The sequence below is a fragment of the Diceros bicornis genome, unplaced genomic scaffold (assembly GCF_020826845.1).
Source record: "Diceros bicornis minor isolate mBicDic1 unplaced genomic scaffold, mDicBic1.mat.cur scaffold_73_ctg1, whole genome shotgun sequence".
NCBI classification, from domain to species: domain Eukaryota; kingdom Metazoa; phylum Chordata; class Mammalia; order Perissodactyla; family Rhinocerotidae; genus Diceros; species Diceros bicornis.
This window is the reverse complement of record NW_026691615.1, coordinates 1,570,636-1,856,427: the sequence shown is the minus strand read 5'-3', so window position 1 is coordinate 1,856,427 and position 285,792 is coordinate 1,570,636. Positions and strand designations below refer to the sequence as shown.

Sequence of the window (285,792 nt, the reverse complement as noted above, 5' to 3'; positions counted from 1 at the left end):
ATAATTGCTTTACACCTTAAAAAAAAATTTCCAAAAGGAAAACATGCGCAGTGGAATAAATTCCAACAATGCGGAAAAATATAAAATAAAACAAACAATGAAGAAGCCAGACTTGGTATTATCCCTTCCTCAGCCTACCTTTTGGGAGGGGCCACTGCTGACCAATTGGCATTATATCCTTCCAGATCTTTTCCTGTTGGACCTGAGTTTTAAAGGAGGCCAACTCAGCTAAGTGAGGGTGGGAAGGAGGTTCCAAGGTCTGAGAAAGCACAAACAAAAGTCTGGGGTTGCCAATCAGTGAGAGCTCTTAAGATCTTTTATTATTACCAGCAAACAAAATCATCATCAGCCCCTTTCCTTATACATCTCCTGTTCGTGAGTTTTTCTTCTCCACAAACATCTCATGGTAATATGGTGTTACAGGTTGAATTATGTCCCCCAAGAAAAGATGCATTGAAGTCCTAACCTCAAGTACTTGCGCATGTGACCTTATTTTGAAATAAGGTCTTTGCAGATTTAGTCAAGTTAAGATGAGATCATTTGAGTGGGCCTTAATTCAATATGATGTCTTCATAAGAGAGAGATTTGGACACAGACACAGACATACAGGGAGAAGGCCATGTGAAGACAGAGGCAGAGATTGGAATGATGCTGCTGCAAGCCAAGGAATGCGTGGGGCTACCAGAAGCTGGAAGAGGCAGGGAAGGATCCTCTTCTAGAGGTCTGGAGGGACTGTGGCTCTGCCAACACTTGGATGTTGAATTTCTGGTCTCCAGAACTGTGAGAGAATACATTTATATTGTTAGAAGCATTTTTTGTTTGTGGCACTTTGTTATGGCAGCCTAGGAAATGAATACACACAGAGATCCAAATCCCTTGAATGGTCTAGACATTCATGGAAGCATGGACAATGAGACAATGGTCTAAGGCAAAACGTCTTGTGTGCCCTTCACCCACCCTCAACAATTATCAACACTTGTGCCCATGTCTTAGCAACCTTCGGACTCATGCAGTCTTTTCTCTTTAAATATCCATAATAACAGAAGAAATGTGGTGTAAATATACTGTATGTCTAAAAAAACCATAGCCTTTCCATAAACCCCCTCCATTATGACTTGCCTTGTTTCATGTGGTTGGGGAAATTTTTGGTGTTTCCCCCATATTCTAGACCTGAGAGGCAGGCTGCCCTATGAAGCAGTTTTAAGTATGGGCCCTAAGCGAGTCGACTCTGTGATAAATCGGCTTGGACAAACAGACTACTTTCTCCCCTCCCAGGAGAGGCAAGGTCATCATCAAAATGAGCTCTCATTTAAGATGAACAGCACCAGTAGAATAAAGGGAGGACATGGGATAAAGATAAAAGTCAATGTGAGAATTATAAACTTGAATGCAACAGACAACTGGTGTTAAATACAAACGTAAAACTATTAGAAATGAAGAAGAACATGATCAAAATTCAGATATGGTGGGAGATGATGATAAACTTCTCTCAGACTTGGGAAGATCTAACAGATAAAAGTTGAGTTAGAACACAGAGGCCTTAAGTAATATAATCAAGAAGTTTAAATCTCTTCAACAGCAAATGTAAACTTTTTCATATGTCCGTGGAATATTTACAACATAGTGATATTCATAAAAAGAATCTTAATTAATTAAAAGAATAAAGATTTTATGGCCAAAGGTCCCTGATCATAATCCGATGAAATTGTAATAAATAATAGAGAGCTGGCCAACAATGGAACTGCTAGGAAATAAAGAAATGTTGCTGGATAATCCTCGGATTGAAAAGAACAATCTAAAAAAAAAAAATTACAAACCCTCCAGAATATAATGGAAAGGAGACTATTATATACCAAAACCCATGGAATACATCAAAAGCTGTTCTCAGTGCATAATTGTAGCCTTAAATGCCTTCAATGGTGAAGAACACAGATAAAAAATAAAATAATTTAGTATTATTAAAGAGACAGAACAACAAAATTAACCAGGAGAAGCATAGAAGATGAGTTAATAAATATAACAATATTAATGAAATATAAAGCAAAAACATTAGAAAGACTAAGTAAAACCGAACTCGTTACTTTTGAAAAGACAAAGAAAATAGCCAAACCCTTGGAGATCCTGTTTAAGGAAAAGAGAGTGAACAAAAGTAGTTAAAATTAGGAGTGAGAAAGGAGATAACCACAGACCATAGAAATTAAAAGAATCATATGACTATGGCAATGTTTTTGAAAACACAGAGGCAATGAATCACTTCCTGGCCCCACCTCGCCCCTCAAGAAATTAGCAAAGTTGACCTTAAGAGAAAATTTGAATAGACAAGATCATTATATGATATTGAAAAAGGCACAAAAGAGATAGGCAATCAGCCCAACTCGTTTATAATCCCAGTATAACTGTACTAATTCAAGCCTGATAATTCTGCAAAAGAAATCTGGATGTAAAAATTCTTAATAAAATATTGGCACATAGAATCCAGCGAGATATTGAATGTGTACCATCTTATGGCCAAGGAAGTTTTATTTCACAAATACAAAAGTGTTTCAACACCAGGAAATCTGTCAATATTGTTTTTACTCTAATAAATTAAGAGAAGAGAAGCAGTACCACTATATCAACAGATGCTGATAGCAATCATTCCTCCCCCACTCCAGTTTTATCGAGCTATAATTGACATATAACACTGTGTTAGTTTTGGGTGTATAATATGATGATTTGATACATGTGCATGTTGTGAAATGATTACCACAAGTTTGGTTAACATCTGTCACCTCACATAGTTACAAATTTTTTTTTCTTATGATGAGAACTTTTAAGATTTACTCTCTTAGCAACTTTCAAATATATAGTACAATATTATTAACTTTAGTCACCATGCCGTACATTACATCCCCAGAACTTATTTATCTAACACCTGGTAGTTTGTTCTTTTTGCCCACTTTCACCAATTTTGCCCACCCCCCCGACCTCCCGGTTCTGGCAACCACCAATCTGTTTTCCATATCTATGAGGTTGGTTTTTTTAGATTTCGAATATAAGTGAGATCATACAGCATTTGTCTTTCTCTGACTTACTTCGTTTAGCTTAATGCCCTCAAGGTCCATCCATGTTGTCACAAATGGTAAGACTTCCTTGTTTTTTATGGCTGAATAATATTCCATTGTAGGTATACACCACATCATCTTTATCCATTTCTCCATTGATAGACACTTAGGTTGTTTCCGTGTCTTGGCTATTGTGAATAATGCTGCAATGAACATGAGGGTGTAGATATCTTTTTGAGATAGTGATTTTGCTTCCTTTCTATATATACCCAAAAGTGGAATTGCTGGATCATACGGTAGTTATATTTTTAATTGTTTTGAGGAATTTTCATACTGTTTTCCATAGGGGCTTGACCAATTTACATTCCCACCAACAATGTACAAGGGTTCCCTTTTCTTAACATCCTCGTCATTGCTTGTTACTGCTTGCCTTTTTGATGATGGCCATTCTAATGGGTGTGAAGGGATATCTCATTGTGATTTTGATTTCTATTTCCTGATGTTTGGTGATGTTGAGCATCTTTTCATATGCCTGTTGTCCATCTGTATGTCTTCTTTGGAAAAATGTCTATTCAGTTCCTCTGCCCATTTTTAAATTGGATTGTTTGTTTTTTTGCTATTGAGTTGTATGAGTTCTTTTTTTTTTTTTGAGAAAGATTGGCCCTGAGCTAACATCTGTTGCCAATCTTCCTCTTTTTTCCTTTTTTATCCCCAAAGCCCCCAGTACATAGTTGTATATCCTAGTTGTAGGTCCTTCTAGTTCTTCTATGTGGGACGCCGCCTCAGCATGGCTTGGTGAGCGGTGAGTAGGTCTGTGCCCAGGATCTGAACCAGCAAACCCTGGGCTGCCAAAGTGGAATGCGTGAACTTAACTGCCATGCCACTGGGCCAGACCCTATGAGTTTTTTTATATATTTTGGATATTTACCTCTTATCATATATATGATTTGCAAATATTATCTATCTTTCAATATGTTGTATCTTCATTTTGTTGATGGTTTCTTTTGCTGTGCAGAAGCTTTTTAGTTTGATATAGTCTCACTTGTTTATCTTTGCTTTTCTTACCTTTGCTTTTGGTGTCAAATCCAAGAAAGTATTGCCAAGAGCAATGTCAAGAAGTTTACCCCTGATGTTTTCTTCTAGGAATTTTATTCTTACAGGTCTTATGTTCAAGTCTTTAATCTTTTTTTTTTTTTTTTTTGGTGAGGAAGATCAGCCCTGAGCTAACATCCATGCTAATCCTCCTCTTTTTGCTGAGGAAGACCGGCTCTGAGCTAACATCTATTGCCAATCCTCCTCCTTTTTTCCCCAAAGCCGCAGTAGATAGTTGTATGTCATAGTTGCACATCCTTCTAGTTGCTGTATGTGGGACGCGGCCTCAGCATGGCCGGAGAAGTGGTGCATCGGTGCGCGCCCAGGATCTGAACCCGGGCCGCCAGTAGCGGAGCGCACACTTAACCACTAAGCCACAAGGCAGCCCCCTTTAATCTATTTTGAGTTGGTTTTTGCATATGGTGTAAGATGGGAGTCTAGTTTCATTGTTTTGCATGTAACTGTCCAGTTTTCTCAACACCATTTATTGAAGAGACTATCCTTCTCCCATTGCATGTTCTTGGTTCCTTTGTGATAAATTGATTGACCATATATGCGAAGGTTCATTTCTGGTCTCTCTATTCTGTTCCATTGATGTAGGTATCTGTTTTTACGACAATACTATACTGTTTTGATTACTATAGCTTTGTAATATAGCTTGAAATCAGAAATTATGATGCCTGTAGCTTTGATCTTTCCTAAGATTGTTTTGGCTATTTGGAGTCTTTTGTGGTTCCATACAAATTTTAGGATTGTTTTTTCTATTTCTGTGAGAAATGCCATTGGAATTTTGATAGGGGTGCTTTGAATCTTTAGATTTGGGTAATATGGACATTTTAGCAATGTCAATTCTTCCAATCCACGAGCATGAGACACCCTTCCATTTGTTCGTGTCCTCTTCAATTTGTTTCATCCATGTTTTGTAGTTTTCAGTGTATAGATCTTTCACTTCTAGGTTAAATGTATTCCTAGGTATTTTATTATTTTCAATGCAATGATAAATGGGATTGTTTACTTCTCTCTCTGATAACTTGCTGTTAATTCATAGAAACACAACTGATTTTTGTATATTGATTTTATATCCTGCAACTTTACTGAATTTGTTTATTAGTTCTAACAATTTTTTTTTGGTTGGAGTCTTCAGGGTTTTCTATATATGATATTCTGTCATCTGCAGATAGAGATAGTTTTTCTTCTTCCTTTATGATTTGGATGTCTTTTATTTATTTTTCTTGCCTAATTGCTCTGGCTAAGACTTCCAGTACTATGTTGAAGAAAAGTGGCGAGAATGGACATTCTTGGCCTGTTCCTCATCTTACAGGAAAAGCTTTTGGCTCTTCACGTTGAGTGTGATATGAGCTGTTGGCTTGTCATGTATGGCTTTTATTCTGTTGAGGTATGTTCCCTCTATCCCACAGTTCGTTAAGAGTTTTTATCATGAATCGACGTTGAATTTTGTTAAATGCTTTTTCTGCGTCTATTGAGATGATCATGATTTTTATCCTTTATTCTGTTAATGTGGTGTATCACATTGATTATTTGCATATGTTGAACCATCCTTACATCCGTGGAATTAATCCCACTTGGTCATGGGATATGATCCTTTTAATGTATTGTCAAATTCAGTTTGCTAACATTTTCTTGAGAGTTTTTGCATCTATGTTCTTTAGGGATATTGGCCTGTAATTTTCTTTTCTTGTAGCGTCTTTGTCTGACTTTGGTATTGGGGTAATGCTGGCTTTGTAAAAGTGTTCCCCTCTCTTCTAGTTTTTGTAAGAGTTTGAGAAGGATTGGTATTAATTCTTATTTAAATATTTGGTAGAATTTTCTGGTGAAATCATCTGGTCATGGATTTTTGTTCGTTGGGAGGTTTTTGATTACTGATTCAATCTCTTTACCAGTAATCTATTCAGATTTTCTGTTTTTTTTTTTTTTTCATGATTCAATCTTGGTAGGTTGTATGTTTCTAGGAATGTATCCATTTCTTCTAGGTTGTCTAATTTGTTGGCTTATAAAAGTCCATAGTAGTCTCTTATGATTCTCTGTATTCTGTGGTGTCAGTTGTAATGTCTCCTCTTACATTTCTGATTTTATTTATTTGAGTCTTTTCTCTTTTTTTTCTGATGAGTCTAGCTAAAGGTTTGTGTATTTTGTGTATCTTTTCAAAAAACCAGCTCTTAGTTTTATTGATCTTTTCTACTGTCTTTTTAGTCTCCATTTCATTTATTTCTTCTCTTATCTTTGTTATTTCCTTCCCTCTACTAACTTTAGGCTTAGTTTGTTCTTCTTTTTCTAGTTCCTTGAGGTGTAAAGTTAGGTTGTTTATTTGAGATCTTTCTAGTGTATTTATTTATTTATTTTTAAATTTTATTTTGGTGAGAAGTTTAGCCCTGAGCTAACATCTGTTGCCAATCTTGCTCTTTTTGCTGAGGAAGACTGGCCCTGGGCTAACATCCATGCCCATCTTCCTTCATTTTATATGTTAGATGCCTGTCACAGCATGGCTTGATGAGTGGTGTGTAGGTCCATGCCTTGGATCTGAACCTGCAAACCCCGGGCCACTGAAGTGGAGCATGCAAACGTAACCACTACGCCACTGGGCCAGCCCCAAGATCTTTCTTGTTTATTAATGTACGTATTTATTGCTATAAACTTACCTCTTAGAACTGCCTTTGCTGCATTCTATAAGTTTTGTATGTTGTATTTCCATTTTCATTTGTCTCTCGATATTTTTTTATTTCTCTTTTGATTGCTTCTCTGACCCATTGGTTATTCAGTAGCATGTTGTTTAGTCGCCACATATTTATGAATTTTCCAGTTTTCTTCTTGCAATTTATCTCTAGTTTTATACCATTGTGTTTGGAAAAGATGGTGGATATGATTAAATCTTCTTAAATTTATTAAAACTTGTTTTGTGAGCTAACAAAACGAGTCTTTTGTAACCTGGAGAATGTTCTGTGTGTACTTGAAAGGAAAGTGTATTTCGCTGCTTTGGATGGAATGTTCTGTGTATATCTGTTAAGTCCATCTGATCTAATGTGTGGTTTAAGCCCAATGTTTTCTCATTGATTTTCTGTCTTGATTATCTATCCATTGATGAAAGTGAGGTATTAAAGTCCTCTACTATTATTGTATTGCTCTATTTCTCCCTTCAGGTGTGTTAAGATTTGCTTTATATATTTAGGTGTCTCTATGTTGGTTGCATAAATACTTATGAATGTTATATCCTCATGTTTGATTGACTCCTTTATCATTACGTAATACCCATCTCTGTCTCTTATTTGTCTTTGTTTTAAAGTCTACTCTGTCTGATATAAGTATAGCTACCCCTGCTTTCTTTTGGTTTCCGTTTGCTTGGAATATCTTTTTTTCTCCCTTCACCTTCAGTCTGTATGTGTCCTTAAAGCTGAAGAGAGTCTCTTGCAGGCAGCATATAGATGGGTTTTGTTTTTGTTATCTATTCAGCCACTGTTTTGGAGAATTTGATTAGAGAATTTGTCCATTTACATTTAAAGTAATTATTGACAGCTATAGATTTATTATTGCCATTTTGTTGTTTTCTGGCTATTTTGTAATTCCTTTGTTCTTCTTTTCTTGCTCTCTTCCTTTGTGATTTGATGATTTTCTGTAGGCTCCATAAGTATTTTTGAGTGGCTATATAAATGCATATTCCCTGGAAGGTAAGAATTATTATGGTTTCCTATTAGCATAAGGGAGATGAAGTCACTTACTCAAAAACATACAACCTTTTGAAAATACACTATTTCTCTTATTGCTATGCTCTCCTGGGCCCTCCTTTCTCAGGCTTTCTCTAATTTTGGCATCAACTTATGAGTCACTGCTAACACTCCTCTTCTCTGCGGTCAAAGGAACATGTCCTTACCACAAGCTAGAGAAATGGCAATTCGCAGTGCTAAAGGAGTCTGGGCCCAGTCTCCAAATTGTGATGGTGACAGGAGCAGGGAGGGGTTCAACGAACTAAGAGAGGCAAGAGAAGCAACGAAATGAAAGACAGAGGGAAAACAGGACATGTGCAAGAATAATATTAGCAGTCACATGGAGGGTGGATATCAAAATAGAATACGAAATAAACAAAACCAGAGAAGCAGAAAAAAAATTCAGATTTGTCAGTGCTGGGTCTGCCCCACTCTCTCCTTAGGGATCTGATATTGTTTTAAAGTGTGTTATGAGTAAGACGTAATCTCACCTGTGGGTACCCCCCCTACAGATGGTCCTCATCTGTAATCCATTTCCATGAGCAAATAAACTTTAGAAAACTTGTTCCTTCAAAACTCGAAGAAAAACCATGATGGTGGTGTGAATCATGAATAATCAAAGTAGGGATAAGGTCCTAGGATCACATCTCCCTTGGTTAGATGGTTGCCATGGTGATGAGAGGAGATTAGGGAAACGACTGACACCTTTCACTCCATTAAGTAGCTTAAGCTGATGACAATTTCCAAAGATCTTCCAATTACAAGTGAAACTGGGGGCCAACTTGCTTTAACTATACTCAGTTAGTTGTCTTTTTGCAAAAGTAGTTAGATAATGCATTAGTAAAGCCCACTCTATAGATAACATCTCTGATGCTTTGGTCACCATGGTAATGGGTGCTTAAGTTTTTCAGGAACTGAGAGTCAATTCCTTGCCCAGTTCAGGCCAGTTAAGACCACCGACTCATCAACTGGGCCTGTGTGGATGACCGATACGTGACCCTTTGATGCTGAAAACTCCACCCTCAGATCATGCTAACGCCACCATTTTGTGAACATGCATCCTATGAAAAGCTGTATGAAGCTTGACTATGCTTGTGCAGATCATCAATCACCTCACTTCTCCTCCCCTCCAATCATCTATTCCCACACGTCAGACCACTCTGCCCCTCTATTCCATACATATCCCTAATCCCCATTTTCGGAGAGGCAGATTTGAGACTCATTCTCCCATCTCCTTGCTTGGCTGCCTTGTGAATAAACCCTTTTTCTGCTGCAAACTCATTGTTTCAGTGATTGGCATAGTGTGTGGTAGGCAAAATGAACCTGGTTTGGTAATACAAGGTCTCCGCCACCTGCTGAGGAGAAGGAGATACCTAAGACCTTAGAGGACTTTGTGGATCAGGAAAGGGGTGGGCGTAAAATTCTAGTTGATAGAATTCATTCATTCAAAAATAGGTGCCAAGCAATTTCCTAGGCACAGAGGCTGCAGCTGTAAACAGCACAGACTCTAATTCCTGACCTCATGGGGTCTCCATTCTAGTGGGATATAGCAGGAAGGCAGACAATAAGCAATATAAACAAGTGGATTTATCTAATACATTCCAGGGTGATCAATATGATAGAGCCCTGTTAAAAGGTAAACTGAGGCATATTAAACATTTTGAGAGTTTATTCGAGCAAAAATTGATTTGAATCAGGCAGTGCCAAACTGGAAGCCATTAGGGGCGCTCCACCAACAGGAGCTTGGGGAGAGACTTTTACAGAGAATGGGTGGAAGAAGCAAAGTAAGGAAATTATTGATCGGCTATAGTTTAAAGCCTAGTTGGTTGTCTGTGATTGGTTGTCCTTAGCATTTTGATTTTGTAAACTTGCTTACATTTTGGTTTGCTTATGTATGCTGCCATGGCATTAGAGTAACATCAGTCTGATGGCCTTCTTGTTTAATGCATTGAACAGACCAAACAAACAGAGACAGGGGGTAGGGAATGCTGAGTTGGAGGTGCACTTTATTTAAAATGCAGTTTTAAGTAAAGCAGTCAGAAAGGACCAGTGACTATTGGAACAAAGGCGGAGGGAGGTGAGTGAGTGAATCATGTGGCCATCTGAGGAAACAATATTTCAGGCAGAGGGAACAGCCAGTGCAAAGGCCCTGAGGCTGGAGTGTGCCCAGCGTGTCTCAGGAACAGCAAGGACCATGTGGCTGGAACAAAATGATGGAAAATAAGGGAAAGACCACAAATAGACAGTAAATAAATAAATAATAAATAAAACTCCATTAATTAATACTTCAAAATTTTACCCACCACAATATTTACTATACAAATAATATAATATTATTATCCTTTATCTTCTGCCTTAATGAAATGGGTGATATCCTTACTTAAGTAAGCTATCCTTCAGTCTGCTCAACTGTCAAAAAGGTTAAATTGGTTCTGGTGCCAATTCCAACGTGTGGGTGGGGGTTCCTCACACCAACAGGCATAACTCAGGAAGAGCCAGATAGAAGAGATGCATAGAGCAAGTTATGGGGAAAGGACGCAGAGCTTCCCATGCCCTTTCTGAGCATGCCACTCTCCCCAAATCTCCACGTGTTCACCAACCCAGAAGCTCTCTGAACCCAGTCCTTTTGGGTTTTTCTGGAGGCTCCATTACATAGGCATGATTGGTTAATTCACTGGCCATTGACGATTGATTCAATCTCCAGCCGGTCTCCCCTCCCCGGAAGTCTGGGATGGGGCTGAAATTTCCAACCCTTTAATCACATGGTTGCTTCCCCTGGCAACCAGCCCCCCTTCTTAGGTGACCTAGGAGCTTTCCAAATGTCACCTCACTAACATAACAAGAGACATCTTTATTGCGTTCTTCACTTAGGAAATTCCAAGGGCTTTAGGAGCTCTGTGCCAGAAATAAGACGAAGATCACATATACATTTTTTAATATAAATCACAACATCATAGATATTGTATGCACCAAGAAATAAAAGATTCTATAAGAAAATGTAAACAAAGAGAAAAAATATCCTCTCCCAACAAATCTGGGCCAAGAGGTACAATGGTCAGGGGTGCACCCACTGAACCCCAAAAAAAGTCTCATCCGAATTTCGGGATGGCAGCCACGGTAGAGTGAGATTGGTGCAGAGAGTGTCCCCATGGGCCAAGGGCGTCAGACGCTGGGAGGTGACGGTGCAACTGCGGTAGAAGTTGAGACGCAGCAGGCTGATGCTGCGGGTGGTGGGGGAGCAGATGCCCACAGACAGGGTGGCCCTGTGGAGCGTGCTGGTCCATGTGGAGGAGGAGCAGTTGGTCAGAGTCACCTGGATGTGCAGCCTATAGATGCCAGTGCGCTGGATACACAGCTGCCCATTGTCCAGCTCTGGTCCATGCATGAAGGAGCGGCCCAGAGCCGGGCCGCCCTGCCAGTGCAGCCTAAAGTCCTGCCGTGGTCCTGGAGGCAGAGGGTTAGGGGGCAGAATGATGGAGGTTTAGGGAAACTGAGTGCTATGGACTGAATGTCCAAAATTCCTAGGTTGAGACCTAATCCCCAAGGTGATGGTTTTAGGAGGCGGGGTCTTTGGGAGGAGTTTAGGTCATGAGGGTGGAGCCCTGGTGAATGGGATTAGTGCCCTTATAACAGAGACCCCATAGCCATTGATGGATGAATGGATGAAGAAGATGTGGTATATATACACAATGGAATATTATTCAGCCATAAAAAAGAAGGCAATCCTGCCATTTGAGACAACATGGATGGACCTTGAGGGCACTAGGCTAAGTGAGGTAAGTCAGACAAAGAAAGACAATACAGTACGATCTCATTTATATGTGGAACCTAAAAAAACCCAAAAAAGTGAACTCATGATACAGAGAACAGATTGGTGGTTGCCAGAGGCGGGGGTGGGGGTGGGCATAATGGGTGAAGGTGGGCAGAAGGTACAAACTTCCAGTTATAAAATAAATAAGTCATGGGATGTAATGTACAGCACGGTGACTATAGTCAATAATCCTGTATTGCATATTTGAATGTTGCTAAGAGAGTAGATCTTAAAAGTTCTCATCACAAGAAAAAACAATTTTGATTGTATGTGGTGATGGGTGTTAACTGAACTTATTGTGGTGATCATTCCACAATATATACAAATAACCCATCATTATGGTGTACTTCTGGAATTAATATGATGTTCTACGTCAATTGTATCTCAAAAAAAAAAAAAAAAAAGAAAGAAAGAAAGAAAAAGAGAGAGAGACCCCAGAGAGCTCTCTTGCCCCCTCTGCCATGTGAGGACACAGTGTGAAGATGTTTTTTTATGAACCACGGGATGGGCCCTCACCGGACACCGAAACTGAAGGTACCTTGATCTTGGACTTCCCCAGTAGCCTCCAGAACCTTGAGAAATAAATATCTGTTGTTTATAAGCCACCCTAATTTGTGGTCTTCTGTTATCATCATCTGAACAGAAGGTGCCAGAGAAGAAAAAGAGGAACAGGGATTCCCTGTCTTACAAAATGGAATGACCACAGCACCCACACCTCTGGGGATGAGTGTGGGAGACGCAAAGAGGAAGAGAGGCTGGTAGGGACCACAGATTGGCTGGTTCCCTCACCTCCTTCACATCTATGCTTAAATGCCACCTTCTCGGAGACCCGATTCTGGCAAGCCCAATCCTCCTCCCTTGCTTAATTTTTCCCCAGAACGTACTATATGCATGTTTCACTCTACTTGACATGCTGCATATTTTACTGGTTCATTTATTTATTGTCTGATCCCCTCGGCAGAAGGCAGCTCTGAGGGGTGGGGAATTTTTGTCTGTTCTCGTCGCTAAGGTGGCTCCTGGAAGAGTGCCTGGCTCACGGTAGCTGCTCAACTAATGTTTGTGGAATGAAGGAATGTTGGTGATCACTATTGGCATTGTTTTTTGGCTCTCCCCGGGGGGAGAAGAGAACACAGGAAGGACCCAGAGAAAGAGTAAGGTAGAATACACCCACAAAAATACTGCCCTGTCTCTCTCTCTCCCCCGTCTCTTTTTCTTGTTCTATTTCTGTCTATTTATCTTTCTATCCCTTTCTCTATTTCTCTTTCTCAATTTCTTTCTTTCTCTTTCTCTCTCTCGATTTCTTTCCTTTTTTTCTCTCCTCCCCCCTCCCCCTTTCTCGCGCGCGCGCACACCCACGTGCACCCCGTGTTACCTGTATGATTCAGCTGGAGCTCAGCGACGTCCCACTGGAAGAAAACCAGAGAAAACGGAGCAGAAACATAAGCCTTGGGGTTCTGAGGGCCCCCTAGGTCAAGAACTGTCTTTTCTCTGCCCACCCTCCTATCCACCCCTCATTCCACCGAGCTGACATGATTTTTTTTTTTTTTTAAGATCTCTTAAAGAGGAAGTTGATTTGAACCAGCAGGGAGCATAAAGACCTTCAAAAGAACTTCTCATTTTCCTGGACAGATCGCGGGCGCCGTGCACACCTGCTTCTATTCACAGCAAAGCCCCCTGCGCTGCCCCAACAAGGGGGTCCCGGTGGTGGGTGTCCAGGGCTCCCAGATGAGTGCCTGCAGTTGGTCCCGTCTTTGGAGGCCCCGGAACCCTCCCTCCCAGCTTTGTGAAGCCCCCAGCAGCCTCTGAGTCAGCCTGCTGGGGGAACACCAAAGACGAGTCATTTTCTAGCCCACATCGGATGCACCTTCCCCCAGATACATCCTTTCACCCCGGGATCTCCACCCGGGAATTACCTCCTGGGCAGAACTGACTGTCCCAGACCCCCAGAGCAGCCTTGTTTCTGCCCTACCTCCCTGCTTCAGTCTCTTTATCTCTTGCTTTGTCCCTATCCAACCAGATCTTCCTTCCTGGCTGATTTTTATCCATCTCATTCTGATTTTGTCTTTTTCATTTTCTTAAATCGTGAGTCTATCAGTCAGTCTACCCTCTAGCTCACCATGCCTCTGCCTCGATCCAATTCTTTTCCCGGGTGCTCACCTCCCCTCCGCGCCCCCCGCAAAGCCAGGCCCCACCCGGAGGTCCCCACGCTCCACGAACAGGTGGCAGGTGTGCGTCTCTCTCTCATCCTCCCTTCTCGACTTACCCCAGGCGATTCGAGCTGATGCTGCTGTGAGAGGCGCTGGTTGCAGAGAAAGCAATATATCACCATGCCGATGAGAAACAGCAGGAAAGCAACCCGCAGGATGGACACCCAGGGCGGGCGGCGCAGGGTGCAGCCCGAGCCTTCCTCCGCCATCGTGGTCCTCGGCCGGCGCTGCATCTGCCGTGCGCTGGCGCGGCCAGGGGCGCACACAGGGCAGCCAGGAAGAGGGAAGGAAACTTCTGTCCTCCGCGGCAGCTTTGCCTGTCTCAACCTGCCAGGCCCCGCCTCACTCTGAGGATGTCGGCTGAAGGGAGGGGCTTGAGATATTACACTAGAGCGGGAAATTCCCTTCTGCCCGTCTCCAGCGACCAGAAAGGGTGGGCCAGGGAATTGCCCCACCCTGCCCTTTAATCTTCCCATTGGCCTCCCCACCTTTACTTTCCTGGTACTCATTCATTCATTCATTTATTCAATCATGCAACAAACCTTCATTGAGCATCTACTCTGGACCAGATGCAGAGCTGGGCACTAGGGGTATACAGCAAGCAGCCAGGGATGGAGGCGGGTTCCCCAAATATCCATGTGCTCCTTTCCATCTTCCCAGCCTCCCTGGCACAGTGCCAGGGACCACGTGACTGGGCTTCCCAATAGAAAGAGAGTAGAAGCAGACGAATGGTTACTTCCGTGGCCTGCTCTTATAAACATCCCACATCACTATTCAGTTCTCTCTTCCCCTGTGATCCACAAGGGAAGGCCACCTTGTTTTTGATGGCTGTAGTGGGTTGAATAGTGTCACCTCAAAATTCATGTCAGCCCAGAACTTCGGTATGTGACCTCATTTGGCAATAGGGTCTTTGCAGATGTAATTAGGCCAAGATGAAGTTATACTGGATTAGGATGGGCCCTAAATCCAGTGACTGGTGAACTTCTCAGAGAAGGAGAGGACACAGAGAACAGAGGAAAGACTGCCCTGTGAAGACAGAGGCAGACGTTGGAGAGATGCATCTACAGACATGTGTTGCTTAATCACGGGGATACATTCTGAGAAATGCATGGTTCGGCAATTTCGTCGTTGTGCGAACATCATAGAGCATACTTACACAGATCTAGGTGGTATAGCCTACTACACGCCTGGGCTCTATGGTCTAGCCTGTTGCTCCTAGGCTACAAAGATGAACAGCATGTTACTGTACTGAATACTGTAGGCAACTGTAACACAGTGGTAAGTATTTGTGTATCTAAACATAGAAAAGGTACAGTATATCTTTTACACTATGCCTTTTATGGTACAAGAGATAAAAAAATAATACACTTGTATAGGGCACTTGCCATGAATGGAGGCTGTAGGACAGGAAATTGCTCTGGGTGAGTCAGTGAGTGAGTAATGAGCGAATGTGAAGGCCTAAAATTTCACTGTACACCACTGTAGACTTTACAAACACTGCACACTTAGGCTCCACTGAATTTATAAAAAACATTTTTCTCTCTTCAATAATAAATTAACCTTAGCTTACTGTAACGTTTTTACTTTATAAACAAAAAATTTTTAAACTTTTTGACTCTCTTGTAATGACACTTAGCTTAAAACACAAACACATTGTGCAGCTGTACAAAAATATTTCTTTATTTGTATCCTCATTCTATAAGCTTTCTTCTATTTTTAAAATTTTTAATTTTTTTTTTACTTTTTAAACTTTTTTGTTAAAAGCAGGCATACACGTTAGCTTAGGACTACACAGGGTCAGGATCATCAATATCACCATCTTCTATCTCCACATCTTGTCCCACTGGAAGATCTTCCGGGGCACTAACATGCATGGAGCTGTCATCTCCTGTGATAACAATGCCTTCTTCTGCAATAGCTCCTGAAGGACCTACCTGAGGCTCTTCTTAAGGACACGTCACTCTTTTCAGAAATATATCCATGGTGGTTTGCTTGGTTTGTTTATTTTTTTTATCACAGGTTTTCTTGCAAGCAGATAATGCACCATGAATGCATTAATGAAAATCTTTATTAATGAAATATTATTAATGAAAATCTATTAATAGACATCTTTCAGTGTTGGAGTCCATGTTTTCAAACATTTTAAGGAGCTTGTTGAGGTCTGCAAGAGATTCTGATAAACCCTACACTGTGAATTCTCTTGGAAGTTCTTCTTTTTCTTCTCTGGCAGTCTCCTTCGCTCTTGCTTCCTCTTCAGCTGTGCATTCCTGTCCCATTCCAACAACTCTTCATTAGCCAGTTCCTCAGGAACCATCTCTAGGAGCTCCTCAGTGTCATCCTTATCCACACCATAAGGTTGAGGTTAAGAGTGTTTGCCATCTCAACAACAGCCTCATTGATTTTTCCAACCTCTTCATACTTGGCAAATCCTTTGAAGTCATGGACGAACCTCTTGAGTGTCTTTCTCCAGGTGCCAGTCCTACATTCCTTGGTGACATCACCCCAAGCCCAAGCAAAGTGCTTGATGCAGTCATAGATGTTGTAATCCTTCCAGAATTGCATCAGTGTCATCTCAGTGTCTTCCTTAGCTGCAGCGATAGCCTGGGCGAAGGTCCTCCTCAGGTCATAGGCCTTAAAAGCTGCTATAATTCCTTGATCCATTGGTTTGATCAAAGAGGTGGTGTTTGGTTTTTTTTTTTTTTAAAGATTTTTATTTATTTATTTATTTTCCCCAAAGCCCCAGTAGATAGTTGTATGTTATAGTTGCACATCCTTCTAGTTGCTGTATGTGGGACGCGGCCTCAGCATCGCCGGAGAAGCGGTGCGTCGGTGCATGCCCGGGATCCGAACCCGGGCCGCCAGCAGCGGAGCGCGCACACTTAACTGCTAAACCATGGAGCTGGCCCAAAGAGGTGGTGTTTGGAGGGAGAAACACTGCTTTGATATTGGGATGAAGATCACCAATAAAAGGAGGATGTCGAGGAGCATTATCAACAATAAGCCGAATCTTGAAAGGTATGTTATTCTCCAAACAGTACTTCTCCATTTCACTGGCATAGCAATTCAGGAGGGCATCCTGGAAGAGGACCTGGGTAATCCATGAGTTCTTAATACTCCTGCAGTACACTGGCAGTGTGTGCTTATTGATATACTTGAAGGTGACGTGGTTCTCACTGTGCCAGATCACAAATAGTTTCAATTTGTAGCCTGCAACGTTGCCCCCAAGCAAGACTGTTATCCTCTCCTTAAAAGCCTTGAAACCTGGCATTGACTGGGCCTCCTTATGGATGAAAGTCCTTTCAGGCATCCGTTTCCAGAATAGGGAGGTTTCACGTGTATTGAATATTTGCTCTGGCAAGTAATTTTCCTCCACAATCAGCTTATCTAGAGTTTCCAAAAACTCTTCAGCTGCCTTCACATCAACACTCGCAGACTCATCACTCAGTTTCATATTAGCTAATGAATAACAATTCTTGAATCATTTAAGCCGCACTGAGCTAGCAGTCAATTTAACACCGTAGTCGGATCCAGCCTTTTCTTTCAACATCACGAACAAACTTTTTGCTTTGGCTGTGATTGTCATGGTGCTGAGAGGGATACACTTCTGTGTCTGGTTTTCAACACAGGTCATTAGAAGTTTCTCCATGTCTGATATGAGCCATTCTCAAATTTTTGTTAGTTTTGTTGCCTTCAATGAAGCAGATCCTGTCACAGCTTCCATCACTTTGTTCTTGTTCTTCAAGATCGTAGCTATGGTGGAATTGGACATGCCTGATTGGTGAGGAATAACCGCGACTGATCTTCCACCTTTGTAGTCTTTAATCACTTTTAATTTTGTTTCCAGGACAATCACTCAGCATGGTGTCTTACTGGCAACAATAGCAGTGCATTTTGTATGCCTAGGGGCCATGAGGAGCAAAACATGAGATTAAATCAAGCACAAGAGAAAATGATGCAATCAAGAGATGCCTTCAACATGAGATGTATGAGGCTACTGCCAGTGCAACATGGCATACTGCTTTACAGTAAGCTTTTTTTTAACGAACAGAAAGAGTACACTCTAAAATAATGATAAAAAGTATAGTATAGTAAATACATAAATCAGTGACATAGTCATTTATTATCAAGTATTATGTATCGTACATAATTGTATGTGCTATACTTTTATATGACTGGCATCGCAGTAGGTTTGTTTACACCAGCATTGCCACAAACATGTGAGTAATGCATTGTGCTACTTTGTTACGATGGCTACAATGTCACCAGATGATAGGAATTTTTCAGCTCCATTATAATCTTACGGGACCACTGTCGTATATGTGGTCCATCATTGACTGAAATGTCGTTATGCGGTTCATGATGTTACAAGCCAAGGAATACCAAGGATTGCCAGCAAACACCAGAAGCAGAGAAGAGGCAAGGAAGGATTCCCCCCAAAGACTTTGGAGGGAATTCAGCCCTGTAGACACTTTGGTTTCAGCCATCTGGCCTCCAGAACTGTGAGAGAACAAATTTCTGTTGTTTTAAGCCACGCAGTTTGTGGTTCTTTGTTATGGCTGCCACAGGAAACTAATAACAATGGTGTAGCTACAAGATATAGACAGACCAACTGGGCCTCATAGGATTGTGACAATACTAGCTAGTATCAGTGAACCAAACCACTCACTATTGTAGCCTGAAAGCTGCCGTAGGCTGTACGTGACAAGTGCATACAGCTGTGTTCTAGGAAGCTTTACCTAGAGACACCGAAATGCAAAAATTTCATTCCAAAGTGAGGAGTCAAGTGGCCTGGACTGGGAGATGGGTACAGGATAGGTTTCAGAGCTTGAGCATTTGCTGATATGGAAGTGGGGCGGGTAAAAGAAAGAGGGGAGTCAAAGATGTCCAGAATCATTGGGTTTCAGGTGTTCAACACAGACTCCTTGGGACCCCAACTATGAAAGGAATTTCCTTCACTGAAGCCCTAGGATTCCAGGTCTAGGGGTTCAACTGGTAGCACCCTCAAAGGGACCTTCACCTCAAGCTTTCCTGCACATGATGGCATGATGTTAGGAATTTCCCCCAACCTTCTTTCTTAATGTATGACGCCTCTGCTGTGTTCTAAAGTCTAGCCCACCCACTAACCCATCTCCGGAACCTTCTAGTTCCCATCCTGTCATGTTCCCCCCTCCAGACACTTGATGGTTCTCTGCAGTCTGGTGTCCCTTTCTCACCTCCATCTAGCCCAAAATCATTCATGGTAAAAATAATTGCTACAGAGGCTGGTTAAGTCTGGAATCTGGAGACCCTCAGCACACCTGGATCCCAATCTCCAGAATGTCACATTTTAGCTTTGAAGTTTTGGGAAACTCATGCCCTCATCAGGTTTTAAGTTCTATGTTTCCAGCTATAAAATGGGCTGTGATGAGGTTTAAAGGAAAGATGTAGGCATGGCCCTTAGCATGGTGCAGGCACACAGTGAGTGCTTAATAAGGGTCAGCTCTCAATTTTGTTATTTTCCCTCAGAAAGTGCTCATGAAAAGAATGGGCAAAGGGCACAAGCAGACAATTCACGAAGAAAGAAGTTTAAGCGGCTTATAAACACAGAAAAAGGACATCAGCCTCTCTGAGCAACAAAACGCAAATTACATCAATCACTCGTTGGCAGAAAAGGTTAAAAGAAGGTTAAACGCAAAATAAACTTCAGCTAGATCAAAGATTTAAGTGTTCAAAAACAAAAACAAACAAACAAACTAAAAAAAGAAAGAAACCATCAACGTGCTGAAAGTATGGTAAATTCCTAAAAATTCATCTTGGTGAGGTGAAGACTTTTAAGAAGACATAAAAGAATGTTGGTATAGTTCACATATGAATTAATAGTTCCTCCGTTAAAAATGCCATCAAGTTAAAAGGCACACGCACACACACACACACACACACACACAAAACATGAGCAGCAAGAATGACTACTAAAGTCTGATTTCCTTAAGATATAAATAACTTAGAAGTTAATGACTAATACACTCTAGAAAATGAAACAAACAGGAGCAGCCAGCTTATAAAAAGACATAGAAATGCATACGAAACAGTGTCTCCTTGATAAGACAATTAGAAATTGAAAGCTCATGAAATACACTTTTCCTTTTTGCCCTTTGATTTGGTAAAAGATCAAAGCGTTTGATGATCGCCTGTACTGCCAGAGCGTGGGTGAGAGGCATCCTCGATACCTGGAGGCTGGGATTTGACATGGAGCCAACCTTTTGGAAGGACAGTTTGGTGAAATCAATCAAGATGTCAGAATGTACCTCGCCTTCCGCTCAGCAGTTTGGCTGAAGGGATTTCATTGCGTAAGCACACTCGCACACGTCACACATGCAAATATACAGACATAAATCAACGCGGCGTGATTTGTAGTAACAAAGAAAAAAACAAAAGACCAAAGACCCGTTGATTACTGAGGGCTTAGCCCCGTGCTAAGAACTTGGCAGGTGGCACCTTTCTGAACCATTGTCAGAGCCCTATGAAGTGGGGCAGGCTGTGATTTCCATTTTCAACAGTAACAGGCTGAGAGAAGGAGACTAAGCCATATAGCAAAGGGCTTGGGGGAGGATGAGCTTGTGTTGGAAGGCACATTTGCATCATCTCTCTGGGTTTCCCCACTGCTTTGTGTAACTGAGCTGGGGACCCTAAGGGGGGCTCCATCGATCGATCGATCGCTCTCCCTGCTGTGCAGCTCTGCGCAGGGTGGTGCGAGCCATTTGAGGAAGTTCTTAAACCAGAGCTTCCCCCACCTTCATGCAAGAGGCTGCAGGGAGGGGATGTGAAGGGCCCCCCTCCTCTTGCCAGCTAACTTTCCATCTCCCTCGCTGCTTCTTTTCTGAGAAGTCAGGGGAGTCCGGGGCACGGTGCAGGGGAGGGAACAGAGGGGAGAGGCCCGGGGGTGGGGGAGGCAATCTGGACTCAGGAAGTCAGTTTCACTTGCCTCCTAAGGCAAGCCTGAAGCCCACCTTTGAGTGATCTTTGGCTGCCTTCTGCTTTTCCCATGGGGCAATGGGAAGGGAGGGCAGCTCGCAGGTGCCAACTCAGCCATCCTCTTTGTCCAACTCGGCTGCCCCTCCACTGTCCCTTTGCTCTGGATGCCCCCAACTTGCCATAGGGCTATGCCTCTTGATGTTTTCCTTGCCAGAGTCCTAAATGGGAAGGAGACAAAGTCCCCTTGGCTTATGGCTCTCCACTTAACCACATGTCATGCCTTCTCCTTCTGGGATTTCAGCTGGGAGAGGGGACATCAGGACACCTCTGTCTTAGCGCTTGTTTCCCCTTCTTCATCTCACAAGCCACGAGGACTGGGAAAGTTTGGATTTTCCCCCTTTCTTCATGGTGAGAGCTCGTATGACCCAGAGGCTAAAAGCTCAGGTTCGAAAGCCAGCCAGCCTAGCAATGAGGTGGGTGAGGCACTCAGGTGCAAAATTCAAGGCAGCACCCCAAAACTCAGACATCAAGATAAATAATATTCTAGCATAGTATTTTTAAAAATCAAAAACTGAATGCCAAAAGATGTGCATGATGAACAAAATGCCAAAATGTCTTCTGAAAAATTTTTTTGACAAATGTTTTTCTTGCGTTGAGAAATTTTAAGATTTACTCTCTTAGCAACTTTCCAGCATACAATACAGTATTATTCACTATAGTCACCATGCTGTACATTACATCCCCATGTTTTATTTATTTTATAATTGGAAGTTTGTACCTTTTGACTCCCTTCACCCAAAATGTCTAAAATAAAGATTAGATCTGACTCTGCCCTGGCATGTCTCACTTCACTTTCCTCATCCTAATTCTGAACCTGGAGCCTAAATTTAAATCCTGGCCTCCATCACTTAGTAGCTGTGTGACCTTGGGTAAATTACTTAACCTCTCTGTGCCTCAGTTCCTGAAAGTAATAATGCTACCTACCGCATAGACTTGCTATAAAGATGAAAGGAGTTAATATTCATAAAGTATTTAGCACGGGGCTAGCATGCAGTAAGGAACTGGTGGTGGCCATTATTATCAAGACTACCACTACTACTATTGTTATTAATTATCATTATCATAACCTCAGCTCTATACCTGACATATAATAACCTTGGCCATAAGTCTTTCAGATCAGAATGTCAACATACAATTAGAACTTAAACAATTTACAAAATACTTTTTTTTTTTTCTGCACCAAACTTACCTTTCAAGACTGTTGCCTTGATAGGAGCTAAAAACATCTCTAATTTCATCGTCAAAGCTGATACCTCCTCCTTCTCCTGAAGCTTGTGTATTGGTCAGGGTAGTCTAGGCTAGTTATGCTGTCATAACAAACAGCCCTTAAATGTCTTTATACAGTGAAACTTTATTTTCTGCTGGTGCTATGTGCAGGTGAGAAAGGGGTCCAGATCTGCTCACGCTAGGCTGAAATGTTGTTATCATTCACTTTCCACTGGCCAAGGTGTGTCATGCTGCCCTGCCTAACTTCAGAGGATGCAGGGAAAGTGGCATGCTCCCATGACCCTGGAAGAAGGGATGCTGAAAATATCAGGTGGAATATATTCATCACTGTGAGAGTCCACCCATCAGGTCACCAAAAACTTAGCTCATTCTCTGGAAACCAGTGGACAGTTAGCCACTGATGACTAGGTAGCTAGTAACTAAAGTTCTTTTGGCAATTATTAATTGTAGTCTTTAGTTGTTCACTTGCTCATTGTCAGCTGTGCTGCTGGTCTCTCAAAGTCGTGTGGATAGGCAAGATACTCTCAACTCCCACGAGGTTCCTCATAGAGAACATCTCTCTGATGCTTGGGTCACCATGGTAACGGGGGCTTGAGTTGTTTTTCAGGAACTATGAGTCAATCCCCCTGTCCAGTTCAGGCCGGTTGAGACCACCAACTCACCAACTGGGCCTGTGTGGGTGTCTGATAGGTGACCTCCTGACATCAGGGAGCTGAAGAGTCCACCCTCAGATCAAGCTAACACCACCCTTTTGTGAACAGATGTCCTATGAGGAGCCATCAAGCTTGACTATGCTTGAGCAGATCATTCATTACCTCACTCCTCCTTACCTCCAATCCTCTATCGCCACACTTCAGACCACCCTGCCCCCTCCACCCCATACATAGCCCCAATCCCGATTTTCGGGGAGGCCCGTTTCGGATTTGGTCTCGCATCTCCTTGCTTGGCTGCCTTGTGAATAAACCCTTTCTCTGCTGCAAACTCGTCATCTCAGTGATTGGCACATCGTGTGGTGGGCAAAATGAACCCTAATTTGGTAACACTTTTTCCTGCTTGCAAAATACAGTCACCACTCCCTGGGAGAGATAACCCCAAAGTCTTACGTGTTACAGCATCAGGCTGTAAAGTCAGGGTTTATGAGTAATGTAGAATAGCCTGTACATCAGGGTTGATGTGTGGATTACCGTCAAGGACGTATCTTCTCCAGCACATCTTTTCCTTAGTGACTCATAGAAAAAGTAATTATTTGACTATTTCTCGATAGGAACAGAATCTAGAAATACTGTGAGTAGAGTCAATTTTGAAATAGCTATATTGTTATCTGACCTCTCACAATACATAATTTGTCCTAATACTTGCTGCTTCAAATGTCCAGCAATATTTTTAAAAAATTGCCAACCATATTTATTGATGAATATTAAATTTCAGAGTTTTTTTTTCTTGAGGTTGCATTGTTACCACGGGAAGAAAAATATTTCCCTCACAGTTCTTGTAGTTGTCTGACTTTTACTGTGAAGTATGAACCCTCATAGGGGCTTCTGCATATTTGTTGTTAAGTTTCATAAAATGTTGAGAAGTACTGGGCTAAGAATCACATGACATATAGAGTATCATTTTTTCTATTGTGGCTGCTTAGTTTTACATTTTCTTTCTAATTATGATGGATTTGTATCATTTCTAGCTAAAATACCTAGAAAAGCTACATAGCAAGATTCATTGTAACAGCAGTAGTTTTCGTAACTTCAATTTTATTTTTAGCTGATGTCTTTTCAGATTCAATTAGGTTGTCGTGTTTTTGTTACTTTTTATTATTTTATTGAGGTCACATTGGTTTGCAGCAAGTTTTTAAAAAAATCTATTGAACGTGTATTAACCGAGTTCCTGGGAAATAAATAGTGTCATCTTTTTTTTTTTTTTTTGTGAGGAAGATTAGCCCTGAGGTAACATCTGTTGCCAATCTTCCTCTTTTTGCTTAAGAAAGATTGGCCCTGGGCTAACATCCATGCCCATCTTCCTCCACTTTATATGAGATGCTGCCACAGCATGGCTTGACAAGCAAAGTGTCAGTGTCTGCCTGGGATCCTAACCTAGGGACCCTGGGCCACCACAGCGGAGTGCGCACACTTAACCGCTGTGCAACCGGCCTGGTCCCAGTAGTGTCATCTTGAGGTCCATCTCTTGAATTTTCAGCGACAATTAGAATTTTAAAAACAATTCATAGACATCTACATAATGTAGATATACAAAGGACACGGTGAATAACGGTGAGAAAACGGGTTTAAAGAGGTTAAGTACCTTGGGAAAGGTTAACAGCAAAGCCTAAATTAAAATCCAAGGTCTATTTTGACTCCAAAGTTCTTTTTCATCCCTTTATATAACGCCACTTCCTCTGGGGCCAAGCCCAAGCTAACAGCCAAACTACATCTTAAAGGATCAATGGAACAGAGATGTAAGGGAAAAGGTTACCAGCCCAAATTAAAAAAAAAATAGACTATTTTTTTAGAGCAGTTTTGAGCGGAAGATACAGAGAGTCATCGTATACCCCCAACTCCACCCCTCACCACATGCATAGCCTCATTATTTATCAACATCCTGCAAAGAGTGGTACATTTTTTACACTTGATGAACTTACATTGATACCCAAAGTCTACAGTTTACATTAGGGTTCCCTCTTGGTGTTGTACATTCTATGCATTTTGACAAGTATATAATGACATGTATTTACCATGAGTGGGAATCATACAGTATGTAGCCTTTTCAGATTGACTTCTTTCACTTAGTGATATGCATTTAAGGTGCCTCCATGTCTTGCTAGCTCATTTCTTTTCAGCACTGAATAATATTCCATCGCCTGGATGTACCACAGATTATTTATCCATTCACCTACTGAAGGACATCTTGGTTGCTACCAAGTTTGGGCAATTATGAATACAGCTGCTGCAAACATCTGTGTGCAGGTTTCTGTGTGGACGTAAAGTTTCAACTCCTTTGAGTAAAGATCAAGGGGTGTGATTGCCAGATCGTATGGTAAGAGTATGTTTAGTTTTGTAAGAAACTGCCAAATCATCTTCCAAAGTTATCCCAAGCTTCTTTACTTGGTGGCTGGATCCTAAGGAGGCAAAAATGGAAGCTGCCTATTCTCCTAGGACCTAAGGCTGGCATTGGCACTGGGCCAATTCCGCTTTCATTTAGTGGAAGCAAATCAAAAGATCAACCCAGATTTGAGGTGAGACGTAGATTCCACAACTTGATGGGAGAAGTGACATAAGTATGCAAAGATGGGAGGAATGAGTGGGGGTCATTTCTGCAGGCAGTCTACCAGGAAGCTGAAGCTCAAACCTGAGAAATAGAAGCTGATGTGGTTTTTTTTTTAAACATTATTTTTTCCAGCTTTATTGAGTTATGATTGACAAATAAAAATGTATACATTTAGGGTGTGCAACGTGATTTTTTAAAGAAGGTATTCAATCTCACACTCAGTATTCTGGATCTGTGAAAAGCTAGACTCCCTACCCACCATCAGAAGGTTTCCTGAAGAGTCTAAGCAGGTGACTGCACCCACTTACAGGCCATCTATGTGATCAAGATGGGTTAAGCAGGAGAGCTGTGACTTTGGAGGATCATTCTCTTGTGTTGAAGATCGTTCTCGGTGACAAGGAAGTGGAAAGTTGACTAAGGGTGGTTACATTTGTTGAGAAAAGTATAGTACTTTCCTCACAGAATAAGACATTGGGAGATGGGTGTTTGCTGACATGGTTTAGTGCCTCAATAAACCAGGCCCAGAGTCCATATTTTCAATTTTGCCACCATCAGTGTGAAGGTTTATTTTTAATTGCGATATAATTTATATACAATAAAATACAACCATTTTAAGTGTACAGTGCAATGAGTTTTATAAAATTTGTAAGGTCACGTAACGCCCCCACAGTCAAGATCTAGAACATCTCTGTTGCCCTAAAAAGTTACCTTAATGATTCTTTTGTAGTTACTGTCCATAATCTACCCCCAGGCATGCGCTGATCTAGTTTCTGCTACTATAGTTTTTCCTTTCCTAGAATTTCTTATAAATGGAATCCGCGCAGTATATAACCTTTCATACTTGACATATTCCTCTTAGCATAATGTTTTTGATTCATCCATAATGTTATGTGTATCAATATTCTGTGCCTTTTTATTGCTGAGTAGTACTCCAAAGTGTTGATGTGACACCGTTTATTTGTGCATTCATCAGCTGATGGGCATTTGTTTTGTTTCCAGTTTTGGGCTATTATGAATGATGATGCTATGACCATTGTGTATAGGTCTTTATGTGGAGGTACGTTATCATTTCTCTCGGCTAAGTTCTTAGGAGCAGGATTGAAGGTCATAGGGTAGGTGTGTGTTTAACTTTGTAAGAAACTTCCAGGTGTTTCCCCAAGTGTCCGTCCCATATTGTAATCAATCCCAACAGCAGTGAACGAGAGTTCCATTTGCTTCACATCCTCAACGATACTTGGTACGGTTAGTCATTTTGGTTTTAGCCATTCTAGTGGTAATTTATTGTCATTTTAATTTGAACTTCCCTGATGACTAGTGATATGGAACATCTTTTCATGTCTTGATCTGCCATCAGTATATCTTCTTTTGGAACGTGTCTATCAAATTTTTTTTCCGCTGAGGTTTTGTCTCCTAATTATTGAGTTGTAAGAATTCTATTGAGTTGTAAGAATTCTCTGGGTACAAATCTCTTTCTAGATGCATGATATAAAATGTGTAAATATTTTTTCCCTCTCTGGGATTGGTTTTTCAGGTTATTAATTGTGTATTTAGAAGAGAAAATGCTTTTAATTTTTGTGAAGTCTCTTTGATCACTGTTTTATGGTTCATGCTTTTAGTGCCCTAGTTAAGAAGTCTTTACTTAATCTCTAATTTGTTTACCCCTTCTCAGGGATCATTGTCCTGTCCTGTGCCTGTTATTCAATGTCTTAAAATAATCTTTTCATATATTTTGGACAGTTTTTTCGCTGTTTAAGGCAGGAGGGTAAATTTGGTCCCTGTTACTCTATCATGGCCAGAAGTAAAAGTCCCTAATTTTAGTCCAAAAAACTCCAGCTTTTTATTTCATTTCATCCAATGTTTTTATATTTACAGTTCATTTCAAATGTCTGTTGTAGATAGCATATAGTTAGATCTTGGTTTTTTCAATCCATTAATAAAATCTCTGCCTCTTAACTGGAGAGTTTAGTCCATTTTCATTTAATGCAATTATTGATTTGGTAAAGTTTGGGTCTACTATTTTTTTAAAAACTTGTTTGCTATTTGTATCCTCTATTTTGCTTGTTCTTCTGTTATTCTTTTCCTGATTTTTTTTGAGCATTTGAATATTTTTTAGAATTCCATTTTAATTTTTCTATTGCCATTTTAATCATACTCCTTTGGACATTTTTTTTTTAGCCCACTTACTGTTACCATTGTACCATTTCAATATAGAGATCTTGCAACTGTACAGCTCCATATTCCTTCCCATCCTGTATGCTGTAGTTCTTATATATGTTGCATCTACATACCTTATAACCCTCACAAAACAGTGTTGTAATTTTTACTTTAAACAATCGCATGTATTTTAAAGAAATTAAGAGGGAAAATATTTTAAAAGTATTTTGTACTTACCCAGATATTTACCACTTCCAGTGTGTTGTATTCTTTTCTGAGGATTTGAATTTCCACTTGGTTTCATTTCCATGGTGACAATTATTCTTAGTTTGCTTTTATATGAAAATGTCTTTATTTTGCCTTCCTTCTTGCTGGATATAGAACTCTTGGTTGGCTGCAGTTTTTTTCCTTCAGCACTCAAAGATACTGTTCCACTCTCTCTGATCTCCATAGTTTCTGATTAGAAGTCAACTGTTAATAAATCATTGTTCTTCTGTATGAAATGTGTCATTTTTCTCCTGCTGCTTTCAAGATTTGCTTTTTATCTTTGGCTTTTGTAAATTTGGTTATAATTTGCTTTGGCATGGCCTTCTTTATTGTTTATTCTGCTTGGTGTTTGTTGATCACCTGGAATCTATAAATTTGTGTCATCCAGTAATTTGGAAAAAATTATGGCCATTATTTCTTCAAGTGTGTTTTTATGCCCCAATTTCTCTCTCTTCTTCTTCTGTGATTCCAATTAAATGTATGTCATACTGTTTTATATTATCTAACAGGCCCCTGACACTCTGTTCAATCTTCTCTAACTTTTTTCTTTTTTTATTGATCTTTTCTTCCAGTTCACTTACTCCTTGCTCTGTGATCTCTCATTTGTTTTTAAGTCCATCCAGTATATTTTATATTTCATACTTTGTATTTTTCAGCTCTAGACTTTACACTTGATTTTAAAAATATTTTCTATTATATGGATGAGATTTTCTATCTTTTGATTAATTGTGAATCACTGATTCCTTTGATATATCTGTACATCTATCTATCTATCTAACTATCTATCTATCTATCTAATCTATCTATCTTCATTGAGGACATTTATAACAACTTCTTTAAAATCCTTGCCTGCTACTTTCAATATCTAGGTCATCTCATGTTTAGTCTCTGCTAACTTTCTTTTCTCTTGAAAATGCATTCACTTTTCTTGGTTCCTTATTTTTTGGATAATTTTGGATTGTATCTTGGACGTTATAAATGTAAAGACCTGGATTCAGTTATTTTTCTCTGATAAGTGTTGCTTCTTTTGTTTTAGCAGGGAACTATCTTTGTCAGACTTGAACCACAAACTCTATTTCTTGGGTGACAACTCCAATGTAATTTCAGATTTTTTGTCACTAGCTTATTTGTTTTCGGTCTGATTCATGCATACATGCTTCAAAGGTCAGATAGAGATATGGGTAGACTATATTTGGAAATTATCCTCTCTTTTTCTCTTATGGAATTCCCCTCTCTCCAGTGACTGCCCTGTTCTGGATTTAGTCTCCTAGCTTCCCAAGCCAGAAAGACTGCTGTCTTTCCACTCGTGCTTCTGCTGCCTCATTTGATGCATTGAATTTGAGTAACCTTTGACTAAAGCCATGAAATTGAGAATTTACTTTATATATCTCCCTCCTCCAATAATAGAATCCTCACCAAATCTGCCTGCTTCTGTTTATCCTCCGTTATCTTCAATGACATCTTCTAGATGTTTGTATTACATCTAGGGTATGTCATTGTTATCCAGAGAATGGTTTGTCTGGTATGATCAGAGTCATCCATTTCCAAAGGCAAAATATTCAGATGATTCATTAATATTCTGTGTTTTTTATTTCCACCCACATGATACAGAGAAAATTTTGAAGGTTGGAAACATTTGCAAAGTAAAAACACAACAGAATGAGATTGTTTGTTAGTCTTCACCTATTATTATTGAACTGTCTATTTCTTCTTCAATTTTTTTAGTTTTTGCTGTATGTGTCTTGGTGTTCTGTTATTAGGTGCATATATATTGTTATATCTTTTTGTTGGATTGATGCTTTTTCATTATAAAATATCCTTCTTTGTCTCAAGGAATACTTTTTATCTTAAAGTCTATTTTGTCTGATATTAATGCAGCCACTCCAGCTCTCCTTTGGTTACTGTTTACATGGTGTATCTTTTTTTCATCCTTTTACTTCCAAACTATTTGTGTCTTTGGATCTAAAGCATGTCTCTTGTAGATAGTATCATTTGCATCATGATGCAATCAGAGTTGCATCATTTTTTTTTATCCATTATGCCAGTCTCCGCCTTTTGATTGGAGTGTTTAATCTATTTACATTTAATATAATTACTGATAAGGTAGGATTTAGGTCTGTCATTTTGTTATTCTTTCTATATGTCTTATATCTTTCTTGTTCCTCTATTTCTCAATTATTGCCTTCTATAGTGTTAAATATTTTTATCTTTATGTGATATCTTTTAGAGTTATTTTCTTAGTGGTTGCCTTTGGGATTACAATTGACATATTAACTTAAAACAGTATAGTTCAGATTAATACCAATTTAATGTGAATAGTGTACCAAAACCTTATTCTTCTATAACTCTATTCTCTTCTCCCTCCTTTGTGCTAGTTTTATCATACAAATTACATCTTTATACATTATAAGTCCATCCACACAGCTTTATAACTATTGCTTTATGCAGTTGTCTTTTAAATCATATAGAAGAAAAAGAGAGTAATAAAAAATATATATACTGTCTTTTATATTTAACTATTATTAAATTTACTAGTGTATTTCTTCATGTGGATTCAAGTTACTGTGTAGTGTCCTTTCATTTTAGTCTGAAATGACTCTCTGTAGTATTTCTTGTAGGGAAGTTCTGCTAGTGATGAATTCTATCAATTTTTGTTCATCTAAGAATGTCTTAATTTCTTCTTTTACAATTACTGTGTAGAGGATATGAACAAACATTTTTCCAAAGAAGATATACAGATGGCCAAAAGGAACATGAAAAGATGTTCAACATCACTAATTATTAGGGAAATACAGATTAAAAACTACAATGAGATATCACCTCACACCAGTCAGAATGGCTATTATAAAGAAGAAGACAAATAACAAGTGTTGGAGAGGATGTGGAGAAAAGGGAACCTTCATACATTGCTGGTGGGAATGCAAACTGGTGCAGCCACTATGGAAAACAGTACGGAGATTTCTCAAAACATTAAAAATAGAAATACCACATGATCCAGCTATTCCACTCCTGGGTATTTATCCAAAGAACATGAAAACACTATTTCAAAAAGATGTATGCACCCCTTTGATCGCTGCAGCAATATTTACAATACTTGGAAGCAATCTAAGTGCCCATCAATGGATGGATGGATAAAGAAGATGTGGTACGCACACGCGCGCGCACACACACACACATATAAGAATACTACTAAGCCATAAAAAAAATGAAATCCTGTTATTTGTGACAACATGGATGGACCCTGAGGGTATTATGTTAAGCAAAATAAGTCTGATGGAGAAAGACAATTACCATATGATTTCACTTATATGTAGAAGTAAACAAACAAACAAACACATAGTTATGGAGAACATATTGGTGGTTACCAGAGGGGAAGGGGATGAGGGGAGGATGAAAGTGTTAAGGGGCACATATATATGGTGATGGATGGAAACTGGACTTTTAATGGTGAAACAATGCAGTCTATACAGAAGTTAAAATAGGGTGATGTACGCCTGAAATTTTTATAATGTTATAAACTAGTGGAATAAAATAAAAAGATGATAAAATTATTGTGATAAAATTCACATACCCCAAAATTCACCATTTTATTTTTTAAAAAATTTTTTTATTTTTTGAGGAAGATTGGCCCTGAGCTAACATCTGTTGTCAATCTTCTTCCTTTTTTCCTTTTTTCTGCCCAAAGCCCCAGTAGATAGTTGTATGTCATAGTTGTACATCTGTCTAGTTCTTCTATATGGGATGCCACCTCAGCATGATTTGATGAGTGGTGAGTAGGTCCGCGCCCAGGATCCAAACTGGCGAAACCCAGTCCGTTGAAGCTGAATGTGCAAACTTAACTGCTATGCCACTGGTCTGGCCCCCAAAATTCACCATTTTAATGTGTACAATTTAATGGCTTTTAGTATGTTCACAAAGTTGTGAAACCATCACCACTATCCCATTCCAGGATATTCCCATCACCACAAAAGGAAACTCCATACTCCTTAGCTGTCACTCCCAAATTTAGCCCTCCCCTAACTCCTAGCAAGCACTGGTTAGTGATTTTTTTTTTCCCCTATGGATTTGTGTATTCTGACATCCCATATAAATAGAATCAATACAATGTGTGGTATTTGTGACATCTGTTTTGGCTTTCACTTCCTTCTTTTAGCCAGTCAGAGGTGAAATTAGGGCCTTCTCAAGTCTTTCCTCACAGCCCTGAGTGTGGTCTTTTAGATTCCCAGGAAGATTCTGGGAATTTTCAAATTCCTCATCTCATTCCCCAGCTTGTCTTTTTGTATTTTTTGTCTTCCTCTTGCTTGCTCCAGCTGCTGTCTCTATCTCAGGCAGATGCAATGTTACTGATTGTTTTTGATGCACGTCCTGGGGAAAAGGCTGTTCACTCAGAGTGAGTTCTGAATCAGGTCAAATAAAGACAAATCCTCTGAGTCTGGATTCACAGGGAGCTGTCAAGCGGGTCAAATTGGAGCAATCCTCTTTGGGGCTTTGTAGGGATCTTCAAACCTGTTCTGCCCCCTCCAGTGGCCGGTAGGCTGCTGAGTTTCACAGCAATTGTAATGATAACCTCTTGGTTATCAAGGTTATTGAAGACCTGGAAAGGGGGGATGGAAATGGCACGAGTTAAAACACCACATATCTCATTATCTTCACTGAGATTCCATCACTTTTTTTGAATAAACACTTTGAGAACAGTTGCATGTTTTTGGTTAATTTCCAGCGTTCTAAAAAAAGTTGGTTTTGATCATTATGCCAGTGTTCTTGTTGCTTTTATGGAGAAGTGGATATTTGGAGGTACCTACTCCACTATTACAGTCTGCTTCTCTTGAGAATGCTATTTTAAACAAAAATACGGTTACTCTTTTAGAAAGCGTAGCCATTTCTCCATTTTAGGGGACAGCAGCAAAATCAATGTTTGAAAGAAGACTGCTCTTTTGTCTGGGAAAATATTTTAATGGGTCCTTAGCTTGTATAAAAGGTCTCACGCTAGAAGGAGAGTGCAAAATGCTGACTCATAGTGGGGAGGGACTCTGGGCAATTGTTATGCACAACACTTCTGACACCGAAAGTGTAGTTTTTCCCCCACATCCACCAATTGTTTAACTCTCCAGACACCAACTGCATGTCCTACAATTCAATTCAATTCTGATACTACCCAGAGTTAGTGCAGACCCCACAGGGGTCTCAGTCCCATAAGACTGCCCCCAACTTCAGACACAAATTCTGGGCCTCCTGTACTTCTGACTGATCTTCTATAAATCAGGGGTTTGCATGACCCTCTCAGTGATCTGCTAGAAGAGCTCACAGGACTCAGAAAATACTTTACTTACTATTACCAGTTTATTATGAAGGATGCAACTGAGAAAGAGCCAAATGGAAGAGATGCATAGGGCAAGGTGCAGGGGAAGGTGAGTGGACCTTCTGTGTCTTCTCCAGGTGCACCACCCTCCTAGCACCTGGATGTACTCTGGTACCAACCCAGAAGCTCTCTGAACCTTTTCATTTAGGGGTTCCTATGGAGGTTTCATGAAACAGTTGTGGTTGATTAAATCATGGCCATTGGTGATTAATTGATCTCCCTCCCCTCTTCCCTCCTTTGGAGGTTTGGTTGAGGGGTGTGCTGAAAGTTCCAACCCTGTAATCACATGTTGGTTCCTCTGGGAACCAGACCTCATCCTGAAGCTATCTAGGGGCCCACCAAGAGTCACTTTATTAGCATAAACTCAGGTATATTTGAAAGGGGATTATTATGAATAACAAAAGACAGTCCTCTTACCCCTATCATTCAGGAAATTCCATGCTTTTTAGAAGCTCTTGTGCCAGGAACCAGGGATAAAGATCAAATATATATATTTTATATCATAAAAATATTTTATTGGAAAACAGTTTGATATAACATTTTATTATATCACAATAACACAAGGGCTTCTGATATTCTCTGTAGACAGGAGACCAGGAACCCAAAGATGGGAATGAGAGAACAGAGCAAAGGAAATTGGATGTGAATAGAGAAGGAGACACACAATGGTAACTCAGGGCCAGGGAATAGAGAGCAAGTAACAGACCCTCTGAGTCAGGGCTTGGCATAGGCCCCAAGTGCCCTGAGCTCCTTCTGGTGACTGCGATGATCATTCAGACTGTAGCTGAGCCATTGGTGGGGCTCAGACCCAGTGGAATTGTCCTGCGTTTCCACGCGTCACTGTTAAAATTCTCTTTTGATATAAAGATTCACTTTATTGAGATATAATCCACATACCATAAAATTCACAATTCCATGGTTTTTAGTACATCCACAGAGTTTATTCACCATCTAATTTTAGAATATTTTCCTCCCTCCAAAAGAAACCTCATATACATTAGAAGTTACTCTCATTTTCCCCAGTCCCTGACAGCCACTAACTTTGTCTCTATGGATCTGCCTATTCTGCACATTTCATACAAATGGAATCATGCAATATGTGGCCTTTTGTGTCTAGCTTCTTCCAGCTAGAATAATGTTTTCAAGGCCCATCCATGTTGTAGCATGAGTCAGTACTTTATCTTTATTGCCAAATATTTTTCCATCACGTGGCTATACCATATTATGTTTATCCATTCATCAGTTAATGGGTATTTGGGTTTTTCCACTTTTTGACTATCATGAATAATGCTGCTATGAACACTTACATTTTTGAGTGGACTTATGTTTTCATTTCTCTCAAATATATACCTAGGAGTGGAATGATAGGGTCAGTTGATAACTCTATGCTTGACCTTTTGAGGAACTGCCAAACTGTTTTTCAAAGTGGCTGCACCATTTTAGAATGCTACCAGCAATGTGTGAGGATTCCAGTTTTCTGCATCCTCATCTTATTATCTGTATTTTTGATTATAACTATCCTAGTGGGTGGCTATCTTATTGTGGTTTTAAAGTGGTAACTTATTGTGGTTTTGATTTGCATTTCCCTAATGACTAATCATGTTGAACATCTTTCCATGTGCTTATTGGCCATTTGCATATCTTCTTGGAGAAATATCTATTTGAATTCTTTGTCTGTTTTTAAATTGGATTATTTGTCTTTTAATTGTTGAATTCTATTTTAAGAGTTCTTTATATATTCTGGGTACAAGTCCCTTATCAGACATACGATTTGCAAATATTTTCTCCTATCCTGTGGGTTGTCCTTTCACTTCCTTGATGGTGCCCTTTGAAGCACAAATGTTTGCAATTTAGATGAAGTCTCATTTATCTACTTCTTTCTTTTGTTGCTTGTTCTTTTGGTGTCATAAATAAGAAGCCAAAAAATTCACTTTAATTCTAAGCTCTTTCTCAGAATTAGTATGGGTGGCCAGGTCCACACTGGACTCCAGGCTAACACGTCTCTTCCATCTGGAAGACTGGATCTATGAAAAGGAATTCTAGAGAAAGAACTGCTCCCACTCAGATGGACTATAACCTCTGGAATTCCCTTGGATGCTCCCAAATCCTGGACAACTCACATGGATACACAAATTTCATTTCTAGTTAACTCTGTACTGATCTGTGGATAAGAAGCCACGACCACATCAAAATTGCCCCTAACACGTGGGCTCTGCCTCTGCCAGAAGTCACAGATACTACTGAACACGCTGAAAGCCTAGAAGTCCTGTGTAAACTGTCATTTAGAAGGGAAAAGAGAGTTAACTTGTAGCATGGAAGACTAACCAAGGAAAGAACATGACACTGAAACAGAGCACAGATAACTTCAGGGCTGTCATGATGAATTAGAATACCACTGGCCCAATCTGATCATAAGATGCATAACTGCCTTCATCCTGCTCACTGTTATCGTTGGCTGTGGTCCATCATCCCTCACCTTGTCTACCTACCTCCTTCAAGAATCTCTTAGAATGATGGTACCTCTAATGGGTTGAATTGTGTTCTCCGCAAAAATATGTACAAATCCTAATCCCTGGTACTCGTTAATGTGACCTTATTTGGAAATAGGATCTTTGCAGATATAACTAAGATGTAAGATAAGATGAGGTCGTTGGGTGGGTTCTACATCCGATCACTGGTGCCTTTATAAGAGGAGGATGTAACCATGAGCCCACTAGAGCCAATTTGAACAGACCCCATCTTTTATTGTCAGAGTGATTAAGAATTATTTTTCAGGAAATTTGCAAAGTCATATAGCCAGAGCATGCACAGAAGAGGAAATCTTGACCTGAAATGACCGTGGAACCAAAGATTCTCCTTCCCATGGAACCAAAGCCCAGGGATGTGACCAAAACTTGAAAGCTGGACTCTCATCAGAAGTGAGGGGTCTGTCATTCAGGAAGATCTGGTGTTAAAATCCCTTCCCCACCTTACCATAAATGTTTAGAACCTTACCGTAAATGCTTAAAGCACACCAACCAAAACCTGTCCTGCTAGCATTTCCATGTACCAGCCTGTTCTTCATAACTTCTTAAATTTTGCCATAAATCCTGAATCAGGGAGATAGATCTGAGGGGGGCACATGCCCCCTGTCTTCTTGCAGATCAATCCAGCAATAAAGCTGTTTTCTTTTCCCAAAAGCTGATGCTGTAATTAATTGGCTTTTTTATGTGAATTGCGTAGGAGAACCCCATTTTTGTGCAGTAACAAGAAGAGAAACAGACTGTGATATTGTGGTTTATAATAAGAAATATATATTTGGTCTTCACTGTGTTGCTGGCACTGAGGTCCCCAAACCCTTGGAATTTCCTAAGTGATGAGAACCATAAAGGGGTCTTGTTATGTTAATGGAGTGATTTTTGGAAAGCCCCTAGGTAACCTAAGGATGGGGGCTGGTTGCCAGGGAAGCCAACAATGTGATTAGAGGTTTGGAACTTTCATTCCCAACCCTGAACCTTTGGGGAGGGAAGAGGGGCTGGAGGTTGAATCAATCATCAATGGCCCATGATTGAATCAATCATGCCTAGGTAATGAAGCCCCCGTAAAAACCCAAAAGGATGGGGTTTGGACAGCTTCTGGGTTGGTGAACACACAGAGATTTGGGGAGTGAGGCGTGCCTGGTGAGAGCATGAAAGCTCTGCACCCCTTTCCTCATACCTTGCCCGACACATCTTTTCCATCTGGCTGTTCCTGAGTTATATCCTTTTATAACAAGCCAGTAATCTAGTAAGTAAAATGTTTCTCCGAGTTCTTTGAGCTGCGCTAGCAAATTCATGGAATCCAAGTGTTACTGCACCAGGTCCATTTTTGCCGGCTTCCAAGAAAGCCAAACACTGAGATGATGAGATTGGAGCAGAGAAGGAGGATTTATTAATCACAAGGCAGCCAAGTGAGGAAATGGGATAATGAATCTCAAATCCACTTCCCAGAAAATAGGGACTCAGGGATATTTATGGGGGAGGGGGCAAGGTGATCTGAAATGATTGGAGGTGAGGAGAGATGAGGTAATTGATGATCTGTGTAACTGTAGTCAGGCTTCGTGCCTCTTTGTAGGGTGCATGTTCACAGAATGGTGACATTAAACTTTATTTACTTTTCCCCCCAAAGCCCCAGTAGATAATTGTATGTCATAGCTGCACATCCATCTAGTTGCAGTATGTGGGACGCGGCCTTAACTTGGCAGGAGAAGCAGTGCATCGGTGCGCGCCCGGGATCCGAACCCGGGCCACCAGCAGCGGAGGGCGTGCACTTAACCACTAAGCCACGGGGCCAGCCCCACAGAATGGTGACATTAGCATGCCCTGAGGGTGGAGTTTTAACCTCTCCGTGTCAAAAGGTTGCTTATCGGACATATGTCTGCATGGACCCAGTTGATGGGTTGGTGGTCTCAACCAGCCTGAAGTGGACAAGGGATTCCAATTCCTGAAAGAAATAGCTCAAACACCCATTACCATGGTGACTCAGGCTTCCAGGGAGATGTTATCTATATGAACCTAGTGGGAGTCAGATAGCATATTGCCTAAACAGCACAGTTAACAATGGGTATGTTTATGATGCAGATTTAAGTCCTTACCTTCCATTCTTATAAGTTTCCAGGTAAGGCAATGCCCCTCTTCTTCCTGGTACAGGGAAGAAGATACCTTTACAAATGGAGATTTCCTTTACAAATGTGCATGTCTGTTATAAAGGGTAACCAGAACTAAGGATGGGCTTAGCAATGACCCTCCCAGATACCCAGAGACGTCTATGATGATGGCCTGTTCTGGGGGCAGGGCTCCCATCCCAAACTCTTTTAGTCAGTTAATGGGGGTGGGGGTCAAAGTATCTTTCAGGCAGAGATATATTTTGAGGTGGCCAATTCCGATCCCCCATGTTTACTAGCTGCTTAGTCATCAATGGCTAACTATTTGCCGATTTCACAAGAAGGGAGTTGTTGGAACCTCCAATCTATAGCTCATCAGTCAGAAGCACAGGTGACAACCTGGACTTTCCCTTAACCTGTGGGATCTGATGCTACCTCCAGGTAGATAGTGTCAGAATTGAAGGACATCCAGCTGGTGTTGGAGAACTGCTTGGTGTGGGACCCCCCACACACACACATCTAGCACCCCAAGTGTTGTGAGTGTGGCAGTAGTGTGAGAATAAAGGAGAAACATGAGAAGACTGAGTTTTCCTAAAATACAGACACACACACTAATGCAGAAAGCCAGAGATTGGTGTGAAGCAGTCACAAGTCAAATAACACCAAGGATTGCCATCTGAAGGTAGAAGAAACCAGGAAAGTTCCTCTCCTACAGTCTTTACAGGGAGCATGGCTCTGCCAACACTTTGATATTGGACTTCTGGCTTCCAGAACTGTGAAAGAATAAATCTCTGTTGTTTTAAGCCACCAAATTTGTGGTACTTTGTTATGGCAGTTCTAGGAAACAATATAATGAACAATGGTTGAAAAGGCATATTTATAGCGTCAGTACAATCAGTATTTACAATCAGTACATAGCTATAAACGTGTGAATTTCCATAGCCACAGCGTGGGATACAGTAGCATAATTATTCTCTCCACAATCAGCAGAATTTCATGTGACATGTCTCAAACTTAAAATTTTGTTTCAGCTAATGAAGGGATCATTAATATTTTACTCCTTGGATACAACTTCATGACCTGTTTTTGGCTTCACACATCCCTTTGTTTTTCTGAATGAATCCTGAACCTCTCCCTCTCCCCCTAAAATCTGTATTTTAATCTTTTTCAAGTGTAAGAGCCTTCTGATGTTGATTTGTGAGTATAAGGCTCTCCTCTCTCTATGGGTCCCAAAGCAAATCTGAAAAAGATTACTGAAGGAGAATATTGAGTTCCCAGGACTAAACAACCTCTAGTTTTCATTGTTAAGAAACCTAAGTGTGGGGTTCCCATATTCCTGGTGGGGGGGGCAGCCTTCATTTCTTCCTGCAATGCACTGTGGGTCTTTAAATGGCACACGCTGGTTTCAAAGTTTTGAGTCTGTGGTCTTTTTTTTTTTTTTTCCTCAAGAGCAGATAGAAATTCTGGGCAGCAGATATAAAAATAATCTGTTTGGATGCATTGGAAGAACTACCAATGCTGGGAAAAGTTGCAGAGCCAAGATGTGGAGTGAAGTTCGGAGGTTGGCAGCTGATTCTCCCCAGAGGCATCAATCAATAAGATCTGGAAGGAGTGGCTCAGAGGCCGAGGACACGAGCAGAGCTTTTGACATACTTATGAGGCTAGAGGGACAAAAATTGGAGTTCAGGTCCACTGAGGAGCGGGAACCCTGGTGAACACACCAAGCATTTGGTAGAGTGAGCAACAACCGAGAACAGACCAGTTCTCACAAGCATTGGTGCCCAGTGTTGGATCAACTCAATCCTTGAGTGAATTAAGGAGATATGGAAGGGCTAGTGGCTCCAGCCTAGCTGCCTAACAGAAGTGTTGACCTGAAACAAACAGTCAGTTATTTTACCAGCAAAATGCGTTTGCTTGGGAACAGCAAAGAATTGCATTTGGGACAGGCGGTCTGTGGTGAACCACAGAGAAGTCCAGAGAAACAAAGGAGTGGAAAATTCTTTTATGAAGTGGGGAGGGGCTGTTGTAAACAAACAGTTCATTGGAGGAAACTGGGAGTTCCAAGTATGGTGGCTTTTCATTGGTTCAGTTATGGCAGCCTATTATTGGCTGAGCTGTTGCTGGGCAAGGAGGAATTTCTTTCTTCCTTCTGCTGGGGTAGTAAGTGATATCGTTTCTGTCAGAGACGCAGGGTCCGTCTTTTCCTTTTGGGGTCTGTAGTGCGCAATGAGCAGCATATGTGTGAGCGTTTGCTCTTCCGGCCCCCCGACTCCATTTTAAACGAGGTTTCTGTTTATTAAGTTCCACAGAAGGAAAGTTCATCCTCTCTGGAGATGGTTGACGGTACTGTCAGGAAAAAGACAGTAATATCAAGAGCTGAAGCACGCTGGAGAGAGCTGAGCGGCCAGATGTCAAATTACCTCATTAGGCAAGTCAAAATGAAAGTAATAGTCAAGACTTTAATCATTTACTGCGATTACAGTATGAGCAACAAGCTAAACTAGAAAACACCGACCTCCCACTGTTCCACCTTCCCCAGGAATGGCGTGATGGTTGAGAGTCAGCTGAAATAGCACAGATGTAGGGGTTGTCTCATGGCCAAGGCAACCCTAAACAAAAGGCTTGTGCAGTTTTATGGACCTGAGGTCTGGGGGAGGGAGAAGGGAAGGGACAGAAGTAGAAAATTACTGATGATTGAGCCAGAGTGGAGAAGAAGTGTCTTCACGATTTTCCCTGCCTCCTGATAAATGGATGACTCTGTAAGCTCATCAGGAATCACTATCAGGCCTCTTTATCAGGAAGCCTCTGTTGAAGGCACCTGGCTAGGAATGCAGCCATGCATAAGAGCATGGCCTGCCATGGATGTCTTGACTGCAACTCCCTTCGGAGCCTGCAATTGGCTGTGCACCAAGTGTGGTGGGCAACTTTCTCCCATGAGGTTACCTTTGCTCAGCTATATTTCTGTGAAAACTGTCCACACCGGTGTGGATAGCTGTGGTTTGCTCTTTTGCATGCTGCGTAGGTGTAGATTCCTTCATGTGCATGTTGCTTCAGTTTCCTTCCAAGTTTTGTGTAAGTCAAGAGTAACCAAACCACTGCATCACGACTGGAGATAACGACCTCCCCAAATAGCTTGTTTTGTAAAGAATTTTTAAGTGTGAACGGTCATCGGCTGCTCCTCAGGCTGATGCCCCAACATAAGGAGGCACCCAAGGGGACCTCCACGATGACAGATGTTAAAAAGAAACAGCAGGCCCAAGACGGAGTCCCTTGTGCTAAGCCCCATCAAGACTTAATACTTAGCCTAATTGCAGTTTCAGCCTCTTCCAGGAGTGGAATCTTAAAGCAATCAGTCTGAAACTTCTTGATCAATCCTAGTGAGATAATCTGCCTGATGAGACCCCCAGTCTTCCTCTAAGGGAAGGTGCCTGATGAGGCCCCCAGTCTTCCTCTAAGGGAAGGTGGCCTTGCTTGAAATAATCCCCTCTTTTAACTTTGTCCCACCCTCTTTTTGCGTATAAAAACCCTCCATTTTCTACAACTCCGAATTCCTTTCTACTTGTTAGATGAGATGCTGACTGATTCATGAACTGCCGAATAAAGCCAATTAGATCTTTAAATTTACTCAGTTGAATTTTTTTTCTTTAACAGGTTTGGTGGCAGTGGTGAGATCTGAAGCAAACTTCTGACAGGATTTGAGGACAATGAGAAACATAAGCATGGTCTTCCATGAACCCTTTGAATTCACTGTCTTTCTCACAATTTCTGAGGGCTGTGGGTAAGTTTCTCTCTGTTCTGAGCTCTGTTCTCTTTGCACTGAGCTCCTGATCTAACTGACTTTCCAGTCCAGGCCTTAGTGGGTCAGCTTGAGCTGGCAGACAGTTCCATCCAGAACACCAGTCCCTAGCCTTTGGTTCAGTCCAAAATTCCGAGTTGTTTGGAATCTCTTTCCTAAGCTCCAGTCTGCAGTCCCTGTTTACTGGTCTTTACTGGTTTAGTCCTTTTCCTAGTTCCAATCCAAAGTCCCCATTTACTTGAGTCTGATGGTTTAGTCTATGTTGAGAAGTGTTGGTAGTGCACACAGTCTTCTATTGGCCAGTCCATAGTAACATTTCTTTGGTTGCTGCTGGTGTGTTAAGGTGCACATGTTTGTCTTATTTTGTGTAGGTAAAGGCTAATTGCTTGTGGGAATTTCGGAAGTCAAAAGGCACAAAAATTGGTGGACCTGGGTTGAGCACTTGAAAGCCATTAGAGCACTCACCAAAAAAACCCAAAGACTCCTGTGATAAGATCCCATGGCATGTCCCTCTTAGATATTAGTTTGGCTCTGAGAAACCAAAAGACGTAGCTAAAAGAGATAGGATCCTTTATATCCTAAGAGTTGAGAGTGCCACCTGCTGGCACATCTGCTTGCTTTATGTTTAAGAACTATGGTTCTGCAAACTGTAGATATTAACAACAATGACAAAATCTTACCAAAGACAACCTAGAATTACAATGGCCATTGTGGGCAATATTCCAGTTAGACAAGATCACTCATTTAAGAAGTACACTTGAGAGCAAGGGATCCCAAGTTGAAAAAACAGAATGGGACGCCGACCTTAATTGATAGGCAGAAGCTTCCAAAAGGCTCCAAGATTCCAAAATAGCTTCATTAAAAGACTCCTTGCAAAAGGCTAATGAAAAATAAAAGACACAAGAGATACCCAAAACAAAAGACAGTAAGACCAACGGGATTCCTATTGCTCCCCTCCATCCTCCTTTACCTGAGTCCTCGTATTATGATAATTCTCTATCCGAACCGCCTTTATACTCTGAGGAGACTATTAAAGAGTTACCTTTTAAGATAAAACCACCTTAGGTTGTAGGTGATCCTCCTCAAGTATCTTTTACTCCTTGGTCAAAGGCCAAACTAAGGACCACAGTTAAAGAATTTCCTAAACCTAGGGAGGAACCCCATAAGTTTTTTGAAGAATTTAAAGTCATTCTAGGGGCCTGTGACTCTGGGCCGCCTGATCTTCATCAGCTTGTGCACGTGTTTGTAGGACCTGGCAAACTCCAAGAATGGATGCAGGAAACAAAGTGGCAAAACCCTGAGGATGATATTTGAGATCCTCAGTCTACAACATAGTCCCCTCATGGACCAGAAAAAGCTCACAGTATAGCAACTGAGTTGTTAAAAGCCATTCTTAGAGTTTTCCCTGCCCACAGTGATTGGTCTATGATTCCAACATGCAAACAAAAGAAAGGAATCTGTGGCAGACTTTTACGCCTGTTTGGAAGCTCTCTTCCTACCGCGTTCTGGATTCAATACAATAAATAAGGTCACCCAACCTTCTCTAGCTGCCCTGTGTCAATGGATTATCTCCTTAGATTAGTGGATTGATAAAAAGGCAGACAATAGGATGGGATGCCACTGGGTTGACTGAACTCATGACTGTAATGGAGCATTTTGAAAGGGCTTTGGAGCAAGACCAAGTATGAAAGTCCACCAAGCTATTGGCCTCACAGCTACAGCAGCTCCAAGGCCAGAGACCTAAAATAATACGTAGGTCTCCCCCATTGCACTCTTCTAGGATCCATTATCAAAACAGGAGCCCAGAAATTGATGTCTCAATTGTAATCAACTGGAACACTGACAAAAATGATCGCCCTCAAAGGTCCTATGCAAATTCAAGGGAGGGTCCTTATACAGGCCCCTCCAAGAGTTGACAGGACTCTGAGGGGTTCTCTGGTAAACTGCTATGTTATTCGCTTAAACAGCCAAGAAAAATTAGAATTATTTAATCCTGGTAGGAATTTTTGTTTAGGCCTTGTCCCCTAAGCTAAATGTATCTAAGAGGGAAAGAAAAACATTCCAACATAAGTGGATGGGTGTCATCCTTTGATATCATTTAGGTGGCAACCCAATTCTTTGAGGAGTTAAAAACATCTGTCCTTGGTTTACGAATCTAGTCTTTACAGAATCAGAGGTGTGGCTCCAGAAAAAATTCAAAGTCCACCAATCCCTTTATCAATCCTGAAACTTTCCTTATTTATCTCAAAAGTCTTTGTCCTTGTGCCTTTGAGACATAAATGTTCTACTTGGGCTTCTCCAGGAACTCTTATCTAGGTCACCTCTTTGAAATGCAAACTTCAGGGAGGTAATTCTTCTTCTTTTTTTTTTGGTAATGAAGACTAGTCCTGAGCTAACATCTGTTGCCAATCCTCCTCTTTTTGCTGAGGAAGATTGGCCCTGGGCTAACATTCATGCCCATCTTCCTCTACTTTATATGTGGGATGCCTGCCACAGCATGGTTTGATAAGTGGTGTGCAGGTCTGAGCCTGGGATCTGAACCTGCAAACCCCAGGCCACTGAAGCAGAGAGCATGAACTCAACCGCTATGCCACTGGGCCGGCCCCTCAGGGAGGTAATTCTTATCAAATGGGAGAAAGATCGTTTAAAACTGAGGCAAAAGAAAATCTTGTGTCTTTAGCCATGTGAGCAGGTATACTTATATCATCTACCAGAAAAACAACTTGGACCCAACTTCTTTTATAAATAGTGAGTTTTGTATTATTTTACAAATAATGGCAACAATCTTAAAACAAAAGCTATTAAAGTCTCTGTGCCTGTCTATATGTTTGTGTGTGTCTATATATGTATGTTGTAGATGTTTGGTATTTTTCTACCTCCAGATGATACTACCAAAATTAATTTGCAAAAGAGCTCTATTTAATTGGCTTAAAATTAGGTGCTTATAAATTAAGTATTCCTAAAATTTTCAGAAATATAATAGAACCCAGCCCAAATGAATTTCAGGTTCACATAATCTGGGAAAGGACGAAGTTTTCTTGGACTTTTGGTCTGCTTCTGGTAACAGATTGTGAAAATTTCTTTACCTTTTGGATAATCTGCATAGAAAGCAAAGATATTGTGTGTTACCAAAATAATTTACTGTGCTTCATGTTATCTTTATTATCAGGTCTTTAATTACTCAAGAAAACTAAATCTTCCCTATTAAACGAGTTGAGGTTTTTTTTTTTTTTTTTTTTTTTTTTTACAACTCTGTAACCTTCTATATTTGCCTGTGAAGTCTTTAATTGTCACTTTGGTTAAATAGAAAACTAATTGATCTGTCATCCTTATTTAGACAAGTATTCTAAAGCCTTTTGATATTTTGACAAACTTCCCCAAATCAAATTCTAAATGAAGTATTTTTGACCTGGAACTAACTTTGGGATTTTCCAGAAGGCCCATGGAACATCTCAAAAGGTTTTTTCCTTCTCCTTATAAAAGGGAGAGGTTATGCTGATTAGGCTTATTTGGTATGTTAGATTACATGGGAAGCATTGTCAAGTAAGTGATGATAAACCTGCTTAGGTTATTTTGTATGAGTGAATGTTGTTAATATAAGTGTTCTAGAAATTCTATAAAATTCTAAGTCCTGGTGTAATGTTATCAGTCATAATTCTAGCTATTATCTTAAAATGTTTCATATTACGGAAACAACCAAATTTCCTTGTCAATTCCGTTATAATGAACTCTCATGAGATCTTTAACAATGAGCATCTTTAAGTCTTTTCATTCTCTGACGCTTTTGTAAAAGCATTCCTACAAAAGTACTCCATCTTTGTTCATAGAGATTCATGGAAAGGACTTTTGACAAGTCACTAAGAGCAAAGATTGACCTTGAATCTCCTTGGAAGGGACTATACCAGGTCCTCCTCATTACCCAGATGGCAGCCAAACTTCATGGACTTGAACTTTGGGTACCCAAAGAAGGCTCCACCTGACAACTGATCATGTACAGATGCTGGACACCTACAAATCAAATTGACAAGAAAGAGGAGTAGCTTCAAGGTGTTGGATCAAGACTTAATGATTTAACTAAACATGAAACCCTCCGTTCTGTTTTCTCATGTACTCTGGCATTGGCCTGGAAAGATAACACCCCTCATCCATATCTCCCAGGCCATTGCTAAGGGGCAGGGGTAATCTTTCAGATTTCTGGATATGTCATGAGTGAGAGGTCCCCTAGTCCTCCCTGTGACCAATTCATCTTTTATTCCAAATGTCACTGCAAACTACAATAGACCCCCTTAGAAGTACCTTACCAAGTTCAACTTTTATGGCCAGAACAACCTGTGTGGATTATAACTGTATGTCCCAATTAGACCCATTTTCCTACATGAATCTTAGGACATTTGCACCCCCACATTCCCATGGTGATATAGATCAGATTTGCCCCCATTCACTAAGAGATCTCACCAGCAGCACCCATCTTTGTAAGGCGTTAGGATGACTTTTTACTTTAGACCTAGGAGATTCTCTTTTCATATGTGCTAAAAACCTGACTGACCCCTGACTTAGGAGTAAATACAAATGAGAAAATGATCAGTAACCTCTCCTTAACTCTTGGAGACATTGCAGATTCTGTTGCTAAGACACTATATGCCCAGCAAAGATCCTTAGACTCTCTGGTCAAAGTTGTTCTTGATAATAGGAAAGCCCTTGATTGTCTTTTAGCTGAGCAGGGAGGTGTCTGTGCTGTGGCCAATACCACCTGCTGTTCCTGGATTAACACTTCTGGGGAAGGTGAAACTCTGTTACTTAAGATCATTGAGCAAGACACTTGGCTTAAAAAGATGACTCCTTCAATGGGGTCTTTGATTTGTTTGGGTCTCGGGGACCGTGGCTCCAAAGTGCACTCCAAACATTGGGAATGATTCTGCTTATAGTTACCATAATAATCTCCCTGGTGTGTTGTAGTCTCTCAAAGGTTTTAAACATTTGTTTAAAGGTTTAAACTTAAAGTCTCTCAAAGGTTAGTGTCTGCAGTCACTAACCACCAAGCAAATGAACTCCCTAAGACTGGAATGTCCAAAAAGGAACAGAGAGAATGACTGATTAAAAAATTGTGAGTCTGAAGTTGTGACCTGTGAATGTCACAGAGGTTCAGCAACAAACAAACAAACAAATAAACAAAAACAGGCTCAGCAAAAGCTTCGAGAACTAGAGTGGTAGCTGAGACTGGCATTCATGCCTTAAATTCTTATCACATCTCTCAGTTAGGCTGGGATTTTGATCAAAAGGGGAGAATTATTAGAAAGGAACAACAGCCCCAAATTGGAGTCACTTATGCTAAGCCCACCAAGACTTGCTACCTAACCTCATTGTGGTTTCAACCTCTCTCAGGAGTGGGATCTTAAACCAATCAGTCTGGAATTTCCTGATCAACACTAGTGAGATAATCTGCCTGATAAAACCCCCTTCCTTCCCCTAAGGGAAGCTGACCTTGCCTGAAATATTCCCTCTTTTAACTTCTTCATCCCACCTTCTTTCTGCCTCTAAAAACCTTCCATTTTTGTACAGCTCCTTGGATGGGATTCTGCCTGACTCACGGATTGCTAAATAAGGCCAATTAGATCTTTAAATGTACTTGGTTGAACTTTTGCTCTTTAACACAGGTCAACTGACAAACTTTAGGGAGTCAAGCTTTTAAAGACAAAAATAGAAGAATTCCCAAGATGTCTCTGCAGATGTTTTCTGTGGAAAGTAAAGGAACTGAGGCCACCCTCTGCTGTTGCAGCCCTGTCAGATGTGATCCTAGGCTTATCATTCAATCTAAATCCAAAGCATTCACAGCAGCTTGCAAAGGAAGCACTGGGAGTTTTCTTCAGCAGGAGGGAGATTTCAGGAGCAGTCTGACACACAAAGGTCATTTATGCTCTGCACCTGTCCTGTGCTTCCTTGAGAGGGAGTCTGAATTCCCTTGGGTCTCCTTTCTTAGATGCAGGAGGCAATTGGTCACACATCTGCAAGCTCTGGGATGAAGGAAAATTTAGTCTCCACATTTAACAGACCAGTATCGTATGCTTGTTTTGTATGTTCCCCCTTGTCAGTATAGGGGCGTCTCTGATGAGCATCCGCATGGGTCACAGAAAGCGTTTTAGGGGCAGAACATTCTCCCCCTAATATATTGTCCCACAGGGGGACTTGTTTTCTGTGCCAGTCCCAGGCTTGCCAGTGGCCTGATCAAAAATGGCTAAACTTAAGAGCTGGAACTATAAAACTCTTAGAGAAAAATGTAGGGGAAAATCTTCATGACATTGGGTTTGGCAATGGTTGCTTGGAGACGACACCAAAAGCACAGGCAATAAAAGAAAAAAATAGGTAAATTGGATCTCATCAAAAATAAAAACTTTTGTACATCAAAGGACACTATCGAGAGAGTGAAATGAAAACCCACTGGGAGAAAGTATTTGCAAATTATATAGCTGATAAAGAATTAATATGTGGAATATGTAAAGAACCCAACAAGAGAAACACAAACAACCCAATTCAAAAATGGGCAAAAGATTTGAATAGACATTTCTCCAAAGCACATAGCACATGAAAAGATGCTCAACATCATTAGTTATTAGGGAAATGTGAATCAAAACCACAGGGAGAAACAATTTCACACTCTTTAGGATGGCTAATATTAAAAGAGTGGAAATTAGCAAGTGCTGGCAAAGATGTGGAAAAATTGGAAGTCCTGTACATTGCTGGTGGGAATGTAAAATGGTGCAGCCACTATGGAAAACGGTTTGGCAGTTCCTCAAAAAGCCGAATGTAGAATTGCCGTATGACCCAGCAATTCCACTCTTTGGTATATACTCAAATGAAGAGAAAGTAAGTACTTGAATGGATATTCGTACACCAATGTTCATTGCATCATAATTAACAATCAAAAGGTAGAAACAACACATGTTTATCAACAGAAAAATGGGAAAACAAAATATGGTATGTGCACACAATGGAATATTATTCAGCCATGAAAAGAATGAAGTTCTGATACATGCTACAACCTATACAAACCTTGACCACATTATGCTCAGTGAAATAAGCCAGACACTAAAAGACAAATATTGTATGATTCTACTTATATGAGGTATGCAGAATAGACAAATTTATGGAGAAAAAAAGTAGATTAGAGGTTACTAGGGGCCATTGTGAGGTGTTTGGGAAGTTGTTGATTAAAGCTTACAGAGTTTCTGTTTGGGATAATGAAAAATTTAGGAAACGGATGGTGGTGATGGGTGCACAACATCGTAAAACATTGTAACTAATGCCGCTGAATTGTACACTTAAAAGAAATATATACTTAAAATGTATATATTTCCATAGTTTAAAAACAATAATAATGTAAAAATACCAAAAACCATTGAATTGTACACTTTAAATGGTTGAGTTGTATGTATGTAAATTATATCTCAATAAAGCCATTTTTTTTTCTTTAAAAAGAAATCATTGCCAAATCCAGTGCCATGGAGATTTCTCCCTCTGTTTTCTTCTAAGAGTTTTATAGTTTTAACTGTTAAGTTTAGGTCTTTGATCCATTTTGAGTTCATTTTTTGAACATGCTTTAAGGTAAGTGTTCAACCTCATTCTTGTGCGTGTGGATATCCAGTTTTCCCAGCACCATTTGTTGGAAAGACTGTCCTTTCCCCATTGAATGGTCTTGGCACCCTTGTCAAAAATCAATTGACGATATATATGAGAATTTATTTTTTGGTTCTCTATTCTATTCCATTGGTCTATATGTCTATCCTTGTGCTAGTACCACACTGTTTTAATTAACTGTAGCTTTCTGGTAAGTTTTGAAATAAGAATGTGTGAATCCTCCAACTTTGTTCTTTTTCAAGATAGTTTTGGCTATTTGGGGTCCCTTGAGATTCCATATGAATTATAGGATGAGTTTTTCTATTTGTGCAAAAGTTGCCATTGAGATTGTGATAGGGATTGCACTGAATATATAGATCACTTTGGGTAGTAGTGTCACCTTAACAATTTTAAATCTTCCAGCCCATGAACATGGGATGTATTTCCCTTTATTCAAGTCTTCTTTAATTTCTTTCAGCTATGTTTTAGAGTTTTCAGTGCAAAAATCTTTCTCTTCCTTGGTTAGATTTTTTCCTAAATATTCTTTTTGATACTATTGCAAATAGAATTATTTTTAAATTTTCTTTTTGGATTGTACATTGTAAGTATATAAAAATATAATTGACTTTTGCATGTTGATTTTGTATCCTGCAACTTTGCTGAATTCGTTTATTAGCTCTAACAATTTTTGATGGATTTTTAAGGTTTTCTAAATATAAGATCATGTCATCTGCAAATGGAGATAATTTTATTTCATTTCCAATTTGGATCATTTTTATTTCTTTTTCTTGCCTAATTGCTCTGGCTGGAACTTCCAGTACTATGTTGAATAGAATTGACAAAAGTAGGCATTCTTGTCTCATTCCTGGTCTTAGAGGAAAAGCTTTCAGTCTTTCATAATTGAATATAGTATTAGCTGTGTGTTTTTGTATATAGCTTTTATCATTTTGAGGAAGTTCCCTTGTATTCCTTGTTTAGTGAATGTTTTTGTCGTGAAAGGGTGTTGCAAAGGGTGATGCAAAAAAAAAAAAAGCTTTTTTTGCATCCATTGGGATGATAATGCATTTTCCCCCGTCATTTTATCAACGTGATGTATTACACTGATTGATTTTTGTGTGTTGAACCATCCTTGCATTCTGGAAATAAATCCCACTTGGTCATAGTGTATAATCACTTTAAAATGCTGCTGAATTTGGTTTGCTAGTATTTTGCTGTGGATTTTTGCATCTATATTCATAAAGGGATGTTGGTCTGTACTTTTCGTTTCTTGTGAAGCCATTCTCTGGTTTTGGTATCAAGGTAATGCTGTCCTCAGAATGAGTTAGAAAACGTTCTCTTCTCTGCAATTTTTTGGAAGAGTTTGGTGTTAATTCTTCATTAAATGTTTGGCAGAATTCACTATTAAATCTGTCTGGTTCTGGGCGTTTCTTTGTTGGGAGGTTTTTTGATTAGCAGTTTAATCTTCTCATTTGTTATAGGTCTATTCAGATTTTCTATTTCATCTTGAGTTAGTTTTGGTAGATTACGTACTTGAAGAATCTGTCCGTTTCATCTAGGTTATCTAATTTGTTGGCATAGAACTCTTCCTGGTATCCTGTTATAATCCTTTTTATTTTTGTAAAATCTATAGTAATGTCCCCACTTTCATTTATGATTTTGGTAATTTGAGTATTTTGTGTGTGTGTGTGTGTGTGTGTGTGTGTCTTTTAGTGAATCTAGCTAAATGTTTGTCAATTTTGCTTATTTTTTTGAAGAACCAATTTTTAGTTTTATTGATTTTCTCTGCTGTTTTTCTATTCTCTATGTTATTTATCTCTGCTCTAACCTCTATTATTTCCTTCCTTCTGATAGCTTTGGTTTTAATTTGCCCTCCTTTTTCTAGTTCCTTAAGTTGTGCAGTTAGGTTATTGATTTGAAATCTTTTTTTAATGTATGTGCTTACAGCTACAGATTTTCCTCTTCTTACTACTTTTGCTGCATCCTATAAGTTTTGGTATGTTGTATTTTTATTTTCATTAGTTTCAAGGTATTTTATAACTTCTTTTATGACTTTTTCTTTGACACATTGGTTATTTTAGATTGTGTTGCTTAATTTCCACGTATTTGTGAAATTTCCAGTTTTCTTTCTGTTATTCACTTCTAGTTTCATTCCATTGTGTTTGGAAAAATACTCTGTATGATTTCATTCTTTTAAAATTTATTAAGACTTGTTTCATGGCCTAACATATGGCCTATCTTGGATAGTGTTTCATGTGCACTTGAGAAGAATGTGTATTCTACTGGTGGAGCGTTCTGTATATGTGTTAGGTCTAATTGGTTTATAGTGTTGTTCAAGTCTTTTATTTCCTAATTGACCTTCCATATGATTGTTATATTCCTTATTGAAAGTGGTGTATTAAAGTCTCCAACGATTATTGTAGAACTCTCTAGTCTTTCTTCAATTCTTTTAATTTTTGCTTCATATATTTTGCTTCATATTTGCTTAGTTAGGTGCATATATGTTTATAATTGTTATATCTTCTTGCCGTATGGAACCTTTACCAAAATATAATGTCCTTTATTTCCCCTTGTAATCTTTTTGATTTAAATTATATTTTATCTGACAATAATATAGCTTCCTCAGCTCTCCTTTGGTACGATTTGGATGAAATGTCTTCTTTCCTCCTTTTACTTTCAACCTCTGTGTGTCTGTGTATCTAAAATGACTCTCTTGTGGAAAAATGGTCCATGTTTTTTTATCCAATATACCAATCTCTACCTTTAAATAGGAAATTTTTATCTATTTACATTTAAAGCAATTGCTGATAAGTAAGGATTTTCTTCTGGAATTTGGCTATTTTTTTCTGTATGTCTTATATGGTTTTGTTCCTCATTTCCTCCATTACTGCATTTTTTTTTGTATTTAGTTGAGTTTTAGTAGTGTATCACATTGATTTCCCTTCTTTTCCCCTTTTCTTTTTTAAAAAATTATTCTCTTAGTGATTATCTTGGGAATTACAATTAACATATTAACCTTATAACAACGTAATTTTAATAATACCAACTTATTTTCAATAGTATACACTCTGCTCCTATACATCTCTCTCCCTCTTCTTCTATATTGTTCTTGTCACATTGCATCTTTATACATTGTGTTCCCTTTAACATAGATATATGATTAATGTTTTGTGCATTTGCCTTTTAAATAACATAGGATATTATACAAACCAAAATTACAATAACATTGGACTTTGCATTTACCTAGGTAGTTACCTTTACTGGTATTTATTTCTTCTTATGGCTTCTACTTATTGACTAGTGTCCTTTAATCAGCTTAAAGAACTCCCTTTAGCATTTCTTTTAGCAGAAGTCTCCTGGTAGTAAATTCTCTCAGCTTTTGCTCCATTAATTTCTCCTTCCTTTCTGAAAAATCATTTTGGTAGGTAAAGAATTCTCAGTTGAAAGTTTTTTCTTTCAGCTATTAATCTTTTTGAAGATGGCTTGTACACAATGAATTGCTTCTCTATTGCTGCTTTCCAAAGCCTCTCTTTGTCTTTACCTTTCAGAAATTTGACTGTAACGTGCCTGGGTGTAGATTTCTTTGAATTTATTGTGCTTGGAGTTTGTTGAACTTCTTGGATCTGTGTATTTGTGTCTTTCATCAGATTTAGTAAGTTTTTGGCCATTATTTCTTCCAATATTTTTTTGGCTCCTTTCTCTATTCTTCTTGGACTATGTGTATGATGTGTATGTTGCTATGCTTGATGCTTAAACTTGCTAATGTCAGTTACCTTATCTTCAGGCTTGCTGAACCTCTCTTTTACCTGTTCAAATCTGTTGTTGAACTGCTCTGTGAGTTTTTCATTTCACTTATTGTACTTTTCAGCTCCAGAATTTTTCTTGGTTTATCTTTATAATTTCTATCTCTTTATTGATATTCTCATTTTGTTCATAAACCATTTTTTTCTGATTTCTTTAGTTCACTTTCCTTTTTTGTTTTCCTTTGGCTCCCTGAGCATAGCTGAGACAGGTGACTTCATGCCTTTGACTAGTAGTTCCAATGTGTGGACTTCCTCAGGGATGGTTTCTGTCAAGATCTTTTTTTCCTGTGAATAAGCCATAGTTTCCTGTTTCTTTGTTTAATTTTATCACCTATAAATTTTTAAATTAAGGAATATAGTCCTTACTAACCCAAAGAATAAATCACAATGGAAATCATGCATTATTTTGAACTGAAATGATACTGAAATTATAACATATAGAAATTGGATGTGTCTAAAGCTGTTCTTATGTGGTAATTTTTAGCCTTAAATGTGTGTACTAAAAAAGAAAAAAGACTGAAAATTAATTATGGTTTAAGCATTTACTTCAAAAAATTTTTAAAAGGACAAAATGAAGCCCAAAGAAAATAGAAGGGAGGAAATAAAAAGATAAGAGCAGACATTAATGAAATAGAAAGCAAAATACAGTAGAAAGAATCAAAAAACCAAATCTGGTTGTCAGATAATTTGAATAAAATTGATAAGCTTCTGATAAGACTGAATTTAAAAAAACAGAGAAAGCACAAATAACCAATATTAGGAATGATAAAGGGATTGTCTTAAATATCAGTCATTAAAGTATAAAAAGATATACAGTCATTAAAGTATAATAAGAGAATTTTTAAAGAACTTTAAATACATTTGAAAATTTAGACAAAATAGAGAAATTTCAGGAAAAATGCTATATACTAAAGTGGACACAAAAAGAAATATAAAATACAAATTAATCTCACATGTATTTAAAAAATTGTCTCTGTAATTAAGAACCTTCCTACAAAGAAAACTACATGCCCAGATGGCTTCACTTGTGACTTCTGCTGAAAGAGTGAAGAAATAACACTAGTCTTATATGTGCTTTCCCTGAGTTTTAGAAAAGAAAGAAGTCTTCTCAATTCATTTTGTGACACTAGCATAACCTTGATACTAAGTCCCAAGAAAGACTGTATGAGACAGGAAGATTAGAGACCAATCTCACTCTTGAGCTCACATGCAAAGGTTCTAATAAAAATTTGAGCAAGCATTTGTAATATCTAAAAGGGTTAGTAAATCATGACCAAGTTGGTGTCTTCCAGAAATATAAGGTTGGTTTAACATTCAAAACTCAATTATTATAATTAATTACATGAGCATAATAAAGGAAAAAATAAGATCATCTTGAAAGATTTGGAGGAATCATTTGATAAATTCAATATCTTTTTTTTAGTTTTATTAAGAAATAGTTGACATACATCACTGTATAAATTTAAGGCATATAGCATGATGGTTTGAATTACATATGTTGTGAAATGATTATCACAATAGGTTCAGCTAACATCCATCTTCTCATATAAACACGATAAAAAGAAAAGAAAGAGAAAAAGAAAAAAGGAAAAAAATCTTCTCCTTGTGATGAGAACGCTTAGGATTTACTCCTAACAACTTTCCTATATTATACACAGCAGTGTTAACTATAGTCATCATGGTGTACATTACATCCCTAGTACTTATCTTATAACTGGAAGTTTCTACCTTTTGACCATGTTCCTCCAATCCCCCCTCCCCCTCACCTCTGGTAACCACAAGTCTGATCTATTTTCCTATGCTTTTTTTTTTAGATTCCACATATAAGTGAGATCATATGGTATTGGCCTTTCCCTGTCTGGCTTATTTCACTTAGCATAATGCCTTCAAAGTCCATCTATGTTGTTGTAAATGGTAAGGTTTCCCCATTTTTTATGACTGAATAATATTCCATTGGATATATACACCACATCTTCCTTATCTGGTCATCTATCGATGGACACTTAGGCTGTTTCCGTGTCTTGGTTATTGTAAGTAATGCTGCTATGAAGATGGGGGTGCAGGTATCTTTTTAAGTTAGCGTTTTCATCTCCTTGGAACATATTCCCAGAAGTGTAAGTGCTGGATAATATGGTAGTTCTATTTTTAATTTTTTAAAGATCCTCTCTACTGTTTTCCATAGTGGCTGTACCAATTTGCAATCCTACCAACAGTGCACTAGGTTTCCCTTTTTTCCACATCCACCCCAGCTTTTGTCTCCTGTCTTTTTGATGATAGCCATTCTCAGATGTGAGGTGATGGTGGTTTCAATTTGCATTTTCCTAATGACCTGTGATGTTGAGCATCTTTTCATGTATCTGTTGGCCTTTTGTATATCTTCTTTGGAGAAATGTCTATTCCTGTCCTTTGCCCATTTTTTACTTGGGTTATTTGGTTTTTTTGCTATTGAGTTGTACACATTCTTCAAACATGTTGGATATGAAGCCTTTATCAGATATATGGTTTGCAAATATTTTTTCCCATTTTGTAGGTTGTCTTTTCACTTTGTTGATGGTTTCTCTTGCTGTCCAGAAACTTTTTAGTTTGATGTAGTGCCACTTGCCGATTTTTTTTTTTTGCTTGTGCTTTAGGTGTCATATCCAAAAAATCATTACTGAGACCCATGTCAAGGAGATTTAGTCCTACATTTTCTTCTAGGAGTTTCATGGTTTTGGGTCTTACATTTAAGTCTTTAATCCATTTCAAGTTAATTTTTGTGAGTGGCAAAAGATATGAGTCCAGTTTCATTTTTTAAACATGTGAATATCCAGTTATCCCAACACCATTTATTGAAGAGACGGTCCTTTCCCCGTTGAGTGTTCTTGGCTCCCTTGTCATATATTAGTTGACCATATATGTTTGGGTTTATTTCTGGGCTCTCAATTCTGTTCCACTGATCTATTTGTCTATTTTTATGCCAGTGCCATACTGTTTGATGACTATAGCTTTATAGCATAGCTTGAAATCAGTAAGTGTGATGCCTCCTGCTTTGTCCTTTATCAGGATTTCTTTGGCTGTTTGGGGTCTTTCGTCATTCCATACAAATTTTAGGAATGTTTTTTCTACTTATGCAAAAAATTCCATTGAAATCTTGAATAGCTTTAATGATAAAACCTTGCAGCAAGATAGAAATAGAGTATTGCATCCTTAATCTGCTAAAGAGTATCAACAAAATATCAAAAGCAACAACAAACTTAAGGGTGGGGTATTAAAATGGGGATTGTTATCACCACATCTCATCAATATTGCACTGGAGGTCCTAGCTAGTACAGTAAAACAAAAGAAAGAAGCAAAAGGATTGAAAAGGAAGAAATAAAAGTCATTATTTGCAGATTAAATTATTGTGTATGTAGAAAACTAAAAAGATCTATACGTAGACTTAATACATGAATTTAGCAAGACCATAGGACATAAAATCAAAATACAAAAATCAGTGCTGTTTCTTTGTATCAACAACAACTCTAGAAAAAGACATTTGAAAACTATGCCATTTGCAATAGCATCAAAAAAATCAAATCCTTGGAATTAAATCTAATGAAAAAACTGCAAGAATTATACACAGAAAACTGTAAAACATTGGAAAATAAAAGAAAATCTGAATAAGTAGGATATACCATTGTCATTGATTGAAAGACTTCATATCACGAAAACATCAATTCTACATCAACGTTGATGGATCTATAGATTCAGTGCAATTCCAATCAGTGTCTCAGCAGGGTGTGTGTGTGTGTGTGTGTGTGTGTGTGTGTGAATGCAAAATGGTGCAGACGCTGTGGAAAACACTTAGAGGTTTCTGAAAAAATTAAATATCAAGGAGCCGGCCCGGTGGCATAGTGGTTAAGTTCACATGCTCCGCTTTGGTGGACTGGGGTTCGTGGGTTTGGACCCCGGGCACAGACCTATGCACCGCTTATCAAGCCATGCTGTGGCAGACGTCCCACATATAAAGTAGAGAAAGATGGGCATGATGTTAGCCCAGGGCCAATCTTCTTCAGCAAAAAGAGGAAGATTGGCAACAGATGTTAGCTCAGGGCTAATCTTCCTCACACGCACACACACACAAAAGTTAAATATCGAACTACCTTACCATCCAGCTATCCTATTTCTGGGTATAAACCCAAAATAACTAATATCAGGATCTTGAAGAGATAATTGGACTTCCATGTTCATTGAAGCATTATTTACAATAGCAAAGACATGGAAATTACCTAAGTATCCATCAGTGGATGAATGGATAAAGAAAATGTGGTATATACATACAACGGAATATTTTTCAGCCGTAAAAAAGAAGGAAATTTTGGGGCCGGCCCAGTGGCGCAAGCGGTTAAGTGCGTGCACTCCACTGTGGTGGCACGGGGTTCGCCGGTTCGGATCCCGGGCATGCACCGACGCAATGCTTGTCAGGCCATGCTGTGGCGGCGTCCCATATAAAGTGGAGGAAGATGGGCACGGATGTTAGCCCAGGGCCAGTCTTCCTCAGCAAAAAGAGGAGGATTGGCAGATGTTAGCTCAGGGCTGATCTTCCTCACCAAAAGCAAAAAAAAAAAGAGGGAAATTTTGTCCTTTGCTACAACAGGGTGAACTTGGGGGACATAATGCTACGTGAAATAAGCCAGACACAAAAGAACAAATACTGTATGATTCCACTTATATGAGGGACCTAGTAGTCAAATTTAAAGAAATACAAAATAGAATGATGGTTGCCAGGGGCTGGGGGAAGGAGGAATGGGTAGTTAGTGCTTAATGGGTATAGAGTTTCAGTTACGAAAGGTGAATAAGTCCTAGAGATCTACTATACAGTCTAATGCATATAGTTAACAATACTATATTGTATAATTAAAAATTTTTTAAGAGGGTGGATCTTATGTTAAATATTCTTACCACAAAAAAGAAGGAAGGAGGAAACTTTTAGAGGTAATGGTTAAGCTCATAGCATTGTTTATGGTGATGATTTCATGAGTTCTTACTCATCTTCAAACTCATTGAGATATATACATTAAACATGCATAGCTTTTTTGTATGTCAATCATACCTTCATAAAAAAGATAAATGCAGGCTGTTTTAAACCACTAAAAAAAGAAAAGTGAATTCACACTCCTTTGTTACTTTTTCCTTCTCTATCGTACTTGAGTTGGTTTTGTTCCTTTTGATTAGTAATTTTAATTTTTGGAAGGAGAGAGAAAACATATTTTTTATCCTAAAATATTTTTGATTAAACATATGTTTTTACGTGAGGTTACTATGATTTTAAATAAATATTACACATTGAAAAAAAAAAGTTTACCAAAAATCTTACTTTGACCGCTGTGGGGGGAGAACAGCCTCTAGGGGGCGAGATTGGCTACAGGCAGACAGTCTCGGAAGCTTTTGGAGTAAATGACTGAATAGCGTTAGACTTTGCTAGATTAAATTTATAAATTAAAGTGTCTAAGGAAATGCCCAAAACAATAAGAATAGAATGTGTAATTTCTTTTTTTTTCTGAGGTATAATTGACAGTAAAATTATATTGGTTTCAAGTGTACAACATAATAATTCAATATTTGTATATATTGTGAAATGATCACCACAATAAGACTAGATAACATCCTCCCCCATACATAGTTACAAAAAATTTGTTTTTCTTGTGATGAGGACTTTTAAGATCTACTCTCAGCAACTTTCAAATATGCAATACAGTATTAACTATAGTCACCATGCTATACATTACATCCCCAAGACGTATTTGTTTTATAACTGGAAGTTTGTACATTTTGACCCCCTTCATCCATTTCACCCACCTCCCACCCCTGCCTCTGGCAACTGCCAATCTGTTCTCTGTATCTATGAGCTTGTTTTTTGTTTAGATTCCACATGTAAGTGAGATCTTACTATATTTGTCTTTCTCTGTCTGGCTTATTTCACTTAGCATGATGCCCTCAACATCCATGTATGTTGCTGCAAATGGCAAGATTTCATTCTTTTTTCATGGCTGAATAGTATTCCATTGTATATATACCACATCTTATTTATCCGTTCATCTGTCATGAACACATAGGTTGTTTCCACATCTTGGCTGTTGTAAATAATGCTGCAATGAACGTGGGGGTGCAGACATCTTTTCAAATTGGTGTTTTCATTTTCTTTGAATAAACACCCAGAAGTGGAATTGCTGGATCATATGGTAGTTCTATTTTTAATTTTTTGAGGAACCTCCGTAATGCCCTTCTTTGTCTCTTATTACAGCCTTTGTTTTAAAGTCTATTTTGTCTCATATAAGTAGAATGTGTAATTTAGGAATTAAGTGGAAGAAAAAACTGGAATAAGAAAAAAAGTAATCCAAAACAAGACAAGAAAAGAGAGTAAAAGAAATATAGAAAAGAAGGGACAATCAGAAAGTACAAAATAAATCCAAATATATCAGTAATTGGAATTAAGGTAGAGGGTCTAAATCTCTGCTACTTGATACAGCGTCCAAGAGACATATGTCCCTACTGAGCACTTGAGGTGTGGGTGGTCTGAATTGAAATGTGCTGTTAGTGGAAATGCACCCCAGAATTTGAAGACCTGGATTCAAAAAGAATGTAAAATATCACTAATAGTTTTATATCGATCACATTTTGAAGTGATAACATTTTGAATATGCTAAATAGAATATACCATTAAAATTAATTTCATCATTTTTTAACCTTTTGATTGTGGCTGCATGAAAAATTTAAATTACAGAGATGGCTCACATTACATTTGGATTGGACAGCGTTGGTCTAAATACTAGAATTAAATGGCAAGTATCGTCAGGATGGATAAGAAAAATTAAAATCCAGCAACATGTTCATTACAGTTAAACATAAAAGATATAACAATTTTCCATTTAAAGGATGTAAATAGTCAGAGAGAAAGTTAGTTTAACCCTATTATTATCAGACAGCATAGACTTTAATGTAGAAAGCATTATTAGAGATAATTAAGGCTCTGTCATGAAAATATAACAATTCTAAATATGTATGCACTTAAAAACATAGTCTCAAAATAAATGAAGCAAAAATTGGCAGAATTACTCAAACGTGGATGGTATGAGTTGAGATGCGCTATTAGCATAAAATGCTCTGCAGTATTTGAAGACCTAGAATGAAAGAAAAAAAAAACAGTGTAAAGTAGCTTACATTAGAAAACCAACAATGTGAGATATATACATATATTTTAATGCCAAAGATTTGCTTGCTTTAATTTTTTCTACTATTTACCGTGCAAAAAAGGTTTTTTTTTTTGTGCTTTTTTTATTAATTGATGTTTTAATGGTTTTTAACATTGTGAAATTTTGGGTTGTGCATTTTTGTTTGTCCATCACCATATATATGACTCCCTTCACCCCTTGTGCCCGCCCCCCACCCCCACTGCCCCTGGTAACCACAGTCCAGTTTTCTCTGTCCATGTGTTGGTTTATATTCCACATATGAGTGAGATCATACAGTGTTTGTCTTTCTCTTTCTGGCTTATTTCACTTAACATAATACGCTCCAGGCCCATCCATGTTGTTGCAAATGGGACTATTTTGTCTTTTTTTATGGCTGAGTAGTATTCCATTGTATATATATATACCACATTGTCTTAATCCAGTCGTCAGACGAGGGACACTTAGGATGATTCCAATGTGGGATATTTTTAAAGCACCTCTCTTAGCAACTGATAGGGCAAGCAGAGAAAAAGTGGGGATGTAGATTTGAACAATACCGTGAACAAGCTTGATCTCATGGCCACGTGTATGGAACACACACTGAGCCACTGCAAAATACACAATAAGAAATGCTTGGGGAGCTGGTAGGAATGTAAAATAGTACAGCCGCTATGGAAAGCACTATGGTAATTCCTCAAAAAATTCAAAATAGAATTACCATATAATCCAGAAATTCCACTTTGGGGTCTATACCCAAAAGATTTGAAAGCAGGGGCTTGAAGAGATATTTGCACACCCGTGTTCATAACAGGTTATTGGGAGTAGCTAAAAGATGGAAGCAACCCTAGTATCCATTGACAGATGAATGGGTAAACAAAATGTGGTAGATACTTACAATGGAACAGTATTCAGCCTTAAAAAGGAAGAAAATTTTCTGACACCTGTTACAACGTGGATGAACCTTGAGGACATTATGCTGAGTGAAATAAGTCAGACATAGAAGGACAAATACGTATGATTCCATTCACATGAAGTACTTAGAGGAGTCACATCCACAGAGACAGAAAGTAGAATGGTGGGTACCAGGGACTCGGGGAGGGGAATGGGGAGTTAGTGTTTAATGGGGACAGAGTTTCAGTTTGGGAAGATGAGAAAGTTCTGGAGATGGATGATGGGGATGGTTGCCCAGTAATGTGAACGTACTTAATGCCACTGAACAGTACACTTAAAAATGGTTAGAATGGTAAATTTTGTTATATATGTTTTACCACAATTAAAAATAAAATTAATTAATTTTAAAAATGCTTGGAGAATCAATCTTTCTTTTCTTCCTTCCACTGTCTCCTCTTCCTTTTTTTTTTTTTTTAACCAGTCATTAGGAAGCCTTGTAGTTTTTAAGGATAAATGTGGCCATTTTAATTGACATTAAGCAGCAATAAACAGGCATGAGAACCTCAAAACTTATAATACGAATAAGGAAAAAGGCAGATAAGATTTGTTAACAAAAGAGAACACAGGGAATACTATGTCTTCATCTCTACAACTGAAAAGAGTTACGTATCAAACCACAACATGTAATCAAAGTAACACTTGGAGGAAAAATTTATAGCCTTGAATGAAACCAAGAAGCTAGGGATTGAATTAAGAGAGTTAGAAAAGAACAACAGAATAAACCCACAGGAAGCATAAGGAAGAAAGTAGTCAATATATGGGCAGAAATGTTAGAAAACAAATATATAATAAAATGGCCGAGATTTAGTTTTTTGAAAAGAAGAACAAAGGTAAACTTCTGGTGACATTGATCAAGTAAAAACAAAGAAAAGGTGCAAATTAGAAATATTAATAATAAAAAGGGGACATAATTATAGAGGCTGTCTTAGAAGTGGAAAAAGCAATAAAACATGAGGAATGATTTTATTACTAATATGCCACCTATTCACCCATAATTGTGAAAATATAGGTAAAATATCCAAATTTCTAAAAAATGTAACTTAAAAAACCCGAATCAAGAAGAAATACAAAGTCTAAAGACTTTAAAACTCACTAAAGAAAATGAAAAATAATTCTAAAACCTTACCACACACACACAAAATCCTTCCCATAAATAAGACACAAGATCTAGATGTTTTCACAAACGAATTCTACTAAATATATGTGTAGCTAATAATGCTAACCACATACAAACTATTCCAGAATGTAGGAAAAAAACCCACATCCAGTTTCTTTTATGAGGCCAGCATTGCCTTAATATGAAACCCTGGTAAGGATAGTATGAGTCAGAAAAATCACAGACCATCTTCCTCCTAAACACAGACGCAAAAATCCTACATAAAATATCAGTAAAGGGGCCAGCCCGGAGGTGTAGTGGTTAAGTTCGCGTGCTCCGCTTTGGCGGCCCGGGTTTCGCAGGTACACATCCTGGGCACGGACCTACGCACCGCTCATCAAGCCATGTTGAGGCGGCGTCCCAAACAGAGCAACTAGAAGGATGTGCAACTATGACATACAAATATCTACTGGGGCTTTGGGGAGAAAAAGGAAAAAAGAAGCAAGATTGGCAAGAGATGTTAGCTCAGGGCCAATCTTCCACCCCCCGAAAAAATAAAAATCAGAGCACTGGTTCAGTTAAAAAAAAAAGTGTTATTTAAAAAAAATCAGTAAATTGAATCTACTAAAGTATGAAAAAAATACTTCATAATCAAGTTGGATTTATCCCAGGAATAAAAGTTTGGATTCACATTAGAATATCGATGAGAATAATTCATCACATTATCAGTCTAAAGAGGAAAAAAATCATGATTTTTTTTTTTGTGAGGAAGATCAGCCCTGAGCTAACATCCATGCCCATCCTCCTCTCTTTTGTGGAAGAAGACTGGCCCTGGGCTAACATCCGTGCCCATCTTCCTCCACTTTACACGGGACGCTGCCACAGCATGGCCTGACAAGTGGTGCATCGGTGCGCACCTGGGATCAGAACCCCGGGCCGCCAGCAGTGGAGCGTGTGCACTTAACCGCCACGCCACGGGCCTGCCCCTAATGATACTCTTAAGAGATGCAGAGAAAACATTTAATAAAAGTCAACATCTATTCATGATATTAAAAAAGCTCTTAGCAAATTAAGGAGACTTCCTTAATCTGATAAGGGCTGCCTAAAAAACCCTATAGCCAGTTCACCATTAATGGTGAATCATTAAAAACATTCACTGAAGATTGGGAACAAGACAAGGATGTCCATTTTAGGGACATTTTTTCAATGTTATTGTGATGACTACAAACATCTACTGCATTGTATATACCAGTGACAGATGTTAGAGATATAATTTCAAGAAGAGATATCATTTGCAGTGGCACCAGCAAATGTAAAGCACTTAGAAATAAATCTAAATGATTTATTTATGGAGTGAATGATCTATGGAGAAAATCATGAAACATTATTAGAAACATTAAAGAAGACCTAAATAAAAGGAGAATTATACCGCATTTATTGATTGGAAGACTCATTGTTGTAAAGATATCTGTACTCTCCGTTGATCTGCAGATTCAGTGCAGTTCCAATAAAAATCTCAACAGGGTTTTTTTGTGGAACTTAACAAGTGAGTCAAGGGCTCTACAACACTGAAGATGAGGGAGTCGAAGGGCTTTGTCCTCTCAGATAGCAGGACTTATATATTCATTATATTAATGAGGGAAATGTGCTGCTAGTATAGGTCCATCAGCCAGTGGAATGGAATTGATCTGCAAGGCTTTCTCTCGGAGAATGGAGGATGCTCTCAGGGGACTTCCTTGTTATCAGGATGATGGTGACGTGGCAACCTATTGCTTCCTTTAAGTTAGACATAAATCTGGAATATATGTTAGCTGTTCTTTTTTTCTTCTTAGTTACACAGATTTTAACCTAAAATTGGGGTACATTCTACAATGGATGCCTACATTATATGAGTTAGTGTTTCTTTATTTCATGCCAAAATAGGTTATTGCTAAGTTTAGAGTTTGATTTAGAATATATGTGTGTATCCATCCATTTTCACTCTTTTATCTGTATACCCATCCATCTATCCATCCATCCGTCCATCCATCAACCCACCCACCCACCCATCCATCCATCCAATTGACCATCCACCCACCCACCTATCCACCGCCCCTCCACACATCTATCCATCCATCCATCCATCCATCCATCCATCCATCCATCTACCCACCCACCCACCCATCCACCTATCCACCTGATCATCCACCTATACACCCACCCATCCACTGATCCACCTGTCCATCCATCTATCCACCACCCACCCATCCACCCACCCACCCATCCACATTTTCACTTCCCTGCCCATTCATCCATCCCCTACCATCTATCCATGCACCCAAATACCTGTCTATCTCCCCATCCAAACGCTCACCTATCTACCCATCTATTCATCTCTCCATCTGTCTACCTGCTGTCAATCTGTATGGTTATAGAAAAGAGCTTTCAAGGTCTATCGGTTACGTATTGATGCGTAACAAACCACCCCAAAACCTAGTGATGTAAAACAACAACTGTTTTATTTGCTCAAAGTTCTGTGAGTTGGCTGGGCAGGGCTTGGTGGGGTTGGTTAATTTCAGCTCCGCAGGCTGGGACATTCATCTGGATCTGGTGGAACTATTACAGCTTCACTCACACGTATTCTATCCTCCAGGGTCTCTCCGCCCACCTGTCCTCTCTCACAGGATAGCTGTACTTTCTCGAATGGTCACTCAGGTCTCTGAGAAGGCAAAGATAGAAGCTACTAGGCCTCCTGAAGCCTAGATTCTAGAATTCATGTCTCTTCTGTCACATTCCATTGGTTAAAGTCAGTCACAGCTCATTTATTCAATAAATATTGTTTGAGAACCCCCTGTGTGTTAGGCATTGTTCTGTGTTCTGGTGGTAAGGGGCGAACAAAACAGACAAATTCTCTGCCTCCATGGAACTCACCTCCTTGTTCCCGCACTTTCTATTAAGAAGAGATTCCATTTTCACTCAAGTGTGAAGCAGGTCTGAAATCTTGATTTCTTGTGGGTGACTTTTCTCCCCACCCAAAATAGGTAGGTTTTTCTAGACCACCACTTAATCAGAACAGACTACTTCTCTGGCTTCAGGTTCTGGGCAGGGGCCTCAGTTTCTCTTCTTCTGCGTCCCACAGACCTGACCCACACCTCTGTCCCTAGTGGTTGTCAGATCCCCATTTCTTTGCCCCACAGAGTCTACTTTGGGGCCTAAACCTCCTGGTCCATTGCAGCAACAGCTCGTCATTGTCATTCTGTCTTTATCTCTCTTCCTTTTGGCATCTAAGGATTTGTCTTCCTTTATTTCAAGCTCATCTGTATATTACAACATCTCATTATACTTTATTCAGCATATCTATGTGTTTATAGTAGGAGCAGGGTCTGTCTGTGTCAGCTGAGGCTTCTCTAAATAGGTCTCTAAATAGATCGAGTTTCCAGGAAACAGACTCTGAAATGGAGATTTGCACACTGAAGTTTAATTGAAAAATGTGGTCAGGTTCAACACCTGTGAGCGGGTGAGGGCAGCAGGACGGGGCAGAGGGAGGAGCTGGATGTGATGCCGTAACAACAGGGGCTTCAGTGGGTCTCATGGGGAGCTCGGAAGCTGGGGTGGCTGTTCAGAATTGTCCCTACTTATTGCCCAAATTTTGGCCAAACCCCAAACCTCTTCACCATTTTAGGCTTTTGGAGATCAATGTCAGAAAGAGACTCATAGGTTATTCCTGCTTACTACCATCTCTCTCGTGGAGGAATGAACATGTAAAGTCAACTACTGCTTGAATGGGGAAAGGGATGGGAGAAGTAAATAATAATAACATCAACAACAATGGCCAATGTTTATGCAGCACATAGTATGTGCCAGGAACTGCTCAACTAAGCACTGGGCATGTCTTAACTATGCCCAGGCAGTAGAGGGATATTATGAGGTATGATAATATTATTATCCCCATTTTACAGATGAGGAAACTGAGGCACAGAGAGGTTGAGTCAGCTTCTTAAGGTCACTCAACCGGTAACTGACAGAGTGAAGATTTGGATTGGAAGAAGGAAAGAAAAAAAAATCTTAAATTATTATTTCAAAATTATTATCCCTCCATGCACGATATCTTTGAATCTTTCCAACAACTTGGTTAGGAATGAGCTATTTTTTTTTTCCATATTGTAGAGCTGGGGAAACATAGACTAAGTGAGGTGAAGGGACTTGAGCAGGGTGACATAGGAGAACCACCAACGGGGGTGGCAAGTTGGTCATCAGGGCCGAGTTTTGGTGACAGTGTCCTGAAGTGGGAGGCAGGGTAGAGCATGGAGGAGAAAGGGTGGGGGATACAGGGAGACTGGTTGCAAATCTTGAATTTGAGGTCCTAAGATGGAGATCAACACACATACGGTCAGGATCCTTCTTTCAACTCTCATCTGAGAGCACCCAGGACCTGTGAGAGGGGGACCACCTGTCCCAGAAGACATGCATGAGGATGTTCATCACAGCATTGAGTATAATACTATGAAACCACCTATGTGTCCATCAGGAGCGGATAATAAAACAGGGTCTATGCAGAGGCTGGAGTACTACACAGTACCTTTAGGAGAGTGGTTTGGGGAAAGGGTTCTGGAGGACCCTCAGAAGTCTCCACCACTTCCTAGATGAAGGATCTTCAGTTACTTCACCTCCCCGTGACTCAGTTTCTCCTTCTGTAGTCAGGGGACAATTATTGTACCTACATCACAGGGCGGTTGTGAGGATTTAGAGAGATGATGCATGTTAAGCCCTTGGTACTTGCAAATTGCTGAGCAGATCAGGTGTCAGTAAGCTTTTTCTGTGGATACGCAGAAGTGGGAGCCTCCGAAATTGCTTCCCTTCACACCCCTCGCCAACCGAGGTAGTAAATCAGTACAATATTGCATCACAGTGCAATGGCAGACATTAGCGCCACTTTTGAAGGTCTAAAGATATGGTGATCAGGGTCTCAGACCCTGCAGGAATGAGGAACTTGGTCACCCCAGCAGGTAAGCCACATAGACCAACAGAACTGCCAGCTAAGGGTGAAGAGAATCTAGAGTGGACAGTGGGAGGGAGATGATGAACATCACTTGAGGTTCTTAGATTCAGCTGCAGCAGTGGAAACAGTGGCTTATCCCATTTACTTCCATTTTCTGGTCGGAATAGACATCAACAAGACTCCTGCAGTGGGTGTCCCCAAAAGCAGCAAACCTCTTTACAAAGCCCTTGAATCCAATTTGGCGCGAGGGGTGGGCTGTCATGGATGCTGTGATGTACCACCCAGATCCCTCTCTATGAGTCTGCTGTCACTCCTGTTACAAATTACTGCAAACTTAGAGGCTTAAAACAACACAAATCTATTATCTTACAGTCCTGGAGGTCAGAGTCCAAATCAGTTTCCCTGGGCTAAAATTAAGGTGTCAGCAGGACTGCATTCCTTCTGGAAGCTCTAGGGACAAATCTATTTCCTTGCCTTTTCCAGCTTCTAGAGGCCACCTGCAGTCCTTGGCTCATGGCCCCCCCTCCAGCAATCACCACAACCTCCGCTTCCGTCGTCACATCTCTTTCTCTGACTCTGCTTCCCTATCTCCCTCTCTTACTTAGTGGATCCCACTTCCAATGCCCACCCTCCCAGTCAAGAACAAGAGCATCTAGAACAGGTGGGAGAGGAGATGTGGGGGTGTGTTAGTTTGCTAGGGCTGCCATAGCAAAGTACCACAGATTGGGTGGCTTAAACAACAGAAATGTATTTTCTTACAGTTCTGAAGTCTGGATGTCTGAGAGCAAGGTGTCGGCAGGGCTGGTTCCCTCTGAGGCCTCTCTCTTGGCTTGTAGACAGCCATCTTCTCCCTGTGTCTTCACGTGGTCTTCCCTCTGTGCATGTCTGTGTCCTAATCCCCTCTTCCTATAAGGACATCAGTCATATTGGATTAAAGCCCGCCCTGATATCTTCAGTTTACCTTAATTCCTTCTGTAAAGGCCCTATTTCCAAATACAGTCACATTCTAAGGTCTTGAGAGTTAGGGTTTCAACATATAATTTTGGGGGGGGGGACACAATTCAGCACCCATGACATGGAGGAAGATCCTGTGCCCTGCTTTTTGGGGGAAAAAACCCTAGAAACATGGAAAGTTCCCCAGAGAAATTCTAGGGGGACTCAAAACGACAAGAGGCTGAGTCCTGCACCCCGTTGCAGAGCCTAGAGAGGCTGCAGGTCCCCAAAGAGGAAATGACTCAATGGTGTCTCTGGGCAGTTGAAGCCACAGAAAGCCTCAAAGAGTTTCCTGTGCCTCAACGTGGCCAAAAATCAGCCTCACGAGCAAGGCTCAGGAGTAGCAGAGAATGCATGCACTCATGTGCAAAAATGGAGGGCTGAAGGGTCAGAAGCAGGCCGATGTCAGGCACATGTGCGGACATGTAGCACGAGAATCAGGTGGATCTCTCCCTCACCCTTAATGCCTCAGCATTTCTTAAGCTGCCTGGAATTGTGACAGTCTTGGGAAAGGAGCCTCTGGGAAGGGAGGAGTCCCAATTGACTGATATCAAGTTTTCAGCATCCTGGAGCAAAGGGACCTTTGCATAAATTAAGTTGCGTTATGAATAAAAAGCAAGTTGAGTTATTTGCACTCCTTGCGAATTGAGATTCACGTATGCTACAAGTGTGTCCGAGTTTGGGCTCCCATAGAGACAGAAGAGCATTTGGGGACAAATCCTTCCTCCAGAAGGAACACAGCCCTGGTGACACCTTGATTTTATTCCCACAAGACTCATTTCTGATTTCTGACTTCCAGAACTGTCAGAAAATAAATTAGTATTGTGGAAAACTGACACAACTATGAGCTCTCATTTTTCCTGAAACTCGTGGTCATCTCAGGCTGTCATCTATTTCCCATCTTTAATGGAGAAGTGACTTAACTTCTCTGTGCCTGGATTTCCCCATCCATATAATGGGTACTGTAACAGTATCCTCCCACCCCCAGAGTCATTGTGAGGATTAAATGAGTTGCTGTGAATTAATGCGCTTGGCACAGTGACTGGCATGCAGCGAGTACATTAGAAGTGTGACCTAGAATTAATGATCACTATCACTTTAGGAAAAAAACCACACAAGCATGATGTTTAAACCAATGAACCTTCAGCCTTGGTGTGGGAGACAACTGGGAGTGGTGGAGACTGTGGTGAGCTGGTGAGCTCATGCCCTGTAAAAAGAGGACAGCCGGTATCCAACCTGGGTTGTTGTCACAGCTTCCAACTTTCCAAGAAAATCCAGAAATCTGGATTTGTCCACATGCCAAGTTTTGCAATGTTTAAATATTGGCTACTAATTCTCGTTTTAAAAACACACCCAGTGACTAGATGTGGCCTGTGAATGTAAGGTCTCCTCCTTTGATGTAATAGCTGAAAAGGATCCGAAATTTAAATGTGCACATGATTATAACGATGCTTACATAAAGAATATCTAAGAAGGATTAAAGAGCTCACTGTGGGCCAAGCTCTGGAAAAATACTTAAAGGTCCAAGTCGTTTCATCTCACGATAACCAGGGTAGAGTAGAGGTCATGATTCATCCTGTTTTACAGATGAGGAAACCGAGGCCCAGAGAAGTTAAGGATGGATCCCAAGATCACCCAGAGGGAAAGTGGTAGGGCGAGGATTTGAACCCAGGCTGTCTGGCTCCAGTGTAAAAACCATTCCGTTTTTCTGAGATGATGCAGCTCAGTGTTTGAATGAGGTGGCATTTAGCAGGAGGGGCGTAGCATCGTAATAGGAAAGTAATAAATGATTTGTCATCATTCTTTTTACTTCTACCACCTCTGAGTCTTGGCAAGAGATGAAGACAAGGGGGAGGGTTTCCTGCCCAGGGGCTCGGGGGAGGGTGAGGATGTTAGATTTTGGGTCTTGAGGAAGAGCTGATTGGGGTGGCAGGGGAGGGTGAAATCCGAAAAGACGCTGGAGAACAAGAGGTGAAGACGGAAATGGAGGAGATAAACTTCTCAGAAATTGTAAAGTAGGTCAGTGGTCTGGGCTAGGGGCTTCCTGCCTCCACACTTTATCTGAAATCAAGTTGGAGTGTAGGTCTGCTGCTGTACCAGCCTCTATACCTGCAAGGCTCTCTCTGCCTCCTTTCTCCTCCTTCCCTCTCCACCTTTCCCTCCCCTCCCTCTCTTTCCATCTCGCCCTCCTTCTTCCCCTCTCTCCTCCACCTCAAGGCTGGGAGGCCCCTCCCAGGAATGATCTCGGGGGGCTAAACTTAGCGAGAGGTTCCATCCCCAGGCGGAAGTTGGTGGCTGCTGGTGGTTTTGATAAATATACTGTCCCAACACCTTAGTCTTCTCATCAGAGCCACGGAAACAGAAAGACTGTGATGAGAGTAAAGGAAACTCCAGCGGGGGCTGTGGCCGAGCATTCGGGGCCGTCCCACCTCCCACCAGCCCAGCCAGGGCAGAGACGCATGAAGCCACATGCCCTGGGTGGGGGCAGGCGGGGGTGGCATTCCTGCCTCAGTCTCTGCATCTGGAACATGGGGCCAACAACAGCTTCTGCCCAGGTATCTATATAAAGATGTGACTCACACGAGGTGCCAGGCATAGAGAAAGTGCCTGACAAACGCTCTTCTTAATATTTCTAAATCACTTAACGGCACTCACACGCTTATGGAGCTCCTACTGTGTAGCAGGCACCACACCAAATGGCTTTCTCTATGCCTGATCTGATTTAATCTTCACAACAAACCCAGGAGGCGAGGACTATTGTTACCTCCCGTTTTACAGATGAGAAAACTGAGGCACTGGGAGGTGATGGGACTTGCTCAAGGTCACACAGCCAGGAAGTGGCAGAGTGGGGTTGGAACCCAGGACCATCTGATTGCAAAGCCTGTTTCCTTCCACCCTATACCGGGAAACAATGACAACAACGTTATCAACAATAACAATAACAACTCATTCACCTCTGGGGTCTGAACCCTCATCCTAGGGTCCTGGGTGGTAAGATGTCCCTCCAGCCACACAGGGGCACATCCTCATTTGCATAAACCATCTGATTTGTATGCATATCGTTATCTGCCCCTCCCCACACACTTTTCCCATGCTCCCAGTTACTCCAAGCTTCCACCTGGCTGGGTAGACTGCTACTGTGTCCCGGAACTCTGCAATAAGGGTGCCTGGCAGGATGTAGCTTCTACTTCCTCAGGAATTGTGGATTTGAGAGGAAGGCAGACCCCCGGTGTGAGGTCTTTGGTTTCCCCCTGAGCTTCCTGCATGGAGCTGGGCCGGCTGGGTTCAGGTTTCTCATCTGTAAAGTGACCTCCTTGAGTCATTCCATCTATCCTTCCACTTCTACAAGCCACCCTTCCCCTAAGAACTAGACAGACCCAAGTGCAACATTTGCCATTTATTTCCAAGACCAGTGGTCAAGGGGCCCAGGGCTATGGACAAAGTCCGGTCCTCACCCCAGGATGTGTTTGCCTTGGCTGGGAGGAACCTCAGGCTGTGTGTGTCTGTGTGTGTCATTGTAACACCGTGTGTGTGTGAGATGGGTCTGACCATGACGTGGCATATGGAAGTCCGACGTGATGAGCACCGAAACCCGTGTGTCACATGTGGGTGACACTGCGTGGGTGACTGAGGCTGTGATGATGACTTGTGTGTCATTGTGTCATGTGTGGTTGTCATGCAGTGCTTGTGACTGAGGGTTTGCGATGCTGTCTGACTTGTGTGTGGTTGTGAGAGCAACTGATGCTTTGCATGTATGAATCTGTGCATGTGAAAGAGTGTCTGAGATTGTGGAGCTGAATGATTCTCTGTGATGCTGTAGGTGTGAATGTATTTTCTTTCTTTCTTTCCTTCTTCCCTCCTTCCCTCCATCCTTCCTCTGTCTCTCCCTCTCTCTTCTTTCTTTCTGTAAACATTTTCCAAGGTCCTGCTGTGTACCAGGCTCTGGCCTGGGTGCTGAAACCGCTGTGGTGCCCTACTGGGATGTGAGTGCTTAGCAGTGCCTGGATACAGCCAGCGAGTGGATGATACATTGTATCAAGAAACCAGCCATTGTGGGAATAGTTACACTGTGGATATCAGCAAACTCTGTGAAGTCTCTCCCCTCCAGGGAAAGCTGGCTGTTAAACACTTAGCGGCACTTCCCTGTGCCTGTGTCTCTGAGTGTAACTTTTCGTGGCTGGCCCAGGTGTGGCCACAAGCTCGTGAGTGGGACTTGAGTATGTGACTATGACTGTGGGCGGGGCCGGGCTGGGCTCTCCACATGGATGAGTCCTGATGATAAATCTCCCCCCTGCCCACTCATGTGAGAGTGGAGAGGGTGATAAATTTCCTGTTCTCGGTCAAGTCCCTGGACCCCCCAAGTCCCACTTTTTTTCTGAATCAAAAGTATAAATACCCACCCCTCACCCCTTCTTCCTGAATATCAGGCAGATCAGTTCTACCCCCTACTTGGGGGCCTCCAGACCCTCCAGTCTCTGGGTCTTTGTCTTCAGTGTTTCCCACGGTGGGGTCTGCAGTTTAGTTTGGTCCTAGAAGGTGCTTGCAGGATCTTCAGCCCCTCAGGGTGGCTGGGTTCTTGGCCCCTGGTGGTGCCCACTGTGCTCTCCACCTGCTGAGTTTCGGGTTCCCCGGAGCACTCTTCAGAATCTCTGCTTTTTGGGTTTTCTGTCTCCTGAGGTGCCCCCCGAGGTCTCTGCCTGTCAGACCCCCGTTCAGTCCACCATCACTCCTGCCTTCACACCATGAACGCCCCGAAGTAGGACCGGGTGCCGTCTCGGAGTCGGACCAGGCGCTCATCCAGCACGCGGACCACCACCTCCTCCCCGGCATCCAGATGCACCACTCCACCCAGGAAACTGCTGTCCCACCAGACGCGGGCATTGGTTGCTCGTCCGCAGGGTGACTGCCGGCTGACCAGCAGTTCCAGCTCCTCGGGGTAGCGGGGCGTGCGCTTGTAGAGGCCGTGGGTGATGGGCAGGCCGCTGCCCTGCACCTGTGAGCAGCCCACACTTCCCAACTGCACCTTGGAGTAGATGTAATAGTAGCCAGCCCGGACAATCACCAGGGCGCCATCACGGTAGGTGAGGCCCCTCAAGAAGGCCAGGCCCAGCTTCGTCTCCCACAGCAGTGGGCCCCCTGTGCCGGTCAAGCTGGAGTTGGCTCCTGGGGAGGGAGACAAAGGGGACCGGTCAGCACGCGTCCCACTCTTGCTGTGCGCCCTTAGGCCTGTTGCCACCCCTCTCTGTGTCCCGCCCTCTCTCTGTTGGGCTGTTTGAGAGCTTTCTATGTATTAATTCTCTTTATCCTCATTTTGCAGGTGGGGAAACTGAGGCACAAGGAGTGGCAAAGTCACTTGCTTATTATCATTTTGTCTCCCTCTTGAAGGCAGAGAAACTGAGACGTGGAGCAATTATGTGACTAACCAAAAGCATCAAAACTTATAAGTGGCAGAACCAAGGACCGGAGGCAGGACACGCCCTGGTCCAGCAGCCTTATACCCTCTGTGTGCCTCAGTTTCCCTCTCTGTAAATTGGAGCTATGAATGGTACCTGCTAAGGATTTAATATGTGTAAAGGGTATTATGGTGCGTGACACATAGTAAGCACTGTATAAGGGTTTATTCAATAAACAAAATTAGAACTACATGGACCTAGGCAGTGCCTGTACTCTGGGGGAATCTGTGAATAAATATTGAACGAATGGATGGATACTCTGACGTGTTGGGGCAACTGTCTGGTTTCCCCAGGACATGTGACCCCCACCCCGTGCTAGGACCCGGGCTCCCCCTCACCTGTGAGGTGTGCTGCTGGATTGGCCTGGTGGGACCTCCGCTCTGGGGAGAGAGGGTCAGAGGTCAGAGATGAAGGCAGCGGAGGGTAAGGGCCAGCCTCCCGAGGGGTCATCAATTCCACCTTCTGGTGTCAACCCCACCCTTTCCGGAATGACCCAAACTTCTGCTTCTCAGGCTCGGGGGAGGGGCACCTGTGCGTTTTGGGCTAGTTGTGCAAATCGCATTGGGCAATGGGCTGAGGGGGTGTGGGCAGCGTGGGAACCATCCCACCCCCTCCCTGCGGACCAGGATTCTGACTAACCTTGCATCAGCTGCTCCCAGGATCCTGCATCTCTGTCCTGAAAATGCAGAGCAGCCCATGGTGAGGACCTGCGGGGCCCACACCCTGGCACCACTCAGACTCACGGCTGAGAGACACACGCAGACCATGGGCACAGACGCCACCCTCAGACACGAACCTAGGGCCACGTGTACATCCCCCACCCCTGCCCAGCATCCTCGTAACCACTGGGGGCCTCAGTTTTCCCCTCTGTAAATGGACATACAAATAGTGCCTGCTTAGGATTCAGTGAATTCATACGTGAAAAGTGTATTGCAGTGCCTGGCATGTGGTAAGCATTATATGAGAGTTTATTAAGTGATATTAAAGATACGTGGACATCCGGATAGCTGTACATGAGAACATAAATACCAACACACGGATACGGACAAGCGACGCAGACTTGGACGCTTATGCGACACACTGACAAGACGCACATGGACGCGGTTATGTGGACACATGGTTTCTGGATCCATGCAGGTCTGCAAACATAGAGACCCAGAAATGTCGACACAGGGGCTGTAGATAGGCGAGTCTGTGGACCTGTGGGCACATGGACAGCAGCACAGGTCCACGAGGGCACGTGGATAGGTGCACATGGCCATCAGATCCAGTCACAAGGAGAAGGGACCTGAAAACACAGGACACAAAATGCCAAGACCACATGGCCACGGTATGGGACAGACAGACCCACAGATGTGGCAGACAGAAAGACAGACACATCCACGGCCAAATGAAAAGTGACGCAGAGAGAGATTCTCACAGAATCGACTAAGTAGGTTAGTGACAATCCCGACTGGGGTGATCAGGGTATGGCTAATAATAATTAACAGTGTCAGAATGTCCGTTCTAGGGGTTACAGACAACAAAATTGTATTATAAATGGTAGATTTTTTAAGAGACTAGATTTTATTTATTCCCACTACCAGAAGAAATGATAATTATGTTGACGCCATAAAGGTGTTAGCTCACGCTACAATGGCGATCATGCAATGTATCAAATATAAATGTATCAATATAATGGCGATATAAATGTATCAGGTCCATACATTGTACACCTTAAACTTACACAATGTAATATGTCAATTATATCTTTTTTTTTCTTTTGTGAGGAAGATCAGCCCTGAGCTGACATCCGACTCCAATCCTCCTCTTTTTTTTTTTGCTGAGGAAGATTGGCCCTGGGCTAACATCGTGCCCACCTTCCTCTACTTTATATGGGACGCCGCCACAGCATGGCCTGACAAGCGGTGCGTTCGTGCGCGCCTGGGATCCGAATCTGTGAACCCCAGGCTGACGAAGCAGAGTGTGCACACTTAACTGCTGCACCACTGGGCCGGCCCTTCAATTATATCTTAATTAAAAAAAAGAAAAGAATGTTGGTTCTGATTGGCTGAATGCTTGTTGTGGGCCAGCCACCACTGGGCAGCACATGTGCAATATTGTATTTTATTCCCCATGAGATGGGTACTCTTATTATCATGCCTATTTTACAGATAAGGAAACTGAGGTTCAGAGAGGTGAATTAATTTGCCCTGGGCTGCTCTTAGTCTGCCCCTCTTCCTACACATACATGCAGGGAGACACACAGTGACACAGGAGACCCACCCACCACATGACCCCAGGCCCCACTCACCGGCAGAGGGGCGACCATCTCCCCCAGGCGCCAGTGCAGCTGCAGCAGGAACCAGCCCTGGACGGCCAGCCCGGCCGCCAGCAGCAGCAGCAGGAGGCCCAGGCCCAGCCGGGCGGCACTGCAGGGCTGTCTCCGGCGGCTGCGCCCCAGCCTCGTGAACGGGATGTCTGTCTGTCCGTCCACCACGAACACTGAGGGCCTCACAACTGTGTCCTCCATGCCTGAGCAGATGAGGCCCCAAGATGCCTGGGACTGGGCTGGCACGGCTGGGTCCTGCGTGCCTGGAGGAAACCACAATTGCCCAATGCTCCTGGGCTTTGCACGTTGCAGACAGGCGTCCGTGGGTCCCCGGGCTGCCTTTAAAGCTGGGGCTCAGCCCCTCCCCTTTCCCCATTCGTCGTCCTCTCCTTCCTGTCCGCCCACCCCCAGCCCCGGCCTTGTCTCACTCTCACTCACATAGTCTCTCACACTTTCCAGGGGCATCTGAAGATGTGACTCAGGTGGGGATCAGAGAGGGGAGGCCCCAGCTTTCCCTTCTGGCTGCTTCATTCGCTCAGTCGCCAAATATATTTTGAGCATCTTCTGTGTCCCAGGCATTGTTCTAGGTTTGGGGGCACAGCTGAGAACAAAAGAGACAAAAGTGCCTGGTCTTATGGGGCTCTTATTCTAGTGGGGTGAAAAGAAAATGAGCTGAATAAATAAGAAAATAATATATAGTGTTTTAGACGGTGATAAGAGCAGTGGAAAATACAAGAGCAGTTTCTGTGTATATACTTGTGCATGCGTGTGTGGGTACATATGCATGCATATCTGTGTGCACGTGTATGCTATGTGCATGCATGTGTGTACATGGAAGTGTGTGTAGGTGGAAGCATGCATGCATGTGTGCACAGGTAGGTGTGTGCATGCGTGTGCATGCACACACGCAAGCATATTTGTGCAGGCACGTGTTCACATGTGCATGTGTGTGAGTGTGCACCAGTGTGTACGCATGCATGTGTAAATGTGTGTGTGCACCCATGTGTGTAGGTGTGTATGCAAGTTTTAATTGGAACTCCCAGTCAGGGGGGTGGAACCAATGCCCATCCAGTTAGCTAAGCCCAAGGCCTGGGAGTCATCCTGGACTCCTCCCTCTGTCTTGTCCCCCACATCCCACCCTTCAGCAAGCCCTGTCTATTCAACCTCCAAACCAGACCTCAAATCCAGCCACTTGTTTCCATCCCCATTGCTGCACCCCTAACTAAGCACTATGGACTGAATGTTTGTGTTCCCCTCCAAATTCATATGTTTAACCCGTAATCCCCCAGTGTGATGGAATTTGCAGGTGAAGCCTTTGGGAGGTGGTTAGGTCATGAGGGTGGGGCCCTAGTGATGGGATTAGTGCCTTTACAAGATGAGACATGAGAGAGATGTTTCTCTCTGCCATGTGAGGACACAGCAAGAAGGTGACCATCTGCAAACCAGGAAGAGAGCCCTCACCAGAACCTGAGTGTGGTGACACCTTGATCTCAGACTTCCAGCCTCCAGACTGTGAGAAATGAATGCCTGTTGTCTGAGGCACTCAGTCTAGGGTATCTTGTTATAGCAGCCCAATCAGACCAAGACAGTAAACCACCCACCATTTCTTGCTTGGACTGTTGCAGTAGCTTCCCAACTGGATGTCTTGCTGTACCTCTTGACACCTTATGATTCATTCTCTGCCTTCTAGCTAGGTGTGAGCTCACTTATTTATTCATTTTTTTAAAATTTTATTTTATTGAGATGAAATTCACCCAACATAAAAACTAACCATTTTAGCACCATGCTCTAACCAACTGAGCTACCCAGCCTTTGATCAAAACTAACCACTTTAAAGTGAACAACTCATTTAGTACATTTACAATGTTGCGCAACTCTTATCTAGTTCCAAAATGTTTTCAATGCCCTGAAAGGAAACCCCATAGTCATTAAGCAGTCACTCTCCATTTCCCAAGTCCCCCAGCCCCTGGCAACTAGGAGTCTGCCTTCCTGCTCTATGGATTTAACTGTTCTGGATATTTCATAAAAATGGAAACATGAAATATGTGGTCTTTTGTGTCTGGCCTCTTTCACTGAGTATAACGTTTTCAAGGTTCCTCTATGTTGTAGTGTGTGTCAGTGCTTCATTCCTTTTTTATGGCTGAATAATATTCTATTGTATGGATGGACTACATTTTGCTTATCTATTGATTTGTTGATGGACATTTAAGTTGTTTACACCTTTTGGCTGTTGTGAATCATGCTACTATGACCATGTGTGCACATTTATCTGTCTGGTTACCAGGTTTCAATTCTTTTGGGTATATACCTAGGAGCAGAATTTCTGGTATCAGCTTTTTAAACACGTTAAGTCAGCTCTCATCTCTCCCCTGCTTCAAATGTTCCATTGCTTCCCATTGGGCTTATAGGGGTTAGCATATCATGGCCATGGGACAAATCTGGTCAGCCCTCTGGTTCTGTACAGCCACAGGAGTAGGAGGCACTTTAGTGAGCTTTGGAGACCCAGATAGGGTGTCCTCCTCTGCCCTCTGTTCCCCACTCTGCTCCCAGTGCCCGCCTCTCTGGCTGGCAGCCAAAACCCCATCATTGTCCACAGCTTATGCTGGTTCTGCTGGCCCCTACGTGTACATGTTGGAGTCTCCTTTGTTGGTAACTGCTGGGCACTGAATGGGTGAATCTCATTCTGGGGGTTGGCGACTCAGCATGTCCTCTTTTCTCTGGCCAACTAATCTAGGTGATGCAGCTAGGCCTCGGGAGAGAGGCATTGGCTGGGTTCTGGGTATCACAGGACCATACAGAGAAACTGGCCTCAAGGGTCATCCTTTACCCCTTCCACCTGCCTGGACCTCCAAACCTCAGATCAATCGCTCTTCATCCAGAGAATGTCTCTAGAAGCCAGGTACAAAGCATGCCCACCTCCCCGGATGGCCCATCTCAAGAGAACAGGGCACGGCAGGGCAAGACATTTCCTTTCTTGTTTATAAGTTCCTTCATAACACCCTTGATTTTACCTCTTGGCCCTCAAAGTCCAAAATATTTACTACCTGGCCCTTAGTAGATGATGTTTGCTGTTCCCTAAGCTTAGAACAGACACCAAGTGGTCATTGTTATCTTGAAGCCCTTATGATTTTGCTCACTTTGCCTCTGGCCTCTTGGGGCCTTTGCATTTACTGTTCTCTCTGCCTGGAACAGTCTTTCTCAGATCCCCCATGACTGGCTCCTCTCTGTCATCTATGTCTTGACTCAAGAAGCCCCCTCCTCACAGGAGCCTTCCCTGATCACTTGTATTAGGCAGGATTCACCAGAGAAATAGAACCAATAATATATCTCCATCCATCCATCCATCCATCAATCCATCCATCCATCCATCCATCCATCCATTCACCCACCCATCCATCCATCATATCTGTCTGTCTGTCTGTCTATCTTATCTATCTATCTATCTATCTATCTATCTATCTATCTATCTATCTATCTATCTATATACTCTATTGAGAGACAGATAGAGAGACACAGACACAGACACACAGCTATTTATTTTAAGAAATAGGGTCATGCAATCGTGTGGCTTGGCAAGTACAAAATCTGTAGGACAAGCCAGTAGGCTGGAGGTTCAGTTAAGATGCTGCAGCCTTGAGTCTGAAGGCTAGAAACTCAGGCAGAATTTCTATGCTGCTATCTTGAATTCCTTCTTCCTCAGGAAACTTAATTTTTTCCCTTCAGCCCTCCAACTGACTGCATGAGGCATACCCACATTACCAAGGGGAATCTGCTTCTAAAGACAACTGACTGCAGGCATGAATCTAAAAAAAGACCTTCATAGCAACATTTAGACTGGTGTTTGACCAAACAACTGGTCACCATAGCCCAACTAAGTTGACACATGATGTGAACCATCCTTCAATCTAAATGATCATTACTGGTGGCCCCACTGCAGACAAGATTTCTCACATCACCCTGTTCTCCATTCTTTTTTGGACATCCTTACTGTCTGAAATCAACATCATGCTGTCTTTAGAACATAAGTTTCATAAGATCCTGTCTGTGCTGTTTAGAGCCTAGAACCGTAGGTGCTCAAACAAAACAACACCCTGTGTGTTAAAGAAATGAAGAAAATGAATCCCAGGGCAGGAGAAAGGGGTAAGCAAGAAAAGCAATGAGATGATAGATGTAGAGGAGGGCAGGGGGCCTGGTAGACGTCACCTGGGACACCCGTGAGAGATGAGTCTCATTGAGTCTCCCCCTAGACAGGGGACCCTCGCAATCAGGGGCTAGAGGGAGTGGGAGTGGGCTGTGACTCTATTTCCCCCATATTCCTGGATTTGGGAGGTGGGAGTTTCCAGGACCTGGCAGTCTTAGGGGAAGGGGGCTGTGCAGGAGTGACTTCTAGGCTCAGGGGGTTTTCACAGGATGACCTGATCCAGAGCTAGGAGCTTGGATCTCACCCTCAACAGTCCTCAAGGGACTAGACGTGGAGGCAGAAGATGCACGTGGGGCCCCAGTCCCCCGTCGCAGCCAGTGGCCCCCCTTGCCTGTGGCTGCCACCGCTCCCCACGCAGTTATGTTGATGCTGTGACCGCAACAGCCTCCGCACTCCCTCTTCGACTGCTGACTCATGCCTTCCCCTCGCTTGCTCACTTGGGCCTCCAGCAGGAAATATCATCTTGCCTGCCTCTTACCGCCCCCTCCCGAGCACAGATGCCCCACAGGATCCTACAGAAGCATTGAGTCTCACAGGCCCATCTAGGAAGAGGTGACCGGGAGGGTGGGGCGAGCCTAGAGGAGGGTGAATGGAATGCAGGTGAGATAGGAAATGGAGTGAGAGCTGTAGATAAGTGGTAAATGAGATGAAGATGAGAACAGGTGAGGAGGCAGTAAGGAGGCAGGCGAGGATGAAGGTGAAGGCAGACAAGGGCTGTAGGGTTATGATGCTGGTGAAGACACAGGTAAAGATGCAGGGGAAGGTGCTGGTGATAAGGCAGGTAAATATGTAGGTGAGAGTGTAGGTAAGGATGCTGGTAAGAAGACAGGAAGAGATCCAGAGAAGGATGTAGGCAAAAATGCAGGTGTGGACACAGATGAGGATGCAGACAAAATACAAGTGAGGATGCAGATGGAAAGACAGGTGAGAACACAGGTAAAAATGTTGGTAAAGATACAGCTAAGTTTACAGTTAAAGATGTAGGTTGGGGGCCAGGTGAGGATGCAAAAAAATGCAAGAGGATACAGTCTAGGGTGCAGGTGAGAGAGCAGGTAAAGCTTCAGGTGAGAATACTGGTAAGAATTCAGATTAGGATGCAGTAAGGAGGCAGGTAGGCAAGTAGGTGAGAACTCAGGTGAAGGGGCAGTGAGCTGCTGGTGAGGACACAGATGAGAATTCAGGGAAGGATGGAGCTGAGGCACAGGTGAGATGCAGGGGAAGCTGCAGGTGCACTTCAGGCTAGGTGCAGTGAGGCAGGCACATGCTCTTTGGGTGAGGAAGCCAGCAAACTTGCAGGTGAATGACAGGAGAGACTGAAGTGGGCCTCAAGCGCAGTTCAGGTAGGATGGAGCTGAGCTGCAGGTGAGTGTGATCCCCAGCTGCCTCTTTCCCTCTCTCAAAGACCCCCAGACTTTGGGAGAGGTGTGAAAAATAACTGAAGCTTTATTGGGGGGACGATGATGGGGGGCTCAGTTGGGGCAGCCAAAGACGACCAAGTTCTCGGTGAAGTTGGCCAGGTCCTGGCACTGTTTCTGGTTCTCCTCATCTTGGCATTCGTCGGCCTCAGGCCACAGCTCCACCCAGGTGTCCTTCCCGATGATGTAGCTGATGCTGGGGGAAGGGACGGCAGGTCAGGAGGGGGCAGGGGGAGGGCAGGAGGGGGCTACCACATGCATGCACAGGGCCGGCACTCACTTGGGTTTCTCTCCCCACAGGTCAGAGGAGATGCCCCATATGAGGTAGCGTTTCTTCTCCTCCAGCTTCAGGGCTTCTCTGCACTTGATGTGGCTGATGAACCTGCGCTGCTGTCCAACCTGCACCTCATCAGAGCCTGGAGGGGACGGAGAGGGAAACTGAGCTGGTGGGAAGGAGGAAAATCGGGGAGGGGGAGGCAGAAAGACAGAAGACAGAGCACAGGACTGACCTGATTTGATGATCTGCTCAATGACCATTATGTAATCATCAAAGTCATCCGACAGCTCCTTCTTGAGAAGCTTGGTCTTGTACACTGTGGGGGGAAGGAGGACAGTGTGGGTCCGGGGCAGGGCTGACCCCTGGGGCACCCTCACCTGCAAGCATACCTGGGCATATGGCTCCCCCCAGGTAGATACATGCAGGATCACAGCCAGTCATGCTACAGTCCCCCCAGTAACACACACAGCCATATACAGTCATACAACCACCTTCTCACACTCACAGCCATAAGCACACAATTACAGCTACCAACAAGTACAGTCATACGCCTAACAACTACTCATATCCAGTCACCCACAGCCAGTGTCATACAACCATGGCTATGCCCAACTACAGTCTCAGTCACACACACAACCAGGCACTCAGTTACAACCGCCCGCAACTACAGTCATATACACAATGACAACTATTCACATCCACTGTAACCCACAACCCCTGTCTCATATAAACATGGCTATGCACAACTACAATCTCACAGCCACACACACAACCATACACAAAAGTAAAGCTGCCCACAACTACAGCCATATGCGTTACTACAGCTACTCTTATCCACAATCTCACACAACCGTGGCTATGCACAACTATAACCTCACAGTCACACACATAGCCAAGAACATAATTACAGCTGCCCATAACTATAGTCAGATACACAACAGCTACTCACATCCACTGTCACCCACAACCACTGTCTGGCACAATCATGGCTACCCATAACTACAACCTCACAGTCACACACATACCCAGGCACACAACCACAACCACTCACAACCCCCTTCTCTCACACATTTGCATATACCCAGCTCACTCATAACCATGGTTCCCCATGCAATCATGGCCCATGGCAACACATTCACACCCCCAAACACACCAGTCACCCACAGCTACAGCACGCACAGCCACACACAGCCATGGCCACTCACAGCCAGTCACACACACAACCATGACCACACCTGCTGTCACACAGTCTGACACACAAGCACAGCCAGGCACACTGTTGCTCACACACCATCACACACGCATGTGTCCTGCACCTTGCACTCACCATAGTCCACTCCTGGCTCACAGGCCTTGTCCAGCCGGTCGTCCAGGGTGACCTTCTCATCCTCATGGTGCATGAAGCAGCTCTCTGCAGAGCCGGTGAGTGGGGGACGTAGTCTGAGTCCCACTTCTTGTCCAGGGACCACCACCCATGGGTGTGGCCAGCCCCAGGGCCATCCCTCTTAGTGTCCACTGGGTGTGGGCTTTAGGGGCCCCTTGGGTCACCCCAATGGAGGTGGGGGATCTGGTGGGCATGGTTCACCCCTTCCTGGCTCCTGTGCACCCACCCTCAGCACAACGGCACATGTCCTTTTGGCAGAGCTTGCTCAGCATTCCGTCCTCCTTCTCTGGGTGGTAGAACCGGGTGCAACTCTCATCTGTGGGCAGAGGTGGTGGGGAGGGGTCAGAGAGCTAGGACCCCAGAGACCACAGCTGGGGGGCTCAGATTCCCAAGTCCAGTCCCTCAAACCTGGAGATGCCAGGTCCCCAATCCTGGGACCCACAGGCCCCCAAATCATATATCCCTGGGACCCCAGACCCCAACTCACTGATCTCTGGGACCCCCAGACCCCAGACCCTAGGTTGGCTGCTCACCCAGGTTGTAATACGAGTACACCTTGACTGATCCAGGCTGGATAAGCCCCACATTAAAGTACTGGTGAATTTTGAAGGACAGACAGTCCTCCTGGCTGTGGGAGATCTGGGGGGAAGGAGGAGGTTGGTCAGTGGGGGCAACATGGGAGGGAGTCCAAATAGGGTACATATGGGGGTTGGAGCAGTGGGCGACAAACTGAGGGATCAAGGAGGGAAATGGGTGGGGAGGGTGGTGGCAGGAATCTTTGCCAAAAGATTAATGAGCAGTTCAACAAATCCATTTTCTTTTTCGCCAAGGCTTATGGCTAGATTACTCTGCTCAACCTCCTTTTCAGTTCGGTGTGGCCAGGCAACTGAGTTCTGGCCAATGGATTGCTATCTATGCCTATAAAATCATCCCATGGATAATAATACTGCATTGTATATTTGAAAGTTGCTAAGAGAGTAGATCTTAAAAGTTCCCACCACACACACACACACACACACACACACACACACACACACAGACACACACAAGTTATAACTATGTGAGGTGACAGATATGTTAACTAACCATATTGTGGTAATCCCTTCTCAATATATACATGAATCAAATCATTACACTGTACTCCTTAAACTTAGGTAATGTTAGATGTCAATTATATCTCAATAAAGCTGGAAAAAAATAAAGAGAAAAATAGAAAGAAAGAAAGTAGGAAACATATGTGTGTATATATACGTGTATGTGATAGACCTGTCTAATTGGATGAAAATGCTAACAATTAGTGAATTTGCATAAAGAGTATATGAAACTTCTTTATACTGTTCTGCAATTTCTCTGTAAGGTTGAAATTATATAAAAGTTAAAAAGTACAAAAATTAAAATACAAAAAAAAAAATTTAAAAAAACTCATCTCATTCACAATCCTCTTTTCCTCTGGAAAGAATGGATCCAGCAGAGGACTCCAAGGTCCTAGGGATTGTAGAGCCACAAGATGTAGAAAGTACTTGGATCCCTGAGTGACTGCATGGAGCAGAAGTCTCCTTCCTTCCTTATATCAACTGGAATTTACATGAATGAGAAATACAAGTCTCTTGGTTTGAGTCACCCATACTCTTAGGGTTTTTATTATAGTGGCTAGTGTTACTTATGCTAACAGGGGGTGAAGGACACAGGGGGTATTAGGAGTTAGCAAGAGGGATATGAGGATAGGAGAAGGGGAACAAATAAGCAGAAGAGAGGAGGAAGCCCAAATCATGTCAGAGATGAAGAGCACCAGAGAAAGCCAGATGGAAAGAAAATATGAGAAGAGAGAAAAACTACGAGTGGGGAGCGAGAGGAGACTTTCTCTCCACTGAGCACTTTTTTTCCTTTTATTTTTTTAACCAAAGTGGCTCTTTTTCAGTGATTGTTTAAGACTGTGATGAGAATAAGTTGGAGAACGGAGCCGGCCCCGTGGCTTAGCGGTTAAGTGCGCGCGTTCCGCTGCTGGCGGCCCGGGTTCGGATCCTGGGCGCGCACCGATGCACCACTTCTCTGGCCATGCTGAGGCGGCGTCCCACATACAGCAACTAGAAGGATGTGCAACTATGACATACAACTATCTACTGGGGCTTTTGGGGGGGGGAAGAATAAGTTGGAGGAAGCAAGTGCAAAATGAGGTTAGAACATCAGTGGTCAGAAGGTGAGAAGCTCATAGAAGGTGTGTTAACCTGGGTCGACCACCTCATTGACCTGGGTTGACCACGTTGTTGACCTGGGTTGACCATTTGGTTGACCTGGGTTGACCACTTCGTTGACTAGGTAGGCCACCTTGTTTTATATGCTCCTTCCTCTACCACCCAGCAGCACTGATCCTGTCCTCTAGCTTGGGGCTGGCCTGACCCACAGATAAAGGCCAATGGAGAAGGGAAGGCTAGCCAGGTAGGGGTCAAGATCCCAGTGGAAGCCTTACCTTGTCCAGGTAGATGATGAGGGTGTTCTTGTTGGAGAAGGCCTTGTTCAACTCATACTTAGAGATATATCTGTCCACGCCACAGCTCAGCTGAGGAAGGATGGGGCTTATGAAAATCCCTCCTGGATCCCCCTCCCTCCCTCCAGCCTCTTCCAGACCCCAGGTTCCTTTCCAGTGATCCTAGCTCCTGACTCCAACACCTTTATACCTGGTCGAGGTCACCAGTGTCGGGAGAAAAGCCAGTCATCATGGATATATCCAGGATTGACATGGTGGCATCCTCCTCTCCCAGGTACCTGGAGGGGGCAGGGAGAGAGGGATTGAGTCCCAGGGTGGGCTTGGCTCCAGGAGTTAGTGCCTGGACAAGGGGACTGAGGTTTCTGGTTCCCACATAGCAGCATAGAGTGATGTTAGATTTTAAGAAACACTCCCCCAAGGAGAATAAAGGAAAGGTGGTGTAATGGTCCAGGTGACTAATTGCTCAGGCTCTGGAACCCAATTGCATGGGTTCATATCCCAGCTCTATGTAACATTTGATGAGTTACTTGACTTCTCCATGCCTCAGATCTTCTAGAGAATGAAAACAAGAAGCAGTCTCACTTTGCATGATTCTGTTACCATGGTCTAGTTCAATAACACCAGTTCCCCAGCATCACAGTTCAAACTTCAGTACCACTAAAATTTGTATATTAACAATAAACATACATATTAATAATATATAAAGATGAATTACAGATATTAGTCATGAGTAATTGCACAAAGTACAAATCTTGCTGCTAGCCCTCAGTCCACCAATCACTATGTAAATAACAGATGCACATCACAATCAATGACCAATCACATCACTTTACTTCAAGAATGTCAGTGATGGGTCTCTGAGCATCCATTTCAGGTCATGCACAGACAGCAAAGCGTGTAGCTGTGATGTTTCCTTAGCTCCCAGTGATAAACCCGTGTGACATTTCACAAAATTGGATAATTGAAAGAGGGAATAGACCAACAAAGATGGGAGTGTAGCAAAGAAATGAAAAGTGATAATGCTAGAAGTAAAATTTGAATAGAACATAAGTGGAGTTAGAGAAGAAATAGCAGATGGGGGGGATGTTGACCGTGCTGCCATTTGAGAGACCAGATATGCGGTCAGAGGAACTTAGTGAAGCGAGCTTATCGACATAAAGGAGAAAAGTGTTGTGACTAAAAGATGAAGATGTCCCAGGGGAAGGATGCTGGAAAAAACCTTCACATTAAAGGAACTCTCAGAGATATATCATGACATTAAAAGCTCAAAGGATAAAATGTTGGGCATTGACCCAAATTTAGAAGGGAACGTGACAATTCACTATGGTATAGAAAAGATGCTTGCTCCATCTCATAAGTTATACAAAGGGAAAAAAGAAGGAACTGTCCTAACCTCAGTGCTTTGGATAAGTGTTTAACAAAGGAAAAAAAAAAAAACACTTTAATTTCCATGTTCTAATGTTTGAAATTACGGTGTACTCAATAAATACTCATCTTACTATGCTTCTTATTTCCCTATACCCTTATAACTGTCAGTATGAGAGTTTTTGATGTGTGATAAAAAATTGTAAAGGTCATAGAACAATGGTAATCTCTCCCATTGATTATTGATTGCTTTGCACAGTCTCAGCTTACGTGGTCATTGTTAGTCTCACAATGCCATGCAAAGTGAGGACTGCTCATGCTATCTACCTTCTGGCAGGTACTTAGGACAGTACCAGATGCACAACACAATCCCGGAAAGTATTAGTTACCATGGGTATTATTAGTAAGAGGTCTTGCTAGAGACAGAGGGATGGCCAAGATGAACCCCAGTGACCCATCTCTTACCTGGCACAGATGTCAAGGACCATGGTGCTCTTGGCATCCTGTGGCCTCTTGACTAGAAATACAGAAGACAGAAGGATGAGGGGGGTCCCCGGGACCCGATTCAGGAGTGGGGCAGACATTAGAATGGGGGTGGGAGAAAGGTGACAGACAGGGTCTTTATTCCTTTTACCTGTTTTAGGGACTGGTCGGATCTTAACCTTGAGGTCGAACTTCTTGCAGGTGACCTTGCCTTTGACCTTTGCATGGTACACTGTCACTACCTGGCAAGACAGGAGGGAAGACGACGTGTCAGTCCACTTGACTTGGGAAGGAGAAGGTCCCTCTGGGGCCAAGCAGGTGTGCATTCCTGTTCCTTACCGACAAGGTGCCTTGTCCTTTCCCTTTAGCTGTTAATGTGAATTGCTCATTTTCCTTGGTCTGCAGGGAGTGGGGAGAGAGAAGAGAGGGTGATGGGAACCAAGCCTTCCCCTGGCTGTGATGGTCATCTGCCCTCTCTCCCACCTCCCGGTGAACCCTGGCTGGTGTGGAGGGTTACAGCAAGGAAGGTTTGGACAGGCGGCTGTACCTCTTCTGATCGCAGGAGGCTAGCGGATTCCCAGTGGATGCGGTGCTTGACCACGGCACTGCGGCTGGGCAGGTTGATGGAAACATCCAGGTTCAGGTCCTTGTGGTCAGGGACATCCCTCTGGTATTGGGCCAAAGCTTGGAACACCATGAAGGTGGCCTAGAACCCATGAGAACAAAGGAGAGTGAGCTGGGAGGCTGAGAAAGTGGTTAGACCCCACTGGGGAATGGGGAGGCTCAGATCAGAGCTGCGGCACTGAGACTGTGGCCTAGAACTCAGCAGAGAGGGTGAGGATAAGACGGGGGCTGTTGGATACTGAAGACAAGTTCTAGAACTCTCTGAGTGAGAGAGGATCAGACCAGGGCTTGGGGACACTAAGAGTGTGGCCTAGAACCCACCAGAGAGCACAAGAGTAAGACTGGAAGTTGTTAGACACTGAGGACATGTTCTAGAATTCTCCAAGGGACAGAGGCTTAGACCAGAGCTTGGAGACACTGAAAACATGTCTAGAATTTACCAGAAAGTATAGGTGTAAGACTGAAGGTCTAGGAACACTGAGAATGTGATCTGGACCCCTCAGGGGAGAGAGATTAAGACAAGGGTTTGGAGGCACTGAGAATGTGTCTAGAATTCACTCATGAAAAAAGAATAAATTTGGAGCCTGGGGACACTGAACATATGATCTATAATGCAAAAGTGACCCTGAGAATGTGATTGAGAGCCCACCAGAAGGAAAGAGGGTCAAACTGAAACCTGAGGTTTCTGAAGGTTGAATTTACTGATACTATGGTCTAGAACAGACCAGGGAGAGACAGAGGCTCAGATAATTCCCTAGAGTAAAGGATATCCTGGTCTAGACCCCATCAGCGAGACAGGATAATATGGAGAGCCTGGTGGAACTGAGAACATGGCCTAGAATCCACCAGCAGGAGACAGAGGCTCAGGTAATGCCCTGAATAACTGAGAACCTGGTTTAGAACTCACCAGTGAGATAGGATAAGACGGGAAGCCTGATATAAATGAGAACATGATCTAGAACCCACCAGGGGGAGACAGAGACTCAGTTAATGCCCTGAATAATTGAGAACCTGGTCTGGAACCCACCAGTGAGATAGGATAAGATCGGGACCCCAGTGGAACTGAGAACCCAGTCTAGAATCCTAGAATCCACCAGTGGGAGAGAGAGGCTCACATATGAGCCTGGGCTCTGAGAACATGATCTGGACACCACGAGTGAAAGGGAGGCTCAGCTTGGGACATCCAGAATATATTCTAGAATCCATAGGTGGGTTCACAACTAAAGAAACTGATTTCTCAACTCCACTCCAATTGCCCTGGCTCATGGGACAGAATTGCCTTTCTGGGTCTCAGCTTCTTCTCCAGGAGGCCAGTAGGAGGCCAGAGGAGGTAGGTTTGCAGGTGTCTGGAGGAAGTGGGGTCACTTGCCTGGGTGGAGCCATAGCCACCTCCGTAGTATCTCTGCTCGTTGAGCCAGCGCACGACGGGAGGCACAAAGTCAAAGTCTCTGAGCTGCAGCAGGGCCAAGAGGGCATAGGATGTGGCCTCCACATTGTAGAGCTTCTGGCCAGGCTCCTCCCAGCGGTTCTTGTCTGCAGGGAAGACCCCCACCCCCATGCTCACTGCGTTGTCCTGGAGATGCTCAGAGAAACAATCATGCTAGACTTCTTGGTGTTCAGGTGTCCTGGCTGACATTCAAGGCCTTCAATCTGCTGGCTCCTGCCTCATTCTCTTCCCTCATCAATCTTCACTCCTCCATTTGAATGCTGAACTTCAGCCCCACTGATCTATGGGAGATTCCCTAAACGTTCCACGCTCATTCTTACCTTTGTGCCGTTGCATATTCTGTTCTCTCTACTTGGAGCACCTTTTCTCCATTTTTGTTGTTAGTGCCATTGAGTCGATTCCGACTCCTAGCGACCCTGTGTACACCAGAGCAGAACCCTGCCTGATCTACTTCCTCCATCCTCTTGCCTTCTGGCACCATATCAGACAATGCTCCACTGCTGTTCGTAGGGTTTTCATGACCAATTTTTCAGAATTGGGTGGCCAGATCCTTCTTCCTAGTCTGTCTTAATCTGGAAGCTCCACTGAAAACTGTCCACCACGGGTGGCCCTGCTGGTGTTTGAAATAACAGTAGCATAGCTTTCAGCATCACAGCAACATGAAGCTGCCACAGAATGACAACTGATGGATGGGTGGTGTGGTTCCCCAACTCGGAAATGAATCTGAACTGTGGCGGCGAAAGCACCAAATTTTAACCACTAGACCACCAGAGCTGGCTTTTCTCCATCTACTCTTGGTTAATTCTTCCTGAACTTGCACAATTCAACTTCAATGGCACCCCAAGACTGAGTGAGGCCCTTCCTTCTGTCTCTCAAAGCATCCTTTGCTTCTCCCATCCCAGCATTACGATGCTCTATAGCGATCTATTAACTCATTTCTTTCCTCAACTGGAGGTGGGTCCATGATGGCAGGCACTGTGCTATAGTCACCATGATATCCCAAGTGCCTAAGAAAGTACCTGTTGCAGAGACTGTCACCAAGAACCATTCTCTCCTCTTCCTGGGCACACAGTTGGACTACATCTCCCAGAAGGCTTTGCAGGTATGTATGGCTACATGACTGAGCTCTAGTCAACGGAATGTGCAGGGCAGTGATGGGGTCACTTCCATGCCTGGTCCACTTCCCTTGCACAATCCTTCTGACTCTTTCCCCTTCTGCCTGGATGGAATGGATTCTGAGGCCCTAGGGTGGCAGAGCTGTGAAAAGATAGGTCTGGATCCCTACCAATTTAGGACACACATACTGTGCTGTTACACAGTAAGAAACACTTCTGTTGTGTTAAATCTCTTCAGTATACGTTCAGATATGTTATATCTGTGAGCATAAACCCGGCACAGTGTCAACACTGGAACCAATGATTAAGCTCTCACTATGTGCTAGGCACTGCACTAAATTCCCTACAGCACTATCTTATCTAATACTAATTACACTTGAGATAATGATAATCTTATTAACAATACTAAAGGCAATAACAACATCAGTGATAAAGCTCTTACTGTGTGCTAGACTCTACTATCTGCACTACTTATTTAATCTTTACAACACCCTATGATGTAGGTATCATTTTAAGATGAGATCCAGATAGGTTAAGTGATTTGTACAAGGTCACACAGTGAGAATGTGGCAGAGTGGGATTTGAATTTCAGTCTGTCTCATGTCAGAACCCATGTCTTTGCTCCTGTGTCATAGCTAGTGATCAGCATGTGCTTGTTGAATGAATAATGCAACGGACCTTCTTGTGTGACTTAGAGTGAGGACTTTTCACACCTTAGAGCCACCCATTCCAGCTTGGCTTCCACCCCAGCTCAGCTTGGAGCCACACGTTCCAGCTCAAGATCGCCACCCTCCAACCCCAGCTGTGCATTCCTCTTTACCCCACCAGGCTGCCCCTCACCTTTGGCTGTGCTCAGAAATTTGTTGAGAAGTGGGTCCTCCAGCTTGCCTAACTGGGCCAGGGCGTAGCCAGCAATGGCCACAGTATATGGTCTCCGCAAGTTGTTGTAGTGGGCTTCAATGAAGTCTCCTGCCTTAATGATGCTGCGTCCCAGGCTCTATGAGAAAGAGGATGGGGTACTCTGGTCAGGAGAGCATTGCTGCCACACACAACTGGTAAGGATAACACAAGCATCACTTCCTGGGCACCAGGGTGGTTTCTGTCCTTGGGACCTGTCTTAGATTTATCTATTTTTGAGGTTTCCTGGACATTTTAACCACTGTGAGCTGCCTTGTTGCTGAGAACCTACAATGTGCCTGGGGCAGTCTATATATCCAGTGGTGTGCTGGTAGATGTTTAACAACCAGCTCTCCAGTGGTGGAGGAGGTGGTTATAGATTGCCAATTACTCTGGTGTAAATTCTCCCACCAGGGCCAAGTTCAAGCTATCAAAGTGGCTTCCCTGAATATGGAGTGGGGAAGAGATGCCCTAAATGGGGACTCATGAGCTAGTATGAGCAGGTTCAGCGCGCCACTGGGAACACCTCTTATCCAATCACCATCATCATCATTATCATCACCCGTCATCGTCATCACCATCATCATCATCCAACATCATCATCATCATCATCATCATCATCATCATCGCCAGCACTGATTATGTGCCAGTCATATATCCACTCATTAACATCATAAAATCTTGTGAGGTAAGTACTATTTTCATCACCATCGCTACTGCACAGATGAGAATACTGAGACCCAGAGAGATGAGGGGCAGAGGAAGACACCATTTGTCGTGTTTGCTGATTTCCACAGTGTAAATACCACTGTGGCTGATTTCAACCTACCAATGCAGCATCATGAATATAGAGTTGGGAAGAGACGGGCAGTAGCACATTATTATATAGTATTTCCACCATACGGATACAATAGACATAAATAACCACATGAGCATAGATAATGATAAAACATAGTAAAATAATTAGGAAGTGATGCATTTTAAGTGTTTATCATCTTTGTTTCTAATGCTTAATGTTTATAGTTTAATTTATTTAACTGTAAGTTTATATAATTTAATTTTAAAAAATGATTGTGTTCAACAACCTGCTTGTGAAATTCCTGGAAACTTAACAATTGGCTTTCTCAAGCTGCCTCCAGTGCAGTCGATTTGAACATTAGCAGTCTGGTTAGACAGTCTGTGCTATACTCCATTATAGTTATAACCACAGACCCTCTAGGACCAGTTCAACCAATCCCCTCTTAGCAATAGAGTAATTAAGAGTGGTTTTGCAGAAACTGAGAAACAAGCTCTTGTCCAGTTTAGGCTGGTTGAGATCAACAATTTATCAGCTGGGTCTGCACAAATGCCCGATAAGTGACCCTTTTGATGTCAAGGTGCTGAAAACTCCACCCTCACATTGCACTAATACCATTATTTTGTGAACATGCATCTTATGAAGAGGTATGATGCTTGACTACGCTTGTGCAGATCATCAATTACCTCACTTCTCCTTACCTCCAATCATCTGTCTCCACACCTCAGACTGTCCTCACCTTCATCTCATAAATTTTGCCCTGAGCCCTGGGTTGGGGAGACAGATCTGGGAGCTTATGCCTCTTGTCTCCTTGCAGATCAATCTCGCCATAAAGTCTTTTCTTTTCTCAAAAGCTGATGCCATAATAATTGGTTTTTTATGCACATTGGGCAAGAGAACCTCAATTTTGTGCGGTAATAATTTTGGTGACCATGAAGGGACAAGGTCCTGTGACCACCCGCCCAAGGGTCTGGAGCCCCAGGCAGGTGCAGGGTCTTTTTGCTGACCCTAAGTGGCTGCCCAGACAACTTTGTTTGGAGGCTCACATGACTGGATTCTCGTTTCCCACTGTGGTGCCCCAGGCCCCCTGACGCTCTTTTTTTCTTTTGAGAGAAGAAACAGCTCCTGGATCAGATGTCTTTTGGGTAAGTAACCTCGTTAAAATGTGCCTGTGCCTAAATTGTCTAATAATCTCTTCAGAATTGTGGGTTAGAGTCGCCACTGGGGAGACTTTTGCTGGGTTAAAGTCCCAAGGTGAGAATTGTGGGTTTGAGTCCCACTCCATAGGAGACAACATAAAAGGGTTATAGCCACCGGGGCACTCAAGAATCAGGTTACAGTCCTGAACTCTGGGCTAGAGTCCCAGAGAATTGGATTTCTGTGTCTGCTCATGTTTGTCTATTTATGACTATTTTATTTGTTAAAATTGGCTGTTCAGGGACTGAGTTTCTCCGTGACCTGACATACTTTCTTTAGAGATTAGCTTGTTTGTTGCAGCTACCTTGGAAAAGCCCCATAAAATGGGAATAACTGTAAACAGCTGGCATGATAACCCAGGATAGAGCCAGCCCGTTGGAACAGCAGTTAAGCGCGCATGCCCTGCTGCGGTGGCCCAGGGTTCACAGGTTCGGATCCCGGGCAAGCACTGATGCACTGCTTGTCAAGCCATGCTGTGGCGGCATCCCATATAAAGTAGAGGAACATGGGCACGGAGGTTAGCCCAGGGCCAATCTTCCTCGGCAAAAAAGAGGAGGATCGGCATCAGATGTTAGCTCAGGGCTGATCTTCCTCACCAAAAAAACAAACAAAGATAACCCAGGATAATTTAAAACTGCACTGGCCACTTTGGGCTCTTTTTGAGCCTCCAAACCAACGAGCAAGGAAAATATTTAGTCTTTAAAGAGTCAAGTGCTCCACCTTCTGGCACAATTCCTCAAAACCTAAATGTTCCAGAAGCTATAAATATTTACCAAAAACTGCAAAATATTACCAACTTGTTCCACATCCTGAGAGCTTGACTTCATCATCATCAGGTTGGAGGCCCCAAAATGTGGTCGGACAAAAATGAAGGTGCACCCCATTTTGTGGTCAGAGATGGCTGGTCAGAAATGTGAGTTGCACTCCGTATTATAGCTAAGTGTCCTGCCAGTCTGCCATCAGCCTCAGGGGAATTACACTGACCATTAGAAGGAACATTTTAATTAGATAAGATAATTTACAAAGCGCACTTAAAAGAAAAGACTTCAAAACTCCAAAGTAACCTTATCAAAAGTTTTGTTGCAAAAGGCTAATAAAAAATTTGGTTATACGATGTACCTAAAAGAAAAATATATTAGGTCGTGGCTTTACAGATGTTCCTGTAATCTACCTTCAAAGGAGAGCCCAAAACAAGCCCCTCCCAGAGTTAACGAGACTCAGAGATTTTCTGGAAAACAGCTACATTAAAGATTACTGGAACTGTTCAACACCACCGGGTAGTTATTGTTTGTCCAGACTGAAACCTGAAAAGATATTTGAAAGCATTTAGTAACTAACAATCAGAAATTTGGCCAAACCGGAAGCTGATATTCAGAGCCTGATAGGAATTTTTTTTAGGCCTTCTCCCCTAAGTTAAAATAAAACTAAGCACCCAGAAGGAAAGAAGCAAATTAGGGATGATGTAGTTGAACAGGCAGATCAATCTATAATATCATTAAATTACAACCCAATTTCTGAGGAATTAACAGCAACTGTCCTTAAAAAAAATCCTTGCAAGACTGGAAATGCAGTTCTAGAGGCAGTTCAGATGTCACCCATTTCCTTTAATCTCAAAAAGCTTGTAACCTTTCTGGGAACTGTTGTCTAGCCCATCACCAATTCCTAAGACTTAAGGGAAAAAAAGGAAAAAAGGAAAGAAAAATGGCCATAAGAGCACCTTTACCCAAAATCTAGAAAAAATATTAGTAGAAAAAGCTTAAAACAAAATTTGGAGTCAATTATTCTTTCATAACTAGTGAGCTTTGCATTACTGTACCTGATTCATTGCAGTATTTTTAAAACAATAGCTGTGGAATCTCTGTGTATGTGTCTATATATCTTATATACATGCAATATTTTTACCTCTGGGTGGTATAATTTCTAAAAGACCTGTATTTAATTGGCTTAAAACAAGCATTTATATAAATGTAATAGCTACTAACCCAAATGTTTCTCAAGCTAATAGGATAAAAAAAATCTTTGGTAAATGAAAGTTTATATAAGTTTGTTGGTTTGATGAAAATAAGTGTCTTCTGAGTTATCAGCATTGGATATGATACAGACATGTTATCTCTGTTACAAAACTTGTTAGCAAAAATAATAACTTAGAATGATAGCTGATTTTTTCTAATGTCTCATGAAGTTTTGTAGGCAATCTAAATAATTGTTGAGAACAAGTAAACTAAATAGATGTGAAAAAGATAAAAGTTTTGGAGGGCTGGCCAAATGGCGTAGTGGTTAAGTGAATGCTCTCCGCTTTGGCGGCCCGGGGTTCAAATGTTCGGATCCTGGGTGCACACTGAGGCACCAATTGTCAAGCCATGCTGTGGCGGCATCCCATATAAAGTAGAGGAAGATGGGCACAGATGTTAGCCCAGGGCCAATCTTCCCCAGCAAAAAGAGGAAGATTGGCATTGGATGTTAGCTCAGAGCTGATCTTACTCACAAAAAACAAAACCAAACCAAACAAAACAAAGATAAAAGTTTTGGGTGAACTTTTTAATAATAATTATGTATTAGGGTGTAAGTACTTAAAATAACTTCAAAATCTTTTGGTAACTTAAAACCTTAGGGTTTTGTTAAGTTAAAAGATAAAATTTATTGAGTACCTAGGTCATTTCCACATAAGATATAATATTAAATATTAACTACTAAACATAGATTTATCTACCTTTTGGCTTCTTATTACAAAGAAACTGGAAAAATACTTGGGTTTATTGATAAACATATTTTGTGCCACACAGAGAAATTTTCCATGAGAAAGCACAAGTTTCTAGACAGTATTTGTGGTTCTGCCATTCCACAGGATGCCAATACATAAAAAAGTTAAGGAAAGTAAAATATATGTTTTAGTAAAGAAGATTTAAGGAATGAAGATATTTTTGTTTGTTTTATTAAGAAAGATAAAGATAAATTTGTCCTAAAGTACTTGGAGGGAAGAAAGAAGGCATGGGAAAAATTCTGAATGTAAAAAGAAAGTTATAGGTTTGTGGAAGATGAACCCTGAAGAAAAAGTTTTGTGTATGGTCAAGTTGGCTAAGATCAAAATGAATTCAATTAAGTGAATAAGTTTTAACATCAAAAGTAGGCTGGTGCAAAATTAAAAAATTTGGTTTTCTTTCTCTGAAAAGGATAATTTCCCTGGACTCTTAGTCTGCTCTTGATAAAGATATTGTAAAAGGTTTTTCTTTACCTTTGAGTAAATCTACCTAAAAGACAGAAATTCTATTTTTTCTCAAAATAATTTCCTATATTCTAAAAAACTGATGTCTATTAAGGAAACTAAGGTTTTTTTTATTTGTTTTTTTGTTTGTTTGTTTGTTTTGTTTTTTAATGCTTAACTCTGTTTGCCTTAAACATTGTCTGTTGTAACCTTGGTTAAATGGATAACTAAGCATTGTTTCACGGTGAGCTATGATCCTATTTGACCAAGTGTTTTAAAATCTTTTGATATTTTTGACAAGCTTCCCCCAAAATTCAAATCCTAAATAAAGTCTTTATTCTGACCTGAAAGCAACTTTGAGAATTCCCAATGGGGCCTGGAACTTCTCAAAGAACTTGTTCTCTCTTTCTATAAAGAGGGAGATATTAAACTAATTAGGCTTATTTGGCATGTTAAATTACATGGGAAGCATTGTCAAATAAATGATGATAATCTTTCTTAGGTTATATTGTGTGGGTAAATGTTATTAATATAAGTGTTTTAAAAATTATATAACATTCCTAAAATTCTGATCTGCCCTTGTTATCAGTCATAATTCTAGTTATTTTGAAATGTTATATGTCGCAGAAATAACCAAATTTCCTTGTCAATTGCCATTTTTAAGTCTTTTGTCATTTGCAGACAGTTATTATTTTACTCTAATGCTTTTGCAAATATGTTTCATCTTCAAAGTGATTCAGGGAAAGGACTCTGACACTTACTCTAGAATACAGGTTTCTGATAAAATTTCAGATTATAAAACTAAACTGGGTAAGAAATCAGAGAACTCTAACAGAGAAACTGATGGCCTCATAAAACTGCTAGTGGAAGATCAAGATCAAGAGTTGATTACACGGGATTGAATGAACTAATGAGGATGACTGTAATTTTTATGACTACTTTTCATTTGAAATATTGCTGGCTTTTTAATGTTTTGTTTGTCCAGATTTAAGGAAACCTTTTCCTCTTACCTTTGTAAGCAGAATTAAAACATTTATCTCTTTCTCCCTACCTGATCCCTCCAGATTTGGAAAACCTTGATGAGTGAATATTCTTATTATCATGGCATACAGTTATTTGCATAAGTTCAATAAGAATCTGTTCTCCTTATAACAGGACACAATTGGAAACATTGGTTATATTACCAAGTCTTTGACTGGAATGTCATATTTGAGAGAAAGATGCATAGACTCATCTATGACCAAACAGCTTTAAGGAACAAGGGTTGACTGTATGAGACAAATAAAGTCATTTGGAAATATTGGCCTGGTACCTTGCTTACAGGGTTCCCAGCAACCCTACCAGGTGAGTAAGAAGGCCATTCCTGGGGCCGGCCCCGTGGCTTAGTGGTTAAGTGCACATGCTCCACTACTGCCGGCCCAGGTTCGGATCCCGGGCGCGCACCGACGCACTGCTTCTCCAGCCACGGTGAGGCCGCATCCCACATATGGCAACTAGAAGGATGTGCAACTATGACGTACAACTATCTACTGGGGCTTTGAGGGGGAAAAAAAGGAGGAGGATTGGCAATAGATGTTAGCTCAGAGCCAGTCTTCCTCAGCAAAAAGAGGAAGATTAGCATGGATGTTAGTTCAGGGCTGATCTTCCTCACAAAAAAAAAAAAAAGAAGGCCATTCCATGGAAGGTGCAAGAACCTCAGGACATTTTGGGGAACCTCAAGAGAAAAGAGGAATCCACCCAAATCTATAGGTATTGCAGGTAGACTGATGACAAGTCCTTGGCTTGGCTTTCCTGGCTGCAAGAGGCCTTTAAAGTTCAATCTGAGATTGCTTATGAAAAGTTCCAGCAAAGCAGATTTAAAAGAGCCTATATGATCAACTGTTATTCTTTTTGTACTTATATAAATAATTGAGCCAAGTTTATTGAAACTAGACATTTTGCAAACCAATTATTTTTATTTATTTATTTTTTTGTGAGGAAGATCAGCTAGCTCTGAGCTAACATCCATGCCAATCCTCCTCTTTTTGCTGAGGAAGACTGGCCCTGAGATAACATCCATGCCTATCTTCCTCTACTTTATATGGGACACTGCCACAGCATGGCCTGACAAGCGGTGCATCAGTGCATGCCAGGGATCTGAACCCAGGCTGCCAGCAGTGGAGTGTGCGCACTTAACCGCTATGCCACGGGGCCGGCCCCCCAAGTAGTTTTAATTTGGCTATCTTTGGTACAAATGAGGGTGATTTTAGAGAGAAAAATTATGTTTCAATAAAAACGATAGTACACATTTATGGAGATTAGATTCTAGTTCTGTTAATTGTCTTTGAGGTTTTTGTTTTCTATCTGTAACCTGGACTGGATCCTGAATCATCCTAGTCTCCTCAGATATTTGACTACAAATCTCCAAACTAATGTTTTCAATTTTTTCCATCCTTTTCATTTGCACATCGGGCAAGAGAACCTCAATTTTGTGTGGTAACATGATAGTGCTATGTTGTAGTAGAAAATGTTGCTATGTTGTAGTAGAAACTAATCCTTTTGCCTGCCCAGCTGTCTCTCCTCCATCTACCCTTGACTTTGGTAGGAACTTCTTCTCCTCCCTTTCCTTCACACAGCAAAAGTGGAAGCAGCCATATGTGCCCACTGAGACCTAATTCCTGGCTTCAGCTGATTGGTTCAGGGTTGATCACCTGACCCAGGCTGAGCCAATCAGAACCCTTCCCTGGGAATCTGAAAGCTCTAGCCTTAGTCTGGTTATTTCCCCAAGGAAGGCAGCCATGTCCTGCCAGGCAGGCTGGGTGACATGGAAAGCTGAATTATTGGTCAAAAGGGAATGAAGGACACAGGAGAGAAGAACAGAACATTCTGGCAGAGTCCCTGAGGCCACTTTCATCTTTGCACTTGATAAATCCTTCAGTCCTTAAAACAAATCCCCCACCTATTTTTGTATAACCTGGGTCACATGTTTGTTACATCTAGGACAACTCAGAGAGTCCTAAAAAATACAAAGATTATTATTCCGTTTTACAGCTGCACACACTGAGACCCAGTAAACGGAAGTGTCTGAAAGTCAGGATATGAAGCCAGATATGTCTGAACCTACAGCCCTAACGCTGTGTCTTTTCAATCATAATTTCTCTCAAATCTGCAATATTTGAACCAGAGAGGCCCAGGTCACTGTTGGGCATTAAAGGTAACAGCCCTTGTATTTGCTTCCTGCTTCACTGGCCTCCTTCCCTCCATCTCTTTTCTGGGGTCCTGAGAAGGGAGAAGCAGCTGGTTGAAGGTGGGATCCTGGAGTTCCCCACTCAGGAAGCTAAAGGTCAAACAACCCCCTCTCAAACCCCAGGACAAAGCAGATGGAGCGATTACAGACTCTCAGGAGCCCATCTTTCTAAGCTTCTCTGCTTCAAAACCAGAGGAAAAGGGGACAGTGATGAGGCAACATTTTAAATCATTTCTTGTTTAGGGTCATGGACCCATTTGAAAATCTCCTGAAAGATCCCCCAGGCTGAGGAAATAGTCTCAATGTTTTTTTAGCTCTGTGTCTTGGGTTTTCTTTAGAGAAACAGAAAATATACAAATGTACTGATTATGTAGGTGGGATGTGGAAAGCCGGCTGAAGGGGCTTTTGTTAAACTTGGCTAAAACTCTCTAAAAATGGTAAAGCAAGAAGAAAGGACCCCATCTTTAATCTCTTTGTGTCTTGTTTTCTCATCTGTAAACCGGGGACAGTAAGAGTAGCCAACTTCTTGGGCTTTTAGAAGGATTACAAGACTTAAATATGTGAAGCTCTTAGATGAGTGTGTTAATTACCCAATAAATATTAGGCATTATCATGGCCACGTGCTGGCTGTTATTGCACTGGGGAGGACAGGAAACCTCCTGAATGCAACACCTCACCCTCCAAAGTAGAAATGCCTTGGTTAAGGGAGAGGAGGGAGGGAGAGGATGGGGGACACTTACGTTGACCTGTCCCTCGCAAATATCTTTAGCCTCTTGCAGCGCGATGAGAACAAAGGCTGTGAGGGCCACCTCTTTCTCCTCGGCTTTCCGGAAGCCACCCTAGAGTGGGGAGCAGGAAGCAAAAATAAGGTCATCAGTGTATCCCCACATGCCAACCAACCCCCCTGGGGGATCAGCAGGTCAAAGCAAGGCTGGTTCTCTCCCCGGTGTCTCTTCAGGAGGGCCAAACTCTTTAGAATTCATTCATTCTGCAAATGTCGCTGGTGCTGTGGATACGATGGTGGATAAAAACAGGCAGCAACCCCAGCCCTCACAGAACTCCCTGTCTAATAGGGTAGACAGACACAAACCAACCAGCCTACCAACATATATATAGTTACAAACTTATGAGTGCTGTGCAGGAGAAGTGGATGAGGCAGTGAGAAGGGATAGTTGGAATATGACTCAGTTGGGCAGTTTAGGAAAGGTGTCCCTGAGAGATGACAGGTGGAGCCACGATCTGAAGAGTGAGTAGGAGTCAACTCTCAAAGAGGGCAGGGGTTAGCATACCAGGCAGTGGGAACAGCATGTGCAAAGGCCCTGTGACTGGAGACAGCAAGGCTCCTAGCAGTACAGATGGAGTGTGGAGACAGAGGGCAAGGCTGAAGCTGGAAGCCTGAAAAGGCAGGCTAAGGCAGGGGTTCTCCAGCTTACACGCTCATCAGCACCACCTCAGTGGGCTTGTTAAAATTCTGATTCCTAGGCCCCGCCCCTTAAGTTTCTGATTCAGTGCATCTGGAGTCCAGCCCAAGAAGGTGCATTTCTAAGAAGTTTGCAGGTGATGCTGATACAGCTGGCCTGGGGACCACACTTTGAGAACCACAGGCCTAAAGAGTTCTGTGTCTGTGTTTGTTTTAAGAGCAATGGGGAACCAAGGGACTTTCATTTTGCATTGGACTCTGCAGGACTCACCAGGTTTTTGCAAAGGAGGAATGACACTCTTGGCTCCTTTATTTCCCTGGTCCCCCCGCCCCCACTACAGCAAATTGGGCAGTGTGCAGATGGGGGAGTCTTTATCCTCTCCATCCTGTGAGGCTTAGGTGCCCCTCTTCCCCAGCCTGCCCTGAATTCCTGCCTCTTACAATCATTTCTTGATGTATCACGGGACCATCCTCCTGGAAGACTCCATCCGGCTTCTGCTTCTGCAGGATCAGCCATTTGACAGCGCCGCAGAGGACCTGGGAGTCGATGGCGATGAGGTTGGAGGCCAGAGAGAAGACCTTGACCACATAGGCTGTCAGCCTGGAGGTGGGCACAGAGCGTGAACCAATCGGCTCTGGGATCCAGAGACTGACATCCCAGGCAGCCAATGAGCAGAGAGGGGCAGGGCTGATTTCCCTTCCCAGGGCTCACGACCCAATACTGCATGCAGTGGGCGATTAACGCTTGATGATTGCAGGTCACTCAGCCAGCGGGTGCCTTGACTCTGCTGATGGAGGGATCCAGTCACAGAGGGCTGTGTGGGTGAGGCTCCCTAGACCACCACAGGCCAGGATCCAGGCCCTGATCAGGGGTGTACAAGCCGAGGATGGGCAAGCTGACCGTGGCGACTCACCAGGTGCTGGCTGGCCGGTTCTGGAAGGCTGCAAATGCTGAGCTGGGTTGTCTGAAGGCCAGCTGCTGGGTGTACCCTGCAGGGAAGGGAGAAATGTCGCCAGAGGAACAGGGGCTGAGTGGAGGGTGTGGCTGGTGTGTCGCCAGGCAGGGGACAAGGGGTTTAGAGATGTTCAAGGATTCTATGGGGGGGGGGCAGGGGTTCAGAGAGGAAAGAGGGGGCTCAGAGCAGGGGAGGGATGTCTGGTAGGGAGGGGAGCTTAAAGGGGGGTCGGACTTAGATGGGGTGAGGGACCAGAGAAAGGGAGGGGAAGGAGTTCTCAGAGGAGATGGGGTTCAGAGAGTGGAGGGTCCTCAAGGGGGTTTGGGGGCAAGGGGCCTCAGTGGGGGAAGGAGCTCCGAGAGGGGGCTCAAAGGGGTCAGGGGGTCTCAGAGAAGGGCGGACCCTCGATAGGAGGCGGAGTCTCAGGGAAGGTAAAGCTCAAAGAGGGGGCAGGTGGGTTGTGTCTCTAAGAGGCGCGGGGGCGCATACCCTTTTTGATGAGCTCCAAGGACTCCCGTCGCTTCTCCAGACCGAATTTCTCCCACTGCTCGGTGTGGTCCAGGTAATGCACTGCGATGACCGTGGGCGTCATGCCGATCATGTTCTGCTCCCCGCAGCCCGAGGGGGTCACAATGAGGTGCTTCAAACGCTCCCCTTCGACAGCGTCTTCTGCCATCTGGGCCACTGGGGTCCCTGCAGCCGGGCGGGAGGTCGGCACTCAGGCCAGGTGACCCACCATGGTGTGGGGTGGGATGGGAGGGTCGGGGCTGCCCCCACTGTTCTCAGGCTCTGACCAGCGAGGGCCAAGGGGTCAGAGACAGCTGGGGGGCATGTGATAGCGGGCAGAGCTGCATGACTCAGTGGCTGGAGGTGGGGAGGTCTGCCTTTGTGGGGGTGAGGGTTTGTGCTTCACAGGGGCACTCCAGTCCTGGGTCCTCTTGTGACACCAGTGGTAAATTAACTCCAGTAACAATAGTCATGACTACTAATATGTGCTTACTGCTATTTGCCAGGCTCTGTTCTAAGAGAACACCATATAGTATCTCATTTAATCCTCCCAACAACCCTTAGATATAGATACTATTATTCTCCCCCATCACAGATGAGGAAACCAAGGGTCTCTCCTCAAAACATTACATCTCACAGGTTGCAAGGTGCCTTTCCAGCTCCTTCTTGTCCCTTCTCACCCCAGTCCTCCCTCCTGGGCAATTGGTTCCAGAATTTCTGCTCTTGAACTATACTGCTCCTCATTTAAATGTCTTCATCAGTGAAAGCTATTTGCTGAACTACATGCTGCCTGGAGCCTTTTATAAAACAGATCAAGGAGGAGTTGTTCTAGCTGAAGTGAAGGAGGGATACACGGATGTTAAATATCCCCAGAATAGATGGAACCGGGTTCCCTTCGGGGGTCACAGCCCGCCTGACACCTTCCTGGGCCCCATGTGCTCAGGGCCAAGAGCATCTCACCTTGCAGGAGGATCTTGGTCTCCGACTCCGTGTCTGGGACTTGGTCGCTGAGGTCTGCAGCAGGGACCTCTTCTCGCTGCTCTCCATCTGCCAGATGAATGGGAGACCCTGATGGCACCAGCCCCCTCCCACCACACCCTGCACCACCCCCCAGGTCCCACCCCTCTCCAGTGGCTGACTCACTTTTACCCAGGTGTTCTGGATCCAGTGTGCGAATGGCCACGGTTTTGTTGACTCTGATTCCTTCCGGCTGGATGGTGTTGGGGGCAGGAGGGGTTGGGTGAATGAAAGGACAGACAGACAGACAGCTGGTTAGCAGGGCACTGTTGTTCTGGGGATTACTGTAGCAGAGGCATGATGGCATCCACCCTGTCTTAGCTGTGTGACTGGGAGCCAGTCACTCAGCCTCTCTGTCCCTCAGCTTCCTTCCTTATAAGGAAGAGGCAACACAAACACCTACTTCATACTGTTGTCATGAGAATTATGTTAGAAATTAATAACAAAATAACAAAACCTTGTGAAATCTTCCTATGTGCCTAGAGGCTTTCTTTACTTGGTTTAACTCATTTGCTCTTCACAATGCCAACTTAAAAGGCAAATATTTGCCAGTTATTTTACCCTCAAAATGAGTTTACTCAGGAATAGCCAAAGGAATTGCAATTCAGGACCAAAGAAATTGCAAGTCAGGAGGTGCCTGCTATGGCAAACCATAGACAAATCCAGCTAACAAAGGAGAGGAGCTTCTTTTATAGAGAAAAGGGGGAGTAGGGAGGGGCTGTTCTAAAGAAAGTCCATTGGGCGAAAGTAACAGTTCAGGGCAGTGGCGGCTTCTCATTGGCTGAGCTGGGGCTTTTCTCATTGGCTGAGCTGGGGCTTTTCTCATTGGCTGAGCTGGGGCTTTTATCATTGGCTGGACTGTTGCCCAGTGCCGAGAGAAATCTTCCTTCTGTAAAGTCATTTGCTTCCTCTCCAAGGTACAAGCTTAAATCTCTTCCTGTTTGGTGTAATTGACCATGTGTGATAGGGCATGAGAGCTCCCTCTACAGGCCTTCCTGACTCCAATATAGTTACAGTTTCTTTTATTGATTTCCACAAGAACCCAGTGGGGGTGGGTATTGCTATTATCACTCCCATTTTAAAGATGGGGAAACTGGGGTACAGAGAGGTGAAGTAACTTGCTCAAGGTCACACACTACAAGGTTTGAACCTTGAAGTCTGGCTCCAGACTCTGTTTTTAACCCACTGCTTCTCGATGAGATAAATAAAATAAATTTTTAAAAATTAAATTAAATTAAAAATTTTAGAATAAAATAAAATTTAAAACTATAGTAATAAATAAATAATAATAAATAATAAATAAAATAAACAAAACAAAAATAAATAAAAGAATGTGCCTAAATACTTAGCACAGAGCCTAGCACACAGTAAGCACTCAATTAAAACAGGAGCCGTCTTAATTAGTATCAAAGGCCCAACTAAAGCTCTCATGTGTCTACAGATAAACCTCCATGGTGGACAGTGGCTGTTTTTGCCTTCCCCGAACCTATTCTCCTTTCATCTGGTTATAATGCCCAGATTTTCCTTTGCAGACTGAGTTTAGTCCAGTGGCTTGCGGGTGAATACTTAACATGCAGCTTTGGGAAGAAAAGACGCTGATTTGTGGCGCTGCCAATTTCCATCCTGTAAATATCTCCGCCATGATGGATTTCAAGCTACCAGTGTGAGTGAGTGCAGAATTGGGAAGTGATGGGCACACTGGCTCTTGGGAGCTGGGCCATGCAGGCTCTAGCACACTGCTGGGCTTTCTCCCCACCAGTGCCCAGCTGAGCCAAATTGGAGCCAGAGGCAAAAGGAAAAACGTGTGCCCCTAAATATACCTAAATATTTTTAGGTATTTTTTTAATGGCTAATTTTATTCCAGAACATTAACGTAGTTGAAAAAATATGAGTTTGTTTCCCTTAAAGCCAGGAAAGAAAAATTATAATAAATTCTAGTTTGGGTATAAATCAAACATTTTAATAGAAAATCACAGTCAGGTTTAATACATTTGGTTTTCAGTGTTTCAATATTTTTTCCAACTACTTTAACATTTGGGGGAAAAATTAATCATTAAAATACATACGTAGGCACGCCTATGGGGGCGCTCATTTTTCCTTTTGCTTCAGGCTCCTGTATAACTTGGCTTGATACTGTCAGATCCTGTCTCCATTTAAAATTTTAATATTTTGCTGGTCACAGATATTTTTGGCATTGACTTTGATTTCTTAAAATACTGCATTAAAATATTTTTATCTTGTTTGTGATCTCACGTCTTGCTTTAAAATATCAATAAGAGATGATAAAAGACATTTTTATTGATGATTTTTATCTCCTATGTATTGTATTTTATTTATTTATTTATTTTTATTTTAACCATCCACTGTTTTATTTTATTTATTTATTTATTTGTGAGGAAGATCAGCCGTGAGCTAACATCCCTGCCAGTTGTCCTCTTTTTGCTGAGGAAGACTGGCCCTGAGCTAACATCCGTGCTGATCTTCCTACACTTATGTGGGATGCTGCCACGGTATGGCCTGACAAGCGCTGCATCGGTGTGTGCCCGGGATCCGAACCCGGGCCGCCAGCAGTGGAGCGAGCACACTTAACCACTACGCCACGGGGCCGGCCCCTCTTCTATGTATTTTAAAGTATTCCACAGTGTGGGAAATAGTAGAAACATAACTGTTAATGTACTTTTTCAGGTAAAAATCATAGGTAAAAATAGAAGTTTCCTATGTTCTTGCATCGTATATTATTGCTTTATAAAGTTTGCTCTGCGAAATATGTTTTCCCAAGATTTTTAAAATCAAAAGAAAACTCCTATACTGAAATGTGTCACAAAATATCATACTGGATATTAAAACGTATGTTAAAGAAAACATATATTATTGGTCTTTATTACTGAGCTTTTGGGCACCCCATAAAATTCTGTGCCTGAGGTGAGTGCCTCACTTGGCTCACCCTCATCCTGGCCCTGCTTCTGAACATCTAGGACTCCTAAATTTCCCATGCTGGACAGTGGACACCCTTCATTTCTCAGAGCCTGGGTCTCCAAACTGGGTTGACAGCACAGGGAGGACAGGAGCCTTTCCTGAAGGACAAGGGGCAGCAGGTGCCCCAAAGACTCACCACGACCTTCAGGGTCTTCTTGACACCATCGCTGATGAAGTGGTGATAGACAGCAGCCTTGACCTCCACCTCCTGTAGGCCAGTCTTCAAGGGCACAATGACATAAGGCACAGCCAGCGAGGACTTGGGCGGGATGGTCACAGTCTGCTGGTGGCGCCTCTTGGCAGTGGCCAGGCTGCAGAAGGCTGGATTGTGGAGGAGTTCCACCCTCACCTGCAGGAGGCAGAGAGTATCAAGTCAGGGGCATGTACATCATAATGACTATAATTCACAAGCCATAAAATAACAAGTGTTGGAGAGGATGGGGAGAAAAGGGAACTCTTATACACTGCTGGTGAGAGTGCAAACTGGTGCAGCCACTGTGGAAAACAGTATGGAGATTCCTCAAAAAATTAAGACTAGAACTACCGTATGATCCAGCTATTCCACTGCTGGGTATTTATCCAAAGAACATGAAAATACGAATGCATAAAGATATATACACCCCTGTGTTCATTGCAGCATTATTTGCAATATCCAAGACTTGGAAGCAACCTAGGTGCCCATGAAGGGAGGAATGGATAAAGAAGGTGTGGTGTATATATACACACAATGGAATACTACTCAGCCATAAAAAAAGGATGATATCTGGGGGCTGACCCAGTGGCGTAGTGGTTAAGTTCGCACGCTCCACTTCAGCAGCCTGGGGTTTGTGGGTTTGGATCCTGGGCACAGACTGACACATCACTTATCAAGCCATGCTGTGGCCGCATCCCACATATAAAGTAGAGGAAGATGGGCATGGATATTAGCCCATGGCCAGTCTTCCTCAGCAAAAAAAGAGGAGGATTGGCAACAGATGTTAGCTCAGGGCTAATCTTCCTCACACACACAGAAAAGGATGAAATCTGGCCATTTGTGAAAACACGGATGGCCCTTGAGGGTATTATGCTAAGCGAAATAAGTCAGAGGGAGAAAGTCAAATACCGTATGATCTCATTCATAAATAGAAGATAACAACAACAACAAACAAACACATAGAGACAGGGATTGGATTGGTGGTTACCAGAATGGAAGGGGGGAGGGAGGAGGGTGAAAGGGATGATTAGGCACGTATGTGGTTATGGACAGTTATTAGTCTTTGGTTGGTGAACATCATGTAATCTACACAGAAATCAAAATACAATGATGTACACCTGAAATTTATATAATGTTATAAACCAATGTTACCGCAATAAAAAAAAAAAAGAAATTTGCAAACAACACACAAACAAAAAAGTCAGGGGCATGTGCCACGGTTCCCCCCTTCATTACCCACCGTGCTCCCTCCATCCCAGGGCTCACCTTGAGCTCCTCCGCCTCCCGGTAGTTGTAGAGAACAGCTCGGATCTCCACTTGCTCGTTGCGCACGACGGAGTAGGGTAGCCGCAGGTCAATGAAGAAGTCTTGCATCACTGTGACCTCATAGGGGTCAGCCACGCAGATCCCTGCCCGGGGAGAAACGGAACATGGAGTGTCAGTGGTGGGAGGTGGGCAGGGTCGACAAGGTCCAAGTTTGAGTCCAAATTCCTGCCCCTCTCAGGGTCTCAGTGCTTACCCCTGACCACAGGAGCTGTCCCAAGCCTGGCCTGTCTTTGCAGAAGCCCAGAGACTAAACAATGCTAATGGTGATAAATTACAGATGGTGGTGGCAGCTGGGAGTTGCCATGATTTAGTGATTCTCCTTTCTTTGTAATTTTACTCCAAGATAGATGTGCAGGAGGGAAGAAGCCATAATTGAAGGGTCCCTATCTGCATTCTCTAGAATGGTAGCCCCAAGTCCCTAGTGGTTACTGGGCACTTGAAGTGTGGCTAGCTCGAGTGGGCACTGGATTCCTTCTTTTATTCCACTTTAATTAACTCAGATTTAAACGTAAAAACCAATGCTCATGTGAATATACTAAAAATCACTGAATTGTGCACTTTCAAATGGTAACTTTTATAGTATGTAAATTATATCTCAATTTTTAAAATGATGCTTGATTCAGTGATTGAAAAACGTTCAAGTACGTTTCGAACAACTTGGGTACGCTAATTTACCTTTTCAACTATAAATTTTATGAATCCTAAAATATAGATCAAAGTATTTCCCAAGAAAAGCCGGCAATCCTAACTGAGATGCACTGTAAGTAAGAAATACAAGCCAGATTTCAAAGGTTCAGTACAAATAAAAGTAAAATATATCATTCATAATTTTGAGATATTAATAACGTATTCATAACTATTAATGGATTTATGATTGTAACATTATTATTAGTGTTGTAGTGGTTTTGCAAATTTTTACAAAATGTTGAAAGGATAATATTTTGGATATATTTGGGTTAAGTAAAATGTATTACTAAAATTGATTTCACCCACTTTTTTCTATGGCCCTACTTGAAAATTTAAAATGACGTATATGGCCCACATTATATTTCTATTGGACAATGCTGATCTACACTGAGCATAAATGATGCTAAAAACATGGTTACTTGTGACACAACAGTTACCAGATCAAATTTGAGCAAAGCGTTGATGCAAGTGAAATTTACAAAACCACTATCACATTAAAAGTAATGTTACACTAAGAAATCTATTAAGATTTAATAATTTTTTTTGCATATTCTCTAATGGTGAAAGAAAATAGTAATCAGAGGCTTGAACAAAATCCTTATTTTCCAATCTATAGCCCTTTACTCATCACTGTTGGGGAGTCTGCTATAGTCACTGGTGCTATTTACCTTTCTTACCTACTATTTGTTTTTATATTTTTTAAACTCAAGTTTAGTGTGGTATCACTACAGTATATGAGATACCCAGCTTCTTGTGCCAAAAATAGGAGGTTACCCCAAGGAAAACAAAACAATTTTGCTAAATACTGGCTAGTTCCCACTGTCTGCAGAAAGCTAGACCCCTTCCTCTCTCTTTGTTTAAAAAAAGGAGTTAAATAAGAATTGGAGAGGAGGTGATGGCATCCTTGCACCAGACTTAGCTTTTCTTCTGGAATGAGGTGGAAGGATAGAAAGAGAATTAAAAAGCAATGACTCCTGATACACAACTTGTGTCAATTTTAAGGCAGAGAAGCTATTATTCTGTGTGATACTGTAATGGTGACTACATGTTGTGATACATTTGTCTAAACCCACAGAATGTAGCACCAAGAGTGAACCCTAAATGTGGGCTTCAGTTAATAATAACGTATCAAGATCAGCCTATTGATTATAACCAATGGACCAACCACATTAATGCAAACAGGAGTTAAAAATAGGAGAATTTGAGGAAAGTGAGGGGTATATGGCAATTCTCTGTACTTTTTGCTCAATTGTTTCTGTAAAACTAAAACTGTTTAATAAAATCTATTAATTAAAAAAAGGAACGATTCTGATGCATGATTCTGATTTAAAGAAGGGTCTATACATCTCTGAAAGGTATCTACCCTTTGATCTCTAAAAACATTCAACTTTAACAATAATAACAATAATGACTCACACTCATTAAACATTAATAATGTGCCAGGCACTATTATAAGGATTTTGCATGTATTAATTCATAAAATCCTCCCAACAACGCTTTGAGTAGGTACTATTTCTCTCGTGCCCTTGTTTTTCGTTTTTTTGGTTTTTTGCTGAGGAAGATTAGCCCTGAGCTAACATCGGTGCCAATCTGTACTTTATATGTGGGTCGTCACCACAGCATGGCTGATGAGCGGTGTGGGTCTGCGCCTGGGATCTGAACCTGCGAACCCAGGCCACCGAAGTGGAGCGCGCCAAACTTAACCACCATGCCATGGGGCTGGTCCCTCTCGTGCCCATTTTATAGATGGGCCCAGAGAGTTTGAGTAACTTGATTCAGGCCACACAGCTGCCCAGGGGAGGACCTGAAATTTGAACCCAAGCATTTGAGCTTAGGAAGCTCCCTACTTTTAACCCTACTGACTCTTCAATTCCTAACAGCCCAGGAGTCTAAAATTTCCAAGTTCCATTGGTTACGATGCTAAAATCCTGAGGCTCTAAGATTGGAATCTTAAAAGGTCATCCGCTGGTGATCTTGGCAAGTCCCTGATCTGGCAAGTACCTTCCCTGGCTTCAGTGTCCTCGTTTAGAGGAAAATAATAGTACTGACATTATAAGGTTCTTGTGAGCATTAAATAAGATACTACGTAGAGAGTTAAAACACTGGCTGGCAAGACAATGACGTTGAGAAGATGTCACAAGGGCACGGAGAGCAGGTTCTAAAACCACAGGGCCCTTTGGGAACCGCCCTCACCCCTCGAATGTCTGGGGACATTTCTGGATGTCATATCTTGGGGGCTGGGGGCTGGAATCTAGCAGGTAGAGGCCGTGAATGCTGCTCAACATCCTATATTGCACAGGACCGCACCCCTACCGCAAAGAATGATCCAGCCCAGAATGACATCAGTCATGAGACTGAGAAACGCTAATGCAGGGCAGAACATCTCCAACTTTCACGCACATACAAATCTCCCAGGGATCATGTTAAAATGCACGTTCTGATTCAGCAGGTCAGGGGTGGGGTCCAAGATTCTGAATTTCTAACAAAATCAGGTAAAGCTACTTTACCAGATTGCTACTGGTCCAGCACATGCTTTAACCAGCAAGGATCTGTGGTTTTCAACTTTTATTTTTTTCAAGCTGTAGGAATTTTTTTTTTCATTTAAAGGAAATCCCAATATAAATGATTGGGGACTCCAATCATTTAAAGGAACTTCAATATATGAAAATGTACAACAGGTAAATATAAAGATGCTCTGACTTGAAACAGAGATGGGACCCACAAACTAGAACCATACTGAGCCGTATTGGAGTCTCAGGCAACAAAAAAAAAAACTCCAAAAAACTATGTGACCCTAGGTACATGATTTCATTTAAACTCATCACTTGTTCAAGAGAAATTGCCAGAAAATTTCAATTCTTTCAATTAAAAACAAGACCAGCAAAGAAGCAGAAAATCTTGAAGCCAGGAAAGTAAAACAATAAAAAAGTATAATTTATTATAAATTAGAACTAAATAAGATTATAATACAGTATAATAAATTCTGGCTTTGATATAAATAAAATAAAGTTAATGTTGTGAGTTTAACCTACTTTTCAAGGTTTCAATATTTTTTCAGCTACTTTAATGCTCTGAAAAAAATTAACCTTTAAAATATACAGAAAGCACATATACAGTGTGCACATTTTTCCTCTTGCCTCAGACTCCAATATGGCTCGGCACGGTGCTGGTCTCTATTTAAAAGCTGGATATTTTGTTCATCTTGGATTTTTTTGCATTTGGATTGATTTAAAGAAAAAATATTGCAAGGCCAGCCTGGTGGTGTAGTGCTTAAATTCGCACGCTCCGCTTTGGCGGCCCAGGGTTCATGGGTTTGGATCCTGGGCGCGGACCTATGCACCACTTATCAAGCCATGCTGAGACAGCATCCCACATATAAAGTAGAGGAAGATGGGCACAGATATTAGCCCAGGGCCAGTCTTCCCCAGCAAAAAGAGGAGGATTGGCATCGATGTTAGCTTAGGGCTGGTCTTCCTCAAACACAAAAAAAAAAATGCAATAAAATATTATTAATCTTGATGACTGGGATTTTTGGCACCCACTTCTATTTTGCACTAAAAATCAGTGCTCACTTTCCACACCCAACTCCTTGTCCTGCTATAAACCATTCATATTTGGCCAGGGCTTGTCAGGGTCTCACATCCAGCTGTCAGCTGTGAGGGGGACAGGTAGCACCTTTTTGGCACGTTTCACAACCCGACCACTAATGTTTCAATCACTCATTTCATCCTGTTTCCTCTTCTAGTTTTTCTTAATTGCTTTACACACTCTCATGTCGACATCACCCCCTTAAAAGTTTCCATTGTTGCAAATTGTTCTGTGTGATGCTGTAATGGTGCATACATGTCATTATATGTTAGTCCAAACCCATAGAATGTGTAACACCAAATGAACCCTCATGTCAAGTATGAACTTGGGGTGATAACGATATGCCCACGTAGGTTCATTGAATGTAACAAATGCACCACTCTGGTGCAGGATGTCGATAGTGGGGGAGGCTGTGTGTGTGTTGGGGGGCAGGGCGTGTATGGGAAATCTCTGTACTTTCCACTTAATTTTGCCGTGAAACTAAAACTGCTCTACAAATAAAATCTGTTTACAAAAAGCGCTGACTACGTCACCCACAGTCTAGACTCTGACGCCCCTCCAGTAACCAGGGGACAAAGTACAAGCCACCAGGAAACAGAGGCTGTTGGATGGGATGAGAAAATGCCCAGGATCCCTGGGGTCCTGCCTCCTATGGACGGGGCCACCACCTTCCCGCACCTTTCTTGTCCGATAAGCTTATAGCCAGAATCTCCCAGGTGGTGATGGAGTCTTTCAAAAACACGTTCATGATCTTGGTGGAGATTCTGGATGGGGGAGAAGAAGGAGAATCAGGAGAAGGCATATAGAAGGGTGGAGGGATAGAACTGGTATGGAGGGGCCCCAAGGGACCGGTTGGAGGGGAGCACATGTAGGTAGCCCAATTCTTGTTTTTTCTAGGCTGGATTGTGGGGTTCCACAGTGATTCCAGAAAAGATGGGGGATTGGAGGTGTGTGAAAATTAAATGGTCTGGTCTAAGGTGTTGATAGGAGCTGGCCTGGGGGTTGGTTGAAGTCGGGAGGGGAGTGTCCTAGTTTTACCCCTTTTTCTCTGGTTCTTTTAATTCCTCTATGGTCCACAGCCAACTCTCAGGGAACTGGCTTCGGGAAATGATGTCCTCTTCCGGGATTATGTCTTCATCCAGGTCACCTGCGAGGAAGGGGGCACAATCCAGCTTTACAACAGACCCACTTTCCCCTTAAGCATGCTTTTCTACTGCCCTGGTGCGGTTCCTAGCAGTGAAGCACACCCATGGCCGCCTGATGACTTTTGGGGGGCCCAAGCACGTTTGCTTTTGGAGGCTCCTTCCTCCATAAAAAAACAGTAAAAAAATCACGTTTTACAAGTATGTTGGTATAAAGGTGAAAATAATCCAGGCTAGGTTATTTTCATTTTTCCCCATCATTTTCTTTCTTGTTTTTGTGAGGGAGATTAACCCTGAGCTAACATCTGTTGCCAATTCTCTTCTTTTTGCTGAGGAAGATTGGCCCTCGGCTAACATCTGCGCCCATCTTCCTCTACTTTATATGCGGAACGCTGCCACAGTGTGGCTTGATAAGCGGTGCATAGGTCAACACCCGGGATCTGAACCTGCGAACCCCGGGCCGCTAAAGAGGAGCACGCGACCTTAACTACTAAGCCACTGGGCTGGCCTCTCCCTCTCATTTTCAAAGGAATGAAAGCACTTGCGTGGGCCTATGAAAGCATCACAGCCCCCAGACACCGTGCCAGCTGTGTCTGATGGTCATGTCGATCGTGAAAGCAACTGCGAGATTCCCCAGATTTGATGGAGACCGTTGAGGAGGTGATGGCCTTTAAAAGCCAGCTTGATACCATTGGCCAGTAAACAAAGTTGGGCTGGTATAGAGTTCAACCTGGGATGAGCTTTCCTCAAAACATGATGGACAGATTTTAATTTGGCTCTAGGTCTCCCTAACAACAAAGTAGGTGGGATTCCACAGATGCTTAAATCCACCCATACTCTGGAATAATCTATTAAAGTGCCTTTGGAGTACTAACATCTAAGCAATCCTCTGTCACTCCCAACTGGCTAAAGAAATCGCACAGTGCTGGAAAAGAAGCACCCATGTGCCTATAAACCATAGCCCAGTAGATCAGAGGTTTTGTCTCCCTTTCCCACTGGCCCTTTCTTTGCGAAAAAAAGTCTTTGGGCCCCTGTAGTGGAAAGCAGCATGACTAGGTTAGTATAATTTGCAAAGAGATTGAAGGTAGAGTCCTTAGCTCATGTGTGTTGGAATCTTTGCATCTTTTCTTGGCGGGGGGAGGTGGAAGTCGTGCTCGCTTTTTAGCTAAAAGAATTTAGAAATATCTATCCACTTTGGCAATGGCTGCCTTTGAGAGGTGGCTGCTTATTTCTAAGCCAAAAAAGAGATAGAGATGTGCACAAAAATCATACATTACCATATAAGGAGTCCCTATCTGCTGTCTTAGACGCTAAGCAAAAATTGATTTTTGGGAAAATATATTTTGGCTTAAATTTTGCCATGATCTGGTAGTTAAAAGAAATTTTAAAAAATAACTATAAAGGTGGGCTGGCCCCGTGGCCTAGTGGTTAAGTTTGGCATGCTCTGCTTCGGCGGCCCAGGCAGTTCCTGGGTGCAGACCTACACCACTCGTCAGCAGCCATGCTGTGGCGGTGACCCACATACAAAATAGAGGAAGATTGGCATAGATATTAGCTCAGGGTGAATCTTCCTCAGCAAAAAACAAAACAAAACAAACAAAAACTATAAAGGAATAAAGAGGAACTTTACAATGGAGAAATCCAGCAGACAGTGCCTTAATCAAGTGATCCAGGTTTATATCAGCAATAATGGGACAATTTGGTGTCATGTGCCTCAATGTCATATATTATGCACCAAGAAGGACATAATGCCTCTTCTGTGACAGTCTTGCCAAAAACGCAAAACCTGAATGTGATCGTGAAGAAACATAAGACAGGCCCAAATTGTGGGAAGATCCCAAACTATCTGGCCTGTGTACTTAACATACATCAAGAACATGAAAGTCACAGAAAGACAGAAGAACTGCTAGGGATTCGACAGATCCAAAGAGACTAAAGATACCCCGACAGTAAATGCAACCTGGGATTCTGGAGTGGACACTTTTCCTATAAAGGTCCAAACCAAAAAAAAAAAAAAAAAAAAAAAAAAAAAACTGGTGAAACTTGAATGGGGTCTGAGGATTTGATGGTGGCAAAGAATCAACCTCCTCCCCCAACAGAGAGGGATCTTCTCACCCCTCAGACAGTGGTCTCTTCCTCCATCAGACAGGGACCTCTTATCCACTCAGACTGGACCTCTTTCTCCCTCAGACAGGGCGGGCCTGGTCCGGCCTCAGACAAGACCCTCCTCCTCAGTCAGACACGGATCTCTTCCCCCCTCAGACATGGGCCTCCTTGCCATTCAGACTGTACCTCCTCCTCCTTCACTGTACTTCTTTTCCCTTCAGACTGGACCCCTCCCCCTCATCAGACAAGACCCTCCTCCCCCCTCAGACAGGGAACTCCTCTCCCTTCAGACTGGACTTTCTCCCCACTCAGACAAGGCCTTCTCCTCCCTCAGACAGGGCCTCCTCCTACCTCAGACAGGGCCTTCTCCTCCCTCAGACAGGGACTTCCTCCCCTCAGACAGGGCCTTCTCCTCCCTCAGACAGGGCCTCTTCTCCCCTCAGAGAGGTCCTCCACTTCCCTCAGACAGGGCCTTCTCCTCCCTCAGACAGGGCCTCCTCTCCCCTCAGAAAGGTCCTCCACTTCCCTCAGATGGCCTCCTCCTCTCTCAGAGCCTCCTTCCCCCTCAGATGGGATGTCCTCGCCCCTCAGACAGGAACTCATCCCCTTTCAGACTGTATCTCCTCCTTGCTCAGGCAGGACCTACTGCCTCCTCGGATAGGGACCTCCTCCCCTCCTCAGACTGGATGTTCTCTCCCCTCAGACAGGAATCTCCTCCTCCCCCATCAGACAAGGCCTCCTCCTCCCTCAGACATGGCCCCCACCCTGCTCAGTCAGGGACCTCCTCCCCATTCAGACTGTACCTCATTCTCCCTCACTGCATCTCCTTCTCCCTCAGACAGGGACCTCTTCCTCCCTCAGACAGGATCTGTTCCTCCCTCAGACAGGGACCTCATCCTCCCTCAGACAGGGCCTCCTCCCCCCTCACTGTACCTCCTCCCTTCTCAGACAGGGACCTCTTCCTCCTTCAGACTGTACATCCTCCTCCCTCAGACAGGGCCTCCTCCTCCCTCAGACAAGGCCTCCACCCACCTCAGAGAGGGCCTTCTCCCCCCTCAGACAGGGACCTCATCCCCCCTCAGACAGGACCTCCTCCGCCCTCAGACAGGACCTCCTCCCACCTCAGACAGGGACATCCTCCCCACTCAGACAGGACCTCCTCCCTCCTCAGACAGGACCTCCTCCTCCCTTAGACAGGACCTCCTCCCCCCTCAGACAGGCCTCCTCCCCCCTCAGACAAGACCTCCTCCTCCCTCAGACAGGGACCTCCTCCTCCCTCAGACAGGGACCTCCTCCTCCCTCAGGCAAGGACCTCCTCTCCCCTCACACAGGACCTCCTCTCCCCTCAGACAGGGACCTCCTCCCCCCTCAAACAGGACCTCCTCTCCCCTCAGACAGGGACCTCCTCCCCCCTCAGACAGGACCTCCTCCCCCCTCAGACAGGACCTCCTTCCCCCTCAGACAGGACCTCCTCCCTGGGCCCCTGTCACTCACTCCTGGCCAGGTCCAGACTGCTGTCCCGGCTGTGCTGGAGCCGCAGCTGGGCGATGTGGGTGCAGCAGTCCAGGAAGGCTTTCACGCACGCCTGGTCATTGAAGATGTACTGGGCCCTGCGCTCGCACGGGAACCCCATGGGGTTATCCCGCATGCCGTCCTCGCAGCATTTGCGCAGCTCCTTCTGCTTGTACTGGCCCGCTGTGGGTGCACAGACCCACGTCACAAAGCAGGAGGAACTCAGGACAGACCCGGGGAGGACTTCCCCAGGGCCCGGCCCTCCCGCCTCCCTCTTTAGTTGGGATGCCAAATAGGCAAGGTCCAGGGTTGGGGGAGGTGGGCAAGGCCAGCAGAGGGCTCCCACCTTTGTCCATCCTCTTCTCCATGAGCTGCACGGAGCGGCGTCGCCGGGTGGCTGGTTTTGGGCACTCAGGATCTGAGGGGCAGGTGGACCAGGAACAAGACGGATTAAGCACCTACTGGGCATCCTTGGTTTACTCCTCACAGTAGCCGTGAGGTAGGGGTCCTATTGCTCCCATTTGACAGATGGAGAAACTGTGGCTCCATCTCAGTGAGGAGAAGTGATTTGCTAGATGGTGGTGGAGGCAGGACATGAACCTGGGACCCCTGAGCCCAGAGCCCTAGCCCCACCTGTTCTCAGCATCTGGGAGGTGGTTGTGCTGCCCGTCCCAGGACCAGTGCTGGTTGCTTCCTCACCTGACCTCTGGGCGGTCTGCAGGTCTTTGTTGGTCTTGAGGGCCAGCCCGGCATCCATGAAAACACCAGCATAGTCCCTCCCACTGCCCGGCGTGCAGCCGATGTCTGCCTTCTCCACTGCGTCCCAAATCTGCGGGGTGGGGAGGGGATCAGGAAGAGGGTGAGGCCAGGCCACAGGGCCTCTGCCAACTCGTGAACATGTCCATCCAACCCACCGCCCTCCTCATCCCAGTCCCCAGGCTGTCCACAGTGGATGATTCCAGACTACACTGCTGTTGGACTCTTAGAGCCGTGTCTATTTCCATGACCATCCCTAACCTGGACCCTTGGCCATCACATTCCCATCTTCACCCTGACCGTCAAGCCATCCTTAGGTCCATGTCCACTCCCATCGCGTCTTTCAGCCTCCAGCTAACCCCACTTCATCTGCCCTCCCAAGCGCCATTCCCACCTCAACCTAAAGCAATCTCTTTGCCTCCACCATCGTTCACTGCTCTGCTCAGCAACCCGGGCACGTACCTTCCTCTGCGTCAACTTGTTCTTCTTATTCAGCACAAACACGCCCTTGTCCACGGCCACCAGCCCCACTCGGGCCCCCCGGTCACCCTCTATCTTGAGGGTCATCTGTTGTCCAGGCAGATGCTGCTTCTCCTCCTTGCCGCCGCCTTTCACCACCAGCTGTGGGCAGGTTGGAGGTGCAGGAGAGCAAAGTCAACCCTGCAAGGCCCCCGCCTCGGTCAGCCGAGGACAGAGGAGGTCTGGGCTGGTCTGGAAGGACAGAAAGGTGGAGACAGAGAAAGAAGAAGGAAGATGCGCAGAACCAGCATCAGGCAGAACGTCAAGGAAAGAGACAAAACTAGGAGCAGGAGAGATACTGAGACTGAAGCAGAGAAAGAAGAAAGAACAAGATGGAAAAGGAGAAGGGAGAGGCAGAAACTGTGCCAACAGTGGCAAGAAGTGGGTTCAGAAATCTGTAGAGAGAGGCAGAGCGGGAGGCACAAGACAGAGAAAGGACGGCCAGGTGGAGAGTCCTAAGACCGACAAAGAGAGAGATGCTGGAAGCTCACCGTGCCCACACACGAGTCCTTGACGTCTACCCACACGGAATCGGCCACCACCTCCCTCTGGCCTTTACTGTTGATGAGCGTGTAGTAAGCCACCACGCGGAAGGAAGGAATGAAGTCCGTAGTGATGGTCAGGGGCAGTACCACCAGGGCCTGGCCACGCTCTCTCTCCTGGCGCCCCACTTTCAGCAACTTCCCCTTGTTCATGATCTGCGGGGACAGGTTGGCATAAGGATCGGGAAGGTGGGAGGGAGGGTGATGGGATCCGGGATGGGGGAGTGCTCCTGGGGGTTCCAGAGAAGCAAGGAAGGGGTGCTGGGGAGTCTGGGCAGCCACAGACCAGGTAGGTGTAGTAGCCAATCCCGCCCTCCTTGCCGGCGTCTGTTCGCAGATGGAAGTTGATGTTGAGAGTCTCCCCGGGTTTGAGCTCCGCGCGGGGCACAGAGAGATGCAGATAGTTGTTGGAGTTGCCCAGGGTGTTGTAGGGGTAGGCCTGCATGGTCTTGGTGGCCTGTCGTGCCTCCGGGATACCCTCCTTCCTTGTTCTTACCTGGGCAGGGAAAGAGGGATGCATGCGGGTCCCCCAAAGATGTCCACGTCCTAATCCCTGGGACCTGGGAATATGGTACCTATCGTAGCAAGAGGGACTTTGCAGACAGTATTAAGGATCTGGACATGGGGAGATTATTTTGCATTATCCAGGTGAGTTGAATGTAATCACAAGGGTCCTTATAAGATGTCTAGGCAGATGGCGGGACCCCACTGTGCAGACACGAAGCCCTCTATGCAAATGAATACCTCTGTGTGAATGGCAAGACCCCGTCATGCAAATGAAAGGACCCCACTGTGCACATGGCAGGATCCCTTTGTACGTCAGGACCCTGCTGTACAAATAGAGGCCCCATCTCCCTGCTGTGGGGTCCTGAGGCTGGCGCAGACTCACAGTGATGCTCAGGGGCTGCCGGCTGTCGGGTGTGTTGATGCTCAGCTTGGCCACGCCGTCGTCCTGGGTTAAGGACTGCACATTGTTGCCCTGAGTTGCCACGGGGATGCGACGGGCCGGAGAGCCGTCGGGATTCGTCACAAACACCTGTAGGTGCCAGGGCAGGTGGAGGGGGTTCAGGCGAACCCAGAGGTGTGGTCAATGTTCAGGAGCAGGGTAGGGGGTGCAGCCTCATCCTGAGTCTCACCATGAGGTCAAAGGGCATGGCTGGTTTGAAGAACTTGGGCGTCTTGGTGAAGTGGATCTGGTAGGGGGAGGTCACGATGGGGATCCCGCTGCGCTCCGCCTCCACCATATCGCTGCCTGAGGGGGCCGACCATGAGGGTGGGCTCCTGGCCATTCCTCAGGACCAGGCCTCCCCTCTCAGATTGGATCCTACCTTCATATTGGGCCTCCCTCATCAGACTATGTCTCCCCCTTAGACTGGGACTCCCCTGTTGGATTGGACCCCTCTTTCCTTCTGGACGTCTCCCCTCAGACTGGGTCTTGCACCTCAGACGAAGATCACACTTTCATTCTGGGCCTCCTCCCTCAGACCGGGCCTCTACCCTCAGACTGGGTCTCCTTTGTTAGACTGGATCCCACCCTCATACCAGGCCTCCTTCCTCAGATTAGACCTCCCCCCTCAGAATGGATTCCACTTTCATGCTGGGCCTTCCCTTCAGACTGGACCTCCATGCTCTGGGCCTCCTCTCTCAGACTGGGCCTCCCCCTCAGGTGGGCCTCCCCTCTCAGACTGGATCACATTGTGGTACTGGACCTCCACCCTCAGACCAAGCCTCACCTGAGTGCAGGAGGACGGTCACGGACACATACAACGACTTCCCCACCAGGGCATCTGGTCGTGAGGGCTGCACCCCATCCAGCAGGACCTGTCGGCTCAGCGTGGCCTCCCCAGTGCCGTCCTCAATCTGGGGGAGGAAATGAAGGCTCAGAGAGGAGGCAGGCTCAGATGGGGAGGGGACTCAGAGAGAGTGGGGGGGAGGTTCAGAGTGGAGGAAGCTCAGAGGGGGCCTCTGTCACATACCAAAACACGGCTGAGAGAGTGGGCCAGTGAAATCCTCTGGTCACCATCCTGGACCCCAAAGATGACGAAGGCTGTTCCATCTACATTCTTCCCATACAAGAACCTGCAAGGTGAGGAGAGCCTCAGGTTCTCCCCTCCTGAAAAGTTGAGTGTCCCCCCAAACCTCCAATGACCCAGAGCCCCCGCCACTCACCTCCCCCTCACCTGGCCCCTCATCTGGCCCTCAGCCAGCCCTTCACCTGTCCCTCACCAGGCCCTCACCAGTCCCCTTACCTGGCTCTCACCTGGTCCTCATCTGTCCCTTCAACTGGCTCTCACCTGGTCCTCACCTGTCCCCTTACCTGGCTCTCACCTGGTCCTCACCTGGCCCTCGCTTGGTCCCTCACTTGGTCTCTCACCTGGCCCCCACCTGGGTCTCACATGGCTCCTCCCCTGGTCCTCACCCAGCCCATCACCTGGTTCTCACCTCTCCCCTCACCAGACCTCTCACATGGCCCCACCCCTAGCCCTTCACCTGGCCCTCGCTTGGCCCTCACCTGGTTCCTTACCTGGTCCTCACCTGTCCCCTCACCTGGTTCTCACCTGTCCCCTCACCAGGCCTCTCACGTGGCCTCACCCGTAGCCCCTCACCTGGCCGTGATGATGACCTCCAGGCCCTTTGGATCATCAATGTAGTAGAATTTCTCTGTAGGCTCCACTTGGACCTCAAAACTGGGAAGCACTGGGGGGACAGACAGTGTTGGCAGGGGGCTGGCACTGGGCCCAGCATTACGGGGCCCCCCACCCTGACTCCCTCCTCCTCTTACCATATTCCTTCACCTCAAACTCAGTGGAGAAGACCTGCTGTGGCGAATCTTCATAGTGGACTTGTATCTTCCACTGCCCCATGCTGTGGGGAAGGCAGGTGAGTGATCTGGCCAGGCCTGGCAGCCCCCCACTCCTTATCCTGGGATAGGGGAGTCCCAAAGCCCCTCCTGGAGGGCCAGACATACTTGACCAGCTCCGGGATGTTCCAAGACAAGGGCAAGATGCCAAACTGGTTGTGAGAAGACAGGGAGTCTCGCTTGATGCTAACGCCATCGGGGGTCTGTGGGGAGACAGGGAGGGATGTGGCTCTTCACATCCTTATCCCTTTGGCTCTCCTCTCCCTCTCTGTGTGTCTGGACACTCTCCCTGTCTCCTGTCTACAGGGACGTTGGTTATGAACATGGATCTGAGTCAGTTAGCCTGGGTTCAAATCCCCACTGTGCCACTTACAAGCTGTGTTATCTGGGGCAAGTTACTTAACCTCTCTGTGCTCAATGTAAAAAAAAGACAAATATAGCCCCTACCTCACTGACTTGGGACATAGTTAATATAAGCTCATCATGACCAGTGTGTCTCTGAATACTGGTAGTAACTAGCATTTATTACCTACTTTCATGCTAGACCCCGGGCTAAGCCTTCGATGCGTGCTGAGCCACACATAATTGCCTACATTCGGCTTTTTGACCCACAAGAATGGCAATTTTGCATGGTTTGACCTAAGATATATTATTTCCTTGTCAATGGTGAAACATCAGGAGACACCACGTAAAAGTCTGGTTTTCTGGATTCTCTAGGAAATTGGTGTAACTGTGGATAATGCGTTCCTGATGGCACAAGGTGACATCTGATTGAAGCTGGGCGGATCTGTGCCTTTAGAAGGGGTCTGTGTTCTCTGTTCCCCAGAGATCCCACCAATATCAAAAGCCAGCTCATGGCCGTCAGAACCTGGTCCCCGTTACCTTTGCATGATTTCAATAAGTACAAATGAAGATCTATGAGGAGGACATCTCTCTCCTTCCTTCCCTTCCTCTCTCCCTCTCTTCTTCCAGTAAGTTCTTACTAAGCCCTACTATACGCCAAGCTCTGTGTGGGGTTCAGGAGATAAGGCCCTGAACAAACAGATAAAATGGAACTTAGGTTCAATGGCGGTTGGGGGAGGGGGGGATTAAGAAATGAATAAATCCAATTTACAGGATGCCAGTAGGAGAGGGCAGAAAGGGAGGAGAGAGGAGTGTGTGTGTGTGTGTGTGTGTGTGTGTGTGTTGGGGAGAGGGTTTACAATTTTACAAGGTGTTCAGGGAGGCCTCAACTTGAAGGATGTGAGGGGGCAAGCTGTGTGGATATTTGGAGGAAGAGGGTTTTCTGGGCAGAGGAAACAGCCCGCACAAAGACCCTGGGGTAGGATCCTGCCTGGCATCTTGGAAGATCAGCAAGGAGACCCATGTGGCTGGAGCAGAGTGAGCGAGTGGGAGAGAGGGAGGAGGGGAGGGCAGGGAGGGGACAGGGGGCAGGTCGTGCAGGGCCTTGTGGGCCCCAGGGAGGACTTGAGCTTTTATCCAAGGAAGGTGGGAGCCTTGGAGGGCTGGGATAGAGAAGGGAGGGACCTGACTTTGGCTGCAGTAGGCAGAATAGACTACACAGAATTATTATTATTTGTCATTATTCCAATCTTCAGATGAGGAAACTGCGGCTCAGGGAGGTGAAGTGACCTGTTCAGAGTCACACAGCGACCAGGGGTTTCTCTTGTGCCACAATCGGGCGGGGGCATCGTTCTCCATCCCAGATCCCTGCCCCGGGTCCCTGCCCTGGGTCCCTGCCCCGTCTCTGGGCCTCTCTCTCTCTCCGCCTCTATGTATTTCTTTGCCTTTGGGTCTCTGCCGCTATGCCTTTCCCGGGGTCTCTTTCTCTGTCCCTACGTCTTGTCTCTCCCGCATCTCTGCCCCAGGTGTGTCTGGGGCCCTGGCTGGTTGGTACCTCAATGCTGACGATAACGGTTCGGCCCACGGGCAGCAGCCTGCTGTCGAGGGTGAAGACCCGATAGAGGACTGGGAGGAGGCAAGAGAGAAGGGGAGAGATGGGTGAGGCCTGCCCCTCCCCACCCCCCTGCCCCACCCTCTCCAGCCACCGTCCAGCCCCTCACCCGTGGAGCCCGGGGTGTAGATGGTCTTGTCCGTCTGGATGAAGAGGTACCCGCTCTGAACACCGACCAGCACCACCTTCTCCACTGAGGTGCCACCGAAGTTCACCTGAACAGTCACAAAACTCTGCCCCCTCGCTGATCTCAACTCCTTGCTGGCCGGGATCTAGGCGCGGACCGGGGCATCCTTAGGGGTCTGCTCCAGGGCCCCTTGCCCTGGGTCCAGCCTCTCGGCCTTGGGCTGAGTCCACACCTGCCCCTCCTCACAACAGGGCCTGCGGGCACTCCTGGTTTGCCCAGGTTTGGGGAGTGGAGGGGTACCGGGAGACGGGGTAGGGATCAGAGGGCGATGGGAAGGGGGAACCAGACAGGGGTCTCAGAGGAGGAGAGTTCAGAAGGGGAAGGGGGCTTGGAGATGATGAGCTCAGAGAGGCTGAGGCTCAGAGGAGAGACTTAGAGATGGGAAGGGCTCTGAAGAAAGAGAGGGCTAAGAGGATAGGGGCTCAGAAACGGAAGGAGAGTCAGAGAGGGGAGGGACTCAGAAAGGGGCGGGGATCAGATGGGGAGGAGACTCAGGGGTGGGAGGGGCCAAAGGGGGCGTGGCTAATAGAGGAGGGGCTCAGAAATGGGCAGGGCCCAGAGAGGGGTGGAGTTCAGAGAAAGGAGGGGCTCAGAGGGAGTGGGGCTAGGATTGATGGGACTAAGAGAGGGATGGGGCTCAGAAGGGAATGCCTCAGCAGGGGGAGGACTCAGAGAGATCAGGAGCTCTGAGGGGCAAGGCGACTCAGAGAGGGGAGGGCCTCAGAAAGGGTAGCACTCAGAGGGGAGGGTCACACGGAAGGGAGGGGCTCAGAGACAAAAGCAGATTCAGAGAGGGGAGGGGTTAAGAGGGGGAGGAGACTCAGGGATGAGAAGGGCAAAAAGGGGCGGGGCTCAGAGAGGGATGTGGATAGAGAGGGCGGAGCTCAGAGGGGGCGGAGCTCAGAGGGGGAGGAGCTCAGGAAGAGGCGGGGCTCAGAGGGGAGGGACTCAGGGAGAGGAGGAACTCTCAAGGGGAGGGGACTTAGCAAAGGGCCGGGCCCAGAAAGGGGCGGGGCTCAGAGAGGGCGGGGCTCAGAGGGAGAGGACTCAGAGAGGGGAGGGGCGTCAGTAGGGTCAGGCTTCAGTGTGCTCCCACCTTAACAGTGACTGTTCCCAGGTGGCCCGCGGCCTTGGTCAGCACCGTCTTCTCACTGGACAGCACTTGCTTCTTGGCCGGGAAGTCGTGGACGGTGACCGTGACAGGAACGTCCCCTCCAGCTCCGTGGGCCTCCAGCACCACCGTCTCCTCATTCTCCAGCCGCAGGATGTTGGGGGTGATCATGGTGAAGCTGCCGGAGGTGGGCGTGGGGGTGGAGCTGTCATCCCAGGGAGCTGACATTCCAGCTCACCGGAGTCAGCGCTGTCCCCCGGGCTCTGCCCCACCCCCTGGTCCTGGACTGGATCCGATGACCCGGGACAGCCAGGGGATGTGGATCCCATCAACTCCTGAACCTCAAAGCCAGAACCGGCAACTCCCCCAAGCCTCTAGACTTCTAAACCCACAATCGCCTAAGCCCACATTCCTCAAGTGCTAACCCCTAAATCTTTAAACACTCCAAGTCTCTAAACACCCAACCCTCAGATATCCCAAACCATACATGCCCAAACCCTTATGCACCAAACCTCTAAACCCCAAACCCTCGAACTCTCTAAATCTAAGCCTCTAGCATGCCAAGCCTATAAATACAACCAAACGCACCCCGCCAGCCGACATAGACCCAAACACCAGGTCTCTAAACAACAAACACTGAAACTCATAAATCCTCAGACTGCAAACTCCCAAATCCTGTGACATCCAGACCTCCGAGACTCTACATCACCCCATACACAGAATCACTGCATACCCCACGCACTCTAAACCTACAGACCCCTAATTCTATAAACATCTGACCCCGCCATCCCACAACACCTGAATTCCACACACACCCAACCCATAAATACTCACCCTCACAAGGCAGCCTGAATTTATAAACATCCCGACCCCTCATCCCTGCATCCACAGACACCCAAATGCACCCTGAATTCTAAAGCCACCTGTCCCCACACATGCCAACTCCCACCTCAGCAGCAGCCTTATGTGGGGTGGGGTCGTGACTACTTACAAGGGATCCCCTTGGGCCAGGGAGACACTGCTCAGCAGAAGCAGCAGCAGGCTGGGACCTGAGGCAGGCCCCATGGTGCAGGGTCGGTGGAGGGACAGAGGGACAGAGGGACTGAGGGAGAGCACGGGGAGGAGTGAGCAGAGATCTCTGGAAGCCTCCTTTTATCCTCCTCCTCCCTCTAAGCCCAGCCCTCCACTCCCCGTGGCCTCTTCCCTCCCTGGGACTGCCCCAGATTTCTCAACACCATTTTCTAAATTTTTCAATCCCTGAGGCCAGCACAGCCTGGGGTAAATAACCTGAGGACATGTCCTCCTGCAACATGAACACAACTGCCACCTGCCCTGGACTTCCTCAGGTTCAAGGCCAGCTGGTGATCAGGGACCTTTCCCTGTTATATCCACTTTGTAGTGGAGGAGTCCATTTTGAGTTAATTTTTGTGTATGATACAAGATAATGGTTTCTTTCATTCTTTTGCATGTGGCTGTCCAGTTTTCTCAACACCATTTATCGAAGAGACTTTCCTTTCTCCTTTGTATCTTCTTGGCTCCTTTGTCAAAGATTAGCCAACCATAAATGATACCCTGCTCTTTCATAAACAATATACCTTAGAGATTATTTCATTTCAGTGCGCAGAGAGCCTCTTTGTTCTTACAGGCAACTGCCCCATACTATATTGTGTGAAAGTAACCAGCTTCCTGCTGATGGACAGACTGCCCCGGTTACAAAACATGCACTCTCCAATGAGTTATCTTGAGCGTGCCTCAGTTTCCAACTCTGACACCTATTTGGGGTGTCAAACTACTGGTAACCACTCTGAGCTTCACTTTGCTCATGTAAAATAGGGTTATAACAGCACCAACTTCACAGGTTGTTATTGCTATGAAAGGAGATAATCCTGGATCAAGGTCTTTATTAGTAATCTTGCTAGATACTGCTGAATTCCCCTCCATAAGTGTATTGATTTACTTACGCACTGGCTGAGCACAAAACTGCCGATTTCCCCACTGCAGAGCTTTGGATCATTGCCCCAGTGTCGTTTTCATTTGCATCTCTCTGATTCCCAGCACGGTTGTGCATCTGGGGTAGGGGTGTGAGTAGGAGGCCAAGGGTGTGTTGGTGGGGTGCCTTGATCCCTCAAGGGCTGGTTTCCAAAGCCCCATCCAGGGGTTAAAGGGGAACTGGTCTGATTTCCTGTAAACCGGGCTCTTTTACTGGCTTTGCCCTCAAGCCTGGAGCGGGGGAGGCCTGGAGAAACAAAACAAACCTGACCTCTGTCTGCTTTGATTTCGACATCCTTTCTTTTGAAGGAGGAGGAGGGGGAGTGCAAACATCTGCTTACTTTCTACAATCGGGGAGATTCAACTTCTGAAACTGGGGGCGGGGTAGGGGGTTGGAGGTGATGGCACCTGCTGGGAACCCCCAACCCCCCAATACTTCCTCTGTTTTCCTCTCCCATCCCCCCCAAAACCCATCCCGTTTCCTGGTCTCATTGTGGCCTTAAGCGTTTGGGCTGCGTGGTTGGAAAACCTCGAGAGGGAATTCCTGCGGCCTCTGTCTCCCTGCCAGGCCGGGTTCCTCCTTTCTCTGAGCATCAGTTAATCCATCTGAAAGATGGGGCTGGGGGTAGTTTCTGCTGTTTTGACACTTAAAGGAGCCGAGATGCTTCGAAGACCCCAGGCTCAGAGGGAAGGGTCATGCCTACGGTGCTGGAGGTCTGGAAATGGTCCTGGCCCTGACTTTCAGGGACTGACCAGAGGGATGCAGGCGAAAATGGAGTAAGGCCCATTGGGAGGGGAGGAGGTGGCAGCAGGAATTCTTCACGCCTGTTTCCCGGGGGATGTGCATTTGTGCCCAGAAGTTTGGGAGGAGGATGGTGGGAAAGACAGCCCGCAGAGGAGAGAGAGAAGGTGGCTGGGGGGACTGGACTTCCAGTTAGCAAGCTTTTGGGCGTGGAGGGCTGGGGAGGGAGGGTGCCTGGGATGCGGAATGGGATAACCAGGACCTACGTATACTAACAAAGTATTTGTTATTTATTGGAAATTCAGATTTAACTGGGCACCCTGTATTTTGTCTGACAACCCAAGGTGGAGCACAAGGAGAGAATAAGAGGAAGGAAGTGGGGGTGATTTCTGGGCGGACCCAGGTACCCCCCTTCCCTGCCCACCTCTGCCTGGGTGCAGTTATCTCCCTGCTGTACCCTCGCCCCCCCCCCACCCTTTCCCCACAGAGGCAAAGCCAGGCCTGGGAGCAGCAGGGACACCCCTCCCTCCCTGGCCCTCACTTCCAGGATGGGGTTCTTGCTACACAGCTTTCCAAGATTTCCCTCCAGGACCCACAGCCAGGCCCCTTCTTCCCCCACCGCACAGCCTGGGCTCCCCCTTCTCCCTCACTACTCATTAACTCTCCAGTAACCTTGACCCACGTGAATCAATTGATCTGCCCTATGGCTTCTTCCCTCCCCTACCCCCTCATGCACACTCAGCAGAGGCCTGGGCACAAGGTACCCCCACCCTGGAGGACACCGGGGGCAGAGGTTTTGGTTCCGGCTCTGTCTTCTCCCAGCCTCAGTTCCTAATCTGTAAACTGCACATTCACAGCCGTAGAACCTCTCTCTGAGTTAGGATGACAAGCAGGTGGCACCAGGCAAGCAGAATGCTCATCCCCATGCCCACACACAGTGAGCGCTGGACATGGTTGAACCATATTTTTATTTTTACAAACACCTGCTCCTTGTCCCTCTTGCCTTATTTGGGTGACAGCCCCAACAGGCCTCCAAAGCAGAGTCTCTTCTTCCTCCCTCTCCCTCACCCCGTGTCCAGCCCTCGCCACCCTCTGACTGTCTCTCCCAGCCCATCCTTCTCTCCACCCCTGTGGTCCCTGGCCTCTCTGCTGTAGATTCTCTTCTTCCAGTTCATCCACAGGAACTGGGGATTTTTTTTATAAGACACACCTTTGTGTTCTTTCAAAAAATTATGGTGTATAATACTTGAAGACACACTAAAGACACCAAACATCTCCGTGAGGCTCAGTGGCAGCATCTTGTCTATTTTACATATCTTAAACTGTTTATTCTGCAAGCTGTAGGTGTTGTTACTATGCCCATTTTACAGATGAAGAAACTGAGGGCTTTGGCCACTTGCCCAAGATCCTCTAGCTGGTAAGAGTGGGATTGGAACCCAGGCAGCCGGGCTCCAGAGTTCATGCTCCTAAATGGTATGTGTTTCTGATGCTACTGTAACAAATGACCACAAACCACAAACACCTATTTACTATCTTACAGTTCTGGAGGGAAGAAGTCTGAAATCAAGGTGTCAGCAGGGCTGTGTTCCTTCTGGAGGTTCTAGAGGAGAATCTGTTCTTCATTTTTTTCCAGCTTCTAGAGGATCCTGCTTTGCTTGGCTTATGGCCCCTTCCTTCATCTTCAAAGGGCTTCATTCTAGCCTCTGCTTCCATCACTATGTATTCTTCTCTGACCCTGATTCTCTTCCCTCTTATAAGGACCCTTGTCATTACATTGGGACCCCACAAGTAGTCCAGGATAATCCCCCATTCTAAGATCTTTAACTTAATCATATCTGCAAAATGCCTTTTGTCATGTAATGTAACATAGTCACAGGTTCTGGGTGTTAGGATGTGGACATCTTTGGGGGAAATGACTCTGCCTACACCAGCATGCACGTGGAGTGAAACATCCACCCTGTATGGCCATGTCCCTCCCTTCTTTAAACTCTTCCTTGGCTCTTGTGGGCCCTGGTGTGAAGTCCAGGTGTGTCTGCCTGTCTTTAGGTTTCTGCCAGATGCCCTTGCCCTCCCACTGGCCCCTGCCAGCTCAGCAGTGGGACTTGCGAGCTATTCCGGGCTTCTCCACCTTGCTCGCATAACTTCCTCAGTCTGCAATGCCTCCCCACTTCCTTCTTTGGTTGCTGGGCTATTTATTCATCTGGGCCCCAGTCAGACTTGTTTCCACCTGCAGGAAGCCTTGATCCCAGCCCGATTCCCCACCCCCGTGCCATGCCTGTGGCCCCCAATGAAGAATGTTTCTCAGAGCCCCAAAGGGGTTCTGGGTGCTCTAGTTAAAGAGTGAGGTGGGGTGGGGGAGGAAATGAATCTTGGGAGCCTGCCCACAGGTGTGTGCATAGGTGCATCTCTAACCTGAGGTGTTTCCTCAATCAGGGCAATCCTTGAAAGATCAGGCTGTGTTGCTGGGCACCGTGCTGAGCACTGACACTCATTATCATATTTCATCCTCAACAACCTCACGGGGCACCCATTTTACATATGAGAAAGCAGAGAGGTTAAGCCACTTATCCAGTTTCAAACAGCACATGGGGGCAAGGCGGAGAAGTTTGGTTGCAGGGAGTTTAGGAGCAGAGGAGCAGTGTACACAGAGGTAAAGGGAAGCTCTGGAACCGGGCTGCCAAAATTTTGTGTCCTGAGTCTCCCATCAATGCATTAGCTGTGTGATCTTGGGCAAGTTACTGTGGAAATTAATGAAGGAAATCTTAACTCAATTGGGGTCAGGAAGGCCTGTGGGGGGAGCTCTCAGACTCTATCACACATCCATTGAGCAACAGAGGATTCCCTACACTGCACAACAGGATGCCCAAGAGATCCTTGTATAGATCCATGCATCTATATATCTGAAGGTGGGTGGACTGGACCCCTGGGAGGCAGTGGAACCAGGGGAGGCAGCCGCCTCCGCCTCCATCAGCAGCGGCAATCCAGGGTGTGGATCTTCACACAATGGGTTACGTGACTGTGAACCGAGGTGGCGGGCACCCAGGCCCACCCGACTGCCAGCAGAGTGGAGCAGAAGCAGCAGTGGGTGGTCCAGCCCCATGTGACTGCCAGCAGAGTGTAGAGGAGACAGTGGTGGTTTCCCCAGCTTCTTGTGACTGCTGGCAGAGTGGAAGAGAGGTGGATGCTGGCCTCTGCCTGCCCAACTGTGAGCAAATGTGGTGGAGGCAGAAAAAGCAGACCTTGCCCCAATCCAGTGCTGGCAGATGGAACCTGTGACCAGAGGCTTCAGGAACCACAGCAGAACTGGTGGCCCAGCCCCAAGTGGCAGCACCCCTGACACCTGCTCTGCCAGCAGCAGGGACTACCTACAAGTCCCTGGGTCCTTGGGTCCCTGGCAGCAACAGTGACACCCATGAAAACAGCACCCCTGACAGCAGTGCAACCAGCATCCCTGACAACCTGGGAGCAGCTGCATCCAAGCCCCTGGAGAGCCACTGGAGAGCCAGTGGAGGAACATGAGACCCAGGTGACCCTAGAAGCAGCAGAAGTGCTTGCAGGCTGGTGATCCCTGTGGCAGCACCTGAGTCTACAGCGACATTGTAAAGAGCAAAGCACCAGCAACCTCAGAGGCACAAGTGGCACAAGGAGGGCACTGATGACACCTCTGGCAGAGGCAGTGGATGGTGCAAAGTGCAGGCTCTCAAATACAACCAGAAGCAGCTCAGAACCAATGTAACCAAAGCTGTACCCAAATAAGAAAGGTGGTTACTACCACAAATGTACCAGCAGAGGATCAATTTGTTAAACATCATGAAGCACTACAGTAACACAGCAGAACAGACGAATGGCAACTCTCCAGAAACCAAACTTGAAGTCACAGAAGATTATTATCTAACTGACAGAGAATTCAAAGTAGCTGTCATAAAGAAACTCAATGAGTTACAAGAAAACTCAGACAGCCAGTTCAATGAGCTCAGGGATAAAATTAACAAACAGAAGGAGTACTTCACCGAAGAGATTGAAACTCTAAAAAAAAAAAAAAACAAAAAACAAAACCTAACAGAAATTCTGGAGATGAAGAACACAATTAATGAGATGAAAAAAAAAATAGTGCAGAAAGCATTAAAAATAGAACAGACCACATGGAGGAGAGAATTAGTGAGCTTGAAGACAGAAACCTAGAAATGATTCAGACAGAGGAGACAGAACTAAGATTTTTTAAAAATGAAGAAATTCTCTGAGAAATATCCAGCTAAATTAGAAAAAGTAAATAAGGATTATAGGTATTCCAGAAGGAAAAGAGAGAGGGAAGGGAGCAGAGAGCTCATTCAAATAACTATTAGCTGAGAACTTCCCAAACTTGGGGAAGGATCTGGACATGCAAGTACGTGAAGCTGATAGAACTCCTAATTACTTCAATGCAAAAAGACCTCCTCCAAGGCATATGATATTAAAAATGTTGGGGCCAGCCCAGTGGAGCAGCTGTTAACTGCATGCGCTCCACTTCAGCAGCCTGGGGTTCTCAGGTTCGGATCCTGAGTGGGCACCAATGCACCACTTGTCAAGCCATGCTGTGGCGGCGTCCCATGTAAAGTAGAGGAAGGTGGGCACAGATGTTATCCCAGGGCCAATCTTCCTCAGCAAAAAAGAGGAGGATGGGCATCAGATGTTAGCTCAGGGCTGATCTTCCTCACACACACACACACACACACACACACACACACAAAACTGTTAAAAGTCAATGACAAACAAAACATTTTAAGGGCAGTAAGACAGAAGAAAATAATCTACAAAAGAACCCCTATCAGGCTTTCAACAGATTTCTCAGTAGAAATTTTACAGGCTGCAAAAGAGTTGAATGATATATTCAAAATACCGAATGACAAAAACTATCAGTCAAGAATACTCCATCCAGCAATTTGGCCAGACCTGTGACCTAGTGGTTAAGTTTGGCACACTCCACTTCAGCAGCCCAGGTTCGGTTCCCAGGTATGGATCTACACCACTTGCTGGCAGCCATGCTGTGGTGGTGACCCACATACAAAATAGAGGAAAATTGGCACAGATGTTAGCTCAGGGTGAATTTTCCTCAGAAAATAAAAAAGAATACTCTATCCAGCAAAATTATCCTTCAGATATGCCAGAGAAATAAAAGCTTTCCCAGACAACCAAAAGCTGAGGAAGTTCATTGCCACTAGACCTGCCTTACAAGAAATGTTGAAAGGATCCCTCCTACCTGAAACAAAAAGGCAGACGTTTACAAAGCTTTGGGCAAGGAGATAAATAGAGACACAGAATCAGGAAATCGCAGCTTTTGGTCACAAACTCACAATAGAAAAAAGAATAACTTGTGACAACAAAAACATAGAAGGGAAAGAGGAAAGGACAGAACCTACATAGGCTGATGGAGATAAAAGACTACAGAAAAAGGACTATCTCAGCTATGAGATTTTTTATACAAACCACATGTAAACCATAAAACAAAAAATTAGAGCAGAGTCACAAATCATAAATAAAGAGAAAACTGAGAAAACTATCACAGAAAACCACCAAACTTAAATGGCAGAAAGAAATACAAGGAAAAAGAAACAATGTAAATATAGAACAACTGGAAAACAAAAGGTAAAATGGCACCATTAAGCCCTCATATATCAATAATCACTCTAAATGTAAATGGATTGAATTCTCCAATCAAAATACACAGAGTACCTGGATGAATTAAAAAACAAGCCCCAACAATATGCTCCCTCCAGGAAACACATCTCAGCTCTGAAGACAAACATAGGCTCAGAGTGAAGGGGTGGAAGATGATACTCCAAGCAAATGGCAAGCAAAAGAAAGTGGATGTGGCTATACTTATATCAAAAATAGACTTCAAGATAAAAAAGATAACAAGAGACAAAGATGGGCATTATGTAATGATAAAAGGGACATTCCACTAAGAAGACATAACACTTATTAAACTATATGCACATAACACAGGAGCACCAAACTATATAAAGCAACTATTAACAGATCTAAAGGGAGAAGCTGACAGCAACACAAAAACAGTAAGAGATCTTAACATCTCACTTATATCAATAGATAAATCATCCAGACAGAAAGTCAACATGGAAAGAGTGGCTTTAAATGAAACACTAGATCAGATGGACTTAATAGATATATATAAAACATGCCATCCCAAAACAACAGAATACACATTCTTCTCAAGTGCACATGGAACATTCTCAAAGATAGACCATATTTTGGGAAAGGAGGCAAGCTTTAATAAATTTAAGAAGATTGAAATCGTATTAAGCATCTTTTCTGACCACAATGTTATGAAACTAGAAATCAACTACAAGAGAAAAGCTGGGAAAGTCACAAATATGTGGAGACTAAACAACATGCTTGAACAACTATTGGGTCAATGGATAAATCAAGGGACAAATAAAAAAAATACCTGGAGATAGGAGAGTGAAGTCAGCATCATGGTGGAGTGAGCTCTTCCCTTGGTCTCTCTTCCCTAAGATACAACAAAAAAGACATTCATTAACCAATAGAGGACATCCACACAACACAATAGACATCTTAGAGATCCACACAGCCATATGTCTGAAGGTGGGTGTACTAGATCCCCTGGAAAGCAGTGGAAGAAGGTAAGCAGATCTCCTCCGCCTCCCCAGCAGCTGCAATCTAGGGCATGGGACCTCATGCAATGGCCAGTGCATAACTCTGAGAGGAGATGGGGGAAAGGCAGCACCTTGGGGGAATGCTTTTGCTCTTGGAGTTGCTTCTCAGTGTGGGGGAATGCTCCACACCAAGGTGGCTCAGTCACCATGGGGGCACCCCTACCAAGTCAAGCAGCTCAGGCAGGCCACCAGTGAGTGCAGAGCAGGAGCATGGGTGAGAAAAAAAGTGCTCCCTCACCCCATCCCACCTGGTGCACCAGCTCGGCTGGTCAGCCACGGCAGTGGATCTGTGCCAGGGTGCCTGTGGCTGTGTGTGTGAAGCAGCAGCGACCAGATGCAGAGAGCCCTATTGGTGCAACTTCCAGTGGATGGGCACAATTGCCAGGAGATGCAGTGGGTTCAGAAAACATAGCTCCTGCCTCCCTCAGTGGTGGAAGGTGGAATCTGTGACCAGAAACTGCCACTATGCACCAGCAAATGTTCACCCCTTCGAACAGCATGAAGAAATACATTAACACTCCAGACCAGAGGGAAAATGACAAGTGTCCAGAAACCAATCTTTAAGTCACAGAAATATATAATATAAATGACAGAGAATTCAAAATAGTTATCATAAAAAAACTCAATGAGTTGCAAGAAAACTCAGAAAGATAGTTCAATGAACTCGGGAATAAAATTAATGAGAGGAGGGAATTCTTTGCAAAAGAGATTGAAACTCTAAAAAAAAAAAAAAACAAACAGAAATGCTGGAGTTGAAGAACACAAGGAATGAGATAAAAAAAAATCTAGAATCCTTGAAAAACAGAGCTGACATTGTGGAGGACAGAATTAGTAATTTAGAGGACAGAAATACAGAAATGTTTCAGGAGGAGGAAGAGAGAGAACTAAGACTAAAAAGAAATGAAGAAATTCTCTGAGAAATATCTGACTCAATTAGGAAATGCAACATAAGTATTATAAGTATTCCAGAGGGAGAAGAGAGAGAGAAAGGAGCAGAGCTTGTTCAAATAAATAATAGCTGAGAACTTCCCAAAACTGGGGAAAGAGCTGGAATTACATGTAAATGAAGCTAATAGATCTCCTAGTTATATCAATGTAAAAGACATTGTCCAAGGCATATATTAGTAAAACTGGCAAAAGTCGATGACAAAGAAAAAATATTAAGGGCAGCAAGGTAGAAGAAAATAGCCTACAAAGGAACCCTTACCAGGCTTTCAGCAGATTTCTCAACAGAAACCTCAGAGGTGAGGAGAAAGTGGAATGATATATTCAAAATACTGAAAGACAAAAACTTTCAGCCAAGAATACTCTATTCAGTGAAACTATCTTTCAGGTATGATGCAGAAATAAAAACTACCAGATAAACAAAAGCTGAGGTAGTTCATCGCCACAAGACCCCCTCTACGAGAAATGATCAAGAAGGCCTTCATACCTGAAAAAAAAAGAAAAGGTTTATAAAGCCTTGAGCAAGGAGATACATAGACAGACAAAATCATAAAATTGTAGCTCTCTATCAGAACAAGTTACCAAACACTTAATTATAACATTAAATATAAATGGAAGAAAAGCACCAAAAATAACTATTATCACTTCGTTTTAATCACAAACTCACAACACAAAATGGAATAAGTTGTGACAACAATAACTTAGGTGAGGAAGAGGAAAGGGATGGAACCTGCTTAGGCTAAGGTGATAAGAACTATCAGAAAATGGACTACCTTATCTACAAGATCTTTTATACAAACCTCATGGTAACCACTAAACAACAACAACAACAACAAAAACAGAGGCACAAATGATAAATAAAGAGAAAACCATCATAGAAAATCAAACTGAAATGGCAGTCAGAAATACAAAGGGATGAGAAACAAGGGAAACACAGAACTCCCAGAAAACAAGAGATAAAATGGCAGTATTGACCCTCATATATCAATAATCACTCTAAATGTAAATGGATTAAATTTTCCAATCATAAGACACAGAGTGGCTGGATGAATTAAAAAACAAGACCCAACAATATGCTGCCTCCAGGAAACACGTCCCAGCTCTAAAGACAAACACAGGCTAAAGAACAAAGGAATGGAAGATGATACTCAAGCAAATGGCAAACAAAAGAAAGTATGTGTTGCCATATTATATCAGACAAAGTAGACTTCAAGATAGAAAAGGCAATGGGAGACAAAGAGGGACAGTATATAATGATAAAAGGGACATTCCACCAAGAGGACATAACACTTATAAATATATATGCACCTAACACAAGAGCACCAAAGTGCCTAAAGTAGCTATTAACAGACCTAAAGGGATAAAGTAACAGCAACACAATAATAGTGGGGGACCTCAACACCCCACTTACATCAATGGATAGATCATCCAACAGAAAGTCACCAAGGAAACATTGGCCTTAAATGAAACACTAGACCAGATGGACTTAATAGATATATATAAAACATCCCATTGAAAAACAGCAGAATACACATTCTTCTCAAGTTCACATGAAACTTTCTTGATAGGCCATATGTTCGGAATCAAGGCAAGCCTCAATAAATTTAAGAAGATTGAAATCATATCAAGCATCTTTTCTGACCACAATGCTTTGAAACTAGATATCAACTACAAGAAAAACATTGGAAACTGACAAATACATGGAGACTAAACAACATGATACTTAACAACAAATGGGTCAATGAAGAAATTAAATAAGAAGTCAAAAACTATCTGGAGACAAATGAAAATGAAAATACACCATACCAACTCATATGGGATAGTGCAAAAGCAGTCCTAAGAGGGAAATTCTTAGCAACACAGGCCTACATTAACAAACAAGAAAAATCCCCAATAAGCAATCTTAAACCACACCTAACAGAACTAGAAAAAGAAGAACAAACAAAGCCCAATGTCAGCAGAAGGAGGGAAATAATAAAAATTAAAACAGAAATAAATGAAATAGAAACAAAGAAAACAGTAGAAAGGATCAATGAAACTAAGAGCTGGTTCTTTGAGAAGACAAACAAAATTGACAAATCCTTATCATGACTCACTAAGAAAAAAACAGAGAAGGCTCAAATAAATAAAATTAGAAATGAAAGAGAAGAAATTACAACTGATACCACAGAAATACAAAGGAGTATAAGAGAATACTATGAAAAACTATATGCCAACAAATTCAACAATATGGAAGAAATGGATAAATTCTTAGATTCATACAACCTCCCAAAACTGAATCAAGGAGAAATAGAGAGGGGCAGGCCCCATGGCTTAGAGGTTAAGCGCGTGTGCTCCACCACTGGAGGACCGGGTTTGGATCCTGGGCGCGCACCAATGCACCACTTGTCCAGCCATGTTGAGGTGGCATCCCATGTACAGCAACTAGCAGGATGTGCAACTACGACATACAACTATCTACTGGGGCTTTGGGGAGGGGGGAGAGGAAAAAAAGGAGGAAGATTGGCAATAGATGTTAGTTCAGGGCCAGTCTTCCTCAGCAAAAAGAGGAGGATTGACATGGATGTTAGCTCAGGGCTGATCTTCCTCACAAAAAAAAAAAAGAGAGAAGAAATAGAGCATTTGAATAGACCAATGATAAGTAAAAGGATTGAAACAGTAACAAAAAACGTCCTAAAAAATAAAAGTCCAGGACCAGATGGCTTCTCTGGAGAGTTTTACCAAGCATTCAAAGAAGATTTAATACCTATCCTTCTCAAACTATTCAAAAAAATTGAAGAAGACAGAACATTTCCTAACACATTTTATGAGGCCAACATCACCCTGATTCCAAAGCCAGAGAAGGATAACACAAAGATGGAAAATTATAGGCCAATATCGCTGATGAACATTGATGGAAAAATCCTCAACAAAACATTGGCAAACCGAATACAGCAATACATTAAAAAGACCTTACACCATGATCAAGTGGGATTTATTCCAGGGATGCAGAGATGGCTCAACATCCACAAATCAATCAATGTGATACACCACATTAACAAAATGAGGAATAAAAATCACATGATCATCTCAATAGATACAGAAAAAGCCATTGACAAGATCCAACACCCATTTATGATAAAAACTCTGAATAAAATGGGTATAGAAGGAAAGTGCCTCAACATAATAAAGGCCATATATCACAAATCCACAGCCAACGTCATACAATGGTGAAAAACTGAAAGCTATCTTTCTGAGAACAGGAACAAGACAAGGATGCCCACTCTTGCCACTCTTATTCAACATAGTACTGGAGGTTTCGGGCAGAGCAATTAGGCGAGAAAAAGAAATAAAAGGTATCCAAATTGGTAAGGAAGAAGTGAAACTCTCAACGTTTGCAGATGACATGATTCTGTATACAGAGAATCATAAAGAATCCATCAGAAAACTGTTAGAAATAATCAACAACTACAGCAAAGTTGCAGGGTACAAAATCAACATACAAAAATAAGTTGCATTTCTATACTCTAATAATGAACTAACAGTAAGAGAACTCAGGAATACAATCTCATTTATGATCACAACAAGAAGAATAAAATATCTAGGAACAAATTTAACCAACGAGGTGAAAGACCTATACACTGAAAACTATAAGACATTATTGAAAGAAATCAATGATGACACAAAGAAATGGAAAGATGTTCCATGCACGTGGATTGGAAGAATAAACATAGTTAAAATGTCCATATTACCTAAAGCAATCTACAGATTCAATGCAATCCCAATCAGAATCCCAATGACATTCTTCATGGAAATAGAACAAAGAATCCTAAAATTCATATGGAGCAAGAGAAGACCCTGCATAGCTAAAGCAATCCTAAGAAAAAATAACAAAGCTGGAGGCATCACAATCCCTGACTTCAAAATATACTACAAAGCTATAGTAATCAAAACAGCATGGTACTTGTGCAAAAACAGAGACATAGATCAACGGAACAGAATTGAAAGCCCAGAAATAAAACCACACATCTACAGACAGCTAATCTTCAACAAAGGAGCCAAGAACATACAATAGAGAAAAGAAAGTCTCTTCAATAAATGGTGCTGGGAAAACTGGGCAGCTACATGCAAAAGAATGAAAGTAGACTATTATATTTCATCATACACAAAAATTAACTCAAAATGGAGTAAAGACTTTAAGGTGAGACAGGAAACCATAAAACTCCTAGAAGAAAATAGAGGCAGTACACTCTTTGACATTGGTCTTAGCAGCATCTTTTCTAATACCATGCAAGGGATGGCAAGGGAATACCAGGCGAGGGAAACAAAAGAAAAAATAAACAAGTGGGTCTACATCAGACTAAGAGCTTCTGAAAGGCAAAGGAAACAAAACAAAAAGACAACCCACCAACTGGCAGAAAAGATTTGAAATCATATATCTGACAAGGGGTTAATCTCCAAAATATATATAAAGAACACATACAACTCAACAATGAAGAAACAAACAACCTGATCAAAAAATGGGCAGAGGATATGAACAGACCTTTTTCCAAAGAAGGTATACAGACAGTCAACAGGCACGTGAAAAGATGTTCAACATCACTAATCATTGGGGAAATGCAAACCAAAGCTACAATGAGGTATTACCTCACACCCATCAGAATGGGTACAATTAATAAGACAAGAAATAAATGTTGGCGAGGATGTGGAGAAAAGGGAGCCCTCATACACTGCTGGTGGGAATGCAAACTGGTGCAGCCACTATGGAAAACAGTATGGAGATTTCTCAAAAAATTAAATATAGAAATACCATATGACCTAGCTATCTCACTGCCAGCTATTTATCCAAAGAACATGAAATGAATACTTCAAAAAGATTTATGCACCCCTGTGTTCATTGCAGCATTATTCACAGTAGCCAAGATGTGGAAGCAGCCCAAGTGCCCGTCAGTGGATGAATGGATAAAGAAGATGTGGCATATACAAAATGGAATATTACTCAGCCATAAAAAAAGACAAAATCATGCCATTTGCAACAACATGGATGGACCTTGAGGGTATTATGCTAAGTGAAATAGATCAGACAGAGAAAGACAAATACCATCTGATTTCACTCATATGTGGAAGATAAACAAACACATGGATAAAGAGAACAGATTAGTGGTTACCAGAGGAGAAGGGGTTGGCGGAGGGCAAAAGGGGTAAAGGGGCGCATATGTATGATGATGGATAAAAACTAGACTATTAGCGGTGAGCACAATGCAGTCTATCCAGAAATGGAAATATAGTGATGTACACCTGAAATTTACACAACATTATATGCCAATATGACCTCAATAAAATAATAATAAAAATCAATGAATCAATCAAAAGAAAAGCAAAAGAAAAAACAAGCATGTCTTCAGAGTTATTAATATTGGGTGTCATGAAAATACACAACTTTTCTCTCTGCCTGGGTTTACCTGTCAAGTGGGCTCATGCTATCTGTGTTACAGAATTTTTCAGCAAGAAAGTAGCATAAGATGATGGCTTGCTATTTAATGCCTAATCCAAGCGTGACTGTTAAAACCAAGTAATTAAAATAAATGTAAATGAGGTCAAAGTTCATACTAAGTTAAACTAAATAATGGATAGTCATTGAATACCTAAATCATTTTGCAAACAAGATAATAAACTAAAACATTAATGACTGAACATAGATTTATCTACTTTTGGCTTTCTATTGCAAACAAACTAGAGACAAATTTGGATCTGTTGGTAACCATGTCTTGTGTTGCATTGAAATATTGCACTATCCAAAAGGGCATATCCTCCCAGAAATTATGAAATGTATTTATAAATCTGCCAGTCCAAGACTGCTTACTTCTTAGTTGTTACCATGAATTGGGGATTCTAAGGCTTAAGATTTCTAGTATATGTAACTAAAATCTACAAGAAATAAAAAGGGAAATATCTCTGTATACAAGAAAAGTAGGATGGTGTTTCAGTAAAAGAAGATATAAGGAATGAAAGCGCATTTTGCTGAGGAAAAAGAAAATGACTTTGTCGTAAAGAGAGGATGGTTATCTCAGAATGGGACAAACAAAAACATAAGACAAAATCTGAATGTAAAAAGAAAGTCGTAGGTTTACAGAAAGGAATCTTGGGAAAAGAATTTTATGAGCAGTCAGGAGTGGCTAAGATTGGAATGAGTAAATTTTAATCTCAAAATAAGCTGATGTAGAATTAAAATTTGGCTTTCTTTTCTGTTAGCGGCACAAGATTTTCTTGGGTTATTGGTCTGTTCTTGATAACAGACTGTGAAAGCTTCTTTATTTTATGTCTAGAAAATAGAGATTTTGTGTTTTGTCAAAATAATTTCCTGTGTTGTTTCTATCAGGTCTTTAATTAAGAAAACGGAGTCTTCTTAGTATTGAAGGAGTTAAGTTTTGCTAGCAACTATGTTACCTTTTGTATTTGCTTTGAAACTTGTTATTGTTACTTTGGTCAAATAGACACTTAAGTGTTATTTAATAATGATCTATGATCCTATTTGGTCAAATGTCCAAACTTTTTGATATTTTTGACAGGCTTCCCAAAATATTCAAATTATAAATGAAGTCTTTTTGACCTGGATGTAACTTTGGGATTTTCCAGAGGGCGCCTGGGACCTCTCAAAAGGTTTATTCCTTCTTATAAAAAGAGAGAGATTACACCAAGTAGGCTTATTTGGTGTGTCAAATTACACGGCAAGCATGGTTGAATAAGCAATAATAAACCTTTTTAGGTTATTTTGTATGGGTGAATGTTACTAAAAAGTGTTCTAGAAATTGTATAAGTTTCATCAAGATCTGAATATGTCTTAATAGAATGTTACTGCCTGTAATTCAGTTACTATATAAAACATATGTCACAAAAATACCCAAATTTCCTTGTCAATTGCATTTACCGTTGCCTTTTTTAACAAAAAGTCATTAGTTACAGGCAGTCATTCTTTAACTCTGATGCTTTTACAAATATGTTTTACTTTCAAAGAGATTTATGGAAAAGACTTTGACAAGTGCTCTGGAATACAGGTTTTGGTAATTTTAAGATCATAACACAGAACTGGGTAAGAATTTCTAAAACTCTAATGGAAAATTGATTGGTTTGATGTTTTGTTTTCCAGCTATAAAGGACTCCTTTTTCTTCCTCCTCTCCTTTAAGCTATCTGTAATTTACAGCAATTTGGTAAAACATATCTTTGCAACATGGTTGAAACATGTATCTTTTTCTTCTACCTGATCTCTTAAGTATTCTTTTCATGACAATGTATGTATTTGCATGGGTTCAGTGAACAGGACACAATTGGAAATATTGGTTAATATTACCAAGGTTTTGACTAAAATGTTATATTCAAGAAAGATATACATAGACTCAGATATGACCAGACAGCTTTAAGGAGCTGTTTGTAAAATCGACCTAGTACTCCGCTTACAAGGTTCCAGAAAAGCAGGCCTGTATACCCTCTTCCTACTGTTGTTTATTACTTTATTTTCTCCCTCCCTATCCTGAAATGGCAATGCCCTTTTCCATATTTCCCAGTCCCTCTCAAAAAGGGCAAACCTCTCTGCTGGATTTGCCATCAGAAACATCAGTCTGTCCAAGACAGTGATGACCCCTTAGTTCACCCTACAAGTAATTTCACTGAGATTCCAAATGCTGTTCTTTGTTTAAATTGCTCTGCTTGCCCATTTTACCGACTCAGGGTGCTAAGCCTGTCTAACTCCTTCCTTGCTTTAATTTTACCCATTCTTGGGAGGAGAAGCCAAGATCTTTTGAATATTTTTATGAAAAATTTTGTGGGACTGTCAATGTAAATTGAATTAATTGCATATTTTTAAGCCCATATATTTAGGTAACCTCTCAGTATGTAGCAACATAGTATCTGGGCCTTGGTTATATAATGCTAATGCCTCTCTGTTGATGAACAAGTTTATAGATGATAATACTTATGTGAGGCCTTATGTACACCAACGTGGAGGTTTCAATAATGGCCTTTATGTTTGGGCAACTCATTGCCTTGACAGCTGGAGAACACAAGGACAGTGTGCCCTTGCCATATTCACTGTCCTATTCTCTCTCCCTAACAAAACAGAGACCTCTCATTGGTCTCTCCCATTGAATCTCCATAGTTGTTCTAAATGAGAAATTCCACGAGGTGCATGTGACTCTGGGCTTGCCTCCAGGGGAAGAGCTTTCTTCCCGTGGATCATAGTGAGTCCCAATGAACAAATGATCAGGAATCTCTCCCTAACCTTACAAGAGTTGGCCAACTCCACAGCCAAAACAAGTTTGGCTCACCAAATGGTTGCTTAACTCATTGGCCAAGGCAGTTTTGGATAATTGAATAGTCCTTGATTATCTGCTTGCTGAGCAAGGAGGTGTCTGTGCTGTGGCCAACACCTCCTGTGTCACATTGATAAATGCCTGTGGGGAAATAGAAACCCAATTACATAGAATTAGAGAGCAACACATTGGCTACAACAAATTGCACCTAATAATCCACTGTCTTTTGATTTGTTCAGCTGGTTACCTTCACGTCTTGGCTCCTGGTTTAGAACCATCCTACAGACTGTGCTTGTTATATTGTTCTTAATCTTAGTCTGTGTACTTTTTGTAGAATTCTGCACTTATTGCCTGTCAAACCTCTGTAAAAATGAAGTACCTAATAAGATGATGGATCAACAATTTGAAATGATCTCCAATGCCTATGATCTTGGAGAAATATAGGCTTTAGATGGGAGATGCCTGCGAGGTCTCCCTCCTAACCTTCCTTGTTACTGAAATGTGGCCTAAATGGTTTCCAACTGCTACGCACTTTCCCTCCAACGTGAGACATGACAACCAGGAAAGGCCCTTCCTGTCACCGAGGGACAAGACCACTACATGCAGAGAACCTGGCTGCTGATCAGGGATGCTTTCAGAGAAAGATCTTAATCAAAATGGAGAAATGTGGAGATTAATAAAGGAAACCTAAACTAAATTGGAGTCGGGAAGTCCTGTAAGAGGATCTTTATCACACGTCAATTACACCAAACTGGAGGAGACATAAGCTTGCATTTGGGCCGGAAGTAAAACTAATTTATTACTGAAGGAAGATTTCTCCTCCACCTGGCAACTGTCCAGCCAATGAGAAGTGCTGAAGCTCAGCTAATGAGAGATGCTACAGCTCAGCCAATGAGAAGCCATTGCTGCCCTGAATTAATACTTCCTCCTAATGGACTTTCTTTAGAACAGCCCCTCCCTACTCCTCCTTTTCTCTATAAAAGCAGCTCCCTTCCTTTCTTCTCTGGATTTGCCCATGGTTTGCCACAGCATGCATGTCCTGAATTGCAATTCTTTTGGTTATTCCTGAATAAACTCATTTTGAGAAAAAGTAACAGGCAAATTTGCTTTTTAAGTTGACACACCTGAACTATGGTGCTGACCTGGGATGAATCCAAATTCCAGTTTGAGTTGGAGACCAGGGTTGAGACCCTAATCCCAGGCTGAACCCCAGACTGGATCTGATTCCCCAACCTGTGGAGCACACTTTGCACCTTGAGGTTTTCTAGCTCAGAAGCCACCAGCAGGTGGGGCCAGGTCCCCACAGAGCCATCTGTCCCAGTGTGGGCTCCAGGAAGCTGTCTTCCTGGGCTCCCTAGTCTGTGTACTGGGAACCTTGGGGCTCAGAGCCTAACTCATCCTCGGGAACCTGGAGCCCCCAGCCCCAGCAGGGTGTCTGCCACTTCTGTAGTCACAGAGAAAGTACCAAAGGCGAGAGAGGGTGATGGTGGGAGCTGCTGGGACCTCTGCCCTTTCACTCAGTGCCTCAGGAGATTAACAAGTTGTGAATAGACTTTTATGAGAGGTGGCAGACTTCCAAGACCCACACAGACAACTAAACCTGATTGGGCCTTAATGGGAGTGACTGGATAACAGACAGGCGCAAGCGCCCACTGGACGGGAGCCAGAGAAAGGCCTGGACCCGGCACCCCAAGGACGGCCCACCCTCAGTTTCCTGGGTCAGACTTGGGGGGGAGGCACGATGTGCTTGGGTCCCTAATGGACTTGGCCTTGGCAGAGGCGCATTCTTGACAGGATCGAGGTCCTCCCATTAGCCCTGTGGCCAGAAGGACCAGACCATTAGTAGGGGGAGTGTAGACGTCTGGAGCCTGGCTGTCCCACAAGAGCGGGGTGACCTCAGGTTCTCCCTGCAATGGGGTGGAAGAAGGACTTCTTGGGTTGGAGTTTTATGTCTTGGCCCTTTAAGGAATGGTTGAAAGGAAAGAAGAAAGGGTGTGGCAGTGGTGGGAGGACTTTAATGACCTTATGAGATCAGCTGGGGCATCCTCTTCTGCCTCCTGTTCCCCACTCTGCTCCCAGTGCCCGCATCCCTGGCTGGCAGCCAACACCTCACCATTGTCCACAGCCTGTGCTACTCACGATGGCCACCACATGTACATGTTGGGGTCTCCTCTGTTGGTAACTGCTGGGCACTGAATGGATGAATCTCATTCTGGGGGTTGGTGACTCAGCATGTCCCTTCTCCTCTGGCCAGCTATCCAGGTGAGACAGCGAAAGGGAGTTTGACCGGGTGCTGGGTATCCCTGGAGCAGACAGAGAAACTGGCCTTGGGGGTCACCCTTCACCGCCTCCACCTGCCTGGACCTCCAAGGCTCAGATAGGTAGCTCTCTTCATCCAGAGAATGTCTCTAGCAGTCAGGAGCAAAGCATGCCCACCTCCCTGGATGGCCCATCCCAAAAGAACAGGGCATGGCAGGGCAGACGTTTCCTCCCTTGTTTTATAAGTACCTTCATAATATCCTTGATTTTACCTCTTGACCCTCAAAGTCTAAAATATTTGCTGTCTGGCCCTTTGTAGAAAAAGTTTGCTGTCCTCTGAACTTAGAATAGACACTAATTGGTCTTCACTGTCTTGAAGCCCTTATGATCTTGCTCACTTTGCCTCTGGCGTCTTGGAGCCTTTGCATTTACTGTTGTCTCTGCCTGGAACAGTCTTTCTCAGATCCCCCATGACTGGCTCCTCCCTGTCATCTACGTCTTGACTCAAGAAGCCCCCTCCTCACAGGAGCCTCCCGTGACTACCTGTATTAAGCAGGGTTTGTCAGAGAGACAGAACAAATAATATGACAGAACAAATAATATATCTCCATCCATCCATCCATCCATCCATCCATCCATCCATCCATCCAACCATCCATCATGTCTGTCTATCTATCTATCTATCTATCTATCTATCTATCTATCTATCTATCTATCTATCTATCTATCTGTCTGTCTGTCTGTCTGTCTGTCTATCTATCTATCTATCTATCTATCTGTCTGTCTGTCTTTCTGTCTGTCTATCTATCTATCTATCTATCTATCTATCTATCTATCTATCTATCTATCTATCTATCTATCTATCTATCTATCCAAAGATAGAGAACGAGACAGAGACACACAAACATACACATATAGATATTTATTTTAGGGAATTGACTCATGCAATTGTGCTGTTTTGGACATCCAAAGTTGTAGGACAAGCCAGTAGGCTAGAGATTCAGTTAAGAGCTGATGCTGCAGTCTTGAGTCTGAAGGATGGAAACTCAGGCAGAATTTCTATGCTGCCTTCTTGAATTCCTTCTGCCTCGAGAAATTTAATTTTTTCTCTTCAGCCCTTTAACTGATTGGATGAGGTCCACCCACATTATTAAGGATAATATGCTTTTAAAGTCAACTGAATATAAGTGTGAATCGCATCTAAGAACATACCTTCATAGCAACATTTAGACTGGTGTTTGACCAAACAACTGGTCACCATAGCCTAACTAAGTTGATACATGAGATGAACCATCACTCAATCTAAATGACCTTTACTGGTGGCACCACTGCAGGTAAGCCTTCTCACACTGCCCCAGGAGAGTGCCAAAGTGTTCACTCACTTTGTAAGTGAACATAAGTGGGGCCATCTTGTTACACTAAATGGCCCTGGCCCGTCCTCTGTGTGACTACTCACTGCTCTGCACATACTCTAAAAAAATTCCCATGCTCTTCTGATTTATGGCCTCCACTTACATATGTACTCCCCAATAGCTTGATAAATTAAAACTTTGTTCTATGAGTTTCTCTCCAGGGACAGGCTGACCACAGGCGGGAGACACACCTATAAGGTATCCATCACAGCTGACAGAAGAATGGAACAATGTGATGCCTGGAGCCCATCATGCCTGGAGACCAACATCCCTAGACCCCCTTCTCACTGCCCATTTTCCCTGTATAACTGCCTCAAGATTCTGTAATCCCTGACGATGGTCTTTTTGAGACATTAATCTGCCATCTTGCCAATTATGCTGGCTAATCAAATTAAAACTTCTTTTCTTGATCCCTAACTCTTTGTGATTAATTGGCTCATATTGTGGCAAGCAGAATGAGTCCATTGCTTGGCATCATGTTCTCCATTCTTTTTTGGAAATCTTTACTGTCTGAAATCAACTCCATGCTGTCTTTAGAACATAAGATTCATAAGTCCGTGCTGTTCACAGCCTAGAACCATAGGTGCTCAAATAAAACAACACTGAATGTGTGAAAGAAATGAAGAAAATGAGTCCCAGGGCAGAAGAAAGGAGTAATCAAGAAAAGAAATGAGATGATGGACATAGAGGAGGGCAGGGAGCCTGGCAGATGTCACCTGGGACACCTGTGAGAGATGAGTCTAGTTGAGTCTCCCCTAGTCAGAGGTCTCTGGCAATCAGGGGCTGGAGGGAGTGGGGTTGGGCTGTGACTCTATTTCCCCCATATTCCTGGATTTGGGGGGTGGGAGTTTCCAGGACCTGGGAGTCTTAGGGGAAGGGGGCTGTGCAGGAGTGACTTCTAGGCTCAGGGGGTTTTCACAAGATGACCTGATCCAGAGCTAGGAGCCTGGATCTCACCCTCAACAGTCCTCAAGGGACTAGACATGGAGGCAGAAGATGCACATGGGGCCCCAGTACCCCTTGGCAGCCGGTGGCTCCCCTTGCCTGTGGCTGCCACCACTCCCCATGCAGTTCTGGTGATGCTGTGACCGCAACAGCCCCCGCGCTCCCTCTTCAACTACTGACTCATGCCTTCCCCTCGCTTGCTCACTTGGGCCTCCAGCAGGAAATATCATCTTGCCTGCCTCTTACCGCCCCCTCCCGAGCACAGATGCCCCACAGGATCCTACAGAAGCATTGAGTCTCACAGGTCAATGTAGGAAGTGGTGACCAGGAGGGTGGGGCGAGCCTAGAGGAGGGTGAATGGAATGCAGGTGAGATAGGAAATGGAGTGAGAGCTGTAGATAAGGGAGGAAGATGAGAACAGGTGAAGAAGCGGGTAAAGATGCAGGTGAGGATCCAGATGAGGATGCAGACAAAATACAAGTGAGGATGCAGATGGAAAGACAGGTGAGAACACAGGTAAAAATGTTGGTAAAGATACAGCTAAGTTTACAGTTAAAGATGTAGGTTGGGGGCCAGGTGAGGATGCAAAAAAATGCAAGAGGATACAGTCTAGGGTGCAGGTGAGAGAGCAGGTAAAGCTTCAGATGAGAATATTGGTAAGAATTCACATGAGGATGCAGTAAGGAGGCAGGTAGGCAAGTAGGTGAGAACTCAGGTGAAGGGGCAGTGAGCTGCTGGTGAGGACGCAGATGAGAATTCAGGGAAGGATGGAGCTGAGGCACAGGTGAGATGCAGGGGAAGCTGCAGGTGCACTTCAGGCTAGGTGCAGTGAGGCAGGCACATGCTCTTTGGGTGAGGAAGCCAGCAAACTTGCAGGTGAATGACAGGAGAGACTGAAGTGGGCCTCAAGCGCAGTTCAGGTAGGATGGAGCTGAGCTGCAGGTGAGTGTGATCCCCAGCTGCCTCTTTCCCTCTCTCAAAGACCCCCAGACTTTGGGAGAGGTGTGAAAAATAACTGAAGCTTTATTGGGGGGACGATGATGGGGGGCTCAGTTGGGGCAGCCAAAGACGACCAAGTTCTCGGTGAAGTTGGCCAGGTCCTGGCACTGTTTCTGGTTCTCCTCATCTTGGCATTCGTCGGCCTCAGGCCACAGCTCCACCCAGGTGTCCTTCCCGATGATGTAGCTGATGCTGGGGGAAGGGACGGCAGGTCAGGAGGGGGCAGGGGGAGGGCAGGAGGGGGCTACCACATGCATGCACAGGGCCGGCACTCACTTGGGTTTCTCTCCCCACAGGTCAGAGGAGATGCCCCATATGAGGTAGCGTTTCTTCTCCTCCAGCTTCAGGGCTTCTCTGCACTTGATGTGGCTGATGAACCTGCGCTGCTGTCCAACCTGCACCTCATCAGAGCCTGGAGGGGACGGAGAGGGAAACTGAGCTGGTGGGAAGGAGGAAAATCGGGGAGGGGGAGGCAGAAAGACAGAAGACAGAGCACAGGACTGACCTGATTTGATGATCTGCTCAATGACCATTATGTAATCATCAAAGTCATCCGACAGCTCCTTCTTGAGAAGCTTGGTCTTGTACACTGTGGGGGGAAGGAGGACAGTGTGGGTCCGGGGCAGGGCTGACCCCTGGGGCACCCTCACCTGCAAGCATACCTGGGCATATGGCTCCCCCCAGGTAGATACATGCAGGATCACAGCCAGTCATGCTACAGTCCCTCCAGTAACACATACAGCCATATACAGTCATACAACCACCTCTTACACAGTCATACTCATAGCCGTGCACACAATTACAGCTGCCCACAGTAGTCATGTACACAAGGACAGGTACTCGTATCCACTGTCACCTGCAACCACCATGTCCTACACAGCCACACACAGTCACATGCAATCACAGTCACTCACAGGAACCATCTGACACACAGTCACACTCACAGCCATGCACATAATTACAGCCACCAACATGTACAGCCATATACCTAAGAGCTACTCATATCCAGTCATCAACAGCCAGTGTCATACAGCCATGGCTATGCACAATTATAGTCTCAGTCACACACACAACCATGCACTCAATTATAGCCACTCACAACTACAGTCATGTACACAAAAGCTACTCCTATCTACTGTCACCCACAATCACCATCTCATATAATGATGACTGTGTACAACTACAGTCTCACACATAGCCACCCATAACTACAGTCATATGCATTACTACACTACTCCTACCCACAATCTCACACAACTGTGGCTATGTACACGTACAACCTCACAGTCACACACATAGCCATGAACAGAATTAGAGCCACCCACAACTGCAGTCATAAACACAATGACAGCTAATCCTATCCACTGTCACCCACAATTGCTGTCTCATATAACCATGACTACGCACAAGTACAGTCTCACACACAACCATGCACACAACTACAGCCACTCACAAGTACACTCATATACACAACAGCAGCTACTCATATCCACTGTCACCCACAACCACTGTCTCATACAACCATAGCAATACACATCTACAGTGTGAAAATCACACACACACCCAATCATGGCTATACATAACTCTAACCTCAAAGTCACACAACAACCACACGTGCAATTACAGTTAATACAATGACAGTCATATATGCAATGACAGCTAATCATATCCACTGTAACCCACAACCACCATCTCAACCATGGCTATGCACAACTACAGTTTCACATTCACACACACAACCATGCACACAGGTACAGCTGCCAACAACTATAGCCATATGCATTACTACAGTGACTCCTATCAACAATCTCACACAACCATGGCTATGCACACTGCAACTTTACAGTCACGCACACCAACACAATCGCCATGAACACAATTACAGCTGCCCATAACTACAGTCATATACACAACAGCTACTCACATCCACTGTCACCTGCAACCACCATCTCACACAATCATGGATAACCACAACTACAACCTCACAGCCACACACACAACCAGGCACACAACCACCTCCACTCATAACCACCTTCTCACACACTCGCACATACTCAGTCCTCTCATAACCATGGTTCCCCATGCAATCACGGCCCCTCACAACACATTCATACACACACACCAGTTGCAACAACCACAGCATGCACAGCCACACACAGCCATGGCCACTCACAGCCAGTCACACACAGAACCGCGACCACACCTGCCATCACACAGTCTGACACACAAGCACAGCCATGGACACTGTTGCTCACACACCATCACACACGCATGTGTCCTGCACCTTGCACTCACCATAGTCCACTCCTGGCTCACAGGCCTTGTCCAGCCGGTCGTCCAGGGTGACCTTCTCATCCTCCTGGTGCATGAAGCAGCTCTCTGCAGAGCGGGGGAGTGGGGGACGTAGTCTGAGTCCCACTTCTTGTCCAGGGCCCACCACCCATGGATGTGGCCAGCCCCAGGGCCATCCCTCTTAGTGTCCACTGGGTGTGGGCTTTCAGGGCCCCTTGGGTCACCCCAATGGAGGTGGGGGATCTGGTGGGCATGGTTCACCCCTTCCTGGCTCCTGTGCACTCACCCTCAGCACAACGGCACATGTCCTTTTGGCAGAGCTTGCTCAGCATTCCGTCCTCCTTCTCTGGGTGGTAGAACTGGGAGCAAGTCTCATCTGTGGGCAGAGGTGGTGGGGAGGGGTCAGAGAGCTAGGACCCCAGAGACCACAGCTGGGGGGCTCAGATTCCCAAGTCAAGTCCCTCAAACCTGGAGATGCCAGGTCCCCAACCCTGGGACCCACAGACCCCCAACTCATATATCCCTGGGACCCCCAGGCCCCCAACTCACCGATCTCTGGGACCCCTGGACCCCGGGACCTACGTTGGCTGCTCACCCAGGTTGTAATACGAGTACACCTTGACCACCCCAGGCTGGATAAGCCCCACATTAAAGTACTGGTGAACTCTGAAGGACAGACAGTCCTCCTGGCTGTGGGAGATCTGGGGGGAAGGAGGAGGTTGGTCAGTGGGGACAACATGGGAGGGAGTCCAAATAGGGTACATATGGGGGTTGGAGCAGTGGGCGACAAACTGAGGGATCAAGGAGGGAAATGGGTGGGGAGGGTGGTGGCAGGAATCTTTGCCAAAAAATTAATGAGCAGTTAACAAATCCATTTGCTTTTTCTCCAAGGCTTATGGCTAGATTACTCTGCTCAACCTCCTATTCACTTTGGTGTGGCCAGGCAACTGAGTTCTGGCCAATGGATTGCTATCTATGCCCATAAAATCATCCCGTGGATAACAATACTGCATTGTATATTTGAAAGTTGCTAAGAGAGTAGATCTTAAAAGTTCCCACCACACACACACACACACACACACACACACACACACATTATAACTATGCGAGATGATGGATGTGTTAACTAACCTTATTGTCATGATCATTTCCCAATATAGACATATATCAAATCATTATTTGTACACCTTAAACTTACACAATGTGAAATGTCAGTTATATCTCAATAAAGCTGGAAAAAACATAAAGAGAAAGGAAGAAAGAAAGGAAGGAAGAAAGAAAGAAAGAAAGGAAAGAAAGAAGAAAGAAACATATATGTATGTGTATGTGATAGACATGTATATTTGGAGGAAGATGCTATCAATTAGTGAATTTGGGTAAAGGGTATATGAAACTTCTTTATACTGCCCTGCAATTTCTCTGTAAGGTTGAAATTATATAAAAATTAAAAAGAACAAAAATTAAAATACAAAAAAATTAATAAAAATTCCTATCATGCACAATTATCTTTTCTTGTGGAAATAATGGATCCAGCAGAGGACTCCAAGGTCCTAGGGATTGTAGAGCCACAAGACGTAGAAGGTACACGGATCCCTGAGTAACTGCAGGGAGCAGAAGTCCGCTTTCTTACCTCTCATACCAATTGGACTTTACTTGAGTGAGAAATACAAGTCTCTTGTGTTGAGACACCCATACTCTTAGGGTTTTTATTATAGTAGCTAGTGTTATTATGCTGACTAATACAGGCACTAGGGGTATTAGGAGTTAGCAGGGGGGATATGAGGATAGGAGAAGGGGAACAAATAAGCAGAAGAGAGGAAGAAGGCCAAATCATGTCAGAGATGAAGAGCACCAGAGAAAGCCAGATGGAAAGAAAATAAGAGAAGAGAGAAAAACTAGGGCTGGGGAGCAAGAGGAGCTTCTTCTCTCCAGTAAGCGCTTTTTTTTCCTTTCTCTCTCCTTTTTTTTTAATGAAAGTGGCTCTTTTTCAGTGGTTGGTTAAGACTGTGATGAGAATAAGTTGGATGAAGGAAGTGCTAAATGAGGTTAGAACATCAGTGGTCAGAAGGTGAGAAGCTCATAGAAGGTGTGTTAACCTGGGTCGACCACCTCATTGACCTGGGTTGACCACGTCGTTGACCTGGGTTGACCATTTTGTTGACCTGGGTTGACCACTTCGTTGACTAGGTAGACCACCTTGTTTTATATGCTCCTTCCTCTACCACCCAGCAGCACTGATCCTGTCCTCTAGCTTGGGGCTGGCCTGACCCACAGATAAAGGCCAATGGAGAAGGGAAGGCTAGCCAGGTAGGGGTCAAGATCCCAATGGAAGCCTTACCTTGTCCAGGTAGATGATGAGGGTGTTCCTGTTGGAGAAGGCCTTGTTCAACTCATACTTAGAGATATATCTGTCCACACCAGTGCTCAGCTAGGGAAGGATGGGGCTTGTGAAAAATCCCTCCTGGATCCCCCTCCCTCCCTCTAGCCTCTTCCAGACCCCAGGCTCCTTTCCACTGATCCCAGCTCCCGAGCCCAAGACCTTCATACCAGTTTGAGGTCACAAGTGTCAGGAGCGAAGCCAGTCATCATGGATATATCCAGGATCGACATAGTGGCATCCTCGTTTCCCAGGTACCTAGACGGGGCAGGGAGAGAGGGGTTGAGTCCCAGAGTGGGCTCAGCCCCAGGGGTTAGTGCCTGGACAAGGAGGTCTGATGGGGGCTGAAGCTTCTGGTTTCCACTTAGAATCATAGAGGGATGTTAGACTTAGGAAACACTCCCCCAAGGAGAACAAAGGAAAGGTAGCATAACGGTTAAGGTGACTAATTGCTCAGGCCCTGGAACCCAATTGTATGGGTTCAAATTCCAGCTCTGTGTAACATTTGATGAGTTACTTGACTTCTCCATGCCTCAGATCTTCTAGAAAATGAGGACAAGAATATAGTCAGGTCTCATTTTGCATAATTCCTTTGTGTGGAAATTAATTAAAGAAATCTTAATTAATTCAGGAGGCCTGTAGGCGGAACTCTCACATCCTAACACATATTGTCAATTACACCAAACAGGAAGAGACACCCTCTTGACTCTTCGACAGGAAATAAAATTACTTTACTACTGAAGGAAGATTTCTCTCCCCACCTGGTAATAGCCCATCCAATGAGAAAAGCCACAGCTTAGCCAATGAGAAGCCATTGCTGCCCTGAACTGTTACTTTCTTGCAATGGACTTTCATCTAGAACAGCCCCTCCCTACTCCCCCTCTCTATAAACACAGCTCCCCTTCTTTGTTTGTTAGATTTGCCTATGGTTTGCCATAGCATGCATATCCCAAATTGCAATTATTTTGGCTTTTCCTGAATAAACTTATTTTGAGATAAAATAACAGGCAATTTTGTTTTTTAAGTCGACAGTTACCATCATCTAGTTCAATAACACCAGTCCCCCAGCAACACGGTTCAAATTTCAGTACCACTGAAATTTGTATATTAATATTAATATATACATATAGTAATAATATATACAAATTAATATGCAGATATTAATCATGTGTAATTGCAGAAAGTACCAATCTTGTTGCTAGTTCTCAGTCCACCGAATCACTGCATAATAACAGATGTACATCACAATCAATGACCAATCACATTACTTCATTTCAAATCTGTAGGTGACGGGTCACTGAGCATCCATTATTCAGTTCACAAATAGACAGCAAAGTGAGTAGTTGTGTTGTTTCCTTATCTCCCAGTGATAAACCCACGTGACACTTTACAAAATTGGATAATTGAAGAGGGAATTGGCCAACAGAGATGGGAGTACAGCTCGCAGAAGAAATGAAGAGCGATAATACTTGAAGTAAAATCCGAATAGAACGTAAATGGAGTTACAGAAGAAATATCAGATGGAGGGAATGTTGACCCTGCTGCCATTCGAGAGACTAGATATGCGGCCAGAGGAACTTAGTGAAGGACATCTTATATACGTCACTATGTGAGATTATATTCTGTCACTTTGACATAAATGAGGAAAGTGATTGTGACAAAAAGACGAAGATGTCCCAGAGGAAGGGAAGCCAGTGAGAACCTTCACAGTAAAGGAACCCTCAGAGATATATCATGACATTAAAAGCTCAAAGGATAAAACGTTGGACGTTGACCCAAACTTAGAAGGGAAGCTGACAATTCACTATGGCGTAGAAAAGATGGTTGCTCCATATCATAAGTTATACAAAGAGAAGAAAAAAGGCATTGTCCAAACCTCAGTGCTTTGGCTAAGTGTCTTACAAAGGAAAAAAATAAAACTAGATTTAATCTCAATGTTCTAACGTTTGAAATTACAGTGTACTCAACAAATTCTCGTCTTACTATGCTTCTTATTTCTCTATACCTTTACAACTGTCAGTATGAGAGTTTTTGATGTGTGATAAAAAATTGTAAAGGTCATAGAACAATGGTAATCTCTCCCATTGATTATTGATTGCTTTGCACAGTCTCAGCTTACGTGGTCATTGCTAGTCTCACAATGCCATGCAAAGTGAGGACTGCCCATGCTATCTACCTCCTGGCAGGTACTTAGGACAGTACCAGATGCACAACACAATCCCGGAAAGTATTAGTTACCAGGGGTATTATTAGTAAGAGGTCTTGCTAGAGACAGAGGGATGGCCAAGATGAACCCCAGTGACCCATCTCTTACCTGGCACAGATGTTAAGGACCATGGTGGTCTTGGCATCCTGCGGCCTCTTGACTAGAAATACAGAAGACAGAAGGATGAGGGGGGTCCCCGGGACCCGATTCAGGAGTGGGGCAGACATTAGAATGGGGGTGGGAGAAAGGTGACAGACAGGATCTTTACTCCTTTTACCTGTTTTAGGGGCTGGTCGGATCTTAACCTTGAGGTCGAACTTCTTGCAGGTGACCTTGCCTTTGACCTTTGCATAGTACACTGTCACTACCTGGCAAGACAGGAGGGAAGACGACGTGTCAGTCCACTTGACTTGGAAAGGAGAAAGCCCATCTGGGGCCAAGCAGGTGTGGGTTCCTCTTTCTTACCGACAAGGTGCCTTGTCCTTTCCCTTTAGCTGTTAATGTGAATTTCTCATTTTCCTTGGTCTGCAGGGAGTAGGGAGAGAGAAGAGAGGGTGATGGGAGCCAAGCCTTCCCCTGGCTGTGATGGTCATCTGCCCTCCCTCCCACCTCCCGGTGAACCCTGGCTGGTGTGGAGGATTACAGCAAGGAAGGTTTGGACAGGCGGCTGTACCTCCTCTGACCGCAGGAGGCTAGCGGATTCCCAGTGGATGCGGTGCTTGACCACGGCACTGCGGCTGGGCAGGTTGATGGAAACATCCAGGTTCAGGTCCTTGTGGTCAGGGACATCCCTCTGGTATTGGGCCAAAGCTTGGAACACCATGAAGGTGGCCTAGAGCCCATGAGAACAAGAGTGAGCTGGGAGGCTGAGAAAGTGGTTAGACCCCACTGGGGAATGGGGAGGCTCAGATCAGAGCTGTGGCACTGAGACTGTGGCCTAGAACTCAGCAGAGAGGGTGAGGATAAGACGGGGGCTGTTGGATACTGGAGACATGTTCTAGAACTCTCTGAGTGAGAGGATCAGACCAGGGCTTGGGGACACTGAAAATATGTCTAGAATCCACCAGAAAGTGTATGTGTAAGACTGAAGGTCTAGCAACACTAAGAATGTGGTCTAGACCCCTCAGGGGAAAGAGACTAAGACAAGGGTTTGGAGGCACTGAGAACGTGTCTAGAACTCACTCATGAAAAACGAATAAATTTGGAGCCTGGGGACTCTCAACATATGATCTAGAATCCAAAAGTGAACCGAGAATGTGACTGAGAGCCTATCACAAGGGAAGGGGTCAAACTAGAGCCTGTGGTTGCTGAAGCTTGAGGTTCCTGAAACCATGGTCTGGAACCCACCAGGGAGACACAGAAGGTTTAATGCCCCGGAATAACTGAGAAACAGGTCTGAGCCCACAGTAATACAAAGCAACACTGGGAGCCTGATGGAACTGAGAACCTCATCTAGAACCCACCAGGAGGACAGAGAGGCTCGGATAATGCCCTGAATAACCGAGAACCCAGTCTAGGTCCCACCAGTGAGACAGGATAAGATGGGAAGCCTTGTGGAAATGAGAACCTAGTCTAGAAGCTACCAAGGTGAGACAGAGGCTTGGGGAATACCCTGAATAATTGAGAACCTAGTCTAGAACCCTCCAGTGAGACAGCATAATATGGGGAGCCTGGTGGAAATGAGAACTGGGTCTAGGACCCACCAAGGTGAGACAGAGGCTCAGAGAATGCCCTGAATAACTGAGAACCTAGTCTAGATTCCACCAGTGAGACAGGATAAGATGAGGAGCCTGGTGGAACTGAGAACCTGGTCTAGAACCCTCCAAGGAGAGACAGAGGCTCACACCTGAACCTGGGCTCTGAGAACATTATCTAGACACCTGGAGGAAAAGAGAGGCTCAGAACCCAGCTTGGGACATCCAGAATGTATTCCAGAATCCATAGAGGGATGCACAACTAAAAAAACTGATTTCTCAACTCCATTCCCATCACCCTGGCTCATGAGATGGAACTGCCTCTCTAGGTCTCAGCGTCTTCTCCAGGAGGCCAGTAGGAGGCCAGAGGAGGTAGGTTTGCAGGTGTCTGGAGGAAGTGGGGTCACTTGCCTGGGTGGAGCCATAGGAGGCTCCGTAGTATCTCTGCTCATTGAGCCAGCGCACGACGGGAGGCACAAAGTCAAAGTCTTTGAGCTTCAGCAGGGCCAAGAGGGCATAGGATGTGGCCTCCACATTGTAGAGCTTCTGGCCAGGCTCCTCCCAGCGGTTCTTGTCTGCAGGGAAGACCCCCACCCCCATGCTCACTGCGTTGTCCTGGAGATGCTCAGAGAAACAATCATGCTAGACTTCTTGGTGTTCAGGTGTCCTGGCTGACATTCAAGGCCTTCAATCTGCTGGCTCCTGCCTCACTCACCTCCCTCATCAATCTTCACTTCTCCATTTGAATGCCGAACTTCAGCCCCACTGATCTATGGGAGATTCCCTAAACTTTCCACGCTCATTCTTACCTTTGGGCCATTGCATATTCTGTTCTCTCTACTTGGAGCACCTTTTCTCCATTTTTGTCGTTAGTGCTATCGAGTCGATTCCGACTCCTAGTGACCCTGTGGACAGCAGAGAGGAATCCTGCCTGGTTTTCTGCACCATCCTCTCATCTTCTGGTGCTCTATCAGACAATGCTCTGCTGCTATTCTTAGGGTTTTCACGGCCAATTTTTCAGAATTGGGTGGTCAGATCCTTCTTCCTAGTCTTAGTCTGGAAGCTCTGCTGAAAACTGTCCACCATGGGTGACCTTGCTGGTATTTGAAATACCGGGCATATAGCTTTCAGCATCACACCAACATGCAGCTGCCAAGTATGACAACCGACAGATGGGTGGTATCTTTTCCTGCTCAGGAACAAACCTGGGCAGTGGCGGTGAGAGTGACAAATTTTAACCAGTAGACCACCAGGACTGGCTTTTCTCCATCTACTCCTGGTTAATTGTTACCCAACTTGCACAATTCAACTTCAATGGCACCCCAAGACTGAGTGAGGCCCTTCCTTCTGTTTCTCAAAGCATCCTTTGCTTCTCCCATCCCAGCACTATGATGCTCTATAGCAATCTATTAACTCACTTCTTTCCTTAACTGGAGTGTGAGTCCATGGTGGCAGATGTGTGCTGTATTCTCCATGATGCCCCAAGTGCCTAGGAAAGTACCTATGGTAGAGGCTGTCACTAAGAATCATTTCCTCCTCTTCCTGGGCACACAGTTGGACTACATCTCCCAGAAGCCTTTGCAGGGATGTATGGCTGCATGACCGAGCTCTGGTCAATGGAATGTGCAGGGCAGTGATGGAGCCACATCCATGCCTGGTCCACCTCTCTTGCATAGCCCTTCTGACTCTTTCCCCTTCTGCCTGGATGAAAGGGATTCTGAGGCCCCAGGGTGGCAGAGCCATGAAAAGATAGAAGCCTGGATACCTGCATGACCGTACGGAGGAGAGCGGTCTACCAACTTGGAACACCCATACTGTGCTGTTACACAGCAAGAGACAAACTTCTGTTGCGTTAAACCTCTTCAGTATACATTCAGATATGTTACAACATGAACATAAACCTGATACAGTATCAACACTGGAACCAATGTTTAAGTGTTCAGTATGTCACAGGCACTGTGTTAAATTCGCTATGGCATTATCTTATCTAATCCTACTACCCTTAAGATAATGATAATGTTATTAACAATACTAAAGGCAATAATAACATCAGTGATAGACCTTTTTCTGTGTGCTAGAGCCTCCTACTTGCATTACTTGTTTAATCTTTACAACCACCCTATGATGTAAATATCAGTTTAAGATGAGGTCCAGAGAGGTTGAGTGACTTGTGCAAGGTCACAAAGTGAGAATGCGGAAGAGTGGGATTTGAACTTGGGTCTGTCTGATGTTAGAACCCATGTCCTGGCTCATGTGTCACAGCAAGTGCTCAACACACACTTGCTGAATGAATGATGTAACAGATCTTCTTGTTTGACTTACAATGAGGACTTTTCACACCCTACAGCCACCCATCCCAGCTTGGCTTAGCACTATCCATCCCAGCTCAGCTTGTAACCACATATCCCACCTCGAGATCGTCACCCTCAAACCCCAGCTGTGCATTCCTCTTTACCCCACCAGGCTGCCCCTCACCTTTGGCTGTGCTCAGAAATTTGTTGAGGAGAGGGCCTTCCAGCTTGCCTAACTGGGCCAGGGCGTAGCCAGCAATGGCCACAGTATATGGTCTCTGCAAGTTGTTGTAGTGGGCTTCAATGAAGTCTCCTGCCTTAATGATGCTGGGCTCCAGGCTCTGTGAGAAAGAAGATGGGGTACTCTGGTCAGAAGAGCATTGCTGCCACAGACAGCTGGTAAGGATAACACAAGCACCACTTCCTAGGCACCAGGACGGTTTCTGTCCTTGGGACCTGTCTTGGATCTGCCTATTTTTTGAGGGTTTCCCAGATGTTTTAAGAACTGTGTGCTGCCTTGTTGCTGGGTACCTACTATGTGCCTGGGGTAGTCTATATACCCAGTAGTGTGCTGGTAGATGTTTAACAACCAGCTCTCCAGTGGTGGAGGGGATGGTTATAGATTGCCAATTACTGTGGTGTAAATACTCCTACCAGGGCCAATTTCAAGCTATCAAAGTGACTTCCCTGAACATGGAGTGGGGAAGAGATGCCCTAAATAGGGACTCGTGAGCTAGTATGAGCAGGTTCAGCGCGCCACTGGGAACACCTCTTATCCAATCACCATCATCATCATCATCACCAGCACTTACTATGTGCCAGTCATATATCTACTCATTAACATCATAAAATCCTATGAGGTAAGCACTATTTTCATCATCACTGCTACTGCACAGATGAGAATACTGAGACCCAGAGAGATGAGGGGCAGAGGAAGACACCATTTGTAGTGTTTTCTGATTTCCACGGTATAAATACCACCATGGCTGATTTCAACCTACCAATGCAGCGTCATGAATATAGAGTTGGGGAGAGACGGGCAGTAGCACATTATTATATAGTATTTCCGCCATACGGATACAATAGACATAAATAACCACATGAGCATAGATAATGATAAAAGATAGTAAAATAATTAGGAAGTGATGCATTTTAAGTGTTTATCATCTTTGTTTTTAATGCTTAATGATTACAGTTTAGTTTAACTGTAAGTGTAAACAATTTAATTTTTATATTTTTAATTTTTTTATTATTTTTGTGTGTGTGTGAGGAACATCAGACCTGAGCTAACATCCACGCCAATCCTCCTCTTTTTTTGCCAAGGAAGACTGGCCCTGAGCTAACATCCGGGCTGATCTTCCTCCACTTTATGTGGGAGGGCGCCACAGCATGGCGTGACAAGCAGTGTGTCGGTGCATGCCCGGGATCCAAACCCGGGCCGACAGCAGCAGAGTGCACACACCTAACTGCTACACCACGGGGCGGCCCAAACAATTTAATTTTTAATAACGATTGTGTTTAACAACCAGCTTGCAAAATTCCTGGAAATTTAACAATTGGCTTTTGCAAGTTGGTTCCAGCACACTTGATTTAAACTCCAGCAGTCTGATTCCACAGCCTATGGTATTCTCCATTATAATGTTGCTATGTTGCAGTAGAATCTAATCCTTTTGCCTGCCCAGCTGTCTCTCTTCCATCTACCCTTGACTTTTGTAGGAACTTTTTCTCCTCCCTTTCATTCACATGGCCAGAGTGGAAGCAGCCATATTTGCCCACTGAGACCTACTTCCTGGTCTCAGCTGATTGGTTCAGGGGTGATCACCTTACCCAGGCTGGGCCAATCAGCATCCGTCCCTGGGAATCTGAAAGCTCTAGCCTTGGTCTGGCTATTTCCCCAAAGAATGCAGTCACCTCCTGCCAGGCAGGATGGGTGACATGGAAAACTGAATTATTGGGCAAAAGGCAATGAAGGACACAGGAGAGAAGAACAGAATATTCTGGAAGAGTCCATGAGGCCACTTTCATCCTTGCACTTGATAAATTCTTGGGTCCTTTAATCCCCCATCTATCTTTGCATATTCTAGGTAACATGTTTGCTACATCTAGGACAACTCAGAGAGTCCTTAAAAATACAACGATTATCATATCCATTTTACAGTTGCACACACTGAGACCCAGCAGGGGGAAGGGCCTGAGAATCAGGCTTTGAAGTGAGATATGTTGGACCCAACAGCCGTAGCCGTGTCTCTTTTCTACGATAATTTCTCTCAAATCTGCGAGGTTTGAGCCAGAAAAGCCCAGGTCCCTGTTGGGCATTAAAGGTAACAGCCCCTGTATTCGCTTCCCTCTTCACTGGCCTCCTTCCCTCCATCTCTTTTCTGGGGTCCTGAGGAGGGAGAAGCAGCTGGTTGAAGGTGGGATCCTGGAGTTCCCCACTCGGGAAGCTAAAGGTCAAACTACCCCCTCTCAAACCCCAGGACAAAGCAGATGGAGCGATTACAGACTCTCAGGAGCCCATCTTTCTAAGCTTCTCTGCTTCAAAACCAAAACCAGAAGAAAAGGGGACAGTGATGAGGCAACATTTTAAATAATTTCTTGTTTAGGGTCATGGACTCGTTTGAAAATCCCCTGAAAGATCCCCTAGACTGAGGAAATAGTCTTGATGTTTTTTTAGCTCCATGTCCTGAGTTTTCTTTAGAGAAAACAGCAAAGATACAAATGTACTGATTATGTAGGAGTGATGTGGAAAGCAGGCTGAAGGGGCTTTTGTTAAAATTGGCTAAAACTCTCTGAAAACAGTAAAGCAGGCAGAAAGGACCCAACCCTTGATCTCTTTGCGTCTCAGTTTTCTCATCTGTAAACTGGGGATAATAAGAGTAGCCTGCCTCTCCGGCTGTTTGAAGGATTACAGGACTTAAACATGTGAAGCTCTTAGATGAGGGTGTTAATTACCCAATAAACGTTAGGCATTATTATGGCCACTGTAGTGGCTCTTATTTTGCACTGCTGAGGATCGGAAATTGCCAGAATGCAACACCTCACCCTCTAAGGTGGATATGCCTTGGGTAGAAGAGGGGAGGAGGGGGACAACAGGGAACACTTACATTGACCTGTCCCTCGCAAATATCTTTAGCCTCTTGCAGTGCGATGAGAACAAAGGCTGTGAGGGCCATGTCTTTCTCCTTGGTATTCTGGAAGCCACCCTACCGTGGGGAGCAAGAAGCAAGAATAGGGTCACTGGTGTATCCCCACATACCAACCAACCCCCCTGTAGGATCAGCAGGTCAAAGCAGGCATGAGTCTCTCCCCAGTTTCTCTCCAGGAGGGCCAAACTCTTTAGTGTTGATTCATTCATTCATTCATTCTGCAAATGTCGCTGGTGCTGTGAATAAGATGGTGGACCCAAACAGACACCAGTCCCAACGCTCACGGAGCTCCCCGTCTAGTAGAGGAGACAGATATGAACCAACCAGCTCATCAACAGATATATAATTACAAACTGATGTGTGCTGTGCAGGAGAAGAGGACGTGGTAGTGAGAATGGACAGTGGGAATGTGACTCCGTCGGGGAGGTCAGGAAAGGCGTTCCTGAGAGATGACAGATGGAGCCACGATCTGAAGAGTGAGTAGGAGTCAACCCTCAAAGAAGAGGGGTTAGCATGCCAGGCAGCAGGAACAGCACATGCAAAGGCCCTGTGACCGGAGAGAGAAGGCTCCTAGCAGTACAGATGCCTGCCCCCACTACAGCGTTGGACGGTGTGCGGATGAGGGAGTCCTTTTCTGTCCATCCCATGATGCTCAGGTGCCCCTCTCACCCAGCCTGCCTTGAATCCTTCCTTCTTACAGTCATTTGTTGGCTTATCACGGGTGCATCCTCCCGGAAGACTCCATCCGGATTCTGCCTCTGCAGGATCAGCCATTTGACAGCGCCGCAGAGGACCTGGGAGTCAATGGCGATGAGGTTGGAGGCCATAGAGAAGACCTTGACCACGTAGGCTGTCAGCCTGGAGGCGGGCACAGAGCGTGAGCCAATCGGCTCTGGGATCCAGAGACTGACATCCCAGGCAGCCAATGAGCAGAGAGGGGCAGGGCTGGTTTGCCTTCCCAGGGCTCACCATCCAGTATTGCATGCAGTGGGTGCTTGATGATTGCAGGTCAGTGGGTGCCTCGACTTTTCTGGTGGAGGGATCCAGTCACACAGGGCTGTGTGGGCGAGGCCCCCTGGGCGACCCCTGGCCGGGATCCAGGCACTGCTCTGGGGGATAAAGGCCCAGGATGGGCAAGCAGACTGTGGCGACTCACCAGGTGCTGGGCGGCTTGCTCTGGTAGGCTGCGTAAGCTGAGCTGGGTTGTCTGTAGGCCAGCTGCTGGGTGTACCCTGCAGGGAAGGGAGAAATGTCGGGAGAGGAGCAGGGGGTGGCTGGTGTGGTGTCACCAGGGAGAGGAGGGGTTTAGAGAGGGGACAAGGATTCTATGAGGGGCAGGACGGGTTCAGAGAGGAAAGAGGGGGCTCAGGGCAGGGGAGGGATGTCTGGGGGGTAGGGGAGCTTAAAGGGGGGACGGACTTAGATAGGGTGAGGGACCAGAGAAAGGAAGGGGAAGGAGTTCTCGGAGGAGACAGGGTTCAGAGAGGGGAGGGTTCCAAGGGTGTTCAGGGGCAAGGGGCCTCAGTGGGGGAAGGAGCTCTGAGAGGTGGCTTAGAGGGGCCCAGGGTCTCAGAGAGGAGAAAGGTTTCAGAGGGAGGGGGGAGGAGGTCTCTGAAGAGAAGGGATTCAGAGGGGAGGGGGTCTCAGAGGGGTACAGGAGTCTCAGAGAGGCGGAGGGTTTCACTGAGGAGGATGGAGCCTCAGAAACGGGAGAAGATGGCTCAGAGGAGGGCCAGGGCCAGGAGAGAGGAAGAGAGCTCCGAGACGGGGCTCAAAGAGCCCAGGGGTCTCAGAGAACGGAGGGGGAGGAGATCTCAGAGGAAGGGCGTGGCCTCGATAGGGGGCGGGGTCTCCTGGAGGACAGAGCTCAAAGAGGGGGCTGTGGGAGGGTCACCAAGAGGCGCGGGGGCGCATACCCTTATTGATGAGCTCCAAGGCCTCCCGTCGCTTCTCCAGGCCCAACTTCTCCCACTGCTTGGTGTGGTCCAGGTAATGCACTGCGATGACCGTGGGCGTCATGCCCATCATGTTCTGCTCCCCGCAGCCCGAGGGGGTCACAATGAGGTGCTTCAGCCGCTCCCCGTCGATGGCGTCCTCTGCCAACTGGGCCACTGGGGTCCCTGCGGCCGGGCGGGTGAGCAGTGCTCAGGGAATGTGACTTATTGTGGTGTGGGGTGGGATGGGGTGGTCGGCGCGGCCCCCACTGTTCTCAGGCTCCGACCAGCGAGGGCCAAGGGGTCAGAGACAGCTGGGGGGCATGTGATAGCGGGCAGAGCTGCATGACTCAGTGGCTGGAGGTGGGGAGGTCTGCCTTTGTGGGGGTGAGGGTTTGTGCTTCACAGGGGCACTCCAGTCCTGGGTCCTCTTGTGACACCAGTGGTAAATTAACTCCAGTAACAATAGTCATGACTACTAATATGTGCTTACTGCTATTTGCCAGGCTCTGTTCTAAGAGAACACCATATAGTATCTCATTTAATCCTCCCAACAACCCTTAGATATAGATACTATTATTCTCCCCCATCACAGATGAGGAAACCAAGGGTCTCTCCTCAAAACATTACATCTCACAGGTTGCAAGGTGCCTTTCCAGCTCCTTCTTGTCCCTTCTCACCCCAGTCCTCCCTCCTGGGCAATTGGTTCCAGAATTTCTGCTGTCAAACTACACAGTTTCTCATTTAAATGTCTTCATCAGTGAAAGCTATTTGCTGAACTAAATACTGCCTGGAGGATTTTATAAAACAAATCAGGGAGGAGTTGTTCTAGCTGAAGTGTAGGAGGGAGGCGCGATGGTTAAATATCCCCAGAATAGAAGGAATTGGGTTTCCTTCAGGGGGTCACAGCCCGCCTGACACCTTCCTGGGCCCCATGTGCTCAGGGCCAAGAGCATCTCACCTTGCAGGAGGATCTTGGTCTCTGACTCTGTGTCTGGGACTTGGTTGCTGAGGTCTGCAGCAGGGATTTCTTCTCGCTGCACTCCATCTGCCAGATGAATGGGAGACCCCGATGGCACCAGCCCCCTCCCACCACACCCTGCACCACCCCCCAGGTCCCACCCCCTGTCCAGTGGCTGACTCACTTTGGCCCTTGTGTTCTGGATCCAGTGTGCGAATGGCCACGGTTTTGTTGACTCTGATTCCTTCCGGCTGGATGGTGTTGGGGGCAGGAGGGGTTGGGTGAATGAAGGGACAGACAGACAGACAGCTGGTCAGCAGGGCACTGTTGTTCTGGGGATTACTGTAGCAGAGGCATGATGGCATCCACCCTGTCTTAGCTGTGTGACTGGGAGCCAGTCACTCAGCCTCTCTGTCCCTCAGCTTCCTTCCTTACAAGGAAGAGGCAACACAAACACCTACTTCACACTGTCGCCATGAGAATTAAGTTAGAAATTAACAACAAAATAACAAAACAAAAATCTTCCTATGTGCCTAGAGGCTTTCTTTGCTTGGGTTAACTCATTTGATCTTCACAATGTCAACTTAAAAGGCAAATATTTGCCAGTTATTTTACCCTCAAAATGAGTTCGTTCAGGAATAGCCAAAGGAATTGCAATTTGAGATGTGCATACTTTGACAAACCACAGACAAATCCAGCAAAGGAGGGGAGCTGCTTTTATAGAGAAAACGGGGAGTAGGGCCGGGCTGTTCTAAAGAAAGTTCATTGGAGGAAAGTAACAGTTCAAGGCAGCAACGGCTTCTCATTGGCTGAGCTGCAGTGTTTCTCATTGGCTGAGCTGGGGCTTTTCTTATTGGCTGAGCTGGGGCATTTCTCACTGGTTGAGCTGGGGCTTTTCTCATTGGCTGAGCTGGGGCTTTTCTCATTGGCTGAGCTGGGGCATTTCTCATTGGCTGGGCTGTTGCCCAGTGGAGAGAGAAATCTTCCTTCTGTAGTAAAGTAGTTTTACTTCCCTCCCAAGATGCGAGCTTCTGTCTGTTCCTGTTTGGTGTAATTGACCACGTATGATAGGGCATGAGAGCTCCCCATACAGGCCTTCCTGACTCCAATATAGTTACAGTTTCTTTTATTAATTTCCACAACAACAACCCGGTGGGGTGGGTTCTGCGCATATGACTCCCATTTTAAAGATGGGGAAACCAGTACAGAGAGGTGAAGTAACTTGCCCAAGGTCACACAGCTAGTAGAACAGAACTGGGGTTTGAACCTTATAGTCTGGCTCCAGAGTCTGTTTTTAACCCACTGCTTCTCAATGGGATGAATAGAATAAAAGAAAAGAAATTTTTAAAAATAAAATAAATTTAAAAATAAAATAAATTTTAAAAATAAGAGAAATTTAAAAAGTAAAATGGAAACAAATAGTAAGTAATAAGTAAATAATAATAAAAATAAATAAAAGAAAATAAATAAAAGAATGTGCATAAATACTTAGCACAGAGCCTAGCATATAGTAAGCACTCAATTAAAACAGGAGCCGTCTTAATTAGTATCAAAGGCCCAACTCAAGCTCTCATGTGTCTACAGATAAGCCTCCATGGTGGACAGCAGCTGTTTTTGCCTTCCCAGAACCTCTTCTCCTTTCATCTGGTAATAAGGCCCAAACTTTCCTTTGCAGACTGAGTTTCCTCCACTGGCATGCTGGTAAATATTTAACATCCAGCTTTGCAGGAAGAAAAGACGCTGATTTGTGGCACTGCCAATTTCCACGGTATAAATATCTCCGCCATGATGGATTTCAAGCTACCAGTGTGAGTGAGTGCAGAATTGGAAAGTGATGGGCACACTGGCTCTTGGGAGCTGGGCCATGCAGGCTCTAGCACACTGCTGGGCTTTCTCCCCACCAGTGCCCTGCTGAGCCAAATTGGAGCCAGAGGCAAAAGGAAAAACAGGTGCCCTTAAAAATACATTTTTAGGTATTTTTTAATGGCTAATTTTCTTCCAGAACATTAACGTAGTTGAAAAAATGAGTTTGCTTCCCTTAAAGCCAGGAAGGAAAAATTATAGTAAATTCTGGTTTGGGTATAAATCAAACATTTCGATGTAAAATTACACTGTCAGTTTTAATACATTTGGTTTTCAGTGTTTCAGTATTTTTCTCAACTACTTTAACGTTTTGGGGAAAAATTAAGCATTAAAAAATACACATAGGCGAGGCCAGCCCCATGGTTTAGCGGTTAAGTGCGTGCGCTCTGCTACTGGCGGCCCGGGTTCCGATACCGGCGCGCACCGACGCACCGCTTCTCCCGCCATGCTGAGGCGGCGTCCCACATACAGCAACTAGAAGGATGTGCAACTATGACATACAACTATCTACTGGGGCTTTGGGGAAAAAAAAGGGAGGAGGATTGGCAATAGATGTTAGCTCAGAGCTGGTCTTCCTCAGCAAAAAGAGGAGGATTAGCATGGATGTTAGCTCAGGGCTGATCTTCCTCACACACACACACAAAATACACATAGGCACATCTACGGGGGCGCTCATTTTTCCTTTTGCTTCAGGCTCCAGGATTGCTTGGTTTGATACTGTCAGATCCTGTCTCTGTTTAAAATTTTGATATTTTGTACATCACAGATATTTTTGCCATTAATTTTGATTTCCTAAAATATTGCATTGAAATATTATTGATCTTGTTCATGATCTCACATCTTGCTTTAAAATATTAATAAGAGGTGATAAAAGACTCGTTTTTATTGATGATTTTATCTCTTATTATATTTGAACGTGTTCCACACTGTGGGCAATAGTTAATTTACTTTTAATTACTTTTTAAGGGTAAAATAAGTTAATGTACCTTTTCAGGGTAAAAATCATAGGTGAAAACAGAAGTTTCCTATGTTCTTGCATGGTATATTACTGCTTTATAAAATTATTCTGGGAAATATGTTTCCTTGAGATTTTTAAAGTCAAAAGAAAACTCCTATACTGAAATGTGTTACAAAATGTCATATTTGATATTAAAATATATTTTAAGGAAAAAATATATTATTGGTCTTTATTACTGAGCTTTTGGGCACCCTTTAAAATTCTGTGCCCGAGGTGAGTGCCTCACTTGGCTCACCCTCATCCTGGCCCTGCTTCTGAACTTCTAGGACTCCTAAATTTCCCATGCTGGACAGTGGACACCCTTCAGGTCTCAGAGCCTGGGTCTCCAAACTGGGTTGACAGCACAGGGAGGACAGGAGCCTTTCCTGAAGGACAAGGGGCAGCAGGTGCCCCAAAGACTCACCACGACCTTCAGGGTCTTCTTGACACCATCGCTGATGAAGTGGTGATAGACAGCAGCCTTGACTTCCACCTCCTGTAGGCCAATCTTCAAGGGCACAATGACATAAGGCACAGCCAGCGAGGACTTGGGCGGGATCGTCACAGTCTGCTGGTGGCGCCTCTTGGCAGTGGCCAGGCTGCAGAAGGCTGGATTGTGGAGGAGTTCCACCCTCACCTGCAGGAGGCAGAGAGTATGGGTCAGGGGCGTGTGCCACATTTTCCCCCTCCATTCCCCCCACCGTACCCCCTCCATCCCAGGGCTCACCTTGAGCTCCTCCGCCTCCCGGTAGTTGTAGAGAACAGCTCGGATCTCCACTTGCTCATTGCGCACGACGGAGTAGGGTAGCCGCAGGTCGATGAAGAAGTCTTGCATCACTGTGACCTCATAGGGGTCAGCCACGCAGATCCCTGCCCGGGGAGAAACGGAACATGGAGCGTCAGTGGTGGGAGGTGGGCAGGGTCGACAAGGTCCAAGTTTGAGTCCAAGTTCCTGCCCCTCCCAGGGTCTCAGTGCTTACCCCTGACCACAGGAGCTGTCCCAAGCCTGGCCTGTCTTTGCAGAAGCCCAGAGACTAAACAATGCTAATGGTGATAAATTACAGATGGTGGTGGAGGCTGGGAGTTGCCATGATTTAGTGATTCTCATTTCTTTGTAATTTTACTCAAAGGTAGATGTGCAGGAGGGAAGAAGCCATAATTGAAGGGTCCCTATCTGCACTCTCTAGAATGGTAGCCCCAAGCCCCTTGTGGTCACTGGGCACTTGAAATGTGGCTAGCTCGAGTGGGCACTGGACTCCTTCTTTTATTTCATTTAATTAACTCAGAATTAAACTTAAAAACCACTACTCATTATGAATATACTAAAAACCACTGAATTGTTCAAAGGGTGACCTTTATGGTATGTGAGTTATATCTCAATTTTAAAAATGATGCTTGACTCAGTGATTGGAAAACTTTTAAGTATGTTTGGAACAGATTGGATATGCCAATCTATCTTTTCAACTATAAATTTTACAAATCCTAAAATACAGATCAAAGTATTTCCAAGGACAAGATAGAAATCCTAATTGACGTGCCCTGTAAGTATGAAATACATGCCAGATTTCAAAGGCTTCGTAGAAATAAAAGTAAAATATATCATTCATAATTTTGATATATTAGTAGATTATTCTTGACTATTAATGGATTTATTATTGTAACATTATTATTAGTATTGTAGTGGTTTTGCAAATTTTTACAAAATCTCAAAACAATAATATTTTGGGTCAAGTAAGTATATAAATATAAAATAATATATTTGGGTTAAGTAAAATGCGTTACTAAAATTGATTTTACCTACTTTTTTTTATGGTTCTACCAGAAAATTTAAATGACATATGTGGCTCACATAAGATTTTTATTGCACAGTGCCGATCTACATTGAGCAAAAATGATGCTAAAAACATGGTTACTTGTGACACAATAGTTATCAGATCAAATTTGAGCAAAATTTTGATGCAAGTGAAATTTGCAAAAACGCTACCACATTAAAAATATTGTCACACTAAGAAATCTATTAAGATTTAATAATTTTTTTTTGCTTATTCTTCAATGGTGAAAAAAAAAATCAGAGGCTTGAACAAAATCCTTATTTTCCAACCTATAGCCCTTTACTCATCACCCTCAGGGTGTATGCTGTAGTCACTGGTGCTATTTACCTTTCTTACCTACTATTTGTTTTCACATTTTTTAAACTCAAATTTAATGTGGTATGACTACAGTACACGAGATATCCAGCTTCTTGCGCCATAAATAGGAAGTTACCCCAAGGAAAACAAAAGAGCTTTGTTAAATATTGGCTAATTTGCATTGTCTGCAGAAAGCTAGACCCCTTCCCCCCTCTTTGTTTAAAAAAAACGAGTTAAACAAGAATTGGAGAGGAGGTGATGGCATCCTGGCACCAGACTTAGCTTTTCTTCTGGAACGAGGTAGAAGGATGGAAAGAGAACTCAAAAGCATTGACTTCTGACACCCAATTTGTGTCAATTTTAAGGCAGAGAAACAATTATTCTGTGTGATACTGTAATGGTGACTACATGTTGTGATACATTTGTCTAAACCCACAGAATGTAGCACCAAGAGTGAACCCTAAACTGTAGCCTCCAGTTAATCATAACGTATCAAGATCGGCCCATTGATTGTAACCAAGGGACCAACCACAGTAATGCAAACAGGAGTTGAAGACGGGAATTTTGGGAAAGTCAGGGGTGTATGGCAATTCTCTGTACTTGGTGCTCAATTGTTTCTGTAAACCTAAAACTGTTTAATAAACTATTAATTAAAAAAAGGAATGAGTCCGATGCATGATTTGTATTATTTAAGGAAGTGTCTCTGCATCTCCAAAAGGCATCTACCCTTTGATCTCTAAAATATGTTTGACTCCAATAATAATAACAATAATGGCTCACACTCACTGAAAAAAGTTTTTGCTGCTGCAAATTATTCTGTATGATACAGTAATGGTGGATACATGTCATTATATGTTTGTCCAAATCCATAGAATTTACGACACCAAGGGAACCCTCATGTCAAGCATGAATTTGGGGTGATAAGGACATGTCCATGTGGTTCGTCGATTGTGTGGGATGTGGAGAGTGGGGGAAGCTGTGCATGTGAGGGGGTGGGCAGGGAGTATATGGGAAATCTCCGTACTTTCCACTCAATTGCGCTGTGAAACTAAAACTGCTCTACAAATAAAATCTGTTTACAAAAAGCGCTGACTACGTCACCCACAGTCTAGACTCTGACGCCCCTCCAGTAACCAGGGGACAAGGTACAAGCCACCAGGCAACAGAGGCTTTTGGATGGGATGAGAAAATGCCCAGGAGCCCTGGGGTCCTGCCTCCTGTGGACGGGGCCACCATCTTCCCTCACCTTTCTTGTCTGACAAGCTCACAGCCAGAATCTCCCAGGTGGTGATGGAGTCTTTCAAAAACACATTCATGATCTTGGTGGAGATTCTGGATGGGGTAGAAGAGGGGGCATCAGCAGAAGGCATCTAGCAGGGTGGAGGGGGAGAGCTGGTATGGAGGGGCCCTAAAGGACCGGTTGGAGTGGGGCACACGTAGGTAGCCCAATTCTTGTTTTTTCTAGGCTAGACTGTGGGGTTCCACAGAAAAGATGGGGGATTGGAGGTGCATGCAAATTAAATGGTCTGATCTGGGTTTTTTTTTTTTTTTCCCTAAGGAAGATTCACCGTGAGCCAATATCTGTGGCCAACCTTCCTCTTTTTTTGCTTGAGGAAAATTAGTCCTGAGCTAACATCTGTGCCAATCTTCCTCTATGTTGTATGTGGGTTGCTGCCACAGCATGGTTGGTGAGTGGTGTAGGTCCATGTGCCTGGGATCCGAACCCGTGAACCTGGGCCGCCAAAGCGAATTGCGCTGAACTTAACCACTAGGCAACGGGGCCGGACCTCTGATCCGGTGTGTTGACAGGAGCTGGCCTGGAGGTGGCTTAAAACAGGGCGTGTCCTAGTTTTACCCATTTTTCTCTGGTTCTTTTAATTCCTCAATGGTCCACAGCCAACTCTCAGGGAACTGGCTTCGGGAAATGATGTCCTCTTCTGGGATTATATCTTCATCCAGGTCACCTGTGAAGGAGTGGGGGGACAATCCGGGTTTAGAACAGACCCACTTTCCCCACTGCGCCCTTAAATATTCATCTCTACAGCCCTGGAGGGGTTCCTAGCAGCGAAACACACCCATGGCCGCATGATGACTTTCGGGAGCCCAGTCACATAATATCTCTTCTATGACAGTATCACCAAAAATGCAAAACCTGAATGTGATCATGAAGAAACATAAGACAGACCCAAATTGTGGGACAATCCCAAAATATCTGGCCTGTATACTTAACACATGTCAAGAACATGAAAGTCACAGAAAGACGGAGGTACTGCTAGGGATTGGACAGATTCAGGGAGACTAGAGAGACCCCACCAGTAAATGCAACCTGGGATTCTGGACTAGACACTTTTCCTATACAGGATCGGGAAAAAAAAAAAAAACCTGGCAAAACTTGAATGGGGTCTGAGGATTTGCTGGTGGTAATGAATCAACCTTAATGTCCTAATTCTGGTGGTTGTGCTGTGGTTTTGTAGGAGATTATCTTTGCTTCTAGAAAATCCACACTAAACTATTGGTAGGTGTTGGGGCATTAAACAATTCAGGGGGAAAATGTTTTTTATCTGTATTTCCAATTTTTCTGTAATTTTGAGACTGTTTCAAGGAAAAATAAAAGGAGATGAGATGATTATTTTTACTTTGGTCTGCCAGCCTGCCGCTGTGAGTGTCCCCAATATTCCTTAGTTTTTAAGCAAAGGTATTCTCTTTTGGTACTTTTCATCTTGTAATTGATAATGTAATTTCCCTCAATTTCAAGAGCTGCTCACGTTGCCTTCACTCTTGGAACCCAATTAGATCAACACAATTTCCAGTCTCCCATGAAGATGACAGGAGGTACCCAAGAAATGTTCCAAAGGCTTATTAGAACCATCACCAAAGCAATGACCATTTTGCACATAATGGTTAAGAAGAGAAATCTGGACAGGTTACAATGACTGTGAACTTGCTAAGGTGACCCTCACGAAGGTTCTAGGCTGTCTGAAGAGCACCCTCTATACATTCAGTTTTGACAATGCCCCTCCTCGTGGAGGGTATTTCTCTGATTAAGACCAGCAAAAGATATTTAAGAAAAGGAGAGATCAGGCCACACTGGGCTCAAAGCATTTCAGCAAATGGCAGTTAGGACTCCTGTCAATTCTGTAAATGCCACTGCGTGGTGAAGACCATTCCAGTTTTGGTTAACTGAGCTTATTATAAGAAAAAAAATCTCTTGGCTTTGCATAAGATGTATTTGACCTGAGATGTAAAGTTTCAAGAATGTACCTGTTTTGTCTTATCTAGAACTGAATGAATGAATGAATGAATGAATGTTGATAGGCATCTAGGTAGACACCTCTCTTTGGAAGGCAACATAAATTCATTTTCTTTGGCAAAGGCAAGCTTAGAATCCATCTTTGTCTTCCTATTGGCAACCAGAGTGACGAACTCCATCATCTAGAACTTTCCCTCAGGTTATAGATGTCCTGGTCACTGGCAATGTCCAACTTCAGACTGACGGGGGAAGGACTAGGATGACTGTCCCAGGAAGAAAACTCCTTTGCCGTCAGGCAAGGAATCCTCCCCCGTTAGACTAGGTCCTTCTCTTTCCCTCGGACCTGGATCAACTAGCTCCTCATCTGAAGGCCTCCTCCCTCTTCAGACAGGGACCTTCTCCTCCCTCAGACAGGCCTCCTCCTCCCTCAGACAGGGACCTCCTCCTCCCTCAGAGAGGACCTACTCCCCCCTCAGACAGGGACCTCCTCCCCTCTCAGAGAGGATCTCTTCCTCAGACAGGACCTCCTCCCCCCTCAGACAGGCCTCCTCCCCCCTCAGACAGGCCACCTCCCCCCTCAGACAGGGACCTCCTCCCCCCTCAGACAGGCCTCCTCCCCGCTCAGACAGGACCTCCTCCCCCCTCAGACAGGCCACCTCCCCCCTCAGACAGGACCTCCTCCCCTCTCAGACAGGCCTCCTCCCCCTCAGACAGGCCTCATCCCCCCTCAGACAGGACCTCCTCCCCCCTCAGACACGACCTCCTTCCCCCTCAGACAGGACCTCCTCCCCGGGCCCCCGTCACTCACTCCTGGCCAGGTCCAGAGTGTCGTTGCGGCTGTGCTGGAGCCGCAGCTGGGCGATGTGGGTGCAGCAGTCCAGGAAGGCTTTCACGCACGCCTGGTCATTGAAGATGTACTGGGCCCTGCGCTCGCACGGGAACCCCATGGGGTTATCCCGCATGCCGTCCTCGCAGCATTTGCGCAGCTCCTTCTGCTTGTACTGGCCCGCTGTGGGTGCACAGACCCACGTCACAAAGCAGGAGGAACTCAGGACAGACCCGGGGAGGACTTCCCCAGGGCCCGGCCCTCCCGCCTCCCTCTTTAGCTGGGATCCCGAATAGGCAAGGTCCAGGGTTGGGGGAGGTGGGCAAGGCCAGCAGAGGGCTCCCACCTTTGTCCATCCTCTTCTCCATGAGCTGCACGGAGCGGCGGCGTCGGGTGGCTGGTTTTGGGCACTCAGGATCTGAGGGGCAGGTGGACCAGGAACAAGACGGATTAAGCACCTACTGGGCATCCTTGGTTTACTCCTCACAGTAGCCGTGAGGTAGGGGTCCTATTGCTCCCATTTGACAGATGGAGAAACTGTGGCTCCATCTCAGTGAGGAGAAGTGATTTGCTAGATGGTGATGGAGGCAGGACATGAACCTGGGACCCCTGAGCCCAGAGCCCTAGCCCCACCTGTTCTCAGCATCTGGGAGGTGGTGGTGCTGCCCGTCCCAGGACCAGTGCTGGTTGCTTCCTCACCTGACCTCTGGGTGGTCTGCAGGTCTTTGTTGGTCTTGAGGGCCAGCCCTGCATCCATGAAAACACCAGCATAGTCCCTCCCACTGCCCGGCGTGCAGCCGATGTCTGCCTTCTCCACTATGTCCCAGATCTGCGGGGTGGGGAGGGGATCAGGAGGAGGGTGAGGCCAGGCAGCAGGGCCTCCGCCAACTTGCGAACACGTCCATCCAACCCACCTCCCTCCTCATCCCGGTCCCCAGCCTGTCCACAGTGGATGATTCCGGACTACACTGCTGTTGGACTCTTAGAGCCGTGTCTATTTCCATGACCATCCCCAACCTGGACCCTTGGCCATCACATTCCCATCTTCACCCTGACCGTCAAGCCATCCTTATGTCCATGTCCACTCCCACCGCCTCTTTCAGCCTCCAGCTAATCCCACTTCATCCCCAGCGCCATTCCCACCTCAACCTAAAGCCATCTCTTTGCCTCCACCATCGTTCACTGCTCTGCTCAGCTACCCGGGCATGTACCTTCCTCTGCGTCAACTTGTTCTTCTTATTCAGCACAAACACGCCCTTGTCCACGGCCACCAGCCCCACTCGGGCCCCCCGGTCACCCTCTATCTTGAGGGTCATCTGTTGTCCAGGCAGACGCTGCTTCTCCTCCTTGCCGCCGCCTTTCACCACCAGCTGTGGGCAGGTTGGAGGTGCGGGAGAGCAAAGTCAACCCTGCAAGGCCCCCGTCTCGGTCAGCCAAGGACAGAGGAGGTCTGGGCTGGTCTAGAAGGACAGAAAGGTGGAGACAGAGAAAGAAGAAGGGAGATGCGCAGAACCAGCATCAGGCAGAACGTCAAGGAAAGAGACAAAACTAGGAGCAGGAGAGATACTGAGACTGAAGCAGAGAAGGAAGAAAGAACAAGATGGAAAAGGAGAAGGGAGAGGCAGAAACTGTGCCAACAGTGGCGAGAAGTGGGTTCAGAAATCTGTAGAGAGAGGCAGAGCGGGAGGCACAAGACAGAGAAAGGACGGCCAGGCGGAGAGTCCTAAGACCAACAAAGAGAGAGATGCTGGAAGCTCACCGTGCCCACACACGAGTCCTTGACGTCTACCCACACGGAATCGGCCACCACCTCCCTCTGGCCTTTGCTGTTGATGAGCGTGTAGTAAGCCACCAGGCGGAAGGAAGGAATGAAGTCCGTAGTGATGGTCAGGGGCAGTACCACCAGGGCCTGGTCAGGGTCTCGCTTCTGGCGCCCCACTTTCAGCAACTTCCCCTTGTTCATGATCTGCGGGGACAGGTTGGCATAAGGATCGGGAAAGTGGGAGGGAGGGTGATGGGATCCGGGATGGGGAAGTGTTCCTGGGGGTGCCGGAGAAGCAAGGAGGGGGTTCTGGGGAGTCTGGGCAGCCACAGACCAGGTAGGTGTAGTAGCCGATCTCGCCCTCCTTGCCGGCGTCTGTTCGCAGGTGGAAGTTGATGTTGAGAGTCTCCCCGGGTTTGAGCTCGGCACGGGGCACAGAGAGATGCAAATAGTTGTTGGAGTTGCCCAGGGTGTTGTAGGGGTAGGCCTGCATGGTCTTGGTGGCCTGTCGTGCCTCCGGGATACCCTCCTTCCTTGTTCTTACCTGGGCAGGGAAAGAGGGATGCATGCGAATCCCCCAAAGATGTCCACGTCCTAATCCCTGGGACCTGGGAATATGGTACCTATCGTGTCAAGAGGGACTTTGCAGACGGGATTAAGGATCTGGACATGGGGAGATTACTTTGCATTATCCAGGTGGGTTGAATGTAATCACAAGGGTCCTTATAAGATGTCTAGGCAGATGGCGGGACCCCACTGTGCAGACACGAAGCCCTCTATGCAAATGAATACCTCTGTGTGAATGGCAAGACCCCATCATGCAAATGAAAGGACCCCACTGTGCACATGGCAGGATCCCTCTTTACGTCAGGACCCTGCTGTACAAATAGAGGCCCCATCTCCCTGCTGTGGGGTCCTGAGGCTGGCGCAGACTCACAGTGATGCTCAGGGGCTTCTGGCTCTTGGCTGTGTTGATGCTCAGCTTGGCCACGCCGTCGTCCTGGGTTAACGACTGCACTTCGCTGTCCTGGGTCACCACGGGGATGCGGCGGGCTGGAGAGCCGTCGGGATTTGTCACAAACACCTGTAGGTGCCAGGGCAGGTGGAGGGGGTTCAGGTGGACCCAGAGGTGTGGTCAAGGTTCAGAAGCAGGGTAGGGGGTGCAGCCTCATCCTGGGTCTCACCATGAGGTCAAAGGGCATGGCTGGTTTGAAGAACTTGGGCGTCTTGGTGAAGTGGATCTGGTAGGGGGAGGTCACGATGGGGATCCCGCTGCGCTCCGCCTCCACCATATCGCTGCCTGAGGGGGCCGACCATGAGGGTGGGCTCCTGGCCATTCCTCAGGACCAGGCCTCCCCTCTGAGATTGGATCTCGCCTTCATATTGGGCCTCCCTCATCAGACTATGTCTCCCCCTTAGACTGGGCCTCCGTGCTCTGACTGGACCCCACCTTGATTCTGGGCCTCATCTCTCAGACTGGGCCTCCCCCTCAGGTGGGCCTCCCCTCTCAGACTGGATCACATTGTGGTACTGGGCCTCTACCCTCAGACCAGGCCTCACCTGAGTGCAGGAAGACAGTCACAGACACGTACAATGACTTCCCCACCAGGGCATCTGGTCGTGAGGGCTGCACCCCATCCAGCAGGACCTGTCGGCTCAGCGTGGCCTCCCCAGTGCCGTCCTCGATCTGGGGGAGGAAATGAAGGCTCAGAGAGGAGGCAGGCTCAGATGGGGAGGGGACTCAGAGAGAGTTGGGGAGGGGCTCAGAGTGGAGGAGGTTCAGAGGGGGCCTTGGTCAGGTACCCCAACGCGGGTGAGGGACTCGGCCAGTGAAATCCTCTGGTCACCATCCTGGACCCCAAAGATGACGAAGGCTGTTCCATCCACATTCTTCCCATACAAGAACCTGCAAGGTGAGGAGAGCCTCAGATTCTCCCCTCATGAAAAGTTGAGTGTCCCCCCAAACTTCCAATGACCCAGAGCCCCCGCCACTCACCTCCCCCTCACCTGGCCCCTCACTTGGCTCTCACCTGGTTCTCAACCAGCCCCTCATGTGGTCCCTCACCTGGCCCTCACCTGGCCCCTCACCTGGCCCTACCCTGTCCCCTCACCTGGTTCTCACCTGTCCCCTCACCAGACCTCTCACCTCGCCCCCCAAGCCCCTCACCTGGCTGTGATGGTGACTTCTAGGCCCTTTGGATCATCAATGTAGTAGAATTTCTCTGTAGGTTCCACTTGGACCTCAAAACTGGGGAGCACTGGGGGGACAGACAGTGTTGGCAGGGGGCTGGCACTGGGCCCAGCATTACGGGGCCCCCCACCCTGACTCCCTCCTCCTCTTACCATATTCCTTCACCTCAAACTCAGTGGAGAAGACCTGCTGTGGCGAATCTTCATAGTGGGCCCGTATCTTCCACTGCCCCATGCTGTGGGGAAAGCAGGTGAGTGATCTGGCCAGGCCTGGCAGCCCCCCACTCCTTATCCTGGGATAGGGGAGTCCCAAAGCCCCTCCTGGAGGGCCAGACATACTTGACCAGCTCCGGGATGTTCCAAGACAAGGGCAAGATGCCAAACTGGTTGTGAGAAGACAGGGAGTCTCGCTTGATGGAAATGCCGTCGGGGGTCTGTGGGGAGACAGGGAGGGATGTGGCTCTTCACATCCTTATCCCTTTGGCTCTCCTCTCCCTTTCGGTGTCTGGACACTCTCCCTGTCTCCTGTCTACAGGGCCATTGGTTAAGAACATGGACCTGAGTCAGTCAGCCTGGGTTCAAATCCCCACTGTGCCACTTACAAGCTGTGTGATCTGGGGCAAGTTACTTAACCTCTCTGTGCTCAATGTAAAAAAAGACAAATATAGCCCCTACCTCACTGACTTGGGACATAGATAATATAAGCTCATTATTACTAGTGTCTCTATGAATACTACTAATAACTAGCATTTATTACCTTCTCTCGTGCTGGACCCCGGGCTAAGCATTCGATGTGTGCTAAGCCACACATAATTGCCTACATTCGGCTTTTTGATCCACAAGAACAGCAATTTCGTGTGGTTCAACCTAATACACACATTATTTCATGCGTTGTCGATGGTAAAACATCAGGACACACCACGTAAAAGTGTGGTTTTCTGGCTTCTCTTGGAAATTGGGATAACTGTGGATAATGCGTTCCTGATGGCACGAGGTGACATCTGAATGAAGCTGGGCGGATCTGTGCCTTTAGAGGGCGTGTGTGTTCTCTGTTCCCCAGGGATCCCACCAATCCCAAAAGCCAGCTCACGGCCGTCAGAACCTGGTCCTTGTTACCTTTGCATGATTTCAATAAGTACAAATGAAGACCCTATGAGGAGGACATCTCTCTCCCTCCTTCCCTTCCTCTCTCCCTCCCTTCTTTCAGTAAGTTCTTATTAAGCCCTACTATACGCCAAGCTCTGTGTGAGGTTCAAGGAGATAAGGCCCTGAACAAACAGATAAAAATCCCTTCCTATATGGAACTCAGATTCAACAGAGGTTGGCAGAGGGGACATTTAAGAAATGAAAATCCAGTTTACAGGATGCCAGGAGGAGAGGGCAGAAAGGGAGGGGAGTGGAGTGTGTGGGAGCGGGTTGGAAGGCTTACAATTTTAGCAGGTGCTGAGGGAGGCTTCACATTGAAGGAGGTGAGGGGGAGCCATGTGGGTGTCTGAGGGAAAGGCATTCCAGGCAGAGGGCACAGCCTGTGCAAATGACCTGAGGCAGCACGGTGCCTGGTGAATTGGAGGAACAGCGAGGAGGCCCGTGTTGCTGGAGCAGAGTGAGCGAAGGGGAGAGAGGGAGGAGGGGAGGGCAGGGAGGGGACAGGAGACCCCTGTGGGCCCCGGGGAGGACTTGAGCTTTTACCCGAGGGAGGTGGGAGCCTTGGAGGGCTGGGACAGAGAAGGGAGGGACCTGGCTTTGGCTGCAGTAGGCAGGATAGACTACACAGAATTATTATTATTTGTCATTATTCCAATCTTCAGATGAGGAAACTGCGGCTCAGGGGGGTGAAGTGACCTGTCCAGAGTCACACAGCGACCAGGGGTTTCTCTTGTGCCAGAATCGGGCGGGGGCATCGTTCCCCATCCCAGATCCCTGCCCCGGGTCCCTGCCCCGGGCCCCTGCCCCATCTCCGGGCCTCTCTCTCTCTCTGCCTCTATGTATTTCTTTGCCTTTGGGTCTCTGCCGCTATGCCTTTCCTGGGGTCTCTTTCTCTGTCCCTACGTCTTGTCTCTCCCGCATCTCTGCCCCAGGTGTGTCTGGGGCCCTGGCTGGTTGGTACCTCAATGCTGACGATAACGGTTCGGCCCACGGGCAGCAGCCTGCTGTCGAGGGTGAAGACCCGATAGAGGACTGGGAGGAGGCAAGAGAGAAGGGGAGAGATGGGTGAGGCCTGCCCCTCCCCACCCCCCTGCCCCACCCTCTCCAGCCACCGTCCAGCCCCTCACCCGTGGAGCCCGGGGTGTAGATGGTCTTGTCCGTCTGGATGAAGAGGTACCCGCTCTGAACACCGACCAGCACCACCTTCTCCACTGAGGTGCCGCCGAAGTTCGCCTGAACAGTCACAAAACTCTGCCCCCTCGCTGATCTCAACTCCTTGCTGGCCGGGATCTAGGCGCGGACCGGGGCATCCTTAGGGGTCTGCTCCAGGGGCCCCTTGCCCTGGGTCCAGCCTCTCGGCCTTAGGCTGAGTCCACACCTGCCCCTCCTCACAACAGGGCCTGCGGGCACTCCTGGTTTGCCCAGGTTTGGGGTGTGGAGGGGTACCGGGAGACGGGGTAGGGATCAGAGGGCGATGGGAAGGGGGAACCAGACAGGGGTCTCAGAGGAGGAGAGTTCAGAAGGGGAAGGTGGCTTGGAGATGACGGGCTCAGAGGGGCTGAGGCTCAGAGGAGAGACTTAGAGATGGGAAGGGCTCTGAAGAAAGAGAGGGCTAAGAGGATAGGGGCTCAGAAATGGAAGGAGATTCAGAGAGGGGGGGGACTCAGAAAGGGGCGGGGATCAGATGGGGAGGAGACTCAGGGGTGGGGGGGCCAAAAGGGGCGGGCCTCAGAGAGGAGGGGCTCAGAGAGGGGTGGAGTTCAGAGAAAGGAGGGGCTCAGAGACAGCGGGCTAGGATGGATGGGGCTAAGAGATGGCTGGGGCTCAGAAGGGAATGTCTCAGCAGGGGGAGGACTCAGAGAGATCAGGAGCTCAGAGGGGCAAGGAGACTCAGAGAGGGGAGGGGCTCAGAAGGGGCGGGGCTCAGAGGGGAGGGACGCAGGGAGAGGAGGAACTCTCAAGGGGAGGGGACTCAGCAAAGGGCCAGGCCCAGAAAGGGGCGGGGCTCAGAGAGGGGCGGGGCTCAAATGAGGTGGGGCTCAGAGAGGGCGGGGCTCAGAGGGGGAGGACTCAGAGAGGGGAGGGGCGTCAGTAGGGTCAGGCTTCAGTGTGCTCCCACCTTGACAGTGACTGTTCCCAGGTGGCCCGCGGCCTTGGTCAGCACCGTCTTCTCACTGGACAGCACTTGCTTCTTGGCCGGGAAGTCGTGGACGGTGACCGTGACAGGAACGTCCCCTCCAGCTCCGTGGGCCTCCAGCACCACCGTCTCCTCATTCTCCAGCCGCAGGATGTTGGGGGTGATCATGGTGAAGCTGCCGGAGGTGGGCGTGGGGGTGGAGCTGTCATCCCAGGGAGCTGACATTCCAGCTCACCGGAGTCAGCGCTGTCCCCTGGGCTCTGCCCCAGCCCCTGGTCCTGGACTGGATCCGATGACCCGGGACAGCCAGGGGATGTGGATCCCATCAACTCCTGAACCTCAAAGCCAGAACCGGCAACTCCCCCAAGCCTCTAGACTTCCAAACCCACAATCGCCTAAGCCCACATTCCTCAAGTGCTAACCCCTAAATCTTTAAACACCCCAAGTCTCTAAACACCCAACCCTCAGATATCCCAAACTATACATGCCCAAACCCTTATGCAGCAAACCTCTAAACCCCAAACCCTCGAACTCTCTAAATCTAAGCCTCTAGCATGCCAAGCCTATAAATACAACCAAATGCACCCCGCCAGCCGACATAGACCCAAACACCAGGTCTCTAAACTTACAAACGCTGAAACTCATAAATCCTCAGACTGCAAACTCCCAAATCCTGTGACATCCAGACCTCCGAGACTCCACATCACCCCATACACAGAATCACTGCATACCCCACGCACTCTAAACCTACAGACACCCAGTTCTATAAACATCTGACCCCGCCATCCCACAACACCTGAATTCCACACACACCCAACCCATAAATACTCACCCTCACAAGGCAGCCTGAATTTATAAACATCCCGACCCCTCATCCCTGCATCCACAGACACCCAAATGCACCCTGAATTCTAAAACCACCTGTCCCCACACATGCCCACTCCTACTTCAGAAGCAGCCTTATGTGGGGTGGGGTCGTGACTACTTACAAGGGATCCCCTTGGGCCAGGGAGACACTGCTCAGCAGAAGCAGCAGCAGGCTGGGACCTGAGGCAGGCCCCATGGTGCAGGGTCGGTGGAGGGACAGAGGGACAGAGGGACTGAGGGAGAGCACGGGGAGGAGTGAGCAGAGATCTCTGGAAGCCTCCTTTTATCCTCCTCCTCCCTCTAAGCCCAGCCCTCCACTCCCCGTGGCCTCTTCCCTCCCTGGGACTGCCCCCAGATTTCTCAACGCCATTTTCTAAATTTTTCAATCCCTGAGGCCAGCACAGCCTGGGGTAAATAACCTGAGGGCATGTCCTCCTGCAACATGAACACAACTGCCCCCTGCCCTGGACTCCCTCAGGTTCAAGGCCAGCTGGTGATCAGGGACCTTTCCCTGTTACATCCACTTTGTAGTGGAGGAATACTGAGGACCAGAGAGCCCCCCCACCTCAGATATCTGGGCCTGGCCTCCAGTCCACTTGAGACCATGCATTTATTAACCAACTCTTCCCATGGGTCCATCTCTATGCTGGTAGCTAGAGTTCCACTTCCATGCTGGGCTGGGGGTGGGGGACAGAGTCCAGCACAGACACTCCTGGCCCCATGGAGTGTCTTCCCCAGGGGAGAAGAAGAACTCTGCTTCTTGGAGGGTCAGGGAAGGCTTCGTGGTGGAGAGGACATTTCAGCTGGGCATTGAAGTATGTGTAGGAGTTCACCACCCAGATAGGAGCTCGCTTTGCCTACCCTTCTCAAGATGCCTGAGTAGCTATGATGGTTAAGACAAGTCCTCATTGAGGAAGGTCCCCATTGCTAGCTTTTGTATCTGTCTTACATCAACATTCTCTTATGATGTTACTATTATTATAAATTGTATTTAATTTTGTGTGTGTGAATAGATGATATATTCATAAGGTTCAACATCTAAAGGGTATAAGTGGATATACAGGAAAAGGGAATCTTCCTGCCATTTTTGCTGCCAGCCATCCAGGTCTCAGATGTGACCAGGTAACCAAATGTTGAGTTTCTTTGCAGAGGTATCTTATGCCTTTACAAAGTTTTGCAAGTCATAAAAACAACTATCAGCACGCTCTATATACTATTCTTCTTCGTCTTCCTGGGTTACACCTTGCTTTTTTTTAAAAGTTCTTTTATTGAGGTAATATTAGCTTATAACATTGTGTAAATTTCAAGTGTACACTATTATACATGAGTTTCTGTATAGACTGCATCTTGCTCAGCACCAATAGTCTAGTTTTTATCTGTCATCAAACATAGGTGCCCCTTGACCCCTTTCACCCTCCCCTGACCCCCTTCCCCTCTGGTAACCACTAATCTGTTCTCCTTATCATCCTTGTGTTTGTTCATCTTCCACACATGAGTGAAATCATACGGTGTTTGTCTTTCTCTGTCTGGCTTATTTCTCTCAGCATAATACCCTCAAGGTCCATCTATGTTGTTGCAAATGGGATGTTTTTTATGGCTGAGTAGTATTCCATTATACATATATATATACCACATCTTCTTTATCCATTCCTCAGTTGATGGGCACTTGGGTTGCTTCCACATCTTGGCTATTGTGAACAATGCTGCAAGGAACATAGGGGTGTGTAAATTTCTTTGAGTTGTTGATTGCATATTCTTTGGATAAACACGCAGTAGTGGGATAGCTGTATCATACGGTAGTTTTTCCCTTCTTAATTTTTTGAGAAATCTCCATACCGTTTTCCATAGTGGCTGCACCAGTGTACATTCCCACCAGCAGTGTATGATGGTTCCCTTTTCTCCACATCCTCGCCAACATTTGTTATTTCTTGCCTTATTAATTGTACCCATTCTAACAGGTGTAAGGTGATATCTCATTGTAGTTTTGATTTGCATTTCCCTAATAATTGGTGATGTTGAACATTTTTGCATGTGCCCTTTGGCCATCTGTATATCTTCTTTGGAAAAACGTCTGCCCGTTTTTTGATCAGGTTGTTTTTTTGTTGTTGTTGAGTTGTACGTGTTCTTTATATATTTTGGAAACTAACCCCTTGTCAGATACATGATTTGCAAATATTTTCCCCCAGAAAGTGGTTTCTCTTTTCGCTTTGTTCATGGTTTCCTCTGCCTTGCAGAAGCTTTTCAGTCCGATGTAGTCCCATTTGTTTATTTTTTCCCTTGTTTCCTTTGCCTGAGTAGACGTGGTATTCAAAAAGATATTGCTAAGACCGATGTCAAAGAGTGTACGGCCTATATTTTCTTCTAGGAGTTTTATGGTTTCAGGCGTTACATTCAAGTCCTTAATCCACTTTGAGCTAATTTTTGTGTATGGTACAAGAAAATGATTACTTTCATTCTTTTGCCTGTGGCTGTCCAATTTTCTCAACACCATTTATTGAAGAAACTTTCCTTTCTTCATTGTATGTTCTTGGCTCCTTTGTCAAAGATTAGCCATCCATAGATGATACCTTGCTCTTTCATAAACAATATACCTTAGAGATTATTTCATATCAGTGCGCAGAGAGCTTCCTTGTTCTTACAGGCAACTGCCCCATATTACATTGTGTGAAAGTAACCAGCTTCCTGCTGGTGGACAGACAGACTGCCATGGTTACAACCCATGTGCTCTCCACTGAGTTATCTTGAGCGTGCCTCAGTTTCCAACCCTGACACTTATTAGGGGTGTCAAACTACTGGTAACCACTCTGACCTTCACTTTGCTCGTGTAAAATGGGCTTATAACAGCACCAACTTCACAGGGTTGTTCTTGCCATGAAAGGAGATAAGCCTGGATCAAAATCTGTAGGATTAGTAATCTTGCTAGATACCGCTGAATTCCCCTCCATAACTGTATTGATTTACATACTTGCCGGCCCTGCACGAAATTGCCAATTTCCCCACTGCAAAGCTTTGGATCATTGCCCCAGTGTCATTTTAATTTGCATCTCTCTGATTCCCAGCAAGGTTGTGCATCTGAGGTAGGGAGTGTGTGAAGTCCGTGGCTTAGAGGGGAATGGGGTGTGTGTCGGGGGGCCCTGATCCCTGGACGGCTGGTTTCCAAAGCCCCATCAAGGGGTTAACAGGGAATTGGCCTGATTTCCTGTAAGCCGGGCTCTTTTACTGGCCTTGCCCTCATGCCTGGGTGGGGGAGGCCTGGAGAAACAGAAGAAACCTGACCTCTGTCTACTTTGATTTCGACATCCTTTCTTTGGAAGGACGAGGAGGAGGGGGAGTGGAAACACCTGCTTGCTCCCCCGAAGCATGGGGATTCAACTTCTGAAATGGGGGGTGTGGTACCTGCCGGTACTTTATTCTGTTTTCCTCTCCCATAGCCCCCCCAAACCCCATCCCATTTCCTGGTCTCATTATAGCCTTAAGCGTTTGGGCTCTGTGGTTTGAAAACCTTGAGAGAGAATTCCTGCGGCCTCTGTCTCCCTGCAAGGTGGGGTTCCTCCTTTCTCTGAGCCTCAGTTAATGCATCTGAAAAATGGGACTGGGGGTAGTTTCTGCTGTTTTGACACTTAAAGGAGCCGAGATGCTTGGAAGACCCCAGGCTCAGAAGGAAGGCTCATGCCTACAGTGCTGGAGGTCTGGGAAGAGTCCTGGCCTTGACTTCCAAGGACTGACCAGAGGGATGCTGGCGAAAATGGAGTAAGGCCCATTGGGAGGGGAGGAGGTGGCAGGAGGAATTCTTCATGCCTTTTTCCTAGGGGATGTGCATTTGTGCCTAGAAGTTTGGGAGGAGGATGGTGGGAAAGATAAGCCAGCAGAGGAGAGAGAGAAGGTGGCTGGGGGGACGGGACTTCCAGTTAGCAAGCTTTTGGGCGTGAAAGGCCAGGGAGGAAGGCTGCCTGGGATGCAGAATGGGATAACTGGGACCTACTTAGTACAAAGTATACATAGTCACATGCCTGCCAGATGGCTATAATTAACAAGGCAAGAAATAACAAGTGTTGGAGAGGATGTGGAGAGAAGGGAACCCTCATACACTGCTGGTGGGAATGCAAACTGGCGCAGCCACCATGGAAAACAGTACGGAGATTCCTCAAAAAATTAAGAATAGGCCTGCCATACCATCCAGCTATTTCACTGCTGGGTATTTATCCAAAGAACATGAAAACATGAATGTGTAAAGATATATGCACCCCTATGTTCATTGCAGCGTTATTCACAATAGCCAAGACTTGGAAGCCACCTAGGTGCCCATCAAGGGACGAATGGATAAAGGAGATGTGGTATATACACAATGGAATACCACTCATCCATAAAAAAGGATGAAATCTTGTCTGTTGCGACAACATGGATGGACCTTGAGGGTATTATGCTAAGAAAAATGTCAGAGGGAGAAAGTCAAATACAGTATGCTCTCACTCCTAAATAGAAGATAAAAACACACACACACAGAGAGACAGCGATTGGATTGGTGGTTTCGGGGAAGGGAGGAGGAAGGAGGGTCAAAGGGATGATTAGGCACAGGTGTATTGTGATGGATGGTAATTAGTCTTTGGGTGGTGAACATGATGTAATCTACACAGAAATCGAAATATAATGATGTACACCTGAAATTCACATAATGTTATGAACCAGTGTTACCTCAATAATAAAAAAAATGACAATGGATGAGAAAAAAAATTTAACTAGGCACCCTATATTTTGTCTGACAACCCAAGCTGGGGTGCAAGGAGAGGCTAAGAGGAAGTGGGGGTGATTTCTGGGTGTGGGGGGGTCCAGGCGCCCCCCTCCCCCATCCACCCCTGCCTGGGTGCAGTTATCTCCCTGCTGCACCCTCGCCCCCTATCCTTTTCCCACAGAGGTGTGACCAGGCCTAGGAACAGCAGGGACCACCCCCCTCCCTCCTGGCCCCCCATTTCCAGGATGGGGTCCTTGCAACACTGCTTTCTGAGGATTTCCAGTCAGGTCCCATGGCCAGGCCCCCTCTCTTCCCGCCACACAGCCTAGGCTTTCTCTTTTCCCCAGACGCATTACTTATTAACTCTCGGGTAACTTTGACCTGGTTGAATCGATTCATCTGCCCTGTGGCTCCTTCCCCGCCAATGCCTCAGGCATATTTAGCAGAGGCCTGGACACAGGGTCCCCCACCCTGGAGACACAGTGGGGGTCAGAGCTTTTGGTTCCGGCTCTGTCTTCTCCCAGCCTCATTTCCTAATCTGTAAACTGGACATTCACAGCCATGGAACCTCCGTCTGGGTTGGGATGACAAGCCGGCGGCACCAGGCAAGCACAATGCTCATCCCCATGCCCACACACAGTGAGCGCTGGACATGGTTGAACCGTATTTTTATTTTTACAAACACCTGCCTCGTCCCTCTTGCCTTATTTGGGTGACAGCCCCACCAGACCTCCAAGCCAGAGTCCCTTCTTCCTCCCTCTCCCTCACCCCGTGTCCAGCCCTTGCCACCCCCTGGACTGTCTCTCCCAGATAATCCTTCTCTCCATCCCTGTGGTCCCTGGCTTCCCTGCGATAGACTCGTGTCTTCCAGTTCATTCACAGCAACTGCGGATTTTTTTTTCTAAAACACACTTTTGTATTCTTTCCACAAAATTATGATGTATAATACACAAATATGCGCTAAGGACAGTGAACGTCTCCGTGAGGCTTGGTGGCAGCATCTTGTCAATTTCACGTATCTTAACTTGTTGATCCCGAAAGCCGTAGGTGCTGTTACTACGCCCATTTTACAGACGAAGAAACTGAGGGCTTTGGCCACTTGCCCAAGATCCTCTAGCTGGTAAGAGCTGGGATTGGGACCCAGGCAGCCGGGCTCCAGAGTTCATGCTCCTAAATGGTATGTGTTTCCGACGCTACTGTAACGAACGACCACAAACCACAAACACCTATTTACTATCTTGCAGTTCTGGAAGGCGGAAGTCTGAAATCAAGGTTTCAGCAGGGCTGTGTTCCTTCCGGAGGTTTTGGCAGGGGAGAATCCGTTCCTCGCCTTCTCCAGCTTCTAGAGGCCGCCTGCATTCCTTGGCTCATGGCTCCTTCCTCCATCTTCAAAGGTCCTCATTCTAGCCTCTATTTCCATCCTCCTCCCTCTTACAAGGACCCTTGTGAAGACACTGGGACCCCCTGAATGATCCAGGATAATCCCCCATTCTAAGATCTTGAACTTAATCACATCTACAAAGTATCTCTTCTCAGGTAATGCAACATATTCACAGGTTCTGGGTGTTAGGATGTGGATATCTTTGGGGGCCATGACTCGGCCTACACCAGCATGCACGTGGAATGAAACATCCACCCTGTATGGCCACGTCCCTCCCTGCTTTAAACTCTTCCTTGGCTCTTATGGGCCCTGGTGTGAAGTCCAGGCGTGTCTGCCCGTCTTTAGGCTTCTGCCAGCTGCCCTTGCCCTCCCACTGGCCCCAGCCAGCTCAGCAGTGGGATTGCGAGCTATTCCGGGTTTCTCTGCCTTGCTCGCATAACTTCCTCAGTCTGCAATGCCTCCCCACTTCCTTCTTTGGTTGCTGGACTATTTATTCATCCGGGCCCCAGTTAGACTTGTTTCTGTCTGTAGGAAGCCTTGACCCCAGCCCGATTCCCCACCCTTGTGCCGTGCCCGCAGCCCCCAATGAAGAATGTTTCTCAGAGCCCCAAAAGAGGTTCTGGGTGATCTAGTTAAAGGGTGAGGTGGTGCTGGGGAGAAAATGCATCTTGGGAGCCTCTCAACAGGTGTGTACACAGGTGCATCTCTAACCTGAGGTCACTGCTTGATTCAGGGCAATCCTTGAAAGATCAGGCTGTGTTGCTGGGCACTATGCTGATAGATGATACTCAACGACTTACGGGACCCGCATTTTACATGCAAGGAAACAGAGAGGTTAAACGACATATCCACGGCCGCACAGCAAATGAGGGCAAGGTGGAGAGGTTTGGTGGCAGGGAGTTTAGGCACAGAGGGGCAGTGCACACAGAAGTAAAGAACAGCTCTGGAAACAGATGGCCAATATTTTGAGTCCTGAGTCGCCCGCCAACTCGTTAACTGTGTGACTTTGAGCAAGTTACATAGCCTCTCTCTGCTTCACAGGGTTTTTAATGAGGTATGGTCCACAGAAGCCTTAGAATAGGGTGTGGCATATGGCAATAGTGTTAGCTACCATTATGTATACTCTTCAGCCTGAGCCACTCACGTGTCTTCGAATCGCCACTTTTTTCTCATTTCCAGTCTTTGCCCACGCTGTCCCCTCATCTGGGCCTGTGTCCTCCCCCCTCCCCACTGTAAGCCCCTTGAGGGCTGGGATTGAGAGTGTCTTAGTCACTGCTCTGTCCTCAGCACACAGCATAGGGCCCAGCACACAGTAGCTGCTCAAATAATATTTATTGACTGTGTAAAGCAATGGATACTGCAACCCCCACTACCCTCACTCCCCCACCCCTCACCCCCACCCTCCCAACCCTCACCCCTCCCCGCGAACACGGGTTTCTAAACTGTAAACACACCCCTGGGTTAGACCTCAACCCCCCAAAAGGCAAGAAACCAGGATAGCAAAACACATTGGTCATTACTGTATAGCTGCCTCTAGGGGGAGGTCCCGGGGTGAGGACAGGGCTGCCCAATACCTGGGGGTAAGAGGCGCTGTCTGTCTTTTTCTGAACGGGCTCTGGGAACTCAGCTCCCAGGGCTCTGCGTGCCGTTGGAGCACCGGGTCCCCCCTCATCCTCCCCACACACGCTTTTGGGAGAAGAGCTGGAGTGAGGAATGTGTGTGCGGAGAGGAGGACGAAGGAGGGTCAAGGAGGACTGTCCAAGATGGGGAGATGATCACAATAGCTCCCGTCCACTGGCTGATTGGTTGACTTTGGACAGGCCTTCCCGGAACCCAGAATCGGTCATTCTAAAGGCAGAAAACAAGGAGGCGATCCAGAAGTTGAGGGGCTCTAGGCCCTATCCAGTTGGCCCCACCAAATCCACCCTCCAGCCTCCTGGCCCCGGCCCCTAGCCCTAGAGCTGCCCATGCTCTGCTCTCCACCTCCAGAAATAACCTGGCCCCGCCCACTCCTCCCCAGAGATGCCTCGGCCCCGCCCACCATAACCCCGCCCCTGTTGCCTACGCCCCGCCCACTCCACCCCAGAGCTCCCTGGGCCCGCCCACCCTGGCCCCGCCCCTGCAGCCTCAGCCCCGCCCCACCCTGGCCCCGCCCCTGCTGCCCCAGCCCCGCCCACCCTGGCCCCACCCCACTGCCCAGACTTTGCCCACTCCATCCCCAGAGCCCCCCAAGCCCCACCCAGCCCAGGGAGCTCACATTTCCGCCACCTGCAAGTCCTCCTCGTCCTCCTGGGGCAGCTGCAGGTAGGGGTTGTCGCCTGCAGGCTGGAACTTGTAGCCGGTGAGCACGAAGAAGGCGAGAGTGGAGACCTCCACCAAGAGCTGGGGGGGCGAGGGGGCAAAGCGGGAGCGTCGGGCACACACCCCCTCGCCCCCACCTTCATTGTCTGGCCCACCCTCCCACCCCACCTGGGGCCTCCGAGCTCACCTGGTACAGCCACTGCCACTGGAAAGGCATGGCCACCTGCAGCAGGATGGCGATGATCCGCGTGAAGTAGACGTAACAGATGACCTGCAGGGACACGGGTGGGAATGGGGCCAAGGGACCACCAGGGCGGTGAGACCACCAGGACCAGTGGGGATGCCTGGGGTGGGGGCCCGGGGTGGGCAGAGGGGCGGGGCTCAGAGGGGCTGCAGGTGGAGGGGTTAGGTGGGGGTGCCAATGGGCTGGTCGTCTCCCCCCAGAACTCCCCTCACGAGTGAGAATGGGGTTCCTACCATGACGTAGTAATGCCGGAAGAGCTTCAGTTTGGCTAGGTTCACTGCCACTGAGGGGTGGACACAGAGGGGGACTGTCAGGGGAAGGAGGCTCAGGGCAGGACGAAAGGGAGAGGGGTGGAGGAGAGCTGCGGACAGGGAGGACGTTTGGGGGAGTGTCCACGAGGCACAAAATCTGGAGGGGAATGTCCAGGGCACGGTAGAGAGGTAGGAGGGGACAGTCAGCGGGGAACGAAGGGACATCCAGAAGTCAGCAAGAAGGGCCTGGGAGCACAGAGGGTCCCGGGGAGCAGCACCTCACCCTTTCCGTCGGTGCCAGACGCGTCCTGGAGATGCCGGATGGACCTGGGACGGGGTGAGGGACACAGGGTGCGGTCAGCACTACCTCCATCCACCTCCGCGGGGGGCGGGGTCTCGGTCTCCAGCTGGGGTCGACTGCGGGGTCCTCACCAGACCACAGGGAAGAGGATGGCGCCGCAGCAGATGAGATCCACCAGGAAGAAGATCTCCTTCCAGAGCCCGTAGTCGCTGGCGCCCTCCTCGCGGGACTCGATGACGACGTAGGCCACGTTGGCCAGGACCTTCGGGGGCGGGGGCGGGACGGGGTGGGGTGGGTGGGCGTGCCCGACATGCGCGCATGCGCCATGCCCGCCTGCCCGACCCGGGCCCCATCCGCACCTGCAGCGGAATGACGATGCCAAAAATCTTCTTCTCCTTATCGGACAGGACGTACTTCACGAAGGCCCAGCCGGAGCCGATCAAGGCGATGGTGATGAAGAGGAGGGCACCCTTCAGTCTGGGGGAGGCAGGTAGGGGGTGGTGGATGGGGGAGCCCAGTCCTCCGCTGCCCGCCTCCCCCACCTCCGGGCACAGAAGGGCACTCACAGGTGCGTGATGTAGTGCATGACAGCGAGGCCTTCGATGGGGTGGCCCTGGCTGTTGATGAAGTAGTAGTTGATCTGGAGGTGGATGGACGGATGGATAGTCAGACAGATGGGCAGGAGGGTGGGCGAGCGGGTGGGTGCCGGTTACAACTAGGTGGGTTGTGACGGTTTGGCGACATGGATAATCGCTATGAAATGGGTAGTCAGGAAGCTGAAAGAACTAACAGTTACGATCAGGATGGCGAGTGGACTCAGAAAGGGGCAGTTACAGCCAGAACAATGGATGGACAGACCGCTGGACTAGGGGACGGCCAGTCACGGCTGCAGCAATGGAGGAAGGTCATAGTTGATGGATGGGCAGTGCGACAATGAATCGGGTGGACGGTCACAGCTGGACAGAAGGACAGGCAGAGAGATGAGTTGGACGGACAGTTGGACACAATGATAAAATGGACGGACACGTGGGCAGTTGGACAAATGGAAGCCCCAAGCCCAGGGTCTGTAAGGATTTGGGGAGTGGCCTGTATGGGCTCCTTCCTGGACCCAGAGACCCCAGCCCGCCCCCTCGTGCTCCCGGCCCGAGGCTCTCACGCTGTGGAAAAGAAGGGAGATGCTCTTGGTGAAAGCCAGGGCCGCCATGAGCCAGTGGATCTTGAAGACCTTGTACCTGCCAGAACGGACAGAAGGGGGTGGGGGAACATCAGTCAAGGGCAAGGATGGGAGAGTCTGAAGAGGGGAGGTGGGGAACCCCGGGGACAAGGGCATTACGTGTTCTTGCAGAGGATGGACACCCAGAAGATGCCAGCAGCCAGGAAGCAGGCAGACATGACCATGTAAAGCTTGAAGAGGGGAATTTCTGCCGCCGACAGGAAGCCCTCGGGGTTCTTCTCCCGGATCATGACCTGGGGAGGGGCCAGTGGTGGGCAGTGGGGGTTGCACGGTAGCTCTGGACTTGCAGACCCTTGAGTGTGAGTCCCCAGCTCTCCCACTCTCTAGCTGGGTGACCCCCTCTCTGTGCCTTAGTCTTCCCATCTCCCAAATGGGTATATCAACATTCATTTCATAGCACAGCAGCAAGGATGATCTGAAGCAACTAAAGTCTGCGTGGTACACCTGGCCTATAGTTAGCGCTCCATTAACCTGCTGCTGTCTGCTTCACTCACCGTGATGTTGAATGGATGCTCTCTTCCTGGGATCAAGTTGTAGCAATTGTGGAAGGTGAGGCTGTATTGGCCTTCCTCGGCCCTAGAGCCGATCACCACGTGGAACTGGGTGGTTAGGGGGAGACAGGAGAGGAGGCCTCAGCTTGGGGGCCCCTGCTCTGGGGAGAGGTGGGGCAGCGGGCGCTCACAGATACTCACGCTGAAGTTGTAGGAGTTGTTGAGATGGCCCAGCCCCAATATCAGCTCCTTGTCCTGCCCACTGAGGTCCTGAGGGGACAGAGCACCTTCACTGAGCAACATCCGGCCCCGGGTTCCCACACGCCCCCTGGGGTAGCCCTTCCTCCCACCTGCCCTGGCTTCCCCGAACCTGCTGGTCTCCTTGAGACGCTGTGGGTTTTGACTTGTCCTTGTCGAGCGTGGTGTTGGTCCCTGTAGGGGACAAGTGAATGAGTTTAGAAATGGCCGGCAGAGGGACAGCAGAAAAATGGGGGTACACGCAGAGCGGCCCTGCCCACACAGCCAGCCTGACTCACCGCTGTCCACCTTGGGGGAGATCATGTGCTCTGGCTTTGGGAGCCCTGGTTTGGGGGGCGCTTCAGGGAGGAGCCCAGGAGAGATAAACAGCTTCTTCTGCTCCCCATACCTTTGCACCTGGACCCTGGAGTGAGGGTGGAGGGTAGGGGAGGAAGAGACTGGGAGACTGAAGGCTCAGGTCAGGCACACCACCTGTGCCGAGGGACTCAGTGGCCCCTCGGGCCCTCGGGGTTTCCTCTCTGGTGTCGGGCTGATCAGTGGTCACAAAGTTCTAGCATTTGGGCACCAGCCACTGAGATGGCTGCCACATCTGTGCGCTGCCTGCACCAGCAATTATGTGTCATTTTCCATGACATCGACTCCCTTATTCTACTGAAGTACAGAAAATGCTGATACACACAGGGAGGCGACACGGTATCACTGGACCCAGGTGCCAGGCTGCCTGGGTCCAAATTCTAGTTCTTGGGTGTCCATTTTCTCATCTTTAGAATGGGGATAAGAGCAGTAGAAGGGATTGATGAGTTGATGCCCGTAAAGCTCGCAGGACACTGCCTGAAGCGTAGAAAGCATCAAACAAGTGTGAGCAACCGTTATTAATTCTCACAACACCCCTGTGTCCGGGTCTTCTGTTCTGAAACCCAACACTCCCCGGGCACCCCTTCCCCCTCTCCCTCCTTCCCAGAAGGCTTGAAAGTGAAATTAAAAAGTGAGCGGCTTTCTTCCTAAGAGGGCCAAGGTTCTTTCTGGCTGGCGTCTCCTTTCCACCTGATCAGCTCATGGGGGTATTGCATCAAGGGAAACTCAAAGGATGGATCTTTTGGGGAGCCCCCTGCCCCCAACTCACTGCAGATCCTTGGTGTTGATGAGGAAGAGAACCAGGAGGTTGGTACTGTTTTTCTGGAGAGGACAGACTTCAAGGTCCTGGGTCAGGGGAGTGGGCGAGACGGAGCCTTAGTTAATTCCTCCCACTGCCTAGCCTCACCCTGCTCCTTCCCATCCTGCAAGGGAGGGTCTCTTCCTGCTTCGCCCTCTGGGAAAGAACAGGGGCCTTTGGGTTCCAGATGCAGAAGACGGACAACCCTCCCCCCAAATCCCAGCCCCGCTTTGCTCCCTCCCCCCTCCACTCACTGAGTAGGATTGAATGCTGCCAGATCGAACCCGGGTCAGACTGAACCCCACCTGACATGTGGGAAGAAAAGGGAAGGATGTGAGGAACTCCAGTGGAGACCCCCCCCCAAGCCACCTCTTTCAGTATCAATAGAAACATAATCTCGAATTTACTGACCACCCACTATGTGCTAGATTCCACATTCACTCACTGAATTTTCCAGCAATCCATCCTGTCCCCGGCCTCCCAAGCCCCTTTAACTCCTCACCATCCTGTGCCACTCAACTTGGATGTCACTTCCTCAGGGAGACCTTCGCTGGTCCTCTGGACCTAGCCTCCCCTGTGTTCTCCAATTAAAATGTTGATGTAAAAAAAAAAAAATCAAAAAATAATAAGATAAAAGTTGCTGGCTTCCTGCCTTGGGCTGTGGAATCCAGCATACTTGAATGTACATCCAGGATCTGTGACTCTGAGCAAGCCACACACCTCCGAGCCTATGTAAACACCTCTAAGATTGGATTTACAGGTGTAAAACTGTCAGAGCATCCTTGAGAGGTGGCTATGTGGGAACAGACCCATGGAAATTGCTTTGCATGGTACCTGGTACCCAGTGGATGCTCCATGAATGCTAGCTACTCATTTTGCCTGCAGGAATTGGGGCTGTCTTGTTCACTGGCATGCTCTCTCTCCCCCACCCCACCCCAGCTCAATGAGATATTATTATTCCCATGTTGCAGATGAGGAAACTGAGGCTCAGAGAGGCCAAGGGACTTGCCCAAGATCACATGAGTGAGAGGCAGGGCTAGGATGTGAATCCAGAACTAGGGGGGCCTCGGAAACTTGTGCACCTCGCCCTCTTCCAGCAAAGTCCTCAAAGCCCCTCACCAGTGGCTGTTGCTCTTCCGTCTTCTGGAGGCCCAGCTGCAGGAGGCTCATGTCCACCTCCAGGGAGCCGTTGGTGTAGAAGCCAAAGTTGTTCAATGGGATATCTGCTCGCTTCTCCCCCTGCCGGAGATCAAGGATGCAGAAGCAGCTCAGACTTCCCACCAGCCCAGCCCCAGGGTTGGGGCACGAGGCTCCCCCGAGGGCCTCGGCCCCCTCCTGGTATCCCCATATTTAGGACAGGTCCAAAGGGTGACAGGAGAGGCTGAGAGGGCCTTCCTGGTGGCCGAGACCCCAGACCCATCCCAGGCAGGGACAGGGTGGCCCCTGATCCTGTGGCCACTGTTCTGAAAGCCCAGGAAGAGAAAGCCTGGGGCACCTGGAAGTCCCCCCACTGAGTGAACACCGGCCAGAGAGCAGAGTTATTCATCTCGGTGTGCCTGCCCCCACCTTCCGGAAAATTTTTAAATTCCATCTGAGCCCCCAGCGTGCCGAGATTTCAACTGAGCCCCCAAGATCCCAATGAGTGCCTAGAGGACCCCATTCTAGAACCCCCAGGGTCTCCCATGGGCGAGGCCAAGGTCCCTAGCGCCCCCAAACCGATCCCGAGAATTTGGAAGGCCAAAAGTCAAGGCTCCCGGCACATGAAGCCCCGCCCCCGACGGGCACCGTCGACCGGGCAACTCCATCGGGAGGACAGAGGGGGCTACCAAGACGAGCCCACTCCGGGCCCGGAAGCGGGGGGCGCCGGACCGCTCCATCCCGCGTAAGGAGCAGGGGAGGTAGGATGAGACCACTCCAAGCCAGAGGCTTCTCCGGGACAAAGCTGCGTCCCCCACCCCGGACTGCAGCGCAGCGGGACTCACCGTCAGCACCAGCCGGTGGATGCGCCCAGAGCAGCCGCCACATAGCAGCAGCAGAAGGAGCCGCTGCCCCCACTCAGCGGGGCTCCAGCGGGCGAGCCCCCTCCTCTCGCTCACTGCCATTTCTGGAGCCACCGCCTCCCCTAACACCGCCTCTGACTCCCCTAAGCCCGCCTACCCGTGAGCCAATCGCTGCACGGTGGGGCCCGACCCTTCGGCTTTGTCAGCCCGTCCAGCCAATCAGCGATCGTCTCCTCGCAAACCCGCCCCCGCACAACGCCAAATGGACAACACCAGCTCCGAATAGGAGTGCCGATACCGCTTAACCCCGCCTCCCCTTTCACCAATCACTAGGAATATTGTTCCGGATGTAATTTGATGAACAGTCCATCTAACCAATTGTGATGGATCCGATATCCGGCCCTTGAAGCGGAATTCCTCAATCCACGCTTAACTGACAGACCGATCCGAGACTACATTACCCAGAATGCAGCGCAACAGGGCAGTCAATAAACTTCACTTCCCAGTATCCCCAAGGACCGACATCCCCCGTCTTATCCCTGGGATGTGGCTCCCAGCCAGAACTGAGGCTTTTGGTAAACACACGCATCTGCTGCGGCCTGTCCTGTTCTCCTAATCTTCCTGATCCACCGAGAGGCCTAAACCTGGCCCCAGGCTAACTCTTGACCATAGGATGACCTATGACCTCAGGCTGAGTCCCCAGCCGTAGGCGGAACCTCCTATCCCAGAGTGAGGCAACTGGAGGCCCACCTGCAGATCCCAGGCTGGGCTTGATTATGGGCTGAACCCTGACCCCGGGCTGGGCTGAACAACCTCTCTGCAACTCCGCCCAGACCTCAGCCTGAAACCCAGACTCCCCCACCTCTTTCTGACCTTCGACCTACACTGAGCCTCAGTCTCTGGTTGAGCCCCCTACTTGGACTGAGCCCTGACCCTTAGGCCCTAGTTTGAGTCCCAGACCCCCAACTGGATTGCTGAACCCGCTGCTAAGCCTGCGACCCCATTCTGAGACCCCATCCCAGCTGTGGTGGCGATCTGGGATGAATCCGAAATTCGGTTTGAGTTGGAGACCAGGGTTGAGACCCTAATCCCAAGCTGAGTCCCTGACTCCATCTGATCCCCAGCCTCTGGAGCACAGCCCACTTTGCACCTTGAGGTTTCCTAGCTCAGAAGCCACCAGCAGGGGGGGCCAGGTCCCCGCAGAGCCATCTGTCCCAGTGTGAGCTCCAGGGAGCTATCCTCCTAGGTTCACCAGTCTGTGTACTGGGAGCCTGGGGGCTCAGAGCCTACTCCTCCCCGGGGACCTGGGGGCCCCAGCCCCAGCAGGGCGTCTGTCACCTCTGTAGCCACAAAGTACCAAAGGCAGGAGAAAGTGAGGGTGGGAGCTGCTGGGACCTCTGCCCTTTCATCCCAGTGCCTCAAAGGGATTAACAAAGTGTGAACAGACTTTTATGAGGGAGGCGACAGACTTCCAAGCCCCAGGGCTCGAGTATCTGGGGGGAGGTGCGGAGACGGAGTTAGAATCCCAGAGTCTGTGCAGACAATTAAACCTGATTGGGCCTTAATGGATGCGACTGGAAACTGGGCAGGTGCAAGCGTGAACTGGATGGGAGCTGGGGAAAGGCCTGGGCCGGGCGCTCCAAGGACGGCCCGTCCTCAGTTTCCCGGCGATTTTCGGGGGGGTGGGGGGGGGGAGAGGCAGGATGCGGTGGGGGCGCTAATGGACCCGGCCTTGGCAGAGGCGCGTCCTGGACAGGATCGAAGTCCTCCCATCCGCCCTGTGGCCGGAGGGACCAGACCATTAGTGAGACGAGTGTAGAGCTCTGGAGCCGGGCCGGCCCGCAAGAGCCGGGTGACCTCAGGTTCTCTCTGCGACGGGGTGGGGGAAAGACTTCTTGGGTTGGAGTTTTAGTGTCTTGGCCCTTTAAGGAATGGTTGACTGGAAAGAGGGAAGGAGGAACAGTTCGGGGCGGGGCAGGGGTGGGGAGGATAAGAGGTGCCCGGGGGATTTCGAAAATGGGTGGGGGTCCTTTAAGGGGTCGGTCCAGTGGCCACGTTCCTTTAAAAGGGGGCGGAGCGTCCGCCGGGCCCCGCCTCCTCGGGGGCCCCACCTTTAGGGCGCTGTGCTGGGTTCTGCGGGGTGGAGGCGTGGCTGAGCCTTTGGGGGCGTGGCCTAGCGGGGAGTGGGCGGGGTCGGGGCGGGGCCGGAGCACCGCCCTGGGCTGAGTCTCCCGGCGGGTGGCGGCGGGCGGCGGGGACCGGGCGCGGCTGCGGCCTCGGCGGGAGCAGCATGGACTGGGGCACCGAGCTGTGGGTGAGTCCTATCGGTCCGGCTCCGAGCTCCCCCTTCCTGAGGTCCAGACCCCCCAACTTTGCCCCTGTAGTAGCTTAGCGGGGGCTCCGCGCCTTCGCTTCCACCGATCCTTGGAGTCTCCGCTCTCCGCCCTCTCTCGGAGTGTCCCAGGGCGTTTCAGGACGCCCGGGGGCAAAGGGCGACCTTGCAGGAGCGGCGTAGGGAAACTGAGGCACGGGGTGCAGAGTGAGGAGGGCCCAGAAGAAGTCCTGGGACCAGGCCGGGGCGGCCGGGCGAGGTCACCTATTTTGAGCGTCCTGGCTGGGCCAGCGGCTTATCTTACGGCCCCTGGGTCCCTGCCCGCCGCCCGCCTGTCTGGCTGGTGGGGGGGAGGGGACCCTCTGGCCACTTGCAACCCCACGTGGGACCTAGAAGTCCTGACCGCCCTTTCTGTCGCCTCTAATCAACACCTAGGGGCTTGGGACCCTCTGGGGGAGGAGGGGGCTGCAAGGCTCGGCCTCAGCCCCCTCCCCCTGCCCGCCCCAGGCCAGGGAGGGGCCGCCCCCAGGCCGCCTCTAACCTCAGCTCAGGAAGCCCCAGGAATTTCCCCCTATCCTAGCCGGGACCTCTGTCCCCTCCTCTTTCTGGAGGCGGTGGCATCCCTGGGTTCCTGGGTGTAGCGAGGTAGCCAGATCCTCCCTCCCTCAACACTGGAATTTCTTTTGGAGGTGCAGTGGAGTCAGTAGGGGAAACTGAGTCACCCATCGGGGGACCCGGCGAAGCATGGCGACCTGGGGGACCTGGTGCCTGCTGCCTGGCCATTCTGGGGCCCCCAAGCCGCAGGGAACCCTGCCCCTCTGGCCCTGACTCACGCCGGGCCGGCCGGATTTTCCGGAATCTGGGGGGAATTAGAAGAGCTGGGGCAGGGGGAGTGGCCCTGCCCCATTCCACACCCCGCTTGGCTGTCCGGAGACGGGGACCCTGTCGTCCGGCTGGGGCCCCGCCCCTGTTCCCTGGCTCTTCCCGGGAAGGGGAGGGGGTTCCCGCCGGTTTCCTGTCTCCCCCCGCGCTGCGCCGGGGCGGGGCCGGGAAGTCACTCCTTCTCGGAGCTGGAGCCTCGAGGCAGCCGGGGCGCCTGGTCCGCAGGCCATGGGGTCCCAAGGTCTTGACCCCGGCCCTTCCTCGTCCTCCTTCCGGCCAGGATCAGTTTGAGGTGCTCGAACGGCACACCCAGTGGGGGCTGGACCTGTTGGACAGATACGTGAAGTTCGTGAAAGAGCGGACAGAGGTGGAACAGGCTTATGCCAAACAGCTTCGGTGAGACCCTAGGGTGGGAGCGCCCTGGGGCTTGGGGGAGCCGTTGGAGGGCTGGGGGCTCAGCCTTCCTGTCTCTCTCTCCCCTTAGGAACCTGGTGAAAAAATATTTGCCCAAGAGACCTGCCAAAGATGACCCTGAGTCCAAGTAAGGATGGAGAGGGGATGCAGGGCTAGATTTTGGGGTGGGAAGGGGGTGTGGGCTCTAGTTCCTCCTCCTCGGCTGAGCCTCCCAAGCAAGTCCCTCGCCTTTCACCTCAATTCCTACCTAGAGATAAGAGCATGGTTGCAGGGTCTGGCTACCTGGATTGGAATCCTAAATCCACTACTTTCTACCCTAACTGCTTTGGGCCATTGACTCAAGCTTCTGTTTTCCCCCGCCTAATACATGAGGGAGACTCCAGCAGTTACTAAATGATAGACTCTAGGCAAGTGAGTTTGTGCCTCTGTTTTCCTCATCTGTGAAATGGGGATGATGACGATGACCTTGTAGGGCTCAAGGGAAGATTAACCGAGATAATGGGTTAAAACAGTGCCCAGTCTGTAGTAAGTGCGTAGGAACATTTCACTTTATTCTGCATCCTGGGTTCCAGAATCCAGAAAGCTCTAGACATCAAAAGTTTTTCCAGCAACTTGATTGGAGGCAACCTCTGACCTGAACTGACTTGATGGTAATTACGTTCATTACGGTCGTCGTTTTTATCCCACTTAGTGTGAATATTAATACCTCTCACTGCAAAAATATTTATGGTGTTTGATTGCAGGATGCCGCCCAACCACTGGGGTCATGCATAAAAGTGGTATAAGCATCGTATTCCCTTGCTAAAACCTGAAAAATTCTGAGTTCCGAAATGCATCACTCTGGGGTTGGGGGTCAGGGATGTGGACCCGAATTTATCTTTGCTTCTGAATGAGTGTCCGTCCCACCTGTCCCCAGGTTCAGCCAGCATCAGTCCTTCGTGCAAATTCTACAGGAGGTAAACGACTTTGCGGGCCAGCGGGAGCTGGTGGCTGAGAACCTCAGCGTCCGCGTGTGTCTCGAGCTGGCTAAGTACTCGCAGGAGATGAAACAGGAGAGAAAGATGGTGAGTGATTCCCGCCCCCCACCCCTGGGACTTCTGGAGGGTTCCTGCTGCAACCCAGGTGAGCTTATGGCTTCTCTTACCATAGCACTTCCAGGAAGGCCGTCGGGCCCAACAGCAGCTGGAAAGTGGCTTCAAACAGCTGGAGAATGTGAGTTTGTGGGCATGGAGGGTGGTTCTGGCCCCTGATCCACGGACCTTCCTCCTTTGTCTGTGGGTTTCCAGTGTGCCCTTTGTCCCACATTTGCTAGGTGACTTCCTCCATTCCCTGAAACCGTGGTTTCCCACCTCCCTACCTCGGGGACGGGGGCTCCTTCATTGTGGTTCTGTCCCCAATACAGAGTAAGCGTAAATTTGAGCGAGACTGCCGGGAGGCGGAAAAGGCGGCTCAGACGGCTGAGCGGCTAGACCAGGATATCAACGCCACCAAGGCTGATGTGGAGAAGGTGCTTGTGGGGTCTGGGACAGGCTTGGGGGTCAGTCAGGGTGAGACGGGGCCAGAACCTGGCAGGAACCCCCTCCCCGATATTCCTCAGGCCAAGCAACAAGCCCACCTTCGGAGTCACATGGCAGAAGAAAGCAAAAATGAGTACGCGGCCCAACTACAGCGCTTCAATCGAGACCAGGCCCACTTCTATTTTTCCCAGATGCCCCAGATATTTGATGTGAGTGCTCCAAGCCCCCAGCCCCACCTTCCCAAAAAACCCCCAAATTCACCAACTCCTACCCATTTGTCAAAACCCCAGCTGCAATGTTCCAGTCTCTAAATTGAAAGGGAATTAGAAACAAATAGGAACAGTGAGCTCTGCCTTTACTCAAGCTGTTTTTTTCTGCCAGGGATATCTTTCTTTCCTTTTGAAACTCCTATTCATTCTTCAAAGCCCCAGCACCAACAACCGCTCTGAAGGGTCTTGAATTTCCCCTCTTCTGTTTCAGCCGCGTATTCCACTCTCTGCTCCAACCCTGGGACTGGCAGTAACTATGCTGGGTTTGCTTTTTCTTCAAAGCCCTGGCTCCGTTGTCACCTCCTTTGAGAAGCATTTCCCAACTCCCTAGGCAAGAGGGCGGTCCTCCAAGTCCCCTCTGAAATCTCCCCAGCCCTGTGTCTCTCCCCTGACCTCACTGGGCTGGAAGTCTCTGTGCTCGATTCTGTGTTTTCCCCACCAGACTGGGCTTGGGGCTGGGGCCAGTGTGGATCTCCATCATGTTTGCGGAGTGACTCATTCTGCTACCGCCCCCTCCGTTAGCACTTCTGTCCCTGTCCCCACAGAAGTTGCAAGACATGGATGAGCGCCGGGCCACCCACCTGGGGGCTGGGTACGGGCTCCTGTCAGAGGCTGAGCTCCAGGTGGTACCCATCATCGCCAAGTGTTTAGAGGGCATGAAGGTGGCTGCGGATGCCGTGGATGCCAAGCATGTGGGTGCCTGGTCGCGGGCCAGTGACCACGGGGTGGGCAGAAGGAGGATCCCGAGGGCTAGACACCTGTCTTACCCCTCACTGTCCCCCCGCCGTCCCCTCCCCGCAGGACTCCCAGGTCCTCATCGAACTGCACAAGTCAGGCTTTGCCCGCCCTGGCGACGTGGAATTCGAAGACTTCAGCCAGCCCATGAACCGCGCGCCCTCAGACAGCAGCCTGGGTACCCCCTCCGATGGACGGCCTGAGCTCCGAGGCCCGGGCCGCAGCCGTGCCAAACGCTGGCCCTTCAGCAAGAAGAACAAGGTGGGGGCCGGGGCCCTTGGGGTGGGGGTGTGGGTGTGAGCAGGGACAGCGGGGGCCCCCACTGAGTCAGCCGTAGCTGCCGGAACGCTGAGTCCCGGGCAGGAATTTTCCTCTTGGCTGCCAGCCCGGGCTGGAGGGAAGGAAGGCCGCCGGGCGATTGGCCTGGGAGTCCCCCGAGGCGGAGGGGGGGGTGGGAGGGGGACCCGTGGCGTCTCTCTGCTGTTTCTCAGGATGCTGGGAGCAGACCTGCTTGTGGGATTCAGGGCTGGGCGAGGGCGCGGGATGCTGGCCCTCGGGACACCCCGAGTGTCTCTCCGTCCTGCCGATGGGTCCCTGGGTCCCTGACCCTCAGGCTGTTTTTTCTGGGGATTTTTGGCTTTCAATGTCAAGCACATACCTGGACACCCCTGGTTTACACCTTCGACACTCCCCGACGTTTATGCCTTTTACTCTGTTTTATACCCCTGGTCCCTCTTGATATATTCTTTGATACTCTTTAATTTCTACGTGCACGCCCCGGCTTAAGCCCCACCTGTAACCCATCTGATATTTCATGCCTTTGACCCCTTTCTCAGCTTGCGCTTGACCTCTGTGGCCCCATACCTGTCTGAGACCTTGATTCCTGCATGCATCTCCCTCCACCTTCTGGACTGTGAGCCCAGAAAGCTGGGGGGACACAAACATGGGCCTCCCTGCACCCCCAGGTCCCATTCTAGGTACTGGACGTAGGATGCAGGGGACCTGGGACATATGGGGGTGAGGGAGGGATCTGGCCTTCTGGCTCACAGTCTAATGCCCTCCCTGCCACCTCCCAGATTTTTGTGTTGCTCTCTGCATGCATTTTCTGTGTGTGATGTGGATCTTGAGTTGTGGTTTTCTTACCGTTTTTTTTCTTTTCTCCATTTTGTTTTTTCCTTTTTTCTTTATTGCGTCCGTCCATCCGTCCGTCCATCCTTATTCTCTCCATCCTCCCACTCCTCCTGATCCATCCCCTCCCCGGCCCCCGTCGGTAGCCGCGTCCCCCACCCCTCTCCCCCCTGGGGGGCCCCCTGCCCTCGGCAATGCCTAACGGACCCCCGTCCCCCCGCTCCGGCCTCGACCCCTTGGCCATACTGAGTGAGATCAGTAAGTCGGTCAAACCGCGGCTAGCATCCTTCCGCAGCCTTCGAGGCAGCCGTGGGGTAAGTGAGGCCAGCGGGGGAGGAGGAGGGGGCAGCCCCAGCCCGCCCAGCGGCCGGGTGGCGGGACCCTGGGCTCGCTTCCTGCCGCTGGCTGGGTCCCCTCCTCCCATTGCCCGACCAGGACCTGCTTCGCTCCGTGCATGGCTTTGCCCCCCAAGAACCTTGGGTGGGGAGGAAGGTGGACTTGTGTGTCTTAGGAATATCTTGGAGCCTGGAAGCTCAGCCTCCTTGATCCCAAACTCAGTCCCCTTCCCACCTTACAGACAGTGGTGACTGAGGATTTTAGCCACTTGCCTCCAGAGCAGCAGAGAAAGCGGCTTCAGCACCAGTTGGAAGAACGTAATCGGGAGCTACAGAAGGAGGTCGACCAGAGGTAAGGTAAGGGGGTGGGCAAGTAAGGAACAAAGTAAAATAATCAATGAATTATATTGAAATGGTCCTCAAAAATCTCCCCCCAGCAAACCCCAGGCCCCGATGGTTGTACAGGTGATTCCTACACGTATAAGAAACAGTTACTTCCCATCTTATACTGTTACCACATGTATAAGAAACAGTTACTTCCCATCTTCTATGAGTCATTCCAGCAAACAGAAAAAGAGTAAAAGCCGCCAGCTCATTAAAGAGGCTGGTAGAATCTCAGTTCCAAAATCAGTTAGCAAGAATGCAAGAAAATAAAATTACGGGCTCATTTGACTTCACTTATAATCTTAGGCGCAAAATCGTAGCCAAGCAAATACAATGACGTATTAAAAAATAACACACCACGTGGTGGGGATGGTTGCACAACAATGTGAATGTACTTAATGCCGTGGAACTGTACACGTAACAAAGGTCCAAATGGGAAATTTTATGTTATGTATATTTTACCATGATAAAGAAAAAATAATTAAAAAAAAAAGACTTCAAAAAAATATATCATGTTCCGTTGGGTCTTATCCCAGTAATGCAAAGATGGTTCAATATCAAAAAATCTATCCATCTCATTCACCACATTATAAGAAAAAAAAAAAGCATATGGTTATTCATTTAATAACTCAAACCCTTAAAACCTTAACAATAAAAAATCTGCCAGAATAAAAAAAGGAAATCTTTACTCAGTCTTTCCAGGCAACAAGATCCTCTTCCCAGTGCTCTTACATAATAGGAACAATGTTTGCCACTTGAGGACAGGCGGCCAAATTATATTTTGCCATTTGCACAGAACCTCCTGTACAAAACGGCTTTTATTGGTGTCAAGTTCCATTCAGAACTCTGTAGCTGCTGAGTTTTTATGGTGCAGGGGTTAAGGCTTTGGCTGCATGCTCTGGAGTCAGGACAGACTGGCCTCAAATTCCAGCTGTTTTGCCTGTCTGTGCCTCAGTTTCCTCATCTGTAACAGGCACCAGCTGTTAGGACTGGAAAGAAGCTGAACCCAGGTTTGACATATTGCAAAGATCTATGCTTGTAACCATTACTGCCTGTATATATAGATGTGATAATAATAACGTCTAGCATTTATAGAGTGCTTACTGTATGCCAGGCATTATTCCTAATGCTTCACATGGATTCGCTGGAATTCCCAAGTTTTCCTGAGAGCCTGAGCAGATGTAGGATCCTGACTATCTTGTTTAGTGCCATATTTCTGATGCCCGGAACAGTACGTGATATGCAGTAGGTACTCAATATGTGTCTGAATAAATAAAGGCACTGTTCTAATCTTCACAGCCACTCACATGAGGTAGATATATCATCCTCATTTTCAAGATTAGCATACTGAGACAGAGTTTCAATAACTTAGGCCAAACTCATACAACTAGGAAGTACCCAGACTGGGATTTGACCCCACACACTGAAGCACCAGCATTCGAGTGTTCACCACTGTCCTATCTTGTTATTTGCTTCTTGAAGCAAAGCCCATGTTTTTTGCTTGTTAAATCACATGGGGCTGTTCCTTCTCGTCTGTCTGTCTGTCTCGTCCTAGGGAAGCCCTGAAGAAAATGAAGGATGTGTACGAGAAGACGCCCCAGATGGGGGATCCTGCCAGCTTGGAGCCCCGGATCACAGAAACTCTGAACAACATCGAACGGCTGAAATTGGACGTGCAGAAGTATGAGGTCAGGGAAGACCCTGGGGAGGGGCGGGGGCCCGCGGGCCTGGCTGAGTCACTGCCCGGGGGAGTGTTGGGGGGCAGGGTGGTGTCGGGGGGACTCCAGCTGTTTCTCATCACAGCCTTGGGTGTGCATGGATGATCTCAGGGAACCTCCGGATCCAGAGTAGGCTGACCCCGGAGCCCTGCCCTGGAACTGACAGTGTAGTCCCCCCTTCTCAGGCTTGGCTGGCAGAAGCTGAGAGCCGGGTTCTGAGCAACCGGGGGAACAGCCTGGGCCGGCACGTCCGGCCTCCAGACCCCCCAGCCAGTGCCCCCCCAGACGGCAGCAGCAACAACAACGCATCACAGGACAACAAGGAGAGGTAAGCAAGGAGGCCAAAGTGGATCCGGCCCTGGGACCCGGGAGGCCTGTCCTCCTTACCTGCCTTGCTCTCCCCAACCAGCTCTGAAGAGCCCCCCTCGGAGGAAAGTCAGGACACCCCCATCTACACGGAGTTCGATGAGGATTTTGAGGAGGAGCCCGCATCCCCCATAGGTCACTGTGTGGCCATCTACCATTTTGAAGGTGAGGACAACTTGGGTGGCCCATGAGTTGCTTTGTGGGGGGAGGGGTGTCTGGGTCGGTTTTGTTTAAATTCGCCTGAAGCAGACCTGAGCCCACCACCACCCCATGACAGGGTCCAGCGAGGGCACCATCTCCATGGCCGAGGGTGAAGACCTCAGTCTCATGGAAGAAGACAAGGGCGACGGCTGGACCCGAGTCAGACGGAAACAGGGAGGCGAGGGCTATGTGCCCACCTCCTACCTCCGGGTCACACTCAACTGAGACCTGCCCGAGGCGGGAAGAAGGGGGCTGTTGGCTGCTGCTTCTGGGCCACGGGGGGCCCCAGGACCTACGCACTTTATTTCCACCCCCGGTGGCTTCGGCTGAGACCTGTGTAACCTGCTGGCCCCCACCCCACTCCTCACCCCAGATGGATCCACTGTGCCTTCCACCATCGATGTACATACTCATGTTTCAAATCTTTTCTTCCTGCCGCTCGGCTAGGGCCATTTTTGTTTTATATATAAAAAAAAGTTATATAAAGCTGTTGGAGTCTGTGCCTTATTAGATTTACATACTGGGGCTGGACATTCAAATACCACCTGCCTGACGGGCCACACGGGGAATGACTAAGGGAGGTGAACTTGGGCACACCTGGGACAAACGCTGCCCCTTCCTGGGATTGGTGCTTGTCTGTGACTCTAGTATAGGGAGAAGGGTGCCAGACGTCGTCCCTTTGGTGTTCATAGCAGCTTACTGAGAACAGATAGGGTTTACTGAGCACCTACTGTGTGCCAGGCATTCTCCACCCAGGAACACATTTAAATGTGGAGTTTTAATCCCCACAATAACCCCTCGAAAGTATACAATCTTACTTTCATGTTGAAGGCAGGCACAGAGAGGTCAAGTGATCTGCTAGAAGTCACAGAGCATTTTAAAGACATTTGAACGCTGGCTTCTTACAGATCTGCTAGTTCTCTTATCATTAAAAGGCACAGGTTCACCACTGTGGGATGTGTGCGTAGGGGTGGGGTGGGGAGTGGGAGAGGGTATCCAGAACTTCCAGACACCCGGGACTTTAGTGCGCTGGAAGCTGCCCCAGCTCCAAGATTCGTGTCCATTTTGGGGTAATAGGGTGGGTTCTTGCAAACCTGGCCTCCCTCCCTTCTGTGAGGCAGGATGCGGGTCCCCATCCCTTTTGGCTGTGTGAACAACCTGGGGTGACTTCTTGGTCTCCCGCCGGGGTCCCCTGAAGCCTGGGTGTCGCAGGGTGAAGAAGGGGGTCTGCGCTTTCAGCGGTCAGGCTCCAGGCGCTGCGACAGGACGCTGAGGACGCGCTGGAACTTCTCGAGACGCGCGGCACGGGGCGCCCCCGCGCCCCGGCTCCCCCAGAGCAGCCTCCGCACGAAGCCAGTGGTCAGCGCCTCCCTCAGCTCCGGGTTCGGACGGAATCCTGGAAGCAGGGCCAGGCGGGCTGGGGGCGTGGCCCTGGCGCCTGCCTCGCCCCTCCCCGCACCTGCCTTCCCTGGGGACTTTGACCCAGCAGGGGCCAGGAGGGTTTCAGCTCCAAGCACTCTGGACGACTGCGCGGGGCTTGGGGGCGGGGGCTCCCGAGTCTGCAGGAGTGGGGTGGAGGTGGGCTCTGCCAGGGTGCATGGGGGCGGTCTGTTCTATGGGCGAGATGCTGGGGGGCCCACCTTAGGGGCAGTGCCTGAAAATGGAGCCGCCCCAGGGGCGGGATTTGGGGTCCGGGCCGCCCCGCGCGGCAAATGCGAAGGGAAGTTGGGCCATGTGGGAGCGAGAGGAGGGCTAAGGTCGCCAGCGAGGGCGGGAATGACCCAGATAGGGGATTCTGGAGGCTGCGCTGCCCCAGAACAGGACGGAAGAGTGGCTCTGAGCGCAGTGGGGGCGCTGTTCTCCTATCAGGTTGAAGGACTCATTTTGGAGGGAGCTGGGCATTCTTGGGGGGATCGAGGTTCCCAGGGGGCAAAACCATCCCAGATGGGAGAGTGGGAGTAAGACCTCGTCCCTGGGTAGGAGCGTGGCTCTGGTGGCGGGGCCGCCCCTTTTGGCGTGGAAGGCACTATTCCCGCCAACACTGCTGGTTGCAGCGCTTGCTTGGGGCGAGAACCCTCTGGGGGCGGGGCTGTCCCAATTTGGGTGGGACTCTGGGAGGCGTGGCAGGAGTCTCTAGTCCCTAGCTCGGTGGGTTTTTGGGACCCGGTTAGAGCATGCGGGGTGCTCCTAAAGTCGGGACCCTCTGACAGCGGGCGCAGTGGGGGCGCTCACCTCGCAGGCGCCCGGCCGCCGCCTTGCGGAATTTGGGCGCGTCCCGGGCCATCTGACGCGCCCCGTGCAGGGTGCGCAGCAGCCGCTCGCAGCTCTCGTCTAGCGGCCCCGGGAGTTCCTCGCCCTCTAGCAGGCGCACCGCGGGTGCCACGTGCGGCAGGGCCACCTCGCCGGGGTCGCAGGGTCCTGCGGGGGGAAAGGGCTGGGCTGGGCTGGACTGAGGGCAAGGGGCAGGGCCTAGGGTGAAGAGGGTGGGATATGGGGCCGAGGCGGAGCCTAGGACAGAAGCGACGGGAGGGGCTTGGGGCAGATTCTGAGGCTGGAGCCCAGCGCAGAGCTGAACAGGGTCAAGGGCGTGGCCTAGGGCAGGGGCGGAGCCTAGGACAGAGTCAAGGCGGGGCCTAGGCGTGGGGCCAGGACGGAGCCTAGCGCAGGGGGCGGGGCCTAGGGCCGGGGCGGAGCCTAGGACAGAGTCAAGGCGGGGCCTAGGCGTGGGGCCAGGACGGAGCCTAGCGCAGGGGGCGGGGCCTAGGGCCGGGGCGGAGCCTAGGACAGAGTCAAGGCGGGGCCTAGGCGTGGGACCAGGACGGAGCCTAGCGCAGGGGGCGGGGCCTAGGGCTTGGGCGGAGCCTATGACCGTGTGGGCGGGGCCTAGGGATGGGGTCTAAGAGGGAGCCTGGCACAGAGCGGCGGGGCCTAGGGCGAAGAGGGAGGAGCCTATGGTGAAAGGACCGAGCTTAGGACACAGTTGGCAGAACATAGGGCCACAGTGGAGCCTAGCGCCGAAGCAAGGGGAGGGGTTTGGGAACAGGCTCAGAGGCTGGAGCCTAGCACAGAACTGGACCTGAGTCAAGGGCCGGGACAAGGGCAGGGGGCGGAGCCTAGGACAGAGTGAGGGCGGGGCATAGGAAGAAGGGGGCGGGGCCTCTGATTGGAGTAGGATTCTGGTTAGAGTTGGTGTGGGGGTCCAAATGATGCCCCTTACCGGCGCCCTCGTCCAGCGCTCGCATCAGCGGCTTCAGCTCCTGCTCGAAGGCCAGCGCAGCCTCGGTGTGGCTCCTTCGGAGCTGCCGCCACGTGTGTTCCAGCCGGGACACCTGGGGGAAGAGACCTGAGCTTGCCTCCTCTCCGCTCGTCCCCATCACTTACGCTCGGGCTTCCTCGCCAGCCTTGCTTCCCACGCACCTGGGGCATGAGCAAGGCGCCCATGACGGCGGCCAGTCCGGGCAGGTCCCCCGCCGCCCCTGGCCGCAGCGCCAGCGCCAGCTCCACCAGGCCCCTCAGGGCGGCCGCGCGCTCCTCCAGAGGCCCCGCGCAGCCCAGCACCGCCAGCGCCCCGGCCAGCGCCAGCACCTCGTGCCTGCAGAGGCGGAGGGCAAGGGTCTGGGGGCAGTGGGGAGGTTTGTAATGCGGGGGTGAGGGGGCACAGGAGGTGGCATTGCCCATCCCCCCTCGTCCCTGGGGGGCCGTGAATGGGGGGGGGATTTGGAGACCCTGGGGATTCCAAGTGGCTGGCTCACCTCTCCAGCAGTTCCAACCTCAAGCGGTGCCCATGGGGAAGGGTGAGCAGCTCCAGGCCAGAGGGGACCCCCATGGCGTCCCGCTGGGCCTTGGTCACTCCCAAGAGGCCTGTGGCCTAGAGGCGGGTGGAAGGGAGTGGGAAGGATAAGTGAGCAGTGAGTATATGTGTGTGAGGTGCATTAGGCCCTGCTCTGGCTTCAGCCCCTGCCTGGGGAGGAGGGACTCACCTGGCAATCCACCAATAGCAGGTGGAGTGCAGTCTTCCCAGGATGGTGCTCCAGGAACAGCCCACGGAGAGTACGCAGGACTTCAGGTTCCAGGGGCCGGTTCTGGGGGCCCAGCATGCAGAAGGGGTTGTCAGGGGGGCAGAAGGAGACCTCAGCCTGTGGTCTTGAAAAACACCTGTTCTCTTCCTCCTTCTCCTCCTCCTCAGCCTCCCACCATAGGGCCTCTGGCTGTGGGTGGCTGTGGGCAGCGGGTGTTCCCTGGGCACTGGGTACTCGGGGCACCAGCTCACAGTACGTGGGGGGACGTCCAGAGGCATCGGGCAGCATCAGGGAGGGTGTTCGAGGTGGCTTGGTTGGTGCCTTGGCATGAAGCTGCCCATCGGAGGCCCTGAGGCTGTCAGCAATGGATGCGAGGGGAGCTGGGGTCTTCAGCAACACAGGATCACTACCCGTCCGAGGCAGGGTAGATGCAGGCACAGCGGAGGCTCCTAGGGGTCATCCAAGGGGGGCGAAAGGGGTACACAGAGAATATAGCTGGGTGGGGTCGGGGGGCTTCATGGCCTACCACCCTCCTGGTTTATCCGCTTATTCAGCCAAAAATTGGGTATCCCAACCTATCTTGGTGTAGCTTCAAATTTTAACAACTTCGCCGGTATAAATGCTACACACTTACCAACGGTTTGAAAATGAAGTTTCTCTGACACTTACGTAGTTTTACGAATTCTGAATACTACATTTTAAATTTGAAGTCTTTGTTTTTGCCCCTCTGATTGAAGATGGTAAGCCTTGACCGTACAAGATTAAAATAAAAAATAGATTATTTGAAATTCACAAAAACTACATGAGCATCAAAGAAACTGAATTTATCAAACTTTCAGATGATGTCTTCTGTTAAGTTTGTGGCCTGTTTACTTCTGAGGTTATTAGAACTTAAAAGTGAACCCAGACTTTTGGGAGACTATATTTAGCAAGTCTTTAAATAAACCCTGTTAATGGGGTGTAAAACCTTCCCATGGTTCCCAGTTCACTCTGAGTGAGGGCCAAAGTCCTCACAGTAGCCAAAAATGCCCTCACAATCTGAGCCTCAGATCTCTCTCTGACTTTCCCCTCACTCCCACTGCTTCAGCCACACTCATCTCGTTTTGGTTGAAGGAGCAGTTCAAACTCTTATTCTGACCGCAGGACCTTTGTGCTGGCTGTTCCTTCTGCCTGCGCCACCTCTCACCCCCAGTTATCCACATCATTCCTTCCCTCATCTCCTTCAGATCATTCTCCCTTGGGCCTTTCCTGACTGCTACTTAAAATTGTCATTCTCATTCCAATCCCTATACTCCCAATCGCCGTTACTCTGTTCTGCTTTTAATTTTTACCCCCAAACATACGTAATTGACATATTTTTGTTGTTCATGATCCGTCTTCTTCTAGCAGGATGTTGGCTCCACTGGAGCAGGGATCTTTGTCTTTCTTGTTCATTGATGTGTCTCGGCACTTAGGATGGTGCCTGGCATGCAGTGAGGGCTCATGTTGAATGAGGGGGGCAGAGGAGATGGGGCAGATGGAACAGACAGGAAGGGGGAGTCCTCCTTTAGGTAGGATAGTCAGGGTCAGCAGCTTTGAGGAACTCACATTAGATGAGAAGGAGTCAGTCAGGAAAAGATTAGGGGAATGGGCTTTCCAATGGCCAGAACAGCAAGTGCAAAGGCCCTGAGGCAGGAACAAATATGAAAGGTTCCAGCAACTGAAAGGAAGACTGTGTGACTGGAGTGAAGAGGGAATGCGGCAGGAGCTGTTAGAGAGGTCAGCCATGGTTGGAACACATAGGGCTTCTTGGAATAATCATAAACCCACATTTTTAAGCACCTGCAAAGTTCCTGTGTGTTTTTAAATCACGGTGACAACTTTAAGAGCATTATTGTCGCCATTTTCCAAGAGGTTAAGTTACATGCCCAAGATCGCTCAGGCAGTGAGTGGCAGAGCAATCTCTGAGCTGTGTGCTGTCCTGGTAGACCCTCACCTTCTCTTGACTGTCCCATATGCTCCAAGCCTGCAGGCTGACTGTCACTCCACTTCCGAGCCCTGGGGGACAGACATGGGGACGATGTGTAGCCCTACCTTGATCAGGGAAGCCCCCACCGATGCCCAGAAACCCCTACCTCCAGTCACTCAGGTCCAGTGCATCTCAACTATGGTGCTCTACCCCCAAGGGACAATTGGCAATGTCAGGAGACATTTTTTGGTTGTCACAACTGGAGGGTGGGGCAAGGAAGATTCTATTGGCATTTAGCGGATGGAGACCTGGGATGCTGCTCAACATCCAGCAATGCATAGGCCACCCACAACCAAGAATGATCCATCTGCAAATGTCGATAGCTCCGAGGTGGAGAAACCCCGGGGGTGTTGGGTGTCATTGGGACAGAAGGAGCTAGAGAGCACCTGAGCGGCTCTATCTGAGCTGGGCTGTCTAGGAGGGTGTCCTCGCTAAAGCTGCGTCGAACAGGCCCCTGCCGCGTCACAGGCCTGGAGGCCACAGCCCCTGTGGCCTGGGACAGTGGACGCTGGCCGGTCACGTAGCTGCGAACCAGGGCGGGCAGGCTTGGAAAACGTTCATCCTCCAGCTGAAAGAGTGTTGTGGGCCGGCCTGGCCGGGGACGCAGGGCCACACGGAGCACTTCGAAGTGGAGGGCCAAGCCCCGCCAGCGGCAAGAGATCACAGGGTGGCCCCCACGGGACCCAGATGCACGAACCAAGAAGTCACCATCTTGCTGAAGGAGGGCCTCTGCCTTCTGGGGATGGAGGACAGGGAGCAGAGGGCTTAGGCATGAGCCCAGATCAGCAATTAACAGTAACTCCCTACCTCCACTCCCCAACTCAGGAAAAGCCACCCGAGAGACTGGGTAGTTTTGCACCAAACCATTTTCCCTTTTCCCATGGGCATACCTCTGGACTACATTTCCCAGGCTCCCTTGCAGTTAGAGTCATCATGTGCCAAGATCTGGCCAATGGGATGAGGGGAATGTCCAGACCTGGCCCATAAAACCCTCCTGCACAATCCTACAGGTTCTGTCCCCTATCTGTCAGCTGATATTCCCAAAGCCCTGGGGGATGGCAGAGCCACAAGATGAAAAGGGCTTGGGTCCTGATTGACTGATTGACATCTTGGGAATGTTTGTTATAGCAGATAGCCAACGCTGACTAATGCAACTTGCAATCTGAGTAAAGGCACTGGGCTTACTATGCAAATGTGGCTTCAAGAAAAGCCATTAGCTGGATCCTTCCAAACAGATTGTGACCTATAAATCCTCCTTTATAAAAATACTCAAGCAGTTTTATGCCAGCTGTGGTGGCTGGTGCTAAAACAGGGGCTGAGGGCCATGACGCCAGAGACAAGGCAGAGCTGGTGATGGGGGCTGGGGCCTGAACAATACATGCAGTGGACACATGTCGAGCCCTATTATATGCCAGGCACTGCTTTAGGTGTAAAACACATGAACTCATTTAATCCTTTAGCAAGGTTAAGAGGTAGGTACCATGATCCTCATTTTACAGATGGGGAAACTGAGGCCCAGAGAGGCCAAATACCTTGCCCTAGGTCACACAGGATGTAAATTGTAGGGCTGGGATTTGAACCCAAGATGTCTGGCGCTAGCGTGTGGGTTTTTAACCACTAATCTACACTGCCTCTCATGATTTCACTCCTGGGGGTGATACTTGAGCTGGAGACGAGGGTGGGGAGGCATGGAGTGAGAGGGAGATGGGGCCCTGGTGGCCACAGGTGCCTGGGACCCAGAGAGAGAGACAAGCAGAGCCAAGGGGTGTTTTGAGGGGGCATGAAGACCCTCTTCCATCTCCATCACCCTCCTCAACACCATCCCAAAGAAAGCGATAATTTAAGTATAAGGAGTGACGTGCCACACCAACCAAGCTTCAAGACAGTCTCCAGTCCCCCAGCTACCCCCTCCAACAGACCTTGACCCTAAGTCCCTCATCTGGGACCCAGGAGTCCCCAGTAAGTCAGGGGCATGACAGGCTCCCCATCAGATGGTGCTGAGGCCCTGCAGGAGGCAGCCATACCTGGCGGGACAGTGGGCCGTGGTACCAGGGTTGGCCAGCAAAGTCCTCTCCATCCTGTGGCACCTGCATGGAGTTCTTGGGGGCAGAGGGTGCAGGGGCTGAGCTCTGTACTGTCAACAGGCCTCAGTCTTCCGCATCTGTAAAATGGGAACAATTATTCCTGCTTCCTGAGTGGCTGGGTCGGCCCTTCCATGTTCCTCTTGGTTTTGGAGACAGTAGCCCACATCCTATCAACCTTAAAATGCAGCTCTCTCTCTCAGAGTATGTATATGTATGTGCATAAATATATATAATATAAATTTTTATACATACTATATGAATATATATATTATATATTTGTAAATATATTATTTATTATATTATATAAATACATATTATATTTTAAATTAAAGTTACTCACAGTCAGATTTTATTTATATATCTATGCCAAATATATAAATATGCCAGATATTTATATTTACATATCTATGCCAGATATATTTATATATCTATGCCAGATTGAACATATGCCAGATTTTATATATATATATTTATTTACATTTATATACATGTATATATGTATGTATGTATATATACATTTATATATATATATATATAAAATCGGGCTATGAGTAACTTTAATTTAGAATTGGCTGTGATTTAATGGAAACAGTCATGCATTCACTGGGATTCTTGCAAAGGGAGAACACCTATGCATTGCTTTCAAATGTACAGTAACGCCATTTTTATACAGATCACATAATGCTATGTTTGGTAGAAATTTAATTAATTCTCTCAAACCAATATTTACAGGGTGCCCGCTGTGTGCCAGGCACTATTCTAGGCACGAGAGACCCAGCAGTGAACAAAACAGATGGGAATCCCTGCCCTCGGGAGGCTGCAGTCTAGGGGGCGTGACGGTGGTTAAGAAAACAAATAAGTGGATGGAGGAGTAGATCAGAGAGAGCTAAGCAGAAAAACGAAACCAGTGATGGGATATGAAGATTCAAGTGGTGCAGTTAAATTTTTCTATAGGAAAAAAAAAATTTCCATAGGGTGGCCCAGGAAGGTGTCACTCAGTGATGACTGGAAGGATTTTGAGGGAGTGAGCCAGGTGGCTCTCTGGGTGAGAGAACATTCTGGGCTGGGGAGTATTTACTTGACTAATGTCCATACCTTCTTAGCAATCTTTGTGCACACTCAGCATTCTTAGGATGTAAGAAAATCTAACCCATACCTGGCTTTCCAGTGGAACACCATTTTTTTTTTTTTTTTTTTTTTTTTTTTTTGTGAGGAGATCAGCCCTGAGCTAACATCCGCCAATCCTCCTCTTTTTTTGCTGAGGAAGACGGCCCTGGGCTAACATCTGTGCCTATCTTCCTCCACTTTATATGGGACGCCGCCACAGCATGGCTTACCAAGCAGTGTGTCGGTGCGCGCCCGGGATCCGAACCAGCGAACCCCGGGCCGCCGCAGCGGAGCGCGCGCACTTAACCGCTTGCGCCACCGGGCCGGCCCCTGGAACACCATTTTTAAGGAGGTTAAAGGGTCACATTTTTGTAGAAATGTCAGCAAACAGCAATTTTATATTTGCAGATTCTTATATTTTTGGAGCCGACACATTTCGCTATTATTATGGTCAAATTTAGGTCTCAGATACTTTGGGACTCCCATGATCATCTCACAGGCCTCAGGCCCTGTGTGTGTCAAGTGGCTGGTGGAGAAAATTCGCCTTGGGGGGGATGGGAGGGAAGGAGGGGGTCTGCGTCTCACTGCCCCCTACCCCCCAAGGTTTTCTGAGCCTGGAGCGGTCTGCAGAGAAATAGCACCGGGATTCTTATGTCCTGAGTCAGCCCAGGCTGAGCGCCTGAAAAGGGCAGGAAGTTCCCAGACCAGCCCTAGGTGGCTTCAGGGGCAGGGAGCTGGCTCTAGGCACTGCATACCTGAGTGCCAGGTGTGTCTCCTGGAAGCCTGTATACTTCCTGTTTGTCAGCTGCACCAGGACAGGCCTTCATCTTAAGAGTCCCCCAATTCCAGGTACCTCTGTCTCATGCCCCCCTGAGTGGGTGTGGAGGTGCACCACTGACAAGGCTCTGGTTAGTTCGGAGGGAGCTCAGGGTGGGCACAGGTCAGCCACAGGCCGACTAAATCATTCTCCTGCTCTATGTCTTTTGGAATAATCTCTGGATATTTGGGCAGGAAAAGGAGGAAGGGGGCAGAATCAGGAGAGGGGGTGGGGTAGGGGTAAGCACGGAGACAGGAGGGAGGGGATTATTCATGCCCTACAGACCACATACATGTGCACACATTTGCAGGGGGGCAGCCACCTGCACGTGGGCACGTGGACACAGGTGGACACAGAGACTGAGACTGGACCTTGAGCAAACACTGACTGAGCCCTGACTGAATGCCAGGCCCTGTTCTAGACTCTGGAGATAAAACGATGGATGAGACGGAGGCCTTGCCCTGTGCCGTCTGGTGGGCAAGACACTCACAAACAAGCACACAATGAATGAAGAAGATAATGTCTAAGAGTAATCGAAGAAGGTGATGAAACTGGGAGCTGTGAAAAAGAAGGCTGGAGGGGGCAGGCTACTTTGGCGTAGCCAGGAAGGTCTGTCCCACCAGGTGACATTGGAGCTGAGACCACAGCAAAGGAAAGGAGACAGTTATGCAAAGATTTGGAGAAAGAGCAGTCCAGGTGGAAGATACAGCAAGCGTAAAGGCTGGGAGGCGGGATGGAGCACGGAGTTGAATGGAGAGGGCAGTGGGGTCAGGGAAGCCGGCAGGGGTGAGACCGTGCAGGAACTGATGGACCCCGAATTTTCACCTTAGTGGGATGGAATGGGGGCCATGGAAGGCAGGGTTTTAAGTGAGGGAGGGACACCGTCTTATTTGTGGTCTACAAAGATCGCTCAGGCAAAAGTGGAAGCAAGGCGGCTTTCCGTGTTGCACAGGAAACACGCTTAGAGGAGCACGCCCAGGTACGCCCAGGTACATGGACAGGCGTGACGCACGGCGACCCAATCAGGCACTTGGCGACCCCTTCTGCGTTCGCGGACGCGCGTGGACAGACGCCCAGATCCTCCCCGCGAGCAGGTGGTCCCACCTGGAAAAGAGAGGACTCCTCACCCCAATAATTCCCTGGTCCTGGATCCGCCCGGGGCCCCTCACTCACCTGGGCCGGGACCCGCGGAGCTCCCGAGAGGCTGGGGCCGGACCGAAGCCTGAGGCTCTGCGGCTCCGGGCCCCTCCCTCCCCGCCCCAGCCAGGTCCGGCCTTCCCCGGACGCGCCTGGTGGCAGCAGAGCCCAAGCACCTGGCCCCGCCCCTGGAAACCACACCCCTACAGACCCCGCCCCCTTCAGACCCCGCCTCCAACTGTAACCACCCAGGCTATAGCCCCGCCCCCTCGTTCCCGCCCCGCCCCCTTAGAACCTTTCTTTGCGCTAACCACGCCCCTTTAGATGACACCTCCTTCCCCGTAGACCACGCCCCCTTGGGAACTCCGTGCGTCCGGTCCAGTGGGCCCCGCCCCTTTATAACGTCACCCGCCCTCCTCCGACTGGCCACGCCCACTTAGCTCCAGGCTCCTCTCCTAGCCCCTCCCCTGAGAGTTCGGCCCCTCGGTTGCCCTCAGGCTGGCCCTCGCACCCTTGGCCCCTTGGGACGGGGGAGAGTGATGTCTCCTCTCCTGGTCCCCCAGAGTTCCGGGCGGGGGCCGGGCGGCCCCTACGGGCTCTCTCGCTCGGCAGGGGGTGGCGGCAGCTGTGACGTGGAGGGGTGCGCTTCCTCCAGGCCGCCCCCCGGGGTTTCCGGGAAAGGAACCCCAGCCGAATGTCAGGTTTTGTGGAGACAGATGCGGGAACACACGACCGCTTCCTCCAGTGACAGCACGATGGAGTTGAGCTAGACTCTGGGGGGACATGGGGAGGGAAACATTCAGGTGGTTTCCCAGCTGGGAGGAAAGGAGGCGGGGAGGGGGCGTCCGTCGCGAGGCCTGGAAACAAGCATAAGAAAGGTTGGGGGCGTCTGGATCGAAAGAGACGACTCTCTGGCCACGTTTATCGAAGGCTCATCCCAGTAACAACGGTATTGAAAGCGGTAGCCACAGCCAACATTTATTGAACGCTTACTGTATGCCAGCACCGTTCTGCTTGCTTGATCTGCCTCAGCGCATTTAATTTTTACACAGACTTCTCAATGAGGTAGCGACTGTTTTCATCACCCCCATTTTCCAGAGGCAGAAACTGAGGCCTGGGGCGGCTCAGCCATTTGCACAAGTTGCCCCGGCGGCTTGCGAGGGGTCGAGGTGGGAGGCAAACCCGGAGCCCTGGGGCGTCATCCTGTCTTCCTCGCCTTCGCCTTTGCAGTTCCATCATCTCTGATCCCTACCGTATTTCTAAACAGTGAAGGGTACTGTCTCCCATCTTGCAGATGAGGAGATTGACGCCTAGAGAGCCAAGGATGCTGGGGGATGAAAAGTTTGAGTGCCTGTAGGATCGCAAAGCTGGGCATTTCCAGGCTGGGTTTTCCCACCCCCACCCCCACCCCCGCCAATGTGGAAGAGACTCCAGGCTCAAGAGGGGCTGAGGGGAGTGTCTTTCCCTTGACCCCCTCCCGCCTAGTCTTGGTACAGTCAGAGGGCAGGGGGTATGTCCAGTGAAGGGGTCTAGCGCCCCCTTGTGGTTATAAGAATTACAAAAAAACCCCAAAAACAACCCACGGTGGGTACCAAGAGAGATGGAGAAGGGAGGTGACGGTACTCACAGTGTAGCCGGGCGGAGGTGGGGAGAGAGACCTTGTAGACAAGATGATTCAGATAGTGATCAGGGCTATGGAGACAGTAAACGTTTGCTAAACGAATAAATTAACGAACGACACTATTGAACTCTGTAAGGAGAGAGACGGTGGTGGCCATGGCCGTGGGGACAAATGGATGGATTTGGGAAAAATGTCAGAGGTAGAGCCAACAGAGCTTTCAACCATTTATTCATTCAACAGCTATTTATGGAGCATGTATATGTGCCAGGTGCTGGGGGGCGAGAGGGGGGGCATCCAGCAGCAAGTAAGAGACACAAATTTCTAAATAGACAATAAAGGAATAAGTATAATAAAGTATCAGATTTGTCGGACGGTGATCAAGGCTTAACGTAGGGAGGTGGGATAGGGTGTGAAGGGGTAGGGAAGATCGCTGTGATTTGAAATGGGGAGGTTTGGGAAGACTTCATGAGAAGGGGACATTGAGCAAAAACCTGTAGGAAGTGAAGGAGCTAGCCATGAAGTTGCCTAAGGCAGAGGAACAGCAGGTGCAAAGGCCCCGGGGCAGGATCGTGTATTGGAGGGACATTGAAGAGGCCTGTGTGGCTGGAGCAGAGTGAGCGAGGGGGAGAGAGGGAGGCGGGGAGGGTGGGGAGGGAATGGGGCAGGTCGTGCAGGGCCTTGTGGGCTGCAGGGAGGACTTTTACCCCGAATGAGGTAGGCTGTGAGAAGAGGAGGGACATCAAGACTTGACTCAGATGCTCACTGGTGCCCTCTGCTACGGGGAGGACAGACTGTGGGGGCAAGGACGGGAGCCCGGGGACCAGGGTGGAGGAGACTGCACTGGTCCAGGCTAGGATGATGGGGGCTGGACCAGGATGGGGGTAGAGGAGGGAGGAGTGAGAGGAGGGTGGATTTTGGGGTGCTCATAGGTTGGCTGTGGAGGACGGGAGCAGGCCTCCATCCGGTTAGCCTGCCTCCACCTGCAGCCCCCCACTCCCAGCAGCCCAGCCTGTGTTGAGTTGGTGAAGGGCAGAGAGGGAGGTCCAGCGCGGAAGGGGCTGGGCTGGGCTGCAGGTGCTCCCCCTGCCCTCCCACCCCCCACGGCTCCTCCCCCTCCACCCCCTCACAGGGCGACAGTTACAGGCAAAGAAGAGGAAGTGATAGTGGGAGCTAGCTAGCACAGGCAGGCAGGAGGGCAGGCCGGCGGTGGAGGCCTCGAGGGTGTGCGGGCCGGCCCGGGAAGGCAGCCGCCATGGAGCTGTGGCGCCAGTGTACCCACTGGCTGATCCAGTGCCGCGTGCTGCCTCCCAGCCACCGCGTGACCTGGGATGGGGCCCAGGTGTGCGAGCTGGCACAGGCCCTTCGGGATGGGGTCCTCCTGTGCCAGCTACTCAACAACTTGATGCCCCACGCCATCAACTTGCGCGAGGTCAACCTGCGCCCCCAGATGTCCCAGGTGAGTCCGCCGCCCGCTGGGGTGTCGAGGGTGGGAGGCGGGGGGCACCCCGGGCGGGCACCCCGGGGGGGCGATGCACTGCACCTCTGGGCCGGCAATGTAGAGGAGAATATGCTCCCGACTGGGGCTGGCACAGGGGGTGTAGGGGCGGTGTCGGGGGTGGTAACGCTCTGAGGGTCTGGAATCGCCCACCCAAGCTTAACAGGGATGGGTTAATAGGCTCTGAGTTAACCCACATCGAGGCTGAGAATTGGCAAACTTAGGGTTAACAGTCCCCAGCCCCAGGCTGACTCCACTGGGGTTCAAGCCCCCCGAAGGGACCCTGTGGAGGTCTTGCGGGGTGGCTAGGAAGCCCCTGGGTGGCCGACAGGGGGCCTCAAGTTTTTGACTTCTTTGAACCCCCCAGATTCCGGCTATGGGGGAGGGGCCTCCACCGACTTCTTCCCCCACATGTGTCTCCTCCTCCAGAGCCCTGGGCCCCTTCCTTCCCCTCGCATCTTCTTCCCCTTGGCTTCCTGCCTGGGCCTGGGGCGGCATGGGGCGGCTGGGGGGCTGCAGACCCGGGGCTCCGGTCTTCCTAGCTCCATCCATCCCAGGGGGGACATGGAGGCAGGACCTGGTCCTGAGCCTGGAGAGCAGGTCCTGAGGTTTTGGAGCCTAGAAATAACTGCTCTTTCTCTGTAGAGATTCTGCAAGGGCCCAGGGTCCAGGCGGAGGGAGATTTGACTGTGACCGCCCAGGGCTCAGGAAATACATTCAAATCCTTATTTGAATGCGGTTGGGGTGGGGGAGGTAGAGAGACTGGATCCTCTCTCTGAAGCTCCTTCTCTGGTTCCCTATGGCCTCCTGGGTGCTGGGTAGAAGGGCTGTATGCTGCGAGCTGGGGGCTGGGGGTGCCCCGCCTGCCCTGGGGGGCTGAGGGACACTTGCCCTCTGCCTTCGGGCTCCACTTTGGAATGAAAGCCTTGTCTTGGGGTGCTGTGGGTGTTGGGGGGTCCTCCTCTCTGGTCCAAGGTGCCACGTGCAGATGGGGGAGGGGAGGTAACTACCTAGGGAGCGGGGCCCACGGGGGTCCCTGGGGGTGTTTCCCTGGGACAGGGCCGTGGGTGGGAGAGGTGGGTACCCCTCCCTCCCTAGCTCAGGCAGGGCTTCCTGAAAAGACGAGGGAACCTCGTCGGCCCCCTTCCCCCGTGGCCAGCTCCGCTGGCCAGAGGCCATCTCAAATTTGCCTACATTTACTTGCCTCCTTCTGGCTTCCAGCACAGGAGGAAGTAGCCATAGGGACTTGGCAGGCCCCAGAGCTACAGGCAGTCAAGGTCCCCGGTGAAGCTTCAATAGCAGCCAATGGAAAAGTGGGTAGACTTAAGGATGAACTAACATCCCTGCCCACATCTTACATGCAGCTGGTTCCCTGATGAAGGACAGCGGGCCTGGCATTAATCTCTAGGAGGGCAGCTTCAGGAATGCAGGGAGGTGTCCTAATTCTCTGTGCTGAGGCCCAGGCCTGGCCCTCAAGGGGCTCCCCCTTAAGGGAGAGAGACAGACACTCCCAGCCCTTTGTTGTCAGGACTAGGGCAGAGGGAGCGACCTCTGGGCTGGGGGCCGTGGAGCAAAGGTGAGACATTTCCTGGGGGAGTTGAGCTTTATGCAAGAGGGGACATTTGGGTGGGGTTTTGAAGGGTGAGTAGGAGCTTTCTCATTGTTCTGGCTTCCTGTGCCCAGCTGTGTCAGGCCCCAGGCTGGGCAGGGGTGTTTCCTAATCTTCCCTGTCTGGGAACTCTGTGTCTTCCTCCCCGTCTGTGCCGCTTCCCTTTTTGTCTCCGTTGTCCTGAGTCCCGTTCACAGTGGGGATTTGTGCGGGAAGCTAAAAGGCAGTCACATCAAGCCAGAGGGAGGAGCCAAAGTACAGCCTCTCTGGGTTTGCAAGTCCCTGTCTGTCAACAGATCTAAGCCGGGGCCAGGAACTGCCCATGGGCTATGGAAGGGCAGAGAGAGAAAACGGAAGGTGCTCTTGACCGAGGAACAGCATACATACAGGCGTGGAGGATGGAATTAGGATGTTTCCCAGTTTCTCTCATATTCTCTTCGTAATTCCTCTGCTCTTGCACAGTTATTTCCAGGGAAGAGGGCAGGAAGAGCATATTCATTCATTCATTCATACATTCATCAACAATTATGATGCATGCCAGGCCTCTTCTTGGTGCTGAGACAGTGGGAAAAGACACACACAAACCCCTCTTGTTGAGGAGGCTGCATTCTAGTGGGGAAGACAGACAGCGAGCAAATATGGAAACAGGTACATTGTCAGGAGGTGGTATATGCTCTGGAGGAAAAAATCAGGAAAGGGGGCTCAGGAGTGTGGGGGTTGCACTTTTGAATAGGGGGTCCAGGAGGTCTCGCTGATATGGTGACATTTGAGCAGAGACCCGGGGAAAGGGAGAAAACGATCCATGCAACTCTGGGGAAACAGTGCTCCTGGCAGGGGCTGCTGCCAGTGCAAAGGCCCTGAGATGGGAACGCGTTAGTGCCCACATAGTCTCCCCCACACTGCAGGGCAGTCAGTGGCCTGGCTGGTGGGAATGGTTTGTAGGTGAGATCAGATTGGAGCGAGTCTCCAAGCCGGACGGTCCCTCTGAGATCTGAGATCCAGAGAGAGGATGGTTTTTATCACAGGCGGCCACAGTGACAACCAGGCACCCCAACTCTCCTCCACTGCTCTCTGGGAGTCCAAATTCTGGGTTGCAGAGATGGAACATGAAGGTCAAGAGAGTGGAGAGGAAGGGACGAATGTGACAGTCGTTGTGGGAAGATCCACCGGGACGTGGGAGGTGATTAGACTCAGAGTAGGTGCAGTGGCTGGGGCTGAGATGATATCAAGGTCCCCAGCCCGTGAATGCTGGTGTCACGGGCAGAGACGGGGAAGGGAGAGGGTGAGAGAGTTAGAACAGGGGGTGGTGGCTGGGTGGAGCCAGATCTGGATTCAAATCCTGGCACCACCACTTCCTGGCTTCACCACTCCCAGCCTCAGTTTCCCCATCTGCGAAACGTGGATAAAAACAGCGCCTTTTTGGGAGGACTGTTGTAATATTTCAGTACTGCTTAGCACAGCGTTTGACACCTGATAAGCCCTCACTAGAAAGTCTTTTTAGGAAGGATGTGGTGTAGTGGGAAAGCGGGCAGTGTAACAGAGCAGGTAGGAATTCGGGTTAGGGAGTGGTTCCTAACTGGGGCGATTTTGCCCCCGAGGGGGCATTTGGCTATGTCTGGAGACATTTTTTGGTTGTCACATCTGGGAGATGCTGTGGGCATCTAGAGGATAGAGGCTAGGAATGCTGCTCAGCATCTTACAGGGCCACACACTGCAGAGGATTATCCTGCCCCAAATGAACAGTGCTGAGGTTGAGAGGCCCTGAGCTAGGGGACAGAGAGCCTAACAGAATCTTTAAAATATTTAACAATTTCGTTAAATAATACGTTAGCGTCATTTATTTATTTATTTATTTATTTATTTATTTATTTTGTGAGGGAGATGGGCTCTGAGCTAACACCCGTGCCCATCTTCCTGCATTTTGTGCATGGGACGCTGCCACAGCATGGCTTGATGAGCAGTGCATCCGTCTGCAGCCGGACCGGAACCTGTGAACCCCGGGTCGCCGGAAGCGGAGCGCGCAAACTTAACCACTACGCCACCACCGGGCCGGCCCCTACGTTCGTATCATTTAAATATTAAAACACATAAAAAGGTGTGAGAAAGGGCGCCGGCCGGTGGTGCAGCGGTTAAGTGTGCGCGCTCCACTGCAGCGGCCCGGGGTTCACAGGTTCGGATCCCGGGAGCGCACCGAGGCACCGCTTGGCAAGCCACGCTGTGGCAGCGTCCCATGTAAAGTAGAGGAAGATGGGCACGGATGTTAGCCCAGGGCCAATCTTCCTCAGCAAAAAGAGGAGGATTGGCAGATGTTAGCTCAGGGCTAATCTTCCTCAGGCACACACAAAAAAAGGTGTGAGGGACGAATTTAACTTCTAGTTCTGTACTCAGATAATACCTTCCCCCATAAGTAACTACCTTTTTTTTTTTAAGCTGGCTGTATATCCTTCTAGAATTTCTTTATGCAAACATAAGCGAATAGGAATTTACACTCTTATTCCCTATACTCCTCCCTTAACACAGAAGATGGCACATACGACCAACTGTTTTGTAGCCTGCTTCCCTCACTTTAATCATCATCTTGGGAATCTTTCCAAATCAATACAGTACATCGAGATTGTCTTCATTCTTTAAAAATAAAAAGCTGGGGGCCAGCCTGGTGGCGCAAGCGGTTAAGTGCGTGCGCTCCGCTTCCGCGGCCCGGAGTTCGCAGGTTCGGATCCCGGGCGCGCACCTACGCCCCGCTTGTCAAGCCACGCTGTGGCGGCGTCCCATATAAAGTAGAGGAAGATGGGCACGGAGGTTCTCTAAGGGCCAATCATCCTCGGCAAAAAAAGAAGAGGATCAGCATCAGATGTTAGCTCAGGGCTGGTCTCCCTCACAAAAAAAAATAAATAAATAAAAAAAATAAAAAATTTAAAAGCTGCATGATGTTCCAGATATTCCGTTCATTTCACAAACCACTTACGTTGTGCTATGTGCCAGGGATGGGTCTCAGCCAGGAGCCAGCAAACTACAGCCCCAGGGCCCAATCTGGACCACAGCATATTTTTATGAATAAAGTTTTATTGGCACACAGCCACACCCATGCGTTTATGTGTTGTCTATGGGCTGCTTTCCAGCCACAGCTATAGAATTGAATAGAGTGTCTGGCCTGCGTTGCTGAAGATATTTACTACCCAGACGTTTGTAGAGAAAGTTCACTGATCCCTGGTCTAAAATCTTTCTATAAATTAACTTGTTTAATCCCCATGACAACCTATGAGGTAGATGGCATCATTATCCTCATTTTTCATCTGGGGAAACTGAGGCACAGAGATGTTAAGTAACTTGCCCCGGGGCACCCAACTTGAAAGTGGCAGAGTCTGGGATTTGAACCCAGACAGCCTGGTCCTACGGTTCTTACTCTTAACAATTACGCTAAACTGCCTCTATCCCATCATCTATTTTACCATCCCCCCCATCGATGGCCACTTGGATTGTGCCAGGCTTTTGTTCTGACAAGCTGACTGCAATCAATAACCTTGTCCATGAATCATTTTAAGGCTTCTCCGCTGTGTGACCTCTGTGCCTCAGTTTCCTCATCTGGAAAATGGAGATGATAAATTCCTATCTTAAAGCATTGCTGTGAGGGATCAATGAGGTACTGTAAAAAAAACTAGAAATAAAATGTTGTTATTGCTGCCGTACACATGAGCAAATATTTTCATGGGATAAATTCTTAGGAGGGTTTGCTGGCTCAAAGTGTATGAGTCTTTGTGTTTGTGAGAGATATTGCCAAGTTGTTTTCTGTATAGGATTGTTCCCATATGGATCTTTCCAATTATTCTACCACTAGCAATGCACGAGAGTGTTTGTCTCTCCATCGCCCCGCCAACAGACTGTTCTCTTGTCAAGCTTTTGGAGTTTTGCCAACTTGATGGGTGATGAATAAAGCTCATTATGGCTCAACTTACATCTCTCTTATCCTGAGCGAGATCGAGCCTCTTTTCCTGTGTTTAAAAGCTATTTATACTTTCTCTCTGCAAAATAATATTTGTTGATATCATTGGCCCATTATTGTTTCCTTCCAGGACTGTTGGCTTTTTGTTCTTATTGATTTTTAGGAGCTCTTTATGTATGCAGCTGGTTTGAATTTCAAGTCAGGTACTTACTAGTTTTGTGATCTTGGAGGGAAAAAAAATGACAACCAATCTGAGCCCTGGTTGTCTTATCTATAAATGAGAATAGCAAGTGCTAAATTAATAGGAGTCATTCTTTTTGTTAATTTGATTTCGGCAGGTCCAAGTTGTCTGTAGGATGTGGTATAAGTCGGGGTACATAACGTTAGCTGCTGTAACAGACTTCATCACTTTGATGACAGTAAGAGTTTACTTCTTGCTTACATCTCAATCCAGTTTGGGTCAACTAGGGGGCTGAAAGGGTGGTTCCTCTTTACAAAGTCCCTCCAGGACCCAGGCTCTTTCCATCTCATGGCCTCATCCTCCCTCAGAGTCCTCTCTATTTAGCCAGAGGGTTGGAAAGAGAGAGTGAGGAGGGAAACCATAAGAGGCTTTCATTGGCCAGGCCCAGAAGTAGCACCATCACCTCCATTCTTGTTCCATTGGCCAGAACTCGGTCACACGGTCCCATCCAACTGCAAGAGATGCTGAGAATGTAGTTTAACTGGGAGCTGGGAAGGGTAAGGAAAAGGGTTGGATAAATATAGAGAAGTCAATGCCATTGAACCCCCGGGTGATGCCTAGCTGGCTTCAGACATGCAGGTCTGGAGAGGGCTGGCTTGGAGGAAACCTCAGTGGGATGAGGAACGAGGAGGACTCCAACCAAAGCCATGGGGGAGGGATTCAGCTGGGGACAGGGCTTGGGGGCGAGCAAATCTTAGCAAAGTGGGCTGGGTTGGGTTGGTTGAAAAACCACATCTCAAAATGTCTACTAGGGCTGATGGGGACGGAAGTCTTGGAGGGTCAATATTTGGTGCTGTGCCTTCTTTTCCATTCCGTTCTGTACTGTTCACTGACCTCTCTGGGACCAGTACTGGGAAATGTCATGCTTCAGGACTTTTATGGAGGATGCTGGAGAACCCTGTCCCTCCTCTGGTCTCCTAGCCCTCCCATGGCTCCCCATTGCCCTTGGAGCAAAAGACAAAGTCCTCACCATGGCCCAGAAGAGCCTATGCATTTGGCCCCTTCCCACCTCTCCGCCATCATCTTCTGCCTCTCTCCCCTCCAAGTCACTCTACTCCAGCCACATGGGCCTCCTCACTGTTCCTAGAACCCACCAGGTGCAATCCAGCCTCAGGGCCTTTGCATATGCTGTTCTTTCTCCGTGGATCCCTCTTCCCCCAGATTCACTGTGATTGTTCTCTTCTCTCTTTCAGGTTTCTTATCAGATAGATCTTCCCTGGTTTTCATAGTAAAATTGCACCCCCATCCCCAGCCCCAACCCCACACTTTCCATTCTCTTCCTGTGTTGATTTTTCTCCATAGCACTTAGCACCCACCCGTCATGGTGGTAGTTGGTTAGCGGTGGTTGAGTATGGATTGCTTGGAATCAATCCTGCTTCTACGAGTTCTAGTTATGTGACTTTGAGCAAGTGGCTAGGCTTTCCCATCTTTGTTTTTCTCATCTGTAAAATGGGAAAAATGATGATGATACTAATAATAACAATAATAATTATAATGATAACACCACCCACCTCAAAGACATTTCTTTGTACTAGGTCATGCGCTGAGTGATGGAGAATTCCACGATGAATGAGACACAGATGCTCACACAGCTCATGGAACTAGGCAAGGAAATAGGCAGTGTAACACATTCAGCAATGGGTGGGTGGAACCCAGGGTATTGTGGGAGCAGAGAGGAGGGAACTCCAAGAAGAAGTCAGGATGGGCTTCCTGGAGGAGGTGACATGACAATTGAGTGTGAGAGGTGGGGCATATTTGAGGGTCTAAAAGAAGTTCTGTTTGTCTCCCTTGCTAACACTAGTGGTGCCAGAAAGTAGGCAGGACCTGAGGGTGTGTCAGGTGGGTATAGCTGGGCTTCTAAAATCTCACTACATTGCAGAGATCGACTGTCCCCCTTTGATATCAGAGATGGTGTTCTGAGACCTAGGCTTTAGGAGGAACTTGGGAGTCAGGTCCCTCGGGGGAGAAATAAGGCATGTTCAGTTGGAGAAGTTTAAAGTTTGAGGAAATTCGGAGCTTAGTCTGCAGAAGTTTCAACCAAGAGTCTTACATCTGGTGACAGAATACCCAACCGAAACTGGCTTAGTCAAAAATATTTCTTAGTTCAGATAACTGAAAAGCTTAGGAGAAAATGTCTTCAGGTCCAGCTAGATCCAGGGGCTCAGACATATCTCAGGAACTCTCCTTCCCCGCCTCCACCCTCTGTCTCTTAAATCTGCTTTTTGGGGGGAATTTTCCTCCATCCTCAGTCATTCTTTCCCCTCATGAAGGCAGACAAGCGTGCCCAGATATTCCAAATTTATATTCCCACAATTCTGCCTCCAGTTGAAAATGACCACTTAAGCCAAAAATCTATCTTTCATTGGACATGATTTCTTTGGTGATCACATATCCATTCCTGAACCAATTGTTGTGTCTGGGAGAATATGATGCTCTGATTGGCCAGGTCGAGGTCACATGCCCATTCCTGAACCAATTACTGTGCCCAGGAAAATATGATACTCTGATTGGCCAGGCCGAGTTCTCACGTCCGGTTCCTGAACCAATTACTGTGGCTGGGAGAATAGGATGATGCTCTGATTGGCCTGGCTGAGTTCTCACACCCATTCCTGAACCAATTATTGTGGCCAGGAGAATACGATGCTCTGATTGGCCAGGCCAAGGTCACATGCCCATTCCTGAACCAATTACTGTGGCCAGGAGAAGACAATGCTCTGATTGGCCAGGCCGAGGTCACGTGCCTGTTCCTGAACCAATTACTGTGGCTGGGAGAATAGGATGATGCTCTGATTGGCCAGGCTGAGTTCTCACACCCATTCCTGAACCAATTACTGTGGCCAGGAGAATATGATACTCTGATTGGCCAGGCCAAAGTCACATGCCCATTCCTGAACCAATTACTGTGGCTGGGAGAATTGATGCTCTGATTCGCCAGGCCGAGTTCTCACACCCATTCCTGAACCAATTTCTGTTGCCAGGAGGATACGATGATGCTCTGATTGGCCAGGCTGAGTTCTCAGGCTCATTCCTGGAGTTGGGCACAGAGTTGACTCCACCCAGAGGAGCTAGACTGAAATCAGGTGAGGGGCAGTTTCACAGGGGAAACTGAGACTGTTAGCAGGAAAAGAGGAAACACGTGTCAAGAGGCAATGGATGCTTATATTGACATCAAGTGCTAAATTTAGTCCAGAGTACTGAACATCAGCACTATTGACATCTGGAGCCCCATCATTCTTTGTCCCGGGGGCTTCCCTGTGCACTGCAGGATGTTTGGCAGCATCCCTGACCTCCACCCTCCGGATTCCAGTAGCATTCTCTCCCCTGGAGCTGTGACAACAAAATGTCTCCAGACAATGCCAAGTGTCCCCTGGGCGGCAGAATCACCCCTAAGTGAGAGAGCCCCTGTTTTGGAGGGAATGAGCTGCCTATCTCAGGCGGGATCCAAAGAGAAATGAACAATTATTGGCTGGGGATGGTGAAGAAGATATGGGAGCTTCTTTGAGTGAGAACACTTATTTATTTTATCATCAGCAACAGGTGCTGTGCTGATTGTTGGGGTTATGGGAAAGAACACAACAGATATACCGCCTGCTCCCCTGAGTTCATGGTCTTGTGGGGGAAAAGGGCAGTGTATTTGTTTCCTGTGGCTGACGTAACAAAGTGCCACAAACCGGGCGGCTGAAAACAACAGAAATGTGTTGTCTCATGGTTCTGGAGGTCAGAGGTCTGACATCAAGGTGTTGACAGGGCTGTGCCCCATCTGGAGGCGCCAGGGGAGAATTTGTTCTCTGCCTCTTCCCGCTTCTCGTGGCTCCGGGCGTTCCTTAGCTTGTGGCTGCATCACTCCAGCCTCTGCCTCCGTCGTCACATGGCTGTCTCCTCTGTGTCTGTCTGTGTATATAAGGACACTTGTCATTCGATGTAGGGCCCACCTGGATAATCCAGAGTGATCTCTTCATCTCAAATCCTTAATTATATCTTGCAAAGTCACATTCACAGGTTACAAGGATCTGATGTGGTCCTGTCTTTTTGGGGGCCATCATTCAACCCACCACAGACAGTAAACAGGCAAATCAATAAGGTTTGTAATAAATTCTGCAGACAAAATAAACAAGGGAGAAGATAAACAAGATGGAGAAGAAAAAAAGGGGCATAGTTTCTGGAGGGTGGTTGAGGAAAACTGAGAGCTGAAGGATGAGAAGCCAGGAAGAACGGGGCAGGGAGGGCAAAGGCCCTGTGGCTGGGAGGATCTGAATGAAGGATCTGCTGACAGAAGGTGAGTGAGTGAAGGGAGAGTGGTGGGGAATGAGGTTCGGGAGGAAGTTACTTCACTAGAGTGGCTGTGGGGATGTGCAGAATTTAAAGGTGATAGGAAATCCTCGGAGGGTTTAAGCAGATTGGTGATTTAAAGTGGTCTCTCTAGCTGTTCTGTGGGGACCAGACTGTAGGGGCAATAGAGGTGGCAGCAAGGGGACCTGGGAGGAGGAAGTTGATGGGGGTGTCCCAGAGAGAAGTGATGGTGGTCCAGACTAGGAGATGGAAATAACAAATCGGCTCACATTTTGGTGGGTGGGTGAACTGATCAGACTTGCTGACAGATTGGACGAGGGAGGGGGGCAGAGGTGAATGAAAGGAGGTAAGAGGATGTTTAAGTTTACAACTTAGGGACCTGTGGGAGTGGGGGTATCATTTGCTAAGATGGGAAGGCTGAGAGAGGAACAGGTTTTTGGGAGTTCTGATTGGGCTGTGTTACGCTGGAGATGGAAGGCAGCACAGCATAATGGTTAGTGCAGTGGTTCTAAAACAGCAGTGAAGGGAGCGACTCTGTCCTCCCAGGCAACATTTGGCAATGCCTGGAGACATTTTTCCTTGTCACTCCTGGAGGGAGTGGTGTGCTATTCAACTCTAGTGTGTAGAGACCAGAGATGCTGCCTAATGCCCAGGACAGCCCCCCAAATATTGATAATGCTGAGGCTGAGAAATCCTGTTTGAGGGGCATGGATTACAGCTGCCTGGGGGTCTGGGTTCCAATCCTGACTGCAGGATCTTGGATGAGTACTGAACCTTTCCGTGACTCAGTTTCCCTATCTTTCAAATAGGGGTGAGGATAGTCCCCTGCTTTATAGGGCTGTCATAAGAATTAAATGAGTTAATAGTAGTAAAGCAGAGGGCTGCAAGCAGCACCTATTAGCCATTAGTAAATAAATCCATGGGAGGAGATGAGATCATCTGGGGAGGCAGGAGAGAAAGAGAAGAAGGGGGTCTGAGGGATGAGTACTGGGGTGTAACAACATTGAGAGGTTAGGGAGAGGAGGAGGAAGCAGCAAAGAAGTCAGAAGAGGAGAATTCAGTGACTTAGTGGGAAAACCAGAGGGGTGTAGTGTCAAGAGGCCAAAGATGGAAGTGTATCCACAGGGAGGTCTTGGTACTTTGAAAAGAACAATTTTAATGAAGCGGACGGGAACAGATTCAGAAAGTATAATGAGTAAAAATCATTATACTTCAGAAAGTGTAATGAATAACAGAGACAGGTCCCGTTTATCGAGCACTCACTATGTGTAAATGTTGTCCTTAGTACTTATTAACTCACTTGATTTTCACAACAAACCCGTGGAGTGGGCCCCTTTATTTTCTGCTTATCTATTACTGTGAAACAAACCACCCCAAACTTAGTGATGTAAGACAGCGACTATTCTATAATTCTTACCGATTCTGTGAGTCAGGAATTCAGACGGGGCATGGAGACGATGGTTTGTCAGCTCCATGATGAGAAACCTTGACTGTCTAGGGGCTGGAATCATCTGGAGGATTCTTCACTCGCGTGTTGGGTGCCCGGGCTGGGGCTGTTGACTGGAGCACCTGGCATGTGGCCTCTCTATGTGGCATGGGCTTCCTCACAGCATGGTGACTGGGTTTTGAGAAGGAGCGTGGAGAGGGAGCAAATGTTCCTCAAGAGACCAAGGCAGGAGCTGCAAGGTTTCTTCTGAGCTACTTAGAAATCATATGGTGTCACTTTGCTGCATTCTTAGTGACAAGCAAGTCATTAAGACCAGCGTAGATTTAAGGGGAAAGGAATTAGACTCCACTTCCTGATGGGGGTGTGACAAGCAACACTGCAGAAGAGCACGCTGGATGGGTGATATTTTTGTCACCGTCTTTGGAAAGCACAAACTGTTACACGTTATCCTAATTTCACAGATGAGGAAATGGAAACATGCAAAGTTTAAGTAAGTTGCCCAAGTGAATAACTAGTTACGCTGAGATTTGAACCTAAGTGGCCAGGTCCCCAGATTTGTGGCAGTAAGCACTATAAAAATATTGCCTCTTTGCTGGCACGGTGGCAGAGCAGTTAAACGTGCATGCTCCACTTGGGTGGCTGGTGTTTGCAAGTTCGGATCCCGGTGCGCACCCACGCACCACTTGTCAAGCCGTGCTGTGGCAGCGTCCCATGTGGGTGGAGGAGGACGAGCACGGATGTTAGCGCAGGGCAAATCTTCCTCAGCAAAAAGAGGAGGATTGGCATCGGATGTTAGCTCAGGGCTAATCTTCCTTACACACACACACACACAAATATACATATTGCCTCTTTGTTGGGAGGGTGGGGTATATGAGCCTGTCAAGTGGTTATGGAGATAGTCTTGGATTCAAATTTCTGGTTCTCCCAGTCCGAGTTCAACCAGGAAAGCAGAAATCATCTCAGATCTTTCGAATAGAGAGAATTTAATTTAGAGAATTGGCTAATGGGTGATGGGAGAGCTGAGAAGCCAGAAGGGGATACTAAGGTAACCCAGAGAGTAGCCACTAGGCTGGAGAAACTGTAGAAGGAGGTGGTGTGACCAGGGCCACTCAATGAGAGCTAGAACCTTGAGCAAGAGCTGTCTTCAGGGAGTTGAGACCACAGAGGAGAGGTATTTGCTGCTGGAGAGGCAGCTCAAGAGAAGGAGAAATTACCACCCCCCCCCCCCCCCCCCCCCCCCCCGTCTCCTGCCTGGACCTCCCATTGGCTGAAACTGCCTGGAAACCAGGGTGCAAAAGGAGCCTGGGAAATGTAGTTTTCTTCCATACAGAGCAAAGCAGAGGAAGCGCGGGGAATGGATCCGAGAGCAAGGAAGATAACGACCCTCCAAGACCCTTAGCAAGTGACTGCCTCTTTGAGCTCAGTGTATTATCTCAATTAACGGGAGCTGCTGTTACAGCTCTTTGTCTGAGAATTGACGAAACGCCATGGCTTTATTTCCTGTGGCAGGGTCCTCCTTAGTTCTAACGGACCTGTTGGTTTTGGGGTTTAGGTTACTCTTCGATCAAGCCCAGATCTCCTGTGTTAGGACTCTCCTTGTCACGGGCCGCCAGCACACAGCTCATCAGCCTTCCTCCAGATGGCCCATCAGAGATCTGTCTACCACGATTATGCCCCTGGCTTCCCGTGCCATCTCTAGTCCAGGCAGAACACCCGCAGCTCCCCCGTGGCTCATCAATGGGCAGTTTCCAGAACTCCACCTTGGGGTGTCTGTCTTGCGCCTGTCTGCCTGGGGGATCCAGGATGACCCCAAGATGAGTGCCTCATCTGAGCACCCCAAGAGATGTGGGGCTGTTGCTTTCGTTCTGATCTGTGATTGAGCATGGGACCAGGAGGAGCTGGGCAAAATGCTTCAAAAGGCATCAGTCATTTGTGCTTCCCTCTCAGGGACTCTGGGAGATGTGGCAGGATGGCGGATGCTCGGGTGACAATCACTTGCTCATTTTGATTACACATCCCCAGTTTTGGTTAATCAGCATCTGATACTATTCTTGGTTCACTCCCTCCCATAGCCCCCTTTCTCACTCTGCTCCAGCCATACTGGCCTCCAACCTCTTTCTCCAATGCACCAGGCAGGGTCCAACCTCAGGGCCTTTGCACTGACTGTTCCCTCTGCCTGGGATGCTTCTCCTCCAGACACCCACGCGGATCATTCCCCCCTTCAAGCCTCTAACCAAATGTCATTCTCTCAACAAGACTTACCAGACCTCCTTTTTTTTTTTTTTTGAGGAAGATCAGCCCTGAGCTAACATCCGTGCCAATCCTCCTCCTTTTTTTTCCCCCCTTTTCCCCCAAAGCCCCAGTAGATAGTTGTATGTCATAGTTGCACATCCTTCTAGTTGCTGTATGTGGGACGCGGCCTCAGCATGACCGGAGAAGTGGTGTGTTGGTGCGCGCCCGGGATCCGAACCCGGCCCGCCAGCAGCAGAGCGTGCGCACTTAACCGCTAAGCCACGGGGCCAGCCCCAGAGCTCCTTATTTAAAATTGCACCCCCTCTGGCATCTTTTTCTCCTTTAATACTCACCACCTTCTAACAAGCTATATTCATATTCATGTAACACACTTACTATTTGTCTCCTTCTGCCAGAATGTCAGCCTCAGGAGGGCAGGGATGTGTATCTCTTCTTCACAGCTGTAACCCCAGAACTTGTACCGGTACCTGGAGCGTAGTAGATCCTCAATAGATATTTGTCGAATCAATGAAGGGGTGGTTGAATGGTCACAGCCCCCTCCCATGCTGTTCCCTCTGCCTGGGACGTTCCCCCTGCAACACATACTCTAAGGTAAGATTTATTCGGACAGAAAGAGCACATATTTGTCTCTCATTTAGTATGTTTTATCAAGGGTAGGAACAAAAATGTGACAGGTGAGTACATTTCGTATTATTGACTCATGGTGGCTTACACCAATTTCCTTCTTTCCCACCCTCCGATCCCCTGAAAGCCCCCCTAAATCTCCTAGTTTTAGGAGAAAGACACAGCAGGCTTTTTTTTTTTAACAGCCATATCAACATACCATAAATGACATATTCAAATTATATGATTTGATAAATTTTGACATACGTGACCTATGAAACCAGCCCCACAATCAAGAGATGAATATATCCATCACCCCTCAAAATTTCCTCCTGCTCTTTTGTAATCCTTCCTCCCTAACCCTCTCGGTCCCCCACCTCCCGTCCCCAGGCAACCACAATCTGCTTTTGGTACCTATAGATTAGTTTGCATCTTCTAGAGTTTTATGTAAATGAGATCATACATGCTGTACTTTTTCAGTCTGGTTCTTTCACTCAGCATAATTCTTTTTCAATTCATCGTACTGTTGCATATATCAGTCCTTTGTTCCTTGTTATTACTGAGTGTACTCCATCATATGGAAGTACCATGGTTTGCTTATCCATTCTCCTGTCGATGGACATTTGGGTTGTTTCCACTTTTTGGCTATCACGATAAAGCTGCTGTGAACATTCGTGCGCAAGTCTCCACGTGAACATTTGCTTTCGTTGCTCTTGGGTAAATGCCTGGGGATGGAATTAGGTTGTAGGGTACGTGCGTGCTTAACTTTTTAAGAAATCGCCAAACCACTTTTCCAAAGTGGTTGCAACATTTGGCATCCCCACCCGCAGTGTGTGAGGGTTGCCTGGAACACTTCTCTTCTTTGCTTTGCCATCTGTTGGTCCTTGGCTTTATCAGACACGTCTGCCACTTCACCGGATCCCACGGCCCTCCATGCTTTCCTGCACATTTTCTCGCCCAGTTGTAATCTGTCAATTATTCGCATTACTCTCTGCTCAGTGTCCGTCTCCCTGCTGGACTATAAACACTGTGGGGACATGGTCCTGTCTGTCTTGGCCCCCACCAGGTCCTAGGGCTTGGCACACAGTAGGCACTCAGTGCATGCTTGCTGAATGAATAGATGACCCTGCCTGGTGGACCAGGTACTAGTGTGGAGATTTGGTTGGTATGTCCATTCCCAGTGTGAAGATAAGGAAACAGAGGCACTAGAAGGTGCCGTGACCCATCCAAGTTTTCTCAGCTTGCAGCAGCTTGGCTGGGAGTCGAAGCATGTCTTTCTGACCCCCTCAGCTGGTGCTGAGATGTTGAATGCGTGCTAGGGTGGGAGATGATGGGGGAGAAGACAGACACGCTGGCGCATGGAGGGTTTTGAAGGCCAGGAAGAGGAGTTTATGCTCTGCACCTCTGTTTCCAAGCTTCAAAAACGGTGCGCAGCACACCCACCCCCTCTGGTCTGCAAGATGAAGTCTTGCAGCCCCAAGATTAAGGGGCTGCAGGGCTGAACGCAGAGGGCTCCCCCATCTCTGTCTCCTCGAGCAAACCTTGGTAACAGGCATTTCCTGTTTCCTGCCGGCTCCCTGGGGCTGGGGTTGGGGGTGGGGGAGCTGATTGCTGCATTTGTGCTCAGCTCTGCGTCTCCATCTCCTGTTCCCCATCCCCAGCCACCAAAAGGGGCCCCTGGCCCTGCACACTGGTTCCCTGAAGGTGGGTGGCGAACTAGCCATCCTTTCCGGCTCTTTTGTCTTGGGCAGAGGTTGTGCTGATGGGGGACCCGCAGGCAAAGGGGAAGTGTCTGGGTGCTGATTTGCATATGGGCAAGATGCCAGCCCCACTCTGATATTCTGGTGGAAGAAGGAGGGGAGCTGATGGGCTTATCCCCCAACAGAGAGAACACGTTCTCACATGCCCCCCTACATTGGTGTAAGGGGCCTCCTGGCCTTTGACACATTCTCCCACGCTTCGGGCTACCGGGAAGTCCTTCTGGTGGTCTGACCTCAATCACTCCTGCTGTCTGAGGGAGCCCCTTTCTTCAGCTGGTCCCACCCAGCCTGGAGGGCTGATGAGTCATACCCTTTCTCCCCCTTTGTGGTGTCACATGACTGGGGGGAAGCAGTCTCAAGGCTCAGCTGATCTCCCTGAGGTCAGGAGGGAACTTCCTCCCTCAGGCCAGATGGTGCCATCTGTTCTGTTGCCCTCGGTGATCTGTATAAGCCATGTGTGGAGTCAGCCCACGACCGTGCAAAGGCTGCTGGGCTGGAGAGCGGTACATGTGGTTCCTGTCGCGTGGCCAACACCCCATTATGCTACCTCCTATGTGGCTCCAGGAGGCAGCCTGGTGTGATTCAAAGAGGTAAAGTGTTGCAGTGGTTAGGGCCATGGCCTCTGGGCTCAGAGAGCTCATGTCTGGCTCCGCATTCCTTCCTGTGTGGCCTCAGGCAGGTAGTCTCTCCTCTCTGAGCCTCAGTTGTCCCGTCTGTCGAATAGGGATTCATGCATTCACTCATCAACTTTTACTGAGCGCTTACTGTGTACCAACCATTGTACTAGGTGCTGAGGCCACAGCAGTGAACAAAATGCATGGAGAGTCTTGCCCTTATGGAGCTGATGTTCTAGTGTGTTGGGGAGTGTTGGGGTCGGGGGAGGGGCAGAGTACAGTTAGACAGTAACAAAATAAGTAAGTGAAATCTACGTGTGTTGCAATTTTAACTAGGGTGGTTGGGAAGGTCTCCCTGAGAAGTGACCTTTCATCAAAGGCCTGAGAGAGGCAAGGAATGGAGGCGCCAGGTTAATTGGGGGATGGACATTCTAAGCAGAAGAGAATAGCCCGTGCAAAGGTCCTGGGGCTGGATCATGCCTGAAATGTTCTAGGAATAGTGGAGAGGGCTGTGTGGCTGGAGCAGAGTGAGCGAGGGAGAGAAGGGGAGGAAGGGAGGGCAGAGAGGGGACGGGGCAGGTCATGCAGGGTCTTGTGGGCTGCAGGAAGGCCTTGAGTTTGCATCTAGGTGGGATGAGAGTCTTGAGACGGTTTTGACAATATCACTCTGGCCGCTGCATTGAAGATACATTGTAGGGGTCCAGGGACAGAAACAAGGAGCCCAGTGAGGATGCCATTGCAATTATCCAGGTGAGTGATGATGGTGGCTTGGACCAGAGAGGTGGAGAGAAGGGGTGGGATTCTGGGTATATTTGGAAGGTGGAACCAATAGGATTTGCTGATGGACTGGAAGTGAAGTGAGAGACAAATAGAGGAGTCGAGACGACTCTAACGTTTTGGGTCTGAATAACTGAAAAGACAGATATTATTAGAGCCCACCTTCCAGATCTTGGCAGCGACTCTGTGGAGAGGATTAAACAAAACTGTGCATGTCAAACTCTTAGTATAAGGTTTGGAAAAGGCTAAGTTCTCAACCAATGGTGCTTTGTCCCAACAAGGGCTGGGGGCTCCGGAGGGCAGGGGCTGCTTCACACAGGCAACGTTGATGCACCGAGTGACTCTCTAGGGACGACTTTGGGAAATGAGTCTGTAGTGAGGGTAGGAAGCTAAGTTGCGAGACAGAACAGAAGGAGGCACGGAACAGTACAGGGCAACACTATGTATTGTTTGTGAGTACGTGCGTGCGTAGTAAAAGAATGGAGACACGGACAGGAACAACACACACCCATTTCTGGATGGGGGTACCAGTGAAGATGGAGAGAAGGAAATGAGATTAGAGAATATTGCATTTGGGCTTGAAATGTAACTATTAAAATGTATTTACACAGAGGAGTTGAAAACTTATGTTCTACACAGGAACTTGCACATGGATGTTTATAGCAGCTTTATTCATAATAGCCCAAACTTGGAAGAAACCACGATGTCCTTTGGTAGGTGAATGGATAAATCAACTGTGGGGCATCCAGACAATGGAATATTATTCAGTGCAAAAAAGAAATGAGCTCTCAAGCCATGAAAAGACATGGAGGAACCTTCAATGCATATCACTAAGTGAAAGAAACTGATATGAAGAGGCAACATACTATAAGATTCCAACTCTATGACATTCTGGAAAAGAGAAAACTATGGAGACAGTAAAAGGATCAGTGGTTGCCAGGGGTTGGGGGGAAGGAAGGATGAAGAGACGTAGTACAGAGGATTTCTAGGGCAGTGAAACTACTCTGTATGATACGATAATGGTGGATACATGTCATTATACATTTGTCCAAACCCATAGAATGTACAGCACAAAGAGTGCACCCTAATGTCAACTGTGGACTCTGGGTGATGATGGCATGTCCATGTTGGTTCATCGATTGTAACAAATGTATCGCTCTGGTGGGAGATGTTGATAGTAGGGGAGGCTGTGCCTATGTGGGGCAGAGGGTATATGGGAAATCGCTGTACCTTCTGCTCAATTTTGCTGTGAACCTACAACTGCTCTAAAATATAAAGTCACTTATTAAAAAAAAAAAAAAGGAAGATGAAAGAGAGAAAGGAAGGAAGGAAGAGCCGACTAGAGCCTCTGGACTGGACTGATGGAGATGCCGTGGACGCCAAACGGGGCTGACCGGATGTTTTCTCGCCTCCCTCCAGCCTCGGTCAGCCTGCTGGTCTCTGCTCCACGTGGTCTCTCATCCTCCAGTAGGTTAACCTGAGCTCTTTAATTTGGCAGCAGCATTCCAAGAAAGCAAGAGCAGAGGTTGCAATGCCTCTGGGTGCCTAAGTTCAAAACTTACACAATGTTACTTCCGCTGCATTCTATTGGCTGATGCAAGTTGCAAGACGGCCCAGACACAAAAGATGGGGAAATAGACTCCCCTTCTAGGTGGTAGGAGCTGAAAACTATTTGTAATTGATCACAACGGAAAGGGAACAATGTGTACAAGGCTTAGAGGCAAGAGAAAGTAAAATATGTTGTGTTTAGGGTTTGGCAACTATTTCTACCTGGCTGGAGCAAAGGTAGAAGATGAAGAGTGAGAAAAAAAAAATGTTGGAGAAGTCCACAGGGGCCAAATCTTGCAGGCCATGATGAAGTTGGGCTTTATCTTAAGGGTGATGGGGAACTTTGGCTAGGTTTCAAGGGGAGAGTGACATAGTCAGATTTGCTGTGTGGATGTGGGCTGGGAGGGACATCACACGAATCAGGGAGACCACCAAGGAGGCTGTTACAGTCACAAAAGTGACAGATGATGGTGGCTGCTCTAGGATTTAGCAATGGGGGTGGTGAGAAGAACTTGAATTTGAGAGAAATTTTGGATGTAGAATCTGAAGGACCTACTGACCGATCAGAAGTGAATTAAATGAATCGATACTTGAAAAACACATAGATGCCTTCCTGGCTTATAGGAAATACCCCACAAACTTAGTCTAACTTGATTATAAAGGATGAGCGAGTGTTGAGCATCATCCTGGGTTCCTAAGCTGAGTCACTGGGTGGTCATGGAGAGGCTGGAGCGGGAGTGAGCCTAAAGGGGCAGTGATGTCAACATCGAGCCTGTTGAGTTCGAGGTGCCAGCTGATGAATGAATGAACATGTTTTCCCAGCCATAAATGAAAAAATTGATGGTAATCAAAGAGGAGTGTTTCCAGCTGTTGTTCTGAAAATCTGACCCTGGGCTAGAAAAGAGGTCCAGACTCTTTTCTAGTTACTCCTACATTATCCATTTGTTGGGAACTACTGCAGGCCACCATGTGTCCAGATGTAGACAGATGTGACTCAACCCTGGGCCCTACCTTCATCCGGTGGAGGGGACAGAGCTGGTCACAGACCTTGTGGTCAGGCCCTCAGTGGGGAGGGACATTGTACTAAGGGATCCTGGGGTCAGGGAATGAGAGTGAGGACTCCGCTTGGGTAAAGAAGTTAAGAGACACTTCCTGGAGGAAGAAATATTAAAGAGGGGCTTTGAAGGATGAGTAGGAGTTCACCAGGCAGATGTGAGAGGAACTTTTAGCCCTGATACCAGTCCTTTGTTCATCTCCATGTGTACAATTAGTGGAACAATTGGCAAGAGGAACTAGAATGGGCAGTTGTGGGGCCTCTGAGGATGAGACAGACTGCAGCTGGCTCTGGCCCTTAAGGATAATGTATTGGGATAATACTAGCTGCTGTAACAAATAAGCCATTTCAGTGACTTAACACAATAGAAATTTATTTCTTGTTAACATAAGAGTCCAATGTTCCTCCTGGTACCAGGTGAGCGGCGTTTTCCCATGGGGTGATTCAGAGACCCAAGCTACTTTCATTTATGGCTTTGCCATCCCTTAGAGTCTCAGCATCATTCCCATCCAGCCTACAGGTAACAGGAAGAAGGAGGGTATGGAAAAGGCAATCTCACTTCTTAAATACATTGCCCTGAGACTGATGCAGATGGTGAATGCTCACATTCCATTGGCCAGAACTAGTCACGTGACCACACTCACTTGCAAGGGAGGATGGGAAACGTAGTCCTTGGCTAGGCAGCCACTCTCCAGCAGCAATTCTGTATTATAGAAGAGAAAGCACGAATTTTGGTGGATCATTAGTGGCCTCTGCAACAGGTAGGCAGGAGGAATAGAACTAAGACCTGGGAGGTGGCAGGAGACACCCAATTTTCTTTGTCACCTTGAGTAAGTCCTTCTTCTCCCCTTCTGGGTTTCTCCCTCTCTCTGAGTGATGAATATTGGACACTGGTTGATATCTGAGGTCTTTTCCAGTTCTGAAAATTGATGAGTCAGTGAATCCTTTTGGGCTTTCTAGCTGGAGCTAAGATGATGATGGTGATTACAATGGTAATGATGATGATGGTGATGATGATAATGATCATGATACTCATGGTGATGGTTATGATGATGAAGACGATGATGGTGATGATAATGATGGTGGTGGTGATGGTGATTATCATGGTGATATTGATGATGAGGATGATGAGGATGTTTATGGTGATGATGAAGATGATGATGGTAGTGATAATAATAATCGTGGTGTGATAATCATGATGTGATGATGGTGGGTATGATGATGGTGATAATGTGGTGATGTTGAAGACTGTGGTGATGATAATGATCATTTTCAAATATTGAAGACTCACACCATTCCAAGCCCTTTACATGCATTATTTTATTGAATTACCACAACATGACACAGTAGGCATTATGATGGTCCCCATTTTGTAGGTGAGTAAATAAGTTCAGAGAGGGGAGGTGGCTTTCCCAAAGACACACAGCAGGTAAGAGGATCTTCCCATGTTCTTTTGGATTAGGAGGCCTTTAGGGGTTTATTCTCCAACTTGTTTCCTATCTTACCATCCCAGGATCTCCTTCCTGACTCCAGGGGCTGAGGATAGTATGTTTGAGAAAAACTTCTGGAGTCTAATGATGTTCACACCAAAGGCGCTGTAACCCGGATCAGGAGTGAATTTGCTGCTAAGAGAAATGTGTTTAGACCTCCTTCCACCTTCAGCACCTTGCTGTCCTGTCCCAACACCTCTGGGAAGTTCCTCCTGCTCCTAGATCCCTCACTTGGACTCTTTCTGAAATCTCAATTTCTTCGAGCATGTGAGTTGCAGTCATTCTTGCAGTGAACACACTATGAAGCTCTGGAAGATTAGAGGGTGGTGGAGGAGACACAGGAGAATTGTTCAGGACGCTAGCACATGCTGTGGATGCCCCTCCCATTAAGTTCTTAGCCCCATCTGGAGTCATCTACAGAGGGTTCCCAGATGGCCATCCGTGTCTGCTGACTGAGAACGTTCTCTGGCTGTAGGAAGATGCCCAGCCTGCACAGGGCAGGCTGGAAGTGCCAGGAAGTTAACACCCTGGGAGGCAGCTGCAATCAACGGTGGCTGGAAGTTGATGGATAAATATCTCAGAGTTCTCATTTCTCAGAAGAGACAATTCTGGGCAGTGTCTACCCCATTTCCCAGAGGTCCCCAGATGATTGAGCCCTAGTTTATTTCAGCAGGTCCTAATTAACACCTCCTGTGTAGATTTCCTTCTCTTCCCTGTCCCACTGCCCTATGAGTACTTCTTGGGATCACCTCCCAGAAGATAAACTACTTGTAGCCAAATCCTGTTCTCAAGGGCTGTTTCCAGGAGCCCAAACTCAAGTTGGGACCCAACTTTACTATGCTGTTCAGTTTTTAACATACGAAACACCCCCAGACAACTGTAACATATTATACAAAGAATACACGTGTGGGTGATGTATGTAATTTTAATCACCATGTGGTACAACTTACTACAGGTGGTAGCTGAGGTGACTTCAGGCAGACTACGGATACAAACAACAGCAGATCACACAGTGATGAAGATTCTCTCTGATTCTTTTTCAGTCCCTCTAGTTTCATCGTGGAGAGTCTCACTTGAGTTCTATTGTCTTATATATTTTTCCTAATGGGAAATAGATCATATATGGACAAGGGTCTATAACGTATATGTGGAACATTCAACGAATAATAAAATGAACCAAGTACCAAGTATCGCTCAGGTTAAGAATTAGAACATTACCATTTCTTGGGAATCCTTAATACTGTGTTTCTCAAGCCTTTTTTTTTTTTTTTTTACCCTAGCTATAGTAAGAAATACATTTTTTTTTTCTTCTTGCTGAGGAAGATTAACCCTGAGCTAACATCTGTGCCTATCTTTCTCTACTTTATATGTGGGCTGTCACCACAGCATGGCTGACGAGTGGTGTAGGTCTGTGCCCAGGATCTGAACCTGTGAACCTGGGCCGCCGAAGTGGAGTGCACTGAACTTAACCACTAGGCCATGGGGCCAGCCCCAGAAATACACTTTTTTTTTTTTTTTTTTTGGTGAGGAAGATTGACCCTGAGCTAACATCCATTGCCAATCTTCCTCTTTTTGTTGAGGAAGAATTGCCCTGAGCTAACATCTGTGCCAGTCTTCCTCTATTTTGTATATGGGATGCTGCCACAGCATGGCTTGATGAGTGGTGTGTAAGTCCGTGCCTGGGATTCAAACCTGTGAATCCAGGGCTGTTGAAGGGGAGCATGTGCACTTAACCACTACACCCTGGGCCGGCCCCAGAAATACACTTTTTTACATCACTCCCCAGCCCACTGCCACATGAACACATGCAACTGAAATGAAAGTGTTATGGATCCATTCCTACCTTTGCTATATTATAAACGTTGGAATGTATTTCATTCCAGTCTAGTGGGATCTACTAACCTGATTCCATAACCTACAATAGGTCACAATCTACAGTTTGGAAAACAGAGCCTCAGAAGCGTCCTGTGTGCCCCTCCTTAATTGCACACCCTTCCCTTCCCCCACTCCCCAGAGGTAGCCGCTATCCTGAACTTTTAGGCAGTAACTTTTTGATATTTTTTGTAGTTTTCCTATGTGTGTATCCCTAAACATTGTACTGCTTAATTTTGCCAATTTCTATACTTGATATAAATGGAATTTTAATAAATGTATGAGTTGCTTTTTTTTTTTAATTGGTGTTTTAATAGTTTTTAACGTGAAATTTTGGGTTGTACATTTTTGTTTGTCCATCATCATATATATGACTCCCTTCACCCCTTGTGCCCACCCCCCACCCCCATTGCCCCTGGTAACCACAATACAGTTTTCTCTGTCCATGTGTTGGTTTATATTCCACGTATGAGTGACATCATACAGTGTTTGTCTTTCTCCTTCTGGCTTACTTCACTTAAATAATACCCTCCAGGCCCGTCCATGTTGTTGCAAATGGGACAATTTTGTCTTTTTTATGGCTGAGTAGTATTCCATTGTATATATATATCACATTTTCTTAATCCAATCGTCAGTCAAGGGACACTTAGGTTGCTTCCACTTCTTGGCTATAGTGAATAATGCTGCAGTGAACACAGGGGTGCATAAGCCTCTTTGGATTGTTGATTTCAGGTTCATTGGATAGATTCCCAGTAGTGGGATGGCTGGGTCATAGGGCATCTCTATTTTTAATTCTTTGAGGAATCTCCATACCATTTTCCATAGAGGCTGCACTAGTTTGCATTCCCACCAGCTGTGTATGAGGGTTCCTGTTTCTCCACATCCTCTCCAACACTTGTTGTTTTTGTCTTGGTGATTATGGCCATTCTAACGGGCGTGAGGTGATATCTTAGTGTTGTTTTGCTTTGCATTTCCCTGATGATTAGTGATGTTGAACATCTTTTCATGTGCCTATTGGCCATCTGTATATCTTCTTTGGAGAAGTGTCTGTTCATTTCCTCTGCCCATTTTTTGATCAGGTTTGATTTTTTGTTGTTCAGTTGTGTGAGTTCTTTATATATTATGGAGATCAACCCCTTGTCAGATGTATGTTTTGCAAATATTCTCTCCCAGCTCGTGGGTTGTCTGTTCATCTTGATTCGGTTTTGTTTGTCTTATAGAAGCTCTTTAATCTGATAAAGTCTCACTTGTTTATTTTTTCTTTAGTTTCCCTAGTCTGGGTAGGCATGTCATCCGAAAAGATTCCTTTATGATATTCAATATTATGTTTTTGAAATTTATCCTCGTCTATGTATGTGGCTTTAGTTAATCCTTTTGTAATGCTGTGTAGTATTCCACTGTGTGAAATTACCACAATTCATTTATTCATTCTACCCTTCATGGATATTTGAGTTGCTTCCAGTTCAGGGCTTGTAATAGTTAGCTATTGCTGTGTAACAAATTACTCCAAGACTTAGGAGGAAATAAATATTTATTATCTCATAAAATTTCTAAGGGTTAAGAATCTGGGAACAGCTTAGCTAAGTGGATCTGGTACAGATCTCTCATGAGGTTCATTCAAGATGTTGGTCTGGGCTGACATCATCAGGAGTTGAGATGGAAGATTAGTTTCCAAGATGCTTATTTATATGGCTGTTGGCAGGAGACCTCAGTTCCTTGCCATGAGGACCTCTCCATAGAGCTGCTGGCAACATGTCTTCATCCAGGGTAGGGACAGAGAGGCCACACTGCCTTTATGAACAAGCTTCCATCTTATTCTATTCATTAGAAGCAAGTCACAGTCCTGCCCACACTCAACTGGAGGCAATTATGCAGCGATGTGAATACCAGGAGGTGGAGATCACTGGGCCATCTTTAAAGTTGGCTACAGTGGGATCCTTACAAACATTCTTGTTCTGGGCATTCTTGTACACATCTCTTGGTGCATATTCAAGTTTTCCTAATGATTTAAATCTAGAGATTTTGGGGTCAGAAGGCAGTAATGCCAAACTGTTTTTCAAAGTTTTTAAACCAATTCACACTCCAAGGAGTAGTATATAAGAGTTTCTGGGACCTTGCCTCCTTGCCAATACTTAGTATTTGCCTGCCTTTAAAAATTGTGCGTATCTCGTGGGTGGGAATTAGTATTTTGTGATTTTAATTCATATTTCTTTGATAACTACTCATGTTGACAGTCTCATCACGGGTTTTGGGGCATTTGTAATTCCACTTCAGTGAAATGCCTGTTCACATCTTGCCAATTTTCTGGTTAAATTGTTTGTCTTTTTCTTATTGAATCATTAGGAATTCTTTATATATTTTGGATACAAATGTGTAGCAAATATCTATTTTCACTTTGTGGCTTGTCTTTTTTACTCCCTTCATGATGCTTTTTGATGAATAGTACTTTATTTTCTTGTAGTCAAATCTTCTCCTTTACAATTTGGGCTTTTTGTTTATTGTTTCAAAATCAGTCAGAATTCGAAGGTCATACAGATATTCTCCTAAATTGTCTTCTAAAAGTCTTGCCTTTAGCATTTAAGTCTTTAAATCATCTGGAATTGATTTTGAGTAGGACATAAGGTAGGAATGTGATTTAAAATTCTTTTGCCCTTATGGATAACCAGTTGGACCACCCATGATTATAAAATAGTACCTCTTTTTACTATGCATCTGCAATACCTGCTCAGTTATAAAACACATCTTCATATATGTGTGGTTCATTTCTGAGCCTTTTATTATGGTTTATTTGTTTTTACTCCTATATTAATTATCTATTGCCAAATAACAAATTATCCCAAAACTTAATAGTGTAAAGCAACCTTTTATTATGCTCATGAATTATTTGGCTCAAGAATTCTTAAATGGCTTGGCTGGGCTTTTCTCATTTGGGGTTTCTGGTGAGGTTGCAGTCAGACATCAGCTGGGGCTGCAATCATCTGAAGACTCGACTGGGGCTGGAGGACCCAATTCCTAGGTGGTTCAGTCATATGGAACCTCTGTTCCTCTCCAAAAGACTGACTGAGGGGCCTCACAATATGACAGCTGGCGAGCAATTCAAGAGGTTAAAGTGGAAGCTGAGTTGCATTTTATTACTTAGCCTTGAAAAATCAGATATTATTACTTCTACCCTACTCTATTAGTCACACAGGTTCAATGTGAGAGGGGATTACAAAAAGGGCATGAATACTGGAATCCATGGACCATTGGGTGCCATCTTGGAGGCTAACTACTATGATTACATTGTCTTAATTACTGTAGATTTATGATAAGTCTTGATATCTGGTCGGACTATTACTCCCAATTGATTTTTTCCTCTATCAGATTGTCTTGACTCTTTGTGACTTTGTGCTTTTCCATACAAATTTTAGGATTCATGTGTCAAGTTAACTGGAAAACCATTTGGAGATTTTAACTGAAATTGCATTGAATCTGTAGCTCAATTTTGGGGAGAATGAAAATTTTAAAAATATTGAGTCTTTCTAGATAAGAATTAATATATCTTTCACTCTATTTATGTAGATCTTTCAATAACATTTTCTAATTTTCTCTATAAAGGATTTGCACTTCTTTTGGTTAGATTTGTTAGATATCACTGGCTTTTTAATTAATTTGTTTGTTTAACATTTTTAAAGGTATGGTAAATGGCATCCTGTTTAAATCGAAGTCCAATTTTCATACAGTGAAATGCTCAGTTCTTCAGTTCACCGTTCAATCAGTTCTAGCAAATGTGTACCCTTGTGCAACCTACACCCTTATCAAGACACAAAACCGTTCCATCGCTTGTGGGCTTTCTGAGTCAATCTCCACCACTCCCCGCCCCAGAAGCAACCACTGATCTGATTTCTATGACCATAGGTTAGTTTTGCTTATTCTAGGATTTCACAAATGTCCTCTTCTTTAAAATATAACATTTTCTGATTGATTGTTGCTGATGCACCAACACACAGTAAACTTCGTATATTGATTTTGTATCCAGTAACATTTCTCAATTATTTTATTAATTCTAGTTATTTATCTGTATATTCTTTTGGGCTTTCTGTGCTGACAATCATATCCTCTGCAAAAATGACCATTGTATTTCTTTCTTTTCTTTTATTTCTTTGTCTTGTCTTGTAGTGCAGGCTGAGATCTTTGATACATTGTTGAGCAGAAATGGTAACAGCAGGCACCCTTGGCTTTGTTCTGATTTCAATGGGACTTTTTTCAGCATCTTACTATTAAGGATAATGTTTTGCTTTTCATTTAAAACAAAGGTTTAAGGCTTTTTGAAGATGCTTTTTATCAGGTTACAGAAGTTCCTTTCCATTCCTGCTTTGCCAAGAGGTTTTTTCCCCCCCCCCTCTTTCTCTTTCTTTTATCAAGAATGGATGTTGAATTGCTACTATGTCTTTTACTGTTTCTAACTGTTGCTAATCTCTTTTTGACAGAGAGAGAATAGGCCTTGGGCAGGCCACAGGATCCAGTTAGAATTTAATAACGCTGTTGACATCATATTTATTTCACACTGGCTTCTGTTTATAGCAAACCATCCTAGTTTCCTTTGATAGTAGAATGTAAAGTTCTCTTCTTAAATACATTGATTTATGTTAAGGGTAATTTAACGTCCATGTTCCATGTATAATGGGTTAGGTAGATGGTGGATGTGGCAATAATTGAGAAGAAGACACAATCTGAAGATGGAATTGTGAAATACACAGATACAATGAACCCTGTGTATTGAGTTGATTCATATATGCAGCTATGTCATGGTGTTCGAAGTCACCCTGCCTGAATTTGCATCCTAGCTGGCGGTCTCTGGCTCAGTTCCTTATCTGTAAAATTAAGATAATAATAGTAATTACCTTGCAGGATTGTTGCAAGGATTCCATGATATATATATACATAGGGGGGGAGAGAGAGAGAGAGAGAGAGAGAGAGAGAGAGAGAGAGAGAGAGAGAGTCAAGCTCATACAAGCAGACAGCAGAATGGTGGTTACCAGGGGCTGGGGGATGGGGGAAATAGGGAGATGTTGGTCAAAGGGTACAAAGTTGCGGTTTTGTAGCATGAATCAGTCTAGAGATCTAATGTACACACGTGATGACTAGACGATGACACTATATTGAATGCTGGAAATATGCTAAGAGAGTAGATTTCAGGTACACTCATCACACACAAAAATGATGACTATATGAGGAGAAGATATGTTAATTAGCTTGACTATTAGTGAAATGACTATATAGTGAAATAACTATAGTAATCATTTCACTATGAATATATATCAAGTCATCACACAGTATACCTTAAATATATACAATATTTTAAAATATATATATATAAATTAAAAAATAGAGAGAGAGTACTGAGAATTGAGTGCATGGCGGGCTCTCACGCGAGGCGATGTGATGAAGCTGTGGTCAGGAAAGTCTGCCCTAGATTCTCACCACCCTGGAATTAAATGTCACCTCTTCCACGGGCTTACTCCTGCTGTTAATAATCTTGGGCAGCTTTCTTTCCCTCTCTGAGCCTGCTTCCTCATAGATAAAATGGGCATTAAAAACTCCCAGGGTTGTCATGAGAATGGAATAAATCTGAGTGCCCAACCACGTATAGGAGGCATTCCAAAAATGCAAACATTGGTATTGTAGAATCACAGAGTAGGGCTTAGCAAGTACATGGGAATCACGTGGAGAGCTTGTTTAAAATGCAGATTTCCAGGGGCCGGCCCAGCGGCGTAGCGGTTAGGGTCACGTGCTCTGCTTTGGTGGCCCGGGGTTCGCCAATTCGGATCCCAGGTGTGGACCTACTCATCGCTCATCAAGCCATGCTGTGGCAGGCATCCCACATATAAAGTAGAGGAAGATGGACACAGATGTTAGCTCAGAGATAATCTTCCTCACCAAAAAAAAAAAAAAAAGGCAGATTTCCAGTTTGCATCGCCATTCATCCATTTAGCAAAGATTTATCCAGGGCCTATTACTATTGGAGATGATGGACATCCGCCAAGGAGCAAAGCGATGGCCCTGTCCTCCTAAAACTGACATTTTATTTGGGGGAGATGAACAACAAAGAAAAGAAATGAAGCACAGTTAGAGGGAATAGAAAGTGCCAGAAGGGGGGAGTTGCGATTTTAAATAGCGTGATCAGAGGAGGCCTCATTGAGAAGGTGGCCTTTGTGCAAAGATCTGAAGGAGGTGGCAAGGAACCTTGTGTGCATTAGGGCGTATTAGCTTTCTTGGGCTGCCATAATAAAGTTCTGTAGCCTGGGGGGGGGTGCTGCTGAAATAAGAGAAGTTTATTCTCTCACAGTTCTGGAGGCTGGAAGTCTGAGATCAAGGTGTCAGCAGGGTTGGTTTCTTCTGAGGCCTCTCTCCTTGGCTTGTAGAGGGCCGTCTTCTCCTGTGTCCTCACGTGGTCTTCCCTCTGTTTGTGTCTGTGTCCTAATCTCTTCTTCTTATAAGGACACCAGTCATATTGGATTAGGGCCCACCCTAAAGACCTCATTTGACCTTAATCTTACCTCTTTAAAGACCTTATCTCCAAATACAGGCACACTTTGAGGTCCTGGGAGTTAGGGCTTCAGCATATGAATTTGGGGGTAGGGGACACAATTCAGTCTGTAACACAGGGAAAAGTGCATTCCAAGAGGAGTGAACAGCTAGTGCAAAGGCCCGGGGGCATAACTGTGCCTCATGTTCTGGAGGAACAGCGAGGAGGCCCATGTGGCTGGAGGAGAGTGAGCGAAGGGGAGAGAGGGAAGAGGGGAGGGCAGGGAGGGGCCGGGGCAGGTCATGCATGGCCCGGGGGCCACAGAGAGGACTTGGGCTTCTATCCCCCCAGGGAGGTGATATCCCTGGAGGGCTGTGGGCAAAGGAGGGATGGGAACCTGACTCAGGTGCTCACAGACTGAGTAGGTATGAGGGTAAGGACCTGCAAGATGCATATTTTCTACTGAGATATAATTAATATACCTGAGATATAATTAATAATCGCCATTTTGGGCCAGACCTGTGGCCTGGTGGTTAAGTTTGATGTGCTCCACTTTGGTGGCCCGAGTTCATTTCCTGGGCGTGGACCTACACCACTCGTCTGTCAGTGGCCATGCTGTGGGGGCAGCTCACATATAAAAAGAGGAAGATTGGCAACAGATGTTAGCTCAGGGCCAATCTTCCTCAGCAAAAAACACCCCCCAAAACATCACCATTTTAAAGTGTATAATTCAGTGGTTTTTATATATTCACAAAATTGTGCAACCATCACCACTACCTAATTCTGGAACATTCTTATCATCCCCAAAAGAAACCCTGTCCCCATTAGCAGTCATTCCCCATTCCTCCTCCCCAGCCCCTGGTAACCGCTAATCCACTTTCTGTCTCTATGGATTTGCCTATTCTGGACATTTCTTATAAACAGAATCATACAATATATGGTCTTTTGTGACTGGCTTCTTTCACTCGGCATCATGTTTTCAAGGTTTATCCATGTTGCGGTGTGAAACAGTTCTCTATTCCTTTTTATGGCTGAGTAATATTCCGTTGTATGGATTTGCCTATTCTGGACGTTTCATATGAATGCAATCATACAATAAGTGGCTTTGGAAGATGCAATTTAACCAGCTTTCATGACGAATCTGCTTCAGGAATCTCAGTCCACAGCAACATCATTGAGAGTCCTGGAGGCCATGGAGGTTGGTTAGAATTTAGAATCTGAGGGACCTTGGAGAGAGCTGAGCCCCTTGGGATGTCTGGATGAGCCAATACTGGGCAGGTGCAGGGATGTGAGGGCTTGTTTATACCAGAACTAAATACCCCCAAAGCCACAGTGACATCCTGTATGTCTGACAGCTGCATCAGTTAAATCTTTTGGTTGCAAGTCACAGCAACTCAACCCCAACTGGCTTAAACAAAAAAGGCATGTATTGGCTCATGAAATGGAAAAGTTCATGGGTATTTCATATAAGTGGAATCATACAACACGTGAACTTTTGTGTCTGGTTTCTTTCACCAAGCATCATGTTTTTGAGGGCCGTCCACTTTGTGGCATGTATCAGTGCTTTTCCCCTTTTAATGGCTGAATAATATTCCACTGTCTGGATATACCTCATTTTGTTTATTCAATATCTGTTGACGGACATAGGTAAGTCCATAGAGACAGAAAGCAGACTGGTGGTTGCCACAGAGAAGGCAGGAAAGTGGGGGAATGGAAAGTGACTGCTTAATGTACACGGTTTCCTTTTGGGGTGATAAAAGTGTCTTGGAACTAGATAGAGATGATGGTTGCACAACATTGTGAATGTATTAAATGCCACTGAATTGTACACTTTAAAATGGTTAATAAATTTTTTATTGTGGTAAAATACACATAATATTTATCACTTTATATAAATAAAATGATATAAATATAAATAAAAATTTATAAAATATATGAATAATGTATAAATAAAATGAGAATGTTTATCATTTTAACCATTTGGAAGTGTACAATTCAGTGGGAGTAAATACATTCACAATGTTGTGTAACCATTACCACTATCTCTATCCAAAACTTTTTCATCATCACCAACTGAAACTCTATCCCCATTAAACACTAATTCCCCACCCCCCTCCCCCAGCCTTTGGCCCCCACCATCTACTTTCTGTCGCTATGAATTTGATTGCTCTAGGGACCTCCTATGAGTGGAATCACACAGTGTTTTTCCTTCTGTGTCTGGCTTATTTCACTAAGCATCATGTTTTCAAGGTCCATCCATGTCACAGCATAAATCAAAATTTCATTCCTTTTTAATGGCTGAATAATATTCCACTGCATGTATAGACCACATTTTATTATCAGCTAATGGTTAGTTTTAAGTTACACGAATTTTACTTCAATAAAAAACATTGAGGGGTAGATCTGGCTTCAGGTACTGCTTGATCTTTATCAGAACACAGTGTGGTTTACTGAGAGGGGGGCTGTGCCTTTTTTCCCCTTCTGTGGCAGTCCCCAAGTCAGACTGTCCAGGGCTTAGCTTCTCCTCTGTCCTGTTAGGTACCCTCCACCCTTATCTCTTTCTCTCTCCACAGTTCCTGTGCCTTAAGAATATCCGCACCTTCTTGTCGACCTGCTGTGAGAAGTTTGGCCTCAAGCGGAGTGAACTCTTTGAGGCCTTTGACCTCTTCGATGTGCAGGATTTCGGGAAGGTGAGCTGGGGCCGAGCTGCCCGTGAGCTGGGCACACAGAGCTGGAATACTGGATTTCAATCCATTTCCATGAATGTCTACACCGGGAAAGCAAAGGGCTGCCAGAGGAAGGACAGACGAGTCAGCCCGGGCCATACAGCAGGTGCAAAGAGCATGGCTTGGGACACGTGGAAGCATGGCTTGAGTCTCACTTCCTGTGTGACCTCAGATGTGTGGCCATGCCTCTCTGAGCCCTAGGTCCCCGCTCTGTAACATAGGAATAATATCATTCTATTCTCTCTGAGTGGTTGTGAGGTTTAAGTAGAACAAGGAGATCAAGTGGTGGGTGCCCAGTTAAGGGAACGCTGACACGGGGGATGCAAAGGTGGAGAAAATCCTGAATTAGGCTCCCAGGGGCGTGGGGTCTCACCTCAAGATCTAGCCTCAGGTGCTTGGAGTCCCCGGTTGTGTTCTGGCGTGGGGGTGGGCAAGGGGCTCGCTGAGCAGCCACACACCTTGTCACAGGTCATCTACACCCTGTCCGCTCTGTCCTGGACTCCGATTGCGCAGAACAAGGGGATCATGTGAGTAACCATCTGAGCCGACCGCTGTGGACCCATTCGGCCCCAATCCTCCTCCTCCTTGAAGCCCCCTCCCCACTGGGCCCCCCGCCTCTGGCTTACACCATCCTGGCTCCCCCAGGCCCTTCCCCACTGAGGAGGAGAGTATGGGTGATGAAGACATCTACAATGGCCTGTCCGACCAGATCGAGTGAGTGTCTGGGACCACGGCCCTGCCCTGGGGGTCTGAGGGGGACATGGCCTTACCCTGGGGAGACTGAGTGGGACATGGCCCTGTCTCTGGGGTTTGAGGGGACACGGCCATGCCATGGGGGGTCTGCGGGGACATGGCCCTACCCTGGGGGAACTGAGGGGGGCATGGCCCTGTTCTGGGGGGTCTGAGAAGGACATGACCCTGCCCTGGGGGTCCGAGGGGACACGGCTTTGGGCTGGAAGGGGGGTCGGGGGTGTTCCCCGGCCTGGGGGCCCCGGTGGCTGACACTGGCTGACTCTGGCTCCCACAGCGACACAGTGGAGGAAGATGAGGACCTGTACGACTGCGTGGAGAACGAGGAGGCCGAGGGCGACGAAATCTACGAGGACCTCATGCGCTCGGAGCCGGTGCCTATGCCGGTGAGTGGGGTGGAGGGCCGGGCCTGGGCGGGCGCATGCGCCCGGGGCAGCCCCTGGCCCCCCCGCAACACCACCCTCTCCTCCCCGCTCTCAGCCCAAGATGACGGAGTATGACAAGCGGTGCTGCTGCCTGCGGGAGATCCAGCAGACGGAGGAGAAGTACACGGACACGCTGGGCTCCATCCAACAGGTGCGGTGCTCCGACTCAGCCCCTGCCAGGCGCATGCGCGGGAGCTGGGCGCGCAGGTGCGCAGCCACCTGTGTCGCCGCCTCCAGGGCACGTGAGAGACCTCACCTGTCCCAAGCAGGCCTGAGGAGCTTCCCTGTCCCCATTGCTTTGTCTTTCTTCGTCCCTGGTTTTCCCTGTCATTCGCCCTGTGTCCTTATCTTGTCTCTCTCTTTATCTGTCTCTTTTTCTGCTTCATCTGGCTATGTTTCTCTCCTGATGTGTCTCTTTATCCCTGTCTATATCTTTCCCTGTGTCCTCATCTCTGTCTGTCTCTCTGACTTTCTATTCTCTCTATCCTTTCGCTATTTTAAACAGCTTTATTGAGATTTAATTACTATACCATACAATTCACCCATTTAACATACACAATTCGATGGCTTTTGGTATATTCACGAGGTTGTGCAGCTGTCACCACTGTTTAATTTTAACACATTTTCATCATCCCCCCAAGAAGCCTTATACCCCTTCGCCATCACCCTCTAAGCTCACATCCTCCCCCAGCCCATGGCAACCACTAATCTACTTTCTGTCTCTACGGATTTGCCTGTTCTGGACATTTCACATCAATGGAATCACATGCTATGTGGCCTTTTATGTCTGGCTTCTCTCACTGAGCATCATGTATTCAGGTTCATCCACGGTGTAGCATGTGTCAGGGCTTCACTCCTTTTCATGGCTGAATAATATTCCAGTGAGTGGATGGACCACATTGTGTTTATCCATTCATCCATTGATGGACGTTTGGGTTGTTTCCACTGTTTGGCTATTATGAATAATTCTGCCATGAACAGTCATGTACAGGTTTTTTTGTGGACATTCTCCATCTATCTCTCTCTCTTGGTCTCTCTATTTCTATTTGTCTTTTTCTGTCTCTGTCTCCTTGTCCCTGTCTCTCTGGGACTGGGCTGGAGGGAGGGGTCTCACCTTCTTCATCCTTCTCTCCCTTCCCCACAGCACTTCATGAAGCCCCTGCAACGGTTCCTTAAACCTCAAGACATCGAGATCATCTTCATCAACATCGAGGTGAGCCTGCCAATGCCCAGCCCTCCTGGACCTCTGTCCAGTGGGGACAGTCTGCTGGCCCCACTTGTCCCTCGAGTGTGGGAGCTGGGAGAGGAACATAGGGCGGGTGGATAAGCCTTGTCTTGCCTGGCCTCCTGAGCCCCCATGCTCCAGCCCCAGCCCTCATCCCTCTCTCCGAGTAGGACTTGCTTCGCGTGCACACCCACTTCCTAAGGGACATGAAGGAAGCCCTGGCCACCCCCAACGCGCCCACCCTCTACCAAGTCTTCATCAAATACAAGGAGAGGTAAGACCTAGCTGGCCAGCCTGCAGCCCTGGAGGTCACCCTGCCCTGTCCAGGCTGGGCCTGTGGGTGAACTTGCGTCGGAGACCACTAGGCTGGGAGGGCTTTTCCTTGTATGCTCCTGGGCAAGAGGCTGCCCACCTCTGATTTAATTCCCAGCTCTGCCTCTTGCGAGCTGTATGGCACTGGGAAGTCGCTTAACCTCTCTGTGCTTCTGCTGCCACATTTATAAAATCATTGTGGTACAGGAATGTATCTCCTGGGGTTGTAGTGAGGACTGAATAAATTGATGCTTAAAGTGCTTAGCACAGGGCCTGGCACACAGTAGGTGCTCAATAAGTGTTTGTTCAATAAATGAATATTGAGCAGAGATGATACGCCAGGTGCTGTGCTAAGAGTTTCTGGTGCATTATCTCATTTAATGCTACAATAACCTCGTGTGGGTGGTGCCATCGTTATGCCCATTTTACAGATGGGGAGACTGAGGCTCAGCGTCACCCAGCTGGGAAGAGGCAGGGCTGGGACTGACACCCAGATCTCCCCGACCTTGGTGCCAGCCACCATTACCTGGCCTCCTGTCCTCTTCCCGCAGGTTCCTCATCTACGGCCGCTACTGCAGCCAGGTGGAGTCGGCCAGCAAACACCTGGACCGCGTGGCCACAGCCCGGGAGGATGTGCAGATGAAGCTGGAGGTGGGGGCTGGGCCACATCTGGGGGGCTCTCCCACTTCCTCCCAGGCCCTGGGGGCAGTCAGGAGGAGACTGAATTGGAGAGGGTGCCACTTTCTGCTGCAGCCCAGTCAGGGGTCTGCCTGCTGAAGTTTTGGGGAGGGAGGCACCAAGCAGCTGGCGGCGGTGGGGGTGGGGCGTGGGAATGGAGCCGGAGGAGATGGGCCAGAGCACTGAGCCTGACTCCAGCTGAACCCCGACTCTGGGCTGAGCCCTAACACCAGGCTGAGGTCCTGTGATCCCAAACTGAACCCCAGCCCCAGGCTGAGCCCCAACCCTGGCTGCGCCCCAAGTCTGGGCTGAGCTCCAACTTCACACTGAGCCCTGATCCCACTCAAGCGCTGATCCAGGGTTAAGCCCAATCGTGGACTGAACCCCAGCCTGGACCCATATGTCTAGTGCAAGCACAGACCGGGCAGGGATGATGAGGATCCACCTGTGTGTGCGTACATCCAGCCTCTTTGGTCTCCATGGTGGGAATGCTCCAGACCCGGCCCTCTCCCTCTGTCCAGCCCCACACAACACGTGGAATCCTGGGCCTCGACCTGGGCAGCGTTTGCCGGTCTTCCAGCTGGGTGTTAAACCGCCCCTCACCCCACTGCATCCTTCCTGCCTTGTTTCCACCTGGGGAGATCTGAGGCTTCAGGTTCTAGGAAATCTGCACCTGCCACCACTTCATCTTCCTGACTTGGTTCTCTGGTCCCCCAGGAGTGTTCTCAGCGGGCGAACAATGGGAGGTTCACCTTGCGGGACCTGCTGATGGTGCCCATGCAACGGGTGCTGAAGTACCACCTCCTCCTCCAGGTGCACAAGTGGGGGCCCCTCGGCCTGGGCTTGGCGTGGCTACCTCTCTGTGTCACAGGAGTGGGGGCGGGGCTGTCTTCTGGGGGCTGGGCTCTAGGACACTCTGGGTGGGTCATTCTGGCCCTGCCCCAGCCTCCAGGGACAGAAAGAGGAGGAAGGAGGAGCTGGTGGGCCAGGCTTATTTAGAAGGTCCCCCAGGAGGAGCAGGCAGCCCAGGTGACATCTGTCTCCTTGGGTCACGCAGGAGCTGGTAAAACACACACAGGACACGGTGGACAAGGAGAACCTGCGGCTGGCCCTGGATGCCATGAGGGTGAGTGGGGCACGGGGGTGATGGTCACACGCAGGGGTGATGTCACACACAGGCACATGCACATTCCAGGCAGTGCTGCGCAGTGCCATGCAGGCCCACGGTCACACCCACGGGCATCACCCCCCGCCTCCGGCCCCCTCGGCCACACCCTTCTATGAGGAGTGAGTTATCCGCAGCATCCCCCTTGGGGACAGTGACATGCTGTGACACCCTCTCTATGCCTCCTGCCGGCCCTTAGTGGGGGCGGACCCCCTATCCCCGGCCAGGTAGAGGATTGGGCCTGGTGGCCCAGGCTCACCCCTGTCCCACCCCCAGGACCTGGCGCAGTGCGTGAACGAGGTCAAGCGAGACAACGAGACGCTGCGGCAGATCACCAACTTCCAGCTGTCCATCGAGAACCTGGTGAGGGGGAGGGGCAGGGAGGGCCAGGGGTGTGGCCACGTGGGGAGGGGAGGGTGTTTGGTCTCCTCTTTGGTGGCCCCTTGCCAGACCCCCTGCCTGCTGTGTAGGACCAGTCTCTAGCCCACTACGGCCGGCCCAAGATCGACGGGGAGCTCAAGATCACGTCGGTGGAGCGGCGCTCCAAGATGGACAGGTGGGCAGAGCCAGCAGGGATCTGGGGCCCAGCCTGGGCAGGGGCGGGGCCAGGCTCCTAGATAGGCAGGTGGGCAGGGCCAACAGTCTGGGGTGGAGCCTGGGCAGGGGCGGGGCCCAGGCTCCAAGATAGGCAGGTGGGCAGGGCCAACAGTCTGGGGTGGAGCCTGGGCAGGGGCGGGGCCAGGCTCCTAGATAGGCAGGTGGGCGGGGCCAACAGTCTGGGGTGGAGCCTGGGCAGGGGCGGGGCCAGGCTCCTAGATAGGCAGGTGGGCGGGACCAACACGTCTGGGGTGGAGCCTGGGCAGGGGCGGGGCCCAGGCTCCAAGATAGGCAGGTGGGCGGGGCCAAGTTGGCCACAGAGGAGGGGAAGGGCAGGAGTTCTAGATGGACAGCAGGGCGTGGCCAGGAAGGTGGAGGGGATCAGGCAGAGAGCTGATGGGGACTGTTGGGAGGAGCCAGACACAGACACCTGACCCAGCTGCTCCCAGGTATGCCTTCCTGCTCGACAAAGCTCTGCTCATCTGCAAGCGCCGAGGGGACTCCTACGACCTCAAGGACTTTGTGAACCTGCACAGCTTCCAAGTTCGAGACGACTCCTCCGGAGACCGGGACAACAAGAAGGTGGGGCTCTGAGGCCAGAACTGGGGAACGCAATGCTGGGGAGCCCCAATGCAATTTGAGGCTCTCCACTTGGCTTTTGGAATGTGTTTGTGTGTGTGTGTTTCAGACCTGAGTGTGTATATGTGTGTGTTTGATTTTAGGTTTGTGGATGTGTGTTTAGTTTTCCTGGGCAGCCCTGTACGAGCGAACCCATGCCCTTTCTGGGGGCTAGGAGGCTGTTATTGGCCTGATCCTTTTCTCCCTACAGGGATAGGGGTCGGGGGGGGGGGGTGTGGTCCCACCCTCTGCAGGGTGAGTGCCTTCATTCTGAACCCTGCTTCCCTGCAGTGGACTCACATGTTTCTCCTGATCGAGGACCAAGGTGCTCAGGGCTATGAGCTGTTCTTCAAGACACGGGAACTGAAAAAAAAGTGGATGGAGCAGTTCGAGATGGCCCTGTGAGACCCCTTCCTCCTCCTTCTTTCTGTCCTCAGAGGACTCTGTCACGTGGGTGCAGGGGTGGGAAGCAATTCTGTGCTCTAGTCTCACCTCTCTGCCTGGACATTCTGTGGGACCACTCTGAACTTTAGTCTCATCATCTGGGAAGCGTGAGGGACAGGCTTTTAAGGCTGTCTGCATCCCCAGAATGCCAAGGTTCTGTCTAAGCTTCAGCCACCAGCCTGGAGCTCCTTCCTCCTCCTCTTCCTCCTCCTCCTCCTTCTTGAGTTGAAATTCACATAACTAAAAATTAGCCATTTTAAAGTGTACAATTCAACGGCATTTAGCACATTCAGAGTGTTGTGCAACCACCACCTCTATCTAGTTCCAAAACAGTCTCATACCCCCCAAGAGGAGGCCCTGCATTCATGAAGCAGTCACTCCCCATTGCCCAACTCCCAGCCCCTGGCAACCACTTATCTGCTTTCTATCTCCACCCATGTTCATAGCAGCACTATTCACAATAGCCAAAAGCTGGCAACAACCAAAATGTCCATCAATGGAGGGATGGAGAAACACAATATGGTATATCCATGCAATGGAATAGTATTCAGCCACAAAAAGGAATGAAGTCCTGATGCCTCTAAGTTGCAGCGTGTATTGGTATTTCACTCCTTTTTATGGCTGAATACTATTCCATTGCATGCAATTATCTTCCCTCTCCAGCTCCAACATCTACCCTGAGAACGCCACTGCCAATGGGCATGACTTCCAGATGTATTCCTTTGAGGAGACAACATCCTGCAAAGCTTGCCAGATGCTGCTGAGGTGAGAGTCTGGGAGGATGAGCCTGTGTCCTCGTGTTGGTCAGCACTTCCTCTTTAGAGGGGCTCCCCTGGCTGTCAGTCTGCTGAGTTGGGAGGTGGGAGGCTCTCCTTTGATTTTCAGTGTCTCCATCTCTCTCCTTCTCTAAAGAGAACCCAAGGGGACCCTTCACGTTGTTGGCAAAATGATTGGCTGTGTCCCTTCAACATCTCTGACTCTCCTTTGTCTCCCTTCTGCATTCCAGAGGCACCTTCTATCAGGGCTACCGCTGTCATCGGTGCCGGGCACCTGCACACAAGGAGTGTCTGGGGAGGGTCCCTCCATGTGGCCGACATGGGCAAGGTACCAGTGGAAGAGAGGGTGGGAGATGGGCTTGGTTCTGCATGGGGCATTTCCCATCCTAACTATTTCCTTCTCTCTCCCATAGATTCTTCAGGAACTATGAAGAAGGTAAGATCCCCATACCTCTTTCTGTGTATGAAAAATCATGATGGGTCATGAGGAAGAAGACTCAGGAGACCCCAGCAGTGGCCATGGCCCTGTGCCAGATGCTCACATGGGGGCTGAGGAGCCCCCAGGCTGGGCATAGATAGCCATTTTTGCTTTCTTGGTCTCTCCCTCCAGGACAAACTGCATCGCCGAGCTCAGGACAAAAAGAGGAACGAGCTGGGTGAGTCGTCAGGGGGCGCTGTGAAGGGCAGAAGGAAATCTGGTCCTTGCCTCCGTGATGCTGGCCCAGGGACAGGTCTCAACGATTATATGAACAACCACATAAAGTCCTGCTTATAAAGCTGTGATCCATTTGTTCCAGTCCTAGAAACTCACAAGGAATTTAAAAATAACAGACTCAAATTCTTTACTTGCTTTGCTCAAACACTGTGAAGGGCATGCATGGAGCACAGCAATCCTGGTTCAGATCCTTTTTCTCTTCTGTGTGCTTTTCTTTTTCCTCTATCCACCAACTCTCTTTTTTTTTTTTTTTCACTTGCTGACAAACCCCTGAGTAGTCTCAGCCAGCCAGGTACACTTCTGAGAGTTCTCTTCATTCCCTCTCCTCTTGATTCTGCATCACAAAATCTTACAATATGGTGGTTGCAGCAAAGTGTCCTCCACCTGGAGGATGGGAGAGCGGAAGATACAGCTTGGCTGAGCCAGAATTCTTTTTAGCCCGATGTCAGGGGAACAGGCTGGATTCCTTCATATGTTAGTGAGTTTTGTGGAATCACAGCTTTGATGGGTGACTTTTATTCAGCATCTACTGTCTATATCCTCTGGGGCAAATGGTGACTAAAACAGTTGTGCACCTCGCCCTCCCAAAGCTTCCAGGCAGTAGTCGGAGACAGACTTTGGTTAAGGCATTACAGTTGGAAGTGGAGGGTTTTCTGAAGCATAAAACTGGGGAACCTGATGAATCTGAGTGTTCAGGGAAGGCTTCTCAGAGGAGGAGACATTTAAGTGGACACTTGAAGGATGAGGAGGAGTGGGACAGGTGAGGAGGAGGGCAGGAGTGTTCCAGGCAGAGGGAACAGTATGTGCAAAGGCTAGGAAGTAGGAGGGCAGGGCAATATGAAAGAAATGAGAACACTTTGGTGTGGCTGGGAGAAATCACCTCTTTGCTCATAGTTATACAGAGTCGGTGTAAAGACTCAGATTTCATATCTATCTATCTACCTATCTATATTGATAGATAGGTATCTATAGATAGATAGATATAGATATACCAGATTTATTTGCAATAGTCAAAAATTAGCAACAACTCAAATGTTCTCAATAGGAGGAATATATATATAATATTTATATATAATATAATAATAATGTATAATCAGCTTTATACAAAAATGTATATATCAGCTTTATTTGTCAAAAACTAGAAACAGCCCAAATGTCCTCAATAGGAAGAAATATATATGAGTGTATGTGTGTGTATGTATCCATTATGTATGTATATATTTAAACATATCCTATATATATGTACATATATATGCTTTACTTATCATATATATATATCGTACACACACTTATACATATCCATTATATATATATACACACACACTTTTTATTGAGTATGACTGTAGATTGCATAAAGTGAATAAATCTTAAGTGTACGGCTCTATGAATTTCTACCCACGTAAGCAACACTCAGTTCAATGTATAGAACATATCCATCACTCTAGAACTGGACTATCCAATATAAAATAAAAATAATTAAAATTAAATAATCTTAAAAATTCTTTTACTCGGTCGCACTAGTGACATTTCAAGTGCTCAATAGCCACCTCTGGCTAATGGCTACGATATCGAACAGCACGTATTATCGAGCACTTCCATCATCACAGAAAATTTTATTGGATAGCACTGCTGATCATGCACTGCTAGTCAGTCCCCACCTACCTCCCAGAGGGAACTACTGTCTGACCTCTATCTCCATAGATTAATTTTGCCTGTTCTTGAACTTCATAAAAATGAAATCATACGGTATGCACTCTTACCACATCTGGCTTCTTTTATTCAGCATAATGTTGGCGAGATTCATTGATGGGGTTGCCTGTAGCAGTAGCTTGTTCGTTTTCATTGCTTTATAGTATTCCATCGTATGATTTTTTTTTATCATGTCGTGTTCATCCATCTTATTGAGGAGATTTGGTTTGTTGCCAGATTTTGGCTACTGTGAATAAAGTGCTGTGAACATTCTTGTCTATGACTTTTGGTGGACATGTGTTTTCATTTCTCTTGGGCGTATATACTGGAGTGGAATTTCTGGGTCACAAGGTAGATGTCTATTTAGCTTTAGTAGATACTGCCAAACAGTTTTCCAAAGTGGATTCCCACCAGCAATGTAGGAGCGTTCTAGTTGCTCCATATCCTTGCCACCACTTAGTATTGTCAGACTTTTTAATTTTCGCCATCCTGGTGGGTGGCAAGACTCAAGTTTGAAAATCCTTGACTACCAACCATGCTGTGTCACCATCTTCCCTCCCCTCCAGGCCTGCCCAAGATGGAGGTGTGTCAGGAGTACTATGGGCTTCCTCCACCCCCTGGAGCCTTTGGATCTTTTCTACGGCTCAACCCTGGAGACATCGTGGAGCTCACCAAGGCTGAGGCTGAACACAACTGGTGGGAGGTACAGGCTGGGCTGTGGGAGTGATGGAGAAGGACTTGAGTGTGGGGTCATGGGTGTAGGTGACCTCAGGAAGTGGGGTCATGGCCCCACTGGACTCCAGCAAGAGAAGGCTGCTCTGGAGGAGGCACCTGGAGAGGGTGGTGTAGACAGGAATTTCTGGGGTTGGTGTGGCTCTTCTGAGCTGGCTGTATTCCCAGGAAGTTGATACTGGCTGGTCCCTCTCGGGGTCATCCAGGCCATAGAGAGATAAATGGACGGGCAGAGTGGCCGTTGGGTAGAATGATGGATACACACACACGCTCACAGATGCCTGTAACCCATCATGTCTTTTCTTCCTGACTTTTTAGGGCAGGAATACAGCTACGAATGAAGTTGGCTGGTTTCCCTGTAACAGAGTCAAGCCCTATGTGCATGTGAGTGCCTCAAGTCTGGACAGAGCCAGGGCAAGAGGGTCCTGTGAGGGCGGGCAACCTTGGGGAGACACTGCTAGAGATAGGGAGGGGGCTGTCCATCACAGAGGGTCATTCCCAAACTCAAGATTCTGCCTGCCTCACCATCTGAGCCCAGAATGGGAATGATGAGAATGATGACCAGTCCTTTCCTCCTTGATTCTTCTTGTATGAAGGTCCTTTTCTTCGTAGATGAGAAGGAGCAGGGGTCCAGAAGGCTGGCCAGCCCCTGGCTTCCTTGGGAGGCACTGAATGGGTTCCTGTGAGGTGTCATGTCCCCCATGCCTCCTTGCTTAGCTCCTGTGAACAGACCTGCCCACCGCTCTGCCCAGCCTGTCATTCTTCAGCTGTTCCCTCACTCTTTACAATGACTTCAGATCTTTCCCACTCTCCCAAACCTCAGCCATCTCTCTTCCTCCCTCCTTCACAGCGAATGACCCCAAAGCCTACTTCACAGCCCAAATAGGAGCCTGCAGAGGGAAACTCTCTCCTATTTTTGTTGCTTTAATTTTATATCATTTCAGAATTTCAGAGAAGTCTTGAGAATAATGCAAAGACCTCCGTATATCCTTTACCCAGATTCACCAGCCGTCAACATTTTATCCCGTTTGCTCTATCATTTGCTCTCTTTCTCTGCACATTTTATTTCATTTTTAAAATTTATATAATTTTTTTCCTGAGACATTTAAAAGTATCTTTACAGACATATCTTCCCTTCACCCCTAAATATTTTTTACAAGAACCTTCTCTTACATCACCATTGCATGATTTTAAAAAACATGAAATTCAACGTTGACCTTATACTATTATTTAATCCGTAGTCTATATTTAAATTTTACTAATTTTCCCCAAAATGTCTTTTAGAGATTTTTTTTTTGTCCTGGAGTTGTCCGCGTTTCTCCTGTGGAGATACATTATGAGTTTCCAACTCCACCGTTCCTTCCAAATTTATTAGCTGGTGTTCTACAGTAAGGAAGAGCTGTTTCTTCTAATCTATCTGTGTATGTATGTATCAATCAATCGTCTCTGTATCTATCTAACAATCATCTATATATCTACCTGTGTATCTATGTATCTGTATATGTTTGTTTGTATGTATCAGTCAATCAATGTATCTGTCTAACAATCATCTATGTATCTATCTGTGTATCTGTATCTATCAATCATCTATGTATCTATCTACCTATCAATCGTCTATGTATCTGATGATCATCTATGTATCTATCATCCATGAATCTATCTATGTATCTAAGTACCTATCTATCTATCATCTATGCATCTATGTATATAAGTATCTATCAATCATCTATGTATCTATCAATCATCTATGTATCTATGTGTCTAAGTACCTATCAATCAATCATCTATGTATGTATGTATGTATCTATCTATCTATGTGTCTAAGTATCTATCTATCTGTCTGTCTGTCTATCTATCTATCTATCTATCTCGGGAAATGCTTGTGGATGCCTATTTTAAAATCATCCCAGGGGCCAGCCTGGTGGCTCAAGCGGTTAAGTGTGCATGCTCCGCTGCGGTGGCTCGGGGTTCGCCGGTTCGGATCCCGGGCTCGGACCGACGCACAGCTTGTCAGGCCGTGCTGTGGCGGCGTCCCATATAAAGTGGAGGAAGATGGGCATGGATGTTAGCCCAGGGCCAGTCTTCCTCAGCAAAAAGAGGAGGATTGGCAGATGTTAGCTCAGAGCCGATCTCCCTCACAAAAGAAAAAAAAAAATCATCCCAGCCTTGGCCAAAAGGCGCCCCTTTAGGCTGGTTCTTCTGTCCCTTTGATATGTCTTCATCATTCTTTGAGCCCTACCTTATTTTCCAGCATAATATCAAACTTATCTTACATTTTCCCTGCTCCATTCTTGGAATCAACCATTTTCCCAGGGAGCCCTGGTCCTTTCAGTGCGACATGGCATTTAGAAGCCAAGATCTGGGCATCTCTCCAATTTCTGCTTCCAAATGTAACTGCCTCTTTAAATCCACACTTATTCTTGCCTCTGCTTCTCCCATCACCAGGAAGGCTCTCAGAAAACACAGAAAAAATGACAATTCTCCCCTCTATTTGAGGCTCCCCATCCTCTCAGCACCACTCATCTTACAAGATAATTACTATTATTTGTTTTTTATATGTCTGCCTAGAGTTTCTTAATGCACGTACAAATAGATAAAAATATGGATTTATATTCCCTGATGGTTTACTCAAAAGGTTCAATACTCACTATTTTGCAGCTTGCTTTTTTCTCCTACTTAACGTATCTTAGGATCTTTGCATATCACTATACATAGAACATTGCATTCTTTTTTCTCCCTTTTTAAAAAGTTGAGGTGAAATTTGTACAACATAACCTTAAGCATTGTAAAGTGTACGCTTCAGTGATATTTAGTACATTTTGCAAGGATTCCTTTTTTATGCAATGTCTAAAATAGATAAATCCATAGGAACAGAAAGCAAATTGGTAGTGTCCAGGTCCTGGGGTAGAGGGAATAGGGACTAACTGCTTACTGAGTAATGAGTGTGGGTTTTCTTTTGGGGCGATGTTTTGGAGCATTATTTTTACTTAGGGTAAAATACACATAACATAAAATTTACCCTTTTAACCATTTTTAAATGTACGGTTAAGTGGTACTGAGTACATTCACATGTTGTGCAACCATCATCACCATCCATCTCCAGAAACTCTTTTCATCTTGCAAAACTGAAACTCTGTACCTATGAAACACTAACTCCCCACTGCCCGCCCCCCCCACCCCCCCATGCCCCCCCCAACTCCTCAGCCCCTGCAACCACCATTCTACTTTCTGTCTCTATGAATTTGGATAATGTGGGGCTCTCCTGTAAGTGGAATCATATAGTATTTGTCCTTTTGTGTCTGGTTCATGTCACTGAGCATCATGTCCTCAAGGTTCATCCATGTTGTAGCAGGTGTCAGAATTCCCTTTCTTGTTAAGGCTGAATGATATTCCACTGTGTGTATATACCACATTGTGTTTATCCATTCACCTGTCAATGGACACTTGGGTTGCTTTCATTTTTGGCTGCTGTGAATAATGCTGCAATGAATATGGGTGTAGAAATATCTCTTTGAGTCCCTGCTTTCAACTCTTTTGGTTATATACCCAGAAGAGGAATTGCCGGGTCATATAGTAATTCTATTTTTAATTTTTTGAAAAACAGCCATCTGTTCTCCACCGCAACTGTACCATTTTACATTCCTATCAGTAAAGCACAAGGGTTCCAATTTCTCCATATCCTCACCAATACTTATTATTTTCTTTATTTTTTTTAATAACAGTACCCACCCTAATGGGTGTGAGGTAGTGGAAATGAGCACTTTTACATTTATTTAGATCAGGGATTGGCAAAATTTTTCTGTGAATAAATAGATAGTAAATATTTTCAGCTTCGCAGATCAGATATTCTCTCTTGTGACCACTCAACTCTGCCATAGTAGCACAAAAACAGCCACAGATGATCTGTAAATGCGTGGGCATGACTGTGTTCCCATAAAACTGAATTTATGGACCCTGTCATGTGAATTTCATATAACCTTTGCATGCCAGGAAATATTCTTCTTTTTATTTTTGTCATCCATTTAAAAATGTAAAAACCATTTTTAGCTTGAGGGTCCTGCTAAAACAGGTGGCTGGACAACCCCTGATTTATTCAATAGTGAACCAGTCTCTGAATGAATGAAGAATGAATGAATGAATGAAGTGCCTGGCAGTCAAGATATTGCCAAGCTGTGCTCTTTGCTCTAAGTCTCTGTCTCTGTCTCTGTCCCTAGGGTCCCCCTCAAGACCTGTCTGTTCATCTCTGGTGAGTAGAACCACCTTTCTTATTTGCAACGTGGGGCCCTTTGGGGTGGGTGCCCAGGCTGGGTATGGGAGGGGCCTCCAAACCAATCAGTTATTCAGTCTTCAAATCCTGGGCGTTGACTGCTGGGTCCAGCCCTGCATGGGGGGCTGCTAAGGAGAGAGCAGACAAAACAGAGTCCTTGACTTTGGGGGATTATGGTCTCACTGGAAGGAAAATGATGGTGGTGATGGTAATGGGAGTATCCCCTTTTTTTGAGCACCTATTGTGTATAGAGCAGTGAGGGGTGGAGGTTTACAGTGTTGCTCCTGGAGCCCACTGACCTGCAAATCCTGACTCCAATGTTGTGACCTTTGGCCAGTAACTCAACCTCTCTGTGCTTTGACTTTCCTTTCTGGAAAATAGATTACTACCTATATCTACTTCATATGGCTAATATGAAGACTTAAGTGCTTAGTCTGTGCCTGGCACATGTAAGCACTTTATTGTCTGTATTATTAGTACTGGCTGTTATGAGCACATTTCATCGATTCTAAAATGCACATTTTTTTTTTTTTTTAAGTTTTAACATCTCTGGCATTGGAATGGCTCTTACAATCAATAGAGCCTCAGTTTTCTGCCTCATTTTATGGGTGGTAATTTTTATTTCGTAATGGCCATAAAAGAACAGTGCATTTTACAGTCCTCGGCATCTTAGACTTGGTGTAATGCGGTATCGTTTTTATGGCTGTGTGTCAGCATTTTAAGGAGCACATTTAATTCTCGTAACAACCTTTTGAAGTAGGTGCTGTTCTTACTCCCTTCTTGTAAAGGAGGAAACCGAGGCTTGGAGAGGGGGACGTGATTTGTTCAATGTCACACAGTGAGGAAGGGACGGAGATGGGATTCGAACCCAAGTCTGCCTGAGTCCAAAGCCGGACTTTCCTGCCTCTTGGAAGTCATGATAACACAAGGGACAGAATTCCCAAGTGTCTACCGTGTATGAAGTGCTACAACCACATTATCGCCATTGGTCAAAAATGTCACTCTGTGGTGGGTAGTTTCACCTCCTTCTTTTCAGAAGAGGAAATTGGGGCTCAGAGTGACAAAATCAGTTCCCGAGGTCACAGAATGACAAAGTGGCAGAGCCAGGATTCAAACCGTGGTCTCTGGAGGCTGTGTTCACTGTGCCCTCTGCTGCCAGGATGTGGTCACCAGCGACCAGGGCCGGGGCTGGGGTGACAAGAGCGAGGCTCTCTCTTCAGGCACACAATTTAAGGGGCGCCAAACTCAGGCATCGAGCTCCATAATATTTTAATGCAATGTTTAAAAAAATCAATCAAAAGCAAGGCAAAAAAAAAAAAAATCCGTGGTGAGCAAGATGTCAAAGTTGTAGATAATGACAGGAAATCACAGGGCTGGAAGGAGGAAAAGGTGAATCAGGCAAATGCCGAGTCGAATTTTGTCTTCATTTAAAACTTTGACATTTTGTTCATCATGGATGTTTCTTCACATTCATTTTTTTAAATTGAGATGAAATTCACATAACATAAAATTAGCCATTTAAAATTGCATTTATATTAATATTTACACTTATATTACATGTTTACATTTATATATCATATATAATTGTATATTATCTGAAGTTAATATGTTATTTATGTTATATATTTACATTTATAGTATATATTCATAACATATATATTCATGTTCACATTTATGTATCATATATAATTATATATTATCTGAAGTTAATATATACTATTTATGTTATATATTTACATTTATAGCAGATATTCATATTCACATTATATTATCTATGTTATATAAAGATATATATGTCTATAATTATTATCTATATTTAATTGTATTATCTATATTATCTATAGTTAGATATATATTATCTATAATTAATATATATATATTATTTTTGTTATATATTTACATTTACAGCATAAAGATATTTATATTCATATTTACATATCATCTATAATTACATATAATCTATAATTAATATAGATTATATGTTATGTATTTACATTTATAGCATAAGTATATTCATATTCACATTTATATATCACAGATAATTATATATTATCTATAATTAATATATATTATTTATGTTATATATTTATATTTATAGCATAAATATATTCATATTCACATTTATATATTATAGATAATTATATATTATCTATATCATCTATAATTATGTATTATCTATAATTAATGTATATTATGTTATGCATTTACATTTATAGCATAAATATATTCATATTCACATTTATATGTTATAGATAATTATATATTATCTATAATTATATATTATCTATAATTAATGTATATTATGTTATGCATTTACATTTATAGCATAAATATATTCATATTCACATTTATGTATTATAGATAATTATATATTATCTATATTATATATTATCCATGTTATATGTTTACATTTATAGCATAAATATATTCATATTCACATTTATAGATCATCTATAATTATGTATTATCTATAATTAATGTATATTATTTATGTTATGTGTTTACATTTATAGCATAAATATATTCATAGTCACATCTACATTCAATGACATTTAGTACATTCATGATGCTGTGCAAGCACCACCTCTGTCTAGCTCCAGAACATTCCATCATCCCCAAAGGAGACCCCGTCCTCATCAGCAGTCACTCCCCATCCCCCTCCCCTAGACCCTGGCAACTACTAACCTGCTTCCTGTCTCTGGATCTGCCTGTTCTGGACATTTCATATGAGTGGAATCACACAACATGTGACCTTTAGTGACCAACTTATTTCACTCGGCATCGTATTTTCAACGTCCATCCACATTGTAGCACATATCAGTGCTTCATTCATATTTGTGGCTGTTTTTCCTGCCATGTGGATTTTTAAAAATATTGCATTAAAAGACTGTTTATTTTATTTGTTATTATTTATCTTGGTGACTGAGTGTGTTGGCTCCCCCTTTAAATTTTGTACCTGAGGCTAGTGCCTTACATTTCTCACCCTCTGTTCTGGTGACCACAGAGGTGGGCAAACAGTGGGCACTCAGTAAATGCCTGTTCAGGAATGCCAAATTCCAGAGTAAAAGAAAAAAAGGAAAACAACTGCCTTTCTCTACTCACACTCTCAACACTTCTGAAACCAAATGTATGTTCTTTTCCCCACAACAAACAATTCTGCAATTCTCCGACACCCTCTGGCTGTCCTAAAATTCAATTCAATGCTGACACGGGCTACCTGGCGTTCGTGTCAGATCTCACAGGTTAAGGGCTCAGTCCTGCAAGACTGCCCTCTCTTCAGATGCCGGTCTCGAGTCCAGGTCTCTGGTACTTCTGACCGACTGGCTATAAAAACGGGGCTCCCACAACCCCCTCCTCGGGTTCGATAATTTGCTAACGCAAACTCACAGAACTCAGAGAAACATTTTACTTAATAGATTACCAGTTTGCTAGAAAAGGATACAGCTCAGGGACAGCCAGAGGGAAGAGATGTGTAGGGCAGAGTATGGGGAAGGGGCCGGGAGCCTCCCTGCCCTCTCCAGACATGCCCTCCTCCTGGCACCTCCACGTGTTCACCAACCCAGAAGCTCTCCAGACCCCCGAGGTTAGGGTTTTTAAATAGAGGCATCATTACATAGACGTGATTGATTAAATCATTGGCCATTAGTGATTCACTCAACCTCCCTGGAGGTGGAGAAGATGGGGCAGAAAGTTTCAACCCTCTAATCGCGTGGTTGGTTCTTCCTCTGGCCACCGCCCCCCATCCTGAGGCTGTCTAGGAGCCCCCAGCCCCCAATCATCTCGTTAGCACACAAAAAGACACTTATCTCTTCAGAGATTCCAAAGGTTTTAGGAGCCATGTGCCAGGAGCCAGGGGCAGAGACCAGATATATATTTCTTGTTGTGTCACACAAAGACACAGCCAGACCCAAAAGACTGAGTTCTCTCCTTCAATCCATGTGTCAAACGTCGGGTGTGACTTACAGAAGTCTGATGGTCACTGCCCATTTCGGGACTCTGGCCACTGCCTCCTCGAGGCTTATGTTGGTGTTTAAGCCTGTTGGACGCAGGCTATCATCAACTTAAGAAATCACAGGGGGCGGCCTCCATATAGCAACATGAGAGCCCAGGCATGGGGGCTGTGCAGACCTCTGTCCTTGGTGTGTCTTGGCAGGTACGCTGGCCCCATGGAGCGTGCGGGGGCAGAGAGCATCCTCACCAACCGCTCGGATGGGACGTTCTTGGTGCGGCAGAGGGTGAAGGACGCGGCAGAGTTTGCCATCAGCATTAAGTAACTCCTCCCTCCCTGACCCATCTCCCCTGGGACCTGGGCGCTGCAGGTGCCTGGGAGGAAGGGACTGTAGTCACGACAGCCACCCTTTATTTAGCCTCTGTGGGTCCTGAGTGTTTTTAAATCTTTTTAATTTCTTTTAATTGACTGACAAGAAAGAGAGATGACTCCTAGGGAGCCCCAAAAGGCTTCTGGAATACTCTAGAAAGAGGCAGAAATGCAATCTGAACCCAAGTCTTGCAGACCCTGGCTCTGCTGTGTGCAGCTTCTCTCTCATGGTGACCCATTTCCTCGTGGATTTTATAATTTTGTCTTGTGGTCTTAAGTGAGGCTTTCCCTGTGGGACTCTTTTGCTGCCTGCGTCTCCAGAGATTTTGCATTTACTTCTGTGGGCATCACCAACAGGTTAATTTCTTTATCAGGTTAAAAAATTTTAGGTTGATTTCTTAGTTTCTCAGACCACACGGGTGGTTTAAGTTCAAACCCCAAATCTACGTGAGGGCAGGACTGAGGCTGTAAATTCTCAAGGGTGACTTTGGGGTCTCGGACACAGACAAGCTTTCTCATCATCCCGGCTGGGCTGATGGGTGCAATTTTTCTAGCGTAACTCTTTTCCTGCAGGCGTAGCTTTTTGCCTGTCCAGCCTTATGGGAGGGGGTCTCAGTGCCAACTCTCCACCCTACATAGACCCCGTAACTCGTCTCCTCTTTCTACATGATCATCAAGCAGGGCAAAGCTCCTTGGTTACTAATATCAGCAAGGGTTGAAATTGATGCTTACTGTTCGATTTTTAGTTCCATCCTCGTTTTTGGCCTCTGGGAATTTCCCTTATCTTTTTGAGAGCTCAGCATTCCCCCCCCCCCAGCATTTCTAGGGGTTTTCTGTAGTAGATTTTTTAAATCTAGTTTTACATATTTGCAGAAGTGAATATCCTTCTCATGTCCCCGCTGGTCTGTGGTCCGCCATATTGATGGAAATGGAGATCTCGTCCTCTCTATTCCAGAACATGGCTTTCTTTACGAGGTCTTTTTGACTTCTCAACAAACTTGTGAGTCAGGGAAGATGATTCCTATTATAGAGGAAGAAATGAAGGCTTAGAGCAGCAAAGGCCCCAGGGAAGGGATCCTTTTGGGACAGCAGGAGGGAGCTTCAGTCTTTGGGCTCCAGTGGTGGCCTCCTCCAGGAAGTAGCCAAGATTGCTTCCTCCATGGTTAGAGGTGTGTAGCTGGGGCTGAGACTTCGCAGGGGCTCCAAGACCATCTGGTCCTCTCTCTCTCTGCTTCCAGGTATAATGTTGAGGTCAAGCATATTAAAATTATGACAGCAGAAGGACTGTACCGGATTACAGAGAAGAAGGCTTTCCGGGGGCTTACGGTAAGGGCCAATCTACCCCTAACCCTAGCCTCCCAGAATACAGACAGGACCCTCCTTGAAGCTCTATCTTGAGAGTGCCCCCCACCCCCAACACTTACCTATATTCAGAGCAGCCCCTCCAAGGGCACTAGGGAGCAATTGGCCTTAAACTCATTCTCTTAATGACTAACAATGAGAATATTAATAATAAATAATAGCAATGAGCATTTATGGAGCACTTATTGAGTGATGGACATGTTATAGATAGGGCTTCAGTTAATCCCCTCAATTCACTCCCTTAGTTCCCATTTCACAGATGGGTAAAACTGAGGTTTAATCCTCATCTGGCGTCACAGAATTGCAGAGCCCCTATATCTATCAGACTTCCAGACTCAGCTTTGTCTAATTTGCTTATTGACCATTTCACTGAGAATTCAAATGCCTTTCAATTGTTTTTGCTTCTTTTTGGTGCCCTGTAATTTTGGGCTTTTAGACATTTTAACCCCATTGCACTGAATCACATAAATCTTACCCATGGTCTATGGATTCTTGAATTCTCTGAAAGAAAATCCAGTATCTTGTACATATCTGCATTTTTTGGGGGGGAAGGATGTCTCAGATTGCACTTGATCATCAAAGGGATCCTTGACTCCCCAGAACGTTAGGGACTGTTAATTTATTCCACAAATCTTTTCTTCCCCCCAAACTTGTTATTTTGAAAAATGTTCCCTCCATTTTGTATTTCTGAAAAATTTCGGAGAAGTTATGGAATTGTGTAATGAACATCTGTAAACCTTTCACCTAGTTTGTTAATTGTTAATATTCTGCCTGTTTTGCTTTCTCTCTCTCTCTCTCCACACACACTCACACATCTATTCTGTACTATTTAAGACTAAGTCACAGGCATTGAGATCCATCAGTCGTGAATACTTTAACATGAATATCCAAAGAGCCGAGTCATTCTCACCCCTCAACACAGGATCATTATCATGCTCAGGAAGTTGAACACTGATGCAAAATTGTTATCTGATGGACAGTCCATTTCCCAAACTCCCTGATTGCCCAAATTATGTCTTTTATAGCTGTGTTTTCCCCCAGGATATAATTAAGGATCACACATTGCATTTAGTTTTATCTCTTTAGTTTATAATAGTTCCCCAGTCTTTTATTTATTTTTTTGGTCTTTCACGATATTGGCAATTTTGGAGGCTAGAACTCCAAAACACAAGATATTTTATTTTGAAGAATGTTTCTTAATTTTGACCTGATTGTTTCCCCACTATTAGAATCAGCTTGAGCATTTGTGGAAGAAATATTCATACGTGCGACAAATCTGGAAGTTGAATGCAGATCAGTCTGTAATAATACAGAAGCCAGCTCTTAGCTGCTGCACTCTATTGCCCCCTCCTCTGGGGCTGAATTCCGGATCTTCCCTTTTCCAGCTGTGGGACCCTGGATGAGGAACTTGACACCTCTGTGACTCAGTTTCTCCATTTAGAAAATAGGAGAATCATGACTGTATTCACCTCTCAGTGTTATTAGGAGATTTTGGTAACGTGTGATTGCATACTGGCCAGCACATAGTAGGTGCTTTAGAAACAGCATCTATTATTATTAAAATTAATTGTAAAAATAAGGCTCTTGACACCCACAGGGGGTCGATTTTGGTGAGCTGGTCGTCAGGCAAGTTGGTAAATGTATCATAAAGTGAATTGGCTACTAGGAAAACTGGCTTTAGGCGATGTGATCTCTTCCCCATAAAATGGTCCTGGCTGCCCAGGAAGGGAATGAGCTCCCCATCATGGGGAATATTCAAGGAGTCACTTGTTAGGGAGGACAGAAGGGGGCCTGCCTCACATGAAGAGTTGGATGTGGCTCCTTCTAGCTCCTTCCAGCTCTGCCCCATCGTGGGCTGGCCCCCTGGGATAGCATCTGTCCCACTGTCCTTCTTCTAGGAGCTGGTGGAGTTTTACCAGCAGAATTCCCTAAAAGATTGTTTCAAGTCGCTGGACACCACCCTGCAGTTCCCCTTCAAGGAGCCGGAGAGGCGAGCCATTAGCAAACCACCAGGTAGGAGGTCTCGGGCTGGGGGCCTGCAGCCCCAGCTCCTTTTCATTGTGGAGGGAAAGTTTGGGGGTGCCATGGACGTTCCTCCCAGTGGGTATGCAGAGGTCATATCTGTGAAACAGAGAACTCCTTCCCACCCCTGTCTGTCCCTTTGTTCTTGAGTGGTTTGTATATTCATTTGCTTGGATGGAAGATGGAACAGGGGTTACTTTTGTATTTGGGAAGATGAGGACACTGGGAACAGAAGGGTCCTCTCCTGCACCTTTTAAACCTATATTTTTGTATCAATATCAAGGATTAATTATTATCTATAACCTTGTCCTACAAAAGGCAAGACCTTTAGCTCACTTTTACTTCCCTTTTCCTTTGCATCGCTTACCCACCAGGCTTGTTGAAATTATCTGGAATGTAGGCTACAGTTTGCTATGAATTAAAACAGTTATAACATATTTTAGGAATCCTTTCTTAACAATTGCATTTAACTTTGCAAATATCGTATCAAGAATTGTTTAGACTCCATCTATATTTCTTGTTTTCCATGTTTTTCTTTATTTTTAAAATTCCTTATTGCGATTCAAATTTCATTTTGCTGGAGTACATTCTGGAGAACGTTTTTCAGAAAAGTCATACAGGTGGGATAGTGTCTGAATTCTTATGTGTCCAAAACTTTTTAAAAGAAGGATTTAAAAATTATTGTTAAAATGGCATATTTTTGAAAAAGCAACACCAATATAATATCAGGACTCCAAGACAAAAAAATTGGCCCTATTCTCATCACCCAAATGAATAAATGTTTCTTTCTGTCTGTACATTGCTTATTTGTCCTGGTGGCTATATGGGCGTTCAATCTTGGCATATTTGCAGAAATACTACAAATTAATTTTATATTCTACAATGTTGCTATGAAATGTGCTATGTACTGTGCTACAATGTACTATGAAATGTTTTTTTGTATCTTTTTTTCTCTTACTTATTTTTCCCCGTTCCCTCTCTTCTTTCACCCTTGGTCCTCCTTAAGTAATTAATCTTAACAGGCTAGAATGAAATTTTCCACGTCTTTCCTTTTTTCCTTTCATTATAAATATGGACAAAACATTTAAAAATTTATAAATGCTATTATTTTCTAAATTTGGATGCTGACTGAGCTGGAATGATGATTCCAGGAGTACAAGGGTGTCCCCACCAGAACACAGAGCACCCGACGCTCTGCACAAAGAAGCACTGAGGGACCCTTCATTCTGGTGTTACCCTCCTGAGAGCATTGCCCTCCCCCATCACTCTCCCCAGTTGGTGGGCTGGTATCTGCTGTAGGTCCTTTTCCCACCTCTGCTCTTCTCTACGCAGCAGGAAGCACCAAGTATTTTGGCACCGCCAAAGCCCGCTATGACTTCTGTGCCCGGGACCGATCGGAGCTGTCCCTCAAGGAGGGTGACATCATCAAAATCCTTAATAAGAAGGGGCAACAAGGCTGGTGGCGAGGGGAGATCTATGGCCGGGTGAGTTTGTGGGGAGGTTGGCAGCCCGGGGAAAGGGGCTTGGGGTGACCTTGCCATGGTGGAGCTACCCTGGAATTGTGGAACGGAGAAGGCAGGGAGCGGCTCACGTGGAGGTCTTCCCTGGTCAGAGGGGAGGAAAGGACATTTCGTTTCGTAGATATTTCATTCATTTATGCAACCTGCATTTATTTATCGATCACCTACTATGCGCTGGGCATTCTGATGGGTGCCAAGGAGTCAGAAATGAGCGCAGTACAATCACTGCCTTTGTGAAACTCATAGTCTAGTGACGAGGATAGACCTGTAACCAAGCAGTTACGATGTTGCGTGACCAAGATTGAGATGGGGAATCATGGGGCAGCATGGGAACCCCGAGGGAACCCCTGACTTGGCGCTGAGAGCAAGTCAGGGCGACTTCTGAGAGGCAAAGTTGATTGCTGAGGGATGAGTAAAGTTAGCCAGGTTAAAAGGTTCATGGGAGGGTGAGAGGAAGTATTCCAGGCAGAAAGTCCAGCATGTACAAAGGCCCTGGGGTGAGAGAATGATTGACGTGTTTGGGAAACACAAAGGCAGGGATTTGAGTCTATCTTGTTCACTGCAGTATCACCAGTGCCTAGAACAGTGCCTGGCACATAGTAGGTACTCAATAATTATTGAACGCATGAAGAGGCAGAACTGGGACTAACCACTTTTGCATTGTCTGCTCTTTTGCCTGCCTGAATTCAGGCTGTCAAGAAGGGACCTCAAGTTTCCTCAAAAAAGTTTGTTTCTGCCTGGTTCTTCTTATTGTTTTTTTTTTTTTTTTTGCTGAGGAAGATTGGCCCTGGGCTGACATCCGTGCCCATCTTCCTCTGCTTTATATGGGACGCCGCCACAGCATGGCTTGACAAGTGGTGCGTCGGTCCATGCCCAGGATCCGAACCTGTGAATGCCGGGCCACCAAAGCGGAGCACACGAACTTAACCACTACTCCAACAGGCCGGCCCCTGCCTGGTTCTTATTTTTGTCTCACAAAGGCAGAGAGTCTTCTTTTTTTTTTTTATAATTTTTTAAATTTATTTATTTTTCCCCCCCAAAGCCCCAGTAGATAGTTGTATGTAATAGCTGCACATCCTTCTACTTGCTGTATGTGGGACGCGGCCTCAGCATGGCGGGAGAAGCAGTGCGTCGGTGCGCGCCCGGGATCCGAACCCAGGCCGCCAGCAGCGGAGCGTGCGCACTTAACCGCTAAGCCACGGGGCCGGCCCGAGAGTCTTCTTTATTTCATCTGCTGATGAATTCCTAGCCTCTAAATATTGCCTTGCTTGTACTGGTTTCTCAAAAATGTTGAGTGAAGACAAGGACACTGGTTAGGAGATTACTATCTACTAGGGGGAAACATATGTGAAAAAATGACCTGAATAATTGCTTAGGTGAACAATTTTGTTAAGAACCATGGAGGGTAAGTTTAGTGTGCAGTGGAGGACAATTAGGGTTTGAGAGAGCCTTTTGGGGTGTTTAGGAAGGGCTGAGCTGTAATGGATTCATCCATCCATCCATCATTTCATCCTTCCTTCCTTCCTTCCATCATCCATCCATCATCCATCCATCCATCATTCCATCCATCCATCATCCATCCATCCATCCATCCATCCATCATTCCATCCATCCATCATCCATCCATCCATCCATCCATCCATCATCCATCCATCCATCATTCCATCCATCATTCCATCCATCCATCATCCATCCATCCATCCATCCATCATCCATCCATCCATCATTCCATCCATCCATCATCCATCCATCCATCCATCCATCCATCCATCCATCCATCCATCATTCCATCCATCCATCCATCCATCATTCCATCCATCCATCCATCCATCCATCCATCCATGCATCCATTCATCCATCCATCCACCCATCCACTTATCTATCTATCTATATCTATATCTGTATCTGTATCTATATCTATATCTATATCTGTATCTATATCTATATCTATCTATCTATCCATCCATCCATCCAACTAATATTTATTAAGTATCTGCTATGTTCCAGGAACTATTCTAGGCTCTTGGGACTCAATGATGAATAAGACAGACAAAAATCCCTGCCCTGTGGCGCTCACATTGTAGTGAGGGGAGGGGGAACAGACAACAAGGCCATAAATAAATAATATGTATAACCAATTAGATGCTGATAAGTACTATGGAGAAATATAAAGCAGGAAAAAGAGCTGAGGAGTGTTGGGGTGGGCGGGGTTTGCAGTTTTAAATAGGATGGTTAGGAAGTCCTTACTCATAAGGTGACACGTGAGTAGAGAAATGTAGGAGGTAGGGGGGTCAGCTGTGTGTACATGTGGGGTATGTACTTTCTGGGGTAGAAGGTATGGCAGGTGCAAAGGCCCTGAGGCGGGAGGGAACCTGCCTGGTGCGTCGAGGAAAAGCAAGAGAACAGGCAGAGGCTGCCCTGAGTACTTCCTTGTCTCTTTCCAGGTTGGCTGGTTCCCCTCCAACTACGTGGAAGAAGATTATTCTGAATACTGCTGAGGTTTGGCACACTGGCAGAGAGATGAGCAACTCCAGCCTCTGAGCCCAGGATGAGCAGGCAGCTGGACCAGGGGCTGTGACAGGTCCTGGCAGGCTGAGAATCTGGGATGGACTGCGGAGGGCCAGCGTCCAGCTGGCAGGGCTCCTGGACTGATGTCCTGTCATGGTTAATTTATAACACACTGATTTCCTCTTGGGTCCCCTCGAGAAGGCGGGGCTCAAGGCAACTGCTTTTAATAAAATGATGAATGGAGGCGCTGGTGTCGTTCAGGAGGACCTGGAAGGGGAAAGATGTGGAAAGGCACTGGGGCACCGACAAAAGCCCTTTTTCCAATCCCTGCCTTCCAGCTTTATCACTTTTCTCTGCCGTTTAAAATAAGACCTGAAGAAGGAAATGAGACCCCTTGTAGCAGGAAAGAATTTTACACTCACAGATTCCAGATCACAAAAACATAACTCGCATTTGTTTTTTTCTATAATAGAACTTAATTACAATTTGGAACTCTTCCAATTCTGCTAAGTGGTAGAAACATCATCTCAGTTAAGTCTGGGTCTTCTTAGTCAATTCTCCCCAAGATCATCTTTAAATTCCAGGGGATTTGGCATTGGAGTATTGGGGAGACCACTGGTACTTGGTGGTTATCTTCTATCCCACTGCCACCTGCTGAGATGTCATTGTTTCTGCTTTACCTTTGGTTCCTCTGTGTCTTCCACATCCCTCTTGGCACATGCAGGACATCTGGCTGTTTCCCCTTAAATGCTGGGTGGCGTGACTGTACAGCCTGGTTTACCCAGGAGTCCTGGCTATTGTCCTGGTGTAGTGGTTAATCATGATTCTTTTCATTCTCCAAAGCATCCTGGTTTGATTGATACATTGTATGGCTACTGTCTTAGCTTGGGCTTCTCCAGAGGCAGAGCCTGAGACAAGGATTTGGGCGTGCAAAGTGTGTCTGGGAGGTGATCTCAGGAAGCAGCCAGAAAGGAGTGGAGAAGAGAGATGGGAAAGGGAAGGAATCAATACAGGGAGTATTGATGAATGAGTGACAGCTGTGGGCAATGGGGGGCTCATTCTTGTTGGGCACCCCTGAAAGTCAGTGTAGAACATGCTTGGTGTTGAGGGGCAAGGGAGCTGGGGTATTTATCCACCAACATCCATCCATCATAGCTCGAGGGCTGCTTGTATGTAGGTGGTTCATGCTCTGGTGGCCACAGAACCACAGACATTTTTGGAGCCAATGAACTGTATGGGTATTGGCTGTGCTGGGGACCTATGAGTGGGGCACCAACGGGGTCTGCTGCACTCTCCCTAGTACAGAGAAACTGCATGCACACGCTTTTACAGCCATCTCTACTCAATGGATGGCTGCTATATGCAGGGTATGGGGAAACGCTGTAGAACTTGCTATATCCTGGGATCTGGGGGCTCCCGGGAACCTTTTATTTCTCATATCACCCTGAAGCCATCTAGGCTGGGGGTGGGCAGGTAGGATACATGGATGCATCTCTGAATTTAACTGTATTTTTTCCCACCCAACTCTTCCTTTCTGCATTGGGGAACCATGATCTATTTTGTTGCAAGAGAAGTTGACTCAGCCTGATAAATGCTCTTCTACATATATGGCCAGACTTTTTTTTTTTTTTCCACTAAGACTTTATATTGTGGCAAAATACACATAACATAAAATTTACCCTCCTAACCAGTTTTACAAGTACAGATCAGGAGTGTGACATTTGAAAGTACAGATCAGTGTGACATCAGTAGTGTGTCACACTGTTGTGCAACCAGTCTCTAGAATTTTTCATTTTGCAAAACGGAAACCCTGTCCCCATTAAGCAACAACTCCCCATTCCCCCCTCCCCCCACCCCGGCCCCTGACAACCACTCTGGCCAGACTTTCATCTGGAGTCCTTCAGGGCTTAGATTTTTGAGGCTCAAAAGCCAATATTCAGAATCTCTAAATAAGCTTTTGAAGTTCAAAAGCCAGGAAGTTGCTTCTTTGGTAAATCTCCTGCAGGCTGCGGGAATAACCATGAAGCGAAAAAACAGTAGCTCTGGGGCTGGGGAAGGGTCATGGGGTACACGTTAATTTGGGGGAAAATAGTTAATACTTCTAAATACTACCCCACCACACTAATAACGGAGGCAGCCCCCCATGCCAAGTATTCAACGTTGCCTGGTGCCGTGATAGTAAGCGCTTCATACACGTTATCTAATCGAATCTCACAACTAGTTGAGCCTCGTGGCCGAGGCTCCAAGAGGATTCTGAGGTCAGCTCCATCCCTGTAAGATTAGCTGTAACATGTTGGGAAAGTGACTTCACCTCTCTGAATCAGAGAAAGATAAGAGATCACCTGTCCGAGGGCACAGAGTTAGTTTGTCACTAAGTGCAAAGCCATCCTCTTAACCATCACTTTAGTGGCTGGTGGGGACCTTGGGATTTCCCAATTCTCTCCCCAACCCCAGGTAAGCCAGTGCCCAGACAGCACTTGTGCACACCTGGCCAGGTGCAGGATCCAGACTCCGGAATCTGGTGTGAAGTGTTTTCCATGTTTGAAGGACCATGTAGCCGGAGAGCGAATGGAGTCACAAGGGGTCAGGGGCTATAAGAGGGGGCTTCTGTACTCCCCCATAACTCTCCCTGAGCCACACCATGAATTTACCTAAGGCAGCTCCCTGGGCCACCTAGTTCAGTGGTGTCGATGAGGTTGAAGCCATGGACTCGTTCTCGGAGGTCCTGAGCATCACCATCCTCCAGCCCCAGGCTGAACTTTGACCTCACTCATGCGTTGAGTTCTCACCCCGGTCTTGGGGGTCTAGGGCTGGGCCTGTTAAGCCCCAGCACCGCGCAAGCTGCATCAGTCACCTTGGCCTAAGTGTTGCTGCAGTAACAAATGTCTCTCCTAATTGCAACATCTTATAAACCACTCCTTCATGCATTGGCCTCAACTCTGCTGAAGAAGTTTCTGGAAGGAGAAAGCACTGAACGAGTAGCACCGTTTGAGACATCTAGCCGCGGGACATGCCAGGCTCATGGTGGAAGGGAAAGAGAGATGGCAGGACTGCTCTGTGGCGCTTAACATTCCTTCTTTAGAATGGCACACCTCTCTTCCTCTCATATTTCATTGGCCAAAGCGAGTTGTATGGCCAGGAGCAACATCGACAGGGCAGAAACGTTTAATCCTCACACAAGGAGAGGCAGTGAATACTTGGAACAAACCCAGGATACTAGAGAGACCTTTATATCATTCATTCATTGATTCATTCACTCACGTTTGTGATAAGCTCTTAGCAAGACCAGTTGGTATGGGCTGAATTGTGCCCTTCCCACATTTGTATGTTGAAGTCCTAAATCCCCAGTGCCTCAGAATATTGCAGTTGAGATAAAGTCTTTAAATAGGTAATTAAGTTAAAATGAGGTCATCAGGGTGGGCCCTATGCCAGTGTGACTGGTGTCCTTATAAGGATTGGGACACACGTTCAGTGACCACATGAGGACACAGGGGGAAGAGGGCCATCTGCAAGCCAAGGAGAGAGACCTCAGAAGAAACTAGCCCTGCCGACACCTTGATCTCGGACTTCCGGCCTCCAGGACTGTGAGAAAATAAATGCCTGTTGTTTAAGCCACCCCGTCTGTGGTCCTTTGTTACAGCAGCCGGAGCAAACAAATACACTAGCTTAGTGCCATGTGAATGAATCAGGCGCAGATCTGCCTGCAAAGTGCGCACAATCTAACGGGGGCCTCTGACAGTCAACTAGGCTTCTAGAACACAGAGTGATGAGTTTCATGATGAGGGAAGCAAGGAGGCTATGGGAAAAGAGACATATCTAATCCAGTCTTGGGTTGGGGGGGATAGTCAGGGAGGGCTTCCTGGAGGAGGAAACATTTCAGGTGGTACCTGAACAAGGAGCTGGAGTTATCTAAGAAAAAGGGGGGAAATTTTTTTTTAGGGGGAGGTGCAAGTGAGAGCGTGCCTCGTGGGTTCTGGGAACTACAAGGGGTTTACTTTGCTTAGAGGGGAAGAGAGAGAGGGAGGGGCTGGAGAGGTTGTTGGACCAAGCCCAGGAAGGCCTGATGTAGAATCTGCCTTCTTATGTGTCCCCCAGAGGGACCAGGAAGAGAAAGGGGGTGGTGGCTTCCTGGAGACACCAGCCGGAGGAGCGCGCTTCTTGCTGGGATGGTGGAGATGATGAGGGGCCTCAGTTGTGCTCTGCTGATGGTTGGGAAGCTGGATTCGAGGGAACAGCCGTCACCCCAATATGCACAGAGAGGCTCAAAGGAATCTAGGGTATAGATGTTTC

The 285,792-nt window shown here is 46.5% G+C and overlaps 8 protein-coding genes across 12 annotated transcripts; 2 read left to right on the top strand and 6 right to left on the bottom strand.

Moving 5' to 3' along the window:
- Positions 1-9,838: 9,838 nt before the first annotated feature.
- On the bottom strand, positions 9,839-14,182 carry CD70 (CD70 molecule). Its single transcript, XM_058537986.1, has 3 exons — positions 13,927-14,182; positions 13,036-13,069; positions 9,839-11,296 (listed from the first exon to the last, which is right to left on the bottom strand). The coding sequence occupies exons 1-3, from the start codon at positions 14,101-14,103 to the stop codon at positions 10,908-10,910; spliced, it is 600 nt and encodes a 199-aa protein (XP_058393969.1). The 5' UTR covers positions 14,104-14,182; the 3' UTR covers positions 9,839-10,907.
- A 57,382-nt stretch (positions 14,183-71,564) lies between these two features.
- Positions 71,565-76,250, bottom strand: TNFSF14 (TNF superfamily member 14). Its single transcript, XM_058538022.1, has 4 exons — positions 75,929-76,250; positions 74,275-74,311; positions 73,974-74,015; positions 71,565-73,345 (listed from the first exon to the last, which is right to left on the bottom strand). Exons 1-4 carry the CDS (start codon positions 76,145-76,147, stop codon positions 72,918-72,920), a joined length of 726 nt encoding a protein of 241 aa, XP_058394005.1. The 5' UTR covers positions 76,148-76,250; the 3' UTR covers positions 71,565-72,917.
- A 5,315-nt stretch (positions 76,251-81,565) lies between these two features.
- LOC131403573 (complement C3-like) lies at positions 81,566-126,531 on the bottom strand. The gene is made up of 41 exons (XM_058537989.1): positions 126,411-126,531; positions 125,405-125,597; positions 124,231-124,393; positions 124,065-124,135; positions 122,276-122,370; positions 122,090-122,172; positions 121,914-122,004; positions 121,284-121,386; positions 121,041-121,167; positions 120,444-120,559; positions 120,197-120,343; positions 119,594-119,803; positions 119,257-119,463; positions 118,709-118,867; positions 118,190-118,319; positions 117,837-117,908; positions 117,473-117,673; positions 113,769-113,877; positions 113,409-113,494; positions 108,396-108,538; positions 107,073-107,285; positions 104,087-104,153; positions 103,904-103,990; positions 102,926-103,129; positions 102,395-102,470; positions 101,922-102,081; positions 100,801-100,899; positions 91,583-91,739; positions 89,550-89,713; positions 88,104-88,262; positions 87,896-87,955; positions 87,708-87,798; positions 87,539-87,590; positions 85,899-85,986; positions 85,691-85,780; positions 83,757-83,862; positions 83,450-83,539; positions 83,167-83,250; positions 82,072-82,155; positions 81,843-81,978; positions 81,566-81,758 (listed from the first exon to the last, which is right to left on the bottom strand). The coding sequence occupies exons 1-41, from the start codon at positions 126,482-126,484 to the stop codon at positions 81,617-81,619; spliced, it is 4,989 nt and encodes a 1,662-aa protein (XP_058393972.1). The 5' UTR covers positions 126,485-126,531; the 3' UTR covers positions 81,566-81,616.
- Positions 126,532-149,666: 23,135 nt separating this feature from the next.
- On the bottom strand, positions 149,667-183,978 carry LOC131403572 (complement C3-like). Its single transcript, XM_058537988.1, has 41 exons — positions 183,858-183,978; positions 182,851-183,043; positions 181,859-182,021; positions 181,693-181,763; positions 179,925-180,019; positions 179,739-179,821; positions 179,563-179,653; positions 179,199-179,301; positions 178,956-179,082; positions 178,580-178,695; positions 178,333-178,479; positions 177,730-177,939; positions 177,393-177,599; positions 176,845-177,003; positions 176,333-176,462; positions 175,980-176,051; positions 175,616-175,816; positions 173,413-173,521; positions 172,804-172,889; positions 170,156-170,298; positions 169,853-170,065; positions 166,753-166,819; positions 166,569-166,655; positions 165,590-165,793; positions 164,830-164,905; positions 164,372-164,531; positions 163,632-163,730; positions 160,712-160,868; positions 158,648-158,811; positions 157,216-157,374; positions 157,008-157,067; positions 156,820-156,910; positions 156,651-156,702; positions 154,507-154,594; positions 154,298-154,387; positions 152,555-152,660; positions 152,246-152,335; positions 151,963-152,046; positions 150,173-150,256; positions 149,944-150,079; positions 149,667-149,859 (listed from the first exon to the last, which is right to left on the bottom strand). The coding sequence occupies exons 1-41, from the start codon at positions 183,929-183,931 to the stop codon at positions 149,718-149,720; spliced, it is 4,989 nt and encodes a 1,662-aa protein (XP_058393971.1). The 5' UTR covers positions 183,932-183,978; the 3' UTR covers positions 149,667-149,717.
- A 7,555-nt stretch (positions 183,979-191,533) lies between these two features.
- GPR108 (G protein-coupled receptor 108) lies at positions 191,534-198,218 on the bottom strand. 2 transcript variants are annotated; one of them, XM_058538006.1, is made up of 18 exons: positions 198,061-198,218; positions 197,198-197,317; positions 196,333-196,383; positions 196,049-196,125; positions 195,204-195,328; positions 195,038-195,099; positions 194,869-194,937; positions 194,671-194,775; positions 194,276-194,409; positions 194,099-194,174; positions 193,509-193,582; positions 193,302-193,419; positions 193,074-193,204; positions 192,925-192,968; positions 192,624-192,673; positions 192,334-192,417; positions 192,103-192,227; positions 191,534-191,693 (listed from the first exon to the last, which is right to left on the bottom strand). In XM_058538006.1, exons 1-18 carry the CDS (start codon positions 198,178-198,180, stop codon positions 191,621-191,623), a joined length of 1,638 nt encoding a protein of 545 aa, XP_058393989.1. In that variant the 5' UTR covers positions 198,181-198,218; the 3' UTR covers positions 191,534-191,620. The 2 variants fall into 2 exon arrangements, with proteins under 2 accessions (XP_058393989.1, XP_058393990.1); XM_058538007.1 differs by lacking the exon at positions 198,061-198,218 and adding an exon at positions 196,581-196,652 and having other exon boundaries at positions 197,198-197,239.
- A 2,114-nt stretch (positions 198,219-200,332) lies between these two features.
- On the top strand, positions 200,333-208,602 carry TRIP10 (thyroid hormone receptor interactor 10). 2 transcript variants are annotated; one of them, XM_058537981.1, is made up of 14 exons: positions 200,333-200,392; positions 201,573-201,688; positions 201,777-201,833; positions 202,623-202,770; positions 202,856-202,918; positions 203,109-203,213; positions 203,304-203,432; positions 204,038-204,184; positions 204,294-204,488; positions 205,933-206,042; positions 207,630-207,762; positions 207,978-208,120; positions 208,202-208,323; positions 208,436-208,602. In XM_058537981.1, exons 1-14 carry the CDS (start codon positions 200,369-200,371, stop codon positions 208,582-208,584), a joined length of 1,641 nt encoding a protein of 546 aa, XP_058393964.1. In that variant the 5' UTR covers positions 200,333-200,368; the 3' UTR covers positions 208,585-208,602. The 2 variants fall into 2 exon arrangements, with proteins under 2 accessions (XP_058393964.1, XP_058393966.1); XM_058537983.1 differs by lacking the exon at positions 204,038-204,184.
- A 106-nt stretch (positions 208,603-208,708) lies between these two features.
- Positions 208,709-219,631, bottom strand: SH2D3A (SH2 domain containing 3A). Of its 2 annotated transcripts, XM_058537979.1 has the most exons (10): positions 219,568-219,631; positions 216,411-216,547; positions 214,773-215,122; positions 214,354-214,415; positions 212,340-212,827; positions 212,112-212,227; positions 211,777-211,951; positions 211,577-211,688; positions 210,592-210,777; positions 208,709-209,755 (listed from the first exon to the last, which is right to left on the bottom strand). In XM_058537979.1, the coding sequence occupies exons 2-10, from the start codon at positions 216,477-216,479 to the stop codon at positions 209,595-209,597; spliced, it is 1,719 nt and encodes a 572-aa protein (XP_058393962.1). In that variant the 5' UTR covers positions 216,480-216,547; positions 219,568-219,631; the 3' UTR covers positions 208,709-209,594. The 2 variants fall into 2 exon arrangements, with proteins under 2 accessions (XP_058393962.1, XP_058393963.1); XM_058537980.1 differs by lacking the exons at positions 214,773-215,122; positions 219,568-219,631 and having other exon boundaries at positions 212,340-212,824; positions 214,348-214,415; positions 216,411-216,463.
- Positions 219,632-222,045: 2,414 nt separating this feature from the next.
- Positions 222,046-281,745, top strand: VAV1 (vav guanine nucleotide exchange factor 1). Of its 2 annotated transcripts, none has more exons than XM_058537985.1 (27): positions 222,046-222,608; positions 255,227-255,343; positions 255,848-255,906; positions 256,025-256,093; positions 256,407-256,515; positions 256,610-256,705; positions 257,699-257,767; positions 257,950-258,053; positions 258,643-258,742; positions 259,487-259,582; positions 259,827-259,895; positions 260,211-260,297; positions 260,405-260,490; positions 260,981-261,113; positions 261,441-261,550; positions 262,257-262,358; positions 262,600-262,697; positions 262,783-262,805; positions 262,980-263,025; positions 265,340-265,476; positions 265,824-265,889; positions 269,720-269,751; positions 273,926-274,042; positions 275,329-275,416; positions 277,351-277,465; positions 278,810-278,958; positions 281,439-281,745. In XM_058537985.1, exons 1-27 carry the CDS (start codon positions 222,405-222,407, stop codon positions 281,490-281,492), a joined length of 2,535 nt encoding a protein of 844 aa, XP_058393968.1. In that variant the 5' UTR covers positions 222,046-222,404; the 3' UTR covers positions 281,493-281,745. The 2 variants fall into 2 exon arrangements, with proteins under 2 accessions (XP_058393968.1, XP_058393967.1); XM_058537984.1 differs by having other exon boundaries at positions 222,049-222,608; positions 278,807-278,958.
- Positions 281,746-285,792: the final 4,047 nt, after the last annotated feature.

Excerpts from the sequence above, each read along its gene's own strand:
- GPR108 (XM_058538006.1), bottom strand. The coding sequence starts at position 198,180 with ATGGCAGTGAGCGAGAGGAGGGGGCTCGCCCGCTGGAGCCCCGCTGAG. Across the intron at positions 195,329-196,048 it reads ATCAACACCAAGGATCTGCA|GGTCCAGGTGCAAAGGTATG; the intron begins GTGAGTTGGGGG and ends CCCTCACTCCAG. Across the intron at positions 193,420-193,508 it reads ATGCACTACATCACGCACCT|ACTGAAGGGTGCCCTCCTCT; the intron begins GTGAGTGCCCTT and ends TGCCTCCCCCAG.
- TNFSF14 (XM_058538022.1), bottom strand. The coding sequence starts at position 76,147 with ATGGAGGACACAGTTGTGAGGCCCTCAGTGTTCGTGGTGGACGGACAG. Across the intron at positions 74,312-75,928 it reads AGATGGTCGCCCCTCTGCCG|GACAGAGATGCAGGATCCTG; the intron begins GTGAGTGGGGCC and ends CTGCATTTTCAG. Across the intron at positions 73,346-73,973 it reads TCCAGCAGCACACCTCACAG|GAGCCAACTCCAGCTTGACC; the intron begins GTGAGGGGGAGC and ends CTCCCTCCCCAG.
- TRIP10 (XM_058537981.1), top strand. The coding sequence starts at position 200,369 with ATGGACTGGGGCACCGAGCTGTGG. Across the intron at positions 202,919-203,108 it reads GCTTCAAACAGCTGGAGAAT|AGTAAGCGTAAATTTGAGCG; the intron begins GTGAGTTTGTGG and ends TCCCCAATACAG. Across the intron at positions 204,185-204,293 it reads ATGCCGTGGATGCCAAGCAT|GACTCCCAGGTCCTCATCGA; the intron begins GTGGGTGCCTGG and ends CCCTCCCCGCAG.
- CD70 (XM_058537986.1), bottom strand. The coding sequence starts at position 14,103 with ATGCAGCGCCGGCCGAGGACCACGATGGCGGAGGAAGGCTCGGGCTGC. Across the intron at positions 13,070-13,926 it reads ATCAGCTCGAATCGCCTGGG|TGGGACGTCGCTGAGCTCCA; the intron begins GTAAGTCGAGAA and ends GTTTTCTTCCAG. Across the intron at positions 11,297-13,035 it reads GCTCCAGCTGAATCATACAG|GACCACGGCAGGACTTTAGG; the intron begins GTAACACGGGGT and ends CTCTGCCTCCAG.
- LOC131403572 (XM_058537988.1), bottom strand. The coding sequence starts at position 183,931 with ATGGGGCCTGCCTCAGGTCCCAGCCTGCTGCTGCTTCTGCTGAGCAGT. Across the intron at positions 179,083-179,198 it reads AGTCCCTCACCCGCGTTGGG|ATCGAGGACGGCACTGGGGA; the intron begins GTACCTGACCAA and ends TTCCTCCCCCAG. Across the intron at positions 164,906-165,589 it reads CTTGGAGCTCATCAATAAGG|GGTACACCCAGCAGCTGGCC; the intron begins GTATGCGCCCCC and ends CCTTCCCTGCAG.
- LOC131403573 (XM_058537989.1), bottom strand. The coding sequence starts at position 126,484 with ATGGGGCCTGCCTCAGGTCCCAGCCTGCTGCTGCTTCTGCTGAGCAGT. Across the intron at positions 117,909-118,189 it reads GCAGACCGCCCAGAGGTCAG|ATCCTGAGTGCCCAAAACCA; the intron begins GTGAGGAAGCAA and ends CCTGCCCCTCAG. Across the intron at positions 82,156-83,166 it reads TGAGCCAGGAGTGGACTATG|TGTACAAGACCAAGCTTCTC; the intron begins GTGAGTGCAAGG and ends TTCCCCCCACAG.
- VAV1 (XM_058537984.1), top strand. The coding sequence starts at position 222,405 with ATGGAGCTGTGGCGCCAGTGTACCCACTGGCTGATCCAGTGCCGCGTG. Across the intron at positions 256,516-256,609 it reads CGGAGCCGGTGCCTATGCCG|CCCAAGATGACGGAGTATGA; the intron begins GTGAGTGGGGTG and ends CCCCGCTCTCAG. Across the intron at positions 275,417-277,350 it reads AGGCTTTCCGGGGGCTTACG|GAGCTGGTGGAGTTTTACCA; the intron begins GTAAGGGCCAAT and ends TCCTTCTTCTAG.
- SH2D3A (XM_058537979.1), bottom strand. The coding sequence starts at position 216,479 with ATGCAGGTGCCACAGGATGGAGAGGACTTTGCTGGCCAACCCTGGTAC. Across the intron at positions 210,778-211,576 it reads AGCGCTGGACGAGGGCGCCG|GACCCTGCGACCCCGGCGAG; the intron begins GTAAGGGGCATC and ends TTCCCCCCGCAG. Across the intron at positions 209,756-210,591 it reads GGCGGCCGGGCGCCTGCGAG|GATTCCGTCCGAACCCGGAG; the intron begins GTGAGCGCCCCC and ends CCCTGCTTCCAG.